Consider the following 281,847-nt stretch of genomic DNA (forward strand, 5'->3'; position numbering starts at 1 on the left):
GGTGTGTTAAGAAAATCCTTATTTTAAAAATTGATTATTACATTTCCAATTTTAATGTATTTTTTTTGTTTTTTTGTTGAACTTAATGTATATTTTTTTTTAGTTTATATTTAATTAATCAAAAAAACTTTAATGATTACAAAAAAAAATCACCTAACTAATGGCATCTAATCCAGTTCGCCTAAGTGACAGTAGATTTTAATCACTGAACTGATTATGTCCATCCTAATTCATCTAGCTCAACTTACTGATTGTACCCATTCCGATTCATTTCTTTGATGGTACCATTCCAATTCAAATACACGTTTCAATTTAGTCTTTAACTATCGACCACTGCTGTCAGAAAATAAGAAAACTTTCTGGGGTATAAAATTTTCGCTATTTTTTCTGATTCCCTTTTGTTTTCTCCAAGTCCCGACGACCGTTTCTTCTCCATGAGAGTAAGGGTTTCAAACAAGTCGCCGACGACCTTTAATATTTTTTGCTTCAGATCTTTCTTTCTCCTCCTCCGCCTACCACCTCCCACCACCACCACCACCACCACCACCACCAGCACCACTCTCCTCTCTCTTTTCTTTTTCTATATATGTACCTTTTGCACTTCCTCTGTCTCGTCTCCTCCATCTTCAACTGTTTCAACGAAGGGGATGGAGTCCCCTTCGAAGGCAGGTCGGCCACTGGTCAGACATTAGAGAGAGAAAAAAAGAGATAGAAAGGTGATGGTAGTGGCCTGAAGTGGTGGTGCCAGAAGTGTTGGTCGGGGATGGGGAGATGGGAAAAGAACTCTTTTTTAGCTCAAAGAACCACGATTTTTCATTTTATTAGGTGAAGTTTGCGTTCCCCTCCCAACAGTTAACTATTTTCCCTGATCGTGCTTCAGGCGGCGAAGCGTAGGTGCATGTACATGATTTTGTTCATTGTTGAGGCTTATGGAACATGAGTCGTAAAGCCCATAACACATAGCAAGCTAGACCAGCATTTGTATGGGGAGGCTGTGGATAGAGACGGAGAGGAAGGAAAGAGGGTGAGAGGAACCGAGAGATGGAGAGAGAGGGAGGGAGAGAGAGACATTTGGAGGCTGGGGAGTGTGGCATCAAAAATATCTGCACTCGACAGTTTGAAATGAATATATTGTGACGGAAACTTAGATGACGGGTATTGTAAATTAATATTTATGACAGTTATGTAATAATTTTTTTTTAGGAAATTGACGGTGTCTTTTATCACGACAGTTAAAATGTGATTGACGATTAATCGTTTAGCAAACCATAAACAGATGTGATAGCCAAATGTGGTTTACATAGGGTTGAAATCTAAAATTGTAAAATATGATTTTAGAGAGTCAGATAAGTATCAAATGATTTAAAAACGTCGCAGATTACAATCAATTTGTGACATTTCTACGCAATGTTGTTTTAGATTTTTGTTAGAAGTTCGCTGCATCCAGCATTGATCAGACAAAGCAATCACCAACAACTAAAGCTAACTGCTTCCCATTCATATATATATATATATATAACAATACCATAGATCAGACGCGTACTAATACTCAATGAATTCATTTTATTCATAATTACCGTTCTGGTAACATTGTGAAAGGAAATCTAACAAAACATTCAGGATAACAAAAAAATTAAACACCGACGATCTTTTATTGATGTTTCACTTAAACCATAGACGGAGCATACAGTCAATACCTTCAGGATCTTCGTTGTTGACTTCTTCGCTTGGTGGAGCAGGTGCATTTGTTTCCAGATCCTTCTCCAGCTGCTGGAGCAACGGCCTTGTCTGAAGTTCCTCCTTAACATGTTTTGGGAAACCATGCTTCTCTTGCTGGTTTGAACACAACTTATAACAATAGTGACATATATTCTTACAAGCCTCGCATCGGTAAATTCGTTTTTTAGCCCTCACTTTGAGCTTTTTCCCATTGTTATGTCCATTACTTGATAAACCATAGTTTGGTTTTTTGTTGTCACCCATTTTCACCTTACACAAAAAAAAGGTATCTAAAGAAAGATAAATAGTGTTGCTTCTGGAAATGGGGAAGGATAGCTAGGGCTTCTACACTTATAATAGGAATCAGACTCCTTGATCAGTCTAAAGAGTAAGATGTCCCGTGAACCGTGCGCTTAATTTCCTAGCCGTTGGATATATGGCGTCCCAAAAATCCTCCAGTCAAGCATGTTACACGCCACAAGCATACAAATATATCAACTTTAATGCTATTCTTAAGTTTGGTACTTCTTTTTTAGTATAAATTCGAAAAATTAATGCATAATATTGTCTGACTAGCGCGTTTGGTATTTGAGTCTTGTATAAATGAGTCAAATTGTATTTTGTGCAGAAATTGGGAAATTCGGTCAATTTCCCATTTCTTTTCTTTCGTAAAAAAGTGACGCTTTCCTATGTTTGTAATTTATCTTATGTAGGAAAAATTGAAAATACCTTGAAACACAACTTTGGGACTGGGCATCACTTTCTCTTTCTTAACCACGTTTTTTTTCCTCACGCACGAAATCTCATTCTGTCATGCTAAACTAGTTGAATCTTGGCCGATTTTCTATTAATTACTTAGGTAGTCTTTGGATATGTTGATTGTTGTTTGCAATATTCGTACGATTCTCTGTTATTCTCGAACTATTCATTTCAAACCAAAATTCAATTTCAAAAACCCTGAAATCAACAAGTTTGAGGTTTTTATTGTTGATTCAACTCGTTTATTGAACTACTCACTAAACGATGATTATTGATTCAACTTATTGAAGAAAATTTGCAAGCCTTTGCAAGAACTTGGACTTGCAAACTGTTTATAAGACTTTACAAGAACTTGCAGCCTTTGCAAACGGTTTGCAAGCCTTTGCAAGAGCTCTGCAAGAGTTATTGCAAGCCTTTGCAAATAGTATTCAAACCGTTTGAATCAAAGCATTGGTATAAAATGTTGGCAATTTGAACCATTGCCTTGGTTCAACCATTGCCTTGGTTGAATTAAAATTAAAAGAGACACATCCCTAGGATCATGTCTTTCCATATAGATGTCTCTCCATATAGTCACAATCATCTCTATATATACATAATCCAGATTTCATTTTAGATAGAGAAAAATCAATTAGTTTTCTGAGTTTAGAGTTTGCATTAGAAGTCTAAGAAGTTAAGAGAGTTCTCTACTTATTTGGTTCGAAGTTTCTTGAAGAACGAAGTGCTGCGCTTTAAGAAGGTAAGACTGTTTTATCCTGGGAGACGATTCGTATATACAACCCGGCTTAGCACCATTGCCGGACGAATAACGTCTTAAGGAGAGAGTATCCAATACTCGACTCGGTCATAAAACTATTACTTGTTATTCTACTTAATTGATTATATAATTTGTCGAGCGGAATCATTATCGAATTGTGTCTTCGAGAAGGACAATTAAAATAATTAGTCCAACATAAAACATAAAGAATCTATTATTTTTGCTCCATGTAGCAAGATCAACTTCTTTACAAAGTTAACAGTGAGAAATCTTATATCTTAGGTTTGTAAGTCATTATAACCTTGTTTACAAAGCATTACAAACCATTGGAACTTGGCAGCAAAGGATTGCAAATAATTTACAATTATTGTTGCAGTGTATTACAAAAGCTCACAAACCATCACAAAACCTACTGCAAAGCATTACAGGTTCGTAAACCATCGCAAAACTTACTGCAAAGCATTGAAAAGGGTTGTGAACTATTGAAACTACATTTAGGGTTAGGTTATCTTTCTCTTGGTTCTACTTCAATGTTAATGGGTAAACAAATTTATGTTAGGATTCTGAATCATTTTCAAACTCTTAAAGGAAGAATGACAACCTAAAAGATATTTTAAAGATTTGAAGATCAAAATTTTATCTATATTATAAAACAAAAATCGAAAATCACAATTTTACTTGTATAAGAAAATCAAAATCGAAGTGAAAATCAACAATCTCCTTAAGTTCGTTCAGTTTTAAAGAGAGAAAGAAGGAAATCGTGTTCGGTAGAGAGAGGGGGAGATTGACTGTCAAGGTTATTTTTGCCTTTTCAATATATTAGATAATCTATAAAAAAGATCATGGGAAGCTGAAGACTAAAAAAACATTAATGAATCGGTTTTAATAAAGAGAAATGTTTTTAATAAGATTTGGCCAAATTTCTCTTTGCTAAAAGTAAAATGTTATTATGCCTTAACAATACTCTTAAGTTAGGAAAATCTTTGAAGAATTTAGAACTGGTATTTTATTTTGTTTTGTGTTTAAATGGAATGCTCTTGACCATTTGATCTTCCCTGATTCTGGTCATTGGTTTGGCAAGTAAGTGGAAATAAATCATGGACATTTACAAATCTCCGGCACAAATATTAAATGTATATTCTTTTTACTTTTAAAAACTAAATCTGTAAAATTCTTGTTAATTATAATATTTCCAACTTTCTTTTTGTTAGAAGTAAAAAATTTAGATGGCCAAAATGTGGCAGTGGTGTGTTAAGAAAATCCTTATTTTAAAAATTGATTATTACATTTCCAATTTTAATGTATATTTTTGTTAGTTTATATTTGATTAATCAAATAAACTTTAATGATTACAAAAAATAAAATTCACCTAACTAATGGCATCTAATCCATCTAATCCATCTAATCCAGTTCGCCTAAGTGACTGTAGATTTGAATCACCTAACTGATTATGTCCATCCTAATTCATCTAGCCCATCTTAGTGATTGTACCCATTCCAATTCATTTCTTTGATGGAACCCATTCTAATTCACTTACATGTTTCAATTTAGCCTTTAACTAATGACCACTAGTTTGAGAAAATAAGAAAACTTTCGTGAGTATAAAATTTTTGCTAATTTTTTATTGTTTTCCTTTTGTTTTCTCCAAGTCCCGACGACCGTTTCTTCTCCACGAGGGTAAGAGTTTCCAACAAGTCTCCGACGACCTTTAATATTTTTTGCTTCAGATCTTTCTTTCTCCTCCTCCGTCTACCACATCTGGCCACCACCTCCCACCACCACCACCACCAGCACCACTCTCCTCTCTATTTTCTTTCTCTATACATGTACCATGTACCTCTTGCACTTCCTCTCTCTTCGTATCGTCTCCTCCATCTTCAACTGTTTCAACGAAGGAGGATGGGGTCCCCTTCGGAGGCACGTCGGCCACTGGTCGGACATTAGAAAGAGAAAAAAGAAATAGAAAGGTGATGGTAGTAGCCTGAAGTGGTGGTGCCAGAAGTGTTGGTCGGGCATGGGGAGATAGGAAAAGAACTCTTTTTTAGCTCAAAGAACCACAATTTTTCTTTTCATTAGTGAAGTTTGCGTTCCCCTCCCAACAGTTAACTATTTTCCTTGACCGTGCTTCAGGCAGCGAAGCGTAGGTGCATGTACATCATTTTGTTCATTGTTGAGGCTTATGGAACATGCGCCGTAAAGGCCATAACACGTACCAAGCTAGACCAGCATTTGTATTCCAGGCTTTGGATAGAGACGGAGAGGAGGGAAAGACGGTGAGAGGAACTGAGAGATGGAGAGAGAGAGAGAGAGAGAGAGAGAGAGAGAGAGAGAGAGAGAGAGAGAGAGAGAGAAGGAGAGAGAGAGGCATTTGGAGGCTGGGGGGTGTGGCATAAAAAATATCTGCACTCCACAGTTTGAAATGAATATATTGTGACGGAAACTTAGATGACGGGTATTGTAATTAATATTTGTGACAGTTATATAATAGTTTTGTTTAGGAAATTGACGGTGTCTTTTATCACGACAGTTGAAATGTGATTGACATTTTGATTAATCGTTTAGCAAACCATAAACAGATGTGATAGCCAAATGTAGTTTACGTAGGGTAGAAATCTAAAACTGTCAAATATAATTTTTTTTTTTTTTTTTTTTGGAATAAGCTTTCAATAAAATAACCGAGTGCCAAAGTATTACAAATAACAGTCCCAAGGACTAAAGTTGTAGAAAGAACTAATACAATGGGTAACGGTGTTAACTGAAAGGACGAAAGATGAAACTATCTCACGTCTGTGGACCCAACGCCAATCTCGCCAGGTTATGTGCCTCTAAATTCGAAATCCGAGGGCAGTGTTGTAATTCAACTTGGAGGGCCAAAACCCTAGATCTCAGCCTACTTATATCATTCGAAAGCCTCCAAGGAGGGATGCCGTCTTCATCCCCTAGCAGCTCCACCAGTATTTTCGAATCTCCTTCAAGAATAAAGTTTCCCGTTCTCATGTTTTCTATTAGCTTTAAACCCAAATCAAAGCTCATCAACTCACTATGCAATGGTGAGATGGCTGGGAAGACTATGGAGTCTGTACTGATAATTTCCCCTTTGAAGTTTCGCATCACCGCTCCTGCCGAACCCATCGGTGGTTTGTAAGCTCCGTCAACATTTACCTTTAGTTTTGATTCGGGTGGAGGAAGCCAGTTGTTCACCTGCATGTTGGAATTCAAAACAGAAGAAAGGTTTGGAAGAATCGAGCTCACCTCCTGTGTTATTTTCCAGTAGCCTTTGGTGTAATCTGGTTGAGTATTGTTGAAAACAAGCTCGTTTCGGATCTTCCACCAAGTCCACAGTAGATAAGTATACCATATCCATTCAATATAATTCGATTTATCATTTAGCAAGTTTTTCAAGTTATTAATATGATTAGGGCTGAGGTTTTTGAGTTTATTGTTATTAGTAAAATATACAAACTCAATGAACCTCGGGCATGTCCCGAAGATGTGGTCTGATGTTTCGGCTTCTCCTGTGGAGCATAATCTGCAACTAGGGTTTATGTTCTGGTTATACTTTGCTATATTACCTAGGGTTGCTAATCCATTGTGGACTAATTTCCAAATGAACATTTGAGTTCTAGGGTTTATGAATTTGTCGCTCCATAGTTTTGTCCATGGGAAATCCCTAATGTCACTGTTTAGTTCAGGTCTACTGTATAAAACTTGAAATAATGACTTGGTCGAGAAATTTCCAGACTCCAAGGGAGTCCAAATGAGTTTATCTGGGTTCTCAAATGTAGCAGGATTAAAATTTCTAATGGCCTCTATGGTTTCGAAGTTAAAATAAGCATGAAGAGTCTCTTGATTCCAATCTGTATTAGCATTATTTCTAAGATGAGCCACTGTTTTTATATTATCTGGTAGATCATTGATAAGAATAGGCTTGTTATTTGGAAGATCTCTCAACCAAGGGTCAGAGAGGATATTAATATTGTTTCCCTTACCTGGGATCCACAAAATATTTGGGAGAATGGTGTTCCTTGTCTCTAACATGGACCTCCATAGAGGCGTAGCATTTGTAGGATTAGGAGCATTCCAGAAGTCATTGTCCTTATTATATTTTGAGTTGAGAATTTTGACCCATACCTGATCCGGATTAGTTAAATATCTCCATGTAGTCTTACCTATCAATGATAAGTTGGCTTCTGAGCGAGGTCTAATGCCAAGGCCTCCATGCTGTTTTGAAGAACTAATAATCTTCCAATTTATAAAATGTAGTCTTTTCTCTGATGATGTATGACCCCACCAAAAACTTCTCTCAATCTGTTCCAATTTGTTGGTTACCTGTTTTGGAATTTGTTGATGACTAAAAGTGTATGTGCAATATGCTCCCAATGTTGATTTGATTAGAACCGTTTTACCCGCTTGAGAGATATATTTACTTTTCCATTCAGATAAAGCTTTCTCGTATTTATCTACTAGCCAAGAGAAGGATTCCACTCGGTTGCCTGGTTTGAGTAAAAAAGACCCTAAGTATTTTGCTTGGTTGTTCATGACAGGTGCTTGGAGAGAGTTGGAGTACTGGTCTCTCATTTCAATGGGAATCTTTTTACCAAAGAGGATTGAAGATTTATCAAAATTGACCTTCTGACCCGAAAAGCTTGAATAGGTATTGATAATTTCTTTAATCGCATTGAGGTTTGATGTGGTGGCTCTCCCGAAGAGGATGAGGTCATCGGCAAACAAAAGATGAGATATAGTCGGGCTATTTCTATTTATCTTGTAACCACTGAACAACATTTTTGTTTCATAATAGTGGATGAGGAGAGAGAGGGACTGGGAGACAAGTAAAAAAAGGTAGGGGGAGAGGGGACACCCCTGCCTAATACCTCTAGTGGAAGTAAAATTCCCATGAGGGACTGTCAAATATAATTTTAGACAGCCAGATAAGTATCAAATGATTTACAAACGTCGCAAATTACAAACATTTTGCGACATTTCTACGCAATGTTGTTTTAGATTTTTGTTAGGAGTTCGCTGCATCCAGCATTGATCAGACAAAACAATCACCAACAACTAAAGCTAACTGCTTCCCATTCATATATATATATATATATATATATATATATATATGTAGGTATATATCTTATGCAGAAAGACAAAATTAGCTCAACAACGATATGGGACTATAACAATACCATAGATCAGACGCGTACTAATACTCAATGAATTCATTTTATTCATAATTACCGTTCTGGTAACATTGTGAAAGGAAATCTAACAAAACATTCAGGATAACAAAAAAGTTAAACACCGACGATCTTCTTATTGATGTTTCACTTAAACCATAGACGGAGCGTACAGTCAATACCTTCAGGATCTTCGTTGTTGACTTCTTGGCTTGGTGCAGGTGCACTTGTTTCCAGATCCTTCTCCAGCTGTTGGAGCAACGGCGTCTGAAGTTCCTCCTTAACATGTTTTGGGAACCCATGCTTCTCTTGCTGGTTTGAACACATCTTATAACAATAGTGACACATATTCTTACAAGCCTCACATTGGTAAATTCTTTCTTTTGTCTCTACTTTGAGCTTTTTCCAATTGTTATCTCCATTACTTGATAAACCATAGTTTGGTTTCATGTTGTCACCCATTTTCACCTTACACAAAAAAACTGGAATCTAAAGAAAGATAAATAGTGTTGCTTCTGGAAATGGGGAAGGATAGCTAGGGCTTCTACACTTATATAGGAATCAGACTCCTTGATCAAGAGTGAGAGGTCCCGTGAACCGTGCGCTTAATTTCCTAGCCGTTGGATATATATGGTGTCCCATAAATCCTTTGGTCAAGCAAGTTACACGCCACGAGCAAACAAATATATCAGCTTTAATGTTATTCTAAACTTTGGTACTTCTTTTTTAGTATCAAATTGAAAAATTAATGCATAATATTGTCCGACTAGCGCGTTTGGTTGCAGAAATTCGGTCAATTTCCCATTTCTTTTCTTTTGTAAAAAAGTGACGCTTTGCTATGTCTGTAATTTATCTTATGTAGGAAAAAATTGAAAATACCTTGAAACACAACTTTGAGACTGGGCATCACTTTCTCTTTCTTAACTACGGTTTTTTCCTCACGAAATCTCATTATGTCATGCTAAACTAGTTGATTCTTAGCTGATTCTCTGTTAATTACTTAGGTGGTCTTTGGATATGTTGGTTGTTGTTTGCAATATACGAACGATTCTCTGTTATTCTCGAACTATTCATTTCGAATAAAAAATCAATTTCAAAAACCCTAAAATCAACAAGTTTGAGGTTCTTATTGTTGATTCAACTCGTTTATTGAACTACTCACTAAACGATGATTGTTGATTCAACTTATTGAAGAAAATTTGCAAGCCTTTGCAAGAACTTGAGCTTGCGAACTGTTTAGAAGACTTTACAAAAACTTGCAAGCCTCTGCAAACGGTTTGGGTTCAAAATGGGTTTTCTCGATTACACGACATGTTGATGGACCATTGCAAGGTATAAAGCTCGCCTAGTGGCGAAAGGGTTCAACCAACAGTTCGGAGTGGATTATAATGAGACATTCAGTCCAGTTGTCAAATTTACAACAGTTCGTGTTGTTATTTCTTTAGCGGTTTCTCAAAATTGGTGTATGCGGCAAATTGATGTTAATAATGCTTTTCTAAATGGTGTTTTGGAAGATGAAGTTTATATGTCTCAACCTTCAGGGTTCGTTGATTCTTCCCATCCCGATTATGTATGCAAACTCGTGAAGTCTATATATGGTTTAAAGCAGTCTCCACGCGCTTGGTATACTCGATTGAGCACATATTTAGTATCTATTGGGTTTGAAAGTTTCAAAACTGATGTTTCCTTGTTTATCTTAAAAGAAGGGACTAATCTTCTTTACCTTTTAATTTATGTTGACGATATATAATTACTGGAAATAACACCTCAGCTATTCAACGAATTGTGCAACAAATTAATGAAGAATTTGCTCTTAAGGACCTTGGGGGTCTTCATTATTTTTTGGGTAGAAATTACTCGAAATCAGTCTGCTGTTATTCTTTCTCAACAAAAGTATTTTGTAGATCTTTTGAAAAGAATAAAGATGAAAGATTTTAAACCTATCTCCTCACCAATTTCAGCATCACATAAACTCTCTTCTGAATCTGGTGAGGTTTTATCCAATGCCACTCAATATCGAAGTGTGGTAGGGGCCCTACAATATCTAACCATAACACGCCCTGACATTTCCTATGCAGTGAATAAAGCATGTCAATTTATGCAAAAACCATCGACGGAGCATTGGCAACTTGTTAAGCGTATATTACGATATTTAAAACAAACAGTCTCCCATGGACTACAGTTTTATAAATCGTCTCTTTCATTAATTTCAGTCTATTCTGATGCCGGCCGGGGTGGTTGTCCTGATTATAGAAGATCAACGGGTGGTTATGCTGTATTTTTGGGAAATAATTTAATATCATGGAGCTCTAAAAAGCAGAAAATTGTAGCAAAATCTAGTACTAAAGCGGAATATCGGGCAATTGCTTGTGCAGCAACAGAGGTCATCTGGCTCATCTCATTGTTTCAAGAGTTGGGTGTTCAATTTCCCACTCCACCAACCTTATGGTGTGATAATATTGGTGCTACATATTTAACTTCAAATCCAATTTTTCATGCACGTACTAAACACGTCGAAATTGATTTTCACTTTGTTCGGGAAATGGTAAGACAAAAGCATCTTCTAGTCAAGTTCATTTCCACTAAAGATCAATTGGGCGATAATTTTACAAAAGGATTATCTACACCTCGGTTTAGTTTACTACGTGAGAAGCTCAACGTTCTCCAGAGGCCGTTGAACTTGAGGGGGCATATTAGATCAACCCAATATATCATTGACACAAATCAAGCAACTAATTGATTATGGTAGATATTTGATTCATATCATACCAAATAATATAATATCTGCAAGAATATTTTTGTTTCCATTGTATCACAATTTCCTTGTATAGTCCATTGATCTTTGTATTCCTTCTTTATGTAATGAGTGTAATCATCTATAAATTAAAAGAATTTTATTGAGTCTCTCACAGTGAAGAGAAATCAAAAGTTACATCTTATATTTGCAATATTCAAACGATTCTCTGTTATTCTCTAACTATTCATTTCGAATCAAAAATCAGTTTCAAAAACCCTACAATCAACAAGTTTGAGGTTTTAGTTGTTGATTCAACTCGTTTAATTTAACTACTCACGAAATGATGATTGTTGATTCAACTTATTGAAGAAAATAATTGCTCATTGTTGATTCTTGAAATAAAGTTCAATCCCCTAACTTGATAAGTATCCAGTTTTACATAATGTTACATTGCAAATGGTTAGCAATTGCTTGCAATGGTTTGCAACTGTTCACAATTGTCTGCAACTGTTCGCAATGGTCTGCAAAATTGGTTTTAATTGGTTCACAGATTGCCTACAAATTGTTTGCAATGGTTTGTGGAATAGTTTTCTATGGTTTGCGTGTGCAATTGGGTTGCAAACCATTTACAAATGCTTTGCAGCAGGATTGCAATAATTTGCAACGGTCGAAATTTTCTTACATAAACCTTGAAACGGTCGAAATCTTCTTCTTATTACTGATTAATTGCAGACGAAAATCACCACTAAATTGTATGCACATTGTATAAATTCTGAAAGTGAAAGAGTTTAAATGGAGTTTCTCTATTAGAATCATTTTACAAAATATTAATGAACTAAAAAAAATTTAAGAAATTCGATTTTCACTTCAATGGAACTTCCTTTAGTTTCTCGAACAACTAATCAATAGATTACGTCCACAGCTTCTCTCGAAAATATCATTTTGTATCTCTCTTCCAAAAATCACGACTTCGGTTTAGGATGGGCCATTGCAGAATTTATTAATTCATGACCAAGATTTTGAAAAAGAAGTGGGGAAGAAAAAATAAAAATATTTTTCCATTTGCATATTTATAATGTCCATTATTACGCACCGAAAATGAAATATCTATAAACAAATCATTACTTTAAATATAATAGTTAAATTTTTTGGGTTAATGTTTGACACAAATAATCAAAAAACATTTACCACTAGATAAAAACTACTATACTCCAAGTTTTACTATGTATGTAATTTTTATTCTTTTAGAAATTCAATTTCTTGTGAATTAATACCTATGGATGAACGAGCATTGAGAAGAGTCTTTCAACAAAAAAACAAAAAGAAAGCATTGAGAAGGGTCAATTCGGGGGTCATCCTACTCACATTCCTTAATAAATAATAATTCGATAACAACAATAAACAAATTAATCTCTCAACAAAACAAAAAAAAACAATAAACAAATTAAAAGGGATAGCAATATAATGTTTTGTTTGAAACCTATAGCAATATAATGTTGTTATGGGGCTATTTGGTTGAAAAGGAATCACAAAATTTTTAAGAGTAAGAACTCCCAATCAACTAGATATCTTCATCAAAGGATTGGTCCTTCGCCATTCCCTCCAGTTCTCAAACTCTTCTGCATCCCATGTTGTATGGAGCCCTCTCTGGTAGGGGTGTACTCGAGTCGAGCCGAGCCGAGTAGTAACATGTTCAAGCTCGGTTCGTGTATTTGACTGTCGAGCTCGAGCTCGAGCTCGAGCTCGAGCTCGTTCGAGTAATTGTCCACTTGTTCAAGCTCGGTTCGTATAAGTTTGAACGAGCTCGAGCTCGAACTCGAGCTCGCATTGTTTTAAGCTCGTTTATCAAAATACTTCAAATTAAAACTTTCTAAATCATCAAAATACTTCAATGATCATTTGTCACATACAATAATAATGATTAATGATTCATATTCCGATAATTTTTTAATGGTTGATATTTCATGTACAAGTTTCAATACTAATACGTAATTATTTACTATACTATTATAAGAGTACGTTAAACGAGTTGTTCACGAGTAGCTCGTGATACACTAAAGAATGTTCAAGCTCGGCTCGTTTATGTAAACGAGCTTGATTTTGAGCTCGTGTTAAGCTCGGGCTCGTTAATATTCGAGTCGAGCACGAGCAATAGTCGAGCCGAGCTCGAGCAGCTCGTTAAGAGCTCGGCTCGTTTACACCCCTACTCTCTGGTAGTCTAATCTTCGCTCGAGCACACAATGCTGTAGATTCTTCCATTTTGAGAATGTCCGCTTCACAGGTCCTATGCTTCGTCTTGAACCCTTCATATGAAACTCTCAACTCGTGGTGAGTAACTTTTAACTTAGACATCTCGGCTCGAGCACGCAATGCGCCTCACAGGTGCTATGCTCTGCCTTGGACCCTTCATATGAAACTCTCAAATCTTCGTGAGTAACTTTCAGCTTCGACATTTTTAATGAACGAGTAAGAACTCCCACTCAACTAGATATCTTCATCAAAGGATAGGCCCTTCGACGTTCCCTCCAGTTCTTCAACTCTTCTTTTGCATCCCACGTTGTACGGAGCCCTCTCTGGTCGTCTTTCACCATCTCGGCTCGAGTACGCAGTGTTGCAGATTCCCCCATTTTGAGAATGTCCGCCTCAGATGTGCTTTGCTCGCCTTGAACCCTTTATACGAAACTCTTAACTCTTCTTTTGCATCCCATTTGTATGAAGCTCTCTCTAGTAGTCTTTCACCATCTCGGCTCAAGCAAGCAATGCTGCAGATTCCCCCATTTTGAGAATGTCCTCCTCCCAAGTGCTATGCTCCGCCTTGAACCCTTCATATGAAGCTCTCAACTCTTCGTGAATAACTTTCAACGTAGACATTTCTTCCTCAAGAGAACAAATGCGAGCCCCTAGAGCACTCTCCCTCTCCTTGCCCTGAGAAACAATCCTCCTTGAGCCCAACAATCTGCTTCATGTAGGTAGAAATGAGCCTTTGGGCATGAAAGATTCCAGATATAACCTGCATTAGACATAGAAACAAATAAATAACTGGATCAAATAATGAAATAAAAGTTCGAAAGGTACAAAAGCTGACCTGGCGCCTGATCGCCTCCTCAGCACCCAACTCACCAAGGAAGTCCACATCACCGTCTAAGTAGTAGAAATCGAACAATCCTTCCAGGAAAGAAGGGTCTTTGAATACTGATGCATCCTCGGACACTTGAAAACGAGTATTACCAACCTAAATCTACATAAAGGTCGTCTCCGAGAGAGCATGCTTAACTGAGGGAGCAAGCTCCACTGAGGTAGTGGAAGGACCGACTAACCGGGATGAAGTGGGTTGAAGCTTCTTTGCCTGATGGTGGAAGAATGCCCCGTGGAGGCATATTGTCAGCTGTACAAGTCAAACCGACAAAAAGTAAGTGAAATATAATACAACTATAACTCGACAGTTTGAGCGAGTGATATACCTATTGGGACGATGGAAAGGGGGGCTAGCGATAAGTTGGTGTCGAAGGTTCGTCAGGCAAAGAAGGGTCTCCCAATCTATCATCTTTTCTTCTAAAAAAGTGAAGGCCTCGAGTCTAGACTCGGTTTCCTCAAAAGACCGTGGTAGTTGCCCTTCTTCACACCTAAGTGTGAGATATTTAGGTAACAAAACTCTTTACTTTACAAAACTAAAATAAGCAATACATTAATAACTCACTAGGGCGACACCATCCAGTTGCTGCCGTGTTACAACCTCCAAGTGTTCGACATAAGTTGAGAAGGGGTTATCTTGTACCAAGCCAGCACACTGCAAACTAGAGGAGGCGTGGGATACCTAAGGCCCGAACAAAAGCAATGCTCATAGATAGCCGTCCAACCCGGAGGACTGCACCAGCTGACAAGCTCGTTAGGGCCAACTGCCTTAATGTCGACCTAGGGTAGAATATCATACTTGTACCGCAATACACTCACATATTCATCATCAAGTATCGAAGAACAACACCCCTCTGGCGTGCCCTCTGCCTCGGCACTACTCGAGCCCGAGACATCCTCGTCGTGATCATCAGGGAGACACATACTCGGATCCTTCATCTTACAAGTCATGGACATAAAAGGTTGAGCTATTGGGTCCCATCAAATGTCAAGACCTACAAATCTCTAGTTGGGGCGGAACAATAAGTCTAACAAATACTTGCAAAAATTCGCGCATTCTGCAAAAATAGGACGAGCCAACACCAAGTGCATCTAGACTTTATTGCGCGTCATAGAGATTCCTGGTTATAGTTGTGGGGGGTATGATCATTTCAGGTATGATCATTCCGCTAAACTCGAAATGGTTAGACATCTAAAGCTACCTTAACACCTCCATTCCACTCGAATGGAGCGAGCCGACACTTAGTCCACCTAGACTACTTTAGGTAAAATTCAAGGCCAAAATTCTATAAATAGCAAAAAATGGATTTCAACAAATATATTACTTCATAAAGATTCGAGCATCAAAATCTAGCTAAGAACATGCAAAGGAAGAAAATCTGAAAAACATAAGAAGAACGCGAAGAATAAAGATATCCAAATAGTGGTTTCGAATTATTCGGCGAACTGTCAAGATTTCTAAGTCGACATAGTAAAGGTTGGAGTTTAGACAAACTGTGGTACCAGTATGACACTAAATCTAGACACCTCCTCGATGCTACCAACGTACTCTCTAAGTGAGCAACTCACTAACTTAGAGAGTGGGGGATAAATTGTAGTGGGCAAAAATCGTACTAAGCCCACTTCGCTTAAACGTCACCTAGGCCCAACCTAATTCGAATGAATATTACTTGGGCCCAACCCACTCGCCTACTGGTTGGACACTCTTCAACGTAGGATTCACCCCATTAGAAGTCTAAACGGCTTTAAGCCCTTGTGAACGCCCATCTACATGAATAATAACCCATCAAAAGTAATAATACTACATGCACCCTTGGGCGGCCTCAACTGAGGCTGCGAGTTACTGAGTCAACCTCAACTCCGGAGATGTCGCCAAGTATCCATTGATAAGGTCGCTCGAAAACCTCACGTCACCTTAAATACCTTTAGGCGGTCTCAGACTACGAAGAATCTCAAGTCGAGGCGACGTAATCGTGCGGTCAAGTTACTCTAGGAGACAAATCAACGGCTAGAACGAGCCTCCCTTAGGGTTCAGAGTCACACTCAACCCTAAGTATTTCGGATCTAACAAACTCCATGAGTCCATAAGTCGCCTATAAATACAAGGAGACTCAGATTCAAAAGGCATCGAAGGTTAGCTAGAACTCTAGACGATTCGAATATCTTCTCAATCAGTCTACTGAACTTATTTCCTCTCTTGCACTTATTATATTCTAGTAAATCATTACAAAAGAAGATATTCTACCCTCAAGCTCTAACCCCCTTCAATCTCTGGTAGAACCTCTGATCGAGTCAAGCTTTCGACCTGCTTCAGGAAACGAACCTGACAAACAATCCCGTAGAGTCGAAGTTCCGGCCACTCTACGAGCCAAGTCACCCTCCGACGAAACAAAACGGGGATACCCTCAGTACTCCATTTATTTACTTCATTTATAGCTTGCTGACTTAACTGCCGGAGTCGCCTTGCTCGGCAACATCCCGATGTCCTCAAGACTTCATGGTTCAACTTGTTTTTACCTGTCTACAGGTCCAACCTAAACTTCTTCCATCTCGAGATCTAAAGCCCAAGTTGTTACTGGCCCACCAATCGACCTTTTGTTAATTGTGTGATTTTCTACCATCCACATTTGACTACTAGAGTTTGGCATCTTATATTTTAGAAGCTTAAATAAGATAAGGTCAAAAATAAACGTGACCGATTACCTAGCAATCAATATACCACCTTCAGCACAAGTCTAACCAACACTACTTGACTACTAATGTCTAATAAAAAGAAAGAACCTAAAACTAAGACTTACTTGTTTTGAGAGAGTATGTCATTATGGCTAATGATTACTGCAAGGAGAAAAGAAAAATAACATTTCATGAAAACTTAAAATAAGAAGTACTATCTATGGAAGTATAAGAAAAAAAAAATGGCATACATAGTGTTGAGGGTACCATCAAAACCTCTCCATGCCAATCCTGTTTGAAGAGAGAACAATAAACATAGAGAAAAATCAATATTTAGATGATAAAGAAAGGAAAAGATCAAACAATATCTTTATGATAATGTAGTGAATGGTAAAGGGTCTTAGTAGATCTCATACTATATACACATCTTATAAACAAAATTAAGTTTTAGCCTTTAGCAGCACTTGATTCTTGAATAGATTTTGTTCAAGCTACCATGTAATCAACTTCATAAATAATACAAGACCCATTTCAAGAACAAAAAATAGTTAAAGGGATGGGTTATTTCCCTAATGGCCCCCTACTTTGTGACCAGCTTCCTGCCTGGCCCCCTACTTTACAAGAAATACCCATATGGCCCCCTTCCGTTATAACACCGTTACTCTCTCTCTTCCATTTCTTTTCTCTCTCCTCCAACATGTTTTCTCTCTCTGCCACCTCGTTAAACCAGCCACATCATCGTCTTCACCGGCAGGGTCGCCGGCCGGTCAAATTTCCGGCCGGCGACCTTCAAATTTTTTTTTTTTCTCTCTCTCTCTAAAAAAAAAAAAAAATTTAAAAAAAAAAATTCTCTCACCTCTCTCTCTCTAAACTCCGGCGAAGGGAAACCTTCGCCGGAGCTAGGTCTGTTCATCACGAACAGACCAGATCAGGGTCTGTTCGTGAGGAACAGACCCAGATCTGGGTCTGTTCGTGATGAACAGACCCAGATCTGGGTCTGTCCGTGATGAGCAGACCTTTGTTCATCACGAACAGACCACGATCTGGTCTGTTCGTGATGAACAGACCTAGCTCCGGCGAAGGTTTCCCTTCGCCGGAGTTTAGAGAGAGAGAGGTGAGAGAATTAAAAAAAAAAAAAAAAAAAATTTTAGAGAAAGAGAGAGAAGAGAGAGAAAAAAAAAAAGTTCGAAGGTCGCCGGCCGGCGACCCTGCCGGTGAAGACGATGATGTGGCTGGTTTAACGTGGTGGCAGAGAGATAAAACATGCTGGAGGAGAGAGAAAAAAAATGGAAGAGAGAGAGTAACGGTGTTATAACGGAAGGGGGTCATATGGGTATTTCTTGTAAAGTAGGGGGCCAGGCAAGAAGCTGGTCACAAAGTAGGGGGCCATTAGGGAAATAACCCTAAAGGGATTTAAACATGAATTAAAAAATAATTACAAGAGAAGAAAAAGTAGTTAAGGAATACCTAATATTCTGTTTCCCATTATTTTCTTGAGATTTTGGAGAAGTTCTGAGAAGAAACTGTTTTGGGTTAAGGTGGGAGACAAGGAAGAAGGAAGGTATTTATTGAAGAAATTGTTAGGTTTAGGTTGGGAAGACCATTGACTGATCATTGTGATTTTGGGCCTTGCTGAAGAAGTTCATAATGGGCTAGGTGGTATAGACACAACATAAGCCCGTTGTGCTACTGATCATTAGACTATTAGAGATGGGATATGAGAAAGTCTTAGGGGCACAATGGGTGTTACCATATGCAAACACCATCCCCTCTTTGACTTGCTCCGGAGAATCAGAACAATAGGACCAGACTATTGCTCACCCTCATGTTACAGAGGGAAAGAGTAACCCTTAAACAGAGAAAGAGTTATAGACGGAGAGAGAGTCGGAGAGGAATTTAAAGATCGAGATAATGTTATTTTCAGACATCCCACTTTGACAGAGAGGTTGACAAAGCAGTCCTAGTTTCTTATATGACAAATTGGCGAGGTCTAATTATATCCCAGTTGTGCAATATTTTGAGGAAGTTATGACAAATACTAATAGAATGGTACTAATAGAATGGTAGATCACTAGATGATAATGGACCAGCTTACACTTGGTCAAATTAAAAGCGATATCAGAATCATATGAGGCAACGATTTGATCAATCACTAACCGTGTAACCAATTTCTACATGTTAAGTTTTCATTTACTTCACTATGACAGAGCATGCTTCTGTCTATTAACTACTAATAAACTTTATCTCTGCCTTGTCATTATCATCTATTAACATAGCTTACACTTGATCGAGATGAAGACCTGCAATTGGTCGTTATCCTAATTTTTTTCCCAACATTAATAACTCCTTTTCTATTTATGAATTTGATTTTGACACTGTTGTACTTAAATTGTAGTTTAAGATCACTCGAGACTGAGCACCATTGCCAGAAGCTAAGGGAGTAACCTGGTCCCTCATCATAGTTTGAGACTACATCAAGTTGAACATCATTGCCAATTCATCCGTTTACTATATGCCAAATGTTAGATACGATAGGATAAAAAAACAAAGCTCTGCAAAGTGTGTGCACAGCTCTGCAATGAGTTTGAAGAGTTATGATACATTTGAAACTACTTCAACTGAAACTCAATCACATATAAGAACAAAAATGTACTCAACATAATGAGAAAAAACTATTAAAGATACTGTTTAGAACAATTGTTAACTATTTTCACTTTTCGGTCATCTTTGATTTTTTTTTGTTTCTTTTTAGTGTAAACAAATATACGGTCTTCTAGTTATCTTCTCTTCGTACGCTCCGTCACACCCTTCGCAATGGATCCTTTAACTATTTCCTTCAATTCAATAACATTTTCATCTATTTCTTCTTCTTCCTCATTAAGGCTTCCCATTTTCTCTTTCCTTTTTCCTTTCTCTTCCTTCATTTCAACATCACTTTCAATTTTTCTTCATCTTCTATCTTTTCCTCGTTCGCTTTCTCCTTTTCTAGTCCCTAATTTATCTCCTTGACAACATCGGATATTTCTTTGCTTACATCATCTTAGTCTTCATTTCCTCCTTTACTATCTTCATTTGCCCCATCATTTTCATCTTCACCGCTTTCTTTTTCTTCGTGATTAATTTGTTGGAACTCATCATCAACCTACATTAAGTAGGTATTGAACAGTTTATTAAGTTTATACCTAAAAGGCAACGCAATGACTTTACAAAGCTTTGCATTGGCACTGTGTGCAAACCTTTGCAAACCAGATTGCAATGTTCTGCAAACCAGGCCTCGAGCAAAATAATAACATTTTATCAATAAAGATCTTAAATAGTCACTCCCAACACCATCTTTATTGTTCTCTTCTCCATCCTTTTTTTTATTTCGCCCTCCTCATTTTCACCATCTTTTTCATAATTTTTCACTCCTATATTTATCGTTGTCTTCTTCTTCATTATCATCAATGTTGTATTTTTCTTCTTCTTTCTCATTTCCAGAGTTTTCTTCAGCATCTGGTATTTTTCCAGAGTCTTTCTCTTTGTCACTGTTTGAACTTTCTTCACCTTGTTTTCCTTCATTATCTTCAGTTACTTCTGCCTCAACTTTGATGTTTTTTTCTAAATACTTCACTCTTCTTTTAGTTTACTTACTTCATTCTTCAACATTTTGATTTATTCCTTTGATCATCAACCATTTTCACAAGAATGAGAAGTGTTGTTTTTATAGCTGAAGCATCACTTATTGGCATTTGAGATCTTTCCCTTGGCATTGGAGTTTTTTCATTGCTCTCCGTTCTTTGCAAAGCTCTACAAACCAGATTGCAAACTAGTTTGCAAAGGTCTGCACACCAGTTTGCAAAGCTTTACAGAACCTCCTGTAAGCATGACTCACGGAAAAGAATAACATTTTAACAAAGATCTTACATTGTCATTCCCAACAGTGGCAAGATCAACTTCTTTCAAAGTTGACTGTAATATAAGAAGATCCCGTCTAGTTACCCGTGGAGTCAAGAGTTTCATTTCCCTTAATTCGTTCAATAATATTCACTTTTTCACATAAAACGTACTACAAAAATAACAAGTCATTAGAAATCATTTTGGGAGTGAGCAATAATGTCAATAACATAAAGTTAAAAAGAACGGATTAGAATTTACCAAAATGGCTACTACAAAACTTCCTAAATATGAAGTTGTCTCACATTTTGACAACTTATCTACTAAATCTTTGTGTAAATCAGCAACCAAATTGAAGTAGTTGATCTTTTCTAAATCGATAACAACACTAATTGCATGTTGTGTTATAGTCCCCGGAGCATTAGCATAGAAAAGTGTCCGTAGCATGTAGAGAAGCAACAACTTAACAAAATCTCGTATTCTTCCTCTATCCTCTCTGATAGTTCATCCAAACAAGTTTTGATATCCGTTTTTTTATCTTTCTCGATCCATTCAAATATTTGTCGATGAATACATCTGTCCATCCATCTTATCGTTTAGAAGCTTATATAAGATAAGGTCAACAACAAACCTGACTCATTACCTAGTAACCGATAGACCACCTTCAACACAAGTCTAACCAACGCTACTTAGATTACTAAGGTTTAGCATCTTACCGTTTAGAAGCTTAAATAAGATAGGTCAACAACAAACCAGACTCATTACCAAGTAATCAATAGACCACCTTCAGCACAAGTCTAACCAACACTACTTGACTACTAATTTCTAGCATGCTTGGAAGCAAATAAAATGAACAAAAAATAACATACAATTCATAACAAAAAAAAAAAAGGGAAATTTGACCAAATCACCCTAAAAAATTGGGACTTTGGTTAAAAAGGATCTATCAACTTTTTGTAGGCTTCAGCTCCCTGGGGCATTTTTGTAAATTATTTCATATAAGGAAAAGACTAAATTACCCTTATTTGTTAGAGAAAATTACAAACTCAAATTTGGTCCTAATATTTCCTTCATTCTCAATCCCCAATCCCGTATTTCTCTCTCTAACCTAGAAAAATCGATTCCCCTCTTTCTCTATCCCGTCTCTTGTTCAACAATCGAAGGCAACAATCGAAGGTTCTCATCTAGGTTTTTCATCCTTGATTTTGCTAGGATTATAAGTTGATTTTGCTAGGTTATAAGTTGAATTTGCTAGGTTATAAGTTGAATTTGCTAGGGTTTTCATTGATAATTTCTATAGCGTGATTAAACCGTGTTTACATGGATTATATACTGGTTTAAAATCGATTCCCCTCTTTCTCTATCCCGTCTCTTGTTATCTTACTCTTATTTATTGTTATGAAGTGATTAAACCGTGTTTACATGGATTATTTACTGGTTTGAAGTGAATCTCCCTTAGATTTAGTGATTATTGAAGCTCTAAAAAGTTTGAAGTTTGTTTTAGGTAAAAATTAACCAGTTAATTTTTCAGAAATGTGTAATTTCTTATTTGTTTGTCAATATTGAATTCCTTTGCATTGCTGATGATCAAATTAGCTTATTGACTTAGTTTCGATCAGGCCCCTAAACAATTCTTTATACACGAGTTATATCGACAAACAACGGGTGGGCAAATGGGTGTCCTCTCGACTTCCACCCTATCTTGCAACCGCCGTCTTCATGTCACATTTTGCGATAAATTACATGAGGAGGCAAGCTTCTTATATTTATTTTTTCCATGAATTAACATTTCTGTATCCAGAATTGGGATGTTTGTGTCAAAGTATGATAACCTAACCTTGGATTAACATTATTCTTTTTCAGTTAAGATGAACTGTTATATTGGTTTTTGCTAGGGTTATAAGTTGATTTTGCTATGGTTATAAGTTGATTTTGGTAAGATCTGTTATAATCGATTTTGTTAAGATGAACTGTTATATTGGTTTAATGTCAGCGACTCTTGTGTTTTTTTTTCTGCTTTAGATGCATCTCATATCATAACTTTTTTGGTGGTTACGTAATACTTTGTTTGTTTGTTTTTTTTTGAAGCACAGTATGGCTCGAACAAAAGGAAACGAGAAAAGTAAATCGGTTGATACATCTACTGGTATAGAATGTAAGGTATCAATTAGGTCCAGTTTGAACGGGTTGTGCAGTTGTTTAGATGATTTCAGGGAAAATATAAATGAGATCAACATCATCCGGATGTTGAAAGAGACACCATTCGGAAACTTGTTTGATGCAATATTGCAGAAGAGGATTACAACTAGTAAGAAGGATAACACAGCCGATTCAGTGAACAAAGTACTCAAAACCTTCAATCTTAGTAGTTGTGAATTCCGTATTGGAAGCAAAAGTATAACGTTTACAACTAATGATTTGGCATTATTGTTTGGGGTGCCAAACGTTGGGAGTATTAAATTTCGAAAAGGAAACCTACCAAATAGTGAATTCATCCAAAAATATTTCAATGGATTGGGAAAGATAAAAAAGACGGATGTCAGTACTTGTTTGAAAGAACTATCAAAGAAGATAGAGGAAGAATACGATGAAGAACTTGATGAGGTTTTTGTTAAGTTGTTGCTTCTCTACATGCTAGGGACACTTTTCTATGTTAATGGTCCCGGAACTCTACCACAACATGCAATTAGTGTTGTTATTGATTTAAAAAAAATCAATGACATCGATTGGGCTGCTGATATACTCAGAGAATTAGCGGATAAGTTATCAAAATGTGAGACAACTTCATATTTTGCTGGTTGTGCAGTAGCTATTTTGGTAAGTTTATAATATGTTCTTTTTAACTTCATGTTATTGACATTATTTCTCATACCCAAAATGATTTTTAACGATCTGTTATTTTTTGTAGTACTTTATATGTGAAAAAGTGAAAATTATTGAACCGATTAAAGGAAATGAAACTCTAACTCCACGAGTAACTAGATGGGATCTTCAAATATTACAATCAACATTGAAAGAAGTTGATCTTGCCACTGTTGGGAGTAAAAATGTAAGATCTCTGTTGTTAAATGTTACTATTTTCCTTCAGAATTGTTTTGTAGGAGGTCTGTTAAGTTTTGCAAATCAGTTTGCAAATCAATTTGCAAATTGGTTTGCAGAGCTTTGTTTTATAGTTTGCATATAGCTTTTTGAATATAGTTTTAAATATTAATTTTGAAATGTAGGCTTTAAAATTGTTTACAAGTTGTTCATTATGCACTTAATGCAGGTAAATGATGAATTCCTAAAAATCAGTCATGAAGAAACTCTATTACTCTCTTCTTCAAACAATTTGCAAAGGAAGGAGAACAATGAAAATCATCTAATGTCAAGAAAAAGATCTCAAGTGTCAGTAAACGATGCTTCATCTAGAAAAACGACTCTTGCCGTTCTTGCGAAAAGGATTGATGATCAAGCGAATGAAATCAAAATGCTCAAGAATGAAGTAAGTAAACTAAAAATAAGAGTGAAGTATTTAGAAAAAATCAGCAAAGTTGAGGCAGGAGTCAATGAAGATGATGAAGAAAAAAGTGGTGAACAAGGTGATGAACATGATGAAGAAAAAACACAAGATGCTGAAGAAAGCTCTAGAAATGAGAAAGAAGATGGGTAGGGCAAAGATGCAGAAGATAACAGTAAAGATGATGTTGGGAGTGATAATGTAAGATCTTTGTGTTAAATTGTTACTATTTGGCTCAAAGTCCTGGTTTGCAATGGTTTGCAAACTAATTTGCAAACGGAGCAAATCAGTTTGCAAACTGATTTGCAATGGTGTGCAAACCAGTTTGCAAACTGATTGCCTTGCATTTTAGGTAAAACTTAATAAATTGTTTATTATGTACTTAATGCAGGTTAATGATGAGTTCCGACTATCTAGCGGCGATTTAGGGTTTATTCTCTTTCCTTCATGATATAGTATCACCCCTTCACTATTTCTAAACACAATACCTACTGAAGCCCCTTGAGTCCCAAAAGCTCCATCGAAATTTGCTTTTATCATCCCTTCTTCTGGAGGTGTCCACCTTAAATCTCCATTCATGTTCATGTTTGTGGCAGACATGTTAGTGGTCTCACGCAAGGCTTTGAGTATGATACCTGGTAAGAAGATCCGAGTTTGGTTGAACTGTGTGTTGTTCCTTTCCTTCCAAAAGAACCATAAAAGGTAAGCATAAAACTTAACCCTTTTGGGATTAGATTTACTCAGTTTGATCAGGTTTCTTATTAACATCTCTGGTTCTTCTTCTTGATAAGGGTGGAGGAACTAGGGTTTCGTAGGGTTTTATTTGAAGGGGATTCCAGATCAATCGCACATGCGGCAACGGACGGCGAGGATCAAATCCCGTGGCGCATCCAAGGTACCATTTTGGAGATAGAGCACAGTTGTCCCGTCTTGATAAGGGTGAAATTAAAGCAGTTTCTCGAGAAGCCAACACTTTAGCCCACAGTAATGCTTAATCAGTCTTTAGTACCTAGCTTTTGCTTCTTTGTAATTTAGTCCTTATTTTCAGTTAGGTCTAAATTCTGTCATTTAACTTCATTGTATCTCGAAGCAGCCGTTAGTGGCAATGAATGAAGTTATTTTTCTCCAAAAAAAAAAAATGATGAGTTCCAACAAACTAATCATGAAAATGAAGAGAGAGGCGAGGGAGATGAAAAAGATGGTGTAGATGAAGATAGTAGAGGAGAAAAGGAATTGGATGAACAGGATGTAAGCAAGAAATATTTGATGTTGTTAAGGAGATAAATGAAGGACTAGAAAAGGAAAAAGCAAACGAAGAAAACAAAGATGAGGAAAAACAGAAAGTGATGCTAAAATGAAGAAAGATAAGGGAAAAGAGCTGGGAGGCCTTAACGAGGAAGAACAAAGAGATGAAAATGTTGCTGAATTGAGGGAAATAGTTAAAGGATCCATTGAAAAGGGTGTGAAGGAGCATCCTAAGAGAAAACAACTTGAAGACCCTATGTTTGGTTACACTAAAAAGGAAAATAAACAAAAAAAGACAGTAGAGACTTCAAAGGTGACTGAAAACAGTTAAAAACATGTGTCCTAAACAATATCTTTAATAGTTTATTATGTTGAGTACATTCGATTACTTTACAGTTCTTATATGAATTTGAATTTTGGTTGCAGTAGTTTAAAATTGACTAGCAAAGCTCTTCAAACTCACTGCAGAGTTGCGCAAACTAGTTTGCAGAGCTGCGCAAACTAGTTTGCAGAGCTTTGCAAACTGGTTTGCAGAGCTTTGCAAACTGGTTTGCAGAGTCTTGCTTTCTAGTTTCAGTTCTTTTTAATCTTTTTCATTAATATCTGAATTCTAACAAATCTTTTGATGACATTGCTGATTCTATGAAATGTAGGAACAAAAAGTTGAAAAGGAAAAAACGGTATTAATTGATGACGATGATTTTGAGAATCCACCAGTTGAATATGGAAATATTCTTGATCTAACAAGGTGTAGAATCTTCATAATGTTGACATCAAAAGAGAAAAATGCAATTCAGAAAGATTGGTGTAATTACCGTAGAAGGTAATGCACATTTACTGTGTTTTTAGACAAAATTACTTTACTAAAATAACAAAAGTGTATGTCAATATTTTTTAGTGATCTTGTATGGTGTTCAAAAGAAGAGCGGATCAACATAACAGTTGATCAATTAGAAGAACTTCTATCAACATAACAGTTGGTTTGCATATAAATTGAAGAAGGAAGGGTCCGAAAAGAAATTCACTTACATCAGCCACTTTAATAGTGTAAGTATCTTTAATTTTTGTTTTTCTTATTACGTTGATTGTATTTGTTCTTATATGTTGCAGTAGTTTAAAATTAAGTTGCAGCGCTATGCATTATTTTTGCAAACTCATTTGCATTGGTATGCAAACTCATTTGCATTGGTTTGCAAACTGATTTGCAAACTGATTTGTAGAGCTTTGCAATTTGGTTTGCATAGATGTGTAACTCAGTTGCAATGATGTCTTTGAAAAATAACCACAACATACTCACATGTTTCTTTGATTATTTTTCAATAGAAGCCGAAGGTGACCGATAGTTTGACAACAAAGATATGCAACTTTGATGCTTCTTCTTAAATGCTGATATTCCCGCTTAATCATACAAAGGGAATGAAGGATCCAACTGATTATCATTGGTCAGTTCTGATATTGTGCATGATAAAACCATGGAAATGGTTTCACTTCAACTCCATGATGCCAAGAAAAAAAGGGAATGACAAATTCTTCACATATGCGAAAAATACGGTAAACATATACCACAACTCGCATAAATAAAATGAATAATGTAATTTAACTTATACTACAATGTTTAAATCAAGTATCTATATAATAAAACAGGTGGAAGATTTGTGCTGACTGGGACAAACCCCTGGATAAACCTAGTCGTGAGACCCACATCAGCATCAGTATAAGACCAGTATAAGCCGTTGGAATCAGCAAAATCCAACCTATAGTCAAGGACATATCTTTTCAGTTACCAACCATAATTGTTTTTATTACCACACATATTTTCTGAAGAGCACCGACCACCACTAATCTCCTCTTCATCTCAGTTCCAAATGGTTAACCCCCGGACTTCCATATCTTTTCGACAACCCCTGCACCCAATCCCTCCATTCCAACCAAACCTACAGTAAATTTTGTCTTTCCTTCCAACTCTAACCTCTCACTTTGTTAGGATTTCCATGTTAGGGGTTCCATGTACCTGAACCGCATATATGTTGTTATTCTTTTGATTCTTTTTTTCCTTTTGTTTAGTTTACATTGTTATTCTTTTTTTTTGTTTACGTTGTTATTCTTTTGATTCTTTTTTTTTCCTTTTGTTAGGGTTTTCATGTACCTGAACCGCATATATGTTGTGCGGTACGCTCCATCCCCCTCTCTCTCACTTTGTTTTGTGAATTTTTACACTATATCCTCTTACACATTTTTTGTGAGCATTTTCCGTTGTGCATTTTCACGTTTAATTTGCTTATGTGTTTCTTGTGATCGTTTGTGTTTGAACCTTAAGTTAGGTTAACATTTTTTAATGCATCATTTACACATAAATTCTAGACGTTCCGACCCCTCTCAAATTCATTAATTCTTTATGGATTGCATAAAGCTTTCAACTTAATTTTGGATAACGTTTTGAAGTGCTCGAAATCATGCATGATTTAGCATTTCAGCTTTATGTTCTCATTTTTAATCTGTAGTTTTATTTTGTCAAATTGCTAGGAAGTTACAAGTATCAATGGTAATAATTTACTTTTTTTCAGTTGGTGGGTCACAAGATGAAGACATTCAATCCAATGTAATTGAACTAGTTTTCTTATATTTTAGATAAATATTATGGAAGGCCTTCTTCATTGGGCTTACGATACGGACAAGTTGCGTCCAAAACCTCCATCAAGAATAAAGAGAATGTAAGTAGACTGCCCACGACAACTAGAAACGTCGTAAGTATATATTAATCATGGTTATTAATCGACAAGTAATTTTTTTAATTTATAAGCTAAATGACTTGTTTTTCTTTACAGAGTTGATTGTAGTTTATACGTATGTCAATTCATTTCGAATGCTACAAAAGGTCAGGCTTTTGAAGAAATGGAGATTGCCCCTCATGAGATTACGAAACTTAGAGGAAGGATAATTACTGAAATTGTTTCAGATGAAAAATATTGTTGGATTCAATAAAAAAAAGGCGTTTAAATATTTGTTCTGAATATTTTGATAAATGTGTTTGTGAATATTTTGTTGAATCTTTAATAACTTTTTAATCTTATTATGTTGAGTATATATTTGATTACTTATTTGGTCTGATGGATTTAAGTTGCAGTGGTTTGCAAACTGATTTGCATTGGTTTGCAAACTGATTTGCATTGTGGTTTGCATTGGTTTGCAAATTGATTTTCAAATTGATTTGCATCTCTTTGCAAATCAGTGGTTTATAAGCTTGATTCTTCTAATTTTTTAATTCAATTAATCGTTTTTAAAATTTCGACAAAAAAAACGGGGGCTACGCCCCCGAACCCCCGTAAAAAGACACGTCATCCAATTAGTTTGTAATTCATCAAAATGTAGCATACATGGTGTACATAAATTGAGTTCCTTGAATTAACATCTTAGTTGCAAAAGGATTCTAAATTTATTTGGTGACTTTGCAATCTGGTATTCAGTGGTTTGCAAATTGATTTGCATTGGTTTGCAAATTGATTTGCATTGTGGTTCGCATTGGTTTGCATTGTTGTTCGCAAACAAGTCAGTTTCAATTTATTTTTTTCAAAATATTCACAACATACTCACATGTTTCTTTAAATATTTTTCAATAGATGAACGAAAAATTAAATCCTTTTCGAAAGATTAAATCCTTTTATTCTATTAATTATTTTTTAAATTGCTACAAAAAAGAACTGGGGCTACGCCCCCGAACCCCTGTAAAATAATACGAGAATTCATCAAAATTGAAGGAAATGCAAGTATTTCCAAAAGTAATTTGCATCGAAGTTGCAAAAGGATTCTAAATTTTTTTGATGACTTCGCAATCTGGTATGCAAGTGGTTCCAATATGGTATGCAAACTGAATTGCAATATCGTTTGCAAACTGGTATGCAGTAGTTTGCAAACTGATTTGCAAACTGGTTTGCAATATGGTTTTCAATATGGTTTGCAAACTGATTTGCAATATGGTTTGCAAACTGATTTGCAATATGTGTCAGCAAACTGATTTGCAATATGTGTCAGCTGCCAAGACAAATATTTAAGATTCACATTCCTATTTATAAGCAATTACACCGACATTGTTTATCCAATAAAAATGAAGACAAAAAGGCAAGTGAAAGCTAATGAAAAATAAATTATGAATTAAATTGACACGTCTTATTGTTAAAAAGTAATAATGTAATGAGAACTAGTTCAAACGTCACGTTTACAAGTCTTCTTGTTGTTACCAGATGTACGACACCCACTGTTTGGTATCCTCTTTTACCTTGGTTTTTCAGGTTTCTTCTTCTCAGTCGGTGGTAAAGAAATAAGCTCGTCGGGATGATGATTCGAAAGATCAAAATCAACCACAGGTTCAATAACTTTCTCGTACGACACACAATAATGAGAAGCACGATAGAAATCACTAATGAAGTCGTATGGACTATAACCTGCAGCTGAAATACAACATAGAGCATGATAGCAAGGAAAATCGTGTACTCTCCAATACCCACAACTACATGTACGATTCTCAAGGTCCAGCCGAAAAGATTTACCATCAACAACCTCAAAAGTCAAGGATGAAGTCCGTAATGCTCTAAAAACTCTACCTTTATTCAATCCTTCAACAAGCTTTTTTTCCATCTTCGGTCCAAGAATAGTGGTCCAACTATACCCAAGATCACGTCTAGTAGAAAACAAAACTATCAAGTTTTTGCGAATATAGTCAACCAAAGGTGTTATTGGATAACTGCGACCTTCTAAAATCCATGAGTTAAAACTCTCAGCTATACCGGAACATGTATCACCATATCTGTTGACTGGAAAGTAAGCGTTTGCCCATTTCTCAACAGGTGTTGTGCTAAGAAATGCTTCAAACAATTGGCCACCAACAGTTTTTAACTCTTCAAAAAGAGGTTTGAACTCTAAATGGTTTGGTGCATAAGCACATCGAGTGAAAAGATCAAGGATGTGAGATGATACATATTTATTATCTCTTGTTCTAGTAGATATATTATGCTTTAAATGTCAAACACAATAACCATGGTGACTCGAAGGGAATACAGTAGATATACCATTTATAAGTCCAGGATGTCTATCAGTAAGAAATGTGTAAGTTCTTTCGGGAATAATCTTATAAAGAATCTCCAAAAACCATAACCAGTTAGCTTGATTTTCTGTGTCTACGAGCGCAAATGCAAGTGGATAAAAACCTGCAAAAACAATAAAAGGAACAACACTATAATCAACATGTTTGCAATGCATTTGTAGAAGAGTTTTGCAAAGTCTTGCAAATCAGTTTGCAAAGCTTTGCAAATCAGTTTGCAAATCAATGCAAGCACAATGCAAATCAATTTGTAAACCAATGCAAACCACAATGCAAATCAATTTGCAAATAAATGCAAATCAATTTGCAAATTAATTTGCAAAGCACTGCAAATCATTTTGCAAAGGCTTGCAATGATTTGAACAAAATAAATACAAGAACAAAGCTGAAAAGAACATGTTTTACCCCCTTCGGCATTCTTGCCCGTTGCAGCTAATAAACATCCACTAAACTTTCCTTTGAAAAATGTTGCATCTAAATAAAGAATCGGACGGCAAAATCCAAACCCATGAATACAAGCCCCAAATGCAACAAATAAACGTTGTAATTCTTTCGAATTAGGGTCAATCTCAAGTTTCACACAACTATTTGGGTTACTTCTTTGTAGAGCATCAACATAAGAAACTAAATGATGATAAGACGATGATGCATCCCCGTGAATATCCTTCAAAGCTAGTGTAATAGTAACAAACATCAAACCCATATGTATTCAATATATAATCAATAATTTGCCTAGGCTTGATAGATGAATCACTTTAAACACTATGCATCACCAATGTTTTTATCAAAGCACTTGTGAAACGACGTTTCTTAATGTCTTTTAGTCCAGCACCACAAGTATGACAATTGTTCATCGTTTTGATAACAAAGATATCACTCTCTTTGGAGAATTTCGTGGAATGAATTCTCCAATTACATCCAGGATCTTTTCTAGCACATTCCACTGTAACCCTATAAGGATCGTTTTTCACAAAACCAAATCCATAACCCGACTCAAGAGAGTATTTTATTAACTCCATACGTATTTCATGTACACCACCTGGAAATTTCTGACCTACATGTTTAAAATTGAATGCCCAATTACTAGAAAGTAAAGGAACATCACTTGGACTTGTGTTATGATTTGATGATGACGCGGTAGTAACGATAGATGAAGAACAACTTGCATGATTTGTAACAGTAACTTGTATTTCAATAAGGTGAATATGTTTCGCCGAACAATAATAAAATATTGATTGTAAATGTAAATCAGATTCTACCTTCATATCTTGGTTGTTTATTTTGCAACTCAATTCAAAAAGTGATGGAGTCAAATCATTCCATTGTTTGCATAAGAACTCTTTCAAATGGAGTATAGTACTATCACTTCCAATCTTCGAACAAACAAAATTACCCACATGTTAAAATACTCCAAGAACGGTCGGAACCATCAAACTGTAACAAAGAAACAGTTACGAGTTATAATAAATAACAACCGACTATTTGTAAATCACTGCAAAAGCAATGCAAACAATTTGCAATGCTTATAGAACATAATTAATCTTATAGAATTAATCTTCCTAACTCTTGTAAACAGAATTAATCTTATAGAACAGAATTTAAAGAAATCAAAATCAAATAGTATTTTCAAATAAATTATCATGAATAACTCAAAATTATTATTCATAACTCATAATCTATTGTCCAAAATATTTCTTATATTTGTTGATGAATGAAAATAAACAAACTAAGAAGAAATTATACCTTGAAACAGCAGATTCTCCTTCCATTGTTGTCTATGAGTCCAATAATGAAGAAACAATGTTAAACCCTAGAAAAATCTTCCAATAGTTGATCAAAATGTACTTTCTCTCTCTAGAAATATTTCCCAAAAACTAATTGAAAACCCTAAAATTCAACTTCAAACACCAAATCCAGAGATTCAAAGCTAAACCTAAAATAAATTGTTGATTTGATAGAGAAAATCGATCGAGCAAAGCTATCGCCAAACAATCGCCCAAATACAGGTCTCGGTTTTTAGGTCTCGGTTTTTCTCTCCCACTTGTAACTTTGCCCAAATCTTATGGTTGTTCTAAATTTCCCCAAATAAGAAGGTTAATTAAGGTATAAAAAATGTGGTGCTTTTAAAATTGTCCTTTAGGCCTATTTTCAAAGTTTTCATGGTGCCTAGAAGAAGAAAACTTTAATTTGTCTTTTAACAAAATAAAACAGGGTTCCTGAAAAAAAAAAAAAAACTAAGACTTGTTTTGAGAGGGTATGTCATTATGGTTAATGATTGCTGCAAGGAGAAAAGAAAAACAACATTTATTGGAAATTTAAAATAAGAACTACTGGTTATGGAAGTATAAGAAAAATGGCATACATAGTGCTGAGGATAACATCAAAACCTTCCCATGCCAATCCTGTTTGAAGAGAGAACAATAAACATAGAGAAAAATCGATAGTTAGATGATAAAGAATGGTAAAGGGTCTTAGTAGATCTCATACTATATACACATCCTATAAAAAAAAAAAAAAAAGTTAAGTTTTAGCAGCACTTGAATAGATTTTGTTCAAGCTACCCATGATAATCAAATTAATTAATAATACAAGACCCATTTTAAGAGCAAAAAACAGTTAAAAGGGATTTAAACATGAATTGAAAATTAATTACTAGAGAAGAAAAAGTAGTTAAGGAATACCTGATATTCTATTTTCCATGTTTTCATAATTTCCTTGAGATTTTAGAGAAGTTTTGTGAAGAAATTGTTTAGGTTAAGGTGGGAGACAAGGAAGAAGGGGGGTATTTATTGAAGAAATTGTTAGGTTTTAGGTCGAGAAGACCATTGACTGACCATTGTGATTTTTGGGCCTGGCTGAAGTTCATAATGGGCTAGGTGGTATAGACACAACACCATCCCCTCTTTGACTTGCTCCGAAGGGCGGGACCAAATTTTTATTAAGCCCACACACTTACTCGAAGTACAAGAAATCTGTCAAATAAGAACTGACTATTGCTCACCCTCATGTTACAGAGGGAAAGAGTAACCCTTAAATAGAGAAAGAGTTATAGACGGAGAGAGAGTCGGATAGGAATTTAAAGATCGAGATAAGAGAATAAAAGAAAAAATTGTTAATGGGCGGGCCAAGAAAATGAGAGTGAGGAAAAATTGGTCTACCGGCAATGGGAAGAAGTGGTGGTTTACGGGTCTGGAAGACTGTTTGGACTAAAGTTATTTTTTAGTGAAGAAAGTTTAGGCATCCCACTTTGACAGAGAGGTTGTCAAAGCAGTCCAAGTTTCTTATCTGACAAATTGGCAAGGTCTAATTAATGGGAGATGCTAGAGTTACAAAAGATTTTTACAAAAAAAAAAAAGTTTCCAGCTGATGTGGCGGTTGTGGTTTGAAACTTTGACCGCCACATCACAACCGCCATTGTGAGATGAACACCACACTGCTACATCAGCTGAGAACTTTTTTTTGTTAAAATCTTTTGTAACTTTATCATTTCCCCTAATTATATCGCTAGATTGTACAATATTTTGAGGAAGTTATAACAAATACGATGGTAGATCACTAGATTATAATGGGCCAGCTTACACTTGGTCAAATTAAAAGCGATATCAGAACCATATGAGGCAACCATTTGATCAATGGCTAACCATGTAACTAATTTCCACATGTTAGGTTTTCATTTGCTTCACTATAACAGAGCATGCTCCTGTCTGTTAACTACTAATAAACTTCGTCTCTGCCTTGTCTATTTCTCATTATCCACGAATAACATAGCTTACACTTGATCAAGATGAAGACCTGCAATTGGTCGTTATCTGAATTTTTTTCCAAGATTAATTAGTCCTTTTCTATTTACGAATTTGGTTTCGACAGTGTTGTCTTTAAATTATAGTTTAAGACTACCCCAGACTGAGCACCATTGCCAGAAGCTATGGGAGTAACCTGGTCCCTCATAATAGATGCGTTCGCTGAACCAGGTCCCTCATTATAGATTGAGACTACATCAGGTTGAACATCATTGCCAATTCATCCATTTACTATGTGCCAAACGTTCGATACGATAGGAATAAGAAGCAAACAACGTATACAGCTGTGGAGAAGTACAGAAACGGAGAGATTGGTGACTTTCACCAGACGAGTTTGATTTTGTGACGTACCGAAATCAAAGACAAGGGTTATTTTTATATCGAAAGCATCAAATAATAAAAAAAAATGTTAGATATAAGCTTTCATATCATTACGTTTCAGTCATATAATTTTGATATAAATCTCAATTCCTAAAGCAAATCTAAAAGTCTCAATTCCTAAAGCAAATTTAATAGTCTCAATACAACCATAAACTTACCTAAAGGTGTGAAGGTTCAGAAGAAGGTGGTTATCGTTGTTGTTGCAGGAAAGTCACAAGTACAACCAAATTTCTCTTTCTTGTCTCTCTTGCCTTTCAAGCATTGCAGCTTAGTTTGCCGCAAGTTCTAGCTTCGGCACTGCTCCAAATCCATCTCTATCTCGCCTGTTAGTTAATATTACACGCTTGATTAGTAATAAAGTATGGACTTAAAACACATTCTATGAAAAAAAAAATTAAGTTTAATTAAAATTTTACGACTAAATCAGTCGTCTCCTGATTAACTAAAGTTTCATCTTTTTTAATCTAGTCATTTTGAACATAAGAAATCGACTAGATCGAAAGTCATTCTTCTTTTCAATCTGCAATAGTCAAAGTAAATAAAAATTATCATTTTAGAACAAAAGTAATTGAATTGAACCAAAAAAACGTAAAATGAAATAAAAAATGTTACCTCATTGACATATGGGTCATAGATTTACGCCCTCCAACGTAAGGATGTTCTGTCTTAGCCATGTTCATCTTGTTGGACTCTACCACCTTCTAAACTGAAGGAAATATTTACCCCGAAGTCCGTAATGATTCCACTGATGGAAGTTAATTCTATCTCATCCCATTTCGCTATAATCGAACAAAGTCGGACTGGGTCTCTCACAAATGGCGTTATATGGATCGCTAGGTACCCGCCATTCACCCAACAGGCTGAAAGCTAAGAAAAAAAATCTAAAGATCAACAAACTCTCGATCATCTCCAGCTCATACATTGATCAACAAAATTCCGTTCATCTTCTGTGCCTTTTTGACGACTATCTAGATATTAGATCAATTCCTACGTTTGATGAGCCGATAAATATAAGGGAATCGATAAAATCGAAAGTTCTGTTACATTGAACTTTAATATTATGAATACTACTTTTTTGACCCCTTACGTTTTACACCACCTTTACTAATAGATTTATATTTTACACCATATGTACTAACAGATTTACGTTTTACACTAGGTTTTCGAAATAAAGGGACAAGATGGCACCAAATTATGGTCGTTTTTTTTTTCTGTTTTTTGTTCATTTTTAAGCCTTATTTTTCCTATTTAAACCCACGAAACCACCTTAAAAACTTCACCCCTGCCATCAACAACCATAACTTACATTTATTTGTAATTCTCATTTTATGTTTTTAGTAGTTGTAGTGCTTATGTGTAAGTGTGTTCTTATTAAAAAAGTAGACGTTACATAAAGATGAATTACATACCACTCCAACTATTAAACTAACATCCATTCGACAAAAACTAACATCCATAAAAAAAAAACTAACATCAATTCCACAAAAAACTAACAACCATTCGACAAAAAACTAATACCCATTCGACAAAAACTAACATCCATTCGACAAAAAACTAACATCCATTCGACAAAAAAAACTAACATGCATTCGACTAAAAGTTAATCGTCATGTTGTTAATCGCATCTCGTCCTTTTATGGTTTGATTAACAGACACTTGATTGTCATGCCTGGACGTTTTTAGCTTACCTTTATCCTTGCCAACTGCTTTGGGCACTGATGTGCTACTTGATGCTTGTGATGTTGTTTCCCGTAATGATGTTAATTCATTAAGAGATTGTGGTGGTGTTGTTGTACTCTTTTTTGAGTTACTTCCAACAACACCTCCTTGACAAGTCCTGACATTATGACCAGTCCCGTTGCATCTTGAGCACTTTCTAAGTCTGCTTGTTGACGGTTGATTAGGTTCTCCGACAGACTTGTATCTATTCACCTTTGGTCTACCCGACTACCTCATCAGTGGAAGTGTATTGACTATTTTAGTGGTAGGCTGCATGTTCAAAATAAGAAAGAATAAGAAACTAGAAACCCTAACCTATTTATAAAAGAAAACCTAGTGGTACAACGTAATAAACATCCAAATATAAGGCATTCATTCACATAGACATTGAAAATAACAAATTAAATATTAAAAACCACATATTTAAAAATAAACCATACCTTTACCCACTCAGTAGAATCACCAATTGGATGTACACTTCTTCTTTTTTCCATTCTCGGGACTAACAAATTATCTCTCCAGTACTTGCTCTTTTCTCTCCTCTTTGTATGCGTAACCCTAAGCATTTGGTTATGTTTGACGAAGAACACACATATTGGTTTGTCCCTCAAAAGTTTCACTCAATTATTGAAAGACTCGCTCATACCATTTGTTGTATGCTCAGACTCATAATCTTTGTCATAAAATGCTCGAGCCTAGATATACTTCGATTCCTTCATCAAGTAAAGATATGCTTGAAAGTTGAACTCTCGAATCTTGGTAAGGTATTTTTCGAAGTTTAATTACATGACATATGATATGATTAACAATAATATAAACTTACAATATAGAATTTGACAAACAACTAATAAGGATTAAACTTTGGAAAGACACCTAATAAGGATTAAACTTGTCTTACAACTTAGAGCAAGTCCAATGGGGAGCGGTCTCGGGCCCTTAATTCAAATTAAGGGCCCGGGACACCCCATCCTTCTCATTGGACTGGAATCGGTCCCGGGCGGAAGGCTGAGCGAAATAAGGGGCGGCCCCTTCTCCCCAAGGGACCGTTGGGACTCCCCAACTGTCACATTAGGGAGCAAATCTGGCCGTTGGAGCAAATCCAACGGCCAGATTTTGGGTTCAACCCCTATAAATAGGGGTTGAACCCAAATTATCCTTCATCTCTCTCATTTCACTCTATTTCAACTCTTTCTCTTTCATTTTATCTCTCCAACTCTCTTACTAATTTCTTCAATCTTTTTCAATGGATTCCTTCAATGATAATGAGTTATTCAAAAAAGGTTCCTTGAAAGAGACAAAAAAGCAAAGGACTGACAATATGGAATAGACTTAATGAAGATTGATGTTAATTCTCTTGACGAACATGGTGCACGGTTGCTTATGGAGGCGCGTAAAGCTTGGTTTGGCAGTAATCCACACCCCTTCTAACTATTTTTAACTTTTTTATTGTTGTTTAGTCGTATTGTCGTAGATTTAAATTTCTAATCAAATGTTAAGTTTGTAATCGATATTATTTAATCGAATTATTTAAGTAAATTAAGAAATTAAAACTTCAAATTTAAGGGTCCGGGATCGCTCCCCATTGGAGTCGATTTTGAGGGTCTGAGCCCGGGCCCTTAAATTTGAATGAAGAGGTGAATACTCATTGGACTTGCTCTTAGAAGCTTAAACAAGATAAGGTCAAAAACAAACCTGACCCATTACATAGTAACCAATAGACCACTAAGCACAAGTCTAGCCAACTCTATTTGACTACTAAGGTCTTATTTGCAAGCAAATAAAATGAACAAAAAATAACAAATAATTCATTAAGAAAACGAAAAATAAGGCTTACATGTTGAGAGAGTATGTCATTATGGTTAATGAATCCTACATGGAGAAAAGAAAACCAACATTTAGTGAAAACATAGAATAAGAACTACAGTACTATTTATGAAAGTGTAAGAAAGAACAGCATACATAGTGCTGAGGATACCATTAAAACCTCTCCATGCCAATACTGTTCGAAGAGAGAACTATAAACATGGAGAAAAATCAATAGTTAGATGATAAAGAATAGAAAAGATCAAACATTTTTATTATTATGCAGTGAATGGAAAGGGGTCAAAGTAGATCTCATACTCTATACACATCTTATTAAAAAATTTATACAGATCTCAATACCCAAGAATGACTTTTTTTTAGCAACACTTAGAATAGATTTTGTTAAAGCTACCCATAATAATCAAATTAAAGAGTAATAAACAATACCCCATTTTAAGAACAAAAAATAACTAAAGGGATATAAAGATGTGTTGAAAACTCATTACTAGAGATGAAAATGTAGTCAAGGAATACATGATATTCTATTTTCCATGTTTTCATGATTTCCTTGAGATTTGGGAGAATTACTGAAACCCCCCAATTCTGATAATGCGTTTACTGAAACCCCCCACTTTTATTAGTAATTACTGAAACCCCCCACTTTCGTTAGATTTGACGGTATTGTGCCGTTAGAGAAAGTGAAATGACCAAAAGACCATTTACTAAAACCGGACCTAATAAAAGTGGGGGAAAATGGGGTGCCTTCGACTAAAATGTGGGGCGTTTATATCATTGAAGTGTCTTCTCCACCCTCACGGCCTCACGTACTGAACCTAAATCGCTCATCTCCTCCTCCCTAGTGAAACCAGACGAACTCCCACCTCCATGAAACGATCTCCCTTGCTGAAACTAGACGAAGACAAATCAATAAGCACACTTTCCGAGGATAAACCACTCAAACCACCCCTCAGATCACCACCCAAACCACCACTCCATCTTCACTTGACCAGCAATTTGGCCGGAAAGGCATCAAATTTACACAATCCAGCGACACCCCAATTGTCCAACTTGCTGTTAGAAATGGAAGTTCTCTTTCTCTTCGAATACCCGTCTAGTTACCTCCTAGAAACCAAATTTTTTGGAAAGATGATGGTTATGAAGAAGTTCTTTATACTGTACCTGGTCCTGTTGGTTCAAATTCTATTAGGTGGTATTGGTTTAGTCCTTAATGATGTTTCTGAATTAAATTCAATAGCCACACCTATATGTAATACGGCTCAGTGGGTCGTTAAAGACATTGATTCTGACTCCATTGATGCTCTTCAGGTACTTCAATTATATACCATAACCATCTTAGTGAAAACAATAAACAAAAAACTCAAATTTTCTTGGATTACTCTGTTTTTTCGCTTATTTATATCACATTCACTTGTGGGTATATTCGATCTCAATTATGGGTTTTTCTAATTTCGGGTTCGAAAATTTTATTTGAGCTATTTTGTTTGCTGTTGCAGGTGGAGTTGAGTTGCAGTAATGGAACTCTTGACATAACTTACATTATTTCATTGTATCCTTTGAGTATGGCAACAGCAGTAGTAGTTAAAAACAACGGCAAAAAGCCCTTAAGTTTAACGAGTGCTATTTTGAGTCATTTAAAATTTAAAATGAGAGGTAAATCTGCAGTTCAAGGACTTAAAGGTTGTTCATACTGTACTCATCCACCATTATCTTCGACCTTCGAAATCTTGTCTCCTGTTGAAACAATGAAACCTGACTCTTCTTCGGGTTGGTTTTCTAGTCCTGAACCTGAACTTAAACAAGGTTTATGGGCAGTAGAAGATAATCTATTCACAATGTTGAAGAACAAGTTTAGTAGAGTTTATACTGCACTTCCTACTGAAAGACTAAAGAGAATATATAGAACTCCGCCTTCGAAATATGAAACGATCGATCAGGTAAACACTTTCTTAGAATTCTCATTTTTTCCGACTACTATTTTGATGGTTTCGAGTAGTTTTCATCATTTTGGGTGTTTCATAGATCAATTTGCTTTGTTTTCTCTTCGTTTTTCAGGGTCGAGAACTTCTATTTAGGATTATAAGGATGGGTTATGATGATATTTACTTGTCAAGTCCCGGTTCTTTCCACGAAAAATATGGAAAGACTATTTTATTTGTACGGGTCCTGTGTCTATGTCAGTGCCCGTAGTTGTGAATCCGGGCGAAGCTTGGCGGCGGCACAAGTTATTGAGCATGACAATTTGTAATTAACATATAAAATCATAGTTTATCTTTCTAAATATTTGTAAAATGAATGAATTGGTTCATTATAATCAACTAAATCTTTTGTTGAAAGAATGGTCAACCAATTTGAAATGTAAACCAGAAGTCCTAATAACAATGTCATTCAAATTTGATCCAATTCTCTACCCTGGTTCTGGTATGTGTGAAATCGTTTTTGAAGTTGTGGTCGGTGAAATAACGAAGAAAAACTACTTCGTTGAACAAGAACTTCAAGCGCATTTTAGTGTCTAATTTTCGATGTTTTAACTAAGTAGAACGTAATTACTAATAGAAGTGGGGGGTTTCAGTAAACGGATTATCAGAAGTGGAGGTAAAACGTAAAAGGGCAAAAAAGTAATATTGAAAATATCAAAGTTAAATCTAACGAAAGTGGGGGGTTTCAGTAATTACTAATAAAAGTGGGGGGTTTCAGTAAACGCATTATCAGAATTGGGGGGTTTCAGTAATTCTCCCTTGAGATTTTAGAGAAGTTTTGAGCAGAATATGTTTAGGTTAATGTGGGAGACAAAGAAGAAGGGGGTATTTATTGAAGAAATGGTTAGGTTTAGGTTGGGAAGACCATTGACTGACAATAGATAATCCTAAGATCACACAAAGGGAGGAAGACCATTGTGATTCTTGGGCCTTGCTCAAGAAGTTCATAATTGGCTAGGTGGTATAGACACAACCCAGCCCGTTGTGCTACTAGTCATTAGAGATGGGATATGAGAAAGGGATAGGGGAACAATGGGTTTTACCATATGCAAACACCATTCCTCTTTGACTTGCTCCGAAGGGTCGGATCAAATTTTTGTTAACCCACACACTTATTCGAAGTACAAGAAAATCAGTCGAATAAGACCTGACTATTGCTCACCCTCATGTTACAGAGGGAAAGAGTAACCCTTAAATAGATAAAGAGTTATAGATGGAGAGAGAGTCGGAGAGGAATTTAAAGATCAAGATAAGAGAATCAAAGAAAACATTGTAAATGGTCGGGCTAAGAAAACGCGAGTGAGGAAAAAGTTGGTCTATGAAGGAAGAAGTGGTGGTTTAGGGGTCTGAAAGACTCTTGTTTCGACTAATATTATTTTTTAATGGAGAAGGTTTAGACATCCCACTTTGAGGGAGAGGTCGTCAAAGCAGTCCAAGTTTCTTATCTCACAAATTGGCACGTCTAATTATATCCCACTTGTACAATATTTCTACGAAGTTATAACAAATACTAATTTAAAATATCTTTGCTAACATCGCTGAAAGGAACTAATTCTTTTGTCATCTCTTCCCCGATGCTCTTGCAAAGGTTTATCTTCTCTTTCTTGCTCCTTACCTGCATCTTCTTCAATCTTTTCAGATTCATCTTCTTCACTTCTATGTTCTTCATCTTCTCTTGTCTTTTCGTTCCTTCCCTCTTCATCCTTTTCTGTCATTTTCCCAGAATTTGGACAATCTCCGTCTTCTTCTTCCCTTCTACCTCCATCCTCTTCTGATTTTTTTTTATAGTCTTCTTCATCTTCGTCGTTGTTGTCCCTATCCTATTCTGTTTTTTTTTTTTTTTGCAGATTCTTCTTCATCTTTGTCACTGCCCTCTTCATCCTCCTTATCATCTTTTTCTCCATCCTCTTTCATTTCTCCCCCCATGATGAATTTTTACTAGACGTTTTTTTAATAACAACATTCTTTCTTTTTAACTCTCTTACTCATTTTTAAGCATGTTGATTTCATTCTCTTGACTATCCAATCTTTCCATCAAAATTTCTATTGTTGCTCTAGAAGAAACATTCACTCGTTGCACCGGTGAGCTTTCATTCATTTCAGTTCCCTCCAGAATGTTCGAAGAAGAGAGTAAATGTCTTTCTTCATCAGAAATTTCTAGACACTCATCATAAACCTGTATGGAATAATTAATTAATCTCCACATTCATCCTGAAGATGCAAGACAAAGGAGACTAAAGAGGTTTGCAGAACGTTTCAATCATTTTTTTCATCAACCTTGCAAGGCCTTACAAAGATGTTATTGTAATTAAAAGATCTTACATTACAAAAGATAACCAAATGATTAACAATAAAAACATAACAAAAAAGATCTTACATTTTCTCTCCTTATATTGTCGAGATCAAATTCTTTCGATACGGATTGTAATGTAAAAAGATCCCACCTAGCAACCCGAGGAATCAATGTCTCGTTCCCTTTTATCATTTGCATTATGTTAACTCTTTCACAAAAAAATTACTACAAAAATATAATGAATCGTGAGAAAACATTTTGTAATAAAATGGGAAACAACATAAAACTAAATATGATTAGAAACTTACCAAAAGAGATATTGCACCCCAGCTAGATTAGAAGTTCTGTCACATTTTGACAATTTGTCCATCAAATCTTTATTTATATCAGCTGTCCAATTAATTGATTTCATATTATCAAAGTCAATGACAGTATTAAGTACATTCTATGGTATAACTCCTGGACCACTTGCATAAAAAAAGTGATGCTATCATGTAGAGTATCAACATCGTAGCAAAAGGTTGATCATAATTTTCATCTCTATCCTCTGACTTTTTTGCGTGGTTAAACAAACAATCGTAGATATTTGATTTGTTTACTTCTCCTAATTGATTGAAATATTTACTGCAAATTCAAAATTTTCTTGGTAGATTTATACTTCCAAGATTTGGAACTCCAAACAATAATGCAAAATCATCTGCTGTAAATTTTATCTTTCGGCCTCCTATGTTGAAATCCAAACTGTTGAAATCAAAGAATTTGAGTACTTTATCCACAGAACTAGCAATTTTGTCTTTATTGCTACTAGTAATTAAATTCTTAAAAGTCACCTCAAATAACCTCCAAATGGGTCTCTTTGAGTATCTCAATAGTGGTTAAGTTTATCGAGCCCTTCAGTTCGGATTTGCAGTTGCATAATCCACTTAAGCTTGACCGAATTGATATTTTTCTTTCTGCGATTGCTTTAGCATTTGATCCCTTTCGTTTTTTGTTTGTTCTGCTTTACCCATATTATCGATCAAAAGAATTTTATAATTAGTCAAGAGATTATAAACGTTACAAAGATATTATAGGATTGTTTAATTATAGAACATAAATTAAACTTAATAAGGTGTTTGCAAGGCAGTGCAAGGTGTCTGCAAGGCAGTGCAAGTTCATTGAAGCATTTCGTCAAGTAGGTCTTGACGTCTTGTGCATCATTTAAACGACCTAATTTCAGCAAAACCTAAACAAAAGCCTTGCAAGATACCTTTGGGTGTTTAATAGAAAACCTAACAGCATCATAAAATAGAGCTTATAGACCTAAATATTACAAAAGTTCTTTCTGCAAATCCACATTAACAGTAGCTAAAATTGATATAGGTGTTTAATACATCAAAGCTTCTACTAACAATAGTTAAAATATTACTGAAAATATATCAGAAAATGCTAAACCCTTTATATGTTATGACAGGGTGGTTGCTATGGAAAATTTAGCAAACCACTATCGAGAAGCTTGTTTTAATCCGTAAAAGGATTTGTGCAAACGACATACTTTGTGGTCACCTGTCATAGAAAAACCAAACGGAATAGCAGCACCCTATCATAACATATAAAGTACACGAGAAAAATAACAAATAATTCATTAAAAAAACGAAAAATAAGGCTTACATGTTTTGAGAGAGTATGTCATTATGGTTAATAATTGCTACACGGAGAAAAGAAACACAACATTTAGGGAAAACATATAATAAGAACTACTATTTATGAAAGAGTTAGAAAGAACAACATACATAGTGCTGAGGATACCATCAAAACCTCTTCATGCCAATCCTGTTTTGAAGAGACAACAATAAACATGGAGAAAAATCAATAGTTAGATGATAAAGAATAGAAAAGATCAAACAACATCTTTATGATTATGCAGTGAATGGAAAAGGGTCAAAGTAGATCTCATACAATATTTACATCTTACTATTATTTATACAGATCTCTATATCCAACAATGAATTTTTAGCAACACTTAAACAGATTTTGTTAAAGCTACCCATAATAATCAAGTTAAAGATTAAAACAAGATCCATTTTAAGAACAAAAAAATAGTTAAAGGGATTTAAAGATGAGATGAAAACTCATTACTAGAGATGAAAATGTAGTTAAGGAATACCTACTAGTCTATTTTCCATGTGTTTCATGATTTCCTTGAGATTTTTGAGAAGTTTTCTCAAGAATATGTTTAAGGTTAAAGTGGGAGGCAAGGAAGAAGAGGGTATTTATTGAAGAAATTGTTAGGTTTAGGTTGGTAAGACCATTGACTGAAGACATAATGTTTTATTTTTTGACATTGACAATACATAATGTTAAAAACACCCAAAGCGAGGAAGACCATTGTGATTTTTGGGCGGCCAGCGCTTTGGGGAAAGCAAAATAATTTACGGGGTATGAAAAATTGGTCAATTTTGTTTAACAATTTTGTTTTGGGAAAAGCAAAATAGTTTCTCCACCTCACCTCTCTCTATCTCCACCTCACTTCTCTCTCTCCACCTCATCTTCTCTCTCCCCACCACTCTCTCTCTCTTCTCCGACAGGTCGCCGGCCGAAAAATTTTCCGGGCGCCAACCATGAAAAAAAAAAATTCACTCTCTCCCTCTCTCTCTAGAAACTCCGGCGAAGGGGTTTTCCTTCGCCGGAGTTTCTAGATGACAGAGAGGTGAGGTGGAGAGATAGAGAGGTGAGGTGGAGAGAGAGAGATGAGGTGGAGGGTTTTTTTTATTTCCCCGGAAAATTTCAAAAATTCAACATATTCCCTTTAAAATGTCAAACCCCGCAAAATATTTAGCTTTCCCCAAAGCGCTGGCCTTTTTGGGCCTTTCTCAAGAAGTTCATAATGGGTTAGGTGGTATAGACACAACCCCGCCGTTGTGCACCTCTATCCACAGGATTCTTTTTTATTTTTGAGAATTCGACTACGATCTATGTTAGTCGTTACAAGGCATTGATACATCATGAAGATGTGATACACACGATAACCGCCTAATTTAAACCACGAAAGATACCTAAAACCCGACAAATTTATCACATTATTTACTTTATTTATAGATTAAATTACATGGGATAAATCTTGATGACAAACTGCTATTACCGAGACTCGATCCCACGACCTCATGGGCTTAATGCATAAGAGCATAGGTTTCGTGCAAGAGGTCAGGAGTTCGATTCCTCTTTTAAGCATTATTAGAAAATTTTCGAATTTGCACTATATTAGGGCCCCAAATCTTAGCTTCGTTTCGGGCCTCCCAAATATTGGGGCCGACCCTGACTGCTTTGACAAGTTCTCTATGGGGAAGGGGTAATCCTAAATTTTCTAGATAAAATTTTAAAAGGCGATGTGGTTTTCTGTTAAAGGCAGTGTATTTTTCCCCTAAGACTTGGTCAAAGCAAGTTGACCAAGTTCGGTTAGAGGCGATGTCATCCCCTTCTTCTCCGGCAAAGGTCGTTGATCGACAATTTCCAGTCAACGACTTTAACTTTAAAAAAATCTATCTCTTCTTCTTTCTCGTTACTCCATCTCTCACTTCTGTCTCCGCCGAAGGAGAGAAGCCCCTTCGCCAAAAACGTTAGTTTTCAAATGAAACCAGATCTGGTTTGATACCAGAATTTGAAGGTCTGGTTCGTCTGAAAATCAGATGTTTCCGGGGAAGGGGCTCCTTCCCTTTGCCGGAGACAGATGATATAAAGGGAATGAACAAAAGAAGGGAAAGGAAGAAGAAGAGAGAGATTTATTTTTCAAGTTAAGATCGTTGGCCAGAAATTTTCGGTCGACGACTTGACACACTTCTGGCGGGCAACTTGACGCCAATAGGCATTGCCTCCTCAACATACATTGCCTTAACCAAATTAGAGGTTGCCTTTAACAAGATTGCGTATAACAACTCTGGGCATTGGCTATAAAATCTCCTGAAAATGCAAGTGAAGGGATTTGATTTTAGGACCTCTTGTGCCTTAACCAAACTAAAAATCAAGCCACTACTCTTCTAAGATTTAATAAGAAGTACGTCTACGTCTATATTACAAATTTCTTTAAGGGTTATTTCCCAAATAGCCCCCAACTTTATGACCAACTTCCTGCCTAACCCCCTACTTTATCGAAAATACCCAGATGGGCCCCTTTTTCAGTTACCGTTATATGGTTCGTTCATCACCTCTCTCTCCTCCATCTCATCACCTCTCTCTGCCACCTCATTATCTTCACTGGCGAAGGTCGCCGACCGGCCATCCAAACATTAAAAAAGAAATTTCTCTCTTCTATCTATCTCTAACTAATCTCTCTCTCTCTCTCTCTCTCTCTAACTAATCTCTTTCTCTCTCTCTCTCCAATCTCTCTCTCTAACTACTCTTTCTCTCTCCAATCTCTCACTCTCTCCAACACTCAGTCATCTTTCTTCATCTTCTTCTTTAATGGCGTTAGAAACCCTAAACAGAGATCAATATGTATACCTAGCGAAGCTAGTAGAGCAAGTTGAACGTTATGAAGAAATGGTGAAGTTTTTGGAAAAGCTCGTAACATCAATTGAACAAACTGTTGAAGAAAGAAATTTATTCTCTGTTGCTTACAAAAACGTTATTGATTCTCTTCGTGTTGCCTGGCGTATTGTATCATCAATTAAACAGAAAGAAGAAGGTCGTAAGAGCAACAAACATGTAGTTTTAGTTAAAGATTATAGATACAAGTTGGAATCTAAATTTGACTACGATCAACGATAGTCATTATATTTGGCATTGATACATCAAAGATGTGATAAGCTCGATAACCGCCCATTCAAACCTCTTACAAGACCGGGCATGTAGCCCAACTAAACAATGGCCTAAAGCCCAACTATATTATTTATACCTAATAATCCCATTTCAAATAACCAAAGATTCCACATTCTTTAGGATTCGAACCTAGGACCTCCAGGACTTTCTGGAGTTTATGTCAACACCTTGGAACCACTTGGGATTCCAAAAAAAAAAAAAAAAGTTGGAATCTGAATTATCTGATGTTTGTGCTGGAATTTTGAGGCTTTTAGATGATCATCTTATTCCTCTCCAATCTTTATCTCTCTAACTAATCTCTTCAATCTCTCTCTCTCTCTCTCTTCTCTCTCATTTTCTCTCTCTTCCTCTCATTTTCTCTCCCTTCCTCACGGAAACCCTAATCTAGGGCTTGAAAATGTCTCGTTTAATCATCTGCGGAAGTTCGATTGCTTATCAACTTCTCTCTATCTATCTCTAGGATTTTCAGGTGTTCAGATCTGATCAAGGCTTACTGAAACTCGATTCCCAAATTCGAGACATTTTCAAGCCCTAATTAGGGTTTTTGTGATGCCACACACTTTCTCTTCAAGAAAATGAGAGAACTTGAAGAAATTATAGGAAATTCCTTTTCTATTTCACCTGTTCCGGATAGAGGAAGTGTTAGATTACAATAAAAATTTATATTGTTGGCTATTTAATTGTCATGGTTTATGGTACAATCTTGCTTTGGTTGTTCCATCAGCTATATTCCTTGGATACTTGGGTTTTCAAGCAAGGAAATGCTTCACGAAACTCTCTCATGGACGATCTTATATTATGATTTCTTATTATGGTCTACTTTGGCATGTTAGCTTTGCTTACTCTAGCTTAGTGCGCTTTTCAGGTCTGTTAGTTTCTTCGATTTTGAAAATAATATAGTTCCATTCATATTGAATTTGGGAATCGAGTTTCCCAGAGAGATAATGAGTAGAGGGAAAAGGAGAGGAAGATAGAGAAAATGAGAGGGAACAAGAGAGGAAGATAATTAAAAGGAGAGAGAACAGGAGAGGAAGAGAGTGAAGAGAGAGAAAAGGAGAGTGAAGAGAGAGAAAAGGAGAGAGAAGAGAGAGGGAGAAGAAAAGATTAAAAAAAAATTTGAAGGTCGCTGGCCAGAAAATTGGTCGATCGACGACCTTCGCCAACGAAGACGGTGAGGTGGCGAGATGATGAGGGGGCAGAAAGAGGTGATGAGATGGAGGAGAGAGAGGTGATGACTATTTAACGGACAGATAACGGTAACGAAAAAGGAGACCATCTGAGTATTTTAATAAAGTAGGGGGCTAGACAGGAAGTTGGACATAAAGTTGGGGTCTATTTGGAAAATAACCTTTTTTTTTAACCAATATTAAATGGAAAATGGGGGATCTAGGGGTGCGGTCGCACCCCCCTAGCATCCCTAAATTTGTCCCTCAGTGGTACCCCAAATTTAGAACAAAAAAAAAAAGAATATGGGCCAATGAAGGTGAACTTTTTTTTGTGGTCGGCGTGTCTTAGCAAAATCCCAACAATTGATATTCCTAACAAAAAGGAGGTGATTGCCAACATGTGCTTGCCCAAGTAGTTGAAAGTGTTGACATAAACTCCAAAACTCTGAAGGTCCCAGATCTAGTTGATTTCTCAAAAAGAAATAAAAGGTGGTATTTAGGTGAATATGTGTTTGTTATGCAAATGGGAGGAAGAAACTACTAACAATTTACGCTTATATAGGACCCAACCTCTTGGTTACAGCATCTCCAATGGGACACTCTAAATTTTTTTGGTCTCCAATGGATATCTCTAAAATCTCTCTACTTAAAACGTATGTCACTCTTAAATTGAATATGGAAAAAGTAGTTGAAAAGAAAAAAAAAATTATTAGTTTAAATTTTAAAGTGACACTTAGGTGTTGTTTGGCAACACTAAAATAAGTTACTTTTTTGCTTATTTAAGTAGAAAAGTCAAAAAGTTAGTTTGGTACGCAAAAATTATCGACTTCATTTAAGTTAAAATTTGACTTTTTTTAAAGTTAAAATTTTTAGCTTTTGACTTCAAAGTAAAGTAACTTTACTTTTAGTCATGCATGAATTTTTCTTGACGAATTTTTTTTTGTCTATCTCCGCTCCACTACGGCACTACCACAACTAAACTTCTACCGTACCATTCTACCCTCACCACCACCACAACAAGCATTGCACCTCCCCCACCACCCTACCTCAACTACCACCACCACAACTTAACCACCACCTTTGTACCACCACCACCACCATACACCACCCCACCTCGACAACAACCACCTCGTAGCTCCACCACGGTACCCTTCACCACCACCAGGGTACCTTCATCATTACCACCATACCTCCATCATTACCACCTACATATCTTATCCACCACTTTTACTACCATCACCATACCACAACCATAACTCTGTCACTATCACTCACATACCTTATCCACCACCACCACCATTTCCACCATCACCACCACCATACTTCTACCACCGCCATACTTCCACCACCATCGCCACCATCATACCTCCACCACCACCGTTGCCACCATCATATCTCTCTACCAACACTACCATCAAACCTCAACCACCACCACACCCCATAACGATACCTTCATGGCACTACCACTACTACCAATATCACCACTACTTCGTATACAAGAGTAATCGTGAAACTCATAAATAAATTCAAATTAAAATCAAGTATCTCTATGAGAAAGAAAAATAAAATTATTAGAAGTAAATTGAGTTACCAAACTAATTTTTTGACTTTTTTACTTATAAGTAACATTTTTGCCAAATATACTTTTAAATTGTTTTTACTTTTTTTAAAGCAAAAGAACTTCTACTACAAGCAAAAGTAATTTTACTTTTGGTTGCCAAACGACACCTTAGAGAGTCTCAAAGAGACGCTCTAGTTTTAGGGTTTATCTCTCTAAACACTCTATAGATGTGTCAACCTCATAATAGAGTGTCTAACAAATTGTCCCATGGGAGATGGGTTTTTAACAAAAACTTCAAAAAGTCAAATGTGACACTCTAAGTGTTAGAGATTGAGTGTCCCATTGGAGATGCTCTTAGTCTCGAGGGCGAGGGCGAAAGATCCCATGCACTGTGTTCATGCTGGCCTAGCCGTCGGATGTGGCGCTCAATAAATTCTGTGATCTAGCTTGTTAGACGCCAGAAACATCCAAGTTTTTGAGTTTTAATGAGTTATTGTTTATCTTTGAAATTCCATTCAATATACGAAAATAAATAAAATTAATTCATATTTTCTGAAAAATCAGTGTAAGTATTCTTTCTTTGTTGTTCTAGTTTAAAGGGAAATTTGGTCAAAACTTCTTTGTTTTGGTGAAAAAGAATCAATCAACTTTTCTATAGTCCTCACCTACTTAGGTATTTTCGTAATTTGTAATTAGTTGCAAAAGAGATAGTAAAAAATATTTGCATTCTCTTCATTGAATTTGAGTTTAATCAAACAAAATATATTTTAACTAAATCTTTTTGAAATTGGGCTTGTTCTTAGTTTTGCATAAATGATCAAATAGTATTATGTGAATATAACACGTATAACAAGTTTTGGACCCAAATAAAATTTTGAAATTTGCAATTCATTACGAATTTGATTTTCAGAAATGATAATTTATAAATGTCTTAAAATCTTGTAAGATCTCCTCAACATAAATGTTATCAGTTAAAAGATTTTAGGAAAATTTGAGAAAATAAATAGGAAAAATTGAGAAAATAAATAAGATATATTGAAACACATTTTTCATATTTTTAAGATTCATAGTTACATACTGGAAATGAAAAATAAATAAAAATTATATATTTGAATAAAGTAATTATTTATTATTCAAAAAATATATTATTAACTAAATAATTAAAAGTATATTCTTAAGATAGCTCAAAAATGGTTCAAGCTAAAAAGATATTGTTAACTCAATAATTAGGTGAAAAACCTTGGGGGCAACAGACTTGTGATTCAATATTCTTGAATTTTTTTTTTTTTTGGAAGTCGACTACGATCTACGTATGTCGTTACATTTGGCACTTGATACATCATAGATGTGATAAGCTCGATAACTGCCTACTCAAACACTAACAGAAACGGGCTATAGCCTTGAATTTTATTTTTAGAATCACAGTTTACCTAATAGTTAGAGCACAATTAGTGCTTGACAAAACTGAATCTCTACTCTCCAAGTTTGATTGTGTATGTACATAAGATTTTCATTCTTTCATGAGAGCTTCATTTTTTGCAAAATATCTATCGTCGAACCCGCATTGAGAAGGGTTAATTCGGACCCGTGTTAATCACGTTAATTAGTAATTATTTTAATTCGCTAAGCCGTTGTTTTGTATAGTTTTACGTACGTAGTCGGTTTTTAAGATATATCTCCATGCAACAAAATAAACAAATGAAAGAGATATATAACAATATATTACTATGTTTTTCTTCTCTTTTGCAACCAACTTGGTTGCCTTCTCTTAACCCACGCCATTCCCCCCTTCATATCGTTTCTTATTTGTTAATGAAATGAGCCTATTTCCCAAAATAAAATTGTACTTATTTTTGGTCAATGAAAAATGTCAGGGAAGAAGAAAAATTAGACAGACTCTGGGCAGAAATTTTATGTGATTTGATGTGTTTCGTGCTTCCTATGATTCTGATTTATTGAGAACCACAAATCAAGGCAAGCCACATAGAATTTCTGCCTAGAGTATCTAATTTTTCATGTTCCCTGCCGTTTTTCTGGGTCAATTTTTCTTGTCTGGTGCAAATTGTTCTAGATCAATAAAGGATTGTTGCAATCGTATAAATTTAGTGATGTTGCATAAAACTACGTACGAAAAAGAAAATATTAAAGTAAAAAGACAGAGCACTTATAAATAGATTATGATATATATTTTAGTTTGTTGGCACTAGAACAATAGTCTATGCTTTATTCTAAGTAATTGTGACAGTAATATATGTTATTTTTAACATATATTAAATCTTCGAAGTAACATCGATCTCATCTTTGTCAGCTTTGGCCTCAGTAGATGAAGCAGTCGAGCTCTGGTTCTCGTTGTCATCCTTTTCCGGCTGATCAACTTCCATGTCAGCTGGCTGAGCTTCCTCTTCAATTGCAAGTATCTTTGGCAGCTCTGGAATCATGTTTTCAAACACAGACGGGGTCGGTAGTATAAGCAAAGAAGCGAGATCTTGTTGTCTCATCGCATTTTCATGATCCTTCTCATGCTCGTCGAGAGCACGAAGGTCAATGTAGGTCTTTTTGCAGACAGAACAATTGTAATCAGCCAGAAAACCATTCTTATCAGACATGGTTAAGGAGTGAGGACTACTCTCAATGAAAAATATTGGAACCACAAATGGCTAGATGGGATGGTTGTAGACTAACATTAGACAATATTTATAAAGCAATTTTTGCTCTTAGGTGGGAGGATCATGCTTTATTTAGTTGATAGTACCCAAAAGATATCAAAGTGATAAAAGATTGAGAATTTAGGATTTTTGGAATGATCTAATCCAGATTTTCTATTATTTTTAAATAAGGCATGAATTGAATGAGTCTGAGAGGAAAACTGAGTTTGGTCATTAATGGATTCATTTTTGTTCAAAATACCTCATTTAGCTAGACCTTCTATACATACTTACTACTTTATAGTCAGAGCTTATGATGATGTAGCGATCCGATCAATAACTTAGATATATAAATATCATTCGTTCGTTGTATTATACCACTTAGAGGTAAATATATATATATATACATATGCACATATACATATACGTGCGTGTATATATATAGATATATACCGGGCGATGAATTTATAACATAGTCGATGGAGACAACAACTTCTTTTGAGAAAACAAGTACCCTAGAAGATAGGCAGAAAAGGTTTAGTAATCAAAGAAATGACATTAAACCTAAAGGAAGTAGACATGATGCCCTTACCTCAAATATGTCATTGTTTATATTGGCTTTGCATTTCAAGACATTCAAAAATCCTACTAGTCTCTTCTTAGTTAGTACTAATCAAGCTCAATTAAAAAACTTCGAATCTAGAAAATAAAGAAGAAATTAAGCTAGACTTGATTAAGGTGATTAATTAGAAGAACATTATCGTATATCACATTACTTTAATTGCTGAAGTATTTAAAATATTTAGAAAAGTTGGTGAATCCTTTTGAGTTAGAATACTTGGGCAAAAGAGTCTTTCGTTCTTGCTAGACCGAGAATATAGTAAGTACGTTTCACCGATCTATGATCGAGTGAACATGGGGACCTCCGTAATAGATTTTCGGAAATATGTATGATCATCTATATGGTCGATTTTAATCGAAACTAACATGACTTCAAATAATATTATCCAAACATATAAAATTCAAACATGAACTCTAGCTAACAAATTCACTAACATTTCCATAACCTAAACCTAACTAGAAATTAATCATATAATATTATAGTTTACAAACAAATAAAGGAGTAAGATTTTATATTCATGCTTACAAACCCTTAGAAGTTTAGAGAACCCCTAAGTTATTGTCTTCAGGCAACTTATCATACAGAAACCCATAATCATCAGCACTAGTAGTAATTTTAGGTGAGCTAATGGTGAATGGTGTATTAATGTTCATATCCTGAGTGAACTCATCATGAATGGATTTAGGGTTTAAAAATGCATCTAGGTTTCTTAGAAGGTTATTTGGGTTGTTCTCATATCCGAAATGTGGGGTTTCTGAGTATGGGGTGGTGAGTTGCTGATCATTATACCCACCTGATGGCATTGTTTTATGATTCTTTATATCAATGGAAGATGGATAAGCCAAATTTGGAGGAGAAGAAACACCATGGATAATACTGTCATCATTCTCTAAGCCAACTTGTGTAGTGAATTGATCTCTTTTGCTTTTGTGGAAGACTCTACATAGTACCCAGTCCTACAATCAATCAGTTCATTTACGTCACGAAATTACGTACAATTAAGTGACAGAACCTACTACAGAAATCAGGGTTCAAATCTTACTGATTCAAAAAGAAAAAAAATTAAGAAAGAAGATTTTTTTTAAGGAAAAAATAAATATCACCTTAGGAGGCGTATATTGGTTCTCCATACGAAACTCATGCATAATCCAGTCAGTTTTGATACCATTCGGAGCTCTGTCGTAGTAAAAGACTAACGTCTTTCGCATACCAACAATCACCTTCTGGTTTTGGTCGAAAACTGGTTTATCTTTACCGGTAGCTTTCCAGTATCCAGAAGCAGTAGCTCGGTTAGTTCGATAACCAGTTGAGTATTTTCGCTCACGGAAACTGAAGAAGTACCACTCATATGGACCAAGCTTAGCCACATCTGATAATCATGGTCACATAAAATAAGCTGTATGAGTTCAAAAGTTGGACCTCATAGGTTTTGTTTGTATTTATATATGTATGTGTATATGTTATAATCCTTCATTAAGTTCTTAACCTCTTCTTCTTGTCTTGATCTTAAAACCTTTTGGATTTATCTTTGGCCTCAAATAATTGGCATAAACCACATAACAACCATAATTCTATCCTCTCAGATAAAGCCAAAATAAAATTTCTCCTTCTCTCTCACTGTAAACTATTCATGAAGATTGTATGTAATTGCATATTACTATAAAATTCGGGAGAAGGGGTGCTCTCCTATCTTTCGATTAGGAAAGTGGCACATACTCGGGGGTAGCGACTGTATATTAAAAACACAGGACTCTGCTAAGTGGTAACATGATGTATAGAGTCTGACACCTGCCCGGTGCTGGAAGGTCGGAAGGAGAAGTGTGTGTGTGTGTGCGCGTGTGTGTGTGTGTGTGTGTGTGTGTGTGAGAGAGAGAGAGAGAGAGAGTCCAACCTGGTAGCTGCCATGGCTCACAAGCATGCAAATCAACCTCAACCAATGTTCCACTTGAGCTTATGACATTAGTAATTTTCTGGTACAAATAATGGCAAACTAACTCCTCATCTGTAGGGCAAAATCTAAAGCCTGGAGGCAGTGTAGCTTCTATATCCCTCAAACCCATATCTCCACTTACTATTTAGAAGACTATTTACAAGTACAAAAGTGAAACCCTAGCTTGAACAAACTACTACTTCATGTGTACAGAGAGTAATAATAGAGCAAACTAAGTAGATGTGTGGGTTACAAGTATATGGTTAGGTCATGAGAGATAACTATATATCAAGGTCACAATCTCATCTAGTAGTGTTCCTAAATATAGGAACTTATGTTTTCTAAGGAACTTCTCCTATCAAAGAGGTTTCAAGAAAAGTTATATTCACAAGAAAGCTTCTCTTATGGGATAATGTTTGAGAATTATGATGGATATATAGCAATGATTGATCATTGAAATCTTAGAAGCTGGCAAATAATGAGAGAAAATGTACAAGACAAAAACAATTATTAATTTGTATATATAACATAAGTTTGTAATGTTAGTTGTGTAATTAGGAGAATGAGGCTTAATTAGTCATATTCTCGATCGCTTGCTTGTCTAGCTACCTACTGCAAACGTGGTAACGTCTGGACTCATCTATAATTTATGTTGAAATGGATTTAAGGATCGAGAATCATCGGAGAATTTCTTTTAATAAAGTTAATTACTTTGTGAGATTGTTTGCTCGTCAGCTTGTCATTTTTGGCAAAGATTAAGATGCACATTATTCACGAATACTTTCTAGAGCCCTAAGATCATATGTATCTCCCCGGTTGGAAGGCCAAAGTTTGAATATTACTGCTTTAGCAAAAACAACTGAACATTTTAATTTTAATTAACTAATTGTGTAACATACAAGATACATACGATATTACGATACAATATCTATAATCTACAAATATCATACCAAAATTAAGTTGTGATCCAATCAGTGTTTGTACTTATAGGAAACAACAAAATACACCAAACATACGTGCTCTATCTAGTTTAATTTATTTTATTGGAAATGGTAGAAATGTATAAAAGAGTCGAGTGTAATTCAATTTATGCGTAGCTTTAAGTAGTTCCTTTTTTTTTATTTGCAAGAGAGATCAAAATTGTTCTTGTTCGACAAGGGATAGTAAGACAAAAATATTTCGATTTTTTTTATGATTATGCCACATATTTGACATACATGTTATAACCCAGCCGAATTACGATTGTAATAATTAAAAAAATTAAAAAAAATTAAAAAAATAAAAAGTGATATATGACATGTCACCAATAATGAAAGATGATGCTTCTAGGGCACACTTCATATTCTTCAGATAGTTACTTGGATAAGAAAGGGTGAGTATGATATGTGGAAGAGTTGGGAAATAATGGAGTTAAGCTTGATGAGTTTTAACTTATTATATGACATAATTATCAAGTTAGGCTTCATTCTTAGGTAGAATTGTATGATGAGTACAAAAACAACCTTAAGTTGGTATAGTTAGGGTTTCAATTGTAGAGATGGTACTTTGTTAGGGTTTTTTGGAAGCAAGTATATTTTGTTAGGTAAAGAGGTGATGTTGTAAAAAGTTTCACAACTTGAAATGTCCGTATCTCTCTTACCAGGCCAACCACATATTCTCCTCCCAAAATGATAGGGCCGCCGAAAATCTTGGCGTGAAATCAGATCCAACAACAGACATTCATCCAGTTTCATCAAGAGAGAGAGAGTGGCGTGAGTCCAACGGTCCGGTTGAAATTCACGCCAACTTTTTCGGTGGCTCGAACATTTTCCATTTCTATTGTGACTTCTTTTAATCTCACAAGTTACCTCTCTCTTTCTTATGCATAAAACCCATATTAGAGCCATAGTTGTCAAAACAACTAGAATGCCCTAAAATGCCACGTTTCTTGGAAATTTTACCTACAAAGACCAATGACAAAGACATCAAAAAAAGTGATGCAAACTTTTAAGTATTTTTCACCAACACAAAATTGTGCTTTTACAATCAAAGTTAAAGATTCCATTGGTGGCTTGACAAGGTGGGAAGTTGTTCTCTACAAGCATTGTCCAAGAAGTGAACAATAATTGGCTACTAATTAGATTTCGTGTTGACATTAAGGTCACAAATTTTCTTGTATCATAACTTTCCCTACATATGTGGGATAATATTGTAGCATAGTTAGATGTGTTCCATTAACAAGATATTTCAACCAACACTGTAACCGATATAATTTTGACCATGTGAGTTCTTTATCTATTTATGGTGTGTAATCAATTGCAAAGGAAAAATATCACAATATCGGACTTTGTCACTAATTAGAATGCCATTGTGAGCCAGTGCGTTTAAAATTCATTTTGGTCTCCATTATTTGACGATGTAGTTATTGCTTTTAATTTCTTATAGTTTTCTCTTTGCATCAAAACTATTGTAATACAAAATTTTCCGTTCTCAAAATAAATTTTGGATTTCTAGTCCAAAAATCTACCCCTAAACACATATTTAGTCCACCCTAATATTAATATAGGATTTTAAGCCAAAATAATAATTATAATGGATATTTAGTCCAACTTAGTTAAAATATGTTTATATGTCAAGGTTACAGTGGTTTTCTGTTTATCGATTCTTGTTTTGTTTCATAAATTACTTATTATTTATTGTTAAAGTTTCATACTTTATTTCATTTTTTCATACTTTATTTCATTTTTCTTTATATGTGTCATACATAACACATTATGTATCAACAATGTTTCTTCAAAACGGAAAAGGACTAAAAACCTATTTTCTGAGAAGATTGGACCTTAAACCATTTTTGAACTTTATTTTGGACTTAAAACCCATGGACCCTTCTCAAAAACATAACTAGGCCAGGTTGGCACGAATTTTTTCGCATGACTTGTTTAAAACAAGATCATCTAATTGTTCATTATCAACGTTTAATGTAACTTGGAATTTCAAAATAATAGAGAAAATGGTGAGATCCTATGTTATCAGAGGCTGAGTCCTCGACGCCTAGGTGGTAACGTGTGGACTGGATGCAATCATGCCAAGAAATCATAAACAAGCTGGAAAGTTTTGTGGATTGTCATGTATTCGTATATGCCTTTCAACAAAAAAAAAAAAATGTATTCGTATATGCATTGTCAATTAGTTAGTTATTGGTTCTTAACTATTTTTCTTCTTCTTTTTTCCTCTATCCACAAAAACTCAAAACATAAAATGATTGTCTAGAAGTTTAAAAAAAATGATTTAGATGTTTGGATTTTCAGCTAGCTATTTTGTTTGATACCCATAAATCATATTGTTGAAAATGTAAAAGGAGAAGTGAATCTTTATGATATAGTCACTTGGAAGTGAATCTTTATGATATAGTCACTTGGAACAAAAAAAATATTAAGAAGATCTCCTACTATCCCCAATTCATTCTCTCCTTAAATTGTCTCCCTCATCTTATGGATTTTATGTATAGATTTGGTATACCTACTTCTGATTTAATATGTCAAAATGGAAGATTTGTATCTATTTTTGACTTAGCTTAAGTTTTTTTTCTGGTTTGTTTTGCTCCCTAATTTACGTCCAAAATGTTTTTTGAACTTGTAGTTTTCATAAATATATGCCGCGACTTTGGAGAATAAAGAAAATTCTCCGGGGAATAAAGACTTTTCTTAAAACTAGTCAAATAAGATTGACTTTTTATGTTTCTTTTTATTGCTAAGGGACTTCTAATTTTAAAAGATGCTATAAAAAAGACTCCTCCATCTCATCACCTCTCTCTGCCACTTCATCGACACCTCATCATCTTCTCTGGCAAAAGTCGCCGGCCGGCCAATTTTCCGGCCGGCGACCTTCAAACATAATTTTTTTTCTCTCTCCTCTCTCTTTTTTTTTAATTACCTCTCTCTCTCTAGAACAGATCCAGAGAGAGGTCTATTCGTGTCATCACGAACAAATCTGTTCGTGTTCCATCACGAACAGACCTCTCTCTCTCTAGAACAGTTCTAGAGAGAGTTAAGAAAAAAAAATTAGAGAGAGAGGGAGAGGAGAGAGAAAATTTTTAAAAAAAAAAAATTATGTTTGAAGGTCGCCAGCCGGAAAATTGGGCGGCCGGCGACTTTCGCCGGAGAAGATGATGAGGTGTCAAGAAGATGAAGTGGCAGAGAGAACAGATGAGATGGAGGAGAACTTTCAAAAAAATGTATTCTGTATTCCCCATAAAAATTTATTCCCCGGAGAATTTTCAAAAAAATCTGGATTCCCTCGAGAATTTATTCCCCAGAGAATTTTCTTTATTTCCCAAAGCCGCGGCCATATATAAATGGGTCATTTTTCTAAATCTAACCGTCGATTTTTTGATTTAAGAAATAGACTACGGTTTACGTTAGTCGTTACATAGCATTGACACATCATGAAGATGTGATGAGCACAATAACCGCCTAATTTGAACCACGAAAGAGACCTAAAGCCCGACAACATGAAAGAGGCCTAAAGCCCGACAACATGAAAGAGGCCTAAAATCCGACAACATGGTCACACGACCTCATAGGCTTAAGAGGGGTGTCCAACCGCTGCACCAAAGGGTGGTGGACAAATCAACAATAAATGTTACCAGTTCATTCTTCTTCCTCTTTTTTTTTTTTTTGAGAAAAACCCTTTTTTATGCTATTGAAATAAACTAATAAAGAGAATTTTAAGGCGAGGAAGGGGAAAGTTGGTGACATAAGATTGGGAGACGTCAAGCCTTAAATGGCAGGTTGTGTTAAGTCAGATCTGATATTTGACTTAAGTTATAAATCAATTCAAGTAAGATTTCAGATTCTTTTTGTCTGACTCATCTGAATGGCTAACCCGGTTAAGTTTAGCTGTTTAAGTCTATTTATGTGGGAATGATATAAATTGAAACAATTCAGATTAAGACAATCAAAAAAACAAACACAATGTTGGACAACCGAAAAAATGTCTGCAGTGAAAACTGAAATGGTTGCTGCGCTATTGGGACTTGGCAGTGAGTGAAAACAAGACTTACGAAATCCGTCTCAATTGTTTAACACATAACAAATTCTGACATGCCAATTTACGAGCAAACTATATCAATCTCTTCGTACCTCTACAAAAATTTTCCGAAGAAAAATAATTCAGTAATAGATATTCAGTGACAGGCCTAGCACTAAACTGAGTTAAAACTTCAAAAACAAAATGATCTTTTTTCATCTTCACTGGATCAAGCAGATTTCAGCTTTGTTGATGTTGAGGCAAGATGAGCAAGAGTTCTATGTCCCACAAACAACAGAAAAGTTCCCAAGAATCCTAGCATCTTCAAAGTAGTGAATAGATCCAACTGTTCCATATTCAACCACCCAAAAGGTAAAACAGGCATCATTGTTAGTGACTAATGAAACTAAACAAAGTATTAAAACTAAAGAAGGTATTGAACATTTGAACTTAAACAACTAATTTAGTTACGAAAGATTTGGCGTGGAGTTGATGCACGATTTTTATAATTTGTTTTTCGGAAATCGTTTTCAGATTGGAATTCGGATAGTCATAAAGAGAGCAGGAAGTAAGAGTACCTTCAGCCAGAAAAGCAGGTAGAGTGACAAAACTGCTGCAATGCCGGCATGGAAGAGGATGGCAAAGGTAGCAGGACCCGTTGAAGAAGGGAAGTTCTTTAGGTTTACTCCGAGGCGAACAAGCTGTTAAGATTTTAAACAGTAGTTTAGCTACTTGTTACATTCATGCATATATAAAAGCAAAAAAGAGTTTTGGATCATAATTTGAGCTAGTAACAGTTGAATTTAAGCTAGCTTTTCAGAACTTGAGGTACAAGAGAAAATTATTGAATGCATTCTGGAAAATAACTCACCCCGATTAAGAACCCTAAAAAGGGTAGAATGGTGAGACCTAGGAAAGCAAAAGAAAGCTCTTGAGCTGGACGTTTCTCAGGGGACCTAAAGATGTGGGAAATCTCTTGTTTGGGTCCGTATCTTGAGTAGGGATCAACGTGTTGTGGAGGAGGGCGTGTTGCTTTTTCTGGTGCTTCTGGTAGATCCAACTCAACGTGTCCCAGATCCCGTAAGAACGAGTTCTCCTGTAAAATTTGCAAAATACAGGTCAAGCAGTGATTTAGAAAGAATAACGAATAGACTGAGACCTGTGTGGTGACTTGATAAATACCATCGCAGCATCACCAACTGTAAGTTGAATGTCGTATTTTCCTGATAGGTAGTATAACTTGTCAACAAGACGAAGGAAGTCCTACAAGAAAATTGGTTTGATCAATTTAGAATCAAAACTGTAAGCACTATGGTAAAGCAGGATCAGTACGCTGAAGACCAACTAAGATCTGTTCCTCGGAGCTACAACAAGTAGCTTTCCGTGGTGCGGATTCATCAGTAGAAGAATTCACATTCGCTACTCTTTCAAGGAACTATGGAGTAGGGAACTCCAGATCAACAGTTGGGATTATGAAATTGTAGGTAATTACTGTCACTTTTTTCAATTTATATTTCTCGATAAATGCCGGATTTTAACCCCTGATAGTAGAAATCACATCCATTGTAAGAATCGTTGTGAATAAAACGAGCTGAGCAGAGGAATTGTCCAAGCACATTCATAGGTCAGTTAACTTGTAAATGACAAAGATCCATTTATGTTAATCTGTTTCAAACAGAATAGTAAAATTTAATAATAAATAAGATTTATGAGAAACTTACTAAAATTATTTCAAACTGGCTTCCAGAATTTCCGACCACAAATAAATGCTCAACTTTGCTTTCGTGTGTCAATTTGAGGAACACCTGCATGCAAATAAAGTTCAGACTCACTGAATGAAATTTGAAATTTGGAAAGGAGCTTCATAAGTGTTCGCTTTAGGAAAACGAACGACTTACCTGTTGTGGCTTAAATGAATCACCCAGGGAAGTGGTCAATCGAAAGGATAGTCGCAACTTCTGAAGATGGTTGGCAGACAGAGATAAAGAAGTTTCTCCAGATAATTGTAACCTGAATAAAATTCAACACAATTATCAGGTATCTAATTGAAACACTAAATTTCATCAAGCTGCTAATGAAGGCACATGTACATATATTGCAATTGGTATCTCCGATAGTTCATGGACCCACACATTTCAAAACAGTGCTATAGACATGGCCATTATAGTTGAATGCAGCGAAAGCATCCAGAGCCTTCAAATGAGGAGAGTAAGCAACTTAAGGTTATGACCAATATATAACAATAGCATATAAGCCAGCAACAAGACGTGCATACTCTGTCAATTGCATGTGTAATGTAAAAGAGAATTATTATCGTGTTTATGCCGATAATAGAGATTTAATCCAATATGTAAACAGCGTCATGTTTGTTATCAAATCTGTATAATTTGACCCCTCAATTTTAAAAATGCCAAATTAAGAACTTAGGATGAAGTAATTGCATAAGAACTTTACTTTTGCTTGGCTTCAACGCTCTGCAGATCACTGTCCAATACTGCAATTTCCGCATTCTCAATGTTGATGAATCCCGTAACCAGTACTGGCACTTGAGTCTGACCTCCAGTAGCATAAATTTTCTTATGCTCGGAATCTTGAAGCAAAACCTACAGAAAAGTGAATTGGAATATCAAGAGGTAGTAAGATGAAGTTATGCCTTTAATTTAACTTAAAAGAATTAGGATTTACCCTAAAAGCAAAAGTGTACTTCCCGGCATCAAAACCTGCTGACAAGACATCCAAAGAATGGGCCTTGCTTTCAGGGTCAAACTCTAGCTCCTGTATGACAAAAAGGTCAAATGCAAATCAAGTACAAGTAATAGAATAGAAGATGCTTCACCAGTCCAACACAAAGAAAAGAAAGGGAAAAAACAATCTTCATGATGTAGCACCTGATTTTCAACTAAAGGAGTTGCTTTTGAGCCGGCACGTGCAGCTTGTACAAGTTTCACTGTTAAAGGAGGTGCATCTGATCCAAGCACGGTACTTACCTTAACCTAATCAGCACAAGAACTTATGAAGCTTAAATTATTAAATAAAAAGGAGAAACAGAGTCCAGCGTCCAACTGAAGGGCGATAGAAACATTAAACTAATGGGTTACCTTGAGCTGATCCTTATTGGTAAGCGAAAGCACAGTTTTAGGAAGCGACACGATAAGTGGAATAGAAACCCTGTACAAGGAAAACTGATTAATGTAACAATATAAGTCGCTGAGAAGCCTGAAATTCTTTCAAGTGATCCATTTCTTCCACTGAGATCATTTTAGCTCATGGGTGGAATACATGACATGGTGATTAACATGTGCATATAATGCTAGAGAAACCTCTCTTCGAATGAAGTTTGTGTAAGATACTTCCAATGGTTACCTATTATTCTCCAAGTAATATAGGGAATCGATCTGATTAAACAAGTCTTTGGAACTCCCAGGGACCCCAACTCCAAGGAAGAACTTCGCCAGACCCAAGAATTTATCTCCCGGAAGCTGAAAGTTTTCAAAACAAAGCTCAGATGCAATAACATCTAATGCCTCACAAAATAATCCTTGACAATCTTATGTTAATCCACTTACATTTAGCTTCCCCGATATAACGTCTGCAAGTGCGACCACCCCACGGACAACTGATGCTGAAGTGGAAAGAGGACCCTGATCTTCACGAGCATCCACAAGCTTCTCATCAAAATATAGAGCTCCATCATCTAAACCGATAAGATTCCAAAAGAGACAAAAAAAGAAGGCACACTAGCAATGAGATAACCATACAAAAAAAGTTCTCAAAAAAAAAAACTTAAGAGAAGAATAAATGAGCCTCAAAAGTGAGGCAAATTTGGTGCCTGCAAACTAGGTCTTCAGCTTTTTTTTTTAAATGACATAAATGAATCAATGATGATAAACTTACTTCTAGCAGTCTAGCTATCATGCAGAATCTAGGATAAGTAACAAATAAGTGTCAATGAAGAGAATCTGACTAGATATACTCACTTATAGATTAATACCATTTAAATGCGAAATTTCAGCTACGGTGCTGGATTACATCAAAAAACTCTCAATTTTTTCGTACTACAAGTGGAACATGTAGGATATCCTACAAGCACTATACATGTCAATGAGTCTCCAGTCCACCACAAGTCTTGGGGTGATCTGGAGAAAATTCAAATTAAAAAATCACCAAGCTCGCTGAAATTTTGTGCATGTAAGGAATAAAAATTTTCTCGCAATTAAAACAAGAGAAAAAATCTCACTCAACAAGTAAAGGTGACTGACTACAAAGATCAGACAAGGCATGAATGATGAATGCTAAATAGTATAAGTAATTCCTATAGTCCAACTTCTACCTAAGCGTTTGACCAATCGTTGTACGCTTGTAGCGGCTTGAGAAATTGCAGAGCTGGGATAAGCAAGCATAGATCCAGAGCATGTGGATATAGGATTAGTATAAATTGCAGGCTCTTGGATTATGGCTTATGAGTATATTTATATCCTTGATCTGCCACTTAAAGAGAGGCTTGACTGTGTCTCGTAGCAGTGACACTATTGGTTTCATATCCGGCATTAATGATTTTCAACTGCTTGATTGTCTACCTTCTGTCACGCTTGACATTATGTTGCCTATAGCCTATAAGTCAGATCTAAAAGGAGGAGCATGACCCTTCAGGTTAGTGCTACTAACAGCAGATCAGCACAAATCTTGCATATGTAGCACACCAACCATTCTGATAATAGGATTATCTAAATATGATTTGACAAATGCAATGTATGAAGATTAAATGCAGTACACAACAAGTTTCGAAAATTAATATATTTAGGGAGAACCATACCATATTTTGCAAGACTGTCAAAAAGCTTCACTACATCATTTTTAACGGTACCAATCTGCAAAAAGCAAGCATGTGTTTAAACCAAAAGCAGAAAAATTGTTCGCAACTAGTGTGCCATGGTAAGCATTGCACTCCTTATACAGGAGCTCCATTTAGCACCAGAAGACCTAGTTTATACTTTATACATTAAAACCGAGATATTATTATGACCCGCGACTCTAACCCACGTGCTGATACAGTTCGAGAAAGTAACTAACAGAGATTAGTTGTCTGCCTTTAGATCTTGAAAAAGAAAAATGCAATTGAGTTGACAAGAAATTGGCTTACCAATGATTGGTCAATTTCAGAAGAAGATAATGAAATAACTCCAGCAAGTGCCTCGAGTGCTAAGCCTGAAACATTATGATTGAGAATTTATTAGAGAAACTTGAAAAAGAAAAGGGGCAAACACACAAAAAAAAGAGGCAGAAAGTACAACCATGATAATTCATTTACAGATAAATGAGAAGAGGAACAAGAGACAACAGAAGCTAACAATGAGTTATAAGATTAAACCCTACCATAATTTTTTGAAGAGGAAAAGAATAAATAGTGACATAAAAATCTAGCTCATGAAATGAGAATGAGTACCAGAAGCATAAAAGCTAGAATCAGCACCACTTGAAGTACGACGCCATCTCCCATCACTTTGACTGAGAGCCTGAGATGGAATATCAAGATTTAAGATTTTTGAATAAACAGTTATGCACAAAGCAGATAGAATCATGGGAGAATCTAGAAAAGGAGCTCAAAGCCTCAAACTGGAAATATATATTTTACCTTAATGGACCGAAAAGTTCCATCTGCATCAGCAAGAAGTACATTGCTTTCAGAAGCCTGGTCCTGCACGAGAATTAACTGAACAAAGTGAAGCAGATGTTTGGATTTTAAAAGCCATACGTTAAGGGAGCATCACAAAGAAAGGCCTTTGATTCTCAAAATATTTTTGTTAGTTACACCCTAACAAGATACAGGATCTTCAGTGACACCCTATGACAACAAATATATAAGTTTATACTGCATTCCCTGCCCAAAGTAATTGCAGAATAATTTTTAAGTCAAACTAATTAAGTAGTAGTTAGTAAATAAAATTTACTTTAACTACTAATATATTGCTGATTCCAAGTGGTCGTGCGCTATGTCATGCAAAAAAAAAAATCTTAAAATACGTATGTGCATGTACATTCATCTCCGCTACAGCGCTACAACCAGAGAAAACTCACTAATTCTACACCAAAGTTACCAGATCTTTGCCTCCCTCTGCGTATCGCAAATTTGATTCCCCGTGCCGTTCCAGGGGGTGTTCGCGATCCGATACTTGAAAATTGGCATACCGGAACTCCCAGCCTTAATCAACTTAATTTCTTTGTAAAAATTTATAAGCTAAACTAGTTGAGTAGTTAACTACGATATGTCAACTAGTTATAATTTTAAGTTTAGTACAGATAAAATTGTTGAGACTTGCGATGCGAGTATGTGTATCTACTCTATTGGCATCATAAAGAGTATATCTTGGATTCTTGTCTTATAAAATTAGTCCAAAACGTACCTGACCTAAAATAGTGTACCAAAGAGGTATACCCCTAGTGTACCACATAGTCTCATGGTAGCGTACCACGTACTGGAGCGAATTGCATTCCAGGTAACATTGTTCTACTAATAAGTGAAGTAATTCCAGAAACAATCGTTCAACACCGAATTTAAGATCCAAGTAATATTACCTTGATAAGTACCAAGCTCCCAACTGAGTGGTAGAAGTCAAGCAATGAACTTGCACCTTTCACCAAGTTTTGAAGTTTTGACGAGACGCTCTTGAAAGAAAAGCAGCAAAAAAAAAGTTTTCAAAGGATCAATGTCCATTAAACAGTAATTATTTAAACGTATGACCTAGGGGCATGATACAGAATTCTTCCATAGTGCCAAGAGTTTAAAATAGTACCGCAAAGGTATCACCACCAATATCACACTTCAAAATGCTATTAACTCTCAGGGTATAGAACAACTCCTCTGCTGTAGAAGATGATAAACCTAGGGTTTTCACAACAAGTGCGCATGCTGCTGAACTTATACTAGCATCTTTTTCTACACCAAGAATCTGAAAAGTTCGTAATGCCTCATATGTTTCTTCCAGACTGATATAAATACACCAAATCAGTTGCTTCAAAATTGCATCAATGTATATGAAATCAAATTAATCAGATAACAGAATCAGATAAATCAGTGATTATCAACATTAGATCACAACTAATAAAATCAGATCTTTCATAACTGAAACAAGTAATCAAACAATTCAATTCATAATCAGCTCGAAAATGGACTTAAATATACAAGAAAGTAAGCAATTTGAAAAACAAAACAACTAGTAATTCTCAATAACGATATGATCTAACAAGGCAAGCAGCTCATTACATCATCAAATTAAAGCTAAGAGTGTTTAGACCTTCCGAGAGATCCATCGGTAGATGAGAAAAGTTCTAAAGCAGCAGATCGATGAGTATCAGAAATCGGATGAAAAATTGCAGCTTGACAGAGAGAAAATGAGAGAACCAGGAACAGAAACCGTAGGTTTCTCGCCATTACTGCGTAGATCGAGATCAATATAAAAAGAGAGTTGGTAAAAGTGATAGAGATGATATGAAAATGTGAGTAGAGATGTGGAAAATTAGGGTTTTTACAGGAACCTTGAATGATCTCTCGACGTAGAGAGAGTGATCCAAAATGAGGTGTTGATGGTTCGGCCTCTCTTGACTTTTGAGTTGACGACGAGTAGAGAGAGAGAGAGAGAGGGATTGAAAGGAAGAATCATAAACCAAGAGATCGAACGAGAGTGCAATATTACGATTTATGCCCCCGGGTATATGGGCCGTTTGGGAGCTTCAGACTGGGCTGGGCCAGTCATTCTATGATGACAAATGAAAAACAAGGAAAGTTATAGGCACACAGAGTTTGACATACCTAACCACTTAGCTACGGTTTGATACCACCTGTGACACCCCAATCCTTAGCAGTGTACGATTGGGTTCCACGAGGCCACCTGAAAAGCTTTGTCACTTACTAAACTTAAGCGTACACTTATAGCCCAAACTTTGGACACTCTCGCGAGCGACGTGGGACTATCATAATCCTCTAACCCTCGACAAACAGTTGTCTTCGCTCTGATAACAATTGTGACGCTCCAAACGTTAGTAGTTAACGATATTGTCCTCGAGTTTGACAACTCAGACCTAAACTCACAGGTACAGAATTTTGTTCTTGCCGAGCTACACAAACTCGCCCAAAATGTCTGAACACTTAAAACATCTCCAATGGGACACTCTAAGAAAAACTTTGAAAGTCCTAGTTGTCAAGTGTCATTTTATGTCCTCATTTCTAAGTGGCAAAATAGAGACAATCCAAAACTATTTTGGTTCCAATGGAGATCCAAAAAATAACTCTCTTTGGTATACAAGAAACTCTTAAATTTAATAGGAAAAAAGTAGTAGTTAAAAATAAAGTTTTCTATTAGTTTAAATTTTAAAGTGTGAATGAGTTGACACTTAGAAATTGAAGAAGACACTCTAATTTTAGAATGTCTTTTTCGAGAGTCTCTATAATATGTGTTTAGAGCATCTCCAATGCAAAACTTATAAAAATCTCTATTCATCCTGTGTGTCAAGTTCCAATTGAGTCACTCCTATGTGGCTTTAATAGAGATGCTCAATTTTTTTTTGTCTCCAATGCAAAACTCTAAACTTATCTTATTTACTTATGTGTCATAGTTAATTTTGTCAATAAATAATTAGTTATTTTAGAAAATATAGAAGACTCGATTTCTATTGGTTGAAAATCAAATATTGATGAGTTAGACAATTAGAGATATCTCAAGAGGACACTCTAGAAATAGAGTGTCCTCTTGATATATCTCTATTCCACCCTCGACACGTCATCTTAGAGATCCAAACAGAGTGTTGCATTGGAGAGGAGTTTTAAGAAAAAACTCTAAAAATCCTAGATGGCACTCAGAGTTTCTAAGATTGAGTGTTGCATTGGAGATGCTCTTACATCATCATGATGTGTCTAATCAAGTATCCATCTGAAAAGATATTTTAACAGAAAACCTTGAAATCTTAAGCAACGCTCGAAGCTTTAGAGTGTGAGTGTCTCATGGGAGATGCTCTTATAAAGCTTCAGTGTAACTGATAGCTCGCGAACGAAGTCGAAGTTGTGTTGGTGGTGCTGGTGTTGGTTGTGGTGGTGAAGATGAAAGGAGAAAAACAGGATGGTGGCAAGGGCATCACCAGCCATAAACTTCGTCTTCTCTTTTAGTTTCCTTTCACTGGACAGCTTACTACTATACTAATTAGTCCTACTAGCTGTGATTTAAAAAAAATGAACCAAAACAAATCTATACTCAGCAGGCATTGATCTGATTTCATTTGGGTGACAGAAATTCCGTTCCCCATCAATGGCCACCACCCATAGTTGGATTAAAAAACTTTTAAACTCTTCATGTTTCTGCAGTTCTTAAGCTTCACATGACAAATTCTCGAGACATTAATGGGAGGACAGCTCTATCATGCTTGACAAAAATGGAACGTTCATAACTGAAGAAACATAACAAAGGCTGCAAAATAATATCAAATAAATTCCATTAACACACTTCAAGGGGGAAAGTCTTAACTCCACTTTACTCGTTGATAATTCATTAGTAATTCAAACTTGACTTCAATATCATATTACAGACCAGACATTGTTGGAACACTAAACAATCTCCTGAACATGATTCCAATCCTAATACACCATATCTAATAAAACATGTAAATTGTAGAAGCAGGAAACACTGTGGTTTCTCAATACTTAGGTGCGGGTTTCTGAGTTGGTAGTAAACCGAATCGCTTTTTCAAGAGAACTCTCTGCCTTGAGTACTTGTCGTCGGGTGAGAATCGAGCTGCATATTTGAAGTAGATACAAAAATTATTAAAATGGAAAAGCAGAAAGGCAAAAGTTTCCTCCTTATCAGTCCACAATACTGCAGGAAGAAAAGTTCCTGCTGTGGCAGCCTGGGCCCGAAGCAGACAAAGCGGCCGCTTCGGACCCCAAGGTAACGAAGGGCCTCATGTTTTGGATTTTATGTCTCTTTCAAAATAATAATTATATTTTAAGCAGATCCACAACAAGATTTAAGGTGTAGCTTAGTAGTTACGAGTTTAGATCATATGCAAGAGGTCAAGCGATCAAATCCTCCCTTCAGCACTATTAGGAATATTGTTTATTTTTTTCTCACATGCACTATATAGGTAGAGTCGGACCAAGCATTTGGAAGCACCAAGCGGAATTAAAAATTAGGGCCTTATATGATACATGTTAGATAAAAATAAACAAAATTCACAATAGCGTATACGGGAGGATTTGAACTCCTAACCTCTTGCACAAGGTCATATGCAAGAGGTCAAGGGATCAAATCCTCCCCTAAGCACTATTAGGAATTTTATTTATTTTTTCTCAAATGCACTATATAGGTAGGACTTAGGAGGCCCCAAGCGAAATTAAAAATTAGGGCTATATATGATGTATGTTAGATAAAAATAAGCAAAATTCACAATGACGGAAAGGAGAGGATTTGAACTCGTGACCTCTTGTACAAGAAGTAACCTCTTAACCACTAAGTTACAACTTAAATCATGTTATGAATCAATCTAAAATCTATTATTGTTTCGAATGTACATGCAAAATTGAAAATATGAGGCCCTTGGTTGCGTTGGGGCACAAGGCTGCCACTTTGGTAGCTCCGTACACGGGATACCCCTTTATAATATTGTGGTTTCTTTATAAACATAGGTAAACAGAACAAGATAGGATATCAAGGTCGTAATTGAAAGCCGGAACTTAAATTGGAATTGAAATGAAACAAGAAAACATACAAAAGAAGGAATCCATGGACCTTAAGAAATAAATGAAACCAACTCAAGAGATGAGACCCATCATACTAAATGAAACCTAAATGGAGAGGAAAATTACCTGGATGAGCAGATTCTGTTGCTCGCCCGAGTGGTGATTCTTTCTACGAAGACAAAAATGTAAACAAATAAGAACAAGCATTGGAATGTAAGAAAAGAAAAATCACAAATTAAGCACACTCAATGTAGACAAAACATAAATAGCATCTCCGAAGAACAAAAACGAAACAATTAGAAAGAAAAGTAAATTAGAAACTCTAATCAACAAACAAAATCAGGACAACAACCCATTTACAAAAGGAAGCATCTTTGAGTGTTCAGGTCAAACAAAAACCCCTAAAACTTGCCTTAATCTCTCTGAAGAGAAATCATGAAGTTAAAACAATCACTTCATAGAAATAAATGAATCAAAATAAAGAGCGTACAATAACTTTATCAATTAAGATGACAATAAGTAGTAATACCTTAGTGGTGTATACTTTATCGCCATTTTCGTTTATGTAGAACTGGAGATACATTGTGTGAAGTGGATGGTGTTCAACAGAATCTGTAAAAACCCAAAAAAAAGTTAGGGTTTTGATCTTTGAGGGAAAAATGGAACAAAATAATTAGTAGAGAAGGCAGAGAAAGGTCTTACTCTTACTAGATAAATTCAGCCGACTGAAGAACGCGCGAGATGGCGGGTTCTTTCTCTTTGTGTGTTGATTTATAAACCCCCAGATGCCAAAAACCCTAAAGGGGGGTGTTAATGGCGCCCCCCATATTCTAGCGCCCCCACTAGGGATGTCAACGGGGCGGGTTTGGGACGGGTTACCTCTTTCCCAAGTCCGCCCCGTTAATAAACGGGTTTTACCATTCCCGTCCCAATAGTTAATCGGGGTGGGTATTTAATTACCATACCCGTTCCGACTAGAAATTACTTAACCATTACCGACCCGCCCCGCCCCGTCCCGTTTAACATGAAACGGTGCGGGGCGGGTCGGATTTTAACATAAATTTCATATTTTTATTTCAAATAAGTTAGATTAATCAAGATAATATAAATATTATAAACAAAACTTTTAACATTTGGTTTTATCAACTGTAAACACTATAACTTATTACATAATATAAAATATAAAATAGTTAAATTGATGATATAAGATAAAAAGTTTTAGAAACCTATTGTATATATAATAACATAACATATTTAATCGGGGCGGGGCGGGTTTTACTACCTAATCCCAAACCCGCCCCGAACCCGGTAAATGGTTTTATCTTCATGCCATTACCGTCCCATTTAATAAACGGGGCGGTAAAACCCGTTCCATTAGGGGCGGGTTCGGGGGAAAACTCGCCGGTTCGGACCAAATTGCCACCCCTAGCCCCCACTCCAAACAGGCACTTCTTTTTTTTTTTCGACTTAAAATCAGTGGACTCCAACGGACTTGGTTACAATATAAGGTCAAGTCTACTGATTCTAAATTCGGTTGGTTCTAACAGACTTCGTAATTGAATCCTCCCGCCACTAATGGATACAACTCAAATCACTGGACACTGGACTCGAATTGTGTTGCAAATTTTGGCTCAAGATCAATCAAGTTGGACTTCAAATTTTGTCAACTCCATCAATTTCAAATCCGGTAGGTTCGAATCGATTTTGTAGATGAATCCTCCCCCCACTAATAAATACAACCCAAATCAATGGACTCAATGAGTGAATTTTGTTACGGATTTTGGCTCTTTCAACTCAAAAAATTTCACTTGAACTCTATTGTTCTTGAGTCGAATTTATAACAAAAATCGGCCCCCGAGACCATCAATTTTTATGTGTCTCGAACCAAATGTAGTCAAACTAGACTAAGTCAAAAAGAGAGTTAATAACACTATCCAGAAGGGCCTTTAAACTAGCCAACCCTAAACTATTACACCTTGAAGTTTTATAATACATGATGGGATTATAAATTTGCCCTTTTCTTTCACTATTTGAGGAAGGGGAGTTTAAACACACCCCCATATGTGTTAAAAGGCGCTTCCTTTCCTTACAAACTCCCTCTCGAACCTGTGTTGTGAGAGGTGCCTTTAACATTTAAGGGGCCCTTTGACACTTCCCTCTTGAGAATATGAGTCATTATGCAGAAGTCGACATTCGCAGGTCGTCTAAACCACCAAACTAGGTTTACTATTGAATCGGCGTTGACCCGACAACGACCCAAAATAACCAACCTATGTGATGGACATGCTTGGTCGCTACCATTTTGAAAGGAGCCACCACATTCCAAGGGGCTAACACTTCCCCCCCAGATGAACAAAATCCAACTACACACGCAGGGAGAAATGGGTTGCAAGTTGGTGAATAGACACATCGTTTGCAACAAAAGTGTTGAACACCTTTTCTTTCCATAGCCATTTCACATGAAAGCCGTGTAATTTCTTTGTGCAACCTTATAGGGGATGAGGAAGCAGTGTCGATTTATGAGAGTAGAAGAAACATTTGAAAATTTCACTCTTCTTGTGTTGTTATGGTCCATTCTCGAAGCTAGGAATAATGTTACTTTCGAAAGTTGAGGGGCAAATATAGATAATGTGAAGTTGTACCGACTTTCATTGATATTTTTATCGGCTCAAGAAAAAGCATTGAGCTTCTTCTGCCCCGTATAGAAAGTTCATCACTAGTAGTAATAGGAGACTTTTGACGGTTCAGAAATGCAAGTAAATCAAAATATGTTTAATAAGGTTTAAAATGCTCAATCTTTTTTCTTTTGAGCATATGAGGCAATCAAGATTGTGATGTTTTAGTCAAGGGTTCGAGACACGCTGAACAATTCAAAAAAAAAAAGATTGTGATGTTTTGGCCTAATGGACCAGTAATGCCAACTTGTGCATAGTATCCGGTTCCTTTAGGCAAGTCATGTGGTCATGGAGTTGTCATCGACAAGGTGGTCACATATTGGTAACATTGGGACATTGTTACTATTCTTTGACTCTTCATTTTTGGATCTCTTATAGATAGACCCCACTTTCAACTACTCTTCAACATCAACAAACACAATATGCTTAATCTCAAATATACAGCTTGAGCTCTTATCCATGTCAATGCCTTGCTATAATTTGCATCCATGTTGAACCCACGGGACCCTCTTGATCCCCATTTCACAAACCCTAACCACAAATCTCTCTCTTTCTCTCCTATTTTATTGCTCTTGACATTATCCTAATTTTAATAAGTTGCTATGTAATTATTCTCACGATAATCTCAATAGCTCAACTACTTATCCAAATTCATATAATATAATCTCAACATTCGATGTAAGAATGATAAATATACTTCAATTTTGATTATCTGATCGAACATAAAAATCAAAATAGACATATCATACTGAAGTTTTTTCTACTGTTCCAACCCAAGTTTTTCCTCAATCAAATAGGTGAATTTTATCTGAATACGATATGTGAATTTCTAGTTTTACTTCCGCCCACAACGTACATGTCTTATATTTCGAAGTTCTTTATAAGATTCGAACCTAAGAGCATCTCCAATGCAACACTCAATCTTAGAAACTCCGAGTGCCATGTAGGATTTTTGAAGTTTTTTCTTAAAAATCATCTCCAATGCAACACTCTATTTGGATCTCTTAGATGACGTGTCGAGAGTGGAATAGAGATATCTCAAGAGGACACTCTATTTCTAGAGTGTCCTCTTGAGATATCTCTAATTGTCCAACTCATCAATATTTGATTTTCAGCCAATAGAAATCAAGTCTTCTATGTTTTCTAAAATAACTAATTATTTATTTACGAAAATAACTATGCCACATAAGTAAATAAGATAAGTTTAGAGTTTTGCATTGGAGACAACAAAAAATTGAAGATCTCTATTAACGCCACGTAGGAGTGAGAATCTCAATTGGAACTTGACACGTATGATGAATGGAGATTTTTTTGAGTTTTGCATTGGAGATGCTCTAATATCTCCTAGAGTCTGAAATGAAGATTTTACCGGCGATATGTGAATTTCCAGTTTTACCCTCGACCAGAATATACATCTTATTATACTCCTGAACGGCTGAACCAGATATGAGGATTCTGCCGGCGATATGTAAATTCCCAGTTTTATCCTCGCCCACAGCTTATTATACCAGCAATTTTTTGAGGGAAAAAAAATTTGACATATAAAAGTGAGAGGGAAGAAAAGAGCGAGAGAGAGAGAGACTTTAAACAAAAGGAAAAGAGAACACAAAAACGCAGTTACTTCGTCTTCTAAGAAGTGGATAACGGGAGACATTTCGAATTTCTCTGCCATCTAGGGTTCCTGATTGATATAATTGTTCTACAGTTCTTACGCGGTAACCTAAATTTCACGCCAACATTGATTCTCTTTTGAATTCATTCGACTACCTTTTTATCATTTTTCAAAATTTTCAGATTGATGATTGATCGTTTTAGGGTTTTGTGTATAAGTTCATTGATGTTTATTGCTGTGATTTGGATTCACTTATTAGTGTTGTATACTAATTGAATTTGTTATCTTGAGTTATTTGTATTTGCGGACCTGCGATTAGATATTGGTTTGATCGTCACTATTTTTGATAATTTAGGGTTTATAATGTGTATCTTTGATCGTGTATGCTTCTTAGGATAGTAATAACGCATGTTTCTGCTTGTGATTGTTTATTCATGCAGAAATGATGGGAGAGTTGTGAGTTTCTCAGCATGCAGAATTTTTTTTAACTTGTAATGGAAAGATGGGTAACTGAGATTTAGTAGTTGATGAATTATAAGTAATTTCGCGGTTTTGGAAAGGAAAACAAAATGGTGTTATGAAAGTGTAAGTTTAATTTACAAAAGTGGAGATTTGCGAAGTGAAGAATCTTGCTTAACTTAACTTGATATGGATTGTGTAATAAGTTGCTTCCGCAAGCTTAAACCGAGAGAGAAATCGAGAAATACTAGTAAGAAAGCGGAGGCGGAGGCGGATGGAGAGGAGGGTTCGAAGATGACCGCAGTGGAAGAATTGCCCTCGAATGTTACAAAGCAGAGAGTTGCAGCAGCAAAGCAGTACATAGAGAACCATTACAAGGAGCAAATGAAGAATTTGCAGGAGAGGAAGAAGAGGTATGCCTTTTAAGACTTCTGAATATGTTAGTATATTATGTTGATGCTGCAGATGCCTTTGAAGGTGGTATATACATCTTAGGACATTTTAAGGAACGTTATTGCATTTATAGACTTTGAATATTTTTCTCTTTAAAGAAGTGATAATGTGCAGCTAGATTGGATGCCTTGCTTTTCCAGAAATAGAAAAACCTTATGTCTACATATCATTTTTGTAATAGGATTCATAAGACACGTGTTATTCGTATACTTCCATGGAATATGTGGGCCATCCTTTCTTTATGACGTGCAATAGGAAAGTACGATTTTCAGTTTATCACCATAGTTATACTTTGTCATGGTTGTAATATTTATGCTTCGATAAGGAAATATACAAATATATTTTGACATTTTGTTACCAAAACTTAAAAAAAAAGGCTTGAGGCGGCTTACTTTTGTGCAAAATGTAGTCTTTTGGCAGATCATTTAATGCTTGAAACTCCTTATTCACGTAGCTTATTGCTTTCAATAGCTTTGTGGTGTTAAAATACACCACGACCACGTAAAAAAACAAGGAAGAATCAATTACTTGTGGAGAAAACAAACAATGATGCAGCAACGCGTTGACGCAATTAAGGTGTTAGATACAATGTTGAAAGTGACGAGTTCCACTGAGGCGATCCTCAGAGTACACCCCACCCACTTAAAGTTACGGTGTTTTTTCTCTCCAAGGGGAAATAATCAGTATGTTAGACTGAAGAATATAAAAATATTTGTCACGCCAGCCTAAAAAATAAAACAGTTTCTCCGCTCGAAGAGACTTTGACATGGCCAGCACTTTGAGAATCAGGTCCTAGAACAAGGTCATCTTCAAACAAATAATAATATTAATACGAGCTTTCGAGTCGCACCGTCACTCAAGTAGCTGTGTGGCCCTTGTCGGATATGCAGCTCTTCCATGCATTTAAGGCGTCACACCGTCACTCAAGGAAAACAAAACACCTACAGATACCAAAACATATCCAAATGAAGTAATCATTCCAATACTATCTCATAATGTTAGGAAGAAGTGATGATTGGATTCCTCCTTAAACTGGCACAAGTGACAAGTTGGTGAAGGAGAGAAGCTATGTTTTTCCGGGTTTTGGTTAAAAGATTATATATTCGGCACATAAGCTATTTGGCTTCTTCATGGTTATTTTTTAGACAATTGGAATTTTTCCTAGTTATATCCCTGCATTTATAAGGAATGTTTGTATATCTATTTCGAGTCATTAAGTTACTCATACATAAAAGGGTGAAATGTCTTACATGTTTACCAAATAATCAGAGTATTAGAGAAAGAATATGATGATTGCTGCACTTGTAATGTTTTCCATGCGTGAACAAATTATAAGTAAATATTACGTGAAATATGAGTCAATACTGTTATATTTTTTTTATTGAAAATTAAATTATAATTGTACAGATCAATATTTTGAAACCATTCTTATTCTCATTCTTCCGCCTATTGAAAGGCAAAGTTATTGACAGAGTCAATATATATCTGCCGAAGTTGCACAGTACTTTCACTGAGCTTTTAGAGAAGGATCTTAAAGTTTCTTAAAGAGTTTGGGAATCTTAAATATTCCATAATTTTGTTTCAATTAATTTTGCTATTTATGGAAGTCTGTAGCCTTTTAAGTGGTCTCACCTTGTTGCAAACCTTGAGGTATACTCTTAATAGCTTTAGTTTCATGAGTGAAATCATAATTGTCACATCAACTTTATTACATATCTGTAAAACGAGTAGCTCGCTTCTGTCCTTACTATTAAATAGATACTTATTTTTCTAGTATTTGCAAGAAACCATATATGCTGCCCATCTTTCCATTGCCTTCTATTAGCTTTAGTTTTCAACAGCCTTGAAGCTCACGTTGCAGCTGCAATAACTGTTTTGGTGTGTAATGGGCTTAGGTAGCATTCTAAGCCATGAGCTCGTTTGACTTCTGAGAGACAGAAGAGTCTGTGTTATGCATGTTGGTCGTACGCTTACCTGTGATAGGTGCAAATCTGTTTAGCTTCTAACAGAACTTTACTTATTGCAAGTGAAAATATAATGGGAATGAACTAGAAGTCCAGCTGGTTGAGTCGGCTCCTTAATCTGGAAAGTCTTTGAACAACTGTATTTTCCTTGAAAACAAAATGAATGTCTAATGAACTGAAGCAATCTATTGTTGAAAAAATGGTTGTAAATGGATACATGCGTGACTTGCACAACATTCAATTAATAGTTCAGTGGGCCTAGTACTTAAGTTTTGTTTTCAACAGGCGTCATATTCTGGAAAAAGAGTTGGCCAGTGCTGATGTGTCAGAGGAGGAGCAGAAGAACCTCTTAAAACACCTGGAAAAGAAGGAAACAGAATACATGCGCATGCAGAGACATAAAATGGAAGCTGACGATTTTGAGTTGTTGACAATGATAGGAAAAGGTGCTTTCGGGGAGGTATATTTTTTATCATTATATCTGTTACATTATAGCACGTGACAGTCTCCTAATTCCTAGGCAACCCTAAACCTTTTGAACTCATGCACATAAGTTTCTCTATTGTTTTATTATTATTATCATTATTATTTTACAAGGAAATATTTGCCCTGGAGGCAAACTCTTTAGAATTTAAAGAAAGAAAATGGAAGGAAAATAAGGAAGCTATTTTATGTTATGCAGGTCAGGGTCTGCAAGGAGAAGGCAACAGGTCATGTATACGCCATGAAGAAGCTTAAGAAATCAGAAATGCTTCGCAGAGGGCAGGTATACGTTTATCAGTTGTACAGTGGAAGACCTTGTAATAGTGTAAATTTGACTTCGCTAATTCCAAGTTTGTGTTCTGCAGGTTGAGCATGTGAGAGCCGAAAGGAACTTACTTGCAGAAGTTGATAGCAATTGCATTGTCAGACTACATTGTTCTTTTCAAGATGATGAGTTCCTATATCTCATTATGGAATATCTACCTGGTGGAGATATGATGACGTTACTTATGAGGAAGGATATTCTGACTGAGGACGAGGCAAGGTTCTATGCTGCGGAAACAGTTCTGGCTATTGAATCTATACACAAACATAATTACGTCCATAGGTTTGTTCATTAAATGAAGCTGCTCATATGTCTTTATGTTCTTTCTTTCCTCTTCAACTGGATTTGAAGAATTAATACTTGATTATCGTTGACAGAGATATCAAACCTGACAATCTGTTGCTAGATAAATATGGTCACATGAAACTGTCGGACTTTGGACTTTGTAAACCATTAGACTGCAGCACTCTACATGAAGAAGACTTTTCTGCGGCAAACAATATTAACGCTTCTGAGCAAAATAATGAACAGCGTACTGCTTCAAAACGTACACAACAGGAGCAATTGCAACACTGGCAGAGAAATAGGAGAATGCTGGTGAGCCTATCAAGTCTCTCAACACTCCCATAGAAGAATGTATTCTGTTTTTGGTTCCTTCGACCAGACATATTTCAAGCTGTTTAGCAATTTCTCCTTTGCATTTCGCAAATTTCTCAAAGAAAACTAAGGGTGTTTCCAACGTGAGTTTTGTTTGTAATATGTGTTCATATTACTGCAAGTCTGCAACTGTACTTCTTTTTACCACCTTTTGGTGGTCGTGGTGATTATGGCATTCCCCAATGGGGTTGCCTCTGGTAAGTCTAGCAATTGCCTACGGATGGTATTGGCACTTGATAGTGAGGCACGTAAATGAAACCCATGCCATCAATTGTAAATGAAATACTCCAGGTTTAGATATCCTTTTCTTTACCTTCCAAGTCATTAAAATATTGGTATTGATAATCTCAGGCGTACTCTACTGTTGGCACACCTGACTATATCGCTCCAGAAGTTTTCTTGAAGAAGGGATATGGACTGGAGTGTGATTGGTAAGTGCGAACTAATTCAACTAGTTTGATTCATTGCACTTTTAGTACACATGAAGGAAAAAAACATTCTCTTCAACAATAGTTTTTCAATGCAGGTGGTCGCTTGGAGCTATCATGTATGAAATGCTTGTGGGGTATCCACCTTTTTATTCTGATGAACCAATTTCAACCTGTAGGAAGGTAAGTCCACGATCTTATCTTAGGTTCTGGTTTTGTAGTATATTTCAATATGGTATCTCCTACGACATTCTTTTCTGTGTTTGTTATTTTTTCTATTTTTTAGTGCGTACCAGTTAAGCTACTCATAGGTCGCTTGCTTGCTCGGATATTAGCTCCTACTTCTCATCTCATCATAAATTACGTTGAATGCCTTATGTTGGAAAAAGTACTACTTGATAATCTGTATACGGGTCATTTGGAACCCCATAGTCATTACGTTTTATCAAATTTACAGTGAGACTGATTCGATAATTGAGTTAAAAACGTATTCCTTTAGGATAAGAACTCCAGCATTATTTTCTAAACAGCTGTGATATCATATGGATAGATCATAAATTGGAGAAACCATCTAAAGTTTCCGGAGGAAGCAAATCTATCTGCCGGAGCTAAAGATTTTATTAGTAAGCTCTTATGTAATGTTGAGCAGAGGCTTGGAACAAAAGGCTCTTATGAAATAAAGGTATTTCAATTTGTATTATTATATATAATTACGGTGTTTCTGCAAAAAAAAAAAAAAAGTAATCAGAATTAAAATTTAATCAAAACCAATGTTCTTCCTTTGTACTTCAGGCTCATCCTTGGTTCAAAGGTGTTGAATGGGATAGACTTTATCAGATGGAAGCCGCCTTTATTCCAGAGGTCAATGATGAGTTAGATACTCAAAACTTTGAGAAGTTCGAAGAGGTATAAATAGTGCCCCTTACCTTGCCATTTGTATTCGTCTCTCTTAGAGCACATAATATCGATTATTCTTCTTTTCTGAGCCGTCCTCTTACTGCAGACTGAGCATCAGGTTCAAACTTCATCGAAATCAGGACCTTGGAGAAAGGTAGTTTAACAACTCCATTCATATCTTGCCGAAATAATTTACTATCAAAATCCTCATTTACACTCTTCATAGCTTGTTAGTGTACTGAGACAGATGTTGCTACTAGGTTGCCCGAAGTGGGAAACTTTTTATACAGTAGTTAACTACTATTTTTATTCTTTAATCATTAGTGGGAAAATATTAAAATATGTTTTTAGTATTCGACCTGTTTAATGATCATATTGTTACTAAATTGTGCTACTGGTGCTGTTTCTTTTGCTTGCAGATGCTCTCATCCAAGGACGTCAACTTCGTTGGTTATACATATAAGAACTTTGAAATCGTTAATGACAATGAAATGTCTGGCATTGGTAAATCTCTCTCTCTCTCTCTCTCTCTCTCTCTCTCTCTCTCTCTCTATATATATATATATACTGACGCCACACCTTTTTAGGTGTAATATGGCGTCAAAGTTATATTTCTCACCTTGTTCCATCTGTTGTTTCTGGCAATATGTTTGCTAATACCTCACATTCTTGTTGCAGCTGCACTAAAGAAGAAGAGCACCAAAAAGAATAGGCCATCTATCAAATCCCTTTTTGGTAAAGCTTCAGTTACTTCTAATTATCGCTACGAAAAATATATTCCCTCTTCAACTTTCTGATACTATTTGGGCACATCGAATTTTGTCAAATTACTAATAATATTTTTCCAAATTTGCATTTTTTTTCGAGATCTCTTATTTATGGTGTACTAATACATTTTACAGATGATGAAGCAGACAAGAATGCGAATCAGCTGGTTCAAGGGAGCTTTCTCAACCTCTTGCCTCCCCAACTAGAAGTCTCCCAAAACCAAAGCCAATCCCCATGAAACCCTGTTTATTTGTCCATCAGAAAATAGCTGAAGCTCCAAATTCCAGCACAATGGGGCAGAGTTTAGGGCTTCGACTTTTCTCTCTGACATGAGTTTTCGAGTTTTGAGTTGCAGTGAAGGAAAAGAGGATTAAATGGTTTGGAGCTAGTACATAACTCTCATGTTGTTGCATCAGGAGTTTTTGTAAATTTTGTTATTTATGGAAGTAATACTGTGATTTTGTATTACATGTTTATTGCTATAGGTATAGGGGTTGTGATTTACCATGTTTTCAGGGAAGCATGCTTTTGGAAATAGAACACCCATGAAAATGGGTTTGACAATACTGTATGTTTTAACACTTAGGGATGCTGGAACATTAAATGTGCCGCCCGGAAGGGAGGGCTGGAGGCAAACCACTTGTATGCGATTCTCTCACCTTCTAATATCTCTCATGGATATGAGATAAAATTTGAGGCAAGATATTATTCCAAAATTGCCGAAGAAAAAGCTTTCTGTTTTAAATTTGCAAAAGGATAAAACTTTTAACCTCCACAGCCGACTACAACCATCATTCATTCCGGTTTACTCTCACTTATTCATCGCCAGTCCTTCGTTCTCTCACCAAAGAAGCAGACACATTTTATCGAAAAAATCTAGTTCTTTTGTCATTAACATTCGATTGAAAATAAAGGAAGAAGTGACGGTAAGTTGACCATTTTCGCCAAATCGGGTTGAGCACTTCCTTATAATAGTCTCCCGTTTGAGAAAGAACGAAAAATCCCAATGGTCAGATCAACCACAAGACGAAAGCAGGTGTACCTGACTCCCATTGGACTTGAGAGAGAAATAGCCCCTCCAATGGGACCTGCCTACATGGGCGTTTATTTTGGTGGGTGATTTGGGAAAATAAAAAAAAGTACTCGGGGTGCAAAATTTTGAGGGGTGAAAAACAAAAAAGAATTAGTAAAACACACCCTACCATGTTGCCGGCAGACAATCGTCAACCAACTATTGGCTGACGACGGTCGGCGACAAGTCTCTTTCTCTGTCTCCCTCTCTCCCTCTTCTTTCTCTCTATCTCTCCATCCCTCTCTCTCTCTCTCTCTCTCTCTCTCTCTCTCTCTCTCTCTCTCTCTCTATCTCTCCATCCCTCTCCCTGCTTCTCTCTTTAAGTTCCGGCGAAGGAGAAAACCCTTTCGCCGTTTCCAGACGAAGGTCGTCTGGATCTGGTTCGTCCTGATCCAGACGAAGCAAGCTCGTCTGGTTTTCCAGACGAGATGACGAACCAGATCCAGACAAGTTTCCGGCGAAGGAGAGAGCCCCCTTCGTTGGAACTCCTGATCACGAAATCAGAAAGAGACAGAAAGAGAAGAGAAAAGGGAAAGGGAAGAAAAAAAAAAGAGAGGAAACAAACTTGGTGGTGGAAATCGTTGGCATTAATGGCGGAAATCTTCGGTGTTAATGGTGGATGTCGCCGGAGCATAAGTCGCCAGAATTCTTGGTTGAGGAAGAAGAAGGTGAAAGGTTGAAGTGTTTGGAAAAAACAAAAAAATGTACAATTTTTTTTTTCCACCCAAAACTTTGTGCGCCGGATCATTTTTTATTTTCCCAAATCACCCTCACCCCATATCTAACATTTTCCTTTCCTCTGTCCTCAAAGCACCAGCCTCTCAATAAATCCTCTATAAATAGATTGGGCGGGACTACTAAAAAAAGAAATCCTTCTCCTTCTCTCAGAAAAGGTTCCAAGTTTTTTCATCGCATCGATTTTTTAAGTTTATCCGCGTGCCCTAGTTTTAGGTTTACATTAACTCTGCAATTTTATAACGATTGAGTTTTTTTTTCTTGCAGATTGAAGCAGATTTTTGCTAAATATCGTGATTTCTCGACGATAAAGTAAATATGCAGGTAAGGTTTTAACTGTTCCTTACAAGAGTATAAATTTATCTTTGAAGTAGGAAACTAAATTGGTATAGTTGTGATCATTGATTCCACAATTTGGTATAAATCTATTAGGGTTTTGGTTTCACTGATTTGGTGTTGGGAATTGCGTGTATAGAGTTAGGGCTAAAAAGATATGAAATCCTAGAGTTGAGTTGGGAGAGAGAGAAGAACAAGTGAGATGTTGAGTACCCACTTACAGATTTTGAGATTTACTTGCCCTAGTAGAAATAAAAAGGAAAAAAGTTGTAAAACTGACCATTGAATCTGATTTTATGTCTTCATGATAATTATTGCTTGATGGGTCAACTTTGTAACTTCTACTCGTGATAGTAGCAAACACAGAAATGAAACCCTAGACTACCGTTTCCCAAAACTCACAAGTGTTTTCCCCCATACAACACTTCGCTAGTTTTTGCTCTTTAATAACAAGAACTCCGTTTCCCACACCCCTTCCCCCCTTTGTATATGAGTGATTGATTATGCCGAGAAATTAGATTATAATCATAAGCATAACCAGGTTTATCGACAACTACTGTTTTGTTTATGTTCGATGTGTATCCTCGGATTGATTAATTTAATCACGAACGTAATTCGAAACTTAACCATACAACGTACCTACTTTTGCCATATCATGTTCACAAGGGTGGCATTATAGTTAGAGACACAGAGCCATCATAAACTGCGATTAAACATCTTAGATTTGCATAAAAAGTTTAAGTTGACTTTATCCTTATTATATGTTTTTGTGATTCGCTGGATACATTCATCATTACAAATTGTGTATATCCTTCCATTTTTCTTTATCATCTCTTAATAGCCGAGTAGATCTTTTACTTTTTTCTTTAATCTGTGCAGGCGAGTGACAGGTTTAACATTAATTCCCAGCTTGAACATCTTCAAGCTAAATACGTTGGAACAGGGCATGCAGATTTGAATAGATTGTATGGTCTTACTCGTTTAGAATCTACTTTCTTATCTCTATTGGTTTATTGCTATCTTTTATTCTGATTCTTCTCGATTAATATGTTTCTTTTGGTGTTTGGATGTGTAGTGAGTGGGCAGTGAACATCCAACGTGATAGCTATGCATCATATGTTGGCCATTACCCCATGCTGGCTTACTTCGCCCTTGCAGAGAATGAATCGATTGGAAGAGAACGGTACAACTTCATGCAGGTATATACTCGTCACCGTCGACAGACTTAACTTGTTTGATTTATATCTTAATCTTTTTGGTTTTTGGTTGCATGTATTTTATTCTCAAAGACCCTTACGTTTCTTCTTTTCTGGTAAAAGTTTTCATAATAATAACTAGAAAACTATTAGTAAGCCTATAAAGGGTTTTCAAGAACTTTCCTGCGAATTCATAAGCACATGAGTTTATATAGGGGGTATCCTCGTTGGATGCAGACATCAAGGTAGGAGGAAATGGTATCTCATTGACTAAACTAATCATTTAAATCTTGAAATCCATGTTGAATTTTCCTTACTTACTGTTATTGATGTTCTTACCTCTGACCATATCACGATGCTTAATGCTTGTTTAGTATTTTTTTTTCTTCTTTGGATGTCAGAATAACCATTAGGATTTCTTGAGTTATGTTTGGAACCCATTTGGCTCACAGTCTCAAAATGAAACAAAGAAGGAATCATGTACTCATGAAATCATGCTGACTTCTGGTATGATATAAAAAGTTGTGGATGAGACAAGTAAATCCTTGTAGGTATACCCTGAATATTAGTTTAACTTTAGATCGTGATGCCAATGTTTCTTGTGTTCAAGCTATGTGTCTTATTATGACTTATGATATCCCTCTTTGTGACAAGAGCTTATATTGAGTCCTGCTAAAAGAAAAACTCCCTCTTCATTATGGTGAGCTTTTAGCAACAATATTTGTAGAACTAGAATTTCAAACTTCTGCTACTCCATTTTGTTAATATATTTTTCCTATATATATGAACGATGACTTGTTCATTTTTGTCCGATAGCATTCTAGTCCTCCATGATTCCCATAACCTATGTTGCAAACTTGAAAATAAGCACTGAAACCAAATGGACTGATTTTCCATACCAAAGGCTTCATTAACAACTGCAGAAAGATTCATATCTAGTCGGGAATTTTCAGACTCGATTTTGAAGTCCTTGTCAAATCAATCTTTTATGAAAGACTATCTAATCGTCTCCTACTCTCTTGTGTTCCTTTTTCTTTTCATCTTCCCATCAACTTGAATGAATCATCTCACTCTATTTGTTTGTTTGTGCAGAAAATGTTGTTGCCTTGTGGTCTGCCTCCTGAAAGAGAAGAAGACTGAGAAATGTCATTGGAGACAATCTCAAAATCAAGATTTCTAGGTTTCTTATGTGATCTTAGTTTGCAAATTGTAACAATCTTTGCAGTACATTTTGAAATTTGAAGCATATGTTAATTACTCCCAAGTATTGAGACAGTGATCAAGAATCAGAAAGGACAACTTCATTTTGATTTTATATTGGATGATGTTTTTTTGGGTTAATTCCTTTTTCTTGGCCCCCCTGTTTTCAGGCCAGGTTCATTTTTGGTCCATGCTTTGGGACCAGCTTCCTTGTTGACCACCTGTTTCAAGAGTGGCTTCTTTTTGGCCCCCTCTTTTCTTACCCCTTCTCTCAAATTAAAAGAGTTCCCTGCCGGTCAACTCTGTTCTTTATTTTTTTCTTCTTTCATCTCCCTTCAAAACGATTAAAAGACAGAGAGGGGAGAGAGGATTGTAGATTTCCTCTGGTAAACCTTCAGCTCTAGATTCTGGCAAAGGAACCCCCCCCCCCCCCCTCCCCCCACTCTCTTTCTTTCTCCGTCTTACCAGACCTTGAAGGTCGTGTAGATCGAGAGTTTCAAATTCGGAACTCTGGCAAAGGGGCTCCTCTCCTTCGCCAGAAAGAGAGACAGAAGAGAGAGGAAAGAGAAAGAGGCAGGAGAAGAGAGAAAATGAATAAAATCTAGGGTTAAAGATTGGCAATCAGAGGTTGCCTGGGAACAACGTTTTGGGTAAGATAGAGAGGGAGAAATGAAGTGGATGAGAGATGAGATGAAGTTGAGGAAAGAAGGAGATATGATGTGGATATTAACGTTTTAACTTGAGATCAATTCATTTTGACCCCTAAAGATATTTCCAGAATGTTTTTAAATTTTGAAAACCAAATCAAATTGCCGGGGTCTATGAGAGAAAAACATTCAGTTAGTCACAAATTGGGAGTCAAAATAGAATTAACCTATAAATATCTTTCATATGGTCTTCATTTTGCTTGATAAATTGAGTATAAGTCAATTTTCCAAATCATATGCTTATGATGCATAAACTTGTATAGTAAATTGAAACAGAAAAACATGTTAAGTTAGGTGCACCAACTGTTTAGAAGTGTATGATTTAGGATACTTAAATTTCCAACCAACTCTTATACAAATAATGAATTTAAGACTAAGCAAATGACAAGAGAATGAAATAGATGGAGACAGTTTTAGAAGGAATTTTGTACCATTTATGGTAGTAGTAGTATTTCCCTTTATTGGTTGGTAGGAGCCATAGATATTTTTTACACTTGTACGGATACCATTCATCATTTTATTACGATTTACTTGTCAAAGGGTTCGATATTAGAACAAACATTAGACCGCAGAGAATAAAGATCTACTCGATCCTGTTTCTCAAAAAGCCAAAACAAGGAAAAGAAAAAAACAATGTATTTATTGTTACTCACAATCATACATCACATGACCTGTCTAGATTATTTTAATAATTAACATAAAAAACACGATACGAAACATTTATGTAAATAGATTTTTTTGTCGGTGTCCAAATAATTGGGGTGGGTAGAATTTTTTTTTTGTTGAATAAGGGGTGGGTAGAGGCGTAGAGCCTTGGTGTATAACTTTCTATGTTATTTTATTTAGAATTCAATGTATGAGAAATATGCACCTTAAAAGCTTAGAATCTTATATGAAGTGATTAGGATATTAAATATCATAAAGGTTGGTGTGAGTAAAACATGGTACATAAAATGCTAACTATATTTTTTTAGCATTTTCTTTTGTGATCATATCTTCCCCACTTCAATGATGTTTCGTTTCTTGATTCATCCAAAAGACACATTTTTGAATTGGATAAGCATAGTGAGTTTATCATTCTTTACTTCGAAATTTGATTCACCGTGTTTAGAACGTAATAGTTTATGAAAAATAATGTAAATGCAGAGTTCAAAAATCATCATTTCTATATATTTATATATTGTAATTGTTTAGTATATGTTTTGTACTTAAGTAGTTGAGTGTCTTTTTTTTTTTTGTTGGTTTCATGAATTTGTAAATATTACTATAAAAATCGTTTGTCTCTTAAAAGTGTTAGGTCTTTCTCATCTTAGACGAAGAGTTGATGTTTTCCTTCACTTATGAACTAACCACTCGCCTTTTGTGTAACAGATGTGAGATTATTTACAGATCCTCATTGATTGCTTTTAGCTTCAACATTGATGTTTCGTTGGAAATTAATTTCGAGCTTAGATATCAGTGAGTGTTGAATGATCTAAGGGTTTTCACTCCAAAATAGAGTTTAGGATGAGAATTTTTTCTCCATCTATAATCTCATCCGACAAAAAATATGAGATTATCGTAACAATTCATGTAGATCTCGTAATTTTCCTTAAGTTTACCTCACACAAATGAATTGAAGTACAAGGACACTTAGGTAGTCTTCGTTTTTCTCATATGTCACATATGACATTCGACTTGACGACTAAACTGACTCTGAGTTAAATTCTATCACGTCTTTTTTTTATCTGTGGATGTCAAATTAATCTAATAAGTGAAACTTGGGTGATTGTATATCTAAATGATTCACTAATTTAAACTCAAACAAGTGGGGAGAATGAAACAATAGGAAGAAATCCACCTTAGGGTTTAGGAACTTGATTGGAAGGACCCATGTGGGTTGTAGCAGACTATCTCAGGGAAATCCTTGTCGGACCCCGAAACATAAACACCATAAAACACAGTATCATACTGACAAAATCGTATTGAGGTTAATTTGGTAATTTTCTTAAGAAATAGTTGCAAGTTTGTTCACCTACTTACTACTCGGGTGAATCACAACCTTATGAATTTTTTTTTTGAGAAATCGACTACGATCTAATCGATACATTGAGACGATGTGATAAACACGATATTGTCGAAATACTACTGAGCCTCAAGCCCGACGAATTAAATGGCCTAAGGCCTATATAAACAACTTTATTTTACACCCAATTTCGATATTCCTGGATTTGCACTTTCATGAGATCGAACTCGAGACTTCTGCATTGCAGAGTATATGCACTGACCAACTGACTTACCAGTGGTTGACACAACATTATGAAGTTGGACGAAGTTGACGAAGGATTTAGGGTACAACATGTGACGACTGCCATTTTTGTAGCTTGAATTTGACTAGTTGAAATCTAAATCTGACTTGTTAGGGTCTGAATCATTTGTCACACAAGTATATCTAAAATCAATTGAAAATTTGAAACACAAAGAAGCAACTATTCTGAACTCTGATTTTAAATAATGCAGGTCTCGACTATCGAGTTAGATATAAGTTTGATTAAGGCAAACACAAACATCACAATGTAGATATTTTTATCAACAAACATGTCTAAAGGGCCAAAGATTTATCTAAAAATGGATAATAAACGAAATAATACAATTTCTTTTTCAAATGGATGTACATTTCACTCTTGTACTTTCCAAATATAATCAACAAATATGATGTTCCCCTAATTATTTATAAAAAATAATTAGTTCTTTTGTTATTTGATATTTTCCATTTTTAAAATTAGAAAGTACTGAGTTCGTAATATTAACATAACACATCAATTAGGTTAAACAACACTAATAATCAAGAAACTCACACGACTCGACAGTGGTGTGAATATTTATACATTTTTTTTACATATGTAAAATTACGACCATATTTCATCTGACACACATAAAAAAAAAATAATAAAAACATATTTTGTTAACCAGTGTTAAATATTGCTTAGGTAATGTCTCAATTAATGATGATCTGTTCATTTTCTACTCTCAAACATGTGATCACTTCGGCATATTTAGACAACAACTTCAGTCCGTATAGACTTCTCTTTTGGGCTAACCGCATCAACCATGTCTACGACCCATCTAGACTTCCCCTTTGGGCTAATCGCATCCGCCATCCGAGTGTGCCCTATCCAATTTTTTCGGTCAAACATCATTTTTGCTCATTTTTTTCTTTGGAAAAAGTTTAGGTCAATTCAATTTCCTAGTGAACATGAAACTCAAAAAATAATGTAATTTTAGTCAAACTATAAATCACTCTTCTCCCACTATCATCACTCTTCTTATGTATATCATAGGATTCTCTCATCTCTGTTTTGGCTCATTAACTGAATTTACAATTCTACCCTTATTAATGTTTTTTCCTTGTTCTCTAATCTCCAGCATCGGCTTGCTTGATAGCATTTTCTCATTTCTCTCTCTCTCTCTGCTTTTTGGTTGGATTCCAAACACAAACCCTCTCTCTCTCTCTCTCTCTCTCTAGAGTCTAGACCCATTTAATAGTTCCGCCATTAAAGCTACTTTTGAAGTTTTTTCCTTATACCCTTCTTTCGACTCTGCAACTTTTTTCCTTAACTTACTCCAAAAAGCTATCTTCTATACTCCTGCCCTGATGAAAAAGGAACGACCTTTATCCTGAAAATCCGACCCCATTTTTGATTTGAGGTTGTTTTTGTTCTTCCTTGAGCTAAGGGTTTGAGTAGTTTTGAATAAAGACTTGAAATTTGTTCGATCTGATTTGATATACTAATAATAATGAAGTCGGGAACTAGGCTTGATTCTGCTGTTTTTCAACTCACACCTACTCGAACTAGGTTAGTTGTTTGTTCTGATGGTTGATTCTTCATGCATGGTTATTGAGTTGTTTAGGGTTTTGTTTATTTTGATTTCAATTCCTATAAATTTTGTCCAATTCTGTACAAATTTATAAGTCTCTTTTTGTATCAGGTATGAACTTGTTATAATAGCAAATGGGAAGACTGAAAAAATTGCTTCTGGGTTGTTAAACCCTTTTCTTGCTCATTTGAAGACAGCCCAAGATCAGATTGCTAAAGGGGGTTATTCTATCACTCTTGAACCTGATTCTGGTTCTGAAGCTGAATGGTTTACAAAGGGTACTGTTGAGAGGTTTGTAAGTTAGTATAAATGTTGTTTAAATGCTCTAGGTTGTGGGGTTGGATTGATCTTTTAGTTACCTAGTTGGGGACTCGAAGAATTTGAGCACTTCGTCGTTGAAACTCCTATGTTTGGCGTGTGGGAATGGAATGTGATTGCCACGAATCACATTCCAAAATGGTGTTTGGTGCACGAGAATGCATCGGAAATCATGTTCCGAGGGGAAATGTTGTTCCTTCTTAAGGGAGAATCACAAACCCAGGGGGTTGGGTGGGTAAGTTTGCGATTCCCTTTGCGGAGTCGTAATTAAATAATGAAGGGCTATATTAATTTCTACCAATCCTAATCATGACCAAACCAAACAATATAGTTGGGTATCGCATTCCTTTCCCGCGTGCAAAACATGGCCTTATAGCTATATGGCTTTGATTTGCCAATTTAAAGTGGCCCAATTCTATATGAAACGAGGAAGGCAAGAAAGTACTGAGTTGTCCTCAAGTTGCATTTAGTTCGATTATACCGAACAAGATTATCAGCCATGCTGCACTTTGAAGGAGAAATTTTGATTCTATAGTCCTGAATGAGTCACCAACTTTTTTGACTGTTCGTTTTCGCGAACCCCATGGTTTACTTAAAATTCCGCTTTTGTCATATAGGTTTATCCGTTTTGTGAGTACTCCAGAAGTCTTGGAAAGGGTGAACACAATAGAGTCAGAGATATTGCAAATTGGAGAAGCCATTGTTATTCAAGGAAATGAAAACATGGGATTGAGCATTGTAAGTTGAAACATCTACATTGTGCAATTGTTGTTTTCTTAAGGAAGGCGTTTTAGAGGGTTTTTTATTTGGTGCAGGTAGAAGAGCATCAGAAAAAGGTAGAAGATCGTCCATCAAGACCATCAGAAACAATTGAAGGCAAGAAAGAGATGGTTATCTTGTTTTTTTAATTAGTCCCCTTTGATTATTTTTCCTTTTTAGGATTCATATTCTACCTTCCTTAAATAACAATATCTAGAGGTATTCTGTTATGGCATTTAATAATGTAGTTCAGGTGGAAGCTTTCAACGAACTAAATATATTAATGAAAACTATCAACTAGATTGCAGTTGGACACAAGTAAGCAAGCCAAAAAGCAAAGACCAAAGAAATACGCGAACCGATTTTTAGTTCATTCATCAGAAGATAGACAAAACTGACGGTGGTGCTTTAGATAGCACAAGACTATCATAATAGACTGAACTATATCCTTACAAACTTATATAGTTAGCGGTAACTCGAAAGAACCAACATAATTCAGCGAAGTAAAAGATTAATGACTGAATCATTTTACATTACTAATAACATGCATTTGCGGTTCACTAGGAAATGACTCAGAGGGATTGGTGACTGGTGAGATATTTCTAACCAAGATTTGCCCAAAACCTGAAGTGGGTTACGACTTACGACGAGAATCTGGAATTTCTTTATGGGATATGAATGATTTGAGTTGGCATCTCAGAAATTTTAGTGGCAACTTAAAGCTTTCCAGTCTGAAAAGCTTGAATTGATTGACCAGAAGTCCCTTTTTCTCATTCCTTAATGATATTTTCTCCGGCCATTCGACATGATCCCCATTTGCTACTCTTCTCAAGTGACTATTTTTTTCTTTTGGAATTGAATAATGTTGTCTCGCTGTAACTTGATTTTATCCATTCATACTGGTCCAGGTAACCGGTCTTTACCTGATGCTAACTCGGAGAAGGCAATTGTCCTTTACAAGGTATTCATGCACACCTTGACCTTTAATATATCTTTTCTAACATTCATATTGGCTTTTTTCTCAATTTTTAAATTGACTTTGTGACAGCCTGAAGCACATCCACCTGAATCAAATGGATCTTCCGTGCATGAGGAAACATCAAGGTACAAATTGGTGTTAATTGAGGGCAACTGCACACAAACTTTGTTTTAGGCACTTATTATCATCTTTATATATGAAATCAGCCTGAATGCAAATTTCTTGTTGGTCTTGGTTAGAGAGACATGCCAACTTTTTTAGGCTTGAGCTCTCTTTCTAATATTTTCTAGGTTTGAGCTCCATGAGCGAACCTGTGCAAACCTTACACTAATGCTAAACCAATTGTTGGGTATCTTTTGACAAAATAAAATTCCGGCGAGGGAATTTTGACTGATTTTCCCATCTCTTTTCTTCAGTCGAAAGTTCCATATTTAAATCAAATTTAGACCCATGATGGATGCAAACAGAATCTTGGATCCTTTAATACCTATACAGTAAATATACTAGTAACCAGGTTCATGTATAGATAGAAATAGAATACTGTACCTGTCCTAAGAAGATTGTGCAAGTTCACACAAGATGTACATACAAACCTGAGATTGTACCAACTGAAAGGACTGAAGTGACAGAGAGTCTGTTACGAGTATCCAGTACAATAAAAAATACTAAACATGAGTATCCATAGAATCGGTTCTTTCAGGTTTCTATGTTTCTGCAATTACGATATATCTTATTCTGTTTTTTCTCTCAGAGTTCAGCTCTTGAGAGTACTGGAGACACGCAAAACCGTCTTGCAGAAGGAACAAGGAATGGCTTTTGCCCGTGCTACAGCTGCTGGTTTTGACATGGATCATATGTCACACTTGATATTATTTGCCGAACGTTTCGGAGCCTCACGTTTAATGTAAGTTGTCATCATATATCTAGTCTTTAGCTTAGGATATTTCGTGAATGTTAGGTCTTGCTGTTTATTTTTTTAGAAATTTGTGTCTATGATTAAGAACTAGTCTTTATTTTCCTTTTTATTGTTTCTGATGATTCATTTACTTCTCCGAACAATAGGGATGCATGCTTTAAATTTATAGACCTATGGAAAGCAAAACATGAAAGTGGTCAGTGGCTCGAAATTGAAGCATCTGAAGCAATCCCTACTCGATCAGATTTTTCTTCCTTGAATGTTGGCATTGAAACCGGAAAACAAAAGAATGAGAATCCCGGGGAAGACTCGAACTCAGACAATGTCAGAGGTGAATTACTGAAAATAAGTACATTGAATTTTTCTTTTAGAATTACCTCAAAAAAGTAGATCTACTTCTGTCGTCTTGATTGCAAGTCCTTTCACTGAAGGGACACGAGATTTGCGTGCTTCTGAAGAAAGCCATTGTTTGGGGAAGCCATCTTCGAGTCTTATTGTGCTGTTGTCTATACCATTTTTTAATATTGACCTACAGCTCTCATCTTCACATTTATCTGACTTGTTAGCTCTTACCGCTTTCTCTTTCTCATTTTAAACAGATAAAATGCCTCCTATGGATCCTCAAGTACCACTAGCGCAAGGTCAGTTTCAGCATCCTATGTTCCCTCATTGGCCTATGCATTCTCCACCAGGTGCTCCACCAGTTTTCCAGCCATATCCAATGCAAGGAATTCCTTACTACAACTATCCAGGGGCTGGCCCATTTTTCCAGCAGCCCTACCCTTCAATGGAGGATCCTAGATATAATACTCCACAAAGAATGGGTCGGAAAAGGCACTCCATGGACAGCAGAGATAGTAACACTGAATTGGATCATTCGGATGCTGGCGATTCCAATAGACGATCATCGGATGATTCAGAGCTTGAGAAGGAAGGCTCACATAGTAAACATTCACATCGGAAGGCTGGTCAATCAGGTAAAAAGAAATCAGGCATGGTTGTAATCAGGAACATCAATTATATAACTTCAAAGAAACAAGATAAATCAAATAGCGAATCAGAGTCGGATTCTAACTCCGAGATTGATGAAGAGGCTGATGCTTCAGATGTGAAGCACAAGAAGTCTGCGAAATCTTCAAAAAACGAAGAGAGTGGAATAACTAATGAACAGGCGGCAGATGGTGGGAACTGGCAAGCTTTTCAAAATTGTTTATTGCGAAATGACAACAAGAATTCACGCTCTAACGACCGAGATATGTTTTCTGGGGAAAGGGAGGGTCAAATTAAAAAGCGAATGCATGGAGCGGGACAAGATCCTTTAGTTTATGGACAAGATTATGGTCAAACTCTGGAAGACCGACGAATAGAATTTGATGCTATTACTGGCCAGCGAACTCTCATGTTGAACAAGGGTTCGGATGAGGGACGTTTGATTTCTCAGGGAGAGTTCACTAGGGAATCCGAAGATGGACAGATGCGTGTACGGAATGACGAATTTGGTGGGCGGGGAAGATACAAAAGGGGAGATTCTGAAGACTTAATGATCTATAGAGATGTACACTCGAGTCTTATGAGATCACAGTCAGTTCCACAGGATGTCGACGAGTACGGGCAATCGATAAATAATCGGGAGGGGAGTTCGTCATATAATATAAGTGATGAGTCCTTTATAGTTCCTCGAAGGTCGAGTTCACAAGATCAATATGGAAATCAGGGTATCGCTGCAATTGATCTGGGCAATGAACTCCCATCAGGGAATCAGAAGACAGAAGACTCGTCCAGTCGGAATAGAATTCAATTGAATTACGAACCAGATGATTTGAGTTTGGTACCACAACGTGGAAATGAGAGGGAGTCTGTTGGTTATGATCCTGCTTTAGACTATGAAATGCAAGGTCATACTATTGTACGACAAGGAACAAATAGAGAAGGTGCTGTGACTAGTAGTGAAGAAGTAAAGCAGATTAACAAGGTTAAAAAGTCAAAACCCGTGCCTGGTAGTCTGGAGAAAAGGAGAATAGAAGCAGCAATGAGGAAAGGAAATGCATCAAAGTTAACTCCTGGAAGTGAAGCACAAGCACGTGCAGATAGACTAAGGGCCTTCAAGGCCGATCTTCAGAAAATGAAGAGAGAGAAGGTACATTTCCTTGGTTTTTGCAACTTCTCAACACTGTACTCCGTACTAAACCTTCTCGAGAAAATGTAACAGTGTCCTTGGGAAGGACGTAAACTTCGATTTGCCTCTACTTGTCTGTATATAACCCTCATATATTTCTTTTCAGGATGAAGAAGACAGAAAAAGATTGGAAGCTTTGAAGATAGAGAGACAAAAAAGAATCGCGGCAAGAGGCAGTTCTCAATCGACAGTGCCTTCTCAAGTTAAACCCCGCCAAACAACAAAGATTTCTCCAAGTTCCCATAAGCCGTCAAAGTTTAGTGATTCGCCTGGTCCACTGTCACCTCTACAAAGATTGCCTATCAGAACTTCATCTGTGGGATCTGGTAATTCTCAGAAGACAACTAACTCAAGCAAATTAAACAATAACAGTCGGTTAGTGAATAATGGGTTAAGCCGTTCAGTCTCATCATTACCTGATAAGAAAGAGACCCGTCTAACACCTGAACCAAAAGTAGCTGCACGCCAAGTTCGAAGACTGTCAGAACCTAGAACAACCAAAGCAAATCATGCTTCTTTTGTGAAGTCTCAAAGAACTGTTCCATCTCCAAAGCCAAGAGTACATGAGATCAAAAAGATTTCTGAGATAACAAGCCTAGACAAAAGCAAGGCTGCTACTCTTCCGGAGCTGAAGATTAAAACACCAAAAGCATCTCCCAGTGTTGTAAGACACACACAAATGGAAAATGAGATGAAGCAGAAAGCAGATGGAAACAGGTCTTCGATCACTTCAACTAGTAGCAAAGAGAAAATCACACATGATAACAACATAGACGAGAACCCGGTTGTTGAGAAAAATGTTGTAATACTCGAAAAGGAGATGCACTCCCTACCTGTTCTACAGGAACCAATAGTGATGAGGAAGGCTTCAGTTGATTCAGAAAAAGTAGGTAATAAGACTGAGGTGGTTTCTGAATCTACAGCTTTACCACTCACCCGTGGCGAAGCTGTTCGTGGTATCAGTGAGAGCAACAACAATCCTCAAGTGAACTTGGTAAGCAAGATAATTTGAATTTTTCAGATTGTTTTAGTTAAGCTTGCAGCTAATTCAGGAACCGAGTTAGACCAGTAATCTCAACCTCCGCACATTAGCATTATTAAAGAGTCACCGGTTGATAGAAAAGTAGACCCATATGTCTTCTTCTTCATAACAATAAGACACTGGAAGCACATTCTCTTATGTGTCCATTTTCGTTTCCGATGTACCAAACTATGAAGACAGCTGCCACCTATTTCTCCACAGCCGAGAAAACTTTATAACCCATCTTTAGTAAATCTATATGGGAAATGAACTTTATTCGTGGCCGGGCGAATGAAACTAATCCATTTAATACTTCCTTCTTTTCAGGTATCAGCAGATGCCGAAAAAGAGTTAACAACATTTTCAAATTTGAGTATTGGTGAAAAACCATATCAAGCTCCTTATGCTCGGATGTCGTCTTTGGAAGATCCATGCACCACAAATTCGGAGTATACAAAAGCAACCCCTAACTCGGACACACTAGCGACTATCACGGAAACGCAGAAGGCAACTGTTTCTGGTTTTACAGATATGAGCTCAACTGAACAAATTCTGGAATCTTCGGAAAAGCATCATGGGAAGGAATCCTCAAAAGGTCTTAGAAGATTTTTAAAGCTGGGGAAGAAGAACCACAGCTCATCAACTGACCGTCATGTAGATTCAGATAAGATGAGTACTGATGGTTCCTTGGCCGATAATGGTTCTGATGAAGGTACGTAAATCTCATCTCCAATTTATCCTCCGAAATGGAAGTTACAAACAAACGGTTTCAAGCGGGAATTCATTTCGATAGCATCTTCAGTGGTTACCATTACTCAGAAAGTTAACGATGTTTTCTTGTTATGGGACAGTTCACACATTGAAGAATCTGATCTCTCAAAGTGAAACTCCCACTGGAAGCACTCCACAGAAGGGTGAGATATGTTATTTTCTTTGTTATTGTCCTTTTGTTTCTCACCACAATAATGTTTATTTTTTTTCAAAATCAGATCTGAAAACTGACTCAATGTCTGAATTGACTTGAGTCACTTTTCAGATTGTCTCTTTCTGCCCGACTCGTCTGAAGGATTGATTTGTGCTAATGCTGGGTCTATTTGAGTCTGACAGTTCAAAGTCAGACCAGTCTGATTCAGACAATGAAAGAACACAAACACTGACCCCCTATGAGTGGCAAACTTTGCACACTTTTCTAAACAAATTTTGGTGTAGGCTCTAATAGTCGATTTTTCATATTTTGCCTCAGCTTCTCGTCATTTCTCTCTGTTATCTCCATTCCGTAAGTCAAGCGAGAAGAAGTCTTCGTCGTGATGAAAACAAAGCACCTATAAGAAAACAGCAAACTGCAAACTGCAAACTGCATGTACTTATTTGGCTCCATTTCCCTGCCTATTGGAATCAAGTATTGTGATTTGGTGTTTCTGATAATCATGTACCTATAAGAAAAGGCCTCCACTTTTTTGGTGTCAAAACTTGGCTTATTCATTCACATTTATTAATCAAATATTGTGATTTGGTTTCTGATAATCGTGTACGTTTCTCTGCTGCCCAAGTACTTTATGCCGTTAAGAGTAGTGTAATTGGTTTAGGTTAATGAAAATTAGGTTTGAACTAGGCAGTCTGTAGTCCCACCCTATCCAACCGCCTGGCCATTTTGCTGCAATATTGCTGCGATCTTTTCTGGCTAACTCCCCGAGAAGCTTGTTCTCTGAGATTCTGGTCGGTGCCTCTCTTTCTCTCTAACCCTCTCTTGTTCTATATCTGTGGCTAATATTTTTTCAACCAGTTCTGAAATTACAAAACAATAAGAAAAAAATGAGATGGATTAGTTCACATAAAACAAGTCTTATTGTAATTGAGTTGTATGAATAGTTCGTTTTTATATTATTAATGATGTGATTGGTTTCTTAGTCTCTTCTTCTACTATCAAAACAATGCAGGTATGGTTGGCCTTCATGTTATTATAGTTATTGTTGATTTCTCGATTACAGTATGTCGCAAAGGGGGTGATTTACGTTTTACGCTTTTGGGTAGAACTCGTGGAGGCGTGAAGTGGTACGATTAGTATGTTACGTATTAAGAAAATAAGATTTTTCGGCTAGAATACGTAATCCTTTTGTGTTCTATGTGATTCATTCATTTCCACGACTCCTTCAAATTCTTGAAAACATAAATAGAACTGTATATGCCCTAGCAAAACCCTAACACCTTCTTGAAACAAGCTCTCACTGCTAGCCTACTTTATTTGTTTTTTTTTTTTTGATGAAGGACCTACTTTATTTGTTTGATTTCAATGATTTGCAATAAACATATGAACAATGTGACCTAACACTAGCCTATGTATAAACAATGGGTTTAATTCTTTCCCTTTTAGGATCAAATGGGTAGTTATAAATAGTTTATTTTCCCTTTTAGGATCAAAACGGTTGTTGGGCCAAAAAGTATGTCCATGTGATTGTAGCTCTGTCATATGCAAAGTACTTTCTTATGTTCTTTTCCATATCTAACGATCGGATACTCTTTTAAAACACTTGCATTATGTCATGTTAGGACTTATGATCACAAAATGCGGCACTAAGTTAATATTTTTTTATGTACATTATAGTAGAGGCATAAAAATTGACCATATATCGACAACGAAATCATACCATTACGTGGAGGACACCTTTCGCCGATGTTGAAACTGATACGGGTTTGAGTGATATTGACACAAAAAGAGTTTAACCATTTATTTCTCTCTATTCTTATGATACTTGCCAATGCTTGGGTTTCATTCTGGGTCAAGCCCAACTTGCCTATAATAATCTTGGCATGAGTAAGAAGTTCTCTAGCCTTTAGGCCTGACTCTAGGACCATAGGTCACACAAGGCAGAGAAAAGACATAGTGGTTCACCATATCCGAAATAAGCTAGTGGGAATATAGAAGATACTACTTTTAAGTTGTATGAATAGTTCTTTTTTATGTTATTATAGGTCTCTTAGTCTCTTCTTCTACTATCAAAACAATGCCCCAATGGTCAATAGCCCAAGTGGTGGTTAGTGTTGAAATAAACTCCAGAATCTTGGGAAGTGTAATCAATGGTTTATTTAACTTGGGTTATTAAAAATGTATAAATAATGTAGTTAGGTGTGCTTTAGTTCAGTAGTTTAGTTAGGCTTTAGGCCTGTTTGTTTCAAACAAAAATTAATCTCGGTGGTTTATCGTGCTTATCATGGTTGTCTGGTAGTGGTTGACCTTCTTGTTATCATAAACAGCTAATTCTAAGACCTCCAATCCATTCCCCGTGACTACAAAGAAATTGGTTCCTAGTTATTGTTGATTTCTCGATTATACTATGTTGAAAAATACCTTGAGTATTGTTCGATATCAAACCTAGATTGCAACCTCACATCTTTAAGTTATGTTTTAGTTATAATCAATGTGAAGGGGGTGATTTTCGTTTTCCAATTTTTGGGTAGAACACATGGAGCCGTAAGGTACCAAGGTTAGTACGCTACATATTAAGAAAATCGGATTCACAATTGGATTACGAAAATCTTTAGTGTTCTGCGTGATTGATTTATTACCATCACAATGTCTCTAGATTTATTGTATTCTCCATTATTACTTTTCTCGTTGGCTAGTACTTCGTTATAACACAATCGCTAATTGATGTTGAGTTACCAATCTTAGAAAATCAGACATAAATATAACATTTTTTGTCTCACCACAACTCCTTTACAAGATGGAAGATATATAAGTTAGACAGAAGAAAGGAATACTTAGGACCTGCTATTTCTTTTGCTATATGGTGGGCGTTGTGGAAGGAGAGAAACACAAGGATATTTAAAGATAGTTTCAGTTCGGTTGAGCAAATAATGGTAGAGAAAACATTAATTTGTTCATGGGCTTTACCAACTAGAATTTTCAAAGGGGTACTTTTCTCAGTCTTCTTGTCAGATATTATCTAATATGTAAATTTCGACATTTTGAGTGTTGTCTCGGCATAATAATCAGTATATTACCTCTTTCTCTGAAAAAAAAAAAACAACTCCTTTAGCTTCTTAAAAACATAACTAAAGAGTATATGCCCTAGCAATACCCAAACACCTTCTTGAAGACATGCTCTCACTACTTTTTGTTTTTCTATACTACTTTATTTGTTTGATTTTCAATAAACTTATGAACAGTGAGCCAACACTAGCCAGCCTATGTATAAATAATGGGTTTGATTCTTACCCTTTTAGGATGGAATGGGTAGTTAAATAGTTTATTTTCGAAAATACCCTAGATTATCTACAACTTGACTATATTATGTTAACTCTAGAATATATATACAACTTGAGTATATTTTATGTTGGAGGGAAAAGTATGTCCATGTGATTGCACCTCTGTCATGATATTTGGATACTCTTATAAGATGTTAGAACTTATGATCACAAAATGCCGCACGGTTACTATCTTTTTGTGTACAGTACAGTAAAGGTTGATAAAAAAGGGAAAATGCGTAAAAGAATAAAGTATAGGACCTAATATCGATGGGCGAAATCATAACCGTACATGACACCTCTCACCGATGTTGAAACCGATACACTATACTTATGATACTTGCCAATGCTTGGGCATTATGCTGGATCGAGCCTAACTTGCCCATAAGATCAATCTTGGGAAATTAGGTCAAATGACCTTTGACCCAATTGACTTTGGTGGAATGACCCTTATTTCTCAAGTTCCTTGAAATGACCCTATTTTGCCATTTTCTTCCAAGTTTGCCCCTCAATATAAAATCGAGTCTAGATTTTCTAGACACCCGATTTTGATCCAAACCGAGAGTACAGTAGTCTAGACTCATACTGCAGGTGTCTAGACTCGAACTCCAGGAGTCTAGACTCGGACTCCAGGAGTCTAGACTCGGACTGCAGGAGTCTAGACTCAGACCGTCTCAGTCTAGACAGACCGTCTCAAGGAGTCTTTCAATGTCTACTCTCACACTGTGTGGACAAATCCATAAGAAATTTAAGCATTCAAATTAATATTACTAAATTGTAATAGATATCAAAGTAAAATAAGTCGAAGTATTTCCATAGGTGAAGTACTTTGAATTGTCTCCGGAACCATAAAACTCAATTTTGTCAAGCTATTCTTCCTATCTTCACATACTATTTTATTAAAAACTTCACGAAGTTCTCTAAGTGTTTTCCCGTCTGATAGAACTTTTTCGGTTTGTTTACCGCCAATATACTTTATTTCGTCATTCACATTTTACAATCTACCACCATGGAATAACCAACCGCTAACGGATTCCATTAGAAATTATCCTACAAAACAAAGATAAATTCATTATTTGCATGTATTAAAAGTACTACCAACTTCCAAAATACATACAAAACAAGATTTTATGCTTGAAGATTATTAAGTAATACAAGGAAACACAAGGTCAAACATCAACAAAAAATAGATACATTGAGAAGCTATATATATAACACCGATTTCATCGAGGAAAGTAAACTTGTATAGGTTATAGTCTAGACTGAGTCTGAACTAGTATAGGTTACTAATATTGAGGACTATTAACAAATCATGTCTAGCATTCTTTCAATTGTTCGTCACGTTGCGAATATTTTAAGTGGGATCATTCACAAAAGGTAATCTTATGTGTCGCAAGACATTAATACCTAAAGATATGAATATGGTAGCCATTGAGGACAACTATCAAACACATGAATGATGAACAAACTTCAACAACATTAACAATACTTTCATTCATTGAAGACTATTAACAAACACATGGTGAACATTGTCAAGCAAAGTAATCAATCCATAAGATTAAGGTCAAACCCAAGCCAAAATTGAAAAATAAGCAACACATAAGATGAATTTAACATTACACAATAGATAAACAACCAAAACATAACATAAAACAATGTAATCATGTACTTATTACAAGGTAAACCCTAGGAAGATGAACAATACATAAATAAATCAAAACTCATACAAAACCAAACAAAACGACCTATAATATGAAACAAATTAACAATGAAGATGAAATATGGTAAAACCATAACAAAGATGAACTTACCTCAACAAATCGACCAAACCCTAACCAAGTAAAAATTTGGGCGAAATTTCCGATGATGAAGAGATGGGAGAGAAGATTCAAGATGTTTCATGATTGAGACTCAATTGCATTAATTAATGCCATATAAATTGAAGAGGGAAGGGTGGAATGATTTTGAAAACTTTAAGAACCCATCAAATTTCGTTCTAGAGAGAGGGAGTTTTCTCGGTTTGGATCAAAATCGGGTGTCTAGAAAGTCTAGACTCGATTTTATATTGAGGGGCAAACTTGGAAGAAAATGACAAAAAAGGGTCATTTCAAGGAACTTGAGAAATAAGGGTCCTTCCACCAAAGTCAATTGGGTCAAAGGTCATTTGACCAAATTTCCCATCAATCTTGGTATGAGTAAGAAGTTCTCTAGCCTTTAGGCCTGACTCTGGGACCATAGGTCACACAAGGCAGAGAAAAGACATAGTGGTCCATCATATCCCAATTAAGCAAGTGGGAATATAGAAGATACTACTCTAAGTTGCTCTTCTCCCCAAATGTTTAAATATGCAGTTTGTGATATGCAATGAACCTGTTCATTTTAGGGTTGAAGCCATGCAAGTAGCTATATACTTTATAACATAAAACCCAGACTCTTCTAGTGCCTATTTTCTTGACTTTGTCTATACTTTAGGTGAAATGACATAAAACCCAGACTCTTCTAGTACCTATTTTCTTGACTTTGTCTGTACTTTAGGAGTCCGAGTAGCATTATCCAATACTTTATAACAAAAAAAACTATTTGTTTTAACATAATTAGAACGAGACTCGTATTTTCACAAAGTAAATTTTATTATTCGCGTAAGTTTAAAACTTATGACACATTCATGTTATTTATAACCAATTAATTTAAGAGGGACAAATAATATCTTATTAGAATGTACTTTAGGTAGGACTTGCATGCAAATTGTAATATTCTCCGTGCATATTGGTTTTCCTATTGAAATATTGATTTATTCAACAAACTTAAACCACAACCTCCATAAAATAAGTAAAGAAATTGAGAAATATTAAAATTTCATAATTTGAAGTTAGTTATTGATGAGATTTAGATGGGTTGAAAGTTCTTTTGTTGTTTCACATTGACAGAGCCAATGGTAATGGTAAGGGAATATAATGAGTGGAGTTATTACCACTCTAAGTGAGGGATTATGACTAGACAAAGACTCAATGCATATCTCTTATCTACTTTGATCTTTTAGCATTTTCTCCTTCATGTTTGAAGATATTCTTTTTATAACTTTCTTTTCTCTTACGTTAAGATAACTATTGTACTTAAATCAAGAAATCATGCTGTGAACTTCACCACTTGTACCCAAAAACATGTTTCTTTCTTGGGTGAAGAATTTGGGTCAACAAAGGTGGACCAACATGGATCAAAACTCCTGATGTTTAATGCTAATATGTTTAAATAGTGTTTTAGCATCACATGGTCAAGTTGAAGATGGTTTATGCATAAATAAAACACACTTGGGGGTTAATTAGTTTAAGATATAAACAAATTGGAATACATGACAAATATGTAACCAGCTGTGAATTATTCCTTTTCTCAAGAGGGTGTTAGGTTACTTAAGTAAGTCTATAAATATGGTTAAGAAGTTGTAGTATTTTCATTATTCTAGCTCCTTCTGCTTTCTGTTGCGACACTGTTTTTGTGTAGTAGTACTCTTCTTTCTTTCTTTCTCTATCTATCTTTAGCAAGAAAATGGTTATGCTGAAAATGATGATAACTAAGGGTGTAATGGTTGCGCTCTGTGCATTAGTACTTTTTCTCCAAACGAGTAGTGCAGCTCGTGTAGTTAGAGTGGCGCCCGTCCCGGTTACTAACAATGCAGTTGTTGTAGGCAGACCCGTTGTACCAGTTTCCAACAATGTAGTTGTTGCAGGAAGGTCTGTCGTACCAGTTGCTAACAATGAAGTCGTAGACCCCGTTGCACCAGTTGCTAACAATGAAGTCGTAGACCCCGTTGCACCTGTTGCTAACAATGCAGTTGTTGCAGGCAGACCAGTCGTACCCGTTGGTAACAATGCAGTTGTAGCTGGCAGACCCGTCGTACCCGTTGCTAACAATGCAGTCGTTGCAGGAAGACCTGTCGTACCAGTTGGTAACAATGCAGTCGTTGCAGGCAGACCTGTCGTACCAGTTGTTAACAATGCAGTTGTTTCAGGTAGACCTGTAGTACCCGTTGCTAACAATGTAGTTGTTGCTGGCAGACCCGTCGTACCTGTTGCTAACAATGAAGTCGTAGACCCCGTTGCACCTGTTGCTAACAATGCAGTTGTAGTTGGCAGACCCGTCGTACCTGTTGCTAACAATGAAGTCGTAGACCCCGTTGCACCTGTTGCTAACAATGCAGTTGTTGCTGGCAGACCCGTCGTACCTGTTGCTAACAATGAAGTCGTAGACCCCGTTGCACCTGTTGCTAACAATGCAGTTGTGGTTGGCAGACCCGTCGTACCTGTTGCCAACAATGCAGTTGTAGCTGGACCCGTCGTACCTGTTGCCAACAATGCAGTTGTAGTTGGACCCGTCGTACCTGTTGCCAACAACGCCGTTGTGGTTGGCAGGCCTGTTGTACCTGTCGGTAGCAATGCAGTTGTCGCACGTAGACCTGTAGTACCTGATGCTAACAATGCAGCTCACACAGGCAACTAATGATGTTGGGGTTAATCCACAAGGTAAGCTTCTTAGTTGCAGATATTTTTTGAACAAATACTCTTCAATTATTATTCTTTATGATTCAGAAACTAATTAACATTTGAATGATTGTGGAGGTTGCAATTATTCCAGTAGGTCAGGCCATTGTGGAAGAAGAACAAACCCTAGCTTTCTCAAGGGTGTTGACGGCAGTGGCAATGGCCGGTTGTGGTGGTCGAAGCGGCAACTTGTGGTTGTGGTTGTTTCTTTATGTCATTTCTTTAATGTGTGTTTCTAGATTTAGTAATATTGCTTTATTTCCCTAATTCCTTCCGAGGAACTTTGTCTTAATTAATGTACTTTCATCTTGTACTAAATTTCACTCAGAATTTAATATAGTGTAATTGTCTGGGATTTCCCTCCTTCCAAAATACTTTTCTTTCTGTTATCACTCACCAGTTCATCCAATTGAAACTTGTTTGTTATGGGGATAGTAACTCTAGTCAAAGTGGCCGAAAATGGATAAAATGTTCTAGCCAGGGAACACATAGATCTCAAAAAGGCATAGTTTCTCCTCCAGAGATTACCTCCTCGGTCGGGGAGCGCATTACATATCAACCTAAACCTGTAGGTCTTTGAGTAGATTCCACTTTAGCCCCAAGATGTTGGTCTCTAACTAGAAAAGTGAACGCTTGAGCTTGAGAAGCTTATGACCCAGTGTACCCATAAATTCACTATGATAAATAGTATTATTGAACAAGACAAAACAACAGACAATGAAACCAAAGACCGATAAATAAGCTCAGCCTGTGTAGGATGTAAGAAGTGTAAATCCGCTTGTCCAACAGATTTCTTGAGTATTCGTGTTTATTTATAGCACGACAAACTCGCAATGTGGATCTATCTCATTGATACGCTACAAAAAAAACTTCACTTCCATTTTCTTTTCTCTTTGTCTACAAACTCATTACTCGATAAAATTGATTATTTCGAGCACAGGGTTTTCTAGCCAAAGTGTATCTTACCTAATCTTTAATACCAATATGTGAAGTGTATATATAGACACTTGGGGGTTATTTAAATTTTACATCTTAAGATAAAACAAATTAGGATATCAAGTCAACTTCATAACGTGCTATGAGTTCTTTATGGTATAGTTGCTAGAGGGGGTTTTATATGCAGAATTGGGTATAAATATGGTCAAGAGGTCAAAATGTTATCATAGTTTTGGCTACTCCTACTTTCTCTTGTAATTGTGCTTTTGTGATGATGAAAATGATGATGTCTGAGGGTGCAATTGTTGCTTTCCTCATAGCAGTACTTTCTGTCTACTCGACTAGCGCCACTCGCGTTACTTATAATGTAGTTCTTGGAGGTGGGTTAGTTGTACCCGTTGCTGACAATGCAGTTCTGAGAGAAGGATCTTGCATAACCCAAACAAAAGTACCTTATAAAGTCAGCGCACGTGGTGGTGGTGGTGGTACAAGCTCGCCCTACAAACCTATTACAGTTATTGGAGGGAAAGCACGACCGGCCGGACCCTCTCCTAACTATGAATATTTTGCAGGCACACCACCTACACTGGTTGCTTACAACACAGGTGCTGCATGTTGGCAATAATGGACCATTGCTTTGGTTGAATTAATATTAGGAGAGACACATCTCTAAGATTATGTCTCTCCATATAGTCATCATCATCTCTATATATACACAGTTCAGATTTCATTCTAGAGATAGAAAAATCAATTAGTTTCATTAAGAGCTTGCATTAGAAGTTTAAGTGATCAAGAGAGTTCTCTACGTATTTCATTCGAAGTTTCTTGAAGAACGAAGTGTTGCACTTCAAGAAGGTAGGACTGTTTTATCCTGGGAGACGATTCGTATATACAACCCGGTTTAGCACCATTGCGGGACGAATAACGTCTTAAGGAGAGAGTATCCAATACTCGACTCGGTCATAAAATTATACTTTATATTGTTATTAGTCTGTTTACATAATTTGTCGAAGGGAATCATAATCGAATTTTGTATTCCATAAGGACGATTAAACAAATCTGTCGGACAATCTTCAGACGTTAATTCAGTGTCGGATTTCGCTCGTCAAGTAATGTATTAATCTAACCTTTCGATGTTTTAGTTAGTATTAAAAACAGAGAACGAAATATAACTTCTCTGTATCGTCATTAGGGTCATGTTAACACCAATTTCACATTTCAAATAATACTGTCTTCTTTACTGATGGATGTGATTTAACTGTATACGTCCCTGCCCAAAACCGAGATGCCACTTGACCACTGACGTGAATACATATTGCATGGAAATGGAGTTTTAACGCACATGTACTTGAGATTTACCATATCCTGTTAACTAGTGTTGTTGCCAACGTATATCAAGTGAAGGTAGGTTACCCACATTGAGTTATAATATATTAATTAGGTATAATACATTGAACAAATATCATTTCGTATTGATATTAAATTTACTTAAGTTTCTGTTACGTACTGTTTCTAAGTAATTCATTTACTTTGTAATTTTACAATTGAAGTTACTCTTTATTTTCAAGACAGTATATATACAATCAAGAAAAGTGTACAGTTTATTACCGTGTTCTTATTAGTCTATGAATTGTGTATTCAACAGACAAATGGCAAGTAATACTGGAAACAATGTTCCTGTCCCTCTCATGGAGAAAAACCTGAGAAGTTTACTGGCGTCGATTTTAAGAGATGGCAACAAAAGATGTTATTCTATTTGACCACTCTCAACCTTGCTAGGCTATTATACGAAGAAGCACCAAATCTCAAAGAAGATAGGTCTGATTTTGAAAATGTGGCTGCAGTAGACGCTTGGAAACATTCCGATTTCCTTTGCAAAAATTATATTCTTAATGGTCTCAATAATTCTTTATACAACGTTTATAGTCCGATAAAACGGCAAAAGAATTATTGGAATCATTAGAGAATAAGTATAAGTCTGAAACTGCCAGAGTGAAAAAATTCATCATAGGAAGGTTCTTGGATTTCAAGATGACAGACCTTAAAACTGGCATTAGTCAAGTTCAAGAATTCCAATTACTTTTACAAGAATTAAAGTCAGAAAAATTGGTGATTAGTGAGTCATTTCAAGTGGGGGCAATCATTGAAAAATTGCCACCTTCTTGGAAAGATTTCAAAAATTACCTTAAGCACAAACGCAAGGAAATGGACTTGGAAGACTTGATTTTAAAATTGCAAGTTGAAGAAGATAGTCGTCTTGCCGAGAAAAAGAATGAGAAGCCTTCTGAAATCTCAAAAGTGAATGTGGTTGAAAGGGGACCGAAAAAGAAAAGAAAATTTTCCGATAAAGAAAAATATCACGGGAACTCTAAGAAGTTCAAAGGAACTTGTTACAATTGCAACAAGAAAGGACATCTTGTCAAGGATTGTCGCTCCAAACCTTGGAAGAAAAATTTCAAGAAAAGAAAGACGAAGTGATAGATAACTTGTCTGATGGTGTGAAAGAGATTATTTATGTGCCATTATTTCTGAAGTAAACTTGGTAAATGATCCAAGAGAATGGTGGGTAGACACTGGTGCTACTCGTCATATTTGTTTAGATAAAGGAGTATTCTCATCTTATAAAAAGGTAGAAAACACTGAACCTTTATTTATGGAAATTCGACAACATCCAAAGTTGAAGGCACCGGGACAGTCATACTTAAATTCACATCTGGCAAGGAAGTAACTCTGAAAAATGTGCTTCATGTACCCGACATCCGAAAGAATTTAGTTTATGGTTCTTTATTAAGAATGAGATGTACGTGTGAAAGGGGTATTTAAGTGAAGATCTATTCAAGATGAATGTAATGACTGTTATTCCTAAGATTAATAAAATTAATAACTCCGCTTATATTGTTGACTCTTGTATTAAGTGGCATGAGAGGCTAGGACATGTTAATTACGATTCTTTAAGAAGATTAATTAACATGAACCTTATACCTAAATTCGATTTAAATCCCAATCATAAATGTGAAATTTGTGTCGAATCTAAAATGACTAAGTCGTCTTTCCGTTCAGTTGAAAGAGACACGGAATCGTTAGAACTGATACATAGTGATATATGTGACTTAAAAACGGTTCAAACAAGAGGCGGTAAAAAATACTTCATCACATTTATAGATGATAGTATTAGATATTGTCATGTTTACTTGTTAAGATGTAAAGATGAAGCCGTAGAAAAATTTAAAATATATAAGAGTGAAGTTAAGAATCAACTCGATAAAAAGATAAAAAATTTGCTAAGTGATAGAGGTGGTGAATATGAATCACCATTTGCTGATATATATGCTGAAAGTGGTATTATACATCAAACAAAGGCTCCGTATTCGCCTCAGCAAAATGGAGTCGTTGACAGAAAAAATCGAACTTTAAAAGAAATGATGAATGCATTACTAATAAGTTCCGGATTACTCCAAAATTTGTGGGGGAAAGCATTGCTTTCAGCAAATTATATTTTGAATAAATTGCCTCATAAGAAAAAAGATAAAACTCCTTATGACTTGTGGAAAGGAATAAAGCCTTCGTATAAATATCTCAAAGTGTGAGGGGTGTTTAGCAAAAGTGTCGACTCCTACACCTAAGAAGGTCAAAATTGGTCCAAAAACTATAGATTGTATTTTTATAGGATATGAACATAATAGTAGTGCATTCCGATTTCTCATACATGAATCTGAAATTCAAGACTTACATGTTAATATGGTAATCGAATCAAGAAATGTTACATTTTTTAAAAACATATTTCCATGTAAATTAGAAAATGAGAAAAGCTCTCAATTTTTTTTTTAGAATATTAGTAATTATGAAAATACAAACAAAGATCATACAGAGAATGTGGTTCAAGAACCACAAGCAGGAGAAAATAAGGAGGAACCTCGAAGAGGCAAGAGACAAAAAATTACCAAAACACACGGTCCTGATTTCCACACATATTTATTAGAACAAGAGCCTCAAACATACAAAGAGGTCGTAAATAACGAAATTGAGTCTATCCTTCAGAACCATACATGGGAGTTAGTAGATCTTCCACCGGGGTGTAAACCCTTGGGTTATAAATGAATTTTCAAGAGAAAATTAAAAACAGATGGTTCTATAGACAAGTACAAAGCGAGACTTGTCGCAAAAGGATTTAAACAAAAAAGAAGGATTAGACTATTTTGATACGTATTCTATGGTTACGAGAATAACATCAATTCGGGTATTAATTGCTATAGCAGCTCTGTATAATTTAGAGATACATCAAATGGATGTTAAAACAACTTTCTTGAATGAAGAATTAGAAGAAGAAATTTATATGGAACAAACAAAAGGATTTATAGTATCCGGTCAAGAAAAGAAAGTTTGTAAATTAATAAGGTCATTCATTGTATGGGCTAAAGCAAGCACCAAAATAGTGGCATGAAAAATTCGACAAAGCCATGCTTTCAAATGGTTTTAGTATTAATGAGTGTGACAAATGTGTCTACACTAAATCTACTACGGACGGAGTTATAATTCTATGTCTGTATGTAGACGACATGTTAATAATGGGTAGCAATTTAGATATGATCAAATCTACGAAGAAAATGCTATCAAAAGTCTTTGATATGAAGGATTTAGGTCAAGCAGACTTAATTCTTGGAATCAAGATATGTAGAACTTCTAATGGAATAGTTTTATCTCAATCACATTATATTGAGAAAATTGTAGAGAAGTTCAACAAAAATGATAATCCGGTTGTTAAAACTCCAGTAGACCTTAGTCTACATCTAATTAAAAATACGGGTCACAGTTCTGACCAATTAGAATACTCTCGCATAATTGGTAGTCTGATGTATCTAATGAATTGTACACAACCTGATATTGCATACTCAGTAAGTAAATTGAGTAGGTATACGAATAACCCATATACAAACCATTGGAGTGCTCTAATAAGAGTCCTTAGATATTTAAGGTATACTAAGGAGTATGGATTACATTTCACTAAATACCTTGCCGTTCTTGAAGGGTATACTGATGCAAATTGGATTTCAGATACAGGCGATTCTAAATCCACAAGCGGATATGTTTTTTCTATAGGTGGTGCATCAGTTTCCTGGAAGTGCTCAAAACAAACTTGCATAGCAAGATTAAACCATGAAGTCAGAGTTTATTGCTTTAGACAAAGCTGGAGAAGAAGCCGAATGGCTTCGTAATTTTTTAGAGGATATTCCAATTTGGCCAAAACCGGTGTATGCTACTAAAACACATTGCGATAGTAAATCGGCAATTGGCAAGATACATAATAAAATGTATAACGAAAAATCTCGACACATACGTCGAAGACACAATACCGTTAAACATTTTCTCTCAAGTGGAACTATAACAATTGATTATATAAAATCAAAGGATAACCTAGCGGATCCATTTATAAAGGGGTTATGGAAAAAGCAAATGTACAAGCTATCAAGGGGAATGGGCTTAAAGCCTAAAGTAAATGAGTAGATCGCAATAGAAACCCAACCTAATTGACTGAAGATCCCAAGATCTAGGTTCAAAGGGGACAACATAAATGTGAAATACTCGCTAGTAACACTGAAAGAGTCGTTCTCTTACCCATTCCTAAGTATATCAGTGTTGCCTGTCAGGTGATAGGATAAGCGATGCTTTTAATGATGTCTATATTCTTGTGTAGACAAGTGGAGTGAGTCAGGGTACTCTTCATATGACATCACCTATGTGAGTGTAGAACTGAAGCCAGATCTATGAGAATGTCGTAAGACTGTTTTATCCTGGGAGACGATTCGTATATACAACCCGGTTTAGCACCATTGCGGGACGAATAACGTCTTAAGGAGAGAGTAACCAATACTCGACTCGATCATAAAATTATACTTTATATTGTTACTAGTCTGTTTACATAATTTGTCTAACGGAATCATAATCGAATTTTGTATTCGATAAGTACGATTAAACAAATCTGTCCAACACTGCATACAAACCCGACTTACCCGTTGCTAAACCGTAACTTTCTAGGGTTATCGCTCGATGCTGGTCGCCTTTGTGATAGTGGCTGGTTTTTGTGGCCTTAGTAGTAATAATAGTTCAGTAGTTTCAACTTGGCTATTTTGTTTCTTGATTTAGTAATCTTGATTTTTTCCCAACATGCAAGTCTCTGTTTTAATGGAAAATCATTGTAACTGTCCCTTTTCTATCATAACTGCAACGACACAGGACCGTTACATGAAATCAATAATATGATTAAGATAAATAAGACAAGCTGATAATTTATACAATGTTGGTATCAACAGATGTCGAAAAAGAGTTAACATTTTCAAATTTGAGTATTGGTGAAAAACCATATCAAGCTCCTTATGCTCGGGTGTCGTCTTTTGAAGATCCATGTACACAAATTTGGAGTATGCAAAAGCAAGCCCTAACTCCGGAATACTAGCGACTATCACGGAACCGCAGAAGGCAATTGTTTCTGGTTTTACCGATATGAGCTGGACTGAACAAATTCTGGAATCTTCGGAGAAGCATTATGGGAAGGAATCCTCGGAAGGTCTTTTAAAGTTGGGGAATAAGAACCGCAGCTCATCAACTGACCGTCATGTAGATTCAGATAAGATGAGCACTGGTGGTTCCTTGGCGGATGATGGTTCTGATGAAGGTACGTAAATCTCATCTCCAATTTAACCTCCGAGATGGAAGTCACTAAAAAACGTTTTCAAGCGGGAATTCATTTCGTTATCATCCTCCGGGGGGGGGGGGGGGGGGGGTTGACATTCAAGTAGAATGTGATTTTTCACTAATTATGACGATTTTTCATTTGTTCCAACTATTGGTTATTTTCAGTTAAAATTAGGATATTGTATTAGATGATAATTACTCCACAAATCATATTTTTTATCACTACGCGGCGAATATTTTCTTAAACTCCTAATATGATGCTAGATATGTAAAAAAAAGTCAAACATCTTTTTTACCACGAAGTGTCAAAGTGATAGTTTAAAATATACATTCTCGAGATCATTAATCAAATGATTACAAAATTAAAGTAATATACAATATTATATACATTGGTGGTAGTTAGAAGGTCATGTTTGCGAAAAATAACCTACCAAATATAAAGAGTTAATTCCTATTTGACCTCCTACTTTGTGACCAGCTTCCTATATGACCCTCTATTTTCTGTAAATTCAAATATAGCTCTATTTTTTGACGTAAATGTCCTAATTACCCTTCTTATAAATATTTTTTCAACATAAAATAAAAAAAGAACTTGAATTCCACCTCACTTCCCTCTCCACCACACATATCTCTCCACATCATCTCACTCTCTCTCCATCTCACCGCTCTCTCCAACTCACCTCTCTCTCTCTCCAACTCACCTCTCTCTCTCTCTCTCAAAGTCATTCCTCTTTTCTCCGACGAAGGTCGCCGGCCGGACAATTTTCCGACCGACGACCTTCTCCGGCGAAGAGGAACCCCCTTCGGTGGAGTTTTTAGAGAGAGAGAGAGAGATGAGAGTTTTGTTTTTTTTAAGGTCACCGGGAGGAAAATTTTCCGGTCGGCGACTTTCGTTGGAGAAGAGAGGAGTGACTTGGAGAGAGAGAGGGAGAGGTGGGTTAGAGAGATGAGTTGAAGAGAGAGAGAGAGAGAGGTGAGTTGGAGAGAGAGAGATGATGTGGAGAGATATGTGTGGTGGAGAGGGAAGTGAGGTGGAATTCAATTTTTTATTTTTTATTGTATGTTGAAAAAATATTTATAAGAAGGGTAATTAGAACATTTACATAAAAAATGGGCCATATTTGAATTTACAAAAAATAGGGGGCCATATAGGAAGCTGATTACAAAGTAGGGGACCAAATAGGGATTAACTCAAATATAAATGATCAATAGTAGCAATACTTTTTCTTCTTTTTTTTTTTTTTTGTTGAAAATTTAGTAGCAATACTTGATACATGCATGAATAGTTCAACATTAATATCGAAACTTTTATGCCACCTCATACAATTTCATGTGCCATTCCATTTCCAGTATGTTGCTGTACAAGTTACAACTATTGTAGAGTGAAACCCATAATAACCTAAAAAGTTTTTGAATGCAAGATTGATTGAAGGGACCTATGATGTAATCTTTAAGTATAAAGGACCAATCATGAAAACATAATAGGATGAATGCGCACCTAAGTAGAGTGCACTAAAAAAACTCATACATCTATTATATAAAACGCAAAGTTTTTTGCTGACTGGGACAAGTCGAAAGACAAATCTAGCCGTTCGTTGCGAATTTGATACAATCCCCACCCTTTGATCCATTACCCTCCCTAAAACATACAAATTTATTCACTCACTACATGCAAGAAAGTAAATTACACTCTAAATCTAGACCGTCTAAACTCCCCGGACTGGTTCAACGTTCAGATTAAAATAACTCTCCCTCTCTCCATGAACTACTACATGCAACGCCCAACCTCCTTAATGCAAGAAAGTAAATAAAAAATTTGTCCCATTAACTCTCTCAAACGCCAAACCCCTTAATGAGATTTTATTCTCATTCTCTCTCTCTTTGTTAAAGTTTTTCCCATTAACTCTCTCTGAAACGCCCAAACCCCTTAATGAGAATTCATTCCCATTCTCCCTCTCACTTTAAATTTGTCTACTTCCTTTCCCCTACCAAATCGATCCACCTTCTGGCAGTTTCTTTTGCAATTAAGGCGTGGCAATTCTTGTTGGATTTAGTCGCCATTGTGTCCCTTCTCTTCCCTTTATTCAATCCGGTTACGTTTGTGATGTAGATTTTCTCTTCTTCATTTGATGAATGCTTTGTAATTGGATTTGCAGGAAATTTTGTATTCTTAGTACCATTTGGAGCAAAGAAATCAGTCTACTTCAACCTTAACATCTTGCAGGCACACCTCTTTCATCTCTCTCCCTCTCTCTATTTAATTTATGAATGCAGTTATGATTTTTGTATGGATTGTTGACTGAAGTTCATCTAAAATTATCAATTTGTTCGAGGAATGCAGCTATTTGTTCGATTTATAATCATCAATCTGTTTTCCTTTGCTTGTGTTTTGATAGACCTATGATGAAGATTGAAAATTTGCCAAGTTATGAACCAAAAAGAAAATTTGGCATGTTTGAAACATGAAGATTCATTATTTGAAGCTGCACAAAATGTGTTCGATAAAATTCCTCAATGTAAGTTGATGTTGCTTCTGCTGCAGAACCAAGTCTTCATTCCAGTTTTTAGAATGCTTCTGCTCCAACAATTCCCACAATCAGATCAATCATCCATCTTCTCGTAAGACCTCAATTGGTGAGGCTCGATTCGAGGTAATATGATAATGTTATAAGGGATGGTCATAAGAAATAGTTCTCTTTTGCTTCCTTGTTGGTATTATTATGCGAATACTAATAATATGGCGCGTAGTTCGTTTGTCAACTCCATGAATCAACTCCAAGAAATAGGGAGGTTTAGACCCTTCAACAGAAGCAACGACATTATCTGCTCAATTGACAATGGTGTAGGTGTCTTGCCTACTACTTATCAATGTGGCACATAAACTCTGAAATCACTTTTCAACTTTTATTGTCGGGGTTATCTATAGTTTTGGAGTGACATCAACTTTCGCAGGTAAATAGATAAATAACATTTCGTTTGTTTATTTACCTTGATTTCCTGTTATATCTCTACCTAATTAATAATATTATGTTTTTATCGATATTTTATGTTTACATTAAGATGACTTTCGAAGAAATTAGGCGGAGTTTGGAGAACAATCTTATGATAGTGAAGGAAAACAAAATTTCACCTTTCTTATGATTGAAGTCAAAGTTAATGACATAAGTTTTAAATCTGAGGTAGAATTAAAAAAGGAATCTATCTTTATCACACTTACCGTCTATCGTTATCATCGTATCAAAGTTCTATGACCTATTCCAATTGAAAAAACAGAATCTTAACTAATACATAGCTGAAAATGGTTAAAAGAAAATATGGGTGGTTTAGGTGAAGTGAAATTATTGGTTACCGTTTATACATTACTGTTATATGAAAGCAAGTTCTTATTTTGATATCTTCGAATCAATTTTTGCATTTCAAAATTATAAGAGTATAATCATCATTTTCAATCGAAAAAAGTTATGTATAATCTGAACAATCTCAATTGTTGATTGAATATGCAGGATTGTATGGGTACATATTAGATGATATAGTGAAGGTAAAAGGGTTTCATAACTCAACACCTGAACTCCAGTTTGTATGCAGAAGAAGTCTGCTATTAACAATCAACATAGACAAGAACATGGAGAAAGATCTCCAATTAGCAGTAGAAATAGCAAGCAAACGATTAATGAAAGAAAAACTCGAACTTGTCGATTATAGTAGTCATGCTGACATGTCATTAGAGCCAGGCCACTACGTGATATTTTGGGAGTTAAATGCTGAGACAACGGACGATGAGGTATTAAGTGAATGTTGTAATAGTTTGGATAAGACATTTGAAGATGCGGGTTATATCGGGTCGAGAAAGGTGAAGACTATAGGACCGCTGGAGCTTAGAGTGCTTAAGAGAGGAACTTTCCAGAAGATTCTAGATCATTATCTTGGTCTAGGAGCAGCTGTTAGTCAATTCAGGACTCCAAGATTTGTTGAAACAACAAATAGTCCAGTGTTGCAGATTCTTTCTAGCAATGTTGCTAAGTTTGTATGCAGAAGAAGTCTGCTGAGTTTTATTTAGTTTGAAGCCATATCCTGTTCTTAATAAAATCTCTTTGTAGTCTTTGCTCCTTGGTATAATACCATTTGCTTATGAAAAAGACTTGGGTTATAAGTTCAAGTTTGCATCTTCCGAGCTGGTAAAGCTTTTAGTGAGGGATCATAAAGAATTAGCATCGAAGTGTAAAGGCTCTGATCCATCTGACCCAAGCTCTGCTATAAACATTTCGCATTATAAAGTTAGAGAGTATCCTTTTTAAATTATGTTTTCTTTGTTTTATTTTTATTTTTTGTAATTAGTTAACTGATTTCTAATTTCTTGGGCAATAACGTGTTTAGTGTTTGTGAAAATGTAGCAACGTCTTCCTTAATGAACATAACATTTGGGATACAGATTTCCTAACAAAGGTCGGGGAATGTATTGAAGAGATTCTAAAATAGAAAATGGTGAACCAGATTGCTCTCCCTTGTATATCATTTGGATATCATTGACATTGAGTGCCATCTTGGGGGAGGTTTTTTTTAGACGTTAGCCTTGATGCATATGTCAAAAGAATATAAAACTTGGGTAATTTGAGTTGTTGCTGAAATTGTTACATTGGTAATGGGTTTTAGTAAGTTTGAAATATTATTGTATCACTAAACTAATTTCGTCTAACTTTTTTTTATCATTGGTGGATCTTGAACTTGCGGCGTTGGTGGATGGATGTGTAGAATTGAAGGGTTCAGATGAGTTAAGACGAGAGAAATGTTTTTCCATTTAGGAATCTAACAACCGACTATCTATTTTTTTGGGAAATTTAAGTGCTAAACCTAAGCTTCTTTTTGAAGATTTGTTTCTTTTTCTTTTGTTAAATTATTAAGGAGTTTGTTTAGTGAAGGTGTTTAGCCTGTCTTTTTATTCGATACCTAATGTGATAAATGATATTATTTACCTGGAGTACAATAATTTGGAAATGATGCAATAGAAGTATTTTTTTTTACGAACTAAATGCAAAATAATGTACTAGCTAATTAGATAATGCACTCAACGAGATGTGCCGGGCCGAAATAAGGATTGTAATAGATTATGATTTATCTTAATTTTTTTGCACAACAAAAGAAAAACGAGATGTGCCGTGCCGGAGGCACGGGCTATACCTAGTTAATAAATAAAATACATCCCACCAACATGTCAGTTCCCGAGTAATTCCCCAACTTTGAATAAAAAAATTATTACGGAAATAGTTCAAACACGCATTTCGTACATACACAAGATCACACACGTTTTTCGCACACCCACAAAAAATTTCCACACTCTTTCCGTTTTCCAATTCGATCTAATCGTTTCCTACAAGCACAAACTTTAGGTTGAAAAAGTAATTTTTTGGATGTAAGTCAGGCTGGGATTGGAGTTGCTCTTATGTTGGGTCAAGCCCAACTTGCCATAAGAATCTCAGTCAAGCCCAACTTGCCATAAGAATCTTGGCATGAGTAAGAAGTTCTCTCGCCTTTAGGCCTGACTCTAGGACCATAGGTCACACAACGCAGAGAAAAGACATAGTGGTCCATCATATCCCAATTAAGCAAGTGGGAATATAGAAGACATGGTGCATTGTAAGAGTGAAGTATGAATTCAAAAGTGAATTGTATCGAATTCAATATGATGTATGCATAAGTTTTACATAGATACTATGTACATAATTGGAAGTGCAAACATATTACTTAAATATTGATAAAATATACTGTAATTATTTAGAAAGCTTAATATATACAAGTAGTAGTAACCGTTGGATCCAGACACATGCACCGTTCGATTGCTTTCAATCCTTTGAGATAATTCTCCTTCCCGATTGTTCTTTGATCCAATATATAATTTCAACATATATTGCAATAATATACAAATACTAGGATATAGCCCGTGCTCGTAGGGCACGGAAATTTCTATACTTATGTTATACAAAATTATCAAATATTTTGATCGTATACAAATATTGAAGTAATAAAAATATATTTAAAATAATAACCGAGATTATATTGAGTTGTTTGAAGGGAGAAAAGAGGAAAGAGAGAAAAAGAGTTAGAGAATTTGTGGGGAGTGGGTAGTTATTCTAACTTTTACACTGTTATCTTTTAAAAACCCGCTAAGTAGGGGACGATATTTGGGAGAAAATATCTAGATAAGATTTATAATAAATTTAGGCATATAGTAATATATTTAACTATATTAAAATTTGGAGATGTACGAGCTAGAAGCCCGTACAGAGCTCCTTCAACTCTTACAACTTACTTTATAAGTTCTTCAATTCAATCTCTAATTTGCTTCTCTTGTGCTTCCTATGCTTCTTCTCCCACATCTTATCTCTATTTATACTAAAGATAGAGCATACTAGTAAAGACTAGAGAATTCCACATTGGGACTTACAAAGAGTTAATATAATTTTTGGACTAATCTTTTTAGTCAAACTTCTCTAGATTATTCTTCTCTAGATATTTCTACTTTAGAGAAGACTCCATCAAAATATTTCTCCCAATACAAAGAGTTACATAGGAAATTACAAATTACTAATTTCCAACACCCCTTCTTAATTTGTAATTTTTATCGAGTTCTTGAATTTTTGAAAAGTCTTGTAGCACCATTTTCTGCAATAATCTTCTTTGGATGATGGTTTTCTCCTTCTGATTTCATTTCAGATCAAAACTATTAACTCAATATTGTTTGCATTTGCTCGTTGCAGCTGGAAGCATATTTTTAAATGAGCAATAAGACTTTTGTAATATCTTCCTTAGGACATCCTTGAAGGAATTAAGAATCACTATTTTTTCTCCATAATCTCCATAAAAAGAATTAATATCTCACTTTTCGTTTCCCAACTGGTGTGCTCAAACGACAACTTTGGTCGTATTTTCATGCAGATGCTTTACTTTTTTTTGTTGATACGAGCTTGATCAATTTTAGATTCAGAGGCTCTTCACAACCTATTGAACTTGATCACTTTGGTTCAGAGGTTCTGAATTTAATTGCTTTAACTCAACCATGCTTTTTGGGTCTTCTTTTTGTTGATATTTTTTGCTAATTTTTTTGTCTCTCCTTCTTAAGAGATTCTCTCATTCACACCACCAGGTGGACAAACCCTTTCTTTGGGTAGTCACTTTTTTCCTTGCTCTCTCTTTGTTTCTTTTTTCTTCTTTGTGGGAATACTATACATTAAGTGTTTTTGTTTGCCAATAGTGAGGAATTCATCGCCTTTTTTCCGTTGCATTTTCCTCCTTCTTTCTTCCTTTCTAATATGGAGATACACCAACACCCATTTTTCAATTTCCAATTAACCTTGGATGAATATTTGTGTAGGACTCAACATTGAACCTTCGGCTCTGATACCACTTGTAGGGGACGATATTTGGGAGAAAATATCTAGATAAGATTTATAATAAATTTAGGCATATAGTAATATATTTAACTATATTAAAATTAGGAGATGTACGAGCTAGAAGCCCGTACAGAGCTCCTTCAACTCTTACAACTTACTTTATAAGTTCTTCAATTCAATCTCTAATTTGCTTCTCTTGTGCTTCCTATGCTTCTTCTCCCACATCTTATCTCTATTTATATTAAAGATAGAGCATACTAGTAAAACTAGAGAATTCCACATTGGGACTTACAAAGAGTTAATATAATTTTTGGACTAATCTTTTTAGTCAAACTTCTCTAGATTATTCTTCTCTAGATATTTCTACTTTAGAGAAGACTCCATCAAAATATTCCTCCCAATACAAAGAGTTACATAGGAAATTACAAATTACAAATTTCCAACAAAAGAAGGGTCGTGATTTAAAAAAGAAAATTGGACGACCGAGATTTATAAATCAAAGTTATGGCATGACATGAAAATCTATGTCATTTGTTATATAGATAATATATGTGTATACATGATTTGTATATTGCAGTATTCTTTAGTTCATATAATATAATATGATAAGAATATCCTAATGACAATATTATTCCAATAATGTTTGAAGAAATTCTTTTTAAAACTTTCTTTTCTCTTACATCGAGATAACCATTGTACTTAAATCTAGAAATCATGCTGTGAACTTCACCACTTGTACCCAAAAACCTTTTTCTTCCTTGGGTGAAAAACTTGGGTCAACAAAGGTGGACTAACATGGATTAAAACTCCTAATGTTTAATGCTAATATGTTTAAATAGTGTTTTAGCATCACATGGTCAAGTTGAAGATGGTTTATGTATAAATAAAACACACTTGGGGGTTAATTAGTTTAAGATATAAACAAGTTGAAATACAATGACAGATTGGTAACCAGCTGTGAATTATTCCTTTCCTCAAGAGGGTGTTAGGTTACTTAAGTAAGTCTATAAATATGGTTAAGAAGTTGTAGTATTATCATTATTCTAGCTCCTGTTTTCTGTTGTGAGACTGTTTTTGTGTAGTAGTATTCTTCTTTCTTTCTATATCTACCAGTAGCAAGAAAATGGTTATGGTGAAAATGATGATGACTAAGGGTGTAATGGTTGCGCTCTGTGCATTACTACTTTTTCTCCAAACGAGTGGTGCAGCTCGTGTAGTTAGAGGGGTGCCCGTCCCGGTTGCTAACAATGCAGTTGTTGCAGGCAGACCCGTTGTACCAGTTTCTAACAATGTAGTTGTTGCAGGCAGGCCCGTCGTACCTGTTGGTAACAATGCAGTCGTAGACCCCGTTGCACCAGTTGCTAACAATGAAGTCGTAGACCCCGTTGCACCTGTTGCTAACAATGCAGTTGTTGCAGGCAGACCAGTCGTACCCGTTGGTAACAATGCAGTTGTAGCTGGTAGACCCGTCGTACCCGTTGCTAACAATGCAGTCGTTGCAAGAAGACCTGTCGTACCAGTTGGTAACAATGCAGTCGTAGCTGGCAGACCCGTCGTACCCGTTGCTAACAATGCAGTCGTTGCAGGCAGACCTGTCGTACCAGTTGTTAACAATGCAGTTGTTTCAAGTAGACCTGTAGTACCCGTTGCTAACAATGTAGTTGTTGCTGGCAGACCCGTCGTACCTGTTGCTAACAATGAAGTCGTAGACCCCGTTGCACCTGTCGCTAACAATGCAGTTGTAGTTGGCAGACCCGTCGTACCCGTTGCTAACAATGCAGTCGTTGCAGACAGACCTGTCGTACCAGTTGGTAACAATGCAGTTGGAGGGAAAACACGCTCGCCCTACAAAACTACTGCAGTTGTTGGAAGCAAAGTACGAATGGCCGGACCCTCTCCTCACTATGGATATTTTATACCCATTGGAGGAAAAGCACGACCAGCCAAATCTCCTAACCCTGGATATTTTGTGCCTATTGGACACTAACTTTCTTAGGGTTCTCCCTGGCGCGCCTTTGTGATCGTGGTTGGTTCTTGTGGTCTTAGTTGTAATAATAGTTCTGTACTTTCAGCTTGGCTCTTTTGTTTCTTGATTTAGCAATGTTATTTTTTTCCCCAACTCTGCAAGTCTTTGTTTCAATAAATGATCATTATACTGGTCCGTTTTCTATCATAACTGCAACGGCACAGAAAAGTTACATGAAATCAATAACATGATTAAGATAAATAAGGCAAGCTGATAATTTGTACAATGTCATTTATAACCCTAAAAAGCAAATCTTTCATCAATATAACAAGTCCACTTCAATAACAACAACAAGAAACGCAAAATTTCAGAATCAATTCCTAAGGTCTATAAGATGAAGATTTCAGAACAAAGTTTAAGAGAGTTCTAAAAACTACTCTAAATTTCACAATAAACTTTGAAGAAACGAGACTCGATCTTCTGGGTCAGTTATCGCCATCCAAACAACTCTATAATCTTTACCTTGACAAAAGGATTTGAGAGCTGTGGTATATACTTGTCTTGGAAGATCATGACTTACTCTCAATTCATTCAAAGACTTGATACATTCTTCAACGGAAGGTCCCATATCAACTCGATCTTTAATAATAACACGCATGAGATCTCGAATTTCATTCATGACAGAATCGTCGCAAACAGTTTTCTTGAGTCGTTTTTCTCGTCCTTGAACACCAATATCACTTGTAGCTCCTACTTCCGAAACAGAAATACTGGGTATAGAAGGATATATATCCTCGACATTTGGAGTTTGAATGAAATCTATAGTTGATACATAAGTTGACTTCGAGCTATATGTTGGGTCGATAAGGATGTCGTTTCTCTGAGGACCATTTGCATCATTCTCAGCCATTTGTACACCCTCAAATAGGGTTTTAAGTTTGTCCGCGAATTGCAAACGCTTTTTCCGAAATTGACTTGCATCTGGAACATTCTGATATGAAAAACAAAATAACTTCCTCAATTCTATATTGGTAATATTTGTTTTCGTTCAAGTTTCTCAACTAATATTGGGAGATTTGTTGTTTGAACCTTATTTCCTGTAATTGACTTGTTGTTTGGACCAAATTTTTTCAGTGTTTCACTTTGGACTCCCTTCTGACAGAATATTTCGGGAATATTCTGTCTCTAAAGTCATACCTAAAAAGTTTCCACTTTACCCTTACATAATCGATACTACGATTTGGACCCCCTAATTTATTTAGCTCATCTTCTTCTTTAATTTAAACTCATCTTCTTCCTCCAAATAGTTGAAAGTGATTATAAGGTTAGTACTGGTACTGTTTCAACCTCAACAGTGTCAACTGTTGCAGACTCACGTAGTTGAGTTGTCATGGTTGATGACATAGCTAGGATCATCATTTCAGTGCCTTATATCACCATTCAAAAGTGCATATTTCACTGTCACATACTCACAGTTCACATCCCACAAATTCAAGCTATTCCTTTTAAGCTGGTGAACAAAATTCAATCAGCTAGGGTCATCGTTTTAGTCCAATAAAAACCCCCAAATTGGTATTGGAATGACAAAATTAATCAATTAACACACCCTAATTTCTACCGAGAACATAACTCCATGAATAAACTCGGAATGAAATAGCCACATAATCGAGAAATAAAATTGAAGAAGAGGGAAGAAATAGCTACTGCGAGGGGCAGAATCACGGGTCAAGAAGTCAGCGGGACCAGGCCGTTGACCGGAAGTCAGACCTTCGTCTGATAATATTTGTATGGGCACCGACGACGTTTTTGAGCTTAACCTGTGACAAGAGGCAAAAACACATGTGACCGTGAGGTCTTTGGGAGACACCGGAATGGTGCTTGCCAAAGGAACTCCGACGGTCAAGTCAGTAAACTTGACGAATAATAAATATGAATTGTAAACCCGAGTTTGAGTTATTGAGTTAATTATGTTATCTGAGGAAGACGATTGTTGGGAGAGAATGTGATACAATCGGGTGTATGCTTGCCTAATTCTTTGATCGTCCAGTGAGATAAAATACTTGCACCCTTTGGCCGTTATGAGTGAGAAAGGTCAGTCGTCCTCCCTGATAAAATAGTTGACAGGAGAGAGAAAGATAGGTCACTCTTCCTTAATCGAGTGATCCTCATGAGAGAGAAAGATAGGTCGCTCTTCCTTGGTTGAGTGATCGTCAAGAGAGAGAAATATAGGTCGCTCTTCCTTAATCGAGTGATCGTCATGAGAGAGAAAGATAGGTGGCTCTTCCTTGGTCGAGTGATCGTCAAGAGAGAGAAAAATCGGTCGCTCTTCCTTAATCGAATGATCGTCAAGAGAAAGAAAGATAGGTCGCTCTTCCTTGGTTGAGAGTTCGTCAGGAAAGAGAAAGATAGGTCGCTCTTCCTTGGTCGAATGATAGTTAGGAGAGAGAAAGATAGGTCGCTCTTTCTTGATCGAGTGATCGTCAGGAGAGAGATGATGATAATAGCAGTCGTAGATTGCTTGCAAGAGGTTTGGATGATCGGTGTGAGAGGGAAACTAAGTGGTCAGTTGATTGCGGGTGAATTGGATGGTTTAGTTGATCAGCAGCTGATCCTTATATAGTATTTCGTGGTCCAATGTCCCTTTTGGTCAACTGTCACCTGGTGGTGAATTGTCGTCTTGAATGTGGTAACGCATGGACGTGAATGCGGATATCATAACTCCCGTCCAACTGATATATTGATGATATTCTTGACCACTTGTTATCTTGAATAACAGTAACGCCTCAACGGGCATATGCTTAGGAAATAACAACCGACCTGTTTGAGCAGGGCTGACCTCTTTATCAAGGGCTCCAAGGCTGACCTCTTTGAGTAGGGCCGACCTCTTAACTTAATGTGAGTGTATGTTCTCGTTGCTCCGGGTATCCGAAGATGAATGAGTCAGACCCATCTGCCATTTAGTTTATGGGCTTGATTACCTCGTTGGCCCACTAATCGTGGAATTCTAGGGGCGCTCTTGATGGCGGATTCTGGCCCTACAACTACGAAGAAGAACTCAACTGACGACATTGCCGTAAAAAAGTGTAAAGTCTAATTTTCGAGAGAGAGTGATTTTTCAATTTACAGTTAGGGAAAGTTAATGATATGATAATTAATGCATGAAATCAAACTTTATCATCTTGACTAGGGTCGTTCATCGGTGAGAAAGGATCGACTTTGAGGAAGCAAGTAAGTGTAGATCTCACAAAAATGAGTAATTGGAAGGGGAAGTTATTAATGGTGAATTATGAATGAAGATAACTTTTTTGGTTTTAGGTAAATAAAGAAGGGTAAATCGTCCAAAGTAATTTGGAACTGTTATATTTAACATTTTTTCGGAAAAAAGAGTCTAAAATGCAACACTAAAAAAGGGAGTCCAAACAACAAATCAATTATAGAAAAGGGAGTCCAAACAGCAAATCTCCCACTAAACTTTCTATAAAAGATAATCACATACTAGGTTTGGGCGAGAAGATTTACCTCAATAAAATCAACCCATCTTTCTTCTGACCAATTGAATGTATGAGTTAAAGCGTTGTACACATCATGTTTATTCTTGGTGTTATTGTTGTGTGCAAAATAACTACAACCGAACACTCTAAGATGATCAATAGGGGTGGGGTTCCGAGAAGAACCTCACGAGGGGACTTAACATTCAAAATAGTAGTCGGAATTTTATTAATTAGATAGATAGCCGTAAGAACACACTACAAAAGACCATTTTTGAGCCCAAAACGCAACAACTTATGAGGCCCGAGACAACAACTTTAGAGTGCAAACAACAACCCAAAACAAGGATGACACAAAGCCCTTGTGGGCTAGGTTGCCTTGTGCATAAGATTTGGATTCCATTGTGCTAACTCTTTGGCCCCACCCAAGGAGTGCTCTAGATAAGCTTGGAGATATGTTGGAAGGTTTCAAGAGTACTCTAAAGTATTGTAGAGAATTCTTAAGAAGGTTCCAAGCCATTGGATGTTAGGCACATGGCTTACTCTTAGACATCTATTTCGTAAGCTTACTATTATAAATAGGAGATGATCCTCTCATTTGTAACCAACCAAATTGGGAATCAAGAAATTTACTGTCGGGTTTGAGTGATTTGGGAAGTGTACCCAAACTTGTAAACTTGTTCATAAGCAATAAAGCTTAAAGTTCCTTCTAATAGTCTTGAGCATTCTTGGAGCTTACCTTTCTTGAATTAACTTTACTGTTAGAGCTCGCTTATTAGTCCAAGTTACATAGGCATATAAGAGTGAAAGACTTAAATTTGTGCTAAGAGCATCTCCAATGCAACACTCAACTCACAAAACTCAATTTGACACATAGGACTACTTGAGTTTTTGACAAAAAACCCTCTCCAATGCAACACTCAACTAGAGTCTCAATATGATGTGGCAACAATAAATATTAAGATACTCAAAAGAAAACTCAATTGTTGAGTTTTCTTTTGAGTATCTCAACATTTATTGTTGTATCTCGATTGGTCCACATCAACATTTTATATATTAAAATAAGAACCAAAAGTAAATCTAAAGTAAATGTTGAGTTTTTTTTAATGTTGCATTGGAGATGAATTTTGAATTAAGTATCTCAATAGTGCAACCTATGAAAGAGAAACTCAACTCATACTTGACACATTGGATTAATTGAGTTTTTGTTGAGTGTTGCATTGGAGATGCTCTAAAAGAGAGATAGAAAAGTGTCGCACGGTGTAAAGAGCATATGTGAAATTTCACTCTGTTGATCCTGATCAATTTACTTTTACTTTTGTCTTTTTCGCCTGCTCGAAATTGTTAGCTGTTTTTGAGGGGAAACAAGCTCATGCCCAAATGATTAAATACCCAACCCAATTTGGTACTCATTCTTGGAACTCTTTAATGGATTTCTATGTGAAGATTGGAGAAGTGAGTCCCGTTGTAGAATCAGTGTTAAATAAAATTGATAACCCAGATATTGTATCTTATGGCTGAATAGAATAGAACCCACAAACAGAAGTGAGTCTCGAAGTTTTTGCTTGATGGGTATGTGAAATCAGGACACACTACTACCCACAAACAGAATAGAACCCCTTTATTCCCTTGTCTTTCATTGTTTATCTTATTATTGAGCTGAATACTAATCATGAAATTTTACCAAATTTAAGAAAAATAGTATGTTCTTAATTTACCCCGTATCGTAGTATCTCTTATCAACTAATCATGTGTCTAAGTCTGTTAGACTACTGATTGATAAATTATATGAAAAAGGTCTTAGGCTGGGTGTGTCAAGTGAAGGAGGCAAAGGTCGTTTAGTTTTTGTATGATTATACTTTACCCAAGACACTGTAGCTGGTTCGTATCTTATGGCTGTTATGATTGAAATGAGTAGTATTACAGTGAGCAGATGAGCTCATCTTACCGAAAATGAGTACCTTAGATGCAACTAGAGCGGAACAGCTCTTGTGGTTTTGTACTTGAACAAAGCTGAAGCTAGAGATAAGATATGCAGGGCAATATAATATGGTTCAAAATTCTTGAGTAATGGAGAACCTGGTACAACACAAAATGTTGACAAATCCACTAAATAGACGTCGAACTGCAATAATCATATATTTTAAAGAAGAGATATTGCAATAAACATATACTTTAATGAAGAGATATTGTAACCATATATTTTAATGAAGTAACACAATTGCACAAGCTTCGAATGAATCGTGCGTTTCCATAGGCCCCATAGCTATTCCTTACCTCTTTATATTACCAAATCTTTACGCACTTATAATCTAGCTAACAATTTAGTCGAATATGTACTATTATAATTCGTTGGTTTTTATTTTTTATTTGAACATGTGATTTAGAATTGTTATGTCATATCTATCATCTTACCGACTAATGACTTATCTTGTCATATATTCTCTTATTTTCGATTTATGCACTAATTTACATTGAAACACTAGCAAGTCTACTTGAATTACTTGAAGATATTCAACCCTCTTTAATTTGATTTTAGAAAACACAACTCAATTCATCGAAATTAGAAAACACAACTCAATTCTTTTGAATTTCTATTTGACATGCATAAATTGTACTACTACATGTCATTGCGTTGAAGTTACATTTCTTTAAATCGTAAGAGACTTACTAACTTCATTTTGTATGTATGTGAATGTAGTTCCCATGATATCTCGTATCGTTTGGGGTGTTGATTGGAATATCAATTGGAATTATCTTTCTGACGGTCTTTCTTATATTTCCAACAGCTTCTGTCCGTCATAAACAGGCTTCGTTTTTGTAGTGTCGGAACCATGTCGAGTGAGATCGAGAACGTGTCACAAGAAGCTGCCAGCAAGGAAGGGCATCCTAAGGCCAAGGGTCCAAGTCTGCATGGGAGAAGTCAACAGACCGGAAGACTTCCATAGAGGTAAGGTTGGTGGGAGTCGAGGAGAAGCTAGACATGCTGGTGGAACATGTGGAGAAGTCGGAAGATTTCCAAGGGGATGCATCCTAACCCGTCAACAAGACGCGATCGATTGGATCGAGAAGTCGGTGGAAACAGTGGTGGATGTGCTGACAAAGGACATGAACAACAAAGCCTCGGAAGGGATGCAAGCTGAGTTCGAAGACTTCAAGTCTCGGTACCTATTAATGGAGAAGGTTGTGGGAATATGAAGAACAACCCTACTCAAGAAGCACCAAAGGTAAGAGTGCCAGACCCTAAGAGCTTTAGTGGTGCCTGTGATGCTAAAGAAGTAGAAAACTTCCTTTCGCACATAGAAAGGTACTTAAAAGCAATGCGCCTTAAGAGGGATGAAGACATGGTGGAGATGACAACAATGTACTTGGCGGAGGACGCGTTGATATGGTGGTGGCGAAAGGCCGACGAGATGACCAGGGGACATTGCAGGATCGACACATGGGAGGAGTTCAAAAGAGAGTTCAAGGCGCAGTTCTTCCTAGAGAATGTCGAGTTTCGGACAAGAGACAAGTTGATGGTGCTCAAGCATTTTAGGTCAATCACAACATATGTCGAGGAGTTTAATGCCCTTATACTTGACATCTCAGACATGTCCGAGAAGGATCGTCTATACTTTTTTCTACATGGATTGTAAAATTGGGCAAGGACGGAGCTGGGACGCCGAGACGTAGAGGATTTGTCCACTGCACTGGCCATAGTTAAACTGGAAGACTTTCCCACATTAGCCCCACGACATTGGTCTCTAACTAGAAAAGCGAGTGCTTCAGATGAGCTTGAGAAGCTTATGGCACAGTGGGCCCGTAAAATCACTAGGATAAGCACTATTATTCAACTAGACTGTGTAGATTGTAAGAGGTGTTAACCCCTTGTCCAACAAATTTCTTGAGTGTCTGGGTTTATTTATGGCAGGATACAACTCCCAGCATGGATTTATCTTATTGATACGTTACAGAAAATTTCACTTGAGTCCACTTTTTTGCTCTTTAAAGACAAAAATTTGTACTCGATAAAACCAATTATTTCGAGCACAGGGCTTTCTAGTCAAAACGTAACTTACCTAATCTCTAATACCAATAGATGTAGGATTTTGAAAGTGCACCATCTCACATGGTCAAGTTGATATGTCTATGTATATATATAGGGTTATTTAAACCTTACATACTAAGATAAACATATTAGGATATAAAGTCAACTTCATAACTTGCTATGAGTTCTTTATAGTATAGTTGCTAGAGAGGGTTTTATATGCAGAATTGGTTATAAATATGGTTAAGAGGTTATAATGTTATCATAGTTTTGGCTACTCCTACTTTCTCTTGTAATATTGCTTTTGTGATGATGAAGATGATGATGCCTAAGGGTGCAATTGTTGCTTTCTTCATATTAGTACTCTCCGTCCACTCGACTAGAGCCACTCGTGTTGGGCGGCACCTTGTTACTTATAACACAGTTCTTGCGGGTGGGTTTGTCGTACCCGTTGCAAACAGTGAAGTTCTAAAATATGGACCTTTCATAACCAACACAAAAGTACCCTTAAAAGTCAGCGCACGTGGTGGTGGTGGTACAAGCTCGCCCTTCAAACCTATTGCAGTTATTGGAGGGAAAGCTAGGGGTGGGAATCGGTCCGGACGGGCGGGAAACGGACACTAACTCAACCGGTCCGGGCGGAACGGACACGAGTCCTAAGTGTCCACTCGGACATCTGGACAAAACGGGCGGACATTTCGGATTTTTCTCCAACAAAGTGCCCGTCCGTGACCGTTTTGATAGTCGGGCAATCCGGGTATCGGTCGGGCGGACACCGGTCACTAATGAACAAATAAAGAAACTTTTATTCGAAATTAAAAATGTTTAGTCGCTAAATACAACTTTCTAAAACTCCCACTTTACAATTTAAAAAAGTAAATGAATTCAAAATCGCAAGATAAGCATTAAGATTTCTCATGGATTATGATCGGTTTCTATGCTTCTTCTCATGGATTACGATCGGTTTATTGTGGATTCTCGGGTTATTGATGAGATACTGAGATTTTGGAGGAGATAGAGACTAGAGAAGTAGAACAACGAAGACAAGATTAAGAAAAGTGATTTCTAGGGTTATTTATTTTTACTCTTGAAATCTAATGGTTGTAGCTAACTCTACAAATCTAAAAGCTTAAAATCAATCATATAGGCGGGCGGGTATAACGGGTAGGATAAACAGACGGGTGTGGACGGGTTCGGTCGGGCAGACGATATAAGCGGGCGGACTCGGTCGAACCACCGGGTAAAGACCTATGCCCGCGTCCGTCCGCTTAAGATCTTTCGGTCGGGCGGGTGCGTACCGATTCGGGCATCGGACGGTCACGGACCCTTCGGACTCGGACGGTCGTGGGCGGGTTCCGAGTTTCCGGGCCAAAATCCCACCCCTAGGGAAAGCACAACCGACCGGACCCTCTCCTAACTATGGATATTTTGCAGGCACACCACCTACACAGATTGCGTACAACACAGGTGCTGCAAGCAAACCCGGCTTACCCGTTGCTAAACCCTAACTTTCTTAGGGTTCTCATGGGAGCGCCTTGGTGATAGTGTCCGGTTCTTGTGGTCTTAGTAGTAGTAATAGTTCTGTTGTTTTATCATTGGCTCTTTTGTTTCTTGATTTAGTAATGATGTTTTTTCCAAACTCACAAGTCTTTGTTTCGACAGAAAATCACTATAACGGTCCGTTTTCTATCATAACTGTAACGGCATAGAACTGATATACGAAATCGATAACATGATTAAGATAAATAAACCAACACAAGTTGATAATTTGTACAATGTCTTTTATAACCCTGAATAGTAAAATGATTGATCAATATAACAAGTCTAATTCAACAACAAGAAAAGTGCAATTTTTCTGTGAATTTTGCTGCCATTTTTTTTGGGAGATGCTAGAGTTACGAAGGATTTTGACAAAAGAAAGTTTCCAGCTGATGTGGCGGTTGTGATATTCATCTCTCAACGGCCTGGATTTGGTCAAAGTTTCAAACCACAACCGCCACATCAGCTGGGAACTATCTTTTGTCAAAATCTTTTGTAACTTTATCATTTCCCTTTTTTTTTTAGCTAAATCCCCGAGAAGCTTGTTCTCTGAGATTCTGGTGGGTGTGTCTCTAACCCTCTCTTGTTTTGTATCCGTCGCTAATATTTTCTTCAACCAGTTTTGAAATTACAAAACAATAAGCAAAATGAGATGGATTAGTTCACAGAAAACAAGTCTTATTGTAATTAAGTTGTATGAATAGTTCATTTTTATATTGTTATAGATGTGATTGGTCTCTTAGTCTCTTCTTCTATTATCAAAACAATGCGGGTATGGTTGGCCTTCATATATTATCATAAACAGCTGCTTCTAAGACTTCTAACCCATCCCCATGACAACAAAGAAACTGCTACATACTTATTGTTGATTTCTCGATTACAGTATGTTGCAAAGTACCTAGAGTATGAGTCGATATCTTAACCTGATCTGTAACCCCACAGGTTTAAGTTATGTTTTAGTTATATTCAATGTAAAGGGGGTGATTTACGTTTTACGCTTTTGGGTAGAACTCATGGAGCTGTAAAGTGCTTAGGTTAGTAGGTTACATATTAGATTTTTCCGCCAGACTACGTAAACCTTTTGTGTTCCATGTGATTGATTTATTTCCATTGTAGTGTTTCTAGATTTATTGTATCCTCCATTATAACTTTTCCGGTTCGCCAGTACTTCGTTATACACAATCACTGATTGATGTTTGGTTACAAATCTGAAAGAATCAGATATAAATATAACAGTTTATATCGATCCACGACTCCTTCCAATTCTTGAAAACATAAATAGAACAGTATATGCCCTAGCAAGACCCTAACACCTTCTTGAAGCAAGCTCTCACTACTATATGTTTTTCCTGTCCTACTTAATTTGTTTGATTTCAATGATTTGCAATAAACATATGAACAATGAGCTAGCACTAGCCTATGTATAAACAATGGGTTTGATTCTTTCCCTTTTAGGATCAAATGGGTAGTCAAATAGTTTATTTTCGAAAATATACTCTAGATTATCTGCAACTTGACTATAATACGTTAAAACGGTTGTTGGGCCGAAAAGTATGTCCATGTGATTGTACCTCTGTCATATGCAAAGTACTTTCTTATGTTCTTTTCCATATCTAACGATCGGATACTCTTTTAAAACACTTGCATTATGTCATGTTAGGACTTATGATCACAAAATGCGCACTAAGTTAATATCTTTTGATGTACATTGCAGTAGAGGCATAAAAATTGACCATATATCGACAACGAAATCATACCCTTACGTGGAGGACACCTTTTGCCGATGTTGAAACTGATACAGGTTTGAGTGATATTGACACAAAAAGAGTTTGACCATTTATTTCTCTCTATTCTTATGATACTTGCCAATGCTTGGGTTTCATTCTGGGTCAAGCCCAACTTGCCTATAATCATGTTGGCATGAGTAAGAAGTTCTCTAGCCTTTAGGCCTGACTTTAGGACCATAGGTCACACAAGGCAGAGAAAAGACATAGTGGTTCATCATATCCCAAATAAGCAAGTGGGAATATAGAAGATACTAGTTTAAGTTGTATGAATAGTTCCTTTTTATGTTATTATAGGTCTCTTAGTCTCTTCTTCTACTATTAAAACAATGCCCGTATGGTCAACACTTGGTAGCCAAGTGGTGGTTAGTGTTGAAATAAACTCCAGAATCTTGGGAGGTGTAATCTATGGTTTATTTAACTTGGGTTATTAAAAAGGTATAAATAATGTAGTTAGGTGTGCTTTAGTCCAGTTTAGTTAGGCTTTAGGCCTGTTTTTTCAACAAAAAAAAATTTAATTTCGGCGGTTAATCGTGTTTATCATGGTTGTCTGGTAGCAGTTGACCTTCTTGTTACCATAAACAGCTAATTCTAAGACCTCCAACCCATTCCCCGTGACTACAAAGAAACTGGTTCGTAGTTATTGTTGATTTCCCCATTATAATATGTTGAAAAAAATACCTTGATTATGGTTCTATATCAAACCTAGATTGCAACCTCACATGTTTGAGTTATGTTTTAGTTATAATCAATGTAAAGGGGGTGATTTTTGTTTTCCAGTTTTGGGTAGAACTAGTGGAGCCGTAAAGTTCCAAGGCTAGTACGCTATATATTAAGAAAATCAGATTTACAATCCGATTACGAAGACCTTTTGTGTTCTACATGATTGATTTATTTCCATCATAATGTTTCTAGATTTATTGTGTCCTCTATTATTACTTTACTTTTGTGGTTGGCTAGTACTTCGTTACAACACAATCACTAATTGATCGTTGAGTTACCAATCTTAGAAAATCAGACATAAATATAACATTTTGTGTCACACCACAACTCCTTTACAAGATGGAAGATATACAAGTTAGACACAAGAAAGGGACACTTAGGAACTGCTATTACTTTTGCTATATAGCGACCATTGTGAAAGGAGCGAAAACACAGGGATATTCAAAGATAGTTTCAGTTTGGTTGAGCAAATAATTGTAGATGTCAAGATATTAATTTATTCATGGGCTTTGCCAATTAGAATTTTCACAGGGATACCTTTGTCAATCTTCTTATTTTCTTGAGAGTCGATGTTATCCAATATGTAAATTTCGACATTTTTAATGTTGTCTTGTCACAATAATCAATATATTACTTCTTTTTCAAAAAAAAACGACCCCTTTAGCTTCTAGAAAACATAAATTGAAGAGTATATGCCCTAGCAATACCCAAACACCTTCTTGAAGACAAGTACTTTATTTGTTTGATTTTCAATAAACTTATGAACAGTGAGCTAACACTAGCCAGCCTATGTATAAATAATGGGTTTGATTCTTTCCCTTTTAGGATGGAATGGGTAGTTAAATAGTTTATTTTCGAAAATACTCTAGATTATCTACAACTTGACTATTTTATGTTAACTCTAAGAATATATATACAACTTGACTATATTATGTTAAAACTTAAAAGGGTAGTTCGAGCGAAAAGTATGTCCATGTGATTGTACCTCTGTCATATGCAAAATACTTTCTTTGTTAGTGTTCTTTTCCATGATATTTGGATACTCTTATATATTGTTAGAACTTATGATCACTAAATGCGGAATTAGGTTAATATCTTTTGTGTACAATACAGTAAAGGTTGATCAAAAAGGGAAAATGCGTAAAAGAATAAAGACACAGTGGTCCATCATATCCCAATTAAGCAAGTGGGAATATAGAAGATACTACTTTAAGTTGCTCTTCTCCCCAAATGTTTAAATATGCAGTTTCTGATATGCAATGAACCTGTTCATTTTAGGGTTGAAGCCATGCAAGTGGCTATATACTTTATAACATAAAAAACTATTGGTTTTAACATAATTAGAACGAGGCTCGTATTTTCACAAAGTAACTTTTATTGTTCGCGTAAAACTTATGACACATTCATGTTATTTATAACCAACTAACTTAGTAACTTAAGAGGGACACAAATATCTTATTAGAATATACTTTAGGTAGGACTTGCATACAAATGACGTACAAATTGTAATATTCTTCTGTACATATTGGTTTTCGTATTGAAATATTGATTTATTCAACAAACTTAAACCACACCCTCCAATAAGTAAAGAAATTGAGAAATGCTAAAATTTCATAATTTGAAGTTAGTTATTGATGAGATTTAGATGGGTTGAAAGTTCTTTGAAATATTTTGATTCTCTAACATAATTATAATTATATATCTTCTCGGTTCGAAAGTGATTATAATCATATCTTTTGTTGTTTCACATTGACAGAGCCAATGGTAAGGGAATATAGTGAGTGGAGTTAATACCACTCTAAGTGAGGGATTATGACTAGACTAGGACTCAATGTATATCTCTATCTACTTTGATCTTTTAACATTTTCTTCTTCATGTTTGAAGAAATTCTTTTTATAACTTTCTTTTCTCTTACATTAAGATAACTATTGTACCAAAAACTTGTTTCTTCCTTGGGTGAAGAATTTGGGTCAACAAAGTTGGACCAACATGGATTAAAACTCCTAATGTTTAATGCTAATATGTTTAAATAGTGTTTTAGCATCACATGGTCAAGTTGAAGATGGTTTATGAATAAATTAAACACACTTGGGGGTTAATTATTTTAAGATATAAACAAATTGGAATACATGACAAATATGTAACCAGCTGTGAATTATTCCTTTTCTCAAGAGGGTGTTAGGTTACTTAAGTAAGGTGCTGTTTGTTTTTTTATTTTTTCAGATCTGAAATCTGAATTGGAATAAAATTCAGATTTCAGATGTTTGTTTTTTAATTTAAGAAAATCTGAAAAATTAGCTGAATTAGGCCAAGATCTGAATTGACTGAAAAAAAGCCCACATATTTCAGACTTCAATACAAGTCTGAAATGGAAGCCCACAATCTGAAAAAAGCCAAATGACAAATATACCCTTATTAAAACAATAACATACTTTCCAATCTCCATCTTCAGATCATCGACCACCGCCACTACACCACCGACTGCCGACCACCACCACTACACCGCCGACCACCACCACTACACCACCGACCGCCGACCACCACCACTACACCACCGACCGCCGACCACCACCACTACACCACCGACCTCCGACAACCACCACCAGAAATAAAATAAAACACAAACAAAGGGAAATCACACATGGAGATTGAAGGTAAAAGATGTAAACAAATAAACCCTGAATCCATTAAAAATCAAACATGCTTGAAGGTAATGGAAGACCTCCTGAACCAACTCTCCTCATCAAAGTAAAACTTGAAAAACCTATTTCTCTCTCTACAACACCATAAATTTAACAATACCCACAACACCAGTTGTTGTAGTTACTCTTCAAAGAAATCTTAGATTCATATTTTCCTCTAAATCAAAGCGATTTTCTAACGTATTGGGCTCTTGATTTGGGCGATTTCCATATAGAAGGTGATATTTTCCTCCGGCTAGCTTCAGATCCTCCATTGAATTTCGACCCTAGATTCAGATCTTCAAAGAAACCCTAGTTGTTGTAGTTACTCTTCAATGAAACCCTCGATTCATATCCTCCTTTGAATTTCGATCAAGACTGACTGGTTCTTCATTACATGGGGAAGTGAAGAGGTTGTAGAGAGAGGAAGAAGAAAGAGGGTTTGTGTGGTAAAGAAGTAGAGGCGGGCAGATAGAAGGGAGATAAAAGAAATGAATTAGGGTTTTGTTTTATTTTTATTCAGATGAGGGAGAGCTTAGGGCTTGTTTGTTAAAAATATGAAGCAAGGGTAATAATGTCAAAGTACGATTTCAGATTTAATGATTCAGCTAGGGAAAACAAACATTCTAACTTCTGAAACAATTAAACAAATTCAGATTCAGCCAAGTCAGTTCAGCAAATTCAGATTCAGAAAATTCAGATTCAGACATTAAAAAAAAAACAAACAGCACCTAAGTCTATAAATATGGTTAAGAAGTTGTAGTATTTTCATTATTCTAGCTCCTTCTGTTTTCTGTTCTGACACTGTTTTTGTGTAGTAGTACTCTTCTTTCTTTCTTTCTCTATCTATCTTTAGCAAGAAAATGGTTATGCTGAAAATGATGATAACCAAGGGTGTAATGGTTGCACTCTGTGCATTAGTACTTTTTCTCCAAATGAGCGGCGCAGCTCGTGTACCTAGAGTGGCACCTGTCCCTGTTGCTAACAATGCAGTTGTTGTCGACAGACCCGTTGTACCAGTTTCTAACAATGTAGTTGTTGTAGGAAGGCCCGTCGTACCAGTTGCTAACAATGTACTTCTTAAAAAGAAACCGACATCCGTTGCTGATAGTGTAGTTGTAGCTGGCAGACCCGTCGTACCAGTAACCAACAATGAAGTCGTAGCTAGCAGACCGGTTGCACCAGTTGCTAATAATGCAGTTGTTGTTGGCAGACCCGTTGTACCAGTGACCAACAATGAAGTCGTAGCTAGAAGACCTGTTGCACCGGTTACTAACAATGCAGTTGTTGCAGGCAGGCCAGTTGCACCAGTTGCGAACAATGCAGTCGTTGTAGGCAGACCTGTCGTACCAGTTGCTAACAATGCAGTCGTTGCAGGCAGACCTGTCGTACCAGTTGCTAACAATGAAGTTGTAGCTGGCAGACCCGTAGTACCTGTTGCTAACAATGCAGTTGTTGCAGGCAGACCCGTAGTACCCGTTGCTAACAATGCAGTTGTTGTAGGCAGACCAGTTGTACCCGTTGCTAACAATGCAGTTGTTGCAGGCAGACCCGTTGTACCAGTGACCAACAATGAAGTCGTAGCTAGAAGACCCGTTGCACCTGTTGCTAACAATGCAGTTGTTGCAGGCAGGCCAGTTGCACCAGTTGCTAACAATGCAGTTGTTGCAGGCAGACCCGTCGTACCCGTTGGTAACAATGCAGTCGTTGCAGGCAGACCTGTCGTACCAGTTGCTAACAATGAAGTTGTAGCTGGCAGGCCCGTAGCACCTGTTTCTAACAATGCAGTTGTTGCAGGCAGACCCGTAGTACCCGTTGCTAACAATGCAGTTGTTGCAGGCAGACCCGTCGTACCAGTTGGTAACAATGCTGTCGTTGCAGGCAGACCTGTCGTACCAGTTGCTAACAATGAAGTTGTTGCAGGCAGACCCGTAGTACCCGTTGCTAACAATGCAGTTGTTGCAGGGAGACCCGTCGTACCAGTGACCAACAATGAAGTCGTAGCTAGAAGACCTGTTGCACCTGTTGTTAACAATGCAGTTGTTGCAGGCAGGCCCGTCGTACCTGTTGGTACCAATGAAGTCGTAGCTAGAAGACCTGTTGCCCCTGTTGTTAACAATGCAGTTGTTGCAGGAAGACCAGTCGTACCCGTTGGTAACAATGCAGTTGTAGCTGGCAGACCCGTCGTACCCGTTGGTAACAATGCAGTCGTTGCAGGAAGACCTGTTGTACCAGTTGCGAACAATGCAGTTGTTGCAGGCAGACCCGTAGTTCCCGTTACTAACAATGTAGTTGTAGCTGGAAGACCTGTTGCACCTGTTGCTAACAATGCAGTTGTGGCTGGCAGGCCTGTTGTACCGGTTGGTAGCAATGTAGTTGTTGTTGCAGGTGAACCCGGTGCACCAGTTGGCACATAATGTTAGGCCACTAATGATGTTGCTGTTAATCCACAAGGTAAACTTCAAGTTCCAGATCTTCTTTTGATCAAATACTCTTGTACTATTATTCTTTATGATTTAGAAACTAATTAACATTTGAATGATTCTGAAGGTTGCAATTATTCCAGTAGGTCAGGCCATTGTGGAAGAAGAAAAAAACCCGAGCTTTGTCGAGGGTGTTGATGTCGATGACTTCAGCCGGTTCTGGTGGTCGAAGTGGCAACTTGTGGTGGTGGTGGTGGTTGTTTGTTTATGTTATTTCTTTAATGTGTGTTTCTAGATTTAGTAATGTTGCTTTATTTCCCAAATTCCTCCCAAGGATCTTTGTCTTAACTAATGTACTTTCATCATGTACTCAACTTCACTCAGAAATTAATATATAATTGTCTGGGATTTCTCTACTTCCAAAATCCAAATTACTTTTCTTTCTGTTATCACTTATCAGTTCATCCAATTGAAACTTGTTTGTTCTATTGGATAGTGAACTAGAGTCAAAGTGACCCAAAAATGGATATAATGTTCCAACCAGGGAGCTCGTAGATCCCGAAAACGAACAGTTTTTTCTCTAAAAATTACCTCTTTGGTTGAGGAGCGCATTAAATATTTACCTAAATCAGTAGGTTTTTGAGCAGATCCCGTATTAGCCCCAAGACGTCGGTCTCTAACTAGAAAAAGGAATGCTTGAGAAGCTTATGGCCCAGTGGACCCATAAATTCACCATGATAGACAGATAAGTAAGCTCCGACTGTGTAGGTTGTAAGAAGTGTAAATCCGCTTGTCCAACAAGTTTTCTTGAGTGTGTGTTTATTTATGGTACGAAACAACTCGCAACGTGGATCTATCTTATTGATACGTTACAAAAAACTTCACTTCCATTTTTTTTCTCTTTGTCGACAAAACTCATTACTCGATAAAATCTATTATTTTGAACACAGGGTTTTCTGGTAAGTGTAAGTTACCATATGCAGAATTGGGTATAAATATGGTTAAGAGGTTATAATGTTATCATAGTTTTAGCTACTCCTACTTTCTGTTGTAATTGTTCTTTGGTGATGATGAAACTGATGATGTCTGACGGAGCAATTGTTGCTTTCCTCGTAGCAGTACTTTCCGTCCAGTCGACTACCGCCACTCGTGTTGGGCGGCACCTTGTTACTTATAATGCAGTTCTTGCAGGTGGGTTTGTCGAACCCGTTGTTAACAATGCAGTTCTGAGAGGCGTACCTTACATGACCCAAACAAAAGTACCTTATAAAGTCAGCGCTAGTAGTAGTGGTGGTGGTGGTAGTGGTGGTGGTGGTGGTAGTGGTGGTGGTGGTGGTGGTGGTGGTGGTGGTGGTGGTATAAGCTTGCCCTACCAATCTAATACAGTTATTGGAGGGAAAGCACGCTCGCCCTACAAACCTATTGCAGTTACTGGAAGCAAAGTACGAATGGCCGGACCCTCTCCTCACTATGGATATTTTGTGCCTATTGGAGGAAAAGCACGACCGGCTAAATCTCCTAACCCTGGATATTTTGTGCCTATTGGAGGTCACGCAAGACATGCCGGGCCCTAACTTTCTTAGGGTTCTCGCTGGCGCTTCTTTGTGATAGTGGCTGGTTCTTGTGGTCTTAGTAGTAATAATGGTTCTGTACTTTCATCTTGGGTCTTTTGTTTCTTGATTTAGTAATGTTGTTTTTTTCCCTACTCGCAAGTCTTTGTTTCAATGGAAAATCATTATAATGGTCCATTTTCTATCATAACTGCAACGACACATAACCGTTACATGAAATCAATAATTTGATTAAGATAAATAAGACAAGCTGATAATTTGTACAATGTCATTTATACCCTTAAAAAACAAATCTTTGATCATATAACAAGTCTACTTCAATAACAACAACAAGAAACTGCAAAATTTCAGAATCAGTTCTTAAGGTCTATAAGATGAAGATTTCGGAACAAAGTTTAAGAGAGTTCTAAAAACTACTCGATCTAAATTTCACAATAAACTTTGAAGAAACGAGACTCGATCTTCTGGGTCAGTTATCGCCATCCAAACAACTCTATAATCTTTACCTTGACAAAAGGATTTGAGAGCTGCGGTATATAGTTGTCTTGGAAGATCATGACTTACTCTCAATTCATTCAAAGACTTGATACATTCTTCAACAGAAGGTCCCATATCAACTCGATCTTTAATAATAACACGCATGAGATCTCGAATTTCATTCATGACAGAATCGTCACAAACAGTTTTCTTAAGTCGTTTCTCTCGCCCTTGAACGCCAATATCACTTGTAGCTCCTACTTCCGAAACAGAAGTACTGGGTATAGAAGGAAATATATCCTCGACATTTGGAGTTTGACTGAAATCTATAGTTGATACATAAGTTGGCTTCGAGCTATTCGTTGGGTCGATAAGGATGTCGTCTCTCTGAGGACCATTTGCGTCGTTCTCAGCCATTTGTACACCCTCAAATAGGGTTTTAAGTTCGTCTGCGAATTGCAGACGCTTTTTCCGAAATTGACTTGCATCTGGGACATTCTGATACGAAAAACAAACTATTTTCTTCAATTCTATATTGCTATATGTTTTCGTTCAAGTTTCTCGACTACACTTCCTATAAAAGATAATCACATAATAGGTTTAGGCGAGAAGATTTACCTTAATAAAGTCAGCCCATCTTTCTTCTGACCAATTGAATGTATGAGTTAAAGCGTCGTATCCATCATCAATAGAATTCATAAGCTTTGACCAAGCAACATATTGTCTACGCATATAGTCCCATTGATTCTTCAACTTCTTTTGGTTGAACTTGCAATTGAATTTCTTGTTAATTTCTTGACCGACTCGAGTCCATGACTGAGGCTTTAGAGAAATACCCAATCTACCTTCTTCGTTTACTTCTCTTATACATAGATCAATAAAGAACTTCTTCAATGCCGTATTCTTTTTCCAACAAGCCCTACTCGATTCCTCACATACCACAGCCAGAGCCGCCATGTCTATAGCAAATCAAACATTCATAACCCACAAACTCTAGCACTTGGCGACTACACAATCTATCCTTAAACCTAAATAGACTAGGGCAACATAACACAAATAGGTCGAACGATGATGATCGACTCGTATTCAAGACACTTTCAACAAAATGCACAATGTGTGTAACAATTACAAAAAGTGAAATGCACAATCAATGACAACACAATTTAAATCTTCGTCCGCTCGAAAAAAAAATACAAATTCTCTGAAAAACGATTAGTTGAAAATTATATGTTGATGAGGGTTACAGGATTAAGAAGTGGATTCACCAATACTGATTCTCAGCTAAAAAAAAACATAGTAATTCAGATTATAAATGAACAAGGGAAAAAGTTATAGATTATAAATTATAAATAAAAATTATAAATGAATTATTACCTTTTTTTTTCTGATGATAGCGGATCTGGGTTGATGAAAATAAGAAAGGTTGACGATCGGAAGAAGTTAGGGTTTTCAGTTTGTGTTCTGCGGAAGGAGGGAAAATAAAAAGGGGATTTTATTTTTTTTTTGTTTTATTTTTTTTTGTTGAAAATAATAGGATATTATTTTAGCAGAGAGTAGAGACTAGAGAGGAAGGAGGGAAAGTAAAAAGGGGATTTTATTTTTTTTGTTTTAATTTTTTTTGTTGAAAATAAGGGGATTTTATTTGAGAAATTTTATTTGCATGTCCTTTTCTTTGTTCTTTTTTTTTGAATAAAATTGATTACCTTATATAGGTGACTTTGATACGTCAAAATGATGGAATATGTCTTCAACAAAAAAAAAAATGATGGAATATGTAAGAACCTGGGATGTCTAGAATTTTTAGTACGTCAAAATTTTATATGACGCGTGGATATGTTACACACACTCACTTTTCACTTGATTTTGTGTTATACAAAACCACCTTCTTTTTCAGTTGTAGTTAGAGTTTTAGCTTTTCTCTCAACATGAGAGAGAATAAACTTACCGAGGGTTTTATTTCAGTTAAACCCTCAGTCGAAGATTCGAGGTATCTCCTGCATCGTAGAGAAAGATAAAGAAAGAAGCTGGAGACGATGGATTTCATTAGTATGTTATTGACATTTAAGGTCAGGTAACCAACTACCGGAACCTTAATAAACTTATCGGTAAGATAGATAATACACGTCACCCCCTCCACTGTAGTGAAGGAGATAGGGAGAGGAAGGGATAGAGAAGATACACGCACCTAAAAGAGCGACAATTTTCGCTAGTCATTTCCCGACCTAAATTAAGAAACCAAGTGTTGTCAAATTTTCGGGAGTCATTTCCAGGACTAAATTAGAAAACAAGTGTTAATTACTGTATGTTCCCTTAATTGAGTTGTAATTAAACTCGACCTAATCCTTTTTTAGTAAAGGATTGGGTCGAATAACGAATGAGGATTATTTCTTTGATTGGATCATTGGCTAAAGCAAAATTCTGTAACGTTTTAGGACATCCCATTAGTAAATTGACTTGGGCCGATTTATCAGACTTTGATATTTGGACGTATATGCAGAAATCTTTCTCATTATTATAGCGGATCCTAAAAAAAATAGAGTTTGTATCAAATAAAGTATATACTTCGACTTTCGTGTGCTAGAACTTTGGCTCGTAAACACAAAAATACAGCGCGCTTCTCTTTGATCTTTTAAAGAACCTCTTCTTCACGGAGGTTCTATAGAGAACAGATTTGGTATTTAGATATTTCTTTTTTTTTATACTGAATCTTGTGTGCCTTTCTCGTAGGACTGAGAACGCTAAAAAATAAACAATAAATAAAAAGAATCAAATCCTATAATTCCATTTATTCGGAATTATTTGTAATAAGATATTGGCTACAATTGAAGAGGTCTTATCAATAAAATTTCCATTTATCCGTGATCTTGTCATAGTTAACAATCCATCCTATAATTCTTTTTATTACCTCTCGCGGGAAAAGAAACCCACAAACAATTCCATAGTGATTCAAAGAGAGTTTCATTTATAAATGAAATTCCACTACGAGGTTCTTTTCCTATTAATTTACCCACGAGTTGTTCAATGAATCTGTTGAGTCGAAATCATAGAACGGGTAGATGTCACAAATGGTGAATCAATCTTTTTTTTTTTTCTACTTCTCTCACTCTATCTTTGTTGGTGACGTCTATAATGATAATGACAGATGAATCAAAAACTTTCAATTGGAACGGATTGTATCAATTGGTATTTTTTTTCGTATTCTCTTTTCTTTCAAAAGCGAAAACTTAGGTAAGTTTTTTATAACCATATGTATAAAAAGAATGTATCTCATTTAGATCTCTCATGCCTACTATAACTAGTTATTTCGGTTTTCTACTGGCTGCTTCAACTATAACCCCTGCTCTATTTATTGATCTGAGCAAAATACGGACTTATTTGAATTGAGTTCTAAATTTATAAAAAGATCTTGTGTATAACATTGTGTCTATAACGTGTATTGTGGGTGTTTAGGTGTATAACATAACATTGTGTATAACTAATTTTGCGGGTGTCTAAGTTTTCCCTTATGAACACATCGGGAGAACCCAAGAGAACCAAATACGGACGCATGTCTTGAAGACAACTAAAACATTCCTCTTATGGTGGTTCTTAATAATCGCAATCTCTACCTTGATTAAATCAGAATTGGGTTTGTTAGGGAATAATTTTACTCCGGTGGCTCTTAGGATGTCCGGCACAATATGATTCTTGGTAATCAGGTTATGTACCTCACGATATGATTCTTGGACCTTGGTAATCAGGTTCAAATATCACAGGTCAAATACGACCAAAAAGTTAATAGTTGCCTTAAAAGGCAAAGTGTAAGCGATGAATTTTGAAGGTAAACTACAGTCAAAATACAAAACCACCACCTCTTGATTTTATTGGGTCACTCCTGATCCCATTTTCTACACAAACATGTAGCTTAAAATGACGAGATTAAAGGAAAAACACCGATAAAAAAAAATACAACTAATGCTTTGTTCTGAATCATCTGATTGCATAGATAATATGCCAAAATACATAAAGGTATCAATCAACCGTTCTTAATCTCTAAATTTGTGAAAACAAGAAGCTAAAACCACAACCAAATTCAAAAAGATCTAATCAAAACTCACGACTATCCCAATAGGTAGGATCCAACTCTCAAGCAGTCGCCTTTTTCAGCTTTGAGAGCTCTTGCCTGATTACTCCACCTCTCTGCATATAATGAACACAACGACTCATAAGCTGACAGTAATCAAAACTTTAAACACTAAAAAAGATTTAAGAAACATCGAGTTCATCCAACTAATGTGAGCTACAAAGTTTGAAGGAACTAGGTTATGAGAAGCTTAATGAATCCAAATTGAAAAGAAAATTAAAAATTCAATACCTTGATCTTTGCCAACATAACCTTGAAGCGGTCAAAGTCATTCAGAGCAGCTCTCCTCTTCTGAACAATCAGTTTCCTGCCCCAAGAACTGTTCTCCCATTTGTTCTTGACATCTGAACATCATAATGAAGTAATTAAGCAAAATAAGAAGACTGGACGAATGGCTTCTAGGCGGAAAAAAGAAATAATTAGTTACTTACCAGCAGCTTCCATGGCCTCAATCAAAGCCTTCTTCTTTGGGATTCTTCCAATGTCAATCTTGATGTCTGTCAATGTGAGCCTCTTGAAGTTCATTTGGCTTCTCACCATGTCAGGGGCATCAACAAGAGCCTGTCACATTTAAAACCACAAACAAAATAATTAGGCCGGTCTTCGTTTTTCCGCATTTGAATTAATTACACAGACTAGTTATTCCCAAGTCACTGGTAAATAAACCAAACTAACCATGAACATCCAAGGTCAAAAAGCAGGAAAAACAATGTGACCATCAGGGACAATAAAAAGGAAACGGGCGATTTTAATACTGGAAGACATAATTAAATGAAGCGAACCAAGAGAAGACATTGAAACAAGAGAAGCATTGAAACTAAGATATATGCCATTGTTATGCTAAGATCAAGAAATGAAAATAATGTATCCATTTCTCTAAATCACTTAGGCATGGTTTCGTATTCGGAGCTTCATGAGAAGTAGCAAGCTAGTAGCTCTCTGCTCTTCACTCTAGCTCCGTCCAAAGAAAATCAGCACATGAAAGAGATTTATTTTTATTGAGCTCTAACCAGTAACCAATATCTAATCCGATAAACATCGTCAATAGATCAACCACATCGTTTGTAGTGTCTTTATCGGGATCCTAGTATCGACATAGTTTTAAAAGAGAACGAAGAATCTCATGGTCAAGGATCGAACCCAGCTCTTCTTGGAGGAAACAAACCAGGTAAGACACTACCCAACCAAGTTGGGTTATTCCGCCTCTACACAATATCAACCAAGTAGTTATCCGATAAATCATCGATGAATCTAGGTCTAATAAACTCAATAAGCAAGATACTAACAGCATTGATACAATCAAGTGAAAGATAAAAAAAATACATTAAAAAACATCAATCAAAGCACCAAAATCAACTTAAGTTATTAGGGTATACATTAAAATGGCATAAATAACAAACCCTAAAAAGATAGAAAAGATCTAACACAGACAAAAATCATATGAAAAATGAAAAAAGAAAATAAAATTTACCCTGTTTTGATCAACAACATCAACAATGACTACAAGTCTGCCATAATCTTTTCCGTAATTGACGAGAGCAACTCTCCCAATCTCCACATAACGCTTGAACGGCTACAAAATCAAGAACAATATAAACTGTTAAACCCTAGCTCAGGATTCAAATTATAAACTATAAACTAGAAATAGATCGAGAGGAAGTTTTAGAGAGAATCACCATTGTTGAAAAATCTGAGTGGTGGCGGGGGAGAAGAGAGAGAGAGATAGATGGAGTTAAATGTTGTTCAGTCTCAGGGGAGAAAGCTAGGGTTTTTCTCCTCTTCTTTCCTTTAAATTTGGTTGGGTGCGTGATAAAGTGGGCTTCGTCCAAATCAAGTGGTGCCCCAAGGGCTAATAGTTGGGCCATACATATGATTACGAGATTCTATATGTACTTCATTTTTGCTAATCTAAGCCCTAAATAATTCGACTAAAGTATAAGTATAATCCGTGCCCATAGGGCACAAACACGTGGTTCTAGTGCGGAACCTATGAGCGGGCGCTTAAATATTTGTATATAAGTTAAAGATGTGTTCGACAAGTACATAGTCAAATCAAATATTTAAGCTCGTTATGACCGTCGTAGCTACAGGGCTAGGAAGATAAGATGTGGATTTGAGGGTTAGAAAATAATAGATTCAAGCTATTGCGAACTACGGTGATGATAGGTTCTCTACGCACTAACGTACCACACTTGCTATGGATAGAATCGGGCTTTTGAAATTTTTGCTCGATCGTATTGGTGACACCAAAGTATTGAACCTAGACGACTTTCATTATGAAGAATAACGGATTATTCCTAACGTCATATGACTTGACATGTCATACCGTATTTAAGTCCACACACATTTTTAGTGAGAATTATATATATTTCATTAACTTATGACTAAAGACACCAAGCTAATTAAGAATATATCTTAAGAAAATATAGTAGTTATTATATCTTAAGAAATCCTATCTTCTTGTCTTCTTGAGATATGAATTCCATTTCAAATGATGATGAGATTCTACAAACTAAATAAAAATGTATTATATATTATCAAATGAGAAAGTTATTCTAGATCAAAACTTTCCTTTTCTTTCACTATTCTTTTTGTAGGTGAATAAAGGGTTTGATAAGCATATAACAATTGAAAATGAAAAAGAACAAACCTTGCTAGTCAATTTAGTAAAGCCAAAAGAAATTAGAGAGTTAAAAACTAGGCTATATGAAACTTTAGTGATTTGATGCTTTAAGTAAGAGAATTAAAAAAAAATTAGAGAAGGGTCGGACTCAACTGAGACGTTTGGGGGTTGGAAGGGTTCAAGCCTCTAGTCGGGGTTCAGATGGGATAGTGGTTGGGCAGAGTCTCATTTTCCTTCGTTATTATAGCTACCTACCTTTAGAGTAGTAAGAAAGTTATGTTCTGATACTATAGAAGAAATTGGTTTTTATGTACTACGATAGTTCTTTCTCAGTATAATATATTATAGATTTACCGACTGACTATCGCTTTTCTATACGAGATTTATCCAAGCTGCCCAACTGAGACAATTCAAAACGGCTAGTGCTTCACCTTCTTCACTAGATTTTGTCTCTGTTGACAAGTACATCACTTTCTTCATTAGATCTTGTCTCATGTAGTTCAGTATAAAAGGAGTCAACATTGAGTTTCAAATAGTCGCGAAGATGGAATCCATCTTTGTTGAGGTTTTTGGGACAATTACTAAATGATAGTGGGAAGTGTAATATACGCTTGTTAGTGGCTTCTGGGTGAGGTTTTGCAGAATGAAAGCAATGCTGGCGTCGAACTTTTCATATATGTCATAGGATTGACTAGAAAAGCAGATTGGCCGTTCTCGAATTAGTACGATTTGTTGATTGCCAAATTGTGATGTGAAATAGGACCCATATTTGTTAAAAGTACAAACAATGCAGTAAAACTCCGCACATAATAGTACCAATAAACTATGTCAAATAGGAAAATTTCAACGGATAGACCAACCGACTATTCGCCCGTTTTCTTTTAGTGATTCTTCCCACTCTTTAAGGAAGAATATATTCTAGTATGATTGGCTAGAGTATGAACAACCATACTAGCTAGTACAAACTAGTCATTAACCTCTTGTTTCAAGGACCAGCCAGATAGTTTTCTTGCTTATTCCCTTAACATTCTAGTAAGTTGGCCATATTGCAGTGTGGGGACTAGGAATTTCCCACACAAAAATATGGGTATCCATTTTCTTTTCCCCCACACTTTATTTTCAATTTTATTGCTTTTCGTTGAATATATTCCTTAAATTTTTATTCAACTTTCTATGCCTATAAATGCATGACATTTCTTTCTCTCTTTAACTCAACTTCCAATTCTCTCTCCTTCATAGGTACAACTTAAACATGGAAGGAGAGGAGTTGGGAGAAGATCAAATAAAAATGGTAGAAGATATAGGAGAAGAGTTCGGAGAAGATGAAAGAATTGTAATGGATATTAGTCTAAAAGACCTCGGAAGAAGACTCGAAGAATTTGCTAAAATTAGAGATTGGGAACAATATCATAGCCCTAGAAATCTACTTCTTGCTATGGTAAGTACTATTTCAATACGTTACTCCCGTTGTTCTATTAATATCGTATTTTGGTTCTCTTAAAACTCTTGCAACCTTTTTTTTGGTTCTCTTAAAACTCTTGCAACCGCTATATGTATATATTGAGCTTGAATAACATGCCCTCGTATCGGTCTTAGTGCCCCGGGCTGCCTTGTCCGATGACCACAGGGAGTGCCAAGAGAGAGGCAGATTAAGGGCAAAAAAAAACGAGGCGCCTATAGAAGATGGCATAATTAAAATATATTTGTATTTATTAATCTTTTGTGTGGTTTTTGTTTTGATTTATGCATAGGTTGGTGAAGTTGGAGAGCTATCAGAAATATTTCAATGGAGGGGAGAAGTGGCAAAAGGGTTACCAAATTGGAAAGATTCAGATAAAGAGCACCTTGGAGAAGAATTATCTGATGTTTTATTATACCTTATTAGGTTGGCTGATATTTGTGGAATTGATCTTGGTCTTGCTGCAATTAAAAAGATTGTTAAAAATGCCATAAAATATCCTCCACCAACCCCTTCATCTATTTGATTCAGCCCTAATGTCGACTTTCTTTTTAACAAAAATTATATTCATCCTTATATTTTGGTCCTTCTCCCGGTCTTCCGCTAATGTGGCGACACATCACTGGAATATATTTTCTCATTATTCTCTCTCCAATTGCTCTATACTCAAGTGATATGTCGCCACATCAGCGGAGGGTTGGGAGAGAGACCAAATGGAGGGATGAATAGAATTTTTCTTTTTTTAATGTATTGTTGAATTCTTGGATGTGATGTTTCTTTTTGGTAATATATGAAGGAAGTGTTACCTTTTATATATAAATTTGATACAGCGTAATCCTATCAGTGTTCTTACCATGTCGTAACATAAGCAAATTATACGTATTTTGACTGTTTCTTAAAGTTGTTTTCGTGTGTAAAGAAAAAGATGGCTAGTCCTAAATATTGGGTTGTTTTGAAAGTTACTAGAAATATTGGTTGGTCAAAAGACTCAGGGAATCCTTACATATATATAAGTATATAACCACCTTATATGGTCAAGAAAACTTCCACAATACTAAGATTAGCAAAGAAATTTAGGCTATTGTTAAAAGTCAAAAATACCCATGTGAAAATGAGGTCTAAAACCATTTGCATCCCTAAGAACACCCATAAAATTGATGGAATCAAAGAGTATAATATGTCTAAGAAAAAGAAAAACATTTTAGAGCTTCTTCTTCTTCAACAAAATTCCAACTTTTATTTTTTATCCCAAATTTTAGGACAGGTGATGGTTTTGATTAAAACACAATGACAACAAACACCGCGTTGTGGTTGGGGTTGTTCAATAAAAAATAAACATTTCTTTTAAAGAAAATTTCAAACTTTAATCTTTCTCTTTGTCTCTCTGGTTTCATCATTTTAAAGAATTTATAGGAAGTATTGTTAGTTTGTGATAAAATATTAGAAAGATGAAAAAACAATGTGGTTCGAATTGAGTCATCAAAACCTTCAGAGAACAAAGTGTTGTTTGCAGATACGGAATAACACACTGACGCTTGATCAAATCTGCATACAAGGGTGTGTAATTGGGAAACTAAATTTTCCTCATCTTTTTGGTAGAGAAAAATTGATTTCTAAAATGTTGATTAATTATCTTTACCTTGATTGAGTACTCTTTTGTAACATAAATTTTTGGATCAGGTTATTATCGAGAAGGTATTTATAAGCGAATGTTTGTCGTTTTATAGATGACGACAAAAATGAAAGGCCTTTTAAAAGGCCTTCGATACATTTCACAAATATTCGGTAAAATTCATTTCTTAATCATTTTCATTCACAAATGTTGATTCCAAAATAAATTTCTCATTTTATAAGTTTTTTTAGATCTAATAATTAGATATTATGGCAGAGAAAGAAGACGATGAGGATGAAGAGGAAGAGATGCAGATTGGTTTCCCTACAGATGTAAAACACGTCGCTCATATAGGATGGGACGGTCCTGCAGTATCATCTCCGAGCTGGGTAAACAGTTCGATAATAATTAGTTTGTTTTATGTTTCGCCTAAATATTTTTCTTAAGAAATAATAATTCTATATTAATTCCCCAATATAACTTTCTTAATTCCTTAATAATTAGATGAGCGAGTTTAAATCAAGTCCAGAAGTTTCATCAGCCCCCTCACGTCCTGGTGGAAGTGAAAATAAGGACATACCTTTCCGAACTACCAAAGGTTAGTACCATTAGTTTGACTAATTTCTTTTTTAGTTCATATTTCGACAATGTTATTGCCTATTGGTACATCTAAACTATAATCGATTTTCTAATGTGGGCAACAAAGTCAGAATATGATGAAATATTGATTGATCCTTGATGTATATAATATTTACTAACCATTTTGAAAGTTTTAAGATACATGGCATGACACTATAATATATCTGTCACAACGTTAAAATAGAAAAAAAGTGTAAGACTAGACAAAGTACAGTATGTCGGGACTTTCTTCAAAATAATATCAGATATTGTCTTGCAGATTTTAAATTGGGCGACGTTCCAAAAACAAAGCATCGATCATCAAAAGGCGATTCTTCATCTTTCGACTCTACAAACCAAGAAGGACGTGATACCATATCAAAAAATTCATCAAGACGTCAAAAAAGTAGTGATTCATCTGAAAGTACTAAACCATCTAGGAGAAACAACTCCAATGGTGGGAGCGATTCTGCTTCAATACCTAAACAATCAAAGAAGAAGAAATCTAAAGGATCATCATCAGGTGGTGGTGGTGGTGGTGGTGAATCGACCAGATCGAGATCAAAAGGATCAGCGGAGTTGCCTATTATCACAGAGAATGGTGTTCCTACTACTGCTTTAAAAGCTTTGGAATTAGAAGAATAGGAAGAGCTTGTGTGTTTGTTCATGAAAGGGGAAACAAACTTGTGAATTGTGTGAAATTAAAAGAGAACCAGTTTTTAAGACATTTGAATGCTGTATTTAATGAATCAATGTGCATTTTTGTAGTTTGGCTAGCTTTGGCATTTTAATACACTATCTATACATTTATTACAAAAATTAGTGGTGTTTATCGGTTCGGTCAGACCGATCCAATAAACTCAGGATCAATATCGGATTAAGATGTTTATATGAATCAAATTGAAAACTATAGTCCCCATTGACAAAAATAAAATATGCATTTGATATTTAACATATTTGTCCTAACAAAACATATACACATATCTCTCTCTCTATCTATTCTTTGTTTCTCTCTCTAACTTGTAATCTTACTAAAGAAATAACAAGAAAATACAAGCCAAAAGCAACTTCAAGATCATAAAATTATCAAAAGATGGTAAAATTGAAGAACACCCAGAGAAGATAACATCATTAGAAATACTAGCTTGCTTCTTGCAGATTTTCAAACCCTTCAAATAATTCCTATTTCCACCCAAACTTCCCAATTCTTCCTTATCAACACAAAGTCCATGATTTCCTCTCAATTTCATCTTTCCTCCAATTTTAGCACCAACATGAAGTTTAATCCTTCCACTTAACCTATTATTTTCCAAATTTAGTTCATGAATTGAGTCCATTAAACTAAATTCCTCTGGGATTGGTCCTTCAAGAGTATTATTATCAAGACCTAAGTAACAAATATTTTTCAATTTTACTCCCATTGAAATTGGAATCTTACCAACTAATCCTAATCCTGATAATCCTAACCCCAAAATACCCCCCAAATTTTCCCAAATTTCTGGAATGTGCCCTCCAAGTTGATTTCCACTTAAGTAAATCTCTTTCAAGTTCTTCATCTCTGCTAAAAATAATGGAACCCCATAATTACCAAATTGATTCCAACTTAAATCCAGAAATTCCAATCTCTGTAAACCCACAATACTTTCTGGGATTCTTCCATTAAAACTATTTGAACCCAAATCAAGCTTCAAAAGTTCAGTAAGATTACCTATTGAATCAGGTAAAAACCCTTGAAATCCATTAAAACTAAGATCAAGAACTTTAAGATCCTTTAACCCACCAATCTTCAAAGGAACTTCACCATTAAAATGATTTCTAGATAATGTAATTTGTTCAAGCTGAACTAAATCACCAATCTCATCTGGGATTTCACCAGAAACATTAGTTCCAGTAAGAACAATCTTCCTAAGATTTTTCAGATTACTAATCATTTTCCCATTTAGGGTTCCAAACAGAGATGGGTTTTCAATGAAAACAAGTTCTTCAAGAGTAGAACTGAGATTTGAGAAATACCCAGGAATTGAAACATCAGATTGAGTAAAACATTTATAGAAGAAAAGCTTTTTGAGGTGAGAGAAAGTAGTGAGAGAAAATGAAAAAGTTGCATTAACAGAGCAAAGAGGATTAGAAGAGTAATCTGAGACATACCCAAAACTTAGTTCAGTAATATGAAAAGACCCATTACCATTTTCATCAACAAAATAATCACAAACAAGACCATGAGGACCTGAATAACAAAGATCATCAGGGAAGAGATTTCTCCAATCTGTAAAAGAGTCAACCGATTCAAGAACCTTGTAAGCTGATTCTTGTTCATCTGAACTTAATGATAAAATCTCAGAATCAGAGTGAACAAACCCTAAAAGTAGAGAGAGAAAGGTGAAGTAGAAAATGAAAGAGAAGGAAGCCATTAGAGAGAGAGAGAGAAAAATATAGATAGAAAGAGAGGTTTTAGAACTGGGGTTTTAAAACAGAGGAGGTATAAAGAGACGGTTGAGTTATTTACTGAAGTGCCATGATTATGTGAAATGACTGAAAAGAACTCTTATGCGAAAAGTTTGATTGGATAGAGTCATAGAGGACTAGGGTTTTGGCAGTGCCCTCAGACCCGAAACATGTAAAAACCGACCCGTTTAATAAACCCGAACCGAATATCATCAAGAACAAGAAGAGGGATAATATCAGTGTTTTACTACTTTTGTTCTTTCAAACTTTAACTCTTCTAGCATAAAAGAAGAACAGTGAAACAGGCGGTTCAATTACTGAAATACCCTTTGGTGTCGGATCAAATTGTGTGGGTTTTTTGTAAGAAAAGAAGTCTAAATGGGTCAACAAAGTGTTGGGGTGGTGTTTGGTTTGCTGATACACAAAAAGAAGAAACAGTTTTTGTTTGTTGAGCAGAGAGATACTGAGAGTTTGGAGTACAACCCAACAAATAATCAGATTAGCAGAGAAGAATTCAGGACTATCACAGAACCAACAAGATCAAGATATTGGACGGTAGAGATTAAGAGAGAGAAAGTAATAAAAGATCACATTTTGGAACAAGGAGAGAGGAGAGAGGTTGGGGTTGTTGTGGGGGTGGGTCTATAGGCGCTTCGTCTTTTTTCTCTAGGCTCTTCGTCTTTTTTCTCTAGGCGCTCCATATGAGTCATTGGCTCCCGTCGATCACATGTTCCTCACCCGCTCTCTCGACTGTAAGAAAATTCCCGAAGTGGATAGTTCGACAGGTCTCGCATTGGACAGTTTAGGACCTTGTCAAGTCGCTTATGGTGTTGGACGAGGACTAGGAAAAAGTTTGAGAACCCAAAACATGTTATGGATACTCGAACCGGTTTGAGTTCGTAGACATTCGAGTCCGTTCGAGCCCATAGACCCCCTAAACCCGAGTGTGGGTCCAACCTTATTGCCCAAGTGAAATAAGGAGGTTGGTCTCTGGGTTTTGAAATGCTATCCACCATTCCATCCGAATCTGAAGAAATAGTATTTGTCCGCCTGTTCAATAATAGAAAGAGACTAAAAGTAATTTAGTCCACGTCGTAAAGAAAAAGAATACACGGTTGTGTGTATAGAGTTCCACAACCGGATCACACGTGATCATCCGACTCAATTTCAACACGTATTTCAGACATGACCAGTCTAAGAGCACTCACCTCGTCAAGGGTCGTTCCGAATATCTTCATATGAAAAATACAATTACTAGTTACAAATCACATCAAAATCAATTCAAAATTTTAATATGTTTGAAACCAGAAAAATCATGATAGGATATATAGAATATAGAATCTATGTTTAAAAATGAATGAAGGCCTTCCTATTGAGTTGCTTTTATGCAAAGAACAAACTACAAAATAAGTGAAAAAGGTGGGCACCTAGAAAATGGTGGGTTACACCACTACATTGGGTGGTGGGGGTTGGGGAGGAATAAACGTGATTCTGACGGACTGACGTGGAAGGGTGGGAAGTGGGAGCCGGCGGTGCCGACCGTATTCTGCCAAAAGAGAGAGAGAAGCCGCCGTTGGGGGTAACAAAATGCAGAATGAGAAATGGCAGCTACTAAAGGCATGTCTCCATCTACCCATCTTGAGTTTGTTTTCTCATTTCTAACCTAGAGAGAGAGAGAAACATTAAACCTAGAGAGAGAGGGAGAGAAAAAGACTAGAGGAGGAGGTTGGTTTGAAATGAGTAGTTTGTGAACCCCATCATAAGAAAGGTACGGAAATTACTTTTCATTCTGAAATGTGGGATAAAGTTGAAGTGAGTGGTGATATTACAGAGTACAGTTGGTTACACCCACACATATAAGATGATACCCTCCTCCCCCTAATACATGTTTTGGGGTTGTCTTGTAAATTAGCAAGGAGATGTATATTTGTTCAAGAATAACAGCGAAACAGTATTGTAATTAATGTCGTCCAAAAATTTGGCAGACGACCTCTTTTAAATTTGTGAAGTCATGCGATCGAATTTTGCGGAAAACAGTTTGCCGTCAAAATTTATACATATAATTTGCATTGTAATTAATGTCGTCGAAAAATTTGACTGACGACCTTCATCGGAGAAGATGATGATGTGGCCAGAGATGATGTGGAAGAGAGAAGCGATAAGATGGAGGAGAGAGATGATGTGTTTTTAATTTTTTTAAATGTATTCAATTTTGAACCTCTAGTTTGTTCTAAAGCAGATATAATTTTTTGCGAATTGACCCAAATTTAAAAGGGGTCAATTTTGAAATTACAAAACATTTTTTTAAGAAGGACAAATATGGAAACAAAAAAAATTAACTATAAAAGTTGACTGACGGTGTTAACAAAAAGGATTCATATTTGAATTTACGAAAAACAGAGAGTCATAAAAGAAGCTGGTCATAGAGTAGGGGGACAACTGGTCATAGAGTAGGGGGACAAAAAGGAAATAACTCATAATGTAATAATTAATCGGGCTTTAGGCGTGTTTGTTGTTGGACTTTAGACCTCTTTCATTATTGGTGTAAATTAGGCGGTTATCATGCTTATTACATCTTCATGATATATTAATACCTTGTAACGACTAACGTAGATCGTAGTCGAATTCTCAAAAAAAGAATGGTGAAACAAACCATCACAGTTGAATTGGTAATGTGGATCTATAAAGGAGCAATCCATAATACTCTCAACCTTGTAAAGTAGATTCACATAATAGCTTATATTTACGAACTTTTGAGTAGGACACGGGTTTTACTTCACGGTAGGTTATTAAGGACGGTAGTGGCGACAATGGTAGTGAAAGGAGAAAAAAAAGATGAAGACATATTTATAAAATATCTATAAAAGACACGTCTTTTGACCATCTGACTGGCAAACGCCTCTAAATAATGTAAGACAGAAACGTAACGGAGTTATTTTTTTTTTTTTTTGTTGAAATATGTAAGGGAGTTACTTATGAAATAAAAAGTGAAAATGTCAATAGAGGCCAACTTTAAAAAGTAAGTAACAAAAAATTGGAAATCTTTTAACAAAAAAAACAAAGAAAAAATTGTAAATGTAAGTCAATTGAAAGGCATTAATCATTAAGAAACTATTTTTGTGAGTTGGATATTTTTATCTAGTCAAAATGGAATTAGTTCATATGTCCATCACCATCTTCATTTAATGTAGTCTTGGTTTATTTATTTATTTATTTATTTTTGGTAAAAATAGGACTTAGTCTATTTGTTTATTCATTCATCGTTGGGTTAATAATAGATGTCTATCTCTTTGGATAGCTACAGCAATACAAGTTGGGGGTGATTCTCTTTCCAAGTTTGAGTTACATTATTTGAATAATCAAATTTGGCTAGTTGATGGGCCACAAAGTTGCTTTCACGAGCAATGAATTTAAAGTTGATATTCGCGAACAATCTCGCTTCTTCATGAATTTCTGCCATTATGTTCCTTATCTTCTATGGCGTGCTTTCTAATTCGGTTTCACATGCTCTTATAATTGTGTACGCATCTCCTTCAATAGTGATATCACTTTCTTTCCTTTGTTTTGCCATCTTAAGACCTAACTTAACGGCTTTTGCTTCAGATTCCATTGGATTATTGGAGCTAAACGTTTCCACCATTGCTGCCACCATATTGCCTCTCCCGTCACGCATTACTGCTGCTGCTGCTCCTCGCCTTTCAACAAAGGCTCCATCTACATTAATTTTGTAAGAACCTAGTAGTGGTGGTTCCCATGCAACGTTTCTATTGTTTTCTTCTCTGATTTGATTTGATTCTTCTTCATTTTTCTCTCCTTCGAAGTCTTTGAACATATTGATGGCAACTGAAATTATGCTTTCACACCCTATCTTGTTATTTTCAAAGACTAGTTTATTCCTTGCTTTCCAAAGAAACCACAGTAGGTATAGACCAATTTTCACTCCCTCATCACTTATAGCATTATCAATCCATTCTTTTATGACCTCTTGAATGTTTCTACTGTCATCAACTCGAAATCCAAGAGGAGATCGATTCCACATTTCTTTTGCAAATCGACACCTCATAAATAAATGATTAACATCTTCTTCTTCCTCATTACACATAGGACACAGTTTTGATTCACTTTGAGTAAATCGAAGTGATTTTACTTTTGTTGGTAAAGAATCTTGAAGTAGTCTCCATATGAAAATCTGAACCCTTGGTGCAATGTTCATTTTCTTCCAATACTTAGTCCATGGAAATGCATCTATAACTGACCCTAAATTCGAGCTCGACGGTTGTTCATTCTCTATCGTTTGGTATAATGATTTTGCCATGAAGTTTCCTTTTTCTGTGTATATCCAAACTACTTTATCTGTAGTCTCTACTCCGCTCAAAGGTATCTTTAGAATCTCTCTAGCTGAATTTGTATCGAATACATCAAATATCAAGTTGCTCTTCCATGCTCTGAGATCTTGGTCAATCAAATCTTTCACCTTATATAAATTCAAGTGTTCCTCTGCATTCCTCGTACTTCTTCCTGGTTTGAAGCCTTTTAACGACGAAACCCATGGATCATCTCATATTCTGATCTCTTCTCCATTACCTACTATGAAGCATCTACCTTGTTCAATATATTCTCGCATTTGAAGCATACTCTTCCATGTAGCTGTAGTCGATTTTTTATTTGAGTGTCTCCAAAACTCTTCGTTCTTAAGGTATTTTGCTTTGAGTAATTTCACCCACATTGCTTCTTTTTCTTCTAAAAATCTCCATACTAGCTTCCCAACTAAAGCCATGTTAACTTGCTTCATATCACGAATCCCCAATCCTCCATTCTTTATGTTTTTCTTTAATCTCTGCCATCCGATATAGTGCATTTTCTTTTGATTTGAGTCATGTCCCCACCAAAAATCTCTGTGACATTTTTCAATTTCATATAATGTTTTCTTTGGCACTAAATTTGTTGAGAGAAAGTAAACTGGTATCGTTGCTAACTCATTCTTCAATAATACAGTTCTTCCGGCATGTGATAAAGAATGCCTTTTCCACCCTGCCAATCTCGATGAAATTTTTTTCAATAAAAACTCATACGACCTGCAAAACGTACTTAGATTGAAGTAAGTAGTTTCCCAAGTATTTATCAGTGTTTTCCATCTCCATAACACCCATAATACTCCTGATATGTTCCTTCCTGTTCTCATTGCAATTTCTGCTAAATTGAATGGAGGACTTGTGATAAATTATGAGCTGACCAGAATAATTTGCATAGGTTTCTAGAATCTCCTTCAATTGGTTAATATTACTATCAATTGGTTTATTTTTATTTGAGATACTCGTTAGGAGACTGAGTATTTGATTAAGACGAAAAGAGAAAACTATAAAAGAGAAAACTATAATTTGAAATCATTTCACCAACCAAAGGGGGAAACATTATGTTAATAATAGGGAGTCAGGAGAAGCCCATCCGAGGGCGATTAGTCCAAAGTACAAACATATTGGGTTAAAAATCTAAAAACTTAAGATGAAACCGGTAAGAATCTATTCATTTTTCGAATATCTTTTTTTTCCTCGTATAAGTACACAAATGAATCACTCATATGTTGATTGTTTTGTTAATGTTAAACATGTTTAGGAATAGGTTTGTTGTGTGTCCAATACAAATCAAATTACGTAAAGTTCAACAGTGAAAAATAGTGTATGTAAAAATGATTTGATTGGTGCGTTTCAATTTTTAGAATTTTGGTTTATTTTGTATTAATAGTGGACTATTGTATTTTTTTTTAATATTGACTAAAATGATCATTACTAAGGTATTGATACATCGATACAATGTGATAAGTCCACTATTTTCTATTAATAGTGGACTTATTGTATTTTTTTTAATTGACTACAATGGTCATTACTAAGGTATTGATACATCGATACAATGTGATAAGCACGAAAACTGCCGAAGTACTATTGGACTAAAATCCGACAAAATTGAATGGCCTAAAACTCACATAAACTATTTTATTTATAACCAAGTAGGCTACCCGTTGTTGGCGACTTATTGTATTATTAAAGTCTATATTTTGGACATTCCATAAAAAAAGGTCTGGAAAATAAGTTATAGGCAGACCGCGACTTGGGGAATAAAGAATAATATCCGGGAATAAACTTTTTAGGGAATCCCTTTTTTTGTATATTATCGAGGACATATTTTATTTTAGTCTAAAAATTTAATTGATCAAACATTGGCCCCTAATCTTCATCTTCTTTATAACCTTCACCACCACAACTTCCCACCACCAATATTCGAACCACCATTGCCACCTCTTCTCTTTCCTCTACTCCCCTCTCTAACTCATTATTACTCTCTCTCTCTCTCTCAATATATATATATATATATATATATATATATATATATATATATATCTCCCAGTCTTTATCCCTCTCTCGATCTATATAGATATATCTGTGGAAACCACAAAGTTTGTGCCCAAGAAATGTTTTGTGGCCACGAAATGCTTATGGCCACGAAACGTTTTGTAATCACGTAGTGTTTTGTAATCACGAAACGTTTTGTAGCCACGAAATGGCCATGATCACGAAATGTTTTATAGCCATGAGACGTTTTTGTCGCCACGAAATGGTCATGGCCACGAAACATTCTACAACAACGAAATGATCATGGCCACAAAACGTTTTCTAGCCACGAAATGTTTTGTGATCACGAAATCTTCGAGGAGGGTCTCACCAGAAACCCTCCTCGATGTCAGATCCGACGAAAGGAACACTTCCCTTGCCGGAACGGTGTCCGTTTGAGAGAGGGGGAGAAATAATGAAGAGATCGATTGAGAAACAATAAGAGATTGAGAAAGAAACAATGAGAACGAGAGACATAAATGGTGAGAGTAATAGATAGAGATGGTAAGAGACAGGCAATGAAGAGAATAAGAGAGAGAGATGGCGAGAGATAATGGGAGAGAGAAATAAGAGAGAGAAAGAGAGATAAATAATATGAAGATTAGGGGACAATATTTGATCAAGTGAATTTTTGGACTATGCCTCTGACTTTTTTTATTAACAAAAATTTTATTTCCCGGTGAATTTTATTTTGTTCTCTAAAGCCGTGGCCGTCCAAATGTTGTAAAAACAAGAAAGAGCACTTAACCAAATCCTTCGATGTTCACATACAATAATGCTCGAGAATCCACACATAAAAAAAAAATCCAATCTCCATCTTTTTTTCTCTGAATCGTCCAACTAAAATACACCCAAAATCAATACAAAACAATTACTCAGACAAATAGGAACGAAACAAACACTTCAGAATACAATTCAAGTCAATTCAGACTTCGACTCAGATTTGATATTTGATATGAAAAAAACACTACCTAACAACACTATTTTCTAACGCCGGAGATTACAGATAAACAACTGTTCAAGAAAAAATAAACATAATTTAAAAGCAACCATGAATGAGAAAAAGGAGATTATATTCCTCTGAATTTCAGAACACATAAAAAAAGGATACAACAGTAGTACAGAAGAAGAAGAAACAACACCCAATAATTATCTATATTTCCTCGTACCACATCTTAAAAGGAAATAAATGAATTAAATTTTCGTATGAACGAGTTTGCCTAACTCTTCATATGAGTTAATTCTAAGCCGGTAAGATAGAAACAAAGATGTCTTACCCTAAACGTTCTTCGACATCATCGCTTAACCGCTGGCTGCTCTCAGTGCTTTTCATTGACACCTGTTTCTTACACTTTCTGCTCTTAGCCTTTTTAGCTTTCATTCGACGTTTTTTCTCATTGGCATCGACCCAAGAGTAGTCCGATGGTATATGAAATGGATCCACTTCATCCTTGTGGCAGTGGCCTTCACTGTCAGTTGATTGCCCACCACGACTCCCTCTCATCCATGATACCCATGAGGATGATCCTTCTGATTCCTTGGCCTTGGAGTCGCTGAAATGTACTGGACTTGACATTGGTGTTGAGAACTCCTCAAGTGGCTGAAGTTCTTCGAATTTTGTGAAAGTAACAATGACCCGAATAGTTGGAACTATAGGGATAGCAATCTGAATGAACCGCAAAAGAACAAAAATTTAGTCGGACACATTAATAGATAACCAAGTACACTTCTATTTGGAAGTGTACGTGTTGCTAACGGTTTAAGAATAGAACTTTCTCCTATTCAATAACAAGAACTCTGATCCATAAGTCCCTAATTCTCTAGTTTTTCATAATCTCGGCCGTGATTTAATGTATTTGAGCTTCTAGAAAGCACATAATAATTCTATGAATCACAAAATCATTAAAAAAGATATATGCACCACCATCTAAATCAAAGTGGTTCAATATTTTGACAGATATCAAACGGCCTAACTGCAATGTCAAATCAGTGTCGCTGAGTTATCAGTAATTCAGTATATCGGTTCTCGGAACCATCTTTATCACAGATAAATCCTATTTTCAATAGGAACAACCGTATACAAAATAGCCTGTGATTTTTTCTTTTCTTCTCTCTTGAGAAATTCAGTATATGTTATGGCAGTGACTAAGTCTCTTTCTCCACTATATGAATCAAAAGATGGAGAAAAAAATGTACTTTTAGAGACATGGACAGTTCCTTACTATGGTATTATATGCATAATCAGATAACCAACAATAAAGATAAAAACAAGCATACATAGTATTTAGAAGGATAGACAACGGAGGAAATAGCTCTGGATGCATGAAAAGAGATCGACTATTACCTTCACAGGAAAGGTGCCATGAGGTAGTTTGGTAGTTAAAAGCTCGCGAAGTCTCCTAACAGCTTTAACCTTATTTGCTAAGATATCAAGTAAAGGCAATAGCTCTTCGGTTTTTAGAGGGAAGTCAGGCGTCAACCATAAAACAGGTCTCAAACCCTTTTTGTATTCGCTCTCATTCTTCGATTCAGTTGTTGTTCCATTTTTCTTTTTCTTCTTACTGGGTTTCTCTTTTCCTTTTTTGCCTTCCCGTAAATCATCTCTTGGAATATCAGATACTGACCTCTGATAATCAACTGTTTTCGTGCTGCCATCTTCTGGAGCCAACTTTGAGAACTTCTTCAAAATCTTAGAGTCTTCAGGATCAACACATCCATTCTTTGAACTCTTTTTGTTCCAGCTTAACCAACCCTTCTTCTCTTTGGTTAGACTATTTGGCTCACAATTCTCATTAGAACCCGCGGCGATATGTTCTTGACCCTCAAATGCCCTATTCTCCTCATCTTCACCAAAGCCATCTTCATTTCCCATCCTTAGAGCCGTATCTAATTGACTTCTTTCCTCAGCCGTTAATACACCATCGAATTCCTCATCATTCTCACCTCCGTTTATAATTTTATCCTCACTTTCCGCAGCAAATAGTTCTTCATCAGTCATTGCACCAGGAACTCGCCTCGACTTCACACTTACCATCACATGATTCATATCATAGACCTTTGCCTTCCAACTTCCTACCATCTCAGTCCTCTCTTGCCGCCTCCAATTTAAGTGGGGAACTAGCTCAGCTTGAGTAACATCAATCCCAGGCCTATACATGTTAGTTTGAGACATCAAAGCAACCTCATGAGCAACTTCAGCTTCTGTGGGTCTATTACCAGCTCCCTCCAAAGCATTTGTGATTTCTTTTTCCTTATGAGCAAGAACAATCAAAGAACCAGGAGGTAAAGATAAATTACCATCATCTGAACGGCAACCCTCTCCAAGAAAGAGAAATGTTTGATCAGAACGTTGGATCCGAAACCCATCAAAACCAGCAAGAGTCATATCAGCTCGTAGATTTGAACCACGCTTCCAAATACGATAAGTATCTGACGGAGCAATTCGACCAATGAACGGAATAACAGAGCTCTCGAAATGGAAAGTTATCTCCATGTAGAAATCACGAATTCGAGAAGCAGAAGATATAATTCGTGGGAGACGACGACACCATTTTGCCCACGCAAGGGGTTGATAATGCCGAGCTATGATCATAGCAATGGAGTCTTCACGAGTACAAACAGCTTCTTGAAGAGCACTCCATCCATTTTCATTTTGTAAGCTCCAATCTGCACCCGCAGACATTAAAATCTGTGCCGAAATTGCATCACGAAGACGAACAGCAAGGTGGAGTGGAGTTTCACGACCGGGAACATCACGACGATCAATAGATACCGAAACAAGATCAGCTTGGGACTCAGCAGCAATGGATTCAGCTTCTGTGGTTACCTCACCGGCCTTAGCTAGACGGGGAAGGGCAGAAACTATTCGTTTGAGCGAGACATAATCACACCGTGCCACTGCTAAGTGCACAGGACTATGGGCATATTTAGACAAGTCCTCCATAACTATTTCTTCTTTTCCCCTGTTTCTAAGCTATAATTTATTCCATTTCTACTTGATTTTGGATCTTAAAGAAACTTCAAGGAAACACTGAAATTGCTTCACCAAATTATCAATCTCCTTGACTTCCTCCAACTATAAACCCTAGATAGATATTCTACTCATTTGTCAGGGTTTTACTCCAACTATAAACTATCAACAAACCAACTTGAAAAGGAAATTAATCTCCCCCAATTCTGAAAATAAGAACTTCCTTATAAAAAAACAATCTTTTCCCTTATTTGAACCCCCAAATCGCCTGAAACCATTAGAATAATGGGTTTTTTTCTTCTTCTTGTATTATTCAAATCTCAGGTTTAATCTAAACAATAGAATATCCAGAGCTAACAAAAACCCTAAAATCAATAAGAAAACTGAAAGAAATTACCTCAAAACCGATCTAAATCGTCACTTATGTTAATTGTTTTTGTTCTTCAACTTGAGCTGATGAGTGATAAGTAATGGGGTTGTCGATCTTTTCATCAATTCCGCCATTAAATGTTGACAGAAAAGAAACGACCGAAACTCGATCCCACCTCAACTCAACACCACCACCATCACCGAAATAACCTAACTTTCTCTCTCTACAAAAAGAACTCTTTTTTCTTTCTTTATCTCTCTCTCTCTCTTTCTGTCTGTCTATCTTCTCCTCTCACTCTCTCACTACTGGCTGGTTTCCTACTTTTGCTTTGACTTTTTTATTTGTTTAATAAAGTTCCCCAAAGTACCCTTCATTTCCAACTTTCTTACTTTGATTGCCATCATCACATACAATACTATTTTGTTTTTGAGAAATAGACTAGGATCTACCTGTGTGGCTGAGTCGTTACAAGACATACATCATGAAGATGTGATAAACACGATAATCGCCTAAGTTAAACTTGTAATGAAAGATGCCTAAAATCTAACAACATGAAAGAGGCCTAAAAGGCCGATAAATTTATACATTATTTACACCTTTAATAACTCAAGTTCAATAACCATAGATTCCACTTCACGTGGGAATCGATCTAGGACCTCCAGGTTTTTAAAGTTTATGTCAACACTGTGAACCACTTGGGCAACCAGGTGTTGACTCATCATCACATACTATTAGAAGTCAGATTTCTAACCCTCTCTTGACACTCCCTATGGGTCTCGGAATGGCGTCAGTTCGTGTTGGGTGTACGTATATCTATGCCTTTATTGGCACTCGCCATAACCCTCCGACTGAATCGTCTGGAATACACGAATTAGAGCAGTCCGTTGGACTCGCACTAATGTCGGTCTGTGCTCTTCAAGCCCAACACGGATCAAGTCCAGTTCGAGTACCCTATAGACACCCATATATGGGATGGTGGATGTTTGTTCGAGTTCAAGAGTAGTCTATGATCACTTCTGGTCTAGTTTATGGCGTTTCAGATGCCATGTTTACTTCTTGTTGAAAAAGGGCAGTAAATTTAACGAGCACACCCGGATATTACAGAAACACAATATTTGGTTATAAACCTTTGGGAGTTCTCATTTGTTTTATTTATACATGGCATAGCTCAATGCTAAACATAATATTATTGAAATTAGAACAAACTTTAGTGGTGGTCCTGAAAATGAGGATCCGCAAATGTAAGTGTCAAGTCATGTGTAAAACTATATAAAATAATTAGAATGTGTACGATATCGACATGAAACAATGTGAGTGATGGTGTGTGACTGAAATATATTATATAGTCGGTGAGTACAATAAAATTATCATTATTTTATAAAATATAATAGTTTATAAAGAGTAATAAGGGCTTAAGGGTAAAATCCAACTATTTCAGTATAGTTTTTTCTACTAAGACACTTCTTTTTTGTTTGTTGAACTTCTACTAAGAAACTTAACATGTCTATCTTTGTGATTCCTTAAGGGCTATTGGTTATGGAATTTACACATAAGACTTCCTATAGTCAAATACATAATGGAAGAGAACACATAAAATTAAATTCCATACAATTTTAACAAGAGAAAATGAAATAACATTTAATTGAAATAATAATTTTTTTGCAGAATCGTTAAGGGTTCAGTAAAATTACAACGATACTCCACTAAACAACTTTAAATATCTAAAGAAGACATACGAAAATATAAAGATCTCATAACACAGTAAAAAAAAAAAGTTTTTCAAAGAACCATGTCAAAACATAAAATAACCAAATCTCAGGTAATACCACTTTAATAAATCATACCTAAGAAGCCTAATAATTTCCTCTTTCCTGAAATTTCGTTATATGTCTCTCTTACTTACAACAAAAGACACCCAAGATCAGGCTCTGTTATTATTGTTTAACCTTTTCTTAATTATCCAAATCTTAGTATAAATTTTTACATTCTTTAGGTAATTTTAATGATTATTTGATCTATAGCCCCTTGTACTACCATATTGAGTCTTAAGCTTATGTCTAAGTTTCTCATCAAAAAAAGAAAAAGCTTATGTCTAAGTTGGTATTCTTATACAATATGTATGCGTCCTTCAGTAAAACGTAATTTAGTAGGCAGTAATATGTGTTTCTATTCGTCAACAACCATTCGTTAGAGTAGTTAACAAGTTGGTTTCCTCTGTAAATTTTGGATCCGAGACACAAATGCATATATAACAACATTTTAAGAAAAAAATGTTTTTCTATCAAACGGTGGATTTTAATATTTGACAATCAACTGTAAAAATATATAGTCCACAGTAAAATCGTGTCCTTTCAAAATAAAGGGTATGTTTGGAAGGGCTCAAACATGCATAAAAGAAGATTTGAAATTAATAACCCATATAGAGTGGAAATTTTGGGAGGTTGGGTGAATGATATGGTTTTGGATGTTTAACTTTCATTCCTCAAACTTTAATCTACAATAGCTTTGTGTTTTTTTATGTTCCCTCAATTGTGTTTCTCTATATTCACTTGTTTTGCTTTTAAAATATTTTATTTTTATTTTGGGTGTGCCTATAAAGGAGATGGTGGACCACATTTTTGTGTTCACTTATTACCTTTATTTTTGTGTTCCCACTGGTCAGTTAGCAAGGCTGTGTTTCTATGTCCAACCTTCTGAAACTGTCCATGACTCCAAAGTGGTCCCCTCCCCTCCTCTCCCTCATGTGCCCATGACTCCAAAGTGGTTCTCTAGGGGAATTAGGTAGGTTTTATGTTTCATCACAAAAAAAAAAAAATAGGTTTTATGTTTCTTTTTTTTGAACAATGGTAGGTTTTATGTTAGGTGGGCCTGTGCAACACCACTCTAATACGAGATTAGAGCAACTCCAATGTCCAAGGTGTACGGACTGAGACTCCCACATCGGGGGTTAGGAGTCCTTCCTCCCGATCCCGGACTCCCAACTCCAAACTCTTACTGTTGGGAGACCCCAACAGCTAGTTGGAGACTCCCGACAGTAAAATAGGGTGGGTCTCAAGGTTATTTAAATTTACTTTTTAGTAAGTTTAATTTTTTTTAAATGTGATTTTTCCAAAAAAATTTATTGCCTTAAATTCTTTTTTACATTTTGTCTCTAATTTTTCTTTTTATTTATCTTTTTTTTTTTTACATTTTGTCTCTAATTTTTCTTTTTATTTATCTTTTTTAAAATTCTCTTTCTCTCTAGAACAATATCAAATTTAAATTTCATATTTAAAACTAATAACTTATACTTCCTCCGTCCCATTTTGTTTGTAGTTTTGGGGAATTCAATTTATTAATGAATGGTATTTATTGTTGACAAATATAAAGATTTTTTCTAAACTACCCTAATTTAGTATAGAGTATTTCATTAAATACAACATTGGTAGAAGCGTATAACTGATTAGAACTTTTGAATTGTATTCAAACTAAAGGATAGTCTTGGAAGTTTCATCATTTTAATAATTAAATGAATGTTATAAGAGGAAAGTGACCAAACATTTTGGGACATCCGTAAAAGGAATAACAACCAACAAAATGGGACGGAGGCAGTAGTTAAAAGTTGAAATCAAAACTCTACACTCGTACATCACACATCTATGTAATTTGGATTTGAGAGTTCTTGTTGGAAGCCCGACATTGGAGTTGAGAAAATTCAGGGGCTTTCAAAATTGGGAGTCCGATCCCCTACACTGACTGGACTTGCTTTAAGAGTTCAAGCTCCCAATTGTTAAAATCCCCGATTTTTTTCAATTCTAATGTCGGACTACCAATTTGGACAATTTTTTATCAACGACCCCTACATTTCCTCGCTTCGGAAAATGTTATATACACCTACCAATTCTACCTGTGACACTCACATCTCCTTTTATTTTAACAAAAATACCTCAGATGTGTGTGTATATAAAAAATATGATGAGTGCATTTAAAATTTCCCTCTTCACAACCCGAAATTTGGGCTTTTGATATTCTAAAGCCTCATTTCTATAGGCACCTCCAAATTGCTACCCACTTTCAAAGACCCCTACCTTCATTGCATAGTCGCCTCCCGCTGCTAAATTTTGTTTGGGGTATGTTGGGAAAGGGGCGCCTTCAACAATAACAGAATATGCTTATCGAATTTCCAGTTGCTTATCACGATATTAGCAAACTTTAAATTGGTCAATGACCATTCTACAAAAAAGGAAAATTGTGATTTAAACTCGAACACGTCTTATTCATATTACATTTCAAAATGGTATTCTGCCTCTCTCCTAGACCGACATAATACCCATAACAAAAAAAAAAGAGACCGACATAATGCAATTGATACCGACATCTCTAACTCCTAGTCTCCTAAGCGTACGCGTCCTCCTAAATGACATGTGATTTTTGTGGCCAAAGGATCGGCAAAATATCATACTTGTTTTATTTACCACCATAAATTATAAATAGTAGGGGACTGGATGGATAGGCTGGAACTATAAATAACAAAGGGGCCAAATTCAATTTAAGCCACAGCCAATCACTCTACCCATACCATTGTCAAGATTAACCAGAAACAAGCAACCAATGGCTACTACAACTTCTCTATTACAATCCCCAAGATCTCTATCTTCATCTTTTCCTCCAAGATGTTTTCTTCCAAGTAGTAACATACCCACAAATCAAACTACTTTGAATATCAAATCCCAAAATCAGTCATTAAAATCATCACCTCTAATATTGAATCACCCCAAAAGGAATACAATTAGGAAAACATCTGCAGAAACTGTAACTGCTGCAGTTGAAACCTCTGCAGAAACTGTTACTGCTGCAGTTGAAAACTTGATCACTAACTCATCTGAACTTAAGATCAAATTACTGGTGAGTTTTCATCATTCTACTTATATGAATCTCTTATCTAGGTAGCTCTTAGATTCAGTTGATTTTGTTTGTGGTTTAGTAATTGTTGTTTTGTAGAATTAATGAGTATGAAATTGTGAAAAATGGGTTATTTTTTCAATGTTCGATTGTGCTTATTTCATTGGATTGTGGTTGATATCATCTTTACTCTTTAGTTAGTGGTCTAATGTTGTTTTAATCTCATTTTTATGATGAATTAGTAAGTGGGTAAGTTTTACATTCTTTAATTGTTAAGTTTTTAGTGTCATTTGCCTCATTGAAGAGGTGGCTTACTATGAGAATAGTAGCACATATACAAAGGAACACTCCACGACCCAGAATGTAATATCTAGGGTTTGTTCATCCACCACCAATTGATTTTGAGTTAAATACCTTCAAAATTAATACGGTATCAAGGTTTGACCCGTATGTGATAGGCCCAAACTGTCACAAGCACGACCATGTGTCCTAACAAAAGGACATGTGTTAGTGTTCGATATCTTTCATATCTTCCATCATCTTGGACTCATCTTGATCGTCGGATCTCTTCATGTCGATCTGTCTCATCTTCATATATCTTGGACGGTTGATTCTTGATACCTTCGGATCTCGATCCTCATACTCTAACAGTGAGGTTCAAGGAACACCACAGTTCAGGGGGGAGAGTGAGAATAGTCCCACATAATGATAAGATATTATAATCTTTCAAAATCAAGAAAACGTCATAAAACCGTAGAAGACAAGCATGGCTACTAAGAGAAACGATATACAATAGTAATCTTTCCACCTTATGGTTCGTTGTATGCGTTCTCCGTTATTCTAACAAGAATGTAAGAGATGATAAACTTTCACGTAAGCATTTCAATATCATCCCATTCCGGAAATGATGAACTCAAATAATTTGAAAACCCATTTGAATTCGTTTTCTTAACCCATCTAGCTTCCCTTTTCTTTAAGTTAATTGGAGTTATGAGCTACGGCTGTGTTTATGTTTCCTATTAGAAGCATCATTTATTTTCCTATAGCATATAGTGTGAGAGGAGAACAAAAGACTAAATTACATATAATATCAGATCGTCTTTTTGTCTTCATTGTCGATATTATATATGGCCCCAAAATGTTGTTTTTTGTTTGAGAATATGCTTTAAATTTGAGAGTTGAGACAAGTATGTGGTTTAAATGCAGAGTGCTGTTTCTGGGTTGAATAGAGGACTTGCTGCTAATGAAGAAGATTTGGAAAAAGCTAATGCTGCTGCCAAAGAACTGGAAGCAGCAGGTGGCATTGTGGACCTCTCAGAAGGTCTAGATAAACTCCAAGGGAGATGGAAATTGATATATAGCAGTGGGTTCTCATCACGTACTCTTGGTGGGAGTCGCCCTGGGCCTTCCCTCAGAAGCGTACTACCCATAACTCTTGGCCAGGTACCTTCCGAGTAGGCACCTCTTTTTTTTTCCCACGGTGTTTTCTTTTTCTTTCAAATTCAGATCTAACTCGTGTCTTTGACTCGTATGAATGGCTGACTCGGCATGATTCTGGGTCCAAATGAGTCAAACATAAAGTCTGAACTATTATGCCCATGACCATAACTCTGGCCAGCTACCTTCTGAATTGGGACTTCTATTTGTCTCACTTGGATGGTATTTGTTTTTTCTTTTCAAATTCATATCTAACTCGTGTGTTTGATTCGTCTGAATGGCTCACCCAATATGACTTTGGGTCCAAATGAATTAAAGATAAACTCTGAACTAAGAACCCGTTTTCTAAAAGAACTTTTATGCCCATGAGTCATGACCAGAACAAGTTAGACGACTCAGATTCAGACAAGTCAGACTCAGTCTAGTCTAGTTCACACAATAAAAAACACCACTTTAGACTATGAACCATCATTAGCTTAGCAACAATACCGAATATTGATGTTCTTTGAACTGGGTGTATTTGTTTCTGATCACTAGGTTTTCCAACGGATCGATATCTTCAGTAAAGATTTTGATAACATAGTAGAGATTCAGTTAGGTGCTCCATGGCCGCTTCAACCCATAGAAGCGACAGCCACATTAGAACACAAGTTTGAACTCACAGGTTAGTTTCTTTTTGGCAATTATCATGTCATTCCATTCTTAGTTTTGCAAATTTTTTTCGTTAATCCTATTCGTTATTGCGCCTAGGATCTGCAAAGATAAAAATCAAATTTGAGAAAACGACGGTGAAAACAACAGGGAACTTGTCGCAGCTTCCATTACTTGAGTTACCTCAAATTCCAGATGCATTAAGGCCTCAATCTAATAGAGGAAGTGGTGAATTTGAAATTACCTATCTTGACAAAGATACCCGTATTACAAGGGGAGATAGAGGCGAGCTTCGTGTATTTGTCATCGCATGATCACTCACTTATACATGTTTCTTTCGACCATTAACAATTTTATACTCTTCTGATGTCTTAATATCATCTATATACCTCGATTTGTTATACTATCATATATGTAACTCTGGAAGAAACATCTTTAGTTATACCGTGATTAATGATATATTTTGAGTATTAATGTGTGTGTGTGTGTGAGAGAGAGAGAGAGAGAGAGTCGACAATACGACATCACATAACAACATCACAATAAAGATAAGAAAAACAGGGGACATATGAGAGCCTAGAAGGCCAAACTAAAGACACAAGCATAAATTAAATTTGACAACAACAAGTTGATCAAATTCTTATTAGTATTATTCTATTTCCACTGGTTTGTGAGTTGTTGGTTTCTTAGGTTTTGCAACATATCATCTTGCAGAGGAAAATTCTACCACTGTATCCCCATTGGCAGCATGGGCACTCTTCATTATTTCATCATCAAAACAAACGAGTAAAAAGAGATTAAGTTAACTTATTAGTATTCAAAATCGATCTTCTCAACAATAATTAATCAATATTACCTTGAGGGTAAAGTACATTCTTAGCAGCTGGTACGGCCTTGTCGAGGTTAGCTGCCGGTACGCCTTTGTTGAGGTTAGCTGCGGGTACGCCTTTGTTGAGGTTAGCTGCTGGTACGGCCTTGTCGAGGTTAGCAGCTAGTACATCGTTACCTGCATCAGCTTGTTCTGTCATTGAGACAAGAACTGTGAATAAAAGTAGCACCATTATTGGAACCATAGCAATCTTCATCATCTTCTTCTTTCTTTGTTTCTCCTGGAACTCTGAATGAATGAAACTCTTCAAAATCATCATATTTATAGCCATTTTGAATCCCAAACTGGACCCAAGGAGGAGTGAGTAGTCACTCTTGCCAGTGAGTTTTGGTCAACTTTTTCAACTCTCTTTTGTTTTTGAAGTGATTGCATGAAAATGAGTAGTAGGTTCATTGAATAGGAGAATTCCATCAGTCAAGTTGCAGCATTATTTGTACCAAACATCAAAAGTAATGAACATAATACTATTATAATATTGAAAAAGGCTAGTGGATATTTTTTTTTCTCATCTATCCAATTTCCATCACTCTTATCTCTCAATGAAATATGGTTGTGAGATTCAGAATGGAAGTGCAAATCATGGGTACCTTTGAAGTAGGGGCTTGCCTCCCAAAATAACTATAGGGGCTTGCCTCCCAAGAGTTTCGAGAGAGAGAGTGATTTTTTTTTTTTATCTTTCCAAGTCGCCGACCGGAAAAATTTTCGGTCGGCGACCTGGTCGGAGAAGACAGAGAGAGTGGTGGGGAGAGAGAGTGGTGAGGTGGGGAGAGAGAGCTAAAAAATATTCCCCATAAAATATGTTTCCCCAGAAAATTTTCAAGAATTTGTATATTCCCTTTAAAATTTCACACCCCGGAAACTATTTAGCTTTCCCAAAGCGGTGGCGGCCTTATAAATATAGGGTAACCTTAAATGAATGAAATATTTTCGATTTTACAAAAATTATACTATTTAATATTTCTTATAGTTTGATTACAGAGGAAGAGGTGACGGAAGGTATCGGTGGGATTGGTTTCGCTGTTAATATTATCGGTAATAACTCAAACACTTGGCACACACTAAGTGTTCGATAAAATGCCTAACTGAACTCATCACAATATCCTCTCTTTTTTTTGTTATAGTTGAGAGATTAAGGACTGCATCCTGCATCTGTTCTTTCAACAAAAAAGAAATACATCGGTTCAAGATTTATAAAGCATTTGCACTGATGAGAAATTGAAAAGAACTCATCCATGTTCCAATGAATAAACCACATATACTTTACTTATTGAAGATTGAAAATGAATAGCCAAACAGAAAGAAGATTGTGCTTTCTTATTGTTTAAATGATGAACATTGTATATATAATTAATTACTCTTATCTTTCTTTTCTTGTTGCAATTACTCTTATCTGAGATGCCTTGTGAGTATTGCAACCTTTTGAAACTATATGTCATTTTATATAGGGCATCCTACTTTGTAGAGCATTTGGAGTCTACATCCCAACTCTTACAGTCTTATCCCTTTGTTTGGATTCATATAGCATGATAGGTTTATATCGCCAATTATCTCTAGACGATTTTGTAAATGATGTCATTTTAGTCCTAAATTAGATTTTCACTTCTCTCACCATCTCAATGAAGTATTGAAACGGGGAACAATTTTAGTTTTCCTTTTATTAGTAGGGTTTTTTTATTCAAAATTTATTGAGTTAATTCCTATATGGCCCCCTACTTTGTGACCAGTTTCCTTTATGGTCCCCTTTTTTTCGTAAATTCAAATATGACCCCCTATTTTCAAGTAAATGTCATTACTACCCTTCTTAATTCTAAATTTAAAACATTTAAAAAAAGTTATTTCCACCTCACCCCTTTCTCTCTCTCTCCACCTCATCTCTCTCTACAACTCACCCCTCTCTCTCTCCAATTCACCTCTCTCTCTTTCCAACTCACTCTCTCCAACTCAGTCCTTTCTCTCTCCAACTCACCTTCATCTTCTCCGATTAAAGTCGCCGACCGGAAAATTTTCCGGCCGACCTCAAAAAAAAAAAAAAAAAAAATTTACTCTCATCTCTCTCTCTCTAAAAACTCCGGCGAAGGGGGTTTCCCTTCGCCGGAGCCGTGAACAGACCAGATCGGTCTGTTCACGAGCAGACCTTTCAAGAGGAAGACGAAGATTCCCCATAATGTAAAGTTTCAGGACTCATTGGTCTTTGTTCATAAACAACTGACTGTGTTGGTTGATTTTGCATATAATTCATAGTCATATAACCATTATTAGGAACAGATTCTAGGGTTTCATGATGATGTTCATGACCTTCATCATGATCATGATGAAGAGATCCAGAAAAGTCTGAATCTTCATCATCATCATCTTCACCATCATCAGAGTCGTGAAAATGTAAATGAGACCCAGAATTAGAACTAGAATTAAAAGAAACAGCAGCTCCATTACTGGGAGGAGGAGGAGGAGTAGGTAGTGAAGAAGATGAAGTTGAAGGATCATCACCACCACCTTTTCTATTTGAAGGAAGTGGAAGAACACGGGAAGAATGAGAGATGAAATTATCAAGATCTTGATGATCAAAGAAACGATCAAAAGAGAAAGCAAATCCTTTCAGTGATTGAATATAAGCAACATGAGAATCAGAAAGGAAGTACCTTTGCCGGATCGCTTCATCTAGAAAGTAACATCGGTCACGGCAAAGTGCGACGGCAGGGAGGTCGTCGATTTTTGAGCTTGTACAGCCCATGGGGCTGGATTTACCCAGAATCCAAAACCCTAAATTTTAATCTCTTATCTTTTGAAGATTCAATAAGAAATCACTTAGATTTAGGGTTTAGATACCTCTTTTTTTTTAGTGATGATCTTTCATGGGTCAAATGAATTTTCAAGGGGAAAAGAGAAAAGCTCACGAACTGGTGAAAATTCAACTAAACCAATATCCATTATATACCCAGAAACAGGTAACAACTTGAGATCTCTTAAAATACAAAACCCTTCTCCAATTCGATTTCTGTTTACTCCTTGAGCAACTGAACAATGAGGAACCCATGATTCAGGTAAGTAATTATCCCCAATTTCAATGTTTTCTTTCTTAAGTAGTTCACACAATTGAGAGTGAAATTGAAGGAGTGATAAAGAAGGAGTTGGAGAGAGAAAGAGAACATTTTCATCACTGGGGAAGGATCCAATTGTAGAGAGAGAAAGTGATAAAGGTTGTTGTTGTTGTTTTGGAGCAAAGTTTTTGATAATGTTATGAAGTTTGATGGGATCAAGAAGAGGGTTAGAGAGAAGGGTAATGTGTGGACGAGATTCAATTTCAATGAGATGGGTACTGATCTGACGACGAGCAAGAACATTCCAAGCTTTTAAGACTTTTTTTTTTTAGAGAGAGAGATGAGAGAAAAAAAAATTTAGAGAGAGAGAGATGAGAGAAATTTTTTTTTGTTGTTGGAGGTCGGTGAGTTGGAGAGAGAGAGAGGTGAGTTGGAAAGAGAGAGAGGTGAGTTGGAAAGAGAGAGAGGTGAGTTGGAGAGAGAGAGAGAGGGGTGAGTTGTAGAGAGATGAGGTGGAGAGAGAGAGAGGGGTGAGGTGGAGAGAGAGAGAGGGGTGAGGTGGAAATAACTTTTTTTAAATGTTTTAAATTTAGAATTAAGAAGGGTAGTAATGACATTTACTAGAAAATAGGGGGTCATATTTGAATTTACGAAAAAATGGGGCCATAAAAGAAGTTGGTCACAAAGTAGGGGGCCATATAAGAATTAACTCTTTTATTTGTTTTAGAATAGTATGTTACCCCTAAATTATATTTTTTAATTCTTTGATTATTATAATTTTGGTTGTAAACAACTTCAATCAACCTATAAATCTCATTAGATATATTAATCATCTCAATGAAGTATGAATTGGAGATCCTGTTTTTTTAGAATTGGAATCATGAGTTTTGAAGGATGCATATCAGAAGTTCACATTTAGTAACATACCATTAGTTCACATTTCTAGCTTAGAACAAACCGGTTCTCTTTCTAGTCCCCTGTTTTGATGATTTAGTACTTTGAAGAAGCCGACAGAAAAAACGTGGAGTCGGAAAAGGTTAATCAACATATAAGGAGTCAACTTGAGCTTTTTGTTTCCTTCAACAAAAAAAAACTTGATTTTTTTGTTTTGTGCTTTTGTGTGTTTCTAACAGAAAATTAAGAGTTAATTCCTATATGGCCCCCTACTTTGTGACCAACTTCCTTTATGGCTCCCAAATTTCTGTAAATTCAAATATGACCCCCTATTTTCATGGAAATGTCATAACTACCCTTCCCATTAATATATTTTCAAAATAAAATTAAGGGTTATTTCCCTAATGGCCCCCTACTTTGTGACCAGCTTCCCGCCTGGCCCCCTACTTTACGAAAAATACCCATATGGCCCCCTTCCGTTATAACACCGTCACTCTCTCTCCTCCATCATGTTTTCTCTCTCTGCCAACTCACGCCACATCATCTGTTACGCCACCTCATCACCATCTCCGGCAAAGGTCGCCGGCCGGCTAAATTTCCGGCCGGCGACCTTCAAACTAAAATTTTTTTTTTTTTTTTTTTTTCTCTCTTCCTCTCTCTCTCTAAAATTACTCCGGCGAAGGGAGACCTTCGCCGGAGTGGTCTGTTCTTCAATGAACAGACCAAGGTCTGTTCTTCAAGAACAAACCTGGTCTGTTCATTGAAGAACAGACCCGGGTCTGTTCAGTGAAGAACAGATCTCGGTCTGTTCATTGAAGAACAGACCACTCCGGCGAAGGTCTCCCTTCGCCGGAGTAATTTTAGAGAGAGAGAGAGGAAGAGAGAAAAAAAATTTTTTTTTTTTTTTTTTAGTTTGAAGGTCGCCGGCCGGAAATTTGGCTGGCCGGCGACCTCTGCCGGAGATGGTGATGAGGTGGCGTAACAGATGATGTGGCGTGAGTTGGCAGAGAGAGAAAACATGATGGAGGAGAGAGAGTGACGGTGTTATAACGGAAGGGGGCCATATGGGTATTTTTCGTAAAGTAGGGGGCCAGGCGGGAAGCTGGTCACAAAGTAGGGGCCCATTAGGGAAATAACCCTAAAATTAAAAACAAAAACTTAAATTCCACCTCACTTCCCTCTCCACCACTCATCTCTCTTCACGTCACCTCTCTCTCCAACTCACCTCTCTCTCTCTCCAAGTCAACACTCTCTTCTCCGATGAAGGTCGCCGGCCGAAAACTTTTCCGACCGGCGATCTTCAAACTTAAGAAAAAATAAAAAAATTTCCCCCTTCGCTGGAATCTGGTCTGTTCTGTTGAGACCAGATCTGTTCTTCAACAGAACAAACCAGATCTGTTGAAGAACAGACCAAATCGGTCTGTTCTTCAACATACCGAACTGGTCTGTTGAAAAACAGGTCGATCTGGTATGTTCTTCAACAGACCCATTCTAGTCTGTTGAAGAACATAACAGATTCCGGCGAAGGGAAACCCCCTTCGCCAGAATTTTTAGAGAGAGAGAGATGAGTGAAAAAAAAAATTATTATTATTTTTTTTTTAAGTTTGAAGGTCGCCGGCCGGAAAATTTTCCGGCCGGCGACCTTCATCGGAGAAGAGAGTGCTGACTTGGAGAGAGAGAGGTGACATGGAGAGAGATGAGTGGTGGAGAGGGAAGTGAGGTGGAATTTAGGTTTTTGTTTTTAATTTTATTTTGAAAATATATTAATGGGAAGGGTAGTTATGACATTTCCATGAAAATAGAGGGCCATATTTGAATTTACAGAAATTTGGGGGCCAAAAAGGAAGCTGGTCACAAAGTAGGGGGCCATATAGGAATTAACTCGAAAATTAACTACACCTAGGTCCCCAATATGTAAGGTAGCTTTTATTCATCTGGGAAAAGTTATAGTTTCTTCAGGTTCATGTGGTCAGTTTTAGAAACTAATGTGTAATCCTCCACCGCCATAAGCAAGTGTCGAAACGAGACTTTCTAGGTAGTCTATTATAGTTCTTTGATATCTTGTGATTGTATTTCAGTTCTCATCTTGGTTTCTTATCAATATAGGTTCTTGAATCAACAATCTGGTCGAATGAAGTGGATTGATTACTACTAATGGGTGTGTTTTTGAATCAACATGAGATTCACTTTGAGTATTACTTCTTTGTGTTACTAACATAAACTTATGTGTTTGTTCTTAACAAATGCAATACAAGACTGATTAGACGTTTAACTTTTCTAGCTATAATTATTTTTTATCATTGAATTAGTTTTCTATAATGGGTATCAAAATTATAATTTGTCCAATCCAGGAAATAGATTTATCATCACTAAAAACTCCCGCAAAGGAATTACCTATTCGAGCTCTGACTCCGTACTTGGGGAGACGTGCAATTAGGGCAAAAAGTAACAAACAAGAGTCCTCTCTAATCATACACAAATGCAAGGGACCCTAGAAAAGTATTTTTATTTGATGTCCTTGATTTTCAAGGTGGCCAAATACGCATTTCAGTTCTAGGTTTATTTTCTTGCTTGTGTGGGTATTGGGTTGTGGGCTTGTGGCATTACCTTCATTTCTTGAAAATATTAAAACCTTGTCTAAATCCTGATGATTTTACCTATACTAAAGATTGCTTGTGTGGGTATTGGGTTGTGGCCTCCAATTATTTGAAAAAACTGATCGTTTGCAGAACACTATTTCATTTCTTTATCTCGCTTCTGTAATTTAACTGCTTATTGGGGGCATTTTACTATTTTGGGGTTTTTATAGTACGATAGATAAATTTGTCGAATATACTCTGAAAAATTAATTTGTTATAGGATTAGCTGAAACTTTTTTCTTTTCGTCAGGTAATGGATCTTTGGTGATCTTAACAAAGTCTCGAAACTTAAAGTTCTTAAAAAGTTTAGAGAAGATGAAGCAAAGAAGGTTATCGATAAAATAGCAAAAAAGGTTAACCCATCATGAAGAAACATAAATGGAGGGTGAAGCTTCTTCCGAGTTATGGTAAACCTTTCATCTGCCGACATGTTTTTGAACTTTGGTTGCAGGTAAAGGAGTCAACGTGCATCTAGAAATCCTGCTATTATTATTCTTTGCATGGGCGCTGGTGGACATGGTGTATCGCCACTAGGAACTCCAAAGTTGTGGTAATGGATTATCCAATTAGGGTTTTGGCTTCTCTGTAGTCCAACTTCAGAAAGAAAAGTATAAAAAACAGTTACGATAAATTTAGTAAACAAGTTTTATCATAATTTTCGTTCCATTAAGTTCATATTTTTGATATCTTATGTTTTGTTGGTCATTCACCCAGAGGGAGATACAAGAAGAAACTATTGTTTTGATTCTTCAATGTTAGTGCAATCTAGAAGTGATTAAGAAAAAATGAGAAGTTATTCATTTTGGTACTTTGATTTCTAAAGTTCTCTTATACCTATATTTCTTTGATGGTTGTTGAAATGTTGTTTGTTGATTCTACAGGGAAATGCAAATGGGGTCTCTTGGAGATCAAGTTTATGAGTGTTACAAAGAGAAATATATTGAAAAGCTTATGTAAAAGAACTAAAACTGTATACGCTTTTCTTATTTTCTTAATGTAGCATGATTATTGTAATACGTTTGATTTATCTAAATTTCAACATATATATTTTTTCTTAATGTAAAAGAATTTGTTACAAGATTGTTGATTTATCTTCACATTAATATTTTGTACCGAATTTGCTTAATTTCACCAAATTTTTTGTTAAGTCTGCACGGGCTATACCCCTAGTCATATAAAGTGGGAATATATGTAAATTTGATTACTCTGGAATGATTAATGATATATTTTGAGAGTTAAACAATGTGTGTGTGACGTAAGCCTTAGCAGTTAGATATTGTCCCCGCTTTTAGAACCCCAAGTCCAAGCCAACATGTACGGGGTTTTTGTTGTTAGCGAAGGCTTCAGAAGCTCACCCAAAAGGCCTTGCTACTTACCAAATTTGGGCGTACACATATAGTCCAGATTTCGACACTCTTGCGAGCGATGTGGGACTATCACAGAGAGAGATAAAACGAGAACATCACAATAAGAAAAGAAAAACAGGGGAAATTTATTAGGGCCTAGAAAGGCAAAACTAAAGACACAACCATAAATTTGACAACAACAAGTTGATCAAATTCTTATTGATATATATTATTATATTTCCATTGGTTTGTGAGTTGCTGGTTTGTGAGTTGCTGGTTTCTTAGCAACATACCCTCATGCAGAGGTAACTTCCATCATAGTATGCCCATTGGCAGCATGGGCAAGCTTCATTCCAATCATCATCAAAACAAACAAGTAAAAAGAGATTAAGTTAGTCAACATTAGTAATTAACTTATTAGTTTTCTAAATCAATCTCCTCAACAGTAATTTTAAGCAATATTACCTTGAGGGTAAAGCACATTCTTAGCTGCTGGTACGGCCTTATCGAGGTTAGCTGCCGGTACACGAGCAGCTTCTGTCATTGGAACAAGAACTGTGAACAAAAGTAGCACCATTATTGGAACCATAGCAATCTTCATCATCACCTTCTTCTTCTTCTTCTTCTTCTTCTTCTTTGTTTTCTCTGAAATTCTTTCTGAATGAATGGAACTCTTCAAAATCATCATATTTATAGCCATTTCCAAACCCGACCATGGAGGATGGAGTAGTCATTTTTATTAGGAAACAATATCCCACTGATCTCACAAGATCGGTGAATTCATTAAAATTGGAAAGAGAATCAACTCTTTCCAATGACGCCCAATATGGCTAGAATTTTTTAGATAAGTTTCTTTTTTGCTTGTACACATTTATGTAAAGTTTCCTAAGTATTGTATATCATTTCAACTATAAATACAGATAAAGGTTCTCAGTTTCCTATCACCGAAACCATTCAGTCATCTTTGTTATGATATACAGAGCTATTAACACTCCAACGAGTTATTAGTCGATCCTTCCCGGTAGTCTCTTGTCGGTATCCTTGAATTTTTTTCGGTATTCTTTGTTGTCCCGATTCCAAATCGGTTCTCCTCACTGTTATGGGCATCTCTTCTTGGTGTTTACTCTTCTCGGATTTCTTTATCAACATGAATCCCATAGTACCACATACACCTGGTTCTTTGTCAATTGGTTCCTCGCTCTCAATCCCTCATCTCATCTCAATGATTTGCTTGAAGCTGACATCGGATAACTACCTCTTATGGAAGCCTCATATTCTCTCACTCTTGGATAGTCAACATCTTTTGCATCATCTTGATGGTTCTATTTCTCCCCCTCCACTTACTGTTCAACAACAGGATGGGTCGTTTGCTGTAAATCCAACATATGAATCTTGGAAAAGTATGGACAAGCTAGTTTACACTATTATTTATAGCTCTTCATCTTCTGAAGTCATGACAGAAATCATGGGTCTCACTCGATCTTCTAATGTCTGGGATCAGTTAACTATGGTTTATGCAAATTCTGGTGTCACACGGGTACTTCAACTAAAGGAGGAAATTAGGTCACTTTGTCGTGGTAACTCTACCATTTCGGATTATGCTCGAAGATTTAGGGTACTTCTCGAATCTTTGGCAGCAGTAGGTGCACCTATAGGAGATGACGAAAACGTATTTTGGTTCCTTAAGGGGTTAGGTTCTGACTACAAGTTTTTTGCCTCATCGGTTCTAACTAAACCTCCTTTGCCGACTTTTTGTGATCTTCTTCAGATGGTGCTATCACACGATGTTATTACCAAGTCTTTTGATACCACGATTGCTCCTCATGAGGGAGCTTATTATTCTTCTTCGTTTAGACCCCCTCCATGCCGAAGCGATAATCATCAAGATATTGGAAATCGACCAATATGTCAATGGTGTAAGAAGATTGGCCATACAGCTGATCGTTGTTTCAAGTTAACAAAGCAAAATAGAGGTCGTCCTAATGACAATCGCAACTCTAACCGAGGGGCTTCATCAAATCGTGTCAGTGCTTCTTCTCCTACTCATAACCATGATGCTCACACGGTTGTGGACTCTCACAATGACGATGTTACTGCTGCCCTCACTGCTATGACTATAACAGATCCTCATGACCCTTCTTGGTATGCTGATAGTGGGGCCTCCACTCACATGCCCTCCTCTTCTGGTATTTTTTCTAGTTTAGTTCCGTATCATGGTAATCGTCATGTTATTATAGGTGATGGTTCCCCATTGCCTATTTTTCAAAAGGGTTCTCTCACTCTTCATACTTCTCATGGTCGTCTAACTTTATCGAATGCTATTCTTGTCCCTCAATTAAAAAATAACTTGTTATCTATTAGTCGTATCACTGATGACTTAGATTGTCTTCTCACTTTTTTAAACATGGTTTCACCAATTTTCAGGAGAACGGAAGGATTCTAGCAACCGGAAGTAGGCATGAAAACTTATACTCCCTCGATCAACCTCAGTCTGTCCTTTTCTCCTCTACTACGGCGTCTCTTAAAGCTCCTCCAGATATTTGGCATTATCATCTTAGTCACGTTTCATCCAAAGTTTTAGATTTACTAAATAAGAATAGTTTAGTTGAATTTTCTACTAGTCAGGCGCCACCATCTTGTACGTCTTGTCTTATGAGCAAAAGTCATCGCACTCATTTCGATTTAAATCATAAACGAGCAGATTCCCCCTTATTTTTAGTTCATATTGATTTATGGGGACCCTTTCCCGTTGTCTCTTCATCTGGTTTTAAGTATTGTGTTTTGTTTGTTGATGACTTTAGTAGATTTTCGTGGTTATTTCCTCTTCGTATGAAGTATGATTTTTATTCCGTCTTTCTTATTTTTAAAAACTTAGTAGAAAACTACTTCACAACTGAACTAAAAGTTTTGCAAATGGATGGAGGAGTTGAATTTCAAAGTTCCGAGTTTTTATCTCTTTTGACGCAACGTGGAATTGAAAAACATATTTCATGTCCTTATACTCCTTCTCAGAATGCCCGCATCGAGCGTAAGCATCGCCACGTAACCGAGACGGGATTGAGTCTTCTTTTTCATAGTGGTGTTCCTAGTAGTTATTGGGTCGAAGCATTTCAAACTGCCACCTACCTCATCAACCACATGCCTACTCCAGTGCTTAATGACTCCTCTCCGTATTCCGTACTCTATGGTCAGGTACCCTCTTATTTTATGCTTCGGTCTTTCGGTTGTCTTTTGTTTTCCTTATTATGACCTTATGCTCCCAACAAATTATCTCCTCGTAGTATGCTTTGTGTTTTTGTAGGGTACAATCTTCATTACAAAGGATTCAAGTGTCTTGATCGTACAACTAATCACATCTATATCTCTCGTCACGTCGTCTTTGATGAATCAATTTTTCCCTTCAAGGTCTCCACTATATCCTCTTCCTCTGAGGATTTCGTAACTTTCCTTGATCCTTCTTCTTCTTGTAGTTCATCTATGTCTTCATCCTCGGCCCTTCCTTCTTCTCCAATACCATCGACAGACTCACACTCATCTCGCGTAAACTGTTTAACTGACTCATTTTCTTTGGCTTTGCGTCAGTCCCCTTCCTTGTCTCTCCCACCTCAGCCTCCCCGCTTATCTCGGACCTTTCGGGATCCTCTCTCTCTCTCTCTCCTGTCTTGCTTTCCACGGATGCACCTGTATCTGACTCCTCCTTTGATTCCATCACTGATGGATCTACTCTTCCTGCTTCATCACCCTCTTCTCCATCATCCCCAGTCATTATTTCACCTATGGATAGTCCTAGCACTGTTCGGTCCTCAAGGCTTTCGTCCCTTGGCAGAGATTATGGCGGCTAGGACACCCATTGGGACACCTTCTTCCTCGCCAAGGTATCTGCTTTCCCCTCGGGGCCCTAATATTTTTGGATTATCTGCCTCAGCTTTTTTTGCAGCTCTCTCTGTTATTAAGGACCCTTGTAGTTACAAGACTGCTTCTGTATCTCCTCATTGGCGTAATGCTATAAATGAGGAAATGGATGCCTTACATAAACAAAATACATGGTCTCTTGTCCCACGACATCCTTTCATGAATGTTGTTGGCTCCAAATGGGTTTTTCGTACTAAGTTGAAACTAGATGGCTCCGTCGATCGTTATAAGGCTAGATTGGTTGCTCAAGGCTTCAATCAACAACCGGGATTGGATTTTGATGAAACTTTAAGTCCCGTTGTGAAGCCTACTACAATTCAGATTTTATTGTCTATGGCAGTGGCAAGTAATTGGGATATGTTACAGTTAGCTAGCAAAAATGCCTTCTTGAATGGAGATCTTCGGGAGGAGGTTTTTATGGCTCAACCACCATGTTTTGAACATCCTTCTAAATCTGATTATGTGTGTCATCTGAATAAGGCGCTTTATGGCCTCAAACAAGCTCCCCATGCATGGTATGAGTGGTTTAGCACCTTTCTTCTTACTTATGGCTTTGTGGTAAGCAAACCAGACAATTCTCTCTTTATTCTTTCAACATATTCTGGTAATATTTTTCTTCTATTATATGTGGATGATATTATCCTAACTGGTGCGAATTCAAAAGTTATTACTGCTATTGTTGACAAGTTGAGTATGGAGTTTAAGATGAAGAATTTGGGGGTCTTCATTACTTTCTTGGGATTGAGGCCACACCTACTACTAAGGGTCTTATACTCACTCAGTTCAAGTATGCCTCTGATATACTCTCTACTCTTAATTTGGAAGGGGTTAAGCCTTCATCGACTCCTATGGTCGCCGGTCAGCATCTCTCAAGTGAAGGAGTTTTGTTATCTGATCCTACTCTCTATCGCAAGATCGTTGGCTCTCAGTACCTCACTGTGACTAGACCAGATTTGGCTTACTCTTATAATGTTGCCTGTCAGTTTATGCACGCTCCGACTGTTGATCACTTTCAGGCTGTCAAACACATTCTTCGTTATGTGAAAGGCACACTTCATCTAGGCTTACATATTAATCGAGACTCTGCCTGTGAAAAGCTATTCGCTTATGCTGATTCTGATTGGGCTGGATGCCCCGACACTCGCCGCTCTACCACAGGTTTCTCTATCTTTTTTGAGTTCAAATTTAATTACATGGAGTGCCAGAAAGCAACCAACAGTGTCTCGATCCAGTTCTGAGGCAGAATACCGTGCCTTAGCTACTGTTGCTGCTGATCTCACATGGATTATTTTTATTCTTCAAGAACTTGGAGTTAATTTGTCTCAACCAGCTTTAATCTATTGTGATAATAAGAGTGCAATTTTAATGACTTCGAATCCAGTGTTTCATGGGTACACAAAATACATTGAGTTAGGTTATCACTTTGTGCGTGAGAAGGTGGCTACTGGCTCCTTACATGTCAAGTTCATTCCATCTCACTCTCAACTTGCCGATATTCTCACTAAAAGTTTGTCCCGGCTGCGATTTTTTGAATTGTGTCCCAAATTGAACCTTCGACTTCACCCGACGTTCAATTTGTGGGAGGGTATTAGGAAACAAGATCCCACCGATCTTACAAGATCGGTGGATTCATTAAAATTGGAAAGAGAATCAACTCCTTCCAATGATGCCCAATATGGCTCGAATTTTTTAGAGAAGTTTCTTTTTTTTTGCTTGTACACATTTATGTAAAGTTTCCTAAGTATTGTATATCATTTCAACTATAAATACAGAAAGGTTCTCGGTTTTCTATCACCGAAACCATTCAGTCATCTTTGTTAATTTCTAACAGTGAGTTTGGTCAATTTTTTCAATTCTCTTTTGTCTTCGAGGTGACTCCAAAACGAGTAGGTTCATTGAATAGGAGAACTCCATCAGTCAAGTTTTAGCATTATTTGTACCAAAGATCAAAAGGTAATGAACATAATACTAATAACGAAAAAGGCTGCTGGATTTTTTTTCTCATCTATCCAATTTGCATCACTCTATCTCTCAATGAATATGGTGGTGAGATTGAGAATGGAAGTGCAAATCCTTGGTACCTTTGAAGTAGGGTGCGTCTAAAGGCGCCTCCCACAATTGCTATAGGGGTCTGCCTCCCAAAAGTGTTCAACCATAGTCAAATCCCGACAACTGTAGTCGCCTCCCTTCAGACTGACTAGTTCGAGGGTTTCTTCATCTCACAATGTAAGGGTTTGTTCCTTCTTGCTTCCTTCCTCTAGGGTTTATTCATCCCCAAATATGAGGTTTCTTCTTTGTTGGTTTAGAGCAACTCCTGTGTGGGTCGGGCTGAGGTCAAAATTTTGGCCTCAGCCTCTCAATCCAACCACAGTCGGTTGGGGCGGAGCCCCAACCGACTCCTTCAGTCGCCCCTAACATTAGTGGCGACTAAAGGGTCCCCAACATGACTGTGGGGGATGATCTGGGCCGTTGGATTATCCAACCGCCAGATCTTTTTTTTTTTTTTGTAAATTAAAAATAACTTAAAAATTAAAACCAACATTAATAATAAAAATGTATATTAATACAAACCGACTTTTACATTAATAATCCAACGATCAAAACATATTACTAATAATCCAACGATCCAAAATACATTACTAATAAATTTAACGACCAAAATCTATTCATTGTCATCGTTAGATATCGTATTCCATAAGTGTTCAACAAGATCTGCCTATTACGATCTATTGTTTGGCGACCCGAAACAGAACCAACATGACGAGAACGTTTTCGTGTAACGTTCTTTTCCATTTCTTCTAACATTCTATAATCATCATCATCTCTTTGTCGAGCCCATTCATCTTCTTCAAGCATCAAATTTAATAAAGTAAAATTGATATTCATGGGATTCAAAGGATCCATGGTAGAGATAAAAGACGATGGAGTTTGTACAGAAAGAAGAAGATGAAGTTAGATGAGTTTGTAGAGAAAAAAGAAGATGAAGTTTGATGAGTTTGTAGAGAATGGGAGATGTATTTATAGAGAAACATGAGATATTTAATATGGTGGTTGGATGGTTAGAAAAGAGGGAAATTCAAATTTCAAATTCAAATTTTCGGCCTCTAGGGAGGCTGAGGCTGGAGCTGAATTTTTTAGGCAGGCTGAGCTGAGGCTGAAAATTTTGGGTGAAAAAGTGGTTTTTTCGGCCTAAGACAGAATGGGACTGGAGTTGCTCTTATTCATCTCCAAATCTAAGATTTCTTCTTTGCTGGTTTATTCAATTCCAAATCTAGGGTTTCTTCGTCTCACAAAAGTCTTCCTTTCAAGTTCAGCTTCAGTTTTGTCTAGGTAAGTCAAATCTTCTACTAAAATTATGTCCTTTTGTGTAATTATATTTAATCTTTTTGATGGATTACTGGATTTTGTGTTGGTTTAATCTTTGTTGGTTGACTTTCAAATTGAAAATTGGGAGGCGCCTATTGAGGCTCCCTTAAAGTACTTGGTTACTTTGTCTTTAGCAAGCCAATAATCCGCCAAATCCGGGACCAATTTACAGGTTAGAATATTAATTTTGTTCGCTAAAACAAATAAAACTATACCTAAACACGTATGTAACTAAAACAAACAAAAAGAGGACTTTGATGGTTGGACATAGAAAACGAAAGAGAAATAACTAAACTTAAACTATTAACTAAAGACTTATTGGGAGACTTAAGGTTTTCTCCTAAGTATGAGAGAGGTTGGGGATTCGGGAATCCATCGAGAAGACCCTGCCTTAGCCTAGAGGCACTAAGTATGGTCGGACCTTTCTTTTGTTCTTCATTTTTTCTATTTTTCTGTCTCCCTAAATCTTTAATAAGTCCTCAAATCCTAGCCATTATCGTTCTTCTCTTGCTCAAGGAAGAAGATGAAGTGTAAGGACAAAGTTACAACACTTAATTTCAATTTTCCTCCCGAGAAGACTACTTTTCTATTACTCCTTTGTTCCTTTTGACTTCTTCAAGCCATTTTAGTTTTTATTTTGACCTCATTTAGTTCTAACTTGACCAATGAAATCTTTAGCTTGACCCATGGACTCTATAACTTGACCAAAGAGTGCAAAATGATAATTTTCTTAACTTGCTCATTTCTTTTACTTTTCATCTCTAGTCTTCACTAAGTGATCATCACGCGCCCAATACTCCATAAGCCCTCTTAAACTCTCCTTCGATACTCCTAAGTGAAAAATGATCACAATGCACTTGGTGCTCTTTTATCTCTTCTTGCTTCCTTTTTTGCTTCTTAGACTCTAAATGCTTCTCCTTGGATTTTCTTATGCTATCTCGACTCTTCTAGGGTCTTCTTAGCCCATTTCCTTGCCTAGCTCCCTTTATCGCACATGTCATGGATATAGACATAACTAATTAGAGATCAAGCATAAAATGGACTAACTCATTCATTTAAGTGACTTAAATGTGATGTTTTCACATCATATCAAATCAGATTTGTGCGTAGTCCGACTTAAGAAAATTGATCAAGTACATAAATTCCAAAATAACTTGGACATACTTAGATTGAGACACTAGGTCCTTGGTTCTTCATCAGTTAAGAATTGAGACCATATAGTGTTGAAACCGATGTAGAGTTTTCTTCAAAAGTTTCTCAACATATTGTTTTTGGATAAGATATATCTATACCCTGATTGTAGAATATTAATACAAAAATAACATCAACAACACCTTGATATTTTGTATGAAAGTTCGAAACCAAAAAGACTTGTTCGTTTCATTCACAATGTCAACACCTATGCCCACGATAAACATATCAATTATTGGAATCGGAGTCAATTTTGGCTCGACCCGACTCGTCAAACTCAGAAACGAAATGCGCCATTGCGTTCGTCTCGTCGGGCTCTTCAACTTAGAGCAAAGAATCACTCAAATCCGATTCCGGATGAATGAGATATTCAAATTTAAAGATTAGACGAAAATCGGTTAAGTTAGGGACTAAAACGTCAAAAGGGACAAGTTAATTTGGGGGGCATTTGAGCGAAGAGAACGCGTTCAGATCTGGACGGTCAGCGTTCCTTCCGCGGGATTGCGCCAGATCGAACGGTTTCGCATCAAGGCGGTTCGGGATAGTTTCTGGCACGAACCAGAAGTGTTGGATCCTTGCGGATCCAACGACCCGCGTTCACCCCGCGTCGGGACACAAGTGCCATTTCGCTAGATCCAAATCTGACGGTAGTCTATGTACTCTGTTAGGACGACTTCGGGTTGGATCAAACTCCATCCAACGGTGGACGTTTTGGCCACGTTTTCTAGTCAAATCGGACGCTCCAAATTGTAGTCGAATTTTCCAGTTATTTAACCAACTCTTCTCAAAGAGTTGTGTCCCAAAAACTAAGGGTTTTGTCCCCAAAACTCAAGAGATGTGTCCCAAACTAATGTGCCTACTCGATTCCTAAATAAACCACCTAAACCCACTTCATTTTTCACATTCAATTCATTCTCTTCTTCTCTTCACTTCCAACAATTAGTATTCTGTGTGTCTAGAATACGGATTGGGAAGTAATTCTAGTATATCTAGAAAAAAGAAGAAAGAAGTTTCGAGTGAATTTTTAAGGCTTCTAGAAGATCATCCGCACAAGTCCAAGAGCTCATAATATTTACGAAGGTTCGTCCGCTTTCAGAATATAGAAGTACCATCTTAAAATTTTGAAAGGAAAGTCGTTGTATCCCGAAGGCATACACCCTAACGTTTGGTACTATTACGGGGGTGTAAAGTGTCTTAAGGAAAGAGACCTTATTCTCGCCTCGACTCCATTACTCTCGTCTATCTCGGTTAATCCGAAAGAAGGAATATTGATAAATCATTATTCTCTAATAGTTAATCTCTCTATAAGTTAGAGAAAGGAAACTCTGTCTAAATCAAGCCAAGACAGAGAGAAATCGACTTATCGATTGATAACCAGAGGAACAACAATCTTAAGACATTTTATTACGATTATTTCTCTGGTTATAAGAAATTGATTTGGTTTATTTTCTTTGTGTTTCAGAAAAATGGCAAGAACAAGAACCACTCTACGAGTTATTCCGCCTAACACCACGAATGGGGAAAACCCGGATAAGTTCAAGGGAACTGACTTCAACCGATGGAAGTTGAAGATGATGTTCTACCTAACGACATTGGGTCTAGTTAAATACTTAACCGAAGAGAGGCCCACCCATGCAGAAATAGAGGATGAGGCGCAACGTACCGCTGAAATAGATGCATGGAAACAAGAAGACTTCTTGTGCAAGAATTATATCCTGAACAGAATAGACGACGGACTCTATAATCTATATTCTATTATAGAAACGTCTAAGAAACCGTGGGAGACCCTTATCAATAAGTATAAAACTGAAAAGGCGGGTGTCAAAATTTTTATCGTAAGACGATTTTTGGACTACAAGATGACTGATTCAAAACCAGTTATGGCCCAAGTCCAAGAACTGCATAGTCTCCTACAGGAACTATAGGCGGTGAACATGATAAAGAATGAACATTTCCATGTCCGAGCTCTGATTGAAAAATTAACCACGGGGTGGAAAGACTTCAAAAATTATCTCCGCCACAAGAATAAGAATATGAGTCTTGAAGATCTCATCCTAAAGCTTCGAATTGAAGAGGGCAGTCACATCGCCGAGAAGAACTCTGAAAATCTCTCTAATGTGAACGTCGTAGAGACCGGTCCAAGTAAGAATATGAAGCGTAAGCATCCGTCTAAAGACGGAGGAAAGCCGAAGAAAAAGACCAAGTTCGGCCAATGTTACAACTGTGACAAACGGGGCCATCTGGCTAAGGATTGTCGTTCCAAAACCGGCAAACAATATAAGAAGGCAAATGACCAAGTCTCGCTAGTAGAAGAAACCAAAACTCAAAATCTATGTGATATGATTACTGAAGCCGAAGAAGTGTCTGAAAAACTTTAGAACTTGAACCTCTGTGCAGTGGTATCTGAAGTTAACCTGGTTAACAACCAGAGAGAGTGGTGGGTCGACACCGGAGCAACTCGTCACATTTGTGGTGAGAAAAGCCTTTTCTCTTCTTATAAAGAAGTAGTCGAAGGAGAGAATTTGTTCATGGGAAATGACTCAACCACCAAATCAAAGGAAAGGGGAAGATCGTGCTGAAATTCACTGTGGAAAAGGAAGTGACTTTGAATGATGTATTCCATGCTCCTGACATCCGAAAGAATCTGGTTTCTGGTTCTCTTCTAAGCAAAAATGGGTTCAAACTAGTCTTTGAGTCAAACAATTCGTCCTGTCTAAGAATGGGATGTATGTTGGGAAGGATACTTATGTGGGGGGTTATTTAAATTAAATTTAACCTCTGTAACGCCGAAGGCATCTATTATTAATAATATTAATAATTCCGTTTATATTGCCGAGTCTTCTAATATTTGACACGAAAGACTAGGACATGTGAATAATAAGTCATTAAAGAAATTAATGAACTTGTAGTTGATTCTGAAAGTCGAAATTGACACAAAACGAACATGCCAAACATGTGTAGAGTCAAAAATGACTAAGACATCGTTCAAATCAATAGAGCAAAACACAGAACCTCTAGACTTATTTCACAGTGATCTCTGTGACTTAAAGATGGTTCAAACCAGAGGTGGTAAAAAGTACTTCATCACCTTTATCGATGACTCCACTTAGTTTTGTTATGTTTACTTACTAGGGAGTAAAGACGAAGCAATCGAAAATTCGAGCTTTATAAAACAGAAGTAGAAAATCAACTTAATAAAAAGATTAAGGCCTTGAGAAGCGATCGAGGAGGAGAATATGAATCTCCTTTCGCCGAGATATGTGTGAAGAATGACATAGTTCATCAAACAACGGCTCCTTATACCTCATAGGAAAACAGGTAAAATTCCATATGAACTATGGAAAGGAAAGATGCCATCCTTTAAATACACGAAAGTGTGGGGGTGCCTAGCGAAGGTATTAGTTCCTCCTCCTAAACGGGTCAAGATAGGACCTAAGGAAAGAGACCTTATCGATTATTCTCTAATAGTCTATCTCTCTATAAGCTAGAGAAAAGAAACTCTGTCTAAATCAAGTCAAGACAGCAAGAAATCGACTTATCGATTGATAACCAGAAGAACAACATCATTAACATAAACAAATAATTACATACTTGTTATAACCGAGAAACTTAAAGTAAACGCGTCTATTGTTCACATCATTAGTGCATGTTTTAGCAATCAGAGACTAACACTTCATCAAATTTCTCAAGTTATTGTTAAGGCGCTAGCTTCAAACCATATAATTTTGTTTTACTAATTTGCATACCTTGTGTTCGTTATCTAGACCAACATATTCTTGTGGTTGATCCATACATATTTATTTTCCAGCTCACCATTGGAGAACGTGGTTTTAACATCTATTTGATGAACATTCAAATCATGGATAGAAGTAATGTTGTTTGAGGGTGACCGGCCGGTGACTTTCGTTAGAGAAGACGAGAGGTGGAGAGAGAGAGAGAGAGAGAGGAAGTGGAGGAGAGAAATAATGAAATGGAGAAGAGAACGAGAGATGAGGCCAATTTAAATGTTTAAAGATTTTTTTAGAATTAATTTCATTGTGACCCCCAACATAATTTCTGGAAAAAGTTAAAAGTGTTTAGTCCTTGGGCTAGATCGAACTGCAGAACACTTATGGAGCCAAAACACTGAGTTTGTCACAAATTCGGAGTCCAACCAAATTAACCATTAATTAAAACATTTGCATTACGAATGATAAAATAACACATGCATAAACTCTGTATACATGCATAGGTGGTTTATTTAGACGGATAATTGGGTAAATACATTTTAAGTTTAGAATTGACACTGTGTAAGTATTTTAAAATACACTTAATATCATTAAATACAACATTTAGCCGCTGGTACGGCCTAGTCGAGGTTGGCTGCTGGTACGGCCTTGTCGAGGTTTGCAGCTGGTACGGCCTTGTCGAGGTTTGAAGCTGGTACGGCCTTGTCGAGGTTGGCGGCAGGTACGGCCCTGTCTAGGTTAGCTGCTGGTACACCATTCCCTAGGTTAGCTGCTGGTACACCATTCATTATATCATCAACTATAATGAATCAAAAATTACCTTGAGGATAATATAAACTCTTAATAGATGAATCAGTGTTATCTGCTGGAACTGCCTTATCTGCATCACTTACAAAATTTAATTATCAATATTTCAAACCGCAAACCGCATTCTAAACAATCTCATCAATAATAGGAATTATTGAACTTACCTGGTTGAGAAAAAAAATGCAAGTCTGGTACTACACGAGCTGGTTCTATCATGGGGACAAGAACTGTGAATAAAAGTAGCACCATTACTGGAATCATAGCAATTTTCATCATCTTCTTTCTTGTTTCCCTTTTTTTTTGTGTACCTTTCTTCTTTCTTTCTCCCAAAATATGAATGAATAAAACTCTTGACTGTCATCGTATTTATAGCAATTCTTTTATATAAGTATTATTATTATTATCCGTCAAACATGACGAATTAGTATGCATTATATGCCTATATGGCGGCTAACATTTTACGTCGGCCACTAGAACACACGCGTTGTTGATTTCTTTCTCGGTTTCTAGATCTCTTTCCTCTCAGAATAATATTATTATCCGTAGAAGAGTACAGTCATTCTTGACGGTGATCTTTGGTCAATTTTTTCGATTCTATATTGTTAGTGACATCAACTATTTGATGGAATTATTCCAGCAATCAAGTTGTAGTTCTTTATTCGAAATAAGAAAGAACTGGGTGGAGAGAAAAATGGATATAATAATGAAAATCTAAAATGCTTTTTGTGTTTATTTTTGTCTCTTGATTTTGATGGTCTGAATTAAATTAATCATTAGATCAAATAGATCCAAGTGGTTGATGGTGTTGACATAAACTCGAAAATCTTAGAGGTCAAAGGTTCAATTTCCAGAGGAGGTGGAATCTATAATTATTAAATTTGAGTTATTAAAGGTATACATAATAAGTTTGTTGGGTTTTTTAGGCTCCTTAATATGTTGTTGGACTTTAAGCCCATTTGATTTGTGGTTTAACTTAGGCGGTTATCGTGGTTATCACATCTTGATGATGTATCGATGCCATGTAATGACTGACGTAGATCGTAGTCCATTTCCCAAAAAAAAATCTTGAGTAGAAATTCTTTGGCCTTCGTTATCATTTATTTCTCCCAACTTCTACCACCATTCCTCTCTAATCTTTACGTCGATAATGATTGTCTATATATATGTACATATGTGTGTGTGTATCTTTCTTTTTCTCTCTCACCTAAATTTCTCTCATTCTCTTTCTATCGTCATTCCGAGGAAGAAAATGATTCACTTTACCGGAACCCCTTCATTAAAGACAAAGAGAAGGATTTCAAGTGAAACCTTCATGGAAGGATTCGTGACTGACATGGGACCAACAACAAAAATCTTGTGGTCGACCGACCATGAGATGCATCCTAGTAGGTCAACCACGAGAGATACAATAAGCGTCTCGGGGAGTCGCCACAAGACTTTTGTGGCTAGTCACGTGGTCGACCAACCACAAAACTCTCAGTCGAGGGTCTGAAACCCTCGAGGATGGTTTCACCAGAAACCCTCCTCGAGGGTTCTAGGATTTCAGGCGAAAAACTTTCATAAGAGTCTCGGTTGAAATATTTTCCCTTCATCAGAACAGTAAGGATATTCAAAGAAGTTAAAGTTTCAGAGAGAGTGTGAGATTTAGCAGAGAGAAGGAGAAAAGTGGTGGTGGTGGGAGATGGTAGCCAGAAATAGGAAGAGATGAAGAATAAGCAGTTTTGTTGTTCTGAAGAATTTGTCAACCTTCACAATTTCCTTTTAAAATTTTACACCCAAATTTTTTCTTGTTCTCCAGAGCGTCGGCCTTGGACAAGGGTGAAACAATTTTTTGGAATAGGGTCTCAACCTACACCACATCACACCACCAGTATCGACCCAACCACAACCAACCACACCACCACCTTCTTTTCTTCTCTTTTTATTTTTCTAATGTTTTTTCTTCATTGTATAGAGACAAATAGATCACCGGAACCCTCCATTGAGGGTTCAACGAGAGAAATAGGCGAAACAGACAGGACTTGCTAGAGATAGAGATGGCGAGGGAGTTCTCAATTTTATACCAAAACGGAAATTAACCATTACACCATTTGCATTAAATCAAATAATAAATTTTTACACATGTATAAACTCTGTATAAATACATGCATAGATGGTTTATTTTTATTCAGGATATCTAGACCTGTAAATATATTTTGTGTTTAGAAATAAAAAGTCGTAAGTATATCGAAATACACTTAAAATACAACATTTAGCTGTTGCCTGCTGGTACAACTTTGTCTAGATTATTTAGTCTAGATTAGCTGCTGGTACGGCCTTGTCGAGGTTAGCTGCTGGTACGGCTTTGTCGAGGTTAGCTGCCGGTACGGCCTTGTCAAGATTGGCTGCAGGTACGGCTTTGTCGAGGTTGGCCGCTGGTACAGCTTTGTCGAGGTTGGCTGCTGGTACGGCTTTGTCTAGGTTAGCACCAGGTACAGACTCGTCGAGATTAGCAGCCGGTACAGCCTTACCTGAATCAATTATGAAACTCTATTAATGAGATTTTAATCCACTAATTAAGTGAACAATATCATGAACAATAATGAATCTTAAATTACCTTGAGGGTAATATAAATTCTTAATGCCGGAATCAGTGTTAGCTGCTGGTACTGCCTTATCTGCATAAGAAATGAAATTTAGGTATTACTCTTTTAAACGGCGCCTATTCTACACAATCTCATTGATAGGAATTATTGAGTTTACCCGGTTGAGAAAAGAAATGCAAGTCTGGTACAACACGAGCTTGTTCTGTCATTGGGACAAGAACGGTGAATAAAAGTAGCACCATAATTGGAACCATAGCAATCTTCATCATCTTCTTTCTTCTTGTTTTCGTTTCTTCTTTCTTGTTATTTTTTCCTTCTCTGAAAATGTGAATGAATGGAACTCTTGACAATCACCATATTTATAGTCATATTTTCGTTAAACTATTATTATTTTTGGACAACTTTATCATGCTGGAATATGTATGCAATTTTGTATGGAAGTAAACATTTCGTCCGTGGCTACTAGAACACATTACACATGCATCATTTATTTCTCTCTCGGTTTCTTTCTCTCTCGGAAATAAATATTATCTCCTAATGGAATAGTCGTTCTTGACGAATTGAATTGAATTAAATAATGTGTCATCCATTCAGGAATACGCGGTTTTTGAAATAAGGGTCCTTCATTCCAAATAGGTCTTGAATTCTAAATCCTCTCGAGCAGTTTGTTGACTTGACTATCTTGTGGGCATTTTTTGTCTTTTTATTTTTATTTTTTTTAACTAAAATGACCATGGGTATGTATGGACACCCCTTTCCAGAAAAAAAAAAATGTGAAACGGTCCAGAAAATGGGACCGATTCCCATTGGACGGGCCTACGGAAGAGAAATGGCTCTAATGAGAGGCGGGTCCGTCCGTGTTCAGGTTGTGGTCGATTTCAACTTTTGGGTCCGTCCGTGTTCAGGCTGTGGTCGATCTCAACTTTTGGGTCCGTCCGCGTTGCTTTGTTGTTTTTTTCTCTCTTTCTCTCTAATGTAGTGCAGATTGTAATTACTTAATTTATCACCTCTAGTAATAGTATAATATGTAATTCATAAAACGCTAAACGAATCCATTTAGAAGCAACGCCCTAATTTAAGGAAAAGCCTCAATTCATGGATTACAAGATTAATCCATGTGTTTATTAAATTTGAGTTATTAAAGGTATACATAATAAGTTTGTTGGGTTATCAAAGGTATACATAATAAGTGGTTGATGGTGTTGACATAAACTCGAAAATCTTAGAGGTCAAAACTTCAATTTAAAGAGGTGGTGGAATCTATACTTATTAAATTTGAGTTATTAAAGGTATACATAATAAGTTTATTGGGTTTTTTAGGCTCTTTAATATATTGTTGGGCTTTAAGCCCATTTGATCTGTGGTTTAACTTAGGCGGTTATTGTAGTTATCACATCTTGATGATGTATCGATGCCATGTAATGACTGACGTAGATCATAGTCCATTTCTCCAAAAAAAAAATCTTGAGTAGAAATTCTTTGGCCTTCGTTATCATTTATTTCTCCCAACTTCCACCACCATTCCTCTCTCATATCTTTACGTCGATAATGATTGTCTGTATATATATATATATATATATATATATATATATATATATGTGTGTGTGTGTGTCTCTTTCTTTTTCTCTCTCACCTAAATTTCTCTCATTCTCTTTCTATCGTCACTGTTCCGAGGAAGAAAATGATTCACTTTACCGGAACCCCTCCGAAAGAAGGATTTCAAGTGAAACCTTCATGGAAGGATTCGTGACTGACATGGGACCAACAACAAAAATCTTGTGGCAGGCCGACCATGAGATGCATCCTAGTAGGTCAACCACGAGAGGTACAATACGCATCTCAGGGAGTCGCCACAAGACTTTTGTGGCTAGTCACGTGGTCGACCAACCACGAAACTCTCAATCGAGGGTCTGAAACCCTCGAGGATGGTTTCACCAGAAACCCTCCTCGAGGGTTCTAGGATTTTAGGCGAAAACCTTTTATGAGAGTCTCGGTTGAAATATTTTCCCTTCATCAGAACAGTAAGGATATTCAAAGAAGTTAAAGTTTCAGAGAGTGAGTGTGAGATTTAGCAGAGAGAAGGAGAAAAGTGGTGGTGGTGATGGCGGGAGATGGTAGCCGGAAATAGGAAGAGATGAAGAATAAGCAGTTTTGTTGTTTTGAAGAATTTGTCACCTACACAATTTCCTTTTAAAATTTTACACCCAAATTTTTTTCTTGTTCTCCGGAGCGCCCTTGGACAAGGGTGAAAAGATATTTTGGAATAGGGTCTCAACCTACACCACATCACACCACCAGTATCGACCCAACCACAACCAACCACACCACCACCTTCTTCTTTTCTTCTCTTTTTATTTTTCTAATGTTTTTTCTTCATTGTATAGAGACAATAGATCACCAGAACCCTCCATTGATTGGAGGGTTCAACGAGAGAAATAGGCGAAACAGACAGAGACTTGCTAGGGTCCCTGCGTGGGGGGCCCACTACTGGCGCCCTGCCCGCACTGGGCACCACACGGCCCTGGCAAGGGATAGAGACGGCGAGGGAGTTCTCAATTTTTTGCCAAAACGGAAATTAACCATTACACCATTTGCATTAAATCGAATAATAAATTTTTATACATGTATAAACTCTGTATACATACATGCATAAATGGTTTTTGTATTCATGATATTTAGACCTGTAAATATATTTTTTGTTTAGAAATAAAAAGTCGTAAGTATATCGAAATACACTTAAAATACAACATTTAGCTGCTGCCTGCTGGTACAACTTTGTCTAGATTATTTAGTTTAGATTAGTTGCTGGTACGACTTTGTCGAGGTTAGCTGCTGGTACAGCCTTGTCCAGGTTGGCTGCTGGTACGGCCTTGTCTAGGTTAGCACCAGGTACAGAGTTGTCGAGATTAGCAGCCGGTACAGCCTTACCTGGATCAATTATGAAACTCTATTTAACGAGATTTTAATCCACTAATTAAGCGAACAATATCATCAGCAAAAATTAATCTAAAATTACCTTGAGGGTAATAAAAATTCTTAATACCGGAATCAGTGTTAGCTGCTGGTACTGCCTTATCTGCATAAGAATTGAAATTTAGGTATTACTATTTTAAACAGTGCAAATTCTAAACAATTTCATTGATAGGGTCGAATTATTGAGGTTACCCGGTTGAGAAAAGAAATGCAAGTCTGGTACAACACGAGCTTGTTCCGTCATTGGGACAAGAACGGTGAATAAAAGTAGCACCATTATTGGAACCATAACAATCTTCATCATCTTCTTCTTTCTTCTTGTTTTCCTTCTTGTTTTCCTTTCTTGTTTATTTTTTCCTTCAATGAAAATGTGAATGAATGGAACTCTTGGCAATCACCATATTATAGTCATATTTTCGTTAAAATATTATTATAATTATCGGCCAACTTTATCATGCTGTGATATGTATGTATTATAATATTATATGGCAGCTAACATTTGGTGGTTCTTGAAGGGCGATTGTTTTTTTTTTCTTTTTTTTGTTGAAATTTGAAGGGCGATTGTTGGAAGTGCTTATCTGGAACGAGGAAAGTGTATTAGTTAGATTTTTCTTAAATTTGAAGAATGGAATGGGCATTGAATTTGAATTAAATAATGTGTCATCCATTAAGGAATAGATGGATCTTCAATTAGGTCCTTCATTCTCCAATAGGTTTGAATTCTAAATCCCCTGGACCAGTTTATTTAGGCCAGCGCTTTGGGGAAAGCAAAATAGTTTCTGAGGTGTGAAGACTTGGTCAAAAGTTGGTCAATTTTGTTTGACAATTTTATTTTGTAAGTTGTTAGAGGGAAAAATAAAAAACCCCACCTCACCTCTCTCTCTCTCTCCACCTCATCTTCTCTCTCCCTACCATTCTCTCTCTCTCTTCTCCGATTAGGTCGTCGGCCGGAAAATTTCCTGGCCGGCGACCATGAAAAAAATAAAAAAAAATTTCACTCACTCTCTCTCTCTCTAGAAACTCCGGCGAAGGGAAACCCCTTCGTCGGAGTTTCTAGAGAGATAGAGAGAAGAGTGAAATTTTTTTTTTTCATGGTCGCCAGCCGGCGACCTAATCGGAGAAGAGAGAGAGAATGGTAGGGAGAGAGAATGGTAGGGAGAGAGAAGATGAGGTGGAGAGAGAGAGAGAGGTGAGGTGGAGGGAGGTGAGGTGGAGAGTTTTTTATTTTGAACCATATTCCCCATAAAATATGTTGCCCCGGAAATTTTTCAAAATTTTGCATATTCCCTTTAAACTTTCAAACCCCGGAAACTTTTTAGCTTTCCCCAAAGCGATGGCCTTTATTTATTTGACTATCTTGCGGCCATTTTTTTCTTGCTCTTTTAAAAAGGTGATGGGTAAGGACACCCCTTTCCAGAGAAAAAAAAATGTGAAACGGTCCAGAAAATAAGGCCGACTGCTGGCTGAGCGCCAAAGTGGCCGACTCCCATTGGGTGGGCCCCAACGAAAGAGAAATGGCTCCAATGGGAAGCGGCTCTGTTCGCGTTCAGGTTGTGGTCGATCTCATCTTTTGGGCCCGTTTAGCATTACGGTTGGAGAAATAAGAAAATCTTATTGAGTGTCAAATTTTGAGCAGAAGTCTTTGCTTCCTAAAACAAAATGGAAGAATGAGAGGGAGAATAGAGATAATATGACATGGACCCTAGCCTTTTTCTTCACAACTTAAAATTTGTGATTTTGATAGTCTAAAGCCCAACTTTTAGAGGCACCACCAAAATTGCTTCACATAGTTCTAAGTAGGGGTGGGAAAACGGTCTGGGAACTCGGGATCCGACCCGATCGCCCAGACCGTTGAGACCCGTTGACCGCGTGCTACTCGAGCCGGGCTTACCCGGCCCGATGGCTCGGGCTTACCCGGCCCGATGGCTCGGGCTTATAGGGTCGGAACTCGGACATGGACTCAAATCCGAGTCCCGGCCCGATAAACCCGCCCGATACCCGAGCCCGGTGACCGCCCGCTACCCGAGCCCGCATGCAATAGTATATAATCCAACGGCTGAGATAGGGCACCTCTTCAAATTATATTTCAGCCGTTGGATCTAACCTATTTGACTTTTTACCTCTTATGAAAGCATCCACAAACATAAACCCTAAGACTAAAACCTAATGCCTCTCTCTCCTCTCTCTTCGCCTCTCTCTCTGCCTCTCTCTATGCTTCTCTCTCTGCCTCTTTCTCTTTAGCTCAAACACCAACCTAAAATCAACCATGAACTAACCCTAAATCCTTAAGATAAATACCAAAAATCAACCATGAAGCAACCAAAAACCAACCATGAAGCAACCAAAAATCGGTATAACTATACAGATGAGTATAAAGTATTCTGAAGTTATAAATTTGTAGTATTTACTCTTGGAGATGGTTCAAGAATGCAGTCCATAAACTTCTTGCTTATCTGGGTTTCCAATTTTTCTCTTGCATTTAACTTTTGATTTTCTAAGTTTTTCTGTAATCTCTTTTATTTCATATTTAAGGTTGTATTTTGTTTATTATTTGATAGTAGTGTTGTAATCTTTTTTATTTTTATGATTTGCTGTTATGATGATTTAGGATTTCATTTGGACCTTATGATGAAGGAATTTTTGTTAGCTTGATTTAGGGTTTCATTGGATTATCAATGACCATTATAATAACTAAGGTTATAGGTGAAAGTGAAAAGTGGGAACTTATGATCTTTCGTTTCTGTGGTTGATTTAGAAATTCATGGTTTTGAAGAACAAGTGTGTGTAATAAAAACGAAGATTAATGTAGTTTTCTACGGTCATTTTTGAATGGTAAAAATATGTTGTGATATAATGGGGGGGGGGGGGGGGGGGGGACAATGACTAAAAAAAGCTATTTAAAAAAGATTATAAATGAGATGGTATGGTGTTAACTATATTTTAATAGAACAAAAAAACTACTCAAAACACAAAAACTATTTTATTAATAAATAACTCGAGCCCGTCCGGTCTGAGTCTAGTAGAACCCGCTCGGGCAGCCAGGCTCGGACGGGCTCCGGGCTCTGATATGTTGACTTATGTCTGGCCCGATCCGCCCGACATCTAGACGCGGGCTAGGCATACTCGTGCCCGATCCGCCCGAGTTCGACTAGATATTGCGCGAGCCCTTCCGAACCCGTCCGATTCCCACCCCTAGTTCTAAGTGCGTCCTGCCTTCTTGCTATAGACATCTCCCTATGTCAAATTTTATGCGTAGGTCAATGCCCACTCCATAAATTCTTTTTGAATGTTTTAAAAGCATTGCGTTTATTTTTTGTTAAAGCAATGTATATTAGTTCCCAAGACTTGGTCAAAACAAGGTGACGAACCAATTTTCTCTAGAAATCAAACTTTCGAGCAGTGGTAAAGCTAGAATTTTTTTTGTAACAGGGCACGTTTTATTATAGTTTTTAGGCTCATGACCCAAAAATTCCACCCCTAATAACACATTTAATCCACTCTAAACTTCAAATAAGTTTATAAACCGGAATATTAAAACAAATAGATATCTAGTCCATTTGTATCAATCTCGAGTGGAAAACCCAAATCTCTAGGATGCTTATAATTTCATAATACCTAATCTTAACCTTATTTAATTTATAAAGAAACACTTCCGTTTTAATCAAATCCACCAATATTTGGTTTCCATTTTTATCTCCTTTCTCTCTCCAATCACGATCTTAATAACTGAAACCATTATCTTCATTTCTAATCAAAATCAGAAATCAAAATTTTTTCTCTTCCTAAAACAAAAACCTATATTCATTCTCTTTTTGAAGAAGCTTATGATCTCATTCCAGTCCAATAAACCAGCTGAAAACTCCATTGTTTATTTCGATTTCCATAAAAAAGATTCAGGTTCGTACCTTTGTTAAGATCTACAGTTGCTTATGAGGTTAAAGTAACAAGTTTAATCTTTCTTTCTAATGTTTTTCATCATCATCTTTAAATATATTTATGATTTTCATTATAATCGATTTCATCTATGTATCATCTTCTCAAATATTCATCATTATTCATGATTCTCTCTCTCTCTATGATCTTCATAACCGATTTATGATGCTAATGTTAAATCTTTGTTTACTAATTCATTATCTTCGATTATGTTATGTTTGTATCCATGTATTATTTTATTTTTCATTAGATTTAGGTTACAGATCTTGATATCTAAGACATTTTTTATATCTGATCCGGTAACGATAACATTTCTGAACCAAGAAGATTTCGTACGTTTTTTGTAACAAAATGTGAACGATGTGTAATTTATACGAAAATATGTGTACTTTATTTAACATGACACATAACAGTTAGTGGTGGCCAACGGGCCGTGCCGTGCCGGCACGGCCCGTTTGGCAGCCGTGGCGTGTCAGACACGCCAGGCACGGCTTGAGCCGTGTCGTTCCGTGCCCAGACTACAAAGGTCTGGGCACAGAAACGGCCCATGGGAACGGCCCAGCCGTTCCCGTGGCGTTTCCGTTGCGTTTCTGGCCGTTTTTGTGGCCGTTCCGTGGCGTTCCCGTAGTCGTTCTCGTGGCCGTTCCCGTGGCGTTCCCGTGGCTCTGACCCACTCTTAAATGTTTTTTTTACTTGTCAAAAAAAAGTAATAAAAGAAACATTACATTTTTTTTCAAGTAAAAAATTGTGATGTACAAAAACTTTAGAGTTTTTGTCATATCTTTGTTTATTTTATTGGAAAAGAGTTGTATAAAGATTCTCCACATTTACTTTATATTTTGTGGTTTAGGTGTGGGACTATCTTTACCACTTTATTTGCTAATTTTGTTGAAAAAAAAATTTAGTTTGTTTCAACAAAAAAAAATCGAAGTAAAAGAAAATAAAGTAAAACCTCTTTTGTTAAATTCAAGTATTACTTTTTTTTTAAGTATTACTTCTTTTTTTTTAATTCAAGTATTACTTTTTTTAATGTTTTTTCTTTTTGTAATATAAAGTAGTTGTCATGAAAATCTAATAATTTGTAAACACATTAGAAATTTAGAATATTAGTACACCCTAAGTAATTCTTCAAAATTCAAATAACTAAATTGGGTCGTTGCTAGCGTGTCGTTGTTGCCATTTCCGTTCCGTGTTGTTCCGTGCCCACGGGCCGTGCCGTGTGCGATCCGTTCCGTGTCGTTCCTGCGTGTCTAATGGGTCGTGTTTAACGGGTCTGGGGGTCTAAAATCCCAGCCCCAACACGGCACGGAACGGACCGTTCCGTGTCCTCAAATAAACGGGCCGTGCCGGTCCGTTTCCGTGTCGACACGGCCCGTTGGCCACCACTAATAACAGTAGGTAAACAGTGTGTAATGTTCCAAAAATTATATGTAATTTATTGCACTTTACATATATTTTTTTTTTACATAACAGTAGCCTTGTTATTCAAACTAAAGTTCTGTTGTCTCCAACACATGATGAATTTTATAAAACATTATACATAATTTATTATATTATACATTTCGTTTGTGGTAAATTATATGTTTTGTTGACTGATTTATATGTTTTTCTTTTTGTAGTTTTGTTGTTAGTGGTAGAATTTCCTACATAAGCGTCCAACCTAAGTAAGACTGCGAAACTATAATCTGATGGTTGGGATAAAATATTTACTGAAGTTGGTCAGTTGTTTCGATTTCCATCAGAGAAGATTCGGTTCGTTTGCTAAAAATGATTTAAAGCGTGTAACTGTTGTTTGTTGAATGACTCAGATAGTTGAGAAGATACTGCAGTACATGTGTAAAAAAAATAAAGTGTTGGTATAAATAATGTGAAATATTGGATAAATTACGTTGTATACATGACAAATGATGGTTTCCTCGTAATAAATAACACATAATTTACGAACTTGTTTCATAATTTGTATTTGCTGTGTGGTTATGTACGAGTAAAAAATAAAAACAAATGTTGTTGTAATGTTCGTAAATTGTACATAATTTATGAACATGTTTTATAATTTGTAAGGGATGTTTGGTTATTTTTAAGTAAAAACGAAAATTAAATGAGAGAAAGTGATATATACGTTATATATATTAACCCCCAAATCACGCTAAATTGATCCCAGAAAAATATACTCTTTCGAAATCTGAAAGTTGAGCGAGAGAAAGTGATACATACGTTTGTATATTAATTCCGGAAAATATACTCTTTCCAAATCCGAAAGTTAAGTGAGAGAAATTGATTTGAATCGAAATAAAATTACATAGTAAGAGAGTGCAAATTGATTTGATTTCCAAATCTGTAAAGAAGAGAGAGAAAAGGGATTTGGAAATATCCGTTTGGACAAAGTTTTGACTCAGTTTCAAAATAGATGATAGATGAGAGAGAAAATCCTATTTAAATTATATCCTTTTTTAAACCCTAAATCGATTTGAAAATCTTGTAATACGAAGATACCCGTATTACAAGGGAGGATAGAGGTGAGCTTCGTGTATTTGTCATTGCATGATCACTCACTTATACATGTTTCTTTTCGACCCTTGACAATTTTATAGTCTTCTGATGTCTTGATATCATCTATATACCTCGATTTGTTATACTATCATATATAAAGTGGGAATAGATGTAAATTTGATTACAAGTTTAGCTATATTGTGATTAAATGATATATTTTGAGAATTAAATAATGTCTGAGAGAGAGAGAGGGTGAGAGTGATGTTAGCCTTAGCAGGTAAGGAGATTGTCACTCCAAGCCCAAACCCACAAGTATGGGGTTTTGTTGTTGGCGAAGGCTCCACGAGGCCACCCAAAAGGTCTCACTACTTACGAAACCTAGGCGTATAGCTATAGTCCAGATTCCGAACATTCTCGTAAGCGAAGTGGAACTATCGCAGAGAGAGATTCAACAAGAACATCACAATTAAGATAAGAGAGAGATTCAACAAGAACATCACAATTAATTAAGATAAGAGAGAGAGATTCAACAAGAACATCACAATTAAAATAAGAAAAACAGGGAACATATAATAGAGCCTAGAAAGGCAAAAGTAAAGACACAAGCATAGATTTGATAACAACAAGTTGATCAAATTCTTATTAGTATTATTATATATATTACCACTGGTTTGTGATTTATTGGTTTCGTAGGTCTTGCAACATATCATCTTGAAGATGTAAATTCGACCACTGTATCCCCATTGGCAGCATGGACACGCTTCATCCAATCATCATCATCATCATCATCAAAACAAACAAGTAAAAAGAGACTAAATTTATCAAAATTAGTAATGAACTTATTAGTTTTCTAAATCGATCGATCTCCTCAACAGTAATTAATCAATATTACCTTGAGGGTAAAGAACATTCTTAGTGGTGAGGTTAGGAATTGGTGGTGCAAAGTTGCCTAGTGGTGAGGCCTTGTTGAGGGCATTGCCCACGTTACCTGCAGTAACGCCATTGTCTGCGGCTGGTATAGCCTTACCCGCATCAGTTCCTAAACCTTTACCTGCATCAGTTGCAAAATTCTATTAGTAAGGTTTTAATAGTTGTTGTTACTATCTTATCATCAATGGGAATTACCCGCGTTGCCCAGGTCTGGAAGCACACCCCATACACCAGCTTGTACTGTCATTTGGCCAAGAACTGTGAGTAAAAGTAGCACCATTAATGGAACCATAGCAATCTTCATCATCTTCTTCTTTCTTTTTGTTTTTTCCTTCTCTGAAAATATGAATGAATGAAACTCTTCAAAATCATCATGTTTTATAGTCATTTTGAATCCCAAAGTTGACCCCACGGAGGATGGAGTAGTTAGGCCTGTAAACGGTAGCTTATCGGATCGGATATATGCATATCCGTATCCGAATCCGATAAGCTATCCGAATATCCGTATTCTATAATTATTCGACGGATATTATAAATCAATATCCGAATCCGATAATATTAGTGGATATCGAATAATATCCGAAATTTTAACAAAATTTCAAATGTTTCTTTTAACTTTTTAACCATTAGATTCAAATAATAAATCTCAACCATACATTTTATTTATTATTATGAATAAAATTAAACTTATATTATTTTTGTATATTACTTATCAGATACGGATATTTATCGGATCAAATATTAGTGTATCCGTATCCGATATCCAAAATTTCAGATATTTTTTTTAAAATTCGAATACGGATGCGGATCAGATGTCGAATATCCAGATATCTATTGACAGAGTAGTGATTCTTTTGACGGTGATTTTTTATCAACTCTCTTTCGTCTTTCAAGTGACTGCATTAACGTGAGTACCTAGGTTGATTGAATATGAGAACTCCACCAGTCTAAGTTCCAGCATTATTTGTATGAAATGTCAAAAGGCTAATTAATGGATTTTGTCTCATCTAATCAAAGATCCAATTTGCGTCACTCTTATCTCTCAATGAGTGGTGGTGAGATTGAGAATGAAAGTACAAACCAATGGTACCTTTGAAAAGTAGTAAGTTCATATATTTTCTTAAATTGGAATGCGGATGCAGATCGGATGTCGAATATTCAGATATCCATTGACAGGTTTAGGAGTTGTGGCTCTTGGCTGTGATTTTTGATCAATTCTTTTTTGTCTTTGAAGTGACTGCATTAAAGTGAGTAGCTAGGTTCATTGAATATGAAACTCCACTAGTCAAGTTCCACCAGTATTTTGTATGGAGTTAATTCCTATTTGGCCCCCTACTTTGTGACCAGCTTCTTTTATGGCTCCCAAATTTCTGTAAATTCAAATATAGTTTCTTATTTTCATGTAAATGGCATAACTACCCCTCCCGTTAATATATTTTCAAAATAAAATAAAATAAACATTAATTCCACCTCATTTTCCTCTCCACCACACATCTCTCTCCACGTCACCTCTCTCCACGTCACCTCTCTCTTTCTCTCTCCACATCACCCCTCTCTCTCTCTCCACCTCACCTCCTTCCCAACTCACCTCTCTCTCTCTCTTCAACTCACCACCTCAAACAGACCGGAACTCCAGCGAAGGGAACCCCCTTCGCCGGAGTGGTTAGAGAGAAAGAGAGATGAGAGAAAAAAAATTTGAAGGTCGCCGGTCGGAAAATTTTCCGGTCGGCGACTTTCGTCGGAGAAGATAATGTGAGTTGGAGAGAGAGAGGGGTGAGTTGGAGAGAGAGAGAGAGAGGTGAGCTGGGAATAAAGGTGAGTTGGGAAGAGAGGTGAGGTGGAGAGAGAGAGGTGAGGTGGAGAGAGAGAGAGGGAGGTGACGTGGAGAGAGATGTGTGGTGGAGAGGGAAATGAAGTGGAATTAAGGTTTTATTTTTAATTTTATTTTGAAAAAGTATTTTAAAAGAAGGGTAGTTAGGACATTTACATCAAAAAAGGGAGTCATATTTGAATTTACAGAAATTTGGAGGCTATAAAGGAAACTGGTCACAAAATAGGGGGTCAAATAAAAATTAACTCTTTTGTATGAAATGTCAAAAGGCTAATTAATGGATTTTGTCTCATCTAATCAAAGATCCAATTTGCATCACTCTTATCTCTCAATGAGTGGTGGTGAGATTGAGAATGGAAGTGCAAACCAATGGTACCTTTGAAAAGTAGTAAGTTCATTTATCTTAAGTGATATTTAGACTGGTAAATAGATTTTATGTTTAGAAAGAAAAAGTGGTAAATATTTTGAAATACATTTAATATCACTAAATACAACATTTAGCTGCTGGTACAGTCTTGTGGAGATTGGCTGCTGGTACAGCTTAGTCGAGATTGGCGGCTGGTACGGCCTTGTCGAGATTGGCCCTTCCCTGGATTAGGTATAATATTCAATGAGTGAGATTTCAATCCACTAGATCAACAATATCACCAACTATAATTAATCAAAAATTACCTTGAGGATAATATAAACTCTTAATAGTTTAATTAGTGTTAGATGCTGCCTGCTGGAACGGCCTTATCTGCATCAATTACGAAATATAATTATCACTATGTTAAACCGCAATATTCTAAACAATCTCAATAATAGGAATATTGAAGTTATCCGGTTGAGAAATAAAAGTACAAGTCTGGTACGCGAGTTGGTTCTATCATGGGGATAAGAACTGTGAATAAAAGTAGAACCATTGCTAGAATCGTAGCAATTTTCGTCATCTTCGTGTTCTTTATTCTTGTTTCCCTTTTCTCTTGTTTTTTTTCTTGCTCTTTTTTCTCCCAAGATGTGAATGAATGAAACCCTTAACAGCAGGGGCGGAGCTATAGGTGCGCTAAGCCGGGCTACATCCCGGGTCTTCCCACCTGTAGCTTCTACCTTCTGTTGGCCTTTTTACGATGTAGCCAGAGTCTTCCCACCTGACTTATACTTTGCGTTGAGCTTTTTAACTAAAGACTTCAGTAGCCTAGCTGGTAAGGCAAGAGGTTTATATCCATGAGGTTGTATGTTTGAGTCCTCTCACTAGCAATATTTTTTTTTGAACTAGTTCGTATATTAACATCCACAACTATTGACATCAACAACTATAACATCGTCAGATTTGCAGATATACTTTCTCCTCCATGATAAACTCCGATTCACCATCGTCAGATTTGCAGATATAAGCGCAGGTTGGATTCTCATGACAAGTTTTAATCAATCCCCATCTTTAATTTACTCAAGATTCGTAGTTTCAAATCCAACACCAACTCAATTACAAGTAATTCTTCATTATGCAACATCAACCATTGTTTCCACGACAATCTCTTTCTGTGATTCAAATCTCATTTGATGTTCTTAAATTAAAATCACTCTGTAATTTCTTAGTTTTCGGATTAGGCCACGATTCATTAATGTGAGCATCTTTTAATCCAAATGGGTTTACATTATTTCTTGAAGAAGATTCAAAATGGGTTGAAATTGTTTTAAAAAGTGCACCTAATCTTAATGCTAAGACAGTAAATTACCTTCCGGTGATGACGGTTGTTTGTATATGATGAACAATGGTAGATCTGGGTTGAAAGAACAAGGAATCACTTTCATCAATAACAAATAAGAAGGAATTGACTCGTTGAGACTTGCTGAGTTGATTATTCCTTCCGGTGATGACGGCGGTTTTTTCTACGGTGGTGACGGTTATCCGGTGATGACGGTGGTTTTCCGGCGACGGTTTTCCGGCGATGATGGCAGTTTTTCCGGCGAAAACGAAGGGGATGTAAATTTAGTATTTTCTTATTTTGTGATTTCTATTATTATTGTTGTAATTTGCTTTTAGTCAGACCTTTAGGGTCTCCTTTCACGGATCTTTAGGATCCTTTTTGTCAGACCTTTAGGGTCTTTTTCTCGGATCTTTAGGATCTCAATAGTGTCTGTGTCTAGTCCAATTTCTTTCTCTTCATGAGGCACTTTACATTTAAAGGCATGTAACTCTCATGAAGTATTCAGAGGAGAGAAATAAGAATTCATCCATGTAATCATTGTGATTCAATCACTTATTAATGGAATTTGTTCCCTTGGTTTCAGAAAAAAAAAAAAAAAAAAAAAACAACTATAACATAAATAAAGTTCTTCACTATGTTAAGGTTTAATAAGAACCCCCAAGTAAACCCTAAACTACTCCAATATCAACCAAATCCAACTAATCCTCCATCCAAATCTTACATGCAATAACACCATCTCATCCAACCTACCATCATAACACCACATACGAAAACTCATCATCTAGCATCCATTATTCTCTCCCAATTAACAGAAATAAGAAACCCCAAGTAAACCTTTACCTTTAGACTTCAAATAGTTCTAAATATACCACCACAACAACAACCTCTACACACTTGCAGATTATCTCTCCACTTTAATCAACCTATATTATATCAGTCACATCTAGGTGTTTACCATTTATGGGGTATCTTCGGGAAGGATTGGGGATCCAAACAGTGATGATCTCCCCTTCAGCGTAAGTTGAGTCATTTCCTTTTGCAGTCATCGGAAGGTAACAACTAGGATTGAGGCGAAACAAACAGCAACAACCATGTTCTTCCATGGAACAAAGGAGTAAATCTAACCCAATCTAGTCTTCCTTCAACATTTGCAGGGCAGTATAACTCTTAATCTCTCTTTAATTCTATGCTATCTCATGTTAAGTTTGTGTAGTTTTATTAGCTAGTATTGTCTCTTAGTAGATTTAATATGTTCATGTTTTTGTTGTAAGTTAATCTGTTTATATAATCTCATCTTCTGTTAAATAGGTTTATAGTTTTAGATTTGCTATTTCTTTCTAATAGAATACAAGATATAAGACGGATCGTAAATAAGAGAACCGGCGGTCAAGATGAATTGCAGAAACAATATACGTGTGTAACACGCGTATGTACGTGACGGATCGAGAAGACGAGATCCAACGATCAAGAAGAATTCGGAATATATTTGAAGATATGTGAAGATATTAGAAAATATGTGAAGATATGTAATATTAGTATAATATATTCAGAATATCTCTTGTAACTATCTAATGGTAATATTAGATAGATTTTGTATTATTTCCTAGTTTAGTAATCAGAAACTAGGAAACCCTAAACCCTAAGTCATCTATAAATAGGAGAGGGTTCTAGGAATAAAACTCATCGAGTTATGTAACCGATCAAACCCACATACAATTGTATGTGGTGATTATTGATAAAGAATTATTTCTCCGTGGATGTAGGTCTTGAGTATTCGACCGAACCACGTTAAATTATTGTGTCTTTACATTATGTCCATATCTCCGATTATTATATAATCGAGAATTAACATGGTATCATGAGCAGGTTATTTGTTCGTGTTTTATGCTTCCGCAAATTTCCAACTTTTTTTTAGTTGTGATTATATTATATTTCAATCGTGTGTACGATTTGTTTTCCAAGATTAGTCTTGTGATTATCACGAGAAAATCAAGTAAACGTAGAAAAAAAAAAAATTCAACCGAGAATAGGAGATTCGAAATTTTTATGAGATTATTAAAGTTTATCGAAGACGTAGTTCCTCTCCAACAAAGGTATGATTCTACATTTATTTTCGATTTTTTGGATTTTTTTTTTAATTTTTTTCGAATTTTTTAGACCTAAAATAGGTCTGAAATTAAAAATAGACGTTTCGGAACCAAAACCACGGATCTGGTTCACTTTCAACAACCAGAACCAAATATTCTCTGTTCCGGAACAATTAAGAACCCGATTTTTTTTTAAAAACCCGCGACAAACAGACCCTTAATGAACACGCTGACTTAGTCAACATCTGTTGACCCGTGTTTTATAATGCACACTGACGTCATCATGATGTCATGCTGACGTCACTCGCTAACTCCTTTTACCCGGGCATCTTCTTCCTCTTTCCCGCGACGGACATACTAGGGTTCGATTTCCGGCGACATTTTCCGGCGATTTTTCGTCACCAATCGGCTTATACCATCGATTTGGACATCATATACTAACATCCGATGATTCCCTTTTGATTTGGTGAAGAATCGAGAATTTTATAACCTGAAAATTCATAATTTTTTGGAGCTTTCTCTCTCTAAAGACTAAGAGATCTATTGAAGGTCGTTTTTGGCCGAATTGGATAGCTATGGTCTACATTAATTATCGATTGGGAGTTTCTTCCAATGATTTTATTGTGAACTTCTGATTTGGGAAATCCAAATTTTGAGAAATTTCTCAATTTTGATAAACCCTAATTTAAAAGTTCCTAAATTTCTCCAAATTAAATATTTGTGACAGATTTAGCTTTTGCCACAGTTTTGTGTGAACAACTTTCGCCACAGTTTGTGTGAACAACTTTAGCCACAGTTTCTTACTGTTGAAATTTTTTTTTTTGTGACCGACATTTCTTTACTGTCACTTATATCCAACTATTCATAGTTGTGACCCAATTTTCCACTGTCACTTATATCCATTTGTGACGCAATTCTTTTGTCACCTTTTCTGTCCGATATGTGACACTAAAATAGATTAATTTCATCTATTTTTCTTTCCAGATATATCTGTGACATTTCCAAAGTCATGCTTTGTTTATGACGATTTTATTTCTCTACCAAAATTTTGGACTTTCCCTTCAACGGAGAAAGAATTCCTATTTTGGATTTGAATTCCGGAATTCAACCCGCGAAATTTTCATAATCATATATTTCTAATGATTATTTTCTTTCTTCCAATTCTATTTTGGAGTTTTCCTACCAAATTATATTTTGGAATATTTTTCACCTAATAAAATATCTCTTCCATGAATAGAATATCTCTATATTTAATTCCGGAATTATATCTGTGATCTTGCCTTTTCTGGCAATGAATTTCATGTCGACCATCGTTTTGGTTGTTACTTATTCAATATTTTTTGGTATTCCGACAAATATTTCTTGTCGATTTTAAACAAAACAACATAATTTTGTTGTCACTCCTAAAGTTCATACTTGACGTTTTTATACGACAAGATATTGATCATCACAACCTTTTAGTTGTTGACATTTTCTTCATACAATGACCAACTTTACATACATGAGAAAAATACATGTAATTTCATGTCATTGATTTTCGCTCAATTTTTTGACCGCAACTACCAACCTTTTGGTTGTGACTTAATCATCGTTCAATCATCTTCCAACGCATCCACAGTCTAAGAGTAAGACGAATACGACGAATCAAGAAGTATTTCCTTTTTCTCTCTCCAAGTCGGACACTTCAAAATTTACGTGCTCCAACTTGCTGGGGGGTAATAGAATACAAGATATAAGACGGATCGTAAATAAGAGAACCGGCGGTCAAGATGAATTGCAGAAACAATATACGTGTGTAACACGCGTATGTACGTGACTGATCGAGAAGACGAGATCCGACGATCAAGAAGAATTCGGAATATATTTGAAGATATGTGAAGATATTAGAAAATATGTGAAGATATGTAATATTAGTATAATATATTCAGAATATCTCTTGTAACTATCTAATGGTAATATTAGATAGATTTTGTATTATTTCCTAGTTTAGTAATCAGAAACTAGGAAACCCTAAACCCTAAGTCATCTATAAATAGGAGAGGGTTCTAGGAATAAAACTCATCGAGTTATGTAACCAATCAAACCCACATACAATTGTATGTGGTGATTATTAATAAAGAATTATTTCTCCGTGGATGTAGGTCTTGAGTATTCGACCGAACCACGTTAAATTATTGTGTCTTTACTTTATATTCATACCTCCGATTTTTATATAATCGTGAATTTAACACTTTCTCTTTGTAGTACTATATTATTAGACTTGGTCTTAAGATTAGCTTATTTTAGTTTTTGATTCTTCCTCGAGTCTCTCTTTGTTTTCTCTCTTTTGATCTCTGATTAGTTAGTTTTCTTTATAAAAAAAAATATCTTCATAGATATATTAATTACAGTCATATTTATATATAGAGTTATGTTAGTTTCATAGTATTGTTGTTAGCTTGTATATTTTTCCTGTTTGTTTTCTTTGCTTTAGGAGTTCACGGGTTCCGCCTAGGTTTAATCTCGTTTAGTTTTTAATGTTAGTATTAATCGTGTTTACTTTCTCTCATCCTTATATGTTATAGTGTTAGTGATTGTCTTCTTTCATTGTAGTTTATGTATCTGTCTCTTACTAGATTTTCATTATAGTTCGTCTGCTTAGTTTATGTTCATTATTTTTCTATTTGTGGTGCTCTTGGAGAGTGCCTTTATACTTTGGGTCTCCGGGACTTTAGGTCTGCCTCTATACCTCAGTATGCTGAATAACACCCCCATCATGGATAATCCATCCATTTTAAGTTGGAACGTGAGGGGAGCCTCAACTTTCCTCACTAAGAAACACACCCTCAACATTATCATGAAACACAAGCCGGACATCATTTTCCTTTCGGAAACCAAAAACAAATCATACAATATGAATAAACACATTCTCATCTCCAAAAACTACTCTAGTCACTTTGTGGACCCTCTTAACAAAGCAGGAGGCCTCGCTATTTACTGGAAGCACCACCTCAACCTCAAAGTTATATACTCTGACAATAACATTATTCAAGCTGAATTGAAGAATGCCAGCTGACCCACTCCCATCATGATTACTGGTTTCTATGGATCCCCTTACCACAAGAACAAGTTCAAGCCTTGGAAAACTCTCAGTCAGCTGAATCAAGACCAAGAGAACCCTTGGGTGATGATTGGGAATCTCAACTCTATTATTGATCCCATTGAGAAGAGTGGCGGCTCTAAAGGGTCCTACTCTAATATTCCTAAAATCTTGGAGATTATTAACAAATTAGGTTTATTAGATTTAGGCTATCAAGGTAATCCCTACACTTGGAGTATAAACAACTTGGAGAGAATCTGATTCAAGAGAGGCTGGATAGGGCATTGGCTAACCTTCAATGGCTTCACCAATTTCAATCTTATGGAGTCACTCACATGGAAGCAGTCGGATCAGACCATTTGCCCATCCTTCTTAAGAACAAAGATCCTAGTCAAACTACCCCTAAACCTTTCAAGTTTATCAGAACGTGGATGACCCACCCTGACTGCTATAACTTCATTGCTGACAATTGGGAACACATAAAACAATATCAGAACCCCAACAATATTCAACAAGACCTTAAAAAGCTTAGCAAGCAGCTATCTAAATGGAATAAAAAGGTCTTCGGTAACATAGAAAATAACATCAATCAGATTACAAAAAACCTTCAGAATAGTAAATCAAAAGAGTAAGAACACAAACTCACACTTGCCCTTGAGGAGCTCTACAACCAGCAAGAGAGTTTATGGAAGGAGAAACCCAGAAACAACTTTATCACCTTAGGCGACAAAAATACTAAATATTTTCACTCTCAGGCTATTCAACGCAACAGGACCAACAAAATCAGTGCTATCAAAGATAAAGATGGAGATTGGCACGAAGATATAAAAGACGTTCAAGATACTTTCACTTCACATCTCCTTGATATTCCAGACAAGGAAGAACAGAGACCTACTAGCTATTTCAGACAAGGAAGAAATCAATTGGGCTATTCAAAGTCTCAAGAAAGAAGCTGCCCCGGGCCCAGCCGGTTACCCTCCTTTTTTCTTCCAATCTAACTGGGACACTGTCAACGCAGATATTTATAACTTGGTTCAGAATTTTTTCAAAAAAGCCTACCTTCCTCCTGATATAAATCATACTCATATCTGTCTGATCCCCAAAACACCTATCCCCCAAACCCCGACAGACTATCGGCCCATCAGTCTCCTGAACACCACTTACAAGATCATTACCAAGCTGTTGGCTGAATGTTTCAAACACACCTTAAACCCTATTATCTCTCCCTTTCAAGCAGCTTACGTCCCCGATCGACAGATAACAGACAACATCATTATGGGACAGAAAATTATCACTATTTCAAGAAGATGAAAAGTTCCGCTGGATATTTTGGTCTTAAGTTAGACATGTCCAAAGCATTCGATAGAATAGAATGGAAATTTCTAACAGACATCATGAGAAAACTAGGCTACAACGAACATTGGATTAAGATGATCTATACTTGCATCTCTACTTCATCAATGTCAGTGCTTATTAATGGTCGACCAGGTAAAGCTTTTTATCCTTCTAGAGGTATTCGACAAGGTGACCCGCTTTCCCCGTTTCTCTTCACTTTAGCTGTGGAAGGCCTAAGTCGTAAGTTGATAATGAATAATAATCAAGATAGGTTTTTGGGTTTTCCTACTTATCATGCAGACTTTGAGATCTCCCACCTCCTATTCGCTGACGATTGCATCATTTTTCGTAAAAACACAATAGACAACATCCACATCCTCAAAAAGATTCTTCAGGACTTCTGTGATAGCTCGGGTCAAATGATTAATTACGCTAAATCCAACACCTTCTACTCAAAGAATTCACACCCCAAGTTAAAAAGACATATTATGCGCACTCTGGAAGTTAAATATGCCTCCGCCTCAGAGAAATACCTCGGAGCCCAGCTGTTCATCGGAGCACAAAAAACCAAAGTATTCAAGGATATCCTGGAGCACATCAAGAATAAGCTCAACAAGTGGAACCACTCGCTCCTATCCCAAGCTAGTCACACTGTGGTCATCTCAGCCATAGCGGCGGCCGTACCCCGATACCAGATGTAGTGATTTGCAATTCCTAAAGGAGTAAGCAAAAGCATCAAGGTCGTTCAATGGAATTTCTGGTGGGGTAAGTCGGAACAACTGGAATAATGAAGTGCTCAGAGCCAACTTCGACGTTAATACTCAGAATCTTATCAAAACTATCCCGGTGAACAGCGAAGGTAAGGACCAGCTCAAATGGAAACCTACCAAATCGGGTAAATTCACGGTTGCTTCCATGTATCAGCACCTCAGCAATAATAACAGTAATCACAACCCTAACAACCAGAACTGAAATTTCATCTGGTCTCTCCCGACCGTTCCGCGCATCAAAATGTTCATCTGGAAAATCTGCACCAAAGCTCACCCCTGTTAGGGAAAGAATCGGAAAATACATCGACAATAATACCACTTGTCCCAACTGCACTAGTATAAAATCCATTGAACATGCTCTTTTACACTGTGCTTTGGCTAAAAACATCTGGTATAACTACAATATCATATCTGAAAATATTACGTCCATATCTGACTGGATCTTCTCTTGGGAAAATTATATTCATCTTTGCTACACCAGAGAAAACATTCACTTTTCGACCATTTTATAGATTTTATGGAAAGTGAGGTGTAACCACTGTTTTCAATATGAAATCAATGACCTGAATAAAATAATCAGAATGATTGAAAACTTCCCAAAAATCAATATGAAACAGGAGAAAATCAAACATACTTCTAGTGAGAAATGGCAACCCCCACCCCAGAATTTTATTAAGGTGAATGTTGATGCATCTTTTACTAATATACCATACAATGTGGGAATTAGCTTGATTGTTCACAATGCAGAATCAAAATTCATAGAAGCGAAAGTAAAATCACTAGAGCCAGAAACAATGAAGAAGGAGAGGCGATGGCAATCTTACTCGGCCTCGAATGGGAGAAAGCTAATCAACTCAAAAATATAATTGTAGAAAGCGACAATATCAATCTCATCAAACATCTTCACAATAAACATCACACGTTACACTGGCAATCTTTAATCCACATCCGGAGAATTCGAGAAAGCAGAAAAGAATTCGAAGTGGTGAAATTCAAGTATACGAAAAGAGAACTCAACTCCAGCACAGACAGATTAGCTAAATGGGCAAGGAAGAAAAACGCGAGCAAAGAGTGGAAGAATGTACCTTGTATTTTAGTTAATAAATATTGTAACAACGCTATTATTTAATCTTTGAAAGCTAGTTTAACAAAAAAAAATGTTAAGGTTTAATTCTTGTGTATATTTCTCCTCTATTTTAAACTAGTTCCCTTACTAGCAATAAAGTTCTTCACTATTTTAAACTAGTTCATATATTAACATCCACAGAGATTTCTATTAGTATTAAACCTAATAATGTCTATTTTGTATAAAAGATAGATATGGATGGATCCAATGATACAATGATGTAGTTTAGCCAAAATACTAAATTTTTCCAAATATAAATATGAACTAGCACTATGATAGGGTGTATAGAAATTGAAAATTTTCGTGAACCCTTAATATAAGTTTAGCCCGCCCATACTCAAATTCCTGGCTCCGCCTCTGCTTGACAGTGTCACCATATTGCTTAAAGAAAGAGATAGAGATGAGAGAGAGGGAGATTATAGAGAGAGAGATTAGAGAGAAAGATAAGAAAAACAATTTGAAGGTCGCTAGAAATTTTGGCCGACCGGCGACCTTCATCGGAGAAGATTGATGAAGTGGCGAGAGATGATGTGGACTAGAGAGGTGATAAAATGGAGGAGTGATGAAGTGTCTTTGATATTTTTAAAACAAATTCCATTTTGGCCCCCTAATTTGTTCCAAATAAATTAAATGTTTTTGGGAATTAACCCATATTTAAAAAGGGAGTAAATTTTGAACTTGCGAAATAAATGTTATTACAAGGGTAATTATGAAAACAAAAAGTTAACCATTAAAGTTAACTGACAGTGTTAACAAAAGAAAGATAAATTTGAATTTACGAAAAACAGGAAGTCAGAAATGAAGCTGGTCACAAAGAGAAAGTAGGAGGCCAAAAAAATAACACTTATTATTGTTGCCCAACTTCACCATGCTGTAATATGTAATTATGTATGTATTATAATATTATATGGGAACACATGCATCATTGATTTCTCTCTTAGAAAGAGATATTATCTTAAGAGTATAGTCGTTCTTGACCGTGATCTATGGTCGATCTTTTCATTGTGTTTTCCTTTCAAGTCAGCCTCGATTTGATAGGCTAAGCCCAGCAGTGTTTATTAGAAGATAAACTAGTATTGGGTGGAGAGAAAAATGCCTATACTAATAATAAAATTGAAAGTCTTTTTCGTATTTATTCTAATTTTTTTTATATGTCGATCCTCTGAATCTTAGTCTACCACTAGATCAAATAGATTCAAAATCAGCTTGAATAAATCATTCAAACAAATCAGATATTACTTATATGAGAAAGAAAATTTTAGAAATGTAGTTCGAATCAATTCAGATCTCTAACAAAAATAAGTATAGACCGGTGAGGAATTCAGATGTTAGATTTCATAAGATTGAATTCAACATGGGATTGTTGGAAGTGTTTATCTCAAACAAGGAAAATGTACTAGTTAGAATTTCTTAAATTTGAAGCATGGAATGGGCATTGAATTGAATTAAATAATGTGTCATCCATTAAGGAATAGGTGGATCTTCAATTAGGTCCTTCATTCTTCTTCTTTTTTTGAAAAACAAGCGAAACCATTTTTCATTCATTAAGTGATACAAGCACATGTTACATGGATGATAATTCTTAATTATTTCTCTGAGAACTACATGAGAATTACATACCTACAAATGTAAAGGTCTTTCATTCTCGAACATGTTTTAATTCTAACTCCTCTGCAGTCTGCACCAGTTTATTTACTTGACTATCTGGTAGGCATTTTTTTCTCTCTTTTAAAAAGGTGATGGGTAAGGACACCCCTTTCCAGAGAAAAAATGTAAAACGGTCCAAAAAATAGGGCCGGCTGCTGGCTGAGCGCCAAAGTGGCGGACTCCCATTGGGCGGGCCCCAACGAAAGAGAAATGGCTCCAATGGGAAGCGGCTCTGTCCGCATTCAAGTTGTGGTCGATCTCATCTCTTAGGCCCGTTTAGCATTATGGTTGAAGAAATAAGAAATCTTATTGAGTATCAAATTTTGAGCAGAAGTCTTTGCTTTTGTTTTGTTATCTTTCTTTGTTTTCCAAGTATTTTTGTAATAGATTTTAACAACCACAATATTTGAAGAATGGGCCACAATTTCTCTTAACCCACCCACTTTGTTTAGTTTTTGCACGGCCAACAATAATTAAAAGATAAATTTTACTACCCCACCTAATTCAGCCTCATTGTTTCTCTCTTTTACTCAAGTATTTTTGTATTAAGTATTTTATAGTTTTTATCGTTTTTCTCTTCTCTTCCTCTCTAATATATGTGTACATCGTAACATCGTAATTATTTATCACCCTTAATAATAATATAATATTTATTTCAACAAGTCTACATGACCCGTTTCTTTGGACTCTCACGTGACTGAACATGTGAGAGGAGAGAGAAATTTTTATTTCTCTTACAGGCGGTTCAAGTGGGAGTCTCAGGAGGCAGGTTGAATATACTTTTTGTATCTAATTTATAAAATGCTAAAAGGAACCCATGTAAAACAGTGATTCATGTAAGAATCAAAACCTTAATTTAAGGAAAAGCCTCAACTTGTGGATTACATGATTAATCCACATATTTATTTTTATTATTACTGCTAAACAGTGATAAAGTACTAAAATCAAGTATAGTAAAAAGGCCAGAAACAATTCCATTATCTATCTAAATTCATTATTAACAAACTAAATACTAATTACTTCATGATTATAAAATTGAAAGTGAAGTAGAAATCCATAGTTGGTTTAACTTGGGTTATATAAAGTTATGATAGAAATAAATGTTTCTGAGGTTTAGGCCCCCCAAAATGATATTAAGAATTAGGCTCGAGATGTCTTTCGGGATGATAATTATAGATGTACTTACGTATTATATATTCATGATGCATACATGTCATGTAATGATTTTTGAAGTTAATTTTTTATTTAAAATTCTCTCTAAGTTTACAGTATTTTTTTTTGTTGATGAACTACAATTATATTAAGAAACCGAAACTGTCCATAAAGAACTAATTTAAATCCGAAATAAAAGAAGGGAGTACATTCCAAACTTTCTTCTGACCATATTTTCTTTCCCATTTGGCTAGAGCATCAGTTTTGGTATTGCATTCTCTGGGAGTGTAAGTGAAGACTACGTCCGTGAGTTGATCCTTGAGCGCTAGAGTCTGTTCAATGACTATTTTGGATTGCCAGTGTAAGCCAACACTTTTGCCATTCATGACCTGCACTAGATTGAGGTTATCGCTTTCTATATGCACATATTGAATACACATCTCAATGGCCCATAGTATGCTGTTGTGTATTACTAGACTTTCGCATTCTTCTGCATTCTGACCTCTAACTGAGTCTGCTGCTGCTATAACGAAATTTGCTTCTGCATCATGTATAATACACCCAATTCCTGCTGGATCAGAGAGGGTTTTGAAAGAAGCATCTACATTACTTTTGAGGAATGGTGTCGATGGAGGGCTCCATATTTGTTGCTTTGGTTTGTCCCTGCATTTATTAGTAGTTAATACATCAAGTTTGAGGGGCGTAGTAGAGGTATTATTTATCCTTGCCACCATTTGGAGGGGGGTTTGTTTGTTGTTCGTGAAGCAGTTTTCACACCTGGCTTTCCATATGAACCATAATATTTTTGCATATAAATTCGTTGTGATTTCATCAAAGTCCTTTCATTGATGGATCCATATGCTAACAGTTTGTATGTGTTCTGTTCTAACATTAAACATGAACCAGATTGCTCTCGCATAGTTGCAGTGTAACATCACAGGGTCGAGGGTTTCAATCTCATGACAGTTAATGCAAGAGTATGAGTTACCAATATACTTACCAATTTTGTCTTTCATTGGTAGACTGTTAGTGCAGCATTTCCACAGGAATAGTTTAATACGAGGTATCGTGTTCAAATTCTAAATAAAGAACCAGTCAATTTGATCATGCATTTTTGCTGAATTACCTGTTCTAAGATAGTTATACATGGATTTAATAGAGAAATTACCTGATTTGGTGAGCGTCCATTTTGTTGTGTCCTCCTGTCCTGTATGCAAATTGATGCTCAGAATCGCCCTGCATATATTACTGTCAAAGCAATTGGTAATCAGAGGTATATTCCAAGTATTATTTGTGATAAGTTGGGCCACCCTATCGAGATTGGTACCGGTATGGTTAATGAGAGGAGGGGGTGGTTGGGGATCCAGTAGTCCTGCCATATATTGACTTGATTACCATTATTAATATCCCAAAAGATGAGCCCTTCCACCTGGATAAATTGTTTGCTGATAGATTTCCAAGGCCACGAGTGATGAGTTTTGGGAGGAGTGGGTTTATGGGATTTGGGGAAATATTTACTCTTAAGCACTTGAACCCATATGGCTTTAGGATTATTGAGAATACGCCAGTTCAGTTTGTTGATGAAAGCTTGATTATCAAGCGAGGGAAGACGAAGCCCTAGTCCACCTAATTTGCGAGGCTTGCAAATGGTCGACCAGTTAAACGGTAAGGAAGGTTTTAGATTTTCCCCACCAGAAAGTCCTTTGAATAGACTCGATGCTGTTGCTAATGCCTTTCGGAATGGCGAAGTACTGCATTTGGTATCGGGGAACGACCACTGCAATTGTCGAGATAACAATGGAGCGGCCAGCTTGAGAGAGAAGATTGGTTTGCCATTTGGCCAGCTTGTTCTTGATTTGGGTGAGAAGAGATTTGAAAGCTTGATTTTTGTTTCTATCGATAAAAATAGGTGTCCCAAGGTATTTATCATTAGAAGAAGATTGATGGACTTTAAGGTTACGAATGATCATTCTCTTGAATTTAGGGTGAGAATTTTTGAAAAAGAAAATGGTAGATTTCGCGTAATTTATCATTTGACCAGAAGCCTCGCTAAACGCTTTGAGAATTTGTTTGAGATTATGAACGTTTTCAAGCGAATTTTGGCCAAAAATGATACAATCATCAGCAAATAAAAGATGTTTGATCACAAGATTAGAGTTGGGGATTGGGAAGCCTATGAATGGGCTTTGACTGTTATTATACTCGAGGAGCCTACTGAGACCTTCCATTGCGATGGCAAACAGAAAGGGAGAGAGAGGATCCTTGCCTAATTCCACGGCTAACATTGAAAGTGGCTCCAGGACGACTGATGGGCCTAGAAGGTTACCCTAAATAGGTCACCATCCGCAAGTATACGGGCGTCAAGTGATAATTCCGGTAAGATCGGTTCGTTCCTCAGAGACTAAGTCAATCTATTCTCACTCCTATAACTAATTTGGATTTACTTTGGTGTAAGATGTTGAGTTGGGAAAAATAATGAATAATTCCAAAATAACGGGAAAATAAAGTGTAAGGAGAAGTTTTATGTGGAGAAAGTCTAGGGTTTCGGAATCCACCTAAATATGCGTAAATTATTACCTAATTAGTGATAACTCGATCTTCTATAACTCAAGGAGAGACAAATCTATCATCCTCGGAAAATACAACTTTCTTAGAATAAAATATAATGTTTTGATTTCAAAAATAAATATTCAAGTGATAATCTAATTATTAACTATCAAATCCTAAGCATGAAACATTAAAGACACTTAGTCTAAACATGAATCATCAAAATATAAGTATAGTTAATGAAAGACATATCATGAATTTAAATAAGAAAAATCAATTTATCATTTAAAAGTACTTCAAAGATATTAAGTATGAGTTGAAAAAGTCAGACATTTACGCGATACTAAGGTTTCATCCTAACCCTAGATTAGATAAATTAGCTACTCATCACTAAAGAGATCATAATCATGGTGGGAGAGATAAAAATTAATAACATTAAAGAAAGAAAAAGAATCGGAGAAGAAAACACCTTTTTCTCGCAAATTTCCCTCTGTGCAGCCAAACAGACCCTTAGGGAAAATAATTTTCTCGTCTTCCCAAAAACGATTTCCTGGTGAGAAAATTATTTTCCTTCTCTGGTTTTTCTCTCTCTCTACTGTTTTCTCCTTCTTTCTTACTCTAAATCTTATCTTTCTCTCTTTATAACAATAATAAACTCTCTCTTTCTCTTTATACCCGAACCAGTAAAGGGAGAAGAAGATAAAGAGATTTTAAACAAAATCAATTTTATTAATATGAACTCTCTCTCTCTCTCTTTACAATACCTCTATCTCTCTCTTAACTCATTCTTTCTAACCTTGTCTCTCTCACAAAGAGAAGGATGACAGAAGAAGAAAAAGAAAACAGAAAAGAAAACTCTTTCTCTCACTTTCTCTCTCTAGCTCTCGGTTTCTTCCTTCAATGGCCGACTCCCTAAATCCGAGATAAAAAATGATGATGATGACTCCTCTCTGTTTTATACAAACAAAGGAGTAAATCCAGTCGAGCCCTCATTTACTTTCCTTCTCTGTCACATTGTTTCCAGCCGATAAGATCACCCAGCCGAATTTTCCTTTTCTCAATCCTTCTCGGTTTCTATATAAAGGAGAACAAATATCTCTCTCTAAAACTTTCTATCCGAGAAGATTGTCCCAGCTCACACCCTCTCTGTTTCTCTAAAACCTTCCTTCTCTACCCAATCCTAAATTTCTTTCCATAAGCTTTCTCTCCTTCTTTCTCTGTTTTAATTTGAAAAATCTCGTTCCCTCCAAGATGAGATTTTGATTAAGACGATAGAGAGAGAAAGTGAGGAAAAATATCCCACAAGTCTGGGCACCAATCTATTATTCACGTGAGTTGTTAACTGGCATAGAAAATGATACTGTGTATTGCGACATAACGTAAGAGATTGTGACGCGCTCCAGCATGAAGTCGTGCGGGTGGAAATACTTTCAGCCGTTGGATCTCCTAGATGAACACGGGTTGCTAATAATATAGTGCAGCCAGGCACACTGAATCTTGCGTTACAGGTCATCCAAAAGTACAACTTTCTGTGACCGAAACTGGCCCACATCCCATCAGAGACATCAAATCCGTCTCTCCATTGCTAGCCACGTGTCTTGGGGTGCTTTTGCTTGATATTGGTGAACTACTTTTGACTCAACTTTGACTTGATATAATTTTCTCATCCGGACCCCGATTCCACTTCCGTTTTTTGCCACGAGTTCGTCTTCGACTCTACTTTTCATCCGAGCAACAACATTTCGTCAAATATCCAAATGACCAAAGTGCCCCAATGAGTGTCTTTCTCTCGATTTTATCTATTTTTCGCGCTCAACTGCTTAGAATACACCTGGACAAGAGAAACAAATAGTTCATGAGAGTAACGGCTCGAAATGGTCTAACTAGCCCAAGTTAAGAGATTCAGATGAGACATTTTCATGACTCATTAACGACCATTGATAAGAACTGCCATAGAGCTGGTAGTGAGGCAAGAGTTTACAAGGTTGATCCAATGGGTGGAAAAGCCCATGAGTTGCATGATTTTCTCTAGGTAGTTCCATTCGATTCATTCAAAAGCTTTTGACATGTCCAGTTTCAGACCAAAATAACTCTTAGGCCCCCTGATTTTCTTAAAAGAATGAGTGAGATCTTGACTGATAAGAATGTTGTCCGTGATTTGCCTGCCCGGCACATAAGCCGCCTGAAAAGGAGAGATGAGATCAGGGAGAATGAGTTTGAGTCTGTTGGCCATAATTTTTGTAATGATTTTATAAGTAGTATTTAAAAAGCTTATTGGCCTAAAGTCGGTCGGAGTTTGGGGGGTTTTTGTTTTCGGAAGAAGACAGATGTGGGTATGGTTAGAGTGATCAGGTAAGAGAGCAGAACGAAAGAAATGAGTAACCATATCCTTAATATCCTCTTGGACCGTGTCCCAGTTGGATTGATAGAAGAAAAGTGGGTAGTCATCTGGATTGGGGGCTGCTCCTGACTTGAGAGAGAAAGTGGCTTTCCGAATCTCATCGATCATGGGAATGATAGTAAGAGAATCATTTTGGGAAGTAGTGATTTGAGATTGGAAACACTCAAGCATGGAAGCAGATGATGTAGAGCCCGCTGACGTGGATATATTGATAAGGTGAGTAGAAAATACAAGAGATTTCCGCATCATCCGAGGTCCAAGAGTTATCTGCTTTTTTGATAGAGTGAATTTGATATGTGCGGTAAAAAGTCTTTATTTTCTTGTTTAAATGAAGATTTTCGTACTACTATTATTTTGGGTGATCATTCTACAGTGAATGTCATTGGAAAAGGTGATGTTCAAGTCGTGACTAAAGAGGACAGTATAGAGACAATCTCTGATGTCTATTATGCTCCCAATTGGAAAAATAATTTGCTAAGTATGGGGCAGATGCAAGAGAAGGGGTATGTGATTGCAATCAAAGACGGTGCTTGCAAAGTAGATGATCCTATTAGAGTTCTGATTATTGCTCATGTTAAAATGACCGAAAATAGATTGTTCCTTGATGAGACATGAAAATGTCCCATCTGAATCTCTTAACTGGAGCGAGTTAGTCCATTTCGAGCAGTTACTCTGATGAATTACTTGTTTTTCTTTCTCAGGTGTCTTTACAGGGTTCAATGTGAAAAATAGACGAAATCAGGAGAAATAGATGTTAGGGACATTTTGGTCATTTTAATGACAAGGGTATTCTGGTAAATATTAGTTCTCAGATGAGAAGTGGAGTCCATGACTAGCCTAACGGCGAAAGCGAGAGTCCAATCGGAGTTTGGATGAGAGAAATATAGCTAGTCAAAGTTTTGGTCAAAGTCAATTAACTAAAGTGAAGCAAAGAGTCTCCCGAGACACATGTCGTGTAGGTGATAAGCAAATCTGATGGCGCGGATGAGTCGCGGGATAACTTCGGGTTTCAGGGGTGTGTCCAAGGCTCCTCCCATTTGTGCTAGACAGATCAATGGCCTACTGTCTTATCCACTCACGTGGCTTCATCCGAGAGTGCGCTGCAACCTAAGTGAATCTCCCGCGCAGCACTGGATCTTTCTCTTTGCCAGCTAACAACCCATGGTTGAAGTTTGAAGGGAATCGTGAAGATTTTTAGAGCTAATGAAACGGGAAAGTACAGAGCTGTTGCTTGACCGGATTTCTTGGAGATTGCATACCATCTTTCTCTTTCTTTCGTTTCTATCTTTTGGAATAGTAAGGATATTTTGAAAGAAAGGGAAATTTGAAAGATTGATAGAGAGGGATTGAGTGATTGTATAGAGAGAGAAAGAGATAGAGAAATCCAATAAAATCAAAGTTCATTATCTTTTCTTCTTCTTTTGCTACTGTTTTCTGAATTTTTGTGAGAGAAATCAAGAAACAGAGAGTTATAGAGAGCGAAAGGAACATTTTAGAAGGAGTTAAAGAGAGCTTTCAGAAAGTAGAGAGAGAAAAAGAGTTGGAGAAGACGAGAAAATCAGTGGGATAATCATTTTCCAACAGAGAAATCGATTCCAAGAAGACGAGAAAATCGACTTCCCTTAGGGTCTCTGTTTGGTCTGTTTTCCTGGAGAATAGTAAAAACAGAAGGAAAATACTTCCCTTAGGGCGCGTTTGGCTGCCAGAGGAAAATCAGTGAGAAAACTCTAATTCTTCTTCCATTTTCTCTCATTTGTCATATTTGATTTAATCTTTTATTATGAGTAGCTAATTCTCCTTCTAGGGCTAGGATGAAGCCCATATTTAAACTTTTAGAGATGACATATAACTATTTGATTAATTCTTTTTATCGTGCTTCAAAGTTTAAGTTGTTTAGTTTGTTAAATATGTAATCTTTTCATTATCTATGCTTTTAGATTTGATACATCATGCTTAGGTTAGATCCTTTGATGGTGTATACTTATTATTTGATGGATAATAGTTTAGAGATATATCTTTCGAAACAAACAACTACATTGTTATGCTTTATCATTTTTAACCGAAAACATCTCGCGGAATTAGGATAGTTTATTATCCGAAATTCTGAGTTATAAAGAAAGAGGATTGATTAGATAATTATTTGTTTTAAAGGTGATTTTATGTGGTGAATTCCTAAACCCTAGACTTCTCCCCCATTTGAGTTCCTTGTATCATTTGTATTTATTTTCATCTCCGTTATTTTATTTTAACATTTTATTCATTTTAAAACCAAAATCAAAACATTTGAAAAATCTTATTAGTTCCTAGTTTTAGATTAAGTTTAACTAGTCTCTGAGGAACGAACCGGTCTTTCTGGAAATATTACAACTTGACACCGTGCACTTACGGGTGTAGACCTATTTAGGGTAACCTTCTAGGCCCATCATTCCCGCTGAAAATGAAGAGTATTCAGACCTCTTTTATGGCCAAAGGGAATGACTCAACGTGGCTTTGGCATTTTCGTTATGGTCACTTGAATTTTAATGGGTTGAAGACTTTGTTTCAGAAGAATATGGTGAATGACCTTCCTCAAATCTGTCCTCCCACCAAAATATGTGAAGAATGTGTTATTGGTAAACAACATCGAGAGCAATTCCCGAAGGGAAAGTCAACAAGAGCACAAAGACCATTGGAGTTGGTCCATTCTGATATATGTGGTCCAATTAGCCCAATTTCAAATCGGCAGAAGAAATATTTTATTTCTTTTATTGATGATCATTGCCGCAAAACATTGGTCTATTTTTTGCAGGTAAAATCTGAAGCTTTTGCTGCATTTAAAAGATTCAAAGCGAAGGTGGAGAATGAAAGTGGAGCAGCCATTAGAACGCTCCGTACTGATCGTGATGGAGAATATATGTCACGAGAATTTACAAATTTCTGTGATGATCATGGCATTCAAAGGCAGTTGACAACATCATATACACCTCAACAAAATGGTGTATCGGGGAGGAAGAATTGAACTATCATGAACATGGTAAGAAGCATGTTGGCAAAGGACAGAATTCCAAAAAGTTTTTGGCCTGAAGCGGTGAATTGGAGCATCCATGTTTTGAATAGGAGTCCCACATTTGCTGTTCAAAACATGACCCCCGAAGAAGCTTGGAGTGGACGAAAGCCATCGGTTAATCACTTCAAAATTTTTGGGTCCATTGCATATGCACACATTCCAGATGAGAAGCGAAAGAAGCTTGATGACAAAGGAGAAAATGTGTGTTTCTTGGAGTCAGCGAACAATCAAAAGCTTACAAGTTGTTTAACCCCTTGACAGAAAAGATAATAGTCAGCAGAGACGTTGTTTTTTATGAAGAAAAGACATGGAGTTGGGCAGAAAATAGTGCAGCACAGCAGCAAATACCAGTTAACTTTGATGAAGGAGTAGAAGTGGATCTACAACCAAACATTCCTACTGATATGGTGATGGAAGAAACAACGCAGCAGCTTCAACAACCATTCAACTCAGTAGGAGAGAGCTCTCGGCCCCAAAGAACGAAGAGGAGACCCGGATGGATGGTAGACTATGAGGTTAGTGATGATATTCAATCTGATAATGCTGAAAATCCTACCTATTTTGCATTATTTTCAGATTGTGATCCCATCTCGTTCCAAGAAGTCGTCAAAGATGAGAAGTGGAGAAAAGCTATGAATGAGGAGATCAAGTCTATCGAAAAGAACAACACTTGGGAGTTGACACAACTTCCAAAAGGGCAAAATCGATTGGTGTCAAATAGGTTTATAAGACAAAGTTGAAGAAAGATGGCAGAGTTGACAAGTTCAAAGCTCGACTCGTAGCAAAGGGGTATAAGCAAGAGTACGGAATTGACTGCAACGAAGTATTTGCTCCTGTTGTAAGGCAAGACACGGTTCGCTTAGTCTTATCCATGGTTGCTTAGAATACCTGGCATGTTTATCAATTGGACGTGAAGTCAGCATTTTTGCATGGCGAGTTAGAGGAAGAGGTATACATCGAGCAACCTCCTGGATATGCAAAACAAGGTTATGAAAGTCAGGTATATAGGTTAAAGAAAGCACTATACGGACTTAAACAAGCACTGAGAGCTTGGTATAGACGTATAGATGCTTACTTTGTCAAGGAAGGTTTTCTTAAATGTCCATATGAGCACACACTCTACACAAAGCTTGGAATTATGGAAAGATACTCATTGTGTGTTTATATGTTGATGACCTTATTTATACTGGAAATTGTATAAAGATGTTTGCTGATTTTAAAAAATCTATGATGGATGAATTCGATATGACAGATTTAGGACTGATTCACTATTTTCTTGGTATAGAGGTCCTACAATCATCTATTGGAGTATTTATTTCACAGAAAAGATATGCTTTACAGATTTTGGACAGGTTCAAAATGAAGGATTGCAATCCGGTTACTACTCCAACAGAATTTGGTTTGAAACTCACAAAGAATGGGGCAGAAAAGAAGGTGGATCCTACTCTCTTCAAGCAAATTGTTGGCAGTCTTATGACTTCAACAAGACCAGATATCATATATGTTGTTAGTTTAATCAGTCGATACATGGAAACTCCAACCGAAATTCATCTCTTAGCTGTAAAGAGAATTTTACGCTACTTGAAAGGTACTGCTGATTTTGGAATTCTTTATAAAAAAGGTAGAGAGTCAAATCTGTTTGGATTTTCCGACAGTGACTATGCTGGAGATATTGATGATAGAAAGAGTACATCTGGTATTATATATATGTTAAATTCTGGAGCTGTTACATGGTCATCCAAGAAGTTGAGTTTGTTGCAGCAGCATCAAGCTCTTGTCAAGCTATATGGCTGCGAAGATTACTTGAAGCTTTACCCAATCCTCAACAGGGTCCAACCTTAATTTATTGTGACAACATTTCTGCTATAAAGCTTTCAAAAATGCAGTTTTACATGGGAGGAGCAAGCATATTGATGTAAGGTACCATTTCTTACGAGAACTATGTAATGATGGTATTGTTGACTTAGTGTTTTGTGAAAGAATCAAGTGGCAGACATCCTGACCAAGCCTCTCAAACCAGCTGTACTTTTTTATGAAGCTTCGAAGTTTACTCGGAATGTGTTCAAGTCCAGATGTCGGTGGTTATTGAAGTATTGTTAAACTGATGTCTTAGGACAGTCAGTTTAAGGGAGGTTGTTAGAAGTTGGTTATTTAGTTAGTTCTGTATGTTCTTTAGTGGGTTAGTGTTTCCGTTACCTTTAGGATAACTCCAATAGTGGAGAAGTGTTCAGTTGCTGTTTATTTAGTGGGTTAGTTGAGTCCTATGTTTAAGGGTCAGTTATTTCTTTGTTTTCTTATAAATATGTAGTTTGATTATCAATGAATGAATCAATTTTTTTTTTTTTTTTTTTGTTGAATTTTTGTTGAACTCTGAATGAATCAATTCAGAATCAACATTACCAAGTCAAGTGATTTTGATGCGTGAATAAGACAAACCCGGGGTGCAAATAGAATTTCCATCATGAGATTCCACCAGTCACTTGTCTTCACCACTTCTTAAATATAGACGTTAGATTTGTAACGGCTAAGTTACTTTCAAATTTCAAATGCTCTCACATTCCTTTTCTCTCTCACTCTCTCTCTCTCTCCTCCCTATTCAAACATATTTTCTGAAATATTCTTTCCTTGCTCTTTTTCATTTCAGCTCTCTCTCTCTCTCCCTCTCTCTCTCTCTCTCTCTCTAAAGATCAGATCTTTATCCTTCCCCAACACTTTTTTCTGCAAATCCCCAAATAGAGAGTTAGTTCTCATTCCACAAGAAACCCTAAGAAACTTGCAGAAATTGTTGATAGGGTTTCTTCAATGGCTCCTCATACACCTTCATTCAAATCAATTTCAAACCACACAACCCCATCAAAAACCCCACAATCAAAAAACAGACTAAACTCTGCAAGACAACTCAACCCATCTCTGCACCCACCTTCATCAGCCAAAGAAAACCCACAAACAGAACATCCAGTTGAAGTTATTGGTAGAATTCGTGATTACCCAGATCAAAAAGAAAAACCCATTTCAGGATTACAGATTTCTTCAGATCAGAGTAATATTCGTGTCCGTACTGATATTGGGTACAGAGATTTCACTCTTGATGGGGTTTCTGTTTCAGAAGAAGAAGATCTTGAAGGGTTTTACAAAAAATTTGTTGCATCAAGAATTCATGGTGTTAAATTGGGAGCAAAATGCACTATCATGACTTATGGACCTACTGGTTCAGGAAAAAGTCATACAATGTTTGGGTGTTCAAAACAACCAGGGATTGTTTACAGAGCCCTAAAAGATATCTTAGGAGATGGAGATGAAGATAACGAGATCGATAATCAAAGGGTTGGTCTTAGATCTTTTGTTCAAGTTTCTGTTATGGAGATTTATAATGAAGAAATTTATGATCTTTTGTCAAACAACAATGGTGGTGGATTTGGACTTGGATGGCCTAAAGGAGGAAGTGCTTCAAAGGTAATTTAATTGCTTTTAGCTACCTTCTTGTTCTTGATTTCTCTCTAATTAGACATTTTCTTGATTTCTTTATCTACAATCTTATCATTTGATGTTAGGGTTTAGTATCTTATAATCTTGTACCACTTTTTAGATTCAATAATTTGGTAATCTTCTTATTGAAAATAAGTTAGGGTTTAGTGATGAACTTGGCTGCATTGAGAATGGCTATCATTTGATGTTGACCCAAACCAATATCACAAGTATAAGTTTTAAATTGACTAGGTTTTAAGGAATTTGTTAACTTTTGTGTTTCTTGATGTTTTTATGATGGTAATTTAGTACCTTCATATCAAGAACATTATTTTTTCATACCTTGATCTATATCTTGCTTATAGGTAAAACTTGAAGTAATGGGGAAAAAGGCGAAAAATGCGACTTTCATCTCCGGAAACGAAGCTGGTAAAATATCAAGAGAAGTGGCGAAAGTGGAGAAGCGAAGGATCGTCAAAAGTACAATGTGTAATGAGAGAAGCTCAAGAAGTCACTGCATGGTTGCTTATTTTTCCAACTTTCTATCTTCGTGTTCGTTCGTAGTTGAGAGTCTCAAATTTAGTGTGATTTTAATAACTATTTGGATTTTGTGCAGATAATCTTGGATGTCCCTTTGGTAGGTGGAAGACTAATGCTTGTTGATATGGCTGGCTCTGAAAATATCGAACAAGCTGGTCAAGTTGGATTTGAAGCTAAAATGCAGGTATAATTTCCTTAAAATCGTAATAGACCTGTCAAATTCGATTGGTTAAACTCTTCTTTTTTAGCTCAATTAGTTCATACTTGTTAAAAATTGCAGACAGCAAAGATCAACCAAGGGAATATAGCACTAAAAAGAGTAGTTGAATCAATCGCTAATGGAGATTCTCATGTTCCGTTCAGAGACAGCAAACTAACCATGCTTCTGCAGGTAGGAACCGTTGAAACAAAAATCAGTATATATGTTTTGGTATAGGATTTTGATTCTTCTTATTCATATTTGTTTTTTGTTATGCCTTTAGGATTCTTTCGAGGATGACAAGTCCAAAATGTTGATGATATTGTGTGCGAGTCCTGACCCAAAGGAGATGCACAAGACAATGGCAACTCTTGAATATGGGGCAAAAGCGAAGTGCATAGTCCGAGGTGGTCATACACCAATCAAGGATAAAGAGGCCGAAGACTCGTCTTCTGCAGTAATATTAGGATCGAAAATAGCTGCCATGGATGAGTTCATTTATAAGCTTCAAATGGAGAATAAACGCAGGGAGAAAGAAAGAAATGAAGCTCACAAAGAGCTCTCGAGGAAAGAAGAAGAAGTAGCTTCTTTAAGAGCGAAACTTGAGCAGATCGAAGGAAAGAAGAAACATGTTATAAGTGAAGATGAGATCAACTTGAAGGTCAAAGAGAGGACAGAAGAACTGAAACTTGAGTTAGAGAAGAAGTTACAAGAGTGTCAGAAAAGGGCTAATGAGTTTGTTGAATTGGGTAGGAGAAAAATGGAGGAAAAGATCTTGCAACAACAACAAGAAGCCGAAATGCTAAGACGGAGATTGGAAGAAATTGAATCTGAACTTTACCGTTCGAAGAACAAAACTGGGGAAGAAAATGGGTTAAAAGAGGCAGAAGAAGGAAGCAACTTCGCGAAAAAACTTCTAGCTATATATGCCAATGGGGATGGAAGTATGGTGGAATCAATGGACTTGGATATGGGAAACAAGCAACCGATAGTTATTCATGAAGTAAAAGAAGTCGATACAAGTTTTCAGGAACCCGGTAACTTCACAGTCTCGAATCCTACAAGTTGGGCAACTAATCCAGGAGAAGAAAACGTATTCGTACCGAGTTTCCCGGAGAGAGTTTGTCTCAGTACAGTATTTGAAGAGGAAGAAGGAGAAAGTGGAGAAAATACAGAGGAGGAAGAGGTAGAGAAAGAAGTGGTAGAGGAAAAGGCAATACAATATAGCAGTAGAATCAATGGGTCTAATTCTGGAATGAATTCCGATATGGGTTTCTTTTCACAGACACCAAACTCTGAGAAAGCTGATTACAGTTTAGATGCCTCGGCGAGGAAAACGAGAATTCAAAACATTTTCATGCTTTGTGGAAACCACAGAGAGATCACTCAACATGTTAAGACAACACCACCTTCGAAGAAAAAATCTGAAGTTTCTGAGATACAATCATCTCCTAATTTGAAGGAAGAATATGATTCAAGATCACCAATCAAAGAAGTGTTTACACCTCCTAGAATTCTGTCTGACGTAACAGATGAGAACATGATGAGAACCCCAAATTCGGGTTTCGGAATAGAGCCATACAAACTTGTGAATGAGCCGAAATCAATCAAAACTTATTCGAAACAAGACTCGAAGGAGAATGATAAACCAGAATATGAGAACAAAGATGGTCTAATCGATGTTTATGTGAAATGGGAAGCTTCAACTGACTACCCAGGGAAGTTCATTACAAAGGTGAAAGTGGTAAACGATTCTAATCTTGCTGATCTTCGGAAACTAATTGAGATTCATCTCAGCGAAGACCAAAAGAAGCAAGGGTTCACCTTTCTCATGCTCGGGGTACGTTTTCTTTTCCACACCTTAATCTGTTAACAGCTACAAACCCATTTCCAATCTTTTCAGAATGAGTTACCCATTAACAACTTTCGAGTCTGCAACTTGTATGTTATTGGAAAACATAAACAACCCGTAAAATTTGATTAAATTTGGACTAAATTACTGACTTGTTTTTCATTGTTCTTCTTTCCTGCAGGATCCAACTGGAGCACCAGTTGTGAAGGAGAAGGAAGCCAATGTTCAAACTAGCAAACTACCCATTTGCAACAACCAACTGAGTGGGCATCTCGCTTGTCTGCGGCCAATGAGGGTAATTCAAAGGCCTACTCATCTTCCATTTAGCTCACTGGAGAACAAGATGAACATGAATGTTGAGAGTTTCTCTTCTCCTAAAGTAGTAGTTTAAGGGTAATATGTAATGATGATGATCATGGACAATATCTGAGTGAAATTGTATTGATGCATCAATATCCAACTTTGACAGTTGATGTGTGTGGAGAGGGAAGTGTGTGTGTGTAGTATGACTTTTGTTATGAGATGCATATATATGAGTCTCTATTTTGTTTGTTGATTTTCAATTGTGTTTGATACTTGAATTGTTGATATATGAGTCTCTATTTTGTTTGTTGATTTTGAATTGTGTTTGATACTTTGATGGATGCATCTTATCTCTCTCTCACTCACTCTCTTATCCTTGCTCTCTACCTTTTGGACATAACACTTGCTGAATCTGAGCCGGTTTAGGTGGATGGACAGGATTAATAAAAAGAAGTGAGGTCTGTTTCTCACTCTAAATCGTGTCCATCCACTTAAGCTGGTAGGATTCTGCTAGGGTCGGGAAATATCATCTTTAGCGAAGAAGGACGTTTTATTTTCCTTGGAGTGTGATTTAAAAGTTGGGAAATATGACCTCTCTTTGACCACATATCTTCATAAAATATTTTTCGAAAATCTCGATAATTTAAATTAGAATTTCAGTTTTAAAATCGAAGTAATATTTATTTTTTGTCCAATCATATTTGAAATCTAACTTGAAATTTGAGTAGACAAGAGTCTTATGTCTTTTAATCTGAATTGTGATATATGGTTTATGTGATTGACCCATTCGAAAGAATCTAGAACTACAAAATCTTGTGGACTTCAAATTAGTAGCTCTTTGTAACGTGTTAAACAGAATTATAGCAAAAATCATTATTAGGAGACTTATTTTTTGAAACAATAAGATTACATTTTCTTTTTTTTGTATAGCTCTTTCTCAACAACAATAAGATTACATGAGTATCATTGCCAATTAAGTCATACATCAATTGGCTTGGATACATCAAAAGGATAAAATATTCTCTAACTGCTATTAAGTTGCCCTAAGGACACTCGTACAACCCCAACGTCATATAAACTATCGTAAATGCAATTATTTATATCCTATTAGCAACAAAATAAATCATAGATTCCCACTTCCACCGAGTTTCGATCTTGTGACATCCCAAAGTTAGAACAGTTTCAATAAACCCCAAGAATTATAATGTTAGAAGATGTTACAAGTCAAAACCTACCCAGACTTATAAATAACGAAAAGTCTCTGTTTTCGAGTCTAACTCTCTAGAACCTACTATGGACATCTAGATTTGAGGTAAATTCACTTCTTTTTTTTTTTGAATTTTCCTTAACCTACTAGTCTACTACCCTAATGGCCCAAACCAATACTTTACCCAATACGGTCTACGTTTTAGAAAGAGAGTGAGTCTTTTTAGGAAGTTGGTTTCAATTCGAAATCTGAAACCGACTAAACCCCACTCGCTATAAATACCATATTTCTCCTTCCCTCCTTTTCTCAAAACTTTCTTCTTCAAAGTTGAAAGAAAGAAGTCTCTCAACTTCATCAACCAATTTGCTCATTAAAGTGTGTTCATTCTTTCATCGATCAAAGGTAACCTTTATTTCTTCAACTAGGGTTTGTTTACTTTTGAATCAATCAGGGTTCTTTGTTTCTTGAATCAGTATCCGTTATTTCTTCAATCAGGGTTCTTTTATTTCTTGAAGTAGGGGTTTTTATTCCTTGAATTAGGGTTCTTTTATTTCTTGAATTAAGGTTCTTTATTTCTTGAATTAGGGTTCTTTATTTTCTTGAATTAGGGTTCTTTATTTTCTTGAATTAGGGTTCTTTATTTTCTTGATTTAGGCTTCTTTTATATCTTGAATTCAGGTTTTTTTTTTTATTTGGGTGAGTTGGGTTAGTTTACATCGAACTAGGGTTCTTTAATTTTACTCCTAAAACCTCAAGTTATTAATCACTTAAAGTTGTGAACTTTATATTACAGATGCAGATTTTCGTGAAAACCCTAACTGGAAAGACAATCACTCTCGAGGTTGAGAGTTCAGACACAGTTGATAATGTCAAAACGAAAATTCAAGACAAGGAAGGAATCCCTCCAGACCAACAAAGATTGATCTTTGCTGGAAAACAACTCGAAGATGGCCGTACCTTAGCTGATTACAATATACAAAAGGAGTCAACTCTTCATCTGGTTCTTCGACTCAGAGGTGGGATGCAAATATTTGTCAAAACCCTAACTGGGAAAACCATCACTCTAGAAGTAGAGAGCTCAGATACAATTGACAATGTCAAGGCGAAAATCCAGGATAAGGAAAGTATTCCTCCAGATCAACAGAGGTTGATTTTCGCCGGAAAACAGCTTGAAGATGGTCGGACCTTGGCCGACTACAACATACAGAAAGAATCTACTCTGCATCTGGTTCTTCGACTCAGAGGTGGTATGCAAATCTTTGTCAAGACTCTCACTGGAAAAACCATTACTCTTGAAGTCGAGAGTTCGGATACAATCGATAATGTGAAGGCTAAGATTCAAGATAAGGAAGGTGTCCCACCGGACCAACAGAGGTTGATTTTTGCCGGAAAACAGCTTGAGGATGGTCGGACCTTGGCCGACTACAACATTCAGAAAGAGTCTACGTTGCATCTGGTTCTTCGACTCAGAGGTGGTATGCAAATTTTTGTCAAGACCCTCACTGGAAAAACAATTACTCTAGAAGTCGAGAGTTCAGATACAATCGACAATGTGAAGGCTAAAATTCAAGATAAGGAAAGTATCCCACCAGATCAACAGAGACTGATCTTTGCAGGGAAGCAGCTTGAAGATGGTAGAACTCTGGCTGACTATAACATCCAGAAGGAATCTACTCTCCATTTGGTTCTTCGTCTTCGTGGTGGGATGCAAATTTTCGTGAAGACTTTGACAGGGAAAACTATTACCCTCGAGGTGGAAAGTTCTGATACAGTTGATAATGTAAAGGCAAAGATTCAAGATAAGGAGGGTGTCCCACCAGACCAGCAGAGGTTGATCTTTGCGGGGAAGCAGCTTGAAGATGGAAGAACTCTGGCCGATTACAACATCCAGAAGGAATCTACTCTCCATTTGGTTCTCCGTCTTCGTGGTGGGATGCAAATTTTTGTGAAGACTTTGACAGGGAAAACCATTACCCTTGAGGTGGAAAGCTCTGATACAATCGATAATGTGAAGGCCAAAATCCAAGATAAAGAGGGTGTTCCACCAGACCAACAGAGATTGATCTTTGCGGGGAAGCAGCTTGAAGATGGAAGAACTCTGGCCGATTACAATATTCAGAAGGAATCTACACTCCATTTGGTTCTACGTCTTCGCGGCGGGATGCAAATCTTCGTGAAAACTTTGACGGGGAAGACCATCACTCTTGAGGTGGAAAGCTCTGATACAATTGACAATGTCAAGGCTAAGATTCAGGATAAGGAGGGTGTCCCACCGGACCAGCAGAGGTTGATATTTGCGGGCAAACAACTTGAAGATGGAAGAACTCTGGCCGATTATAACATTCAGAAGGAATCTACTCTCCATTTGGTTCTACGTCTTCGTGGTGGGATGCAAATTTTTGTGAAAACTTTGACAGGGAAGACGATCACTCTTGAGGTGGAAAGCTCTGATACAATTGACAATGTCAAGGCAAAGATTCAAGATAAGGAGGGCGTCCCACCAGATCAGCAAAGGCTGATATTTGCGGGTAAACAACTTGAAGATGGAAGAACTCTGGCCGATTATAACATTCAGAAGGAATCAACTCTGCATCTGGTTCTCCGTCTTCGTGGTGGGATGCAGATATTCGTTAAGACCTTGACTGGGAAGACTATCACCCTGGAAGTGGAAAGTTCAGACACAATCGATAATGTGAAGACAAAGATACAAGACAAGGAGGGTGTACCACCGGATCAACAAAGATTGATCTTTGCCGGGAAGCAGCTTGAGGATGGAAGAACTCTTGCAGATTACAACATCCAGAAGGAGTCAACCCTTCACCTTGTTCTTCGTCTCCGCGGTGGCTGTCTTTAAGTTTGTTAGATCTTCCCTTACAAGTATATGTCGTGATAATGGTGTTTTTTTTTCGGTTTTTGATTTTGTTTAGTTCAGCTGGAGTATGAACTGGTTTAGTAATCTGGGTCCTTATTAGTGTTCTTTTTAATGGGTATATGTTTTGGTTTTTGTTATGAATATGAAATGACTAGTTGGGTTAAATGTATGTGGTGTCATTATCTTCTTGTGTTCATTATATTTTAGGGTTTTTACTTGATATTATGGGGCTCATAGGAGGCAGGAATATGCTACCATATGTTATTGTTTTCCAACCAACATATCTTGATTCATTGACAGGCAAATAACAACTTTTCTATAGTTCAACAAAAAAAAAAATAACAACTTTTCTAATACCAAAACTGATTATGAAAGACTATATCTTGCTTAAATGTCGTTTTGGATATGAATTGACGGGCGCGAATCTGGTCGTGCTTGGGTTTCTATGGGTACATAGGGTTGGGGGTTGTGCGGTAACAACATATGTACAAGATAATAAAAAATTTGGGTCTTGTTCCGACAAAATTGAAAATATTTTGCACAAAGTCGAATGCTTCTAAAAACATAATTGTCCACCAACGTGTTAGTTGGGTAACAAATAACTTGAAACAAAATATTTTACTAAAACAAAATATTTCAAATTTACGTAAAATAGAGGGTCAATTTTGAATTTGTTAATAGACACCTTAGGAAATAACAATTATTTCGAAATATTTCATATTTATGCGAACAAAAAATGGAAACAAAATAAGGGGGCCCTTATCAGTTACCATTTTTACCAATATTTCAAAATAATTTACAAAAACAAAATATTAGACAAAAGGTAATAATAGAAACAAAAAATGTAACAGGGGCCAAAAATGAAATAAGTCACAAAATAGAGGACTAAAAAGAAAATAACTGTTAATCTAGGACTACTTCATTCTCCTCTAAACTAACTTATTGCAAAGGGTTATTTTCCAAATGGCCTCCAACTTTGTGACCAACTTCCTGCCTAACCCCCTATTTTAGCAAAAATATTCATATGACCCTCTTTTTCAGTTACCGTTAAATGTTCGTTACTCTCTTTTTCAGTTCAGTGTAATCTCGGCGAGATCACTACTGAAGCTGAATCTTTAGCTACCGAGGTCCAAGCAGAATTAGTTTCGGCTTCTATTGATCGACGTGATGTTCCTGGTCGTGAGACTCCGCTCCATCTCGTTGTTCGTCTTCGTGATGCCATATCTGCAGAGAAGAAGATTGAGGAATTAGGGTTACAAATTGAGATTTAGAAGATTGAGGAATTAGGGTTACAAATTGAGATTCAGAAATAATATTCATACACCTTCAAAAATCCAATTAGTTTGAAACCTACAAAGTGATGTTATATCAAAATTGGGTGAGTTGATTGATTCAAACACGAATTTGATGGAAGAAGAAACCCATTGGTCTTTAACTTCCTCAATCTTCTTGTCTTGATTTATTCGGGATTCTGATTTGTAATACTACTATTAGGTTTCTTGGATTAGGGTTTTTAGAGAGAAGAAGAAGATAAACTTAATGGAAGATGAAGATTAGGAAGGCAAGATACAACTTTGTAAATTTTTTGTCTACAATGTAAATATGCTCCTTTAGTCTTTATTCTCAGGAAAATTTTCTTTATTCCCCAAAGCCGCGACCAAATAATGTCATCCATTTAGGAATATGGGTATATATAACTCTCTCACATAGTCACATGAGAGGATTGTGGGTGCATCCGCCCTAGTAGCCAACACGACCGCAGTCCACTCATGTGAGATGGGCGTATGTAAAATATATAATTATTCTATCTAATTATCAAGATCTGTCAGGCCACTACAGAAGTCTCAACAAGTACCTAAAATGTCTTAATTTTAAGCCCAAACCCGTGCCCTTTCCCAACCCTATGTATAGGCCGAAGCCCAATGGACATGGGTTATGACGAATCACCCCTTACTACAGAGCATTAAAATTATATATCTTTTTGTTTGTTTTTTTTTTATGCAGCTTATTAGCGATCACAAGCTTAAAAGTGTCCCACACAGAGTACTGGCAAATCTGAATTGGACCAAGAGTATCCACGACGTGTTTCTTTCAATCTCGAGGAGTCACATCCAGAAACGTTTATGGTCCAATCAAAGATGTATTATCGGGAAGATAATCCCCCTTTATATAGAGATGTCTTTTGTAAAATGTGATAGGAATGTAACAACTATATGTGTGTTTCTATTTGTGGGTTTATGAAATAAAGATAGAGGGCGACATACCGCCTTCTGTTCTTCCTCACTCGTACCACCCGACAGAGAGACATGTTTCTCGGACAATAATATCATTCATGCAGAGATGAACAACGCCAACTTGATCAATCCCATCATTATAACTGGGTTCTATGGATCCCCTTACCACAAGAACAAAATTAAACCTTGGAAAACCCTTAACCAGCTCAAGCTAGAGGATGACAATCCTTGGATAGTGAAAGGAGATATGAACTGTATTCTAGACCCTCTTGAGAAAAGTGGGGGCTCTAGTGTATCCAACTCCCACATGCCTAAGATTCTAGACATTATCAATAACCTTGGTTTGCTAGATTTGGGCTATCAAGGTAAACCGTACACTTGGAGTAACAAGCAGTTCGGTGAGCGCCTCATTCAAGAGAGACTGGACAGAGCGATTGCAAATCTCAATTGGCTTCAACAATTTCAATCGTCAGGAGTCACTCATCTAGATTTCATGGGTTTAGATCATTCGCCTATTCTTCTAGACAACAAGGACCTCAACCAGCTTAGCCCGAAACGTTTCAAGTTCATTCGAACTTGGATGACCCACCCGGAGTGCCACAGTTTTCTTTCAACTTCGGTTGGTTAAACTCTTCTTTTTTAGCTCAATTAGTTCATACTTGTTAAAAATTGCAGACAACAAAGATCAACCAAGGGAATATAGCACTAAAAAGAGTAGTTGAATCGATCGCTAATGGAGATTCTCATGTCCCGTTCAGAGACAGCAAATTAACCATGCTTCTGCAGGTAGAAATCTTTGAAACAAAAATCAGTATATATGTTTTGGTGTAAGATTTCGATTCTTCTTTTTCATAATTTTTTTTGTTACGCCTTTAGGATTCTTTCGAGGATGACAAGTCGAAAATGTTGATGATATTGTGTGCGAGTCCTGACCCCAAGGAGATGCACAAGACAATGGCAACTCTTGAATACGGGGCAAAAGCGAAGTGCATAGTCCGAGGTGGTCATACACCAATCAAGGATAAAGAGGCCGAAGACTTGTCTTCTGCAGTAATATTAGGATCGAAAATAGCTGCCATGGATGAGTTCATTTATAAGCTTCAAATGGAGAATAAACGCAGGGAGAAAGAAAGAAATAAAGCTCACAAAGAGCTCTCGAGGAAAGAAACTTGAGCATATTGAAGGAAAGAAAGAAACATGTTATAAGTGAAGATGAGATCAACTTGAAGGTCAAAGAGAGGACAGAAGAATTGAAACTTGAGTTAGAGAAGAAGTTACAAGAGTGTCAGAAAAGGGCTAATGAGTTTGTTGAATTGGGTAGGAGAAAAATGGAGGAAAAGATCTTGCAACAACAACAAGAAGCCGAAATGCTAAGACGGAGATTGGAAGAAATTGAATCTGAACTTAACCGTTCGAAGAACAGAACTGGGGAAGAAAACGGGTTAAAAGAGGTAGAAGAAGGAAGCAACTTTTAGTAAATAATGTTATTTCTATTGTGTGACATCCCATGATTGGAGCACTTCTAGTAAATAATGTTAGAAGATGCTACAAATCAAAACCTACATCAAACCTATAAGTAATCATAGGTCTCAATTTTGGAATCAACTCTATCTGTTGATAGGTTTGTCCACTTTCTAATGTTAGTAGATTCACTTTTTTTTTCTTTTGGTATTTTCCAAAACCCACTACCCTAATGGTCGAAACCAATACTTTACCTAATACCCAATACCCGGAAGTCCGGAACCAGTATGGATACGGATAATCCGACGGTCTACGTTTCAGAGATAGAGCCACTCTTTTTAGGAAGTTGGTTTCAATTCGAAATCTGAAACCGACTAAAACTCACTCACTATAAATACCATATCTCTCCTTCCCTCCTTTTCTCAAACTTTCTTCTTCAAAGTTGAAAAAGGAAAAAAGCTCTCAACTTCATCAACCAATTTACTCATTAAAGTGTGTTCATTCTTTCATCGATCAAAGGTAACCTTTATTTCTTCAACTAGGGTTCCTTTATTTTCTTCAATTAGGGTTTGTTTATTTTTAAATCAATCAGGGTTCTTTTATTTCTTGAACTAGGGTTCTTTATTTCTTGAACGAGGGTTCTTTATTTTCTTGAATTAGGCTTCTTTTATTTCTTGAATTCAGGTTTTTTTTGGTCTGGGTGATTTGGGGTTAGTTTTACATCGAATTAGGGTCCTTTAATCGTACTCCTAAAACAGAAACTCAAGTTATTAATCACTTAAAGTTGTGAACTTTATATTACAGATGCAGATTTTCGTGAAAACCCTAACTGGAAAGACAATCACTCTCGAGGTTGAGAGTTCAGACACAGTTGATAATGTGAAAACGAAGATTCAAGACAAGGAAGGAATCCCTCCAGACCAACAAAGATTGATTTTTGCTGGGAAACAACTTGAAGATGGCCGTACCTTAGCTGATTACAATATACAAAAGGAGTCAACTCTTCATCTGGTTCTTCGACTTAGAGGTGGGATGCAAATCTTCGTCAAAACCCTAACTGGGAAAACCATCACTCTAGAAGTAGAGAGCTCAGATACAATTGACAATGTCAAGGCGAAAATCCAGGATAAGGAAAGTATTCCTCCAGATCAACAGAGGTTGATTTTCGCCGGAAAACAGCTTGAAGATGGTCGAACTTTGGCCGATTACAATATTCAGAAAGAGTCTACTCTGCATCTGGTTTTACGTCTCCGTGGTGGTATGCAAATTTTCGTCAAAACCCTCACTGGGAAAACCATTACTCTTGAAGTCGAGAGTTCGGATACAATCGATAATGTGAAGGCTAAGATTCAAGATAAGGAAAGTATCCCGCCAGACCAACAGAGATTGATCTTTGCTGGAAAACAGCTTGAAGATGGTCGAACCTTAGCTGACTACAATATTCAGAAAGAGTCTACTTTGCATCTGGTTCTTCGACTCAGAGGTGGTATGCAAATTTTTGTCAAGACCCTCACTGGAAAAACAATTACTCTAGAAGTCGAGAGTTCAGATACAATCGACAATGTGAAGGCTAAAATTCAAGATAAGGAGGGTATCCCACCAGATCAACAGAGACTGATCTTTGCAGGGAAGCAGCTTGAAGATGGTAGAACTCTGGCCGATTACAACATCCAGAAGGAATCTACTCTCCATTTGGTTCTTCGTCTTCGTGGTGGGATGCAAATTTTCGTGAAGACTTTGACAGGAAAAACCATTACTCTTGAAGTCGAGAGTTCGGATACAATCGATAATGTGAAGGCTAAGATTCAAGATAAGGAAGGTGTCCCACCGGACCAACAGAGGTTGATCTTTGCTGGAAAACAGCTTGAAGATGGTCGAACGTTGGCTGACTACAACATTCAGAAAGAGTCTACTTTGCATCTGGTTCTTCGACTCAGAGGTGGTATGCAAATTTTTGTCAAGACCCTCACTGGAAAAACCATCACTCTAGAAGTCGAGAGTTCAGATACAGTCGACAATGTTAAAGCAAAGATTCAAGATAAGGAGGGCGTCCCTCCAGACCAGCAGAGGTTGATCTTTGCAGGAAAGCAGCTTGAAGACGGAAGAACTCTGGCCGATTATAACATCCAGAAGGAATCTACTCTCCATTTGGTTCTTCGTCTTCGTGGTGGGATGCAAATTTTTGTGAAAACTCTGACAGGAAAAACCATTACTCTTGAAGTCGAGAGTTCAGATACTATAGATAATGTGAAGGCTAAGATTCAAGATAAAGAGGGAGTTCCACCGGACCAACAGAGATTGATCTTTGCGGGGAAGCAGCTTGAAGATGGAAGAACTCTGGCCGATTACAATATCCAGAAGGAATCTACTCTTCATTTGGTTCTTCGTCTTCGTGGTGGGATGCAAATTTTCGTGAAGACTTTGACAGGGAAAACCATTACCCTCGAGGTGGAAAGTTCTGATACAGTCGATAATGTTAAGGCAAAGATTCAAGATAAGGAGGGCGTCCCACCAGACCAGCAGAGGTTGATCTTTGCAGGAAAGCAGCTTGAAGACGGACGAACTCTGGCCGATTACAACATCCAGAAGGAATCTACTCTCCATTTGGTTCTCCGTCTTCGTGGTGGGATGCAAATTTTTGTGAAGACTTTGACAGGGAAAACCATTACCCTTGAGGTGGAAAGCTCTGATACAATCGATAATGTGAAGGCCAAAATCCAAGATAAAGAGGGTGTTCCACCGGACCAACAGAGATTGATCTTTGCGGGGAAGCAGCTTGAAGATGGAAGAACTCTGGCCGATTACAATATTCAGAAGGAATCTACACTCCATTTGGTTCTACGTCTTCGCGGTGGGATGCAAATCTTCGTGAAAACTTTGACGGGGAAGACCATCACTCTTGAGGTGGAAAGCTCTGATACAATTGACAATGTCAAGGCTAAGATTCAGGATAAGGAGGGTGTCCCACCGGACCAGCAGAGGTTGATATTTGCGGGCAAACAACTTGAAGATGGAAGAACTCTGGCCGATTATAACATTCAGAAGGAATCTACTCTCCATTTGGTTCTACGTCTTCGTGGTGGGATGCAAATTTTTGTGAAAACTTTGACAGGGAAGACGATCACTCTTGAGGTGGAAAGCTCTGATACAGTTGACAATGTCAAGGCAAAGATTCAAGATAAGGAGGGTGTCCCGCCAGATCAGCAAAGGCTTATATTTGCGGGTAAACAACTTGAAGACGGAAGAACTCTGGCCGATTATAACATTCAGAAGGAATCAACTCTGCATCTGGTTCTCCGTCTTCGTGGTGGGATGCAGATATTCGTTAAGACCTTGACTGGGAAGACTATCACCCTGGAAGTGGAAAGTTCAGACACGATCGATAATGTGAAGACAAAGATACAAGACAAGGAGGGTGTACCACCGGATCAACAGAGATTGATCTTTGCCGGGAAGCAGCTTGAGGATGGAAGAACTCTTGCCGATTATAACATTCAGAAGGAATCAACTCTGCATTTGGTTCTCCGTCTTCGTGGTGGGATGCAGATTTTTGTAAAGGCATTGACAGGGAAGACAGTCACTCTTGAAGTGGAAAGTTCAGACACCATAGATAATGTGCAAGCTAAAGTTGAAGACAAGGAGGGGATTCTACCGGATCAACAGAGACTAATATTTGCTGGGAAACCGCTCGAAGGTAGGCGAACTCTATCAGACTACAACATCCAGAAGGAGTCAACCCTTCACCTTGTTCTTCGTCTCCGTGGCGGCTGTCTTTAAGTTTGTTATCACCTCTTCCTTTATAAGTATATTTGGTGATATTGGTGTTCTTTTTTTTAGTTTTCAATTTTGTTTAGTTGAGCTGTAGTATGAACTGGTTTAGTAATCTGGGTTCTTATTAGTGTTCTTTTTAATGGGTATATGTTTTAGTTTTTGTTATGAATATGAAATGACTATTTGGGTTTAAATGTATGTAGTGAGATTATCTTCTTGTGTTCATTATATTTTAGGGTTTTTACTTAATAATATGGGGCTCATGCAGGCAGGAAGATGCTACCAAATACTAGTGCTTTCCAAACCGGCATATGTTGATTCATTGAAAGACTATCTCTTGCTTAAATATCATCTTGCTTAAATTACCCATTAACTGTTTGAAATATTAATACCGATGTGAATCGGGTCGTGCTTGGGTTTCTATGGGTACATAAAGTAGAACTTTTGGGTCTTAGGTCTCACAAAAAATCTTTTGTACAAAGTCTAGTGCTTCTAAAAACATAATTTCAACCAACGTGTTAATTGGGTATCAGATAACTTGGAACATCCTCAACAAAAAAAAAAAAAAAGATAACTTGGAACATATTTAACAAAAACGAAATATTTCAAATTTACGAAAAATAGAAGACCAATTTTAAATTTGTTAACAAATGGTTTAAAAAATGATTATTATTTTGAAATATTTTATATTTGTGGGAACAAAAAATGGACACAAAACACAGGGACCCTTTATTTGTTATCATTTTTCTTTACCAATATTTCGAAATATTTTACAAAAACAAAATATTAGACAAAGGGCAATAATAGAAACAAAAAAAATGTAAAAGTAACAGAGGGCAAAAAATGAAATTAAGTCACAAAATAGGGGATTAAAAAGAAAATAACGGTTAATCTAGTACTACTTCATTCATCTCTAAAACTAACTTATTGCAGTATAAGTAACGACTAGAACTGACTAAAAATTAGATTGTATCTAATGGTCAATATATCTAAGATCTTATCTAATATATCTAATCAATTGGACCCACGTCCGCCCTGGCCCCCTCACCAAACATGTGCCCAATCTCAACTTTCATGTATTAAATAATATTAACACTATAATTATATACTTGTGATGTGTGCGGCTCAGCGGAAAAAATATTTTCTCGTGCGTGAATAGTCATGGGTCCGAGTCCAATGAAGAGAACCATTTTTGTATTTTTAAGGTGGTTCTATATGCACCCCTACTTATTGTTGTTGGCACCCTTAAGAACTCCACAAGTTCTTATTGTATTTAATGAAGTTTCAAATATTCTAGGAGTTTCATGGGTTGAGGACAATTCAACCTTGTTTTTTATACTAGTACAAATGAAATTAAATTCCGTGACCATGGATATCTCTCTTATTTCATGGTTTCCTGAACCATTTAATGTCACCTATATTATTTAATAAATTTGAATATTTATTTATTGATATGTTAAATACATTTTGGGTGCGTCTATAGGCGCCTCCTTAAATTGTTGTAGGGGCCTCTTTCTATAGGCGCATCTGTACGGACATAGCTGTTTGCGTTAGGCGCCTCCAAGCACCCCCCTTCTCCTTGACCAGTTGACCCAACCCTCATTTTAGTCTGTTTTCAACTTTGTCCTAACTCTTCTCTCTCTCATAGGGCAGGAACGATTCCAACAACAACTGCAACATCTTCCTTCTCTTCACACTAATTTCATGTGCAAATCCTTGTTAGGTGTTTAACTTCTTCTCTTCTTCACTAATTTTTGCAAGAAATCCTTCTAATTTGGTGTTCAAAACCCTTGAAGGAACTCCATCAACGACGTTGGACTTTGATGCAAAATCCGAGCTAGGCATGAAGATGGGGATCGTGAGAAGCCTTCTTTCTATCTCTTGATTTTCTCTCTCTAGGTTTCAGGGTCCCGACCCTAAAGATATAATAATCATTTTTCTTATATCTATTAGATCCATTTTAGAACTAAACGTTGTAATTTAATTTCTAAATTTCTATTGATCTTTAATTTTGCTGAGGTTTTGGTAGAATTAGTGATTGTGAAGTTGTTATCAATTTCTGAACTTGTATTTGTGAAGTTGATAATAATCTTTAAATCTAGCTTTATTACCCTTTTCCCCGTTATGAGATTCTGGAAGAATTAGGGTTTCTAAACTTCTATTGGTCTTTGACTGATTAGGGAGTTTTTGATTTGGACTGATGGAAAAAAGCTATTGTAGTTTTTTCTTGAGGGGAGAAGGCACTCCGGACAGTCCGACTACTTTCGAACCAGGACAACGTGTTGGGTCACGGACTGGTCAGTCCGTAGGGAGGCGCCTACATTTGTCGAGAATTGACTACGGTCAAACACCCACGGTAGGCGCCTATAGCAAAGTGTGGATGCGCTTTTAGAGGCGCCCATACATTTTTAACTTTATGTTAACGTACTAGAGGGCCTCCTATAAAGTTTGGTCCCGGACCTTCAGATTCTCAGCCACGTCTCTGATTGGACCTATGTAGACATACTATATGTTCAAATAAACCTTTTTTAGATGTCTAAAAAAGTAACCCAACTCATTTAATATACTGAGTCAGCCAAGTTCGACTCGTCCCGAGCTTTGACTAGGTCATTTTCCATAACGTTTTGAACATTCTAATCTCGGGTATCCCGATCAACATTTGTTTGTCTGGTCAATAGTGTTGACATAATGTTTCGAGCATTTCAAATTCTCAGAGATCCTAGATTTTATTTTGTTGGGCTTTAACAAAAGGAGTGAGTGTAAAACGGGTTCAGTGTAATAAGCGTGTTTGGCGGTGTTATATGGTGGCATTTTGATTATTTTTATTTATTTTATTTTCTAAGATCGAATCAGATTACTTCCTCTTCTGTTTCAAGAAGCAGCGGCATTTATTACAAGAATTCAATCATAAATTTATCACCAGATAACGTTTTATCATCACTGATAACCCTAACGATCATTTCTTCTATCCTGATCAAACAACAACAACAACATAATTTCCCAAAACGGGTAGTAGTAGATCTGATTGAGGTAATAATCTTTTGTTTTACTTCTTTAGTTTGATTTTTAGGTTTTCAGCTTCTTTTTGTAGAAATTCGTTATGGGTTTTGTTGATTGAGTTAGTTTCTTATAGATTTAGTTTCCCTGATGCTCAAAAAAGGAGTGGAATTTGAAAAAAATTGAGGTTTTGGATTAAAGGGGGACTTTTTGTTTAATTGTTTCAGGTGTTTTTGTGGATGAATTGTTGATTTGCTAGGGTTTTAGTATGATTGAAATGAATTGATGTGAACTTGATGTATAGAGGGTTTTAGAAGGAAGTTCTGTTTTGGGGGTTTCAGTTGCTTTATCTACTTTGTTATGGGTTTTTGATTGTTTTGTTGAGGGATGCTGAAATCTAGTAATACATGAAATCTAGGGTTTGCTGGAAAGTGGTTATTGTAAGAAAGGGTTTAGGGGGATTGATTATACAAGAAGCAATTTCAAGTCTTTTAGGTTATTTGGATAGCTTCCTTGATTAGTAAGTAAACTGCTCGGAAAGGATTGGAAGTATGCAGAAATGAGACGAGGTTTAGGTTATTAGAAGCAGGAGAAGTAGAGAAACAGTCATGGAGGATTTCTCTAAATATGCCCACAGCCCTGTTCATCTGGCGGTGGCACGTCGTGATTATGCTTCCCTCAGGCGTATTATTGCTTCCCTTCCTAGTCTCCCCAAGCCTGGTGAGATCACTACTGAAGCTGATTCTTTAGCTGCCGAGGTCCAAGCAGAATTAGTTTCGGCTTCTATTGATCGACGTGATGTTCCTGGTCGTGAGACTCCGCTCCATCTCGCTGTTCGTCTTCGTGATGCCATATCTGCAGAGATTCTAATGATTGCTGGTGCTGATTGGAGTCTTCAGAACGAGAGCGGATGGAGTGCTCTACAAGAAGCTGTTTGTACGCGAGAGGAATCAATTGCCATGATCATTGCACGGCATTATCAGCCTCTTGCTTGGGAAAAGTGGTGTAGACGTCTACCTCGTATTATAGCTTCTGCTGCTAGAATTAGCGATTTCTACATGGAGATAACGTTCCATTTCGAGAGTTCTGTTATTCCCTTCATTGGTCGTATTGCACCATCAGATACTTACCGTATTTGGAAGCGAGGTTCTAATTTACGAGCTGATATGACTCTTGCTGGTTTTGATGGGTTCCGAATCCAACGCTCAGATCAAACCTTCCTCTTTCTTGGAGAGGGATTCTCTTCAGATGATGGTAATGTATCTCTACCTCCTGGTTCTTTGATTGTCCTTGCTCACAAAGAGAAAGAAATTACAAATGCTCTAGAGGGAGCAGGGGCGCAGCCAACTGAAGCTGAGGTTGCCCATGAGGTAGCTTTGATGTCTCAGACAAACATGTATAGGCCTGGGATTGATGTTACTCAGGCAGAACTTGTTCCTCAACTGAATTGGAGGCGGCAAGAAAAAACTGAGATGGTTGGAAGTTGGAAAGCGAAGGTTTTCGATATGCTTCATGTCATGGTAAGTGTGAAGTCAAGGCGAGTTCCTGGTGCAATGACGGATGAAGAACTCTTCGCAGCGGAGAGTGAAGACAGGACAGCAAGTGGTGGTGACAATAGTGAGGACTATGGGGATGTATTAACAGCCGAGGAGATGAGTCAGTTAGATTCAGCTCTCAAGATGGGAAATTCAGGTAGTTACCGTGAGGATGATGAGAACGGGGCCTTTGAAAGCCAAATGAATGGTTCAGTAGGCCCTAGTAGTAATTGTGAATCGAATGGAATTACTAAAGGGAGAAAGAGTTGGTTTGGGTGGAATAAGAAGGATCCAAGAAACGGAGGTGATGATCCTGAGGGCTCAAAGATTCTGAAGAAGTTCTCGAAATTAGCCCCAGAAGATGACAATCAGAAAGCAATTGACTGTCAAAGGACATCTTCTGTACTAAGAGAGGATTCGAGGGGAAGTGAGAAGGGGAAAGAAAAAATTGAAATAAAGAAAAAGAAAAATGGAACCACAAGCGAACCCAAGCTTGAGAGTGAGTACAAAAAGGGGTTGAGACCAGTTTTATGGTTGACACCTGACTTCCCTCTGAAGACAGATGAGCTCTTGCCTTTACTTGACATCTTAGCGAACAAGGTTAAGGCTGTCAGGAGATTGAGGGAGCTCTTGACTACCAAACTACCTCAAGGCACATTTCCTATCAAGGTAATCCCTTATATTTGTTTAGCTTCGAGAATCTTAGTTGATTGTTTTGTCAATCATTCTCCCTTTGAATATGCTTGTTTTTTCTTGGTTATTGTTGGAAATATCTAATGTATGATACTATTAGGACCTTAAACGTCTCAAAAATGACTTCGTAATGCTATTTCCCCATTTTAGCTCCATATAAGTAGAGATGCGAGCCAATTTCTGGCACTGATGTTGCCTAAGTCTAGTGTAGCTCTAACAAAGTTCACTTTCGAACTTTAGAATAAATGAAATGGATCTTGAGCAATATGTTAAGCTCTAGTATGATACATGTATTTACAAGTTAAGATGGTGGAATAGGAATGTCAATGTTAGTCGATTTTGAATTTCTTGAGATCTATCATGCTACTCGTCTTTAGAAATGTTATTGTTTATAAAATCATCACAGGTTTTGACAATTTCATGTGTATAACTAGCTTTTTAACAGAAAACTGAAAAGCTATTAGAATCCTAACTTTGAAACTCAAGGAAACTTGAAACCATGATTTCATGTATTGATTTCGAGCCCAATATTGAGAGACTTGGATAAAGGAAAGCAATGCTGCCTTGTGCCTACTAGGTTTTATAGTGTCAATACTGCTATCGATATTAAATTAGTATCTTTTCCAACTCTCGGAATGGAACAGACATAACGAGTTTTTTTCCGTTGTGTTTTTTTTTTTTACTTCAGATTGCTATTCCTATAGTTCCAACTATTCGGGTAATTGTCACTTTTACTAAATTTGAAGAGCTTCAGCCCAGTGAGGAATTCTCAACACCTCTATCAAGTCCAACATATTTCCACGATGCCAAACCCAAGGAATCAGAAGGTTCAACATCATGGATTTCATGGATGAGAGGAAAATCCAGTGGGCAGTCTAGCGGCAACGAAGTTCGCTCTTATAAGGATGAGGTAGACCCATTCCAAATACCAACAGACTATACTTGGATCAACGCCGATGAGAAAAAAAGTCGGATGAAGGCCAAGAAAGCCAAGAACAAAAAAGGTAAGAAACAAGTAGCAACCAAGAGTACAGATGAAAACCAACCACTGCATGATGATGTCGAAGAACAATAGCATATAATATATACTCTATTTCTATTACCTTTCTCATAAATATCGTAAATGAAGAAGAGTTTTTATAGCTCGTCCATCCATCTGAATATATGATTCGTTTCTTCTTTTTTAGCAGTTGGGCGGTGGTATTAGGAAGATAAACATTCTTCTTAATTGTCGTCTTTGTACTACTGTTGTATCTGGTGTGAAACTAGCATGAATATAAATCACTTTTTCTCTACTTATGGCTTGTTATATATAAATATTTATATATTTGTTCTTGTGTGTTTGGGATGATTGATATAAATTCATGCTTGAATACATCGTGATTTGAAAATCTCCGCGACCCTTACTACCATTTATTTTGGATGGAACAGTATTGTGTCAAAATCCTATCCCAATTCCTAACTCCGAATTCGGATATTGAGTTGGCTAGAATCTAGGTCATTTTTATCTGATTTGTGCAATTTTAAACCTCAACACACAAATATTAGATCAATACTTAAGTCCATGATATATAAGATTCAGTAATAGTATCCCTTTTGTGCTTTCTATGGACTTTGTGCCACCTAAAGATGCTTTCGTATTAATATGTTCTATGAGTCTATCTAATAAACGGTGTAATAGTCTCACATCTCTTTATAGAACCTCTAAAGTCTGCCTTATAGGTGCATATTCAAGCTTAATACGTCTCTGAGGTTGTTTGGGTGTATTTGTGGAGTCTTCGTCAAGTATTTAAGTTGGTGTGAATGGAAATCCAAGGATTCACGCCACTTTCTCTCTCTTGATGAAACATAACGAGAGTGTGAATCGATGAATCTCGAATTTCGAATCACGACAACCTTTTCAAGTCCTAATATCAATAGTCGATGTTGATAACTGTTACAATTTTAGACGTTTCTGTAGTATCAGGGTTGAAGACCATTCGTTTTCAATGACTGAGTATACTTTGTTCGAAAAACGTCTACCCAGGCTATCAGGTGTATGGCCAAGCTTAACAAGTACCAAGTGTTTTTAGGTACATGGTCGCTAATGTAAAAAATGAGTGCCCCATCACTTCCACATAATGTTGACCACGTGGCCCATCACTTCCATCAGGATGTGGGAAAAAGCTGATTACCCTCTCTCTCTCTCTCTCTCTCTCTCTCCCTCTCTGTGGTTATTTCAAATTCAAACTTCACTCCACATTTTCCCTCCATTTATATTCCCCAAACACCCCCCATCCTCTTTCTCTCTCTCTAAACTCTCTCTCGCTCTTCTTCTTCGAGAAAGAAGAGGAGAAATAGACAGACGATAATGTCGTCTTCACTTCAGAAAATGAAAGACCGAAGCAATTTTAGTACCGGTGGAATCAAACCAACTGTCTCTTTGAAGCCTTCTAAAACCCTAACCCCAATCTCTGAGAAAGAAAATCCAGCAGGTAGTTGTAAAGGAAAAGAAAACCCTAGATCAAATTCCCGCTTGCGTGATTCGACTTTATCTCAAAAACCCCAGGTTCGACAACTTCCCATTCCTCCAATCGATAAGCCGCAGGTGGTGGTTTCAGGCAAAGATGGAGAATCGAAGGTTCGATGGTCAACTTCATCGGTTCCAAGAGGTAGGAGTTCTAGTCCATCTGATTTTGCTAGGATTCTTTCTGATTGTCGTAAGGATCGTATGTCTAGGGTTTCTGTTTCTGATCAATCTAGTAAAACTGTAGAGAGAAGAAATGTGGGTAGAGTCAATCTTGTTGGATCAAGTAAGGGTAATAGCACCAATGAATCTAGGGTTTCAGAGAGATCTCAGCAAAAGAAAGCTGCTTTAAGTTCGAACTCGAAAGAGAGTTCAAAAGTTTTGAACCGATTTAGGGATGTGGGTACTGATTCTCCGAAAACAGAGAAAAATGTTTTAAATGGTTTAGGTCATAAAAAGGAATCACATTTGGTTGTAAAAGCAACTCAAAAGAATACTGGAGTTGTCACAGCTCAATCTCATTCTAAAAGGGATGCTAAATTAGTCGAAAATTGCGAGGATAAATGCTATTTAGATTTGAATTTGAAGGTTAGAAGTGATGTTTCTAATAGTTTAAGTGTTATTGCCGATTGCAAGGAGAAACCTAATTTGGGTTTGAAATCCAAAGACAAAGTTAGTGATTATGGTTGTGGTCCTAATAAGGTATTTGAGAGGTCTAAGTCTACTGGTTTTGTTGGTGTAAATTTGAAAGGGCAAAACTCAAAAGCTTCAAATGAGGTCGGGACTTTAGGGAGTTCGAAAGAAAAGAGAACTAGTGAAGAAGATAAAGGTGTTCGAGTTGCTACCAAGTACCCAAGCAAGCTTCATGAGAAACTTGCATTTTTAGAAGGGAAGGTTAAGCGAATTGCGTCTGATATCAAGCGGACCAAGGACATGCTAGAAACAAACAACCCTGATGGATCAAAGACTATAATTTCAGATATTCAAGATAAGATTTTGGGAATTGAGAAAGCCATGGGTCATGTGATAGATGATAACAATTCTAGCTTAGTCATGTCGGAAACTGTTGATAATGATGGCTTGCAGTGGAAATGTTTGGGCAAAAGTGAGAGCAATCAGATTGGTCAATTGAAAAATTCAATCAAAGGCTTGAATCATGAAGAAGAACCAGAAGCAAGACTCGTTCGTCACCATAAATTACTTAAAGATTGGACATCTTCAGATGCATCGTTATCTAGTAGTCAAAGTGGTCAGCTACGTCATTTGGAAGTTAAGGGTGACGCCGACGCGAGGCTAGAGGAAGTGCTATTGAGCCCAATGGAAGATAACCCAATTGCAGTGGCGTTCTTAGCTTCTCTGCAAAAAGACCAAAATAAGAAGCAAACACGAGGAGATTATGTTGCTTTGGAGTATCATGAAGCTAAGGAAATGGATGGTGCTGAAACCACTGCAGAGCAAGATAATGTAGATGCCTTTGTTGGTGGGAATGCTGACAAGGAGAGGTGTCTCACAAGTGATGAATTCATTGAGAACTTCGATGACCAGGAGAACATACCAACATTCACTGTGTATGAAGAGATCGAAGAAGTGGCTGTAGATCAGGTACATGAAATAGGGCAGAAGGCCTCAACGGGTGGGTGGTTCGTGTCAGACGATCAATCGATTCTTCTTGCACATGAAGATGGTTCATGCTCCTTTTATGATATCACAAATTCTGAGGTATGAGTTCTAGTCTCTGCTATCTGATTTAACCTTCGGCCTTTTGTTTCGTTCATGTTACAGTTTGTAATGCCTGACCCCCAATTGGAATCCTTTCCTCTTTCAATTTGCTTTTATAATGTTTCCTGTCTATGTTGATGTTCCCTCGCGTTGCCATAAAGATGAATATTGGCTTTGTTCTGTTTGATGCATTTTAGCCTGACTTTTTATACGTGATGAAATATTATAATTTCAGGAGAAGGCTGAATACAAGCCCCCTGCTGGACTCTCACCTAATTTATGGGGAGATTGTTGGTTAATCCGTGCGTCTGATTCAGATGGTTGCTCAGGAAAATATGTCGTCGCAGCGTCATCTGGGAATGCTTTGGACTCGGGTTTCTGCTCGTGGGATTTTTACAACAAAGATGTTCGAGCTTTTCATGTTGAAGATGCGACTCTAGCATCTTCCAGAACAGTACTTGGTTCTCTACCCAAAACTAATTCGTACAGACAAAATGCTTCAACTACAATGATTGTTCCTGAAAATCGACAATGGTGGTATAGACCATGCTCTCAGCTTCTTGTATCAACTGCAAGCTCTCAGAAGGTTGTCAAAGTATATGATATACGTGATGGGGAAGAAGTTATGCAATGGGAAGTACAAAAGCCAGTGACAGTGATGGATTACTCGAGTCCTTTGCAATGGAGAAATCGAGGAAGGGTGGTCATAGCTGAAACTGAAGCGGTTAGTCTCTGGGATGTGAATTCACTCACTCCCAAGGCATTGCTCTCTATTCCTTCCAATGGCCGACGGATTTCCGCACTCCACGTAAATAACACAGACGCTGAGTTGGGGGGAGGGGTACGAAGAAGGTAGAAATTTCGTTCTATGTGTATTTTTATCTGCAAGTTACTCTATCTCCGACTTGACCTCTTTTTGGTTCTTCAAAGATGATAAAATGATCCATAGTTTCTGAATGTTTTTGTTCTTGACATGCAGGGCTAGTTCTTCTGAAGTAGAAGGAAATGACGGCGTGTTTTGTACTCAAGACTCGATCAATGTCTTGGACTTCCGCCTCCCATCTGGAGTAGGTTTAAAGGTATCCAAACACGGTATGAACGTTCAATCAATCTTCTCTCGTGGTGATTCGATCTTTCTAGGATGCACTGATGGGAGACTAACTACAACGAACGGGAAAACCCAATCACGTATTCAGCACTACTCACTGCGAAAAGGAACACTTCTAAGCACTTACTCGCTGCCAGAATCAAATGCTCACATTCATTACACAGCAATATCTCAAGTATGGGGCAACTCTAATTTTGTCATGGGTGTCTGTGGTCTTGGTTTGTTCGTGTTTGATATGTTGCAGGATGAAGAATCATCATCTTCTTCTTCTTCTTCTCTGGCTGTTGATTGTGTGAAGACTCAACATGTTAAAGACGTTGTTGGACCAAATGACTTGTACTCTCCTTCTTTTGATTATTTGTCTTCGAGGGTTCTTGTAATATCAAGAGATCGCCCTGCTTTTTGGAGGTATTTAATGTAGTTCTCTCGATACATATAATTTAAAGACTTGGTTATTTCATATAGAAATGAAAAAAGAAATTCAGCCTTTTGCTTTTCTGTTTGAAATTTTATGAATTGAATCATTTTTGTTCTTAGCTCATAGTCAAGATCGATTATGTTTCTCATTCAAGAGAACTAAAACTTAAACTTAAATCAAGCAGTCTACAACAAAGAAAGAAAAAGAAAATTTCATATAAGTTAATGAAGACAAAACAAGGAGAGTTAACTCAATTTTAATAAGGGAAAATTTCTGTCTAAGGTCCAAAAAATAGGTTTAAATATCAATATAATCCAATATCAACACAAAATCCTCAAAAAGTCCAAAATTTTAGTGTTGCCAAACGACACCTTAATATCCTAGCTGGAGCTCACAATGTTGTACGGGTGATCGCGAACATTGTTCTAGTGGAATGAAAGTTGTTGTCCTACGATTTACGTTATTCATTGCAATGCATTGATACATCATCAAGATGTGATAAGCACGATAACTGCCGAAATTAAACTACAAATGCAAGAGGCTTAAAACCCAACAACATATCTAGTTATCACATTTAAGCACAAATGAGAGTGTAATCAATGGTGTAAGCATTATATTGTTAAGAAAAATGGTGTAAGCATTAGGAGACAAGTAATTACACTATTTTTACTTTTATTAATTTCTCTCTACCTAGGATTTATTTAGCAAGAACAAGTAGTAAATCAATCTCTAAGAGATTAGTAATCAAATTCAATCAACTTTAAATGTGATCATTCACAAGTATACTCAAATCTAGGCTTAGCAACACGAATCTCTCTTATAAACTCTCTTTTTTCTGTAAAATTCATCAACTAGTCTACAAGTAGGTGTAACCTTAAATAACTCAAGAACAAACTGGATAAGGAAATTTGACCAAAATTCCCTAAAAACTTAGAATTTGGTTAAAAAGGATCAGTCAATGTTTTTAGTCTTCAGCTCTCTGAGTTTTTTTTTTATTTGTTCATCCAGAACCAATTGATATTGAGTTAAATACTTACAAAACTAATATGGTATGAAAGTGTGACCCGTATGTGACAGGTCCAATTGTCACATAAATGGTCGTGTGTCCTAACAGAATGACATGTTTTAGGTTCAAAGAACACTACACTTCATGGGGAGATTGAGAATAATCCCACATAGACAAAGATAGTTTCTTGAACAATTGGTTTGGATGTAGCTGCTCACAAGTTCAATCTAAAGCAAAGTGATATGTGGACAATGTTATGCATTCTTTAAGTAGTGTTCATGAGACAAAAAGTAATTCAAAAAATTCTCATGAACACACAAGAATCTAGGGACTCATGTTTGTCACAAATCAATATGGAAATGTTCACATTAAGTAATTATTAACATGAAATAATTACATACCTTTCTACATTGTAGAGATTAGAAATAACTTCTTACTATAACCACTATAAGCTCCTTATAACCAATATAAACTTCTTACTTCAATAAGCTTAACTCCTTACTTTCTACAAGATGAACTTGTACACTCTTTTCCCTTCTATTCTTCAAGCACTAGTGATGGAGAGACTAGCTTGAGTTAATGAGTAAAAACATAGCTATCATCTTATACTCCATCTCTATTTACTTCAATAAGCTTAACTCCTTACTTTCTACAAGATGAACTTGTACACTCTTTTCCCTTCTATTCTTCAAGCACTAGTGATGGAGAGACTAGCTTGAGTTAATGAGTAAAAACATAGCTATCATCTTATACTCCATCTTTATTTATACTAGTACAAGCCTCTAATCCATCATAGAGTTTGTACAAGTTACTACATGGGTGTCATGTGTCCCCTTATGTGTCAAGCAACAAGTCCATTAGGTGTCATGACACAAGACAAGTGTCCTTTATGTGTCAAACATTTAGACCATTAAGTGTGAACACACAAGACAACACACCTCATGCTTATAAATTCAACACATAGTGTCCATAGATTCAATACATGAATGAGTTTTATGAGCCCAACAAGTTTATACATAGTCATATTGTATGGGACATACTAATGGGCCTTGTTCATGAAAGTTAGTCCATGGGCCTTGCATGAACATAGCCCATGTGTAAGAGGCGGTTTTCCAAATTAAGACAGTTTCCAAATTGAGGCTTGTGGCGGTTTTGGAATTGTTCATAGGCGGTTTGGCATTAATTGGCGGTTTAGTTTGGTAGGCGGTTTGGTTGGTTGCTAAATTGGAATGGTATTAGTACTTTCCATCTTATACAAAATTGGTTGCTAAATATAGGGGGTTTGAGTGTTTTGAACACACCACAATCAACACAACTACTCAACAACAACTCTTCTTTAGAGAGCTAAAGAGAGAGAGAGAGAGCAAGTGAGAGAGAAATTTTATTCATAGTTTTTGAGCGGTGTTAAATTGATACAAAACATCGGTATGAAGGACAAAAAACTCATTTATTCAATACAACATATTACTGCTAAAGGCGATATTCTAGTATCTTTTGTATCATGATCGTCACAGTCACATATGTTCTTACATATTGTTGGAAGTTTTAAAACTTTTAGATTTCTATTTGTTTTATAACACTTCAAAATACTCCAAAAGTTAAAAGTTTAAAGAGGTGCAACGAAGCAAAAATATGGATTGGTATTAGTACTTTCCATCTTATACAAAATTGGTTGCTAAATATAGGGGGTTTGAGTGTTTTGAACGCACCACAATCAACACAACTACTCAACAACAACTCTTCTTTAGAGAGCTAGAGAGAGAGAGAGAGAGAGAGAGAGCAAGTGAGAGAGAAATTTTATTCATAGTTTTTGAGCGGTGTTTAATTTCTCGGTCGTCGAAGATTTAGTTTAGAAGGTTAATTTCTATACGGTACCATCTTGGGACGAACTTGCGGGTTGTGTGAGTCGTCTTCATCTATCCTTCAATAAAGATTTCTTGTTCGCCCGAGGACGTAGGCTTTAAAGCCGAACCTCGTTAATTCTGTTCGCATATTTGATTTTGGCTTAGCTTTTCGATTCATCTTCATAATCGGATCAATTTTTAGGATAGGTTCGATAGCTTCCGCGACTTTTAGTTCCAACACCATGTTTACAGACAAGTCCCCACGGGATCTGAACTGGGCTACAAATGCAACGTAACCAAATTACGATATAACACATATGATTTCAAATTACTCTCTAAGTTTTCGCACTCCGTCAACTTAGAGAGTGGAGACAAATTGTATGGGCCAAAATACGTCGTCAGGAGAGTCGTAAGAAGAACCCCAACTAGATAAATCATCATCTTTATTTACAAGTAATGGGGTTCTCTTAGACACTGTCACTTGTGGTTAATAACTGGTACTTGCTCCAGCTTCATGATTTCATCGATTCCTTGGATTGTCACGCACTCATGCAGAGCTTGAAGACCAATAATATGAGTACCGTCCGTCACTACACCTAAACACGAGGAAGGTAAGATATATATCGGGTTATAATACAGTAGGGAGTTCGATTATAAGGAGGTACCCAAGCCAAGAAAGTAAGATATCCATCTCTCTCCATATGATACTTTCGCATACCAGTCGTTTGGTGAACCCTGAAATTAAGAAAAAAAGCATATAGCTATGGCACCATTTGATATAACTTGGGAAAGAAAGCCTATTAGTCGATTATTCACATGGTATTCAAGAATGGTTCTATAAGCCTCAATTACCCTTCAAAACAAAGGAAACAGCGACAACAATTACCTGTTGAGGGGCAGATGAGACGAGGAGGTTAAGGTAGCATCATCTGTTCCTAGAAGTCGGAGCTTTACTCCACATGGTATTCGACTAAAAATATCGATACTCGGAGAACATTTCTGGTATAACTTTATTGTATTATACACGATAGCCCTTAGTTTGAGGTTCACTTGCACCTGTTTCAATGTTCAAGATAGTCACCATTCACGTTCTTGCTATTTTTACACTTCTTCCTTGCTCGGTATAACTGACAAATACTTGTTCAAATTACACTACATTATCCAAAATTTGTGGTAAAGTATAACACGCGAACACGAAAAAATCAAGTCGGTTCCTTGGAGTTTAAGCAACCAACTGCAACATAATAATCAGAGAGTCGTGGAAAGTTTTTGTTGAACTGTTGTGGTTCCTATGAAAATATCGGTATAGACCTAGGGCCGTGGCTGAGAAATTGGAGGCCCCGTGTTAAATTCGAATCTGGGCCTATCTTACACAAAAATAGGATAGACTACAAGGTTATTTAACATTAGATAGATAATAACAATGCATCTAACTGCTTTTTGTAAGAAATTACCCATAAGAAATTTTTCTAATCAAAATTTCATTTTTAGAGAAAATCTAGTTTTTGAATCCGCAGTCACTTGTAAGCAAACAAATCTGTTTATTTTATTTTAGATTGTAAGTTTAGAACTAGAAAAATTTATACTTTCTGGATTTTTTCATTTCAATATAATATCAAGAACATAACGATTAATTTTGTTGGCTAACCAAAATGAAGGAAAAAAAACTCATTTATTCAATACAACATATTACTGCTAAAGGCGATATTCTAGTATCTTTTGTATCATGATCGTCACAGTCACATATGTTCTTCTTAGATATTGTTGGAAGTTTTAAAACTTTTAGATTTCTATTTGTTTTAATAACACTTCAAAATACTCCAAAAATTAAAAGTTTAAAGAGGTGCAACGAAGCAGAAATATGGATTGGTATTAGTACTTTCCATCTTATACAAAATCACAAAAAATATGAAAAGTAGTTAGGCAATGTGATTGGAACCCGGGTCATTGGAATGGAGGATTATATATCTACTAAACCAAATCCTGGAGCCCTCGTGGTGGGGAAGCCTAGTGCGCGCGCCCTGCCAACACTCCCCCATCCACGGGCCTAGCAAGATGAAAACGCGAGGGTTTTAGGATTTTGGGTTTGCTTTTGTTCAGTGCATAGTTAAGGTTTTCAAACCCTTACGGTGAATGACATCCCATGATAGTGTGATATTAGGATATGGCGGGCTCTGGGTCCATTCTATCAAAGGGGTCTTTACCTAAAATTATACACGGAGATTGAGAAATGAAACCCGAGAGTTTGGTTGGTTCACAAACCAGTAAAGAAGAAATCGACCACAACGAAATATTGAATCGTACCAACTATCTAAAACAAGATCCATGTCTGTAAACTCCAAAACGGTGGAGGCCCCGTGTTCGATTCCCAAATGAGGTGGAATTCATGGTTTGTTGAACTTGGATTATTAAAGGTATAAATAAAACAGTTTAGTTGGGCTTTATGGCCGTTGTCCCTCTGCCTTTAGGTCGTTGTTTAGTTGGACTTTAGGTCAGTTTCTATAAGAGTTTAAATTTGTCGGATATTATGCTTATCACTTTCCTGAACTAACATACGAAGATAACATTAACCCATTGGTCATTTTTAAAGGGGCCAAACTTAAAACAGGTCATTTTAAGGGTCATTTTGGTCATTGGATTAGGTGGCCACGGCCTAATCACCCATTAGGTGCCTATATATATATATGGTATCAGAGCCTAGATGAGAGGCTAAAGAGATATTACCCTCTGATACCTATTTGACAATTGGTATCAGAGCCTAGACGAAAGGCTGAAGATATATTACCCTCTGATACCTATTTGACAATTGGTATCAGAGCTTGAAGAGCAAGCTAATGGATTGTGTTCTGATCCCATATGAGAATTGGTATCAGAGCCTGAAGACGCGCATGCTAGAAATATGCTACACTCTGATACCTATTTGACAATTGGTATCAGAGCTTGATTGGTCAAGCTTAAGAGTATGGAGCTCTGATCCTAGATGAGAAATGGATGTCAGAGCCTGAGCAGCAGGATGGAGATGCACGAGTGAAGATGTATTGCATCTTGATACCCATTTAACAATTGGTATGGTAGCCTATGGGATAGGCAAAAGAGTATGTTGCTCTGGTCCTTGTGATGGATATATATATATATATATATATATATAAGTATATATATAGTATATAATAAGTTAAAAGAAGATTAAACATGGGCCGGAAACGACTCAAATCTCGAAAGCATTCAAGCTCAACGACCAGTAAAAAGATCCCGCCAACAATTTCGGCGACGACGATCGAAGTTCTTGTTCATGCTATAGATGCCTTTTCAGGCGACTATTTCACTTTTATAGTTTCAAGTTTAGAGACCGTTAAAGAGTTCAAAAGCAGAGTAAGAAATGAGCTGAGAATTCCTGATGGTGGTGTTGTATCTTGTTTAATAATTTCGATGGCAACTTTAATCAGATGGAAAGACTGATTCTTGATTATAGAGGACTTAATCATGGAGATTTACTGTTTATAATGTGAGAATAGTCCCACATGGGAGAATAGGTATCTAGCAACTAAAAATATAAGGTCTAGGTCCTCTCCGCACATAGCCAATTGATTTTGAGTTGGATAACCACAAACTTAACATGGTATCAGAGCTAGGCCCACACGTGATAGGCTTAAAAACCACATGTGCTCCACGTCACTCGAAAGAAAAAAAAAATTAACGTGTTGAGAATGAGTATCTAGCAACTAAGAATATAAGGTCTAGGTCCTCTCCACTCATAGCCAATTGATTTTGAGTTGGATGACCACAAACTTAACAATTTATAAATTAAGATCACAATTTTCAGAAGGTTACCGATCGGGAAACCAATTTCTTGATCGGCTCAGTTCTTTTATCAGGAAAAAATGTCGGTCTGTTCGAAGTGGGTAGCCGGTAGTTATTGATAAAAGTGAGGGAATGGCAGGAAGATCTCCCAGTGAAGGGAATGGTTGTGAGAGGAAGATCTCCTGGTGAATGTTTATGTGAAAAATGCATTAAAAATAAGATTGAACTGAACCAAGAAAAATTAGAAAGACATGGGGAGTCTCGTATTTTTTTTACTGACTTACAATGAAAGTCTTGGCCGCAGTATCAGTACAGGAATTGAATGCAACATTAAAAATAGATTGATCAGAAAGAGTTAAGAATCTGACCAATTCGTTACTCTGCTGTCGTATATGAATTACCATCGTATTTCAAAAACCAGAACCCAAAATTTTACTAACATTCTAACTAAATACTAAATCAAGAACCATAACCTGACTTTCATTCAAGAAGCTTATGATTATTCATTTAAATTGAACTTAATTGTAACAAAATATAATGTATATAGAAATAGAAGAAATGAAATTCTATCTAAATTGACCTTAATGATAAATCTAACACCATATAATGATTGAATCAGATTAGATCACAAAATTAACTGAGCATCGTTCATTAATCAAACATCATGATTACTGTCACTAATTCGATTTGTATGGCGTTATAGATGTACAACTAAGGGGGGGGGGGGGGGGGGGGGTAGTGGATCAAGACATTGGGGGACATTAGGGGACAATCAGAGACAAAATGTTCCGTGGACATTTCAAGACATTTCAAGACATTTCGGGACATTTGTCTGTAGACAAAATGTCTTTATAGACATTTCAAGACATTTGATTCGTAGACAAAATGTCTTTATAGACATTTCAAGACATTTGATTCATAGACAAAATGTCTTAAGAGACATTTCAAGACATTTGGTTCACGGACAAAATGTTCCGGGGACATTTCAACATACTGAATCCATGGACCAAATGTGTAGTGGACATTATTATTATTATTATTATTATTATTATTATTATTATTACTATTATTGTTATTATTATTATTTTTATTATTATTATTATTTTTATTATTATTATTATTATTATTATTATTATTATTATTATTATTATTATTATTATCTCATCATTGAAGGACAATTGGTAGACATTTATTATTTTAATATTGTCTAACCATATGAAATAATATATTTGTACTCGTATTTCAAAAATATATTTTTCGATATTTGTGGACATCTGTGGATATCTGAGGACATTGAAGGACAGTTGGTAGACAATTATTTTAATTTTATTAATTGTTTAACCATATGAATTATGAAATAATATATTTTTACTCATATTTCAAAAATATATTTTTAGACTTTTGTAGACAACCGTGGATATCTGAGGACATTGATTGACAATTAGTGGACATTTATTATTTTAATATTATCATTATTATATAATCATATGAAATGATATATTTGCACCACTAATCTGAAATATATTTTTTGACTTTCGTAGACATCCGTAGATATCTGTGGACATTGATAGACATCTGTAGATATCTGTGGACATTAATATAATAATAATATAATAAAATAAAATAACATAATATAATAATAAAATAACATAATATAATAATAATATAATAATATAATAATATAATAATATAATATATCATAATAATACAATATAATATAATATAATATGATAATAAAATATAATATAATAAAATATTAATATAATAATAAAATAAAATATAATATAATAATATTATATTACTATAATAATAAAATATAGTAATATAATAATAAAGTAATGTTATAATAATATAATAATAGCACAATATAGTAATATGATAATAATATCATTATTACTATAATAGAATAATAATATTATAATATAATACTATATAATAATACAATAATATAATAAAAGAGAATATAATAATAATATAATATAGTAATATAATAATAAGATAATATTATAATAATATAATAATAGTATAATTTAATAATATGATAATATTTTATATATTATTTATTATATATTATTTAATCTAATTTGATAATAATAATTATTTTTATTATCTTCCTCACTGAAATGTCCCAAAGTTTCCTCAAATGTCTTCCATATTTTGAGAGACATTTTCTCTCCAAAAGCTCTCCAAATTTACACTAAAATGTCTCCAAATGTCCCCAAAACTAATTTGTCTTGAAATGTCCCCAAATTCGTGTCCCAAACGAATAACACGGACATTTGGAGACATTTAAAATGTCCCCAACCAATAACACGGACATTTCGGGACATTTGAAATGTCTCCAACCAATAACACGGACATTTGGAGACATTTCGGGACATTTGAAATGTCCCGAACCAATAACGCATACATTTCGGGACATTTAAAATGTCCCCAACCAATAACACGGACATTTGGGGACATTTCAAATGTCCCCAACGAATAACACGGACATTGGGGGACATGAAAATGTCCCCCAATGTCTTGATCCACTACCCCCCCTAAGTCTCAATCTTGAAACTTCTCTCCCATCTAGAGTTTTAATGTTAAATATCTTCTTATTTTTTGAAAAGAGGGTTCGAAAAGATGGAATAATGTACAACTTCTGATATAACTTCTTAGTAAAACAAAAGTAAATCAAGTATCAAAGTATCAAGTATCAATTCTTCTTGTTCATCATCAATGGTGGAAATTTTAAAATCAAGAAAGAGGCACTTACTTTTCAGTTGTAGAAGATAGAACGGATGGAATCGTTTGAACCTGATTTTGTTGGCATGCGTATGGTACTTGATGTAATGATTTTAGGTTGATTTTGTTGGAATGGATTGAAGAAGATGAAAAGGTTGAAGCCGTTTGGCTCTGTAATCGTTTGAGAGAGAAAGAGATTTCTCATCTAGATATTCTAGACTTAGTATATATACATGGGTAAATTTGTAAAAAATAACTTAAAAATGGGTCATTAGAAAATCAGGGTTAGTCCACCAAACTTTTTTGGGTCAAAGGTCATTTGACCCAAATTCCTACGTAAATTAGGCGTTTCTATAAGTCTGGATTGGACAACATGCCATCCAAAGCCTTATGTCTGTGACTGGCCTACTTGAGCCAGCCGGATAATGTGCATCTCATGGGCTTGGACAGGGTGACCAAACGTAGCCTTATGTATGTGACAGACAAACCATAAATAGTGGTCCAAATGCATACGCACAACTCCCTCATCGAACTCCGTGGATTCATTGGGGCTTGTGGATCTTTTCCCGCTCTTAATTGCACGAAGACACCCAAACTAAACTACAGAGTCAACAAACAGCATGCCTTGGGCAGGTACAGAACCAATACTCATCTGGGAAGTTCTAAATGCGTCCTCCTTCTGGGGTGTCTATATCAATGTTACGTGACGCATCTTGGTTTGCACCGCCGAAGACTATTTTAATCATTTATGGTACGGAAAATGTAATATACTTACCTGTTTTACCCGACACACTCACACCTGAACCTATTTTTACCCTCACTTTTCCAATGTACACATGTTGGCAAATGTCTTGACCAATTACTGTGAGTAAGAAAAGGAGATGTAGAGAAAAAAAGAATAAGAAAAAGAGAGAGCAAAAGAGGAGATTGACAAAGCTAGTGGTCGTCACCCAAGACCCAGCCGACGACCCTCTGCCAGTGACATGAGAGGTTGTGTTTGACTAATTTTTTTTTTTTTTACTTTTTCACCCTTTAAGAATTTGTGCCCCATAAAACTTTTTTTATTTCCTTGAAACACGATTTTTTTTTTCTAAATCACATGAACATAACTGCCATTGGACTCACTCCACAAATTAGGCCTTTGTTTCAGACTTGCTTTGAAGTCTGAAATATGTTGGCTCTGTTTTGGCCCATTCAAACAACAACTCAATTCAACAACATTTTAAGATTTTTTACACAAAAGGTATACTCAACCTTCCTTTTACATGTTCAGTCACATAGAGAAAAAATATTGTTTCTCTCACATGCCGTTCATGTGAGAGTCTAAGGAGGCAAGTCATGTAGCCTTGTTGTGACGCAGCGGAAAACGATAAAAAAATGCCTTAGATCTTCGTCTAAAGACTATAGAACCGAAACTAAGAAGATTTAATACTAAAATACTGAACTTTATTGATAAACTTGGATGAATGAAACAACTACTAGACCCTCTTTATATAGGCTTAGGGTTTCCTAATCCTAATCAAATTCTGATGTAGCGCATAGTAAGCAAGAGATTTAAAGTATAGAGGTCTCTCCTCTATGATTGATTAAATCAAACAAAACTTTATTCAATAAACTAAGATCCTTTAACAATAAACATAAAAGGCATATTTATAGGCTTCAAACTCTAAAATAATAGAAGTCTAAAATTACTAAAACTCTAAAACATCTAGAATCTAGAAACTACTAAAAACTAGGAAAACAACAAAAATTGGGAAACTGCTAAAAACTAAGAAAATAACCAAAACTGAGAAACTGCTAAAAACTAGGAAATCTTTTCTTAGCAACTAATATTCTAAAACTACTAAAACTAAGAAAATATAGAATTCGGAAACTACTAAAGATAGAAAATCATCCTCTAGGTCATCCAATCCCAGACTTGTCACGACCTCACTTAGCATAAAATTCAAATGTTATTTTATCAGTTGGATCATCCTCTCCGGGTTGGACAAATTCGACCTCAGATTTGAATTGTCCTCGTCCGTATCATCTTCAGAATATGGTAATAAGTCTTTGACATTAAAAACATCCGAGGAGTGCACATGACTTAGCAATTTCAGACGATAAGCATTCGGATTAATTTTTTCAAGTATCTCTAGTGGGCCGATTTTCATTGTTGATAACTTGTTAATTTCGTCCACTAGGAATTTGTCTTTGGTTAAACCAACCCAAACATACTCACCCTCTTCATACTCCACGTGTTCCTCTAGGCTCGTCCTATAATGAACTATCGGCAAGGTCGCACTAGGAAATTGATTAATTTGATGTTGAACATCCTTTAGCGGTGGTAAATTGTCAGGTAGATCTGTAGGGAAAACATTCGCGATTTCTTTCAATGTTGGAAGAGCGGAATATGGAATCACTTCATCCACCATACTACTTTCCTTACCCATCATATATTCAACATCAGTTTGTTCAACTTCCTCAATGAACAACCCATGGGATAACAAATTCGAAGTGTCACCTTTGTTAGTTGTAGGAGGAATCTCGGTAGCAACACAATTTTCTTTTTGTCGAATTTAAAACTATAAGTGTTCTTTCTTTGCTTCACTTGTTGTGATTTTTGATATACTTGGCGTAGTTATGTGGAAGAAAAGTTGTACGCATATATTTCTTCATCTTCTCTCACGAAGTTACGTTTGAATTCTTTGTTCTAGACTGCACCAACTTATGTTGCTACCACCATGCAACAACCCTATCACGAAATCTAGTAGCCACAAGAGGAACATGTCTATCTTGAGGTATCCCCTTAAACTCTAGAATATCACCAACTGTAGTTAGCCAATCGATGAATTCTTCATCTTGACCACGCCGTCCCGATTCCGGAATATCAATCCTCAATCCCGTTTCCCATCTTCGAGAATCGTGATTGGTTTTGTTCCTTCTTCCTCGAATGTCCCTAGAAAAAGGGTTATCAAATCATTTTTAGTAGATTTATTATCCCTTACCGAGTGACGATTTGGTGAAGTCATTTCCCTTTGATGAACAATGTAAGCATCTAACTGTCCATCATTCGAGTCATGTTTTGCTGCCATTCGTCAACACCGTCTAATCGTGATTTATAGCTTCAGCTCTTTCATTAACAATATTCATAGAATTCTCCCTACCTCTAGCAGGTTGTCTTCTCGGTGACATTGTCAAAGATCGACGCAAGGTCTAGTACTAATTGATGCAACGCGTAGTAGGCAAGAGATTTAAAGTATAGAGATCGCTCCTCTATGATTGAATAAATCAAACAAAACTTTATTCAATAAACTAAGCTCCCTTAACAATGAGCATAAAAGGCCTATTTATAGGCTTCAAACCCTAAAATAATAGAAGTTTAAAATTACTACAACATCTAGAATCTAGAAACTACTAAAAAATAGGAAAGCAACCAAAATTGGGAGACTGCTAAAAACTAAGAAAATAACCAAAACTGGGAAACTGTTAAAAACTAGGAAATCTTCTCTAAAGCAACTAATATTCTGAAACTACTAAAACTAAGAAAATGTAGAATTCAAAAACTACTAAAAATAGAAAATCTTCCTCTAGGTCATCCAATCCCTGACTTGTCACGGCCCCATTTAGTATAAAATTCTAATGTTATTTTGTCAGCTGCATCAAATTCAAATAAAAATTTCTAATAAATAAAATACTAGTTTCCTAAACCTAATCAAATTCTAATAACAAGCTCTAAATAAATAAAATACTAGAATCTAAAACTTAGAAGGTTTCCTAAAAATATAAAACTGCCAAAGTTAACAATTCTCTACTAAAAAGAAATCGGAAACTACTGATATAACTTGATATGTAAGATTTTCAGAAAATCTTCTGAAAATCACTCTGCATCAGTCTCCTCCACTTCAAAGAAACTCGCCTCGAGTTTACTAATTGATTGGAAGGTTATCTTGAAAGGTACAACCTTGAGATAACTTTTTCCTTAATTGTGCATGGGAATCATCTAACTTTCAGATTGGACTGAAGATTTTATTAGGTCACAGGAAATTTTTTAACTATATTCGTGATGTGATTCAAACTCCCTTTTCACCCCAAAAATAAACTTGTGAAGGTCTTGAATACGGAGACTGAAAATTAGCAACTTTGATGAACTTCCGATAAAATTCCAAACCACTCCATGTGAAAGTTGAACAACTTGAGATTTACAAAACACTGAAAAATGGATCTTCGTATGAAAGGACTTCAATTGGACTAATGTCTAACTTGCTAAGTTTCCCACCTTTTGATTCAACTTCCTTTGACTCAATTTTCTGAACCACTTAAATTTCTTGAACAATTTGTTTAGAAACAAATCCATCATCGTGTAAATTGATATTACGAGACTTTTCTATGAACACAATAACGTCGGATTTTGCTTCATGAATAATAGATTGTCTATGGTTGCAATTCGTGGTGGTCCAATATTCTCTATGGGAGTTGTTTTTACATTTTTTATAGTTAAGCGAGGTTGTTCTCCTCTTCGATATCCAAAGTTCCTATATTTCTGCTCTTGAGCTTCAATTTTTAGAGCCTAGTTGTGCACATCTTGAATAACCCATACTGTAACTATCCCCACCTTTTCTCGCAGACTAAATTTGAATCCGCTTAGAAATTGATTTGCTACAACATCTTCATATTCTGCAATGTTTTCCATATTGTTTCCTTGAGCTAATCTTGAAAACTCCTCATAGTACTCACTTACTGAACGCAACCCTTGTCTACAGTTCTCGTATATCTTGAACAAGTGTTGTTGATAATTAGGAGGTAAGAACCCCTCTCTCTCTCTCTCAGGTTCCCTTTCATAAACAACCAACTCTGGATGGGTAGCTTTCCTTGTCTCATTCTTTGATGTTGTAATTGATCCCACCAAACATCAAAACTTCGTTTGAGTCTACAAGCAATAATTTTTACCATCTATTCGCCACGAACAGTATATGACATAACTACTTGTCGCTCAACCTCATGTAGCCAATCAAGGAATTCTCCGATCGTTAAATAGCCATTGAAGTGTGGTATTTCTGCCTTGATTTTATATTCATCATAATCTCTACGCAGATATAATTGGTTAGGATAATAGTTATCTCTGTTTTCTTGGTTGCCAGCATATTGTTGAAGTGGTTGTGCTCCGCCTTCGTTTCCATTAATGGCAAAGCTTCAAACAAAGAGGTTGGGTTGCTCATTTCATTGGTTGGACTTAACTTTACTTAAGATTAAAGATAGGGGTCGGGCGGTCTTAAGTAAGATAGGAGAAGGCTCGTTTAGTAGACATCAGCTTGGTTGTGGGCGAATCCCTCAACGCGTTGTTTGTTAATAGGTTGCCTAGGGTTTGTATTGACATTCAGGTTGTTAATCATCTCCTTCACTTGGGCTAGTTGATGGCTCAAACTGTCAATTCTTGCCCACATAGCATTGTTACCTCGTTCACCATCGAGGTTTGTATTTTTAGCTTCGCCTTCTGCCATTAAGCCAGAAGAAACCTCGCTCTTGATGCCAACTGACGAAGCAGAAAACTCCGTAAAAAGATCTTCGCCTAAAGACTATAGAACCGAAACTAAGAACATTTAATACTAAAATACTGAACTTTATTGACAAACTTGAATGAATGAAACAACAACTAGACCCTCTTTATATAGGCCTGGAGTTTCCTAATCCTAGTCAAATTCAAATATCAATTTCTAATAAATAAAATACTAGTTTCCTAAACCTAATCAAATTCTAATAACAAATTCTAAACAAATAAAATACTAGAATCTAAATACTTAAAAGGTTTCTTAAAAATATAAAACTGGCAAAATTAACAATTCTCTACTAAAAAGAAATAAGAAACTACTAAAATAACTTGATATGATGATATCTAAGATTTTCAGAAAATCTTCTGAATTCCCTGCATCATGTTGTTTTTAAAGTTGGAAAAACGAACATCTAAATTGACACACAATTCACTTCAGATCTAAAAAAATTTAACAAACAAAACACAACTTAAGTGGAGTTTTGGAACCACTTGAAAGAAATCAATAGCTTCTCTAAAGCTCATGATCAGACCTAGTAGTACCTATTAGACAAGAAGCGTGTCCATGGAGGGTTCAATCTTGGAGCATATCCAATGCAACAATCAACAAAAACTTCATTAATCCAATGTGTCAATTATGAATTGAGATTCTTTTTCATAGGTGACCCTATTGATATCTTCATTTCAAAATACTTCTCCAATGGAGCACTCAAAAAATTCAACATTCACTCTTAACTTTTTTTTGTAATATTTGAAATTATGGTGTGGGGAAATTGTGTTCTTTTTTAGTATCTCAACATTTATTGCTAGTATTGCATTTGAGAGTGTTTTTTTTTTTTTGCTAAAAACTCAATTAATCCTAGATGTCAATTTGAGTTTCTTGAGTGTTGCATTGGAGATGATCGTACAACAAATCAATCGAGATTTATATCTCTCCAGAACGGTAAAGTTAATTTTGGAGGTTGCTGATGTAATCCGGTTTTCAAATCATTTGCCCCAAAACTAGGCACGAACGCACACAGATGATTTAACAAACGAAACTAAAATGTGGTAGGATCAATTTTAAATCAAACAAGTAGTCTTTGGGGGCACTCATGTCACACTTCAGAACCTATGATGAAAGTCACCTCCCTATGAAGATTTGTTCACATGAATTAGCTTCCCGAAATGGTTTTGAGTTTAATTATTCTTTCCATTTTACTGATCTATCGATACCATGGGTCAGAGAATGATCCCATATCTCTTCAAAGTCGACTTTGGAAGAGATAAGTCGACGAACACTAAACACCAGTGACATAAAAACTCGCTGCAAAAACAACAACATCAAGCTTGCTTACATTTGAAGCCAAATCCATCTTCTTGTAGAGTGCTGAGTTACTGATGCAGGGAGATTTTCAAAAGATTTTTTGAAAATCTTAAAATCATCAAATCAAGTTATTTTATTAGTTTTCTATTTTTGTTTAGCAGAGAATTGTTAATTTTAGCTGTTTTATATTTTTAAGAAACCATCTAGGTATTAGATCCAAGTATTTTATTTGTTTGGAAAGTTGTTATTAAAATTCGATTAGGTTTAGGAAAGTAGTATTTTATTTATTAGAAATTGTTAATTAGAGTCTGTTTAGGTTTAGGAAAACCTTAATGCCTATATAAAAGGGGATTCAGTAGTTGTTTTATTCATTCACTTTAATCAATAAAATACAGAGTTTAGTTTATTCTTGTCAGGTTTGTTCTACAAGTCTTAAGACGGAGATCTAAGGTTTTTTTCTGGGTTCTATAAGTTTTAGACGAAGTTCTAATTCTTTTTTGAAATTTTCCGTTGCGTCAGTTGGCATCAAGAGCGAGAATTTGCCTGGTTCGATATCATCTACGCGAAGATCACTTTAGAACACATCGATGGATTTGCCAAAGATGCATCTAAAGTTGGTTTAAAAAAATCAAAAAGAAAGAAAGAAAAAACCATCACATTATTATTCCCTATTTTGTTATCAATCAGTCAATATGGAGAAGTACAATTATGGTAACAGTTTTTTAGTTCAAGTGCACTCACGTAGAGAGTATAATGAGTACAAGATTAACGAAGAGATACCAATTTTTTATGGGTATTTAACTATAGAAGAATTCCTTGATTGGCTAGAGAAGGTTGAACGAGAAGTTAATATGTCAACGGCTATTCTCAATGAGAAGATAGTTAAAATTATTGCTTAGCTTGTAGGTTTAAAGGGGGCGCCTTAGATTGGTGGGATCAATTACAACATCTAAGAATGAGACAAGGAAAGACACCCAACCAGAATTGGCCGTCTATGAAAGAGAACCTCAGAGATAGGTTCTTACCTCTTGATTATCAACAACACTTATTACGGATATACCGTAGACAAGGGTTGCATTCAGTGGGTGAATATTATAAGGAGTTCTCGAAGTTGGCTCAAAGAAACAGTATAGAAAATTTTACTGAACCTGATAATATTTTAATAGATCGATTTCTGAACGGATTAAAATTTAGCTTGAGATGTAGTTTGAGAGAAAATGTGAGGTTAATTAATTTATGGACTATTCAAGACACATACAACGTGGCCTTACAAATTGAAGTTCGGGAACGGGAACATAGGTACTTTGGATTTCGAAGGGAAGAACAACCTCACTTAACTAAAAAAAAGGTAAAAACAACACCCTTAGATAATAATGAACCACCACGAATTATCACCATAGACGATTCAAACAATATTATTGATGAAGCAAAATCCGACGTTATTGTGTTTAAGGATAAGTCTCCTAATATCAACTAACATAATGAGGAAATTGTTTCGGAAGAATTGGTTCAAGAAATTGAGATAAAAGAAGTTGTTTAAGAAATTGAGTCAAAGAGAGTTGTTAAGAAAATTGAGTTAAAAAAAGTTGTTCAGGAAATTGAGACAAAGAATGTTGTTTAGGAAATTGAAGTGGTTCAGAAAATTGAGTCAAAGGAAGTTCATTCAAAAGAAGGTGAGAAACTTCGCAAGTTAGACTTTAGTCCAATTGAATTTCCTTCATGCGAAGATCCGTTCTCAGAATTTTGCGAATCTGAAATTGTTTCACATGGATTGATAAGTAGTTTTGTTGGAAAGTCTTCATCGAAGTTCGCAAATTTCAATCACTATACTTAGGATTTGTACAAGTTTAATTGTGGGTGAAAAGGGAGACTGAGTCATATTACGATTATAAAGAGAAATTTTTCTGTGCCCTAATAAAATCTGAAAGTTTGGTAATTCCTATGCATAGTTCAAGGATATATCAAGGGAGTATACCAATCAAGATAACATTCAAGTCAATCAGTAAACTTAATCAGTAAACTTGACGCGAGTTTTTCTGAAGTGGAGGAGTCTGATGCAGGGAGATTTTCAAAAGATTTTTTGAATATCTTAAAATCATCAAATCAAGTTATTTAAGTAGTTTCCTATTTTTTTTAGTAGAGAATTGTTAATTTTAGCAGTTTTATATTTTTAGGAAACCTTCTAGGTTTTAGTTTCAAACATTTTATTTATTTGAAAAGTTGTTATTAGATTTCGATTAGGTTTAGGAAAGTAGTATTTTATTTATTAGAAATTGTTAATTAGAGTCTGTTTAGGTTTAGGAAAACCCTAATGCCTATATAAAAGGGGATTCAGTAGTTGTTTTATTCATTCAGTTTAATCAATAAAATTCAGAGTTTAGTTTGTTCTTGTCAGTTTTGGTTCTACAAGTCTTAAGACGAAGATCTAAGGTTTTTTTCTGGGTTCTATAAGTTTTAGACGAAGTTCTAATTCTTTTTCGGAATTTTCGGCTGCGTCAGTTACCCATGATTGATGCAACATTTCTAACTCACGGCATGTCTCGTTTAGTTGGACAATAGTTCTCACAATCAGGCCTTCTGGAACATCTGTAAGTTCACAAATATTTGCATACGGTGTTCCCTGACACAACATGAATTGCAGAAAATTTACAGAAAAAGGATTCTAGTGAGATGTTTATGAAACCAGCAATAGGTTTGTGTTTATATTTGATCAATGTCACCTGAGACGCGGTACGTTCCAGTATGAGGTACTCTTGTTAGACGTTTCCGATTCGCTAGGGTATAATTATTCAAATTTATACAATATTATATATATATATATATATATATATATATATATATATATATATATACACATGGCGTAAACACATACATATCTTATATAGTTTTGAAGACACAAGAACCCCAAGAGAGAAGACTTGAAAAAATATCTTATATAGTTTTGGAGAGAGAACTTGGAGCTCTAAAGATCTGTTTTTTGTTCTTATTTTTCTGATAGACTTTCTTCTCTTGTAAACATCATTTTGAGTTTGATTAAAAGTCTATAATATCTTTTTTCATCTTTTTGGTTTTGTCCTGCAAATGGGTACGTCAGCTTTGGCGATCTGATTCGCAAACCCACCCTAAAAGGGACAAAACCAAAAGAATATTTGAAAACAAATCTGCATATTCTCCAAAGTGAGTATTCATGGAAAGCTTGTAAACAGATACGCATTTACAGCACAATAAAAGCAAGTGGACAATCACTTCGGACTCGCACTATATTCTTAATTGCGGGATTTAACTTATTAACACAAGGAGGGAAACCCGAGTAAAAGAAAATGAGTGAAGGTGATAAAACAAGAGGCGGCAAGCCGGCAAAGAGAACAAAACCCAAAATCTTATATTGGACAACTACCGCTCAAGAAGACTGATAAGTAATACTGTACGCAGATATATTTATTTTTCAGTGGCTTATGCAAGAAAATGAACAAAGAATGAAGAATAACCTCTTCTTTGCAGAGGCCAACTTCAGAGACATGGGTCAGAAGTGTTCTTTTGTTGAAATGCAAGGGCAGACATGAGGACCGTCGCTTCCTCTGGTTCCAGATCATCCAATTGGTTCTTGAACAAGCACTCGGTTGATATCAACTCTTCCCCGGAATTCATCCCACATGCCACACGCCATTGATCTGAACGACAAGGTCAGCATCAATGCAACCAACTGCCTTCAGCACGTCAATCTGCAAAAGCAAAAACCTCAACATTATAATGCTTAAAACCGTTAGTATTTCAACGTAAATGGAAAATTAGCTCAATCTTTTGAACTAATAGTAATAGATCCTTACATGGTAAAGCTAGATGAGGGAAAATTGTACCGAATCCAGTTAAAATCTAGGATTCATTAGCTCCAGCCCAAACAATAATGTTTGAGGTCGAATCGTCGAACTCGTTAATTTATGTCTCAACGGAAAAATCTATACACCAAACATCCGTGACCAAGTGAAAAGTAAGCTAGGTTTTATTTGTGCAAGAAATTACCTCACCCTGAAAATCTGGCATCTGCTGAAGTGCTTCATTTGAAACTTCAGGGCATTAACCCTGTGCTTGTGTAGCTCTTCTATTACAGTAAGGTGCTCCCTGAATTTTGAGCATCCATAACACTTGTTCTCCGACATCTTAAGCAATAGTTTATTCCATCTATGGTATGACATCTTAAGCAATAGTTTATTCCATCTATGGTATGCTTCCACATACACCATATCTTTAAGCTTCAAATCTGAAATAGATTCACCACCCACAATACTGTTCGCCGATATTCAAATAACTGTGAGAGTGAGTAATACCATTGCAAACCAGATGTTATTATTCTCCAAACCACTCAATGTACACTGCCCGCGCTAGCTAAAGCCTGATTTAGCAAATAAAATAAGTAATGCACAACCACTTAGTATAGAAACTCAAACAGATTACATAATAGATAAGATATGTGAAGCTTGAGATTTGAAGAGCCTTATGTCTTGGCATCTCATGTTCGACAAGTGTTTTACGTTCAAGATCTAAGTGAGTTTGAATGTAATGTTGTTGTAAAGGATAATCCGAGGGACACTTTTGACATGAGTAGTCGTGAAGTTAATGACCAACTATTGGATAGTGATCCATTTCTGATTCTTATTAATGTCAAGCTTGACGATGAAGAAATTAGTATTGTTAATGAGGATGTATCGGGCGAAATTGTTAGTGCGGATGAACCAACTAATGTAATTGAGAATGAAAATGATGTCAGAGACGAGGTCGACGATGAAGATGTAGAGCTAGAATATACTTGCGATGATGATGTTGAAAGTAATGAGCTCGAAGATATGGAAGACGAAAATACTTCAAAGGTATGGATTTTTTACATCAAATTATTAGTAACCACTTGTTTGCTGATTTTACATTTTAACTATTGAGTATCTTCGTAGGACTCTCGAGGTTCATCACAAGCACCAACTTCACTCAACTGAAATGGACCAACAAATTCTCGGTTACAAATAAACTCATCTCTCTCTCCCTCCGTTTTTCTTACTTGCCTTCTCAAAATGAAACAACAAAGGACCTATATCATTTTAATGCCATTACCGTTTTCTTTGGAGTAGATAAATTAATTTATATTCCAAATTTATGAGGTATCTTATCTTTTAGCCAAACTTGTGAGGTATCTTATCTTTCTGAATTAAAACCTGCAAATTTATATTCCAAATTTATGAAGAAGCATAATGATTATCGCACTGAATTCTTTAAGGTACTTATTATTATAGGACAATACTTGGTCTTCAATTTTTTGAATTTTGATACTCCTCCCGTCCCAATTTAAGAGTCTCGTATTTCTTTTTCGTCCGCCCCAATTTAAGAGTCTCATTCTTCTTTTATCATATTAAATCCCTTGTTTTTCCAATTATACCCATGTTAATGTATAATGTGTTTATTACCTAATTAAAACAATTCATATTTTGGTAATCTTCTAAAGAGAGATGAGAATAAATTGTGTTTATGGAAACTAATCTTATATATAGTGCTATTAATTCTTTTAAATTCCAAAATACATGTTACAATTAATATGGGTAAAAATGGAAAAGTAAAAATTGTGAAAAAAAAAGTTACATTTCTAAACTGGGACTCTTAATTTGGGACAGAGGAAGTATATTTTTTTAGAATTTTGTTTCTACTTCTTGTTTTATGCACCTTATCTTGACCGACATAGGAAAATTTTGCCTTCCCATCCACTGTCTTCTTAGAACTGATCTAATTCTTTACACATTCTAAGGTAGTATTTCTGTTTTTTGGATTGTTTGAATCTGAGTTGTGTGTATGTGATTTGCTTCATCTGTTCCAGTTATGGTTTATAGACCCACTTGTCATTTTTCTGAGTTAGTATTTCATATCTTAATTAAGATGCATTTTAGGTTTGCCTCAAATAGATTTGAGATCAGTTCAATTTTGTTTCCCTGATCCAGGTTTTGAGGATGTTTTTGGTCTTCAAAAATTTGAAGTTGTTTAGTGTTTAGTTGATTTTGAGTAAACGTCATGACATGATTGTCTTTGTTCATTGTTAATTTTGTTCTTGATTATGTGATGCTCTTGTACGATGATAATAACGTGTTTTTATTTTGTGGCCGATAACGACAACTATTGCAATTGACGATTTTAGAAGGGAGGTTGAAGAGCTATGACAAGGCGTAGTAATACGAAGACAAATGATTTTGTTTGAAATTGACGAATATTTGGAGTATTGTATCAAAATAGATATATAAATGATATTATAGTATTCTGACAGATTTGTTCCCAAAATCGGAGGGTCAATTTATTGTTTCGAAATATGATATGTTTCGAAATATGTATTTTATAGAAAAAATCAAAACATATCATAGACGGTTTTCCGCAAACTAGCGACGGTTTAATCTGTACACAAACGTCACTAATAATCACTATTAGCGGCGTGAACACAAAACCGTTGCTATAATCTGTCGCGAATAGTATCTCCGGCGGCCGATACACGACGGATTCTCACCGTTACTATCTAGTTCTGCGACGATTTTCTTACATTACCGACGGTTTTTGCCGTCGCTAAAAGTCTCTTTTTTATAGCTCCATATATAGCTAAACTCTTGTCAGGGCTGCTGATGAGGTTTTGATATAATTACTGTATGTGATTGTATTGGATAGATTTGTATGCTTGTGCTTTCACTCATGTTAGGTCAATCATTTAAGGTTGTTTCATGTTAGGCGTGTGTCATGGAAACTTGTTAATCGATCTTTCCGATTTTAGACTCAATGTTAAAGGCATGTGATGACTCATTGACTGGTTATGACCATTAAGTATATCTAGCACTTAAACCATCTACTTTAAGATTGATTCTAGAATCTCTCTCATACTCAGGAAAAACTCTTAAGTCTCCCAACAAACCTTTAGTTAATAGTTTAAGTTTAGTTATTTCTGTTTTATTTTGTTTTGGACCATGTCTAATCATCAAAGTCCTTTTTTTGTTTGGTTTAGTTACTTCGGTGTTTAGGCATAGTTTTTATATGTTTTGGCAGACAGAATTGACATTCGAACTCTAAGCTACGTTTGAATTATCCCTGTGAATTGATCCTAGGCTTGGCGGGACACTGCTTGATACCTCCTTTTGGGTTGTAACTTTTCGGGTGCATTAAAAC

The 281,847-nt window shown here is 36.4% G+C and overlaps 26 protein-coding genes, 8 long non-coding RNA genes and 2 pseudogenes across 54 annotated transcripts; 17 read left to right on the top strand and 19 right to left on the bottom strand.

Moving 5' to 3' along the window:
- Positions 1–15,419: 15,419 nt before the first annotated feature.
- Positions 15,420–18,492, bottom strand: LOC147555293 (uncharacterized). Its single transcript, XR_015235022.1, has 3 exons — positions 18,419–18,492; positions 17,203–17,242; positions 15,420–17,113 (listed from the first exon to the last, which is right to left on the bottom strand). It is a non-coding gene; the product is annotated as an uncharacterized LOC147555293 (long non-coding RNA).
- An 11,178-nt stretch (positions 18,493–29,670) lies between these two features.
- On the bottom strand, positions 29,671–33,441 carry LOC147555294 (uncharacterized). Of its 3 annotated transcripts, none has more exons than XR_015235021.1 (7): positions 33,348–33,441; positions 33,029–33,068; positions 32,908–32,944; positions 32,410–32,476; positions 31,926–32,100; positions 31,072–31,338; positions 29,671–30,772 (listed from the first exon to the last, which is right to left on the bottom strand). It is a non-coding gene; the product is annotated as an uncharacterized LOC147555294 (long non-coding RNA). The 3 variants fall into 3 exon arrangements; XR_015235020.1 differs by having other exon boundaries at positions 31,072–31,720; XR_015235019.1 differs by having other exon boundaries at positions 31,072–32,100.
- A 2,759-nt stretch (positions 33,442–36,200) lies between these two features.
- On the bottom strand, positions 36,201–38,883 carry LOC147555295 (uncharacterized). Of its 3 annotated transcripts, none has more exons than XR_015235017.1 (4): positions 38,526–38,883; positions 38,401–38,435; positions 37,007–37,321; positions 36,201–36,836 (listed from the first exon to the last, which is right to left on the bottom strand). It is a non-coding gene; the product is annotated as an uncharacterized LOC147555295 (long non-coding RNA). The 3 variants fall into 3 exon arrangements; XR_015235015.1 differs by having other exon boundaries at positions 37,007–37,279; positions 38,526–38,872; XR_015235016.1 differs by having other exon boundaries at positions 38,401–38,875.
- Positions 38,884–39,142: 259 nt separating this feature from the next.
- Positions 39,143–40,642, top strand: LOC147555296 (photosynthetic NDH subunit of subcomplex B 2, chloroplastic-like; annotated as a pseudogene).
- Positions 40,643–41,814: 1,172 nt separating this feature from the next.
- On the bottom strand, positions 41,815–44,797 carry LOC147555297 (uncharacterized). The gene is made up of 2 exons (XR_015235018.1): positions 42,744–44,797; positions 41,815–42,542 (listed from the first exon to the last, which is right to left on the bottom strand). It is a non-coding gene; the product is annotated as an uncharacterized LOC147555297 (long non-coding RNA).
- Positions 44,798–53,795: 8,998 nt separating this feature from the next.
- On the bottom strand, positions 53,796–55,869 carry LOC147555298 (protein CUP-SHAPED COTYLEDON 3-like). Its single transcript, XM_086664181.1, has 3 exons — positions 55,339–55,869; positions 54,551–54,816; positions 53,796–54,403 (listed from the first exon to the last, which is right to left on the bottom strand). Exons 1-3 carry the CDS (start codon positions 55,505–55,507, stop codon positions 53,987–53,989), a joined length of 852 nt encoding a protein of 283 aa, XP_086520307.1. The 5' UTR covers positions 55,508–55,869; the 3' UTR covers positions 53,796–53,986.
- Positions 55,870–60,398: 4,529 nt separating this feature from the next.
- Positions 60,399–68,020, bottom strand: LOC147555299 (dolichyl-diphosphooligosaccharide--protein glycosyltransferase subunit 2-like). 3 transcript variants are annotated; one of them, XM_086662817.1, is made up of 20 exons: positions 67,918–68,020; positions 67,677–67,815; positions 67,176–67,368; positions 66,958–67,047; positions 66,017–66,079; positions 65,828–65,897; positions 65,525–65,589; positions 65,198–65,252; positions 63,951–64,078; positions 63,748–63,863; positions 63,483–63,552; positions 63,273–63,377; positions 63,070–63,159; positions 62,839–62,987; positions 62,283–62,394; positions 62,106–62,189; positions 61,567–61,647; positions 61,256–61,480; positions 60,963–61,085; positions 60,399–60,730 (listed from the first exon to the last, which is right to left on the bottom strand). In XM_086662817.1, exons 2-20 carry the CDS (start codon positions 67,811–67,813, stop codon positions 60,614–60,616), a joined length of 2,073 nt encoding a protein of 690 aa, XP_086518943.1. In that variant the 5' UTR covers positions 67,814–67,815; positions 67,918–68,020; the 3' UTR covers positions 60,399–60,613. The 3 variants fall into 3 exon arrangements, with proteins under 3 accessions (XP_086518943.1, XP_086518944.1, XP_086518945.1); XM_086662818.1 differs by having other exon boundaries at positions 67,677–68,020; XM_086662819.1 differs by having other exon boundaries at positions 60,399–60,808; positions 60,883–61,085; positions 67,677–68,020.
- Positions 68,021–75,219: 7,199 nt separating this feature from the next.
- On the top strand, positions 75,220–82,392 carry LOC147555300 (uncharacterized). The gene is made up of 14 exons (XM_086662820.1): positions 75,220–75,497; positions 75,835–76,266; positions 78,556–78,730; positions 78,953–79,036; positions 79,119–79,360; positions 79,456–79,675; positions 80,087–80,166; positions 80,262–80,346; positions 80,714–80,845; positions 80,956–81,069; positions 81,167–81,214; positions 81,480–81,564; positions 81,739–81,795; positions 81,963–82,392. The coding sequence occupies exons 2-14, from the start codon at positions 76,043–76,045 to the stop codon at positions 82,064–82,066; spliced, it is 1,650 nt and encodes a 549-aa protein (XP_086518946.1). The 5' UTR covers positions 75,220–75,497; positions 75,835–76,042; the 3' UTR covers positions 82,067–82,392.
- A 1,291-nt stretch (positions 82,393–83,683) lies between these two features.
- LOC147555301 (uncharacterized protein At4g14342) lies at positions 83,684–86,508 on the top strand. 2 transcript variants are annotated; one of them, XM_086663969.1, is made up of 5 exons: positions 83,684–83,793; positions 83,913–83,959; positions 84,851–84,936; positions 85,047–85,170; positions 86,260–86,508. In XM_086663969.1, the coding sequence occupies exons 2-5, from the start codon at positions 83,954–83,956 to the stop codon at positions 86,305–86,307; spliced, it is 264 nt and encodes an 87-aa protein (XP_086520095.1). In that variant the 5' UTR covers positions 83,684–83,793; positions 83,913–83,953; the 3' UTR covers positions 86,308–86,508. The 2 variants fall into 2 exon arrangements, with proteins under 2 accessions (XP_086520095.1, XP_086520094.1); XM_086663968.1 differs by having other exon boundaries at positions 83,711–83,793; positions 83,903–83,959.
- Positions 86,509–90,212: 3,704 nt separating this feature from the next.
- LOC147555302 (COP1-interacting protein-like protein) lies at positions 90,213–99,008 on the top strand. 3 transcript variants are annotated; one of them, XR_015234853.1, is made up of 14 exons: positions 90,213–90,910; positions 91,044–91,223; positions 91,868–91,988; positions 92,066–92,126; positions 92,918–92,970; positions 93,058–93,113; positions 93,740–93,892; positions 94,051–94,235; positions 94,504–96,041; positions 96,187–97,074; positions 97,429–97,813; positions 97,953–98,015; positions 98,345–98,472; positions 98,547–98,616. XR_015234853.1 is itself a non-coding variant. In XM_086662822.1 (13 exons), exons 1-13 carry the CDS (start codon positions 90,852–90,854, stop codon positions 98,407–98,409), a joined length of 3,807 nt encoding a protein of 1,268 aa, XP_086518948.1. In that variant the 5' UTR covers positions 90,281–90,851; the 3' UTR covers positions 98,410–98,616. The 3 variants fall into 3 exon arrangements, 1 of the variants encoding a protein (XP_086518948.1); XR_015234852.1 differs by adding an exon at positions 98,714–99,008 and having other exon boundaries at positions 90,281–90,910; positions 98,345–98,606; XM_086662822.1 differs by having other exon boundaries at positions 90,281–90,910; positions 98,345–98,616.
- A 3,078-nt stretch (positions 99,009–102,086) lies between these two features.
- Positions 102,087–103,402, bottom strand: LOC147555303 (uncharacterized). Its single transcript, XR_015235155.1, has 2 exons — positions 103,158–103,402; positions 102,087–102,396 (listed from the first exon to the last, which is right to left on the bottom strand). It is a non-coding gene; the product is annotated as an uncharacterized LOC147555303 (long non-coding RNA).
- A 1,383-nt stretch (positions 103,403–104,785) lies between these two features.
- LOC147555304 (uncharacterized) lies at positions 104,786–106,253 on the top strand. 2 transcript variants are annotated; one of them, XM_086662824.1, is made up of 3 exons: positions 104,786–105,352; positions 105,470–105,863; positions 105,960–106,253. In XM_086662824.1, exons 1-2 carry the CDS (start codon positions 104,890–104,892, stop codon positions 105,838–105,840), a joined length of 834 nt encoding a protein of 277 aa, XP_086518950.1. In that variant the 5' UTR covers positions 104,786–104,889; the 3' UTR covers positions 105,841–105,863; positions 105,960–106,253. The 2 variants fall into 2 exon arrangements, with proteins under 2 accessions (XP_086518950.1, XP_086518949.1); XM_086662823.1 differs by having other exon boundaries at positions 104,786–105,863.
- Positions 106,254–113,216: 6,963 nt separating this feature from the next.
- On the top strand, positions 113,217–117,643 carry LOC147555305 (jasmonoyl--L-amino acid synthetase JAR4 pseudogene; annotated as a pseudogene). Its single transcript, XR_015233541.1, has 2 exons — positions 113,217–113,487; positions 117,011–117,643. The product of XR_015233541.1 is annotated as a jasmonoyl--L-amino acid synthetase JAR4 pseudogene (transcript).
- A 4,275-nt stretch (positions 117,644–121,918) lies between these two features.
- LOC147555306 (uncharacterized) lies at positions 121,919–123,048 on the top strand. The gene is made up of 2 exons (XM_086662825.1): positions 121,919–122,510; positions 122,632–123,048. Exons 1-2 carry the CDS (start codon positions 122,016–122,018, stop codon positions 122,635–122,637), a joined length of 501 nt encoding a protein of 166 aa, XP_086518951.1. The 5' UTR covers positions 121,919–122,015; the 3' UTR covers positions 122,638–123,048.
- Positions 123,049–137,863: 14,815 nt separating this feature from the next.
- LOC147555307 (uncharacterized) lies at positions 137,864–139,943 on the top strand. Its single transcript, XM_086662826.1, has 2 exons — positions 137,864–139,558; positions 139,655–139,943. The coding sequence occupies exon 1, from the start codon at positions 137,968–137,970 to the stop codon at positions 139,519–139,521; it is 1,554 nt and encodes a 517-aa protein (XP_086518952.1). The 5' UTR covers positions 137,864–137,967; the 3' UTR covers positions 139,522–139,558; positions 139,655–139,943.
- A 1,403-nt stretch (positions 139,944–141,346) lies between these two features.
- On the bottom strand, positions 141,347–143,249 carry LOC147555308 (L10-interacting MYB domain-containing protein-like). Of its 2 annotated transcripts, XM_086662829.1 has the most exons (3): positions 142,950–143,249; positions 142,194–142,534; positions 141,347–142,073 (listed from the first exon to the last, which is right to left on the bottom strand). In XM_086662829.1, exons 2-3 carry the CDS (start codon positions 142,530–142,532, stop codon positions 141,528–141,530), a joined length of 885 nt encoding a protein of 294 aa, XP_086518955.1. In that variant the 5' UTR covers positions 142,533–142,534; positions 142,950–143,249; the 3' UTR covers positions 141,347–141,527. The 2 variants fall into 2 exon arrangements, with proteins under 2 accessions (XP_086518955.1, XP_086518954.1); XM_086662828.1 differs by lacking the exon at positions 142,950–143,249 and having other exon boundaries at positions 142,194–142,651.
- Positions 143,250–145,533: 2,284 nt separating this feature from the next.
- On the bottom strand, positions 145,534–147,519 carry LOC147555309 (large ribosomal subunit protein eL14z). Its single transcript, XM_086663218.1, has 5 exons — positions 147,375–147,519; positions 147,170–147,271; positions 146,130–146,259; positions 145,930–146,042; positions 145,534–145,754 (listed from the first exon to the last, which is right to left on the bottom strand). The coding sequence occupies exons 1-5, from the start codon at positions 147,375–147,377 to the stop codon at positions 145,701–145,703; spliced, it is 402 nt and encodes a 133-aa protein (XP_086519344.1). The 5' UTR covers positions 147,378–147,519; the 3' UTR covers positions 145,534–145,700.
- Positions 147,520–148,739: 1,220 nt separating this feature from the next.
- LOC147555310 (uncharacterized) lies at positions 148,740–150,635 on the top strand. The gene is made up of 2 exons (XM_086663276.1): positions 148,740–149,759; positions 150,073–150,635. The coding sequence occupies exons 1-2, from the start codon at positions 149,574–149,576 to the stop codon at positions 150,304–150,306; spliced, it is 420 nt and encodes a 139-aa protein (XP_086519402.1). The 5' UTR covers positions 148,740–149,573; the 3' UTR covers positions 150,307–150,635.
- Positions 150,636–150,893: 258 nt separating this feature from the next.
- LOC147555311 (uncharacterized) lies at positions 150,894–152,786 on the top strand. Its single transcript, XM_086663502.1, has 5 exons — positions 150,894–151,337; positions 151,461–151,565; positions 151,669–151,781; positions 151,897–151,990; positions 152,291–152,786. The coding sequence occupies exons 2-5, from the start codon at positions 151,508–151,510 to the stop codon at positions 152,653–152,655; spliced, it is 630 nt and encodes a 209-aa protein (XP_086519628.1). The 5' UTR covers positions 150,894–151,337; positions 151,461–151,507; the 3' UTR covers positions 152,656–152,786.
- Positions 152,787–152,929: 143 nt separating this feature from the next.
- On the bottom strand, positions 152,930–156,284 carry RIC7 (ROP-interactive CRIB motif-containing protein 7). Of its 6 annotated transcripts, none has more exons than XM_086663496.1 (3): positions 155,883–156,253; positions 155,664–155,687; positions 152,930–155,505 (listed from the first exon to the last, which is right to left on the bottom strand). In XM_086663496.1, exon 3 carries the CDS (start codon positions 154,419–154,421, stop codon positions 153,042–153,044), a length of 1,380 nt encoding a protein of 459 aa, XP_086519622.1. In that variant the 5' UTR covers positions 154,422–155,505; positions 155,664–155,687; positions 155,883–156,253; the 3' UTR covers positions 152,930–153,041. The 6 variants fall into 6 exon arrangements, with proteins under 6 accessions (XP_086519622.1, XP_086519627.1, XP_086519625.1 ...); XM_086663501.1 differs by having other exon boundaries at positions 152,930–155,526; positions 155,883–156,135; XM_086663499.1 differs by lacking the exon at positions 155,664–155,687 and having other exon boundaries at positions 155,910–156,284.
- A 5,613-nt stretch (positions 156,285–161,897) lies between these two features.
- LOC147555313 (uncharacterized) lies at positions 161,898–165,499 on the bottom strand. The gene is made up of 3 exons (XM_086662837.1): positions 165,209–165,499; positions 163,186–165,079; positions 161,898–162,507 (listed from the first exon to the last, which is right to left on the bottom strand). Exons 2-3 carry the CDS (start codon positions 164,782–164,784, stop codon positions 162,115–162,117), a joined length of 1,992 nt encoding a protein of 663 aa, XP_086518963.1. The 5' UTR covers positions 164,785–165,079; positions 165,209–165,499; the 3' UTR covers positions 161,898–162,114.
- A 4,149-nt stretch (positions 165,500–169,648) lies between these two features.
- On the top strand, positions 169,649–172,624 carry FIB4 (Plastid-lipid associated protein PAP / fibrillin family protein). The gene is made up of 4 exons (XM_086662838.1): positions 169,649–170,065; positions 171,269–171,505; positions 172,037–172,163; positions 172,250–172,624. Exons 1-4 carry the CDS (start codon positions 169,772–169,774, stop codon positions 172,462–172,464), a joined length of 873 nt encoding a protein of 290 aa, XP_086518964.1. The 5' UTR covers positions 169,649–169,771; the 3' UTR covers positions 172,465–172,624.
- Positions 172,625–172,674: 50 nt separating this feature from the next.
- On the bottom strand, positions 172,675–173,577 carry LOC147555315 (uncharacterized). Its single transcript, XR_015234855.1, has 2 exons — positions 173,007–173,577; positions 172,675–172,907 (listed from the first exon to the last, which is right to left on the bottom strand). It is a non-coding gene; the product is annotated as an uncharacterized LOC147555315 (long non-coding RNA).
- Positions 173,578–175,889: 2,312 nt separating this feature from the next.
- Positions 175,890–179,444, bottom strand: LOC147555316 (uncharacterized). The gene is made up of 2 exons (XM_086657631.1): positions 179,366–179,444; positions 175,890–176,395 (listed from the first exon to the last, which is right to left on the bottom strand). The coding sequence occupies exons 1-2, from the start codon at positions 179,442–179,444 to the stop codon at positions 175,890–175,892; spliced, it is 585 nt and encodes a 194-aa protein (XP_086513757.1).
- A 14,139-nt stretch (positions 179,445–193,583) lies between these two features.
- LOC147555317 (uncharacterized) lies at positions 193,584–194,293 on the bottom strand. Its single transcript, XM_086663971.1, has 3 exons — positions 194,125–194,293; positions 193,974–194,033; positions 193,584–193,913 (listed from the first exon to the last, which is right to left on the bottom strand). Exons 1-3 carry the CDS (start codon positions 194,234–194,236, stop codon positions 193,774–193,776), a joined length of 312 nt encoding a protein of 103 aa, XP_086520097.1. The 5' UTR covers positions 194,237–194,293; the 3' UTR covers positions 193,584–193,773.
- Positions 194,294–196,093: 1,800 nt separating this feature from the next.
- LOC147555318 (uncharacterized) lies at positions 196,094–196,871 on the bottom strand. Of its 3 annotated transcripts, XM_086663546.1 has the most exons (4): positions 196,703–196,828; positions 196,558–196,617; positions 196,455–196,470; positions 196,094–196,400 (listed from the first exon to the last, which is right to left on the bottom strand). In XM_086663546.1, the coding sequence occupies exons 1-4, from the start codon at positions 196,812–196,814 to the stop codon at positions 196,250–196,252; spliced, it is 339 nt and encodes a 112-aa protein (XP_086519672.1). In that variant the 5' UTR covers positions 196,815–196,828; the 3' UTR covers positions 196,094–196,249. The 3 variants fall into 3 exon arrangements, with proteins under 3 accessions (XP_086519672.1, XP_086519670.1, XP_086519671.1); XM_086663544.1 differs by having other exon boundaries at positions 196,094–196,470; positions 196,703–196,871; XM_086663545.1 differs by having other exon boundaries at positions 196,094–196,470; positions 196,739–196,867.
- Positions 196,872–199,191: 2,320 nt separating this feature from the next.
- LOC147555319 (uncharacterized) lies at positions 199,192–199,888 on the bottom strand. Its single transcript, XM_086662839.1, has 3 exons — positions 199,711–199,888; positions 199,562–199,621; positions 199,192–199,473 (listed from the first exon to the last, which is right to left on the bottom strand). The coding sequence occupies exons 1-3, from the start codon at positions 199,820–199,822 to the stop codon at positions 199,334–199,336; spliced, it is 312 nt and encodes a 103-aa protein (XP_086518965.1). The 5' UTR covers positions 199,823–199,888; the 3' UTR covers positions 199,192–199,333.
- A 6,536-nt stretch (positions 199,889–206,424) lies between these two features.
- Positions 206,425–207,223, bottom strand: LOC147555320 (uncharacterized). Its single transcript, XM_086663750.1, has 3 exons — positions 207,067–207,223; positions 206,834–206,992; positions 206,425–206,753 (listed from the first exon to the last, which is right to left on the bottom strand). The coding sequence occupies exons 1-3, from the start codon at positions 207,176–207,178 to the stop codon at positions 206,704–206,706; spliced, it is 321 nt and encodes a 106-aa protein (XP_086519876.1). The 5' UTR covers positions 207,179–207,223; the 3' UTR covers positions 206,425–206,703.
- A 24,758-nt stretch (positions 207,224–231,981) lies between these two features.
- LOC147555321 (P-loop containing nucleoside triphosphate hydrolases superfamily protein) lies at positions 231,982–236,303 on the top strand. 2 transcript variants are annotated; one of them, XR_015234856.1, is made up of 7 exons: positions 232,062–233,036; positions 233,414–233,569; positions 233,665–233,772; positions 233,869–233,979; positions 234,071–235,627; positions 235,821–236,175; positions 236,236–236,303. XR_015234856.1 is itself a non-coding variant. In XM_086662842.1 (6 exons), the coding sequence occupies exons 1-6, from the start codon at positions 232,386–232,388 to the stop codon at positions 236,028–236,030; spliced, it is 2,793 nt and encodes a 930-aa protein (XP_086518968.1). In that variant the 5' UTR covers positions 231,982–232,385; the 3' UTR covers positions 236,031–236,195. The 2 variants fall into 2 exon arrangements, 1 of the variants encoding a protein (XP_086518968.1); XM_086662842.1 differs by lacking the exon at positions 236,236–236,303 and having other exon boundaries at positions 231,982–233,036; positions 235,821–236,195.
- Positions 236,304–237,007: 704 nt separating this feature from the next.
- LOC147555322 (polyubiquitin-like) lies at positions 237,008–240,186 on the top strand. Its single transcript, XM_086662843.1, has 2 exons — positions 237,008–237,551; positions 237,943–240,186. The coding sequence occupies exon 2, from the start codon at positions 237,943–237,945 to the stop codon at positions 240,001–240,003; it is 2,061 nt and encodes a 686-aa protein (XP_086518969.1). The 5' UTR covers positions 237,008–237,551; the 3' UTR covers positions 240,004–240,186.
- Positions 240,187–242,361: 2,175 nt separating this feature from the next.
- On the top strand, positions 242,362–242,883 carry LOC147555323 (uncharacterized). Its single transcript, XM_086657679.1, has one exon. The coding sequence runs from the start codon at positions 242,362–242,364 to the stop codon at positions 242,881–242,883; it is 522 nt and encodes a 173-aa protein (XP_086513805.1).
- Positions 242,884–244,041: 1,158 nt separating this feature from the next.
- On the top strand, positions 244,042–247,698 carry LOC147555324 (uncharacterized). The gene is made up of 2 exons (XM_086662841.1): positions 244,042–244,235; positions 244,521–247,698. The coding sequence occupies exon 2, from the start codon at positions 244,521–244,523 to the stop codon at positions 247,491–247,493; it is 2,973 nt and encodes a 990-aa protein (XP_086518967.1). The 5' UTR covers positions 244,042–244,235; the 3' UTR covers positions 247,494–247,698.
- Positions 247,699–250,158: 2,460 nt separating this feature from the next.
- LOC147555325 (uncharacterized) lies at positions 250,159–254,007 on the top strand. The gene is made up of 3 exons (XM_086662844.1): positions 250,159–250,517; positions 250,712–252,688; positions 253,401–254,007. The coding sequence occupies exons 2-3, from the start codon at positions 251,093–251,095 to the stop codon at positions 253,785–253,787; spliced, it is 1,983 nt and encodes a 660-aa protein (XP_086518970.1). The 5' UTR covers positions 250,159–250,517; positions 250,712–251,092; the 3' UTR covers positions 253,788–254,007.
- Positions 254,008–254,790: 783 nt separating this feature from the next.
- Positions 254,791–258,532, top strand: LOC147555326 (KIN14B-interacting protein At4g14310-like). Its single transcript, XM_086662840.1, has 3 exons — positions 254,791–256,937; positions 257,173–257,789; positions 257,917–258,532. The coding sequence occupies exons 1-3, from the start codon at positions 255,063–255,065 to the stop codon at positions 258,464–258,466; spliced, it is 3,042 nt and encodes a 1,013-aa protein (XP_086518966.1). The 5' UTR covers positions 254,791–255,062; the 3' UTR covers positions 258,467–258,532.
- A 3,067-nt stretch (positions 258,533–261,599) lies between these two features.
- On the bottom strand, positions 261,600–268,041 carry LOC147555327 (uncharacterized). The gene is made up of 4 exons (XR_015234990.1): positions 267,870–268,041; positions 262,200–262,369; positions 261,979–262,048; positions 261,600–261,909 (listed from the first exon to the last, which is right to left on the bottom strand). It is a non-coding gene; the product is annotated as an uncharacterized LOC147555327 (long non-coding RNA).
- A 10,043-nt stretch (positions 268,042–278,084) lies between these two features.
- LOC147555328 (uncharacterized) lies at positions 278,085–279,786 on the bottom strand. Its single transcript, XR_015235049.1, has 2 exons — positions 278,692–279,786; positions 278,085–278,393 (listed from the first exon to the last, which is right to left on the bottom strand). It is a non-coding gene; the product is annotated as an uncharacterized LOC147555328 (long non-coding RNA).
- Positions 279,787–281,847: the final 2,061 nt, after the last annotated feature.

This window comes from Eschscholzia californica, unplaced genomic scaffold (genome assembly GCF_041429995.1).
Source record: "Eschscholzia californica isolate CP2 unplaced genomic scaffold, dmEscCali1.0.p SCAF_2, whole genome shotgun sequence".
In the NCBI taxonomy this organism is placed as follows: domain Eukaryota; kingdom Viridiplantae; phylum Streptophyta; class Magnoliopsida; order Ranunculales; family Papaveraceae; genus Eschscholzia; species Eschscholzia californica.

What these genes read in the sequence shown, in the direction of transcription:
- LOC147555298 (XM_086664181.1), bottom strand. Translation starts at nt 55,507, where the DNA reads ATGGGTTTGAGGGATATAGAAGCTACACTGCCTCCAGGCTTTAGATTT. An exon ending in TGAGCCATGGCAGCTACCAG is followed by an intron (nt 54,817 to 55,338) that starts GTTGGACTCTCT and finishes CATGATTATCAG; the next exon opens with ATGTGGCTAAGCTTGGTCCA. An exon ending in ACCAATATACGCCTCCTAAG is followed by an intron (nt 54,404 to 54,550) that starts GTGATATTTATT and finishes GATTGATTGTAG; the next exon opens with GACTGGGTACTATGTAGAGT.
- LOC147555299 (XM_086662817.1), bottom strand. Translation starts at nt 67,813, where the DNA reads ATGGCGAGAAACCTACGGTTTCTGTTCCTGGTTCTCTCATTTTCTCTC. An exon ending in AGTACACTTTTGCTTTTAGG is followed by an intron (nt 62,988 to 63,069) that starts GTAAATCCTAAT and finishes ACTTTTCTGTAG; the next exon opens with GTTTTGCTTCAAGATTCCGA. An exon ending in TTTTAGGGTTCTTAATCGGG is followed by an intron (nt 61,086 to 61,255) that starts GTGAGTTATTTT and finishes AAATCTTAACAG; the next exon opens with CTTGTTCGCCTCGGAGTAAA.
- LOC147555300 (XM_086662820.1), top strand. Translation starts at nt 76,043, where the DNA reads ATGGATTGTGTAATAAGTTGCTTCCGCAAGCTTAAACCGAGAGAGAAA. An exon ending in TTGCAGGAGAGGAAGAAGAG is followed by an intron (nt 76,267 to 78,555) that starts GTATGCCTTTTA and finishes TGTTTTCAACAG; the next exon opens with GCGTCATATTCTGGAAAAAG. An exon ending in GAAAAGGTGCTTTCGGGGAG is followed by an intron (nt 78,731 to 78,952) that starts GTATATTTTTTA and finishes TATGTTATGCAG; the next exon opens with GTCAGGGTCTGCAAGGAGAA.
- LOC147555301 (XM_086663969.1), top strand. An exon ending in CATGCAGATTTGAATAGATT is followed by an intron (nt 84,937 to 85,046) that starts GTATGGTCTTAC and finishes TTGGATGTGTAG; the next exon opens with TGAGTGGGCAGTGAACATCC. An exon ending in AACGGTACAACTTCATGCAG is followed by an intron (nt 85,171 to 86,259) that starts GTATATACTCGT and finishes TTGTTTGTGCAG; the next exon opens with AAAATGTTGTTGCCTTGTGG.
- LOC147555302 (XM_086662822.1), top strand. Translation starts at nt 90,852, where the DNA reads ATGAAGTCGGGAACTAGGCTTGATTCTGCTGTTTTTCAACTCACACCT. An exon ending in GAACTCAGACAATGTCAGAG is followed by an intron (nt 94,236 to 94,503) that starts GTGAATTACTGA and finishes CATTTTAAACAG; the next exon opens with ATAAAATGCCTCCTATGGAT. An exon ending in ACAATCCTCAAGTGAACTTG is followed by an intron (nt 97,075 to 97,428) that starts GTAAGCAAGATA and finishes CCTTCTTTTCAG; the next exon opens with GTATCAGCAGATGCCGAAAA.
- LOC147555304 (XM_086662823.1), top strand. Translation starts at nt 104,890, where the DNA reads ATGGTTATGCTGAAAATGATGATAACTAAGGGTGTAATGGTTGCGCTC.
- LOC147555306 (XM_086662825.1), top strand. Translation starts at nt 122,016, where the DNA reads ATGGTTATGGTGAAAATGATGATGACTAAGGGTGTAATGGTTGCGCTC.
- LOC147555307 (XM_086662826.1), top strand. Translation starts at nt 137,968, where the DNA reads ATGGTTATGCTGAAAATGATGATAACCAAGGGTGTAATGGTTGCACTC.
- LOC147555308 (XM_086662829.1), bottom strand. Translation starts at nt 142,532, where the DNA reads ATGGCGGCTCTGGCTGTGGTATGTGAGGAATCGAGTAGGGCTTGTTGG. An exon ending in GATGGGCTGACTTTATTAAG is followed by an intron (nt 142,074 to 142,193) that starts GTAAATCTTCTC and finishes TTTTCGTATCAG; the next exon opens with AATGTCCCAGATGCAAGTCA.
- LOC147555309 (XM_086663218.1), bottom strand. An exon ending in ATGTTGTTGATCAAAACAGG is followed by an intron (nt 146,260 to 147,169) that starts GTAAATTTTATT and finishes TAAATGTGACAG; the next exon opens with GCTCTTGTTGATGCCCCTGA. An exon ending in TGAGGCCATGGAAGCTGCTG is followed by an intron (nt 146,043 to 146,129) that starts GTAAGTAACTAA and finishes TATGATGTTCAG; the next exon opens with ATGTCAAGAACAAATGGGAG.
- LOC147555310 (XM_086663276.1), top strand. Translation starts at nt 149,574, where the DNA reads ATGGAAGGAGAGGAGTTGGGAGAAGATCAAATAAAAATGGTAGAAGAT. An exon ending in GAAATCTACTTCTTGCTATG is followed by an intron (nt 149,760 to 150,072) that starts GTAAGTACTATT and finishes ATTTATGCATAG; the next exon opens with GTTGGTGAAGTTGGAGAGCT.
- LOC147555311 (XM_086663502.1), top strand. Translation starts at nt 151,508, where the DNA reads ATGACGACAAAAATGAAAGGCCTTTTAAAAGGCCTTCGATACATTTCA. An exon ending in CAGTATCATCTCCGAGCTGG is followed by an intron (nt 151,782 to 151,896) that starts GTAAACAGTTCG and finishes CTTAATAATTAG; the next exon opens with ATGAGCGAGTTTAAATCAAG. An exon ending in ACCTTTCCGAACTACCAAAG is followed by an intron (nt 151,991 to 152,290) that starts GTTAGTACCATT and finishes ATTGTCTTGCAG; the next exon opens with ATTTTAAATTGGGCGACGTT.
- RIC7 (XM_086663499.1), bottom strand. Translation starts at nt 154,421, where the DNA reads ATGGCTTCCTTCTCTTTCATTTTCTACTTCACCTTTCTCTCTCTACTT.
- LOC147555313 (XM_086662837.1), bottom strand. Translation starts at nt 164,784, where the DNA reads ATGGAGGACTTGTCTAAATATGCCCATAGTCCTGTGCACTTAGCAGTG. An exon ending in ATGGCACCTTTCCTGTGAAG is followed by an intron (nt 162,508 to 163,185) that starts GTAATAGTCGAT and finishes CGGTTCATTCAG; the next exon opens with ATTGCTATCCCTATAGTTCC.
- FIB4 (XM_086662838.1), top strand. Translation starts at nt 169,772, where the DNA reads ATGGCTACTACAACTTCTCTATTACAATCCCCAAGATCTCTATCTTCA. An exon ending in TACCCATAACTCTTGGCCAG is followed by an intron (nt 171,506 to 172,036) that starts GTACCTTCCGAG and finishes TCTGATCACTAG; the next exon opens with GTTTTCCAACGGATCGATAT. An exon ending in ACACAAGTTTGAACTCACAG is followed by an intron (nt 172,164 to 172,249) that starts GTTAGTTTCTTT and finishes TATTGCGCCTAG; the next exon opens with GATCTGCAAAGATAAAAATC.
- LOC147555316 (XM_086657631.1), bottom strand. Translation starts at nt 179,444, where the DNA reads ATGATTAGAGAGGACTCTTGTTTGTTACTTTTTGCCCTAATTGCACGT. An exon ending in CGGAGTCAGAGCTCGAATAG is followed by an intron (nt 176,396 to 179,365) that starts GTAATTCCTTTG and finishes AAAAAAAAAAAG; the next exon opens with TCTTAAAAGCTTGGAATGTT.
- LOC147555317 (XM_086663971.1), bottom strand. Translation starts at nt 194,236, where the DNA reads ATGATGAAAATTGCTATGATTCCAGTAATGGTGCTACTTTTATTCACA. An exon ending in GCATTTTTTTTCTCAACCAG is followed by an intron (nt 194,034 to 194,124) that starts GTAAGTTCAATA and finishes TAAGTGATGCAG; the next exon opens with ATAAGGCAGTTCCAGCAGAT. An exon ending in GAGTTTATATTATCCTCAAG is followed by an intron (nt 193,914 to 193,973) that starts GTAATTTTTGAT and finishes CAGCTAACCTAG; the next exon opens with GGAATGGTGTACCAGCAGCT.
- LOC147555318 (XM_086663544.1), bottom strand. Translation starts at nt 196,814, where the DNA reads ATGATGAAGATTGCTATGGTTCCAATTATGGTGCTACTTTTATTCACC. An exon ending in GCATTTCTTTTCTCAACCGG is followed by an intron (nt 196,618 to 196,702) that starts GTAAACTCAATA and finishes TTTCTTATGCAG; the next exon opens with ATAAGGCAGTACCAGCAGCT. An exon ending in GAATTTATATTACCCTCAAG is followed by an intron (nt 196,471 to 196,557) that starts GTAATTTAAGAT and finishes TAATTGATTCAG; the next exon opens with GTAAGGCTGTACCGGCTGCT.
- LOC147555319 (XM_086662839.1), bottom strand. Translation starts at nt 199,822, where the DNA reads ATGATGAAGATTGTTATGGTTCCAATAATGGTGCTACTTTTATTCACC. An exon ending in GCATTTCTTTTCTCAACCGG is followed by an intron (nt 199,622 to 199,710) that starts GTAACCTCAATA and finishes ATTCTTATGCAG; the next exon opens with ATAAGGCAGTACCAGCAGCT. An exon ending in GAATTTTTATTACCCTCAAG is followed by an intron (nt 199,474 to 199,561) that starts GTAATTTTAGAT and finishes TAATTGATCCAG; the next exon opens with GTAAGGCTGTACCGGCTGCT.
- LOC147555320 (XM_086663750.1), bottom strand. Translation starts at nt 207,178, where the DNA reads ATGATGAAGATTGCTATGGTTCCATTAATGGTGCTACTTTTACTCACA. An exon ending in TCCAGACCTGGGCAACGCGG is followed by an intron (nt 206,993 to 207,066) that starts GTAATTCCCATT and finishes CAACTGATGCAG; the next exon opens with GTAAAGGTTTAGGAACTGAT. An exon ending in GAATGTTCTTTACCCTCAAG is followed by an intron (nt 206,754 to 206,833) that starts GTAATATTGATT and finishes TGATAAATTTAG; the next exon opens with TCTCTTTTTACTTGTTTGTT.
- LOC147555321 (XM_086662842.1), top strand. Translation starts at nt 232,386, where the DNA reads ATGGCTCCTCATACACCTTCATTCAAATCAATTTCAAACCACACAACC. An exon ending in AAGGAGGAAGTGCTTCAAAG is followed by an intron (nt 233,037 to 233,413) that starts GTAATTTAATTG and finishes TCTTGCTTATAG; the next exon opens with GTAAAACTTGAAGTAATGGG. An exon ending in AACTAACCATGCTTCTGCAG is followed by an intron (nt 233,980 to 234,070) that starts GTAGGAACCGTT and finishes TTATGCCTTTAG; the next exon opens with GATTCTTTCGAGGATGACAA.
- LOC147555322 (XM_086662843.1), top strand. Translation starts at nt 237,943, where the DNA reads ATGCAGATTTTCGTGAAAACCCTAACTGGAAAGACAATCACTCTCGAG.
- LOC147555323 (XM_086657679.1), top strand. Translation starts at nt 242,362, where the DNA reads ATGAACAACGCCAACTTGATCAATCCCATCATTATAACTGGGTTCTAT.
- LOC147555324 (XM_086662841.1), top strand. Translation starts at nt 244,521, where the DNA reads ATGCAGATTTTCGTGAAAACCCTAACTGGAAAGACAATCACTCTCGAG.
- LOC147555325 (XM_086662844.1), top strand. Translation starts at nt 251,093, where the DNA reads ATGGAGGATTTCTCTAAATATGCCCACAGCCCTGTTCATCTGGCGGTG. An exon ending in AAGGCACATTTCCTATCAAG is followed by an intron (nt 252,689 to 253,400) that starts GTAATCCCTTAT and finishes TTTTTACTTCAG; the next exon opens with ATTGCTATTCCTATAGTTCC.
- LOC147555326 (XM_086662840.1), top strand. Translation starts at nt 255,063, where the DNA reads ATGTCGTCTTCACTTCAGAAAATGAAAGACCGAAGCAATTTTAGTACC. An exon ending in ATGATATCACAAATTCTGAG is followed by an intron (nt 256,938 to 257,172) that starts GTATGAGTTCTA and finishes TTATAATTTCAG; the next exon opens with GAGAAGGCTGAATACAAGCC. An exon ending in GGGGGAGGGGTACGAAGAAG is followed by an intron (nt 257,790 to 257,916) that starts GTAGAAATTTCG and finishes CTTGACATGCAG; the next exon opens with GGCTAGTTCTTCTGAAGTAG.